The following is a 288,358-nucleotide window of genomic DNA, read 5'->3' as shown; positions in this document are numbered from 1 at the left end:
TTTGAAACCAAAGTGGTAACAAAACTTAGGCCTTCGTTGTGCACTTATACATATATGTATGTGTGCTGAGTGCACCCACGCTGGCGTAATCAGACGCACAAAATTAGCATAGTGCAATCAGCAGTGACAATGTTGCTTCCACCTAAAGATCCACCGAACTTTGACTTCGACAAAAAATGGCATAGCTTAGCCTGAATATTTCTTACATTTCAAACATTTCACATATTTTTAATTTTTTGAGCGTCCTCTAATACTGGCGACAAAGCCAATAGAGGCTGGAAAATTCATCGGGTGCTACAATTATTCAATGCTGCAGGTGAACTCTACAGAGATAAATGGTGTCGTTTACTTAGCATAAGTATCTGAAAGTTGTTGTTTTTAATTTGCAACAAAATATTATTCAACTTTAAGTCTTAAACAATTATGCAATGCAACAATGCTTTTCTCGGCAACAAGACATTAGCTCGTTTCGGTAGATTTTGATACGCCGAACTCGAGTCAAAAATGCTATACTGTATCAGAGAAAATGTCCTAAAAAAATGCTGAAATTTTTCAAAATTGATGGTGGATAAACAAAATGTCGCTGAAATTTGGAAGTTGTTGAAAATTGAAGTTAAGATTTTTCTCAGTCGATTCTATTTAGTTAAAATTTGTCCAAAAGTTCAATTAAAGCGCCAAAGGCACTGAAAAACAATTGTCAAAGCTGTCAACTTATAAATATTTGCATGTATTGCCATCGAACAAAATGACCCGACCATTCTAAACCTTCAAATAGTGTCCGTGGAATTGGTATTTTTTACTCTTGAAAATACTCGGTTCACTGTCAGCTGAACATTGATAAAATTTGCAGAAATTTGGTCCGAACTGAAGCGTTCGGTTTCGACTATAATAAAAATTATGTAGCCAAAAATTTAAAACTCTTAAGTTATAAGCACGCACATCTGAATTTAATGGACAGATTGCGCATTCTCAATCACTTTTGAGTGGTTGAAAGAGATGTATGTACATACATACAACTGGAACGATTCTGATTGATCACAATTTGTCGGCACAATTACATTTTATTTATGTATTTCCAGATAAATCAATTTTCCAAATATAAAAAGTTAAATATTTTAATACCTAAAGCTTTGTCAACTAATGTATGTATATGTAGGTGCATGTGCTTTGTCATTTTCCCTTTGAAATGTGTATTATTTTGTCATTTTAGCAGAGGCGAAAATTCGTTCGTTATATGGTAGAGGATTTAAGTTTTGCTAACATTCACAGTCAGTAGTAACTTTCATAAGGCTGTGAGTCTCTCAACTCGAAAAAACGGCAACTTGTACAAAAACATTTTCATGGGTTTGTGTTTTGGAGATTTGTTGAAAGACTATTGCATTTATTACCACTGTACATATGTGTATATCCACTGAATACATATAAAGAGCAATGAGAATTCATAAAAAATCGGGTCATGGACGCAAACAAACTGTGTTACAGAAAAGGAAGAGGAGACCGACTGGGATGAACCCGCCAGGCAGCCAAGTAAAACAAAGTGAGCAACTCAAAAGGGGCTTGTACACGTATACTAAAACGAAGAATGCAAAAGGAATAACACTGAATGAACAGAACCCGAAAAGAGCACATGAAAAGCATAACTGAAATGTCAACATTATCCTTTTTTTTTTCAGAGTATAATAAATTACAAGTATAAAGAAAATTAAAAGTCAAGCCTGACGAGGTAAAGAAAAACGAGTAGCTAACGAAGAAGGAATTACGCGCTCCGCACCTAATTACAAGTACTTCCCGCAAAAAAGCAAGAACTTTTTCCTTTCTTTAAAAGAAAATCGCATCACCGCAGCATATTAAAATCAAGATTTTGTTACCGCTACCTGCTCGTAGGGTGCAATAGTTGAATTAAAGAGCAGTACAAATGGCTCAAGCGTTGTGTCTGCGCACAAACGATGTGTGTGTCTATTGTCTTTCTTATCAGGCCGTACAACTCTTTTCATTGAAGGAATAGAAGACAAGGCAAGTCGACAATATTTGTAAGGCCAGTGCACAATTCCCGGCTATTAAATCATGCTTTAATCCACTCCAGAAAACTGCAAAGTGGCAATAAAAGTCTCAACTAGAAGACTTTACACATCAGCAGTGCAGTAAGAGTTGACGCTGGAAGGGAATTTTTAAAAATATTCAAATATTCTAAACTTAAGGCACTGAAACGGATAGTTGCAAAACGATAGAGATGCATGAAATCGTAAAGATACTAGCCTGCGAATAAGGCATCGCCTTGCGTTATCAGAAGTGGAGTAACTGTAGACAGTGCATGCACTCATACATATGCACGAGGGCTCTGATATTTATTTGTTTAAGTATGTGACTGGATGCGAAGAAATCAAGAAAAAAATTTTTAGCAATTTATTTGCTCCACTTTCGCAAAAAGCCTTTTTAGCTTTGGGTTGTAGTAGTAAAGAGAAAACAAAGCAAAGAATTTTGTTTGTTTTGCAATATTATTCAACATACACACATTGAGAAAGTGCAAAGATGTGAGAAAGTATATTATTTTTTGCAACACCCTCGTAAGCGCACAAACATTGGCCAAAAGTGATTTTAGATATGTTACTGAGAGTGTATTAACTGACAATGGGGTTTCCTTTGAATTTCGAAGTGTCTGTGCTTAACAATTGGACCGCTGCATAAAGCCTTAGGCTGCCAGCAACCAGTAGTAGAAATGTAAAGTAGCATGTGGAGCGCTGAGTGCTTGAGGGTGTTCAATTTCGAACAGTGCACATGATAATGACGAGTATCCAATGAAATGAAAATGTAAACGAAAACAGCACAACAGCGATGTGTGTATGTACTTACAAGCATAAGAACAATGGTGCAAGCAATGCCAGCAATGAGAACAGTAAAGCCAACAAGCACTTGCAAATGATGTCGACTCGGAAGAAATGAAAAATCTAGAGCAAAGTCGTTGAATGTTTCAGTATGGAGGAGCTATCACATACCAACAGCCACCAGTAGACAGCCTACTACCAACTGCTGCTTCTAGAGGCAGTTTGCTTTTGGGGTGCCCAAAGTATAAAACCGGCTCATGAATAAATGTGACCCACAAAAATCCTCTTCGAATGTATAACATGAACGAAGCACAAAAAAAGTCAATGACGTCATCTTGTTTGAGCTTCATCGGCTGCGGCTTTGCCTTTGATTCAGTTTGAGTTTAAATCAGCAGAAACAAAGAAATGCTATACATTTGTACTCCGTCTCATATTTACTTATATAATAGCGTATGTGCACATGTTTGAGTATATTAATTAAACAGCCGGCCGTATTTTCACCCCAAAGCATTTATTGCGAAAATATGAATTCAATCTCATCTTATCTCTTATTCAGTTACATAGATTTACATATGCGTGGAAGGAAAACATTTTTTTATCAAGAACAAAATCTTAACAATTTTATTTAAATTTAAAATTATTTTGAATATTGAATATTTCTCAACGCTTTTTTAAAGAAAGGAGTAAACCTCGCCATTGAACATGGATCAAATTCAAATAGGCTGTAGTAGCCGATTCCGCTCACTTAATTTTCCGGTACATTTATGGCGAATTTCGACACTTGAACGCCCAACTCTTGAATCGTCTCTAAATGGTTGACGTAATATTATATTTAACATTAAAGGCGCTCCACATTATTATGATGAGTAAACTCGCGGCCAAAGGACATCATCACGAAGTTTCATTAACACATTTTATAAATATCCAACTATAAACTTAATTTCTGACACTTCACGAATGTTACTTAAGCTTTGAAAAAAAAAACAAACGATAGTTCAAATTCCAAACGCCAGGTAAAATACCTTCGCCTGAGGCGAAAATTCGAAGAATAATAATTAAAAACAAAAATATTCAACCAAATCGTCTGAAATTTTTATACGTTAATCACAACATCAATGGCTATCACCCGTACTGGAATTATATTATTATTTCAATTATTTCGTATTTTTTTGATTAAAAAACGGAAAAAAAACTTTTGTTAAATAGCGCGAGTCTGCTACCATTGGTCGACAAAGCTTTGTTCTGTTTGCTTGCACTCTGTTTGTGAAAAACACTCAAGCACTTCTACTCTGAAAAATTACTAAAATAAAAATTATGAGCATCCGAAATTCGTACACAATGAAAAGCTTATAAAATATGCACAAAAGTGAAAGTAATGACAATTGCGTAATACAAGAACGAAATTGGAAAGCTGCATAAAACGTCAGCACTAACAAAAATACTTACATATATGTATGTGATTGTTCCACATGTGCACAGAATGCGGAAATATTTGCAACAATAAAATTAAACTCAATTTTTATTCATGATTTATGATTATGATTATGGTTTATCGTTGCTTGTGGTAAAACCCTGGAAATGTATGTATGTGTAGAGTATTTTATAATATTATTATTTTTTTATTAGTAGATTTAGCACAGTGCACCTGAAAGATCTATCTTCTTCCTCACAGACTCAGAGTATTTCTCTGAGCCAAACTTCCTTAATAAATTTTAACATGTCTCCTATTTTATTGAGGGGGCAAATCCCTGTAAACGGCCATAATTTCCCTGATTTTCATTCAAATTATTTAAAATGAAGAAGTCAATATATTTTTTTCAAAATTGGCATACAGTTTATTTATATTTTAAAATAATATACATTTTTTTTTAATCATTTATATTAAAATGGCGGATGTACACTCAATTCTTACAGGAACGCCAGGAAAAACCAAAAAATTAAACAAAAATGAAAAAAAAAAATCGCGGAATACAATGCTTAAAAAAAATTAATTTTGGGGTGAATTTTCCTACTATTTTTGCTTCGAAAAAATTATTTTTTCGAAAATCTTTCAAAAACTTGTAAATTCACATAGAAAGTAATATCATAAAAAAGATGTGTGCAAAATTTCAGGGAGATCGGTCAATAACTTTTCGAGTTATCGTTGTACGCCAATTCGAAAAATATAGTTTTGAGAAAAACGCGCCTAAAGTTTGAATACAACGTAACTATACCTCTCCCAGCGCTCGAACGCAAAGAATAAAGTCGTCACGGTTGACGATCTATAATATAAAAAATACTTAAATTTACGTTCTAAAATTTTTTTGACATATTCTTAAAGTATTATATTAACATTTTATGAAAAAAAAAAGTTTTTTTTTCGAAATTTTACAGGTATCTGTCCCCTTAAGTTTTATTTCCTCCGCTGGTCAAATATGTTTACCTAACTGTTTGTGCCGCTTATGCACCAGTACTGAGCACAATGCCAGCACATGTTTGGCGGTTTCACCTTACTCCCTCGAGAACCTGCAAGCTCCATTGGAGTATATTCCCAGATTATAAGATGATAAATGAACCTGCACAGCTCTATTAGAATTCGTGTGATAATTCTAAATTTATTCTTATTTAATTCCATACAATACCTTAAGTCGGCTTAGGTTAAAACTACCTATCATTGATTTTGATTACGAGAAATCCGGTGGATTGTCCCTGTATGATCTTCTTTGTTTTTCCTCTACTTCTTAAATAAGAGACGAGAAGTTACCTCCGGTTTATCCTATGGATTCTATTAGTTGTTGGTGAGCTCCTAAAGTCAAATCTTATTATTCTATGATGGGACATCGACAGTTCATAGGATCCTATCCAATTTCTTACCAGGTCGCAGCACCGAATATTTCCTGTGGTTATATATCGCATGCGCTAGTTACGAATGTTTCTAAATTATTTCTAAGAATAAATACCACAAAGACCTTACTTCGCTTGTTGGTATCCGTGCTTCCCGATGCCTCGTAAGACGCAAGGTCATCATATCCAAGTATTAAGGCAACCTCCTCTTCTCGCAGTATTCTACCAGTGTGTGAAATAAATCAGATAGTGCCTGACTTTCATACCCTGGTAAATACCCTGATGCTACCACAACATTGCGTTGACCTCCTCAGATACTTGAACCGCTTTTAGGTCTCTAGAAACCTGAAAGACATACGAAATTCATACTATTAGTCAATATCATACAGAGTCTGGGGTTATCACACCTGATGTCCCTTATTAGATGCATATTTGTTGCCGGCGAACCTCTAATACTTCCCCTAAGCACTCACGATTCTTAGACCAGCACTATACTCAGATTAGGCCTGATAATTTCCCTTGTCATTACCGCCGAAGAGCCTTTATCGTGGTGAAAATTTATTTGGGTGATATTAGCAACTCAACGCCTCCAAGTCGTTTACAGTCATCTCACTTTTATCCACTCTTTCAGCTATCGTTGGGGCTATGTCATCTGGTATATTTATCCCATCGCTGACGTCGTTCGACTACCTGTTTCTTTAGCTGAGCCCTCCGCATCTTCTGCGGATGTTGTTACCCCCGATCTCGCTTCAGCCACAGCTTCTCTATTACGGCATCCATTGTGTAATTGAACGAGAATCGTGCCGAATCAGTTGCACTCTCTGATTGCTTTTATTGACTGGTCCCGGTATTTTTCCCGTAACATTTGTCTAACTTTGAACCTTCCCAGGCGGCTAGTTTTGGCGCCGATTCACGCAAACAGTTGACAGCTTCCTCAGTTGCACAATAGACTACCTAGTCTTAGACCAGGATTTCAGACCAATCAGTCTCTCCTCGTTCCTGCTAAAAACCCTGGAGAGGCTGATTGATCTGCACATAAGGAGTGAAATTCCTCGGGGGCGTTTATCGTACGCTCAACATGCTTACTGTAAAGGCAGATCGGTAGAGTCTGCTTTGCATACAATTGTTAAGGACATCGAGGTGTCCCTCTACCAGAAGGAGTTCACTGTGGGTGCCTTCCTCGACATTGAGGGGGCTTTTAATAATGTCCTCCCGGAGGCAATCACCAGGTTGCTAGGTAAACTAGGAGTCGGAACCGAACTCATAAGGCTTATCCACACGATGCTTACCGATAGAACGGTCGTGGCAGAATGGGGTGACACCTCTCTCCGCCGGCAAGTGAACAGAGGCACTCGCAAGGCGGTGTTCTCTCGCCACTACTCTGGGTTGCCGTACTTAACGGTCTGCTGGAGGAGCTGGAGGGGAGAGGCTGTAAGGTGATTGCCTACGCGGATGACATGGCACTTATTGTCAGAGGCAAGTTTCTAGATACTCTGATGGAACTGATGCAGGGTTATCTGAATCTAGTTATAAATTGGACCGCAAATTGCGGCCTATCGATAAATCCTCTGAAGACGGAGCTCGTCTTATTTACGAGGAAATACAAAATACCAAGTGTGTTTCTCCCCTCAATATCGGGCGCTCACTTTTTCGCTCTCTGACAAGGTGAAGTACCTGGGACTCATCCTTGACAGAGGTCTTACATGGAAGCCAAACATTGAGGAGAGAATCAGAAAGACAACGGTCGCCTTGTATGGTTGCAGGGGCGCTATCGGCAAAAGATGGGGCCTCTCGCCTAAAGTCACTTTTTGGCTTTATAACACGATTATAAAACCAATCTTGCTATACGGAGTTCTTGTCTGGTGGAACTCGCTAGAAAGGATGGTATCAGTTAAGAAGCTGGAGAGGGTACAAAGGTCTGCCCTCATTGGAATCAGTGGGGCTCTCCGTACCACTCCTACTCTGAATGTGGCGTCCGTGGACATTGTAGGAAAAACTACCGCAGCACGCGCTGCAATCAGAATAAGGTGTTCGGACCACAGGCTAGACTTAAGTTACGGACACTCTAGCATTCTTAAAAACTTTGAGTTCATCCCTATGGTGCTGGACCACTGTACACCCACGCTAGGCCCGAGCGGACCTTTTTCTACTCACATTCCCTCAAGGGATGAGTGGGCTGGGTGCAACATTCGGCGGCAAGGCATGGCAAACATGTTCACGGATGGCTCGAAGTTGGACGGAAGGGTTGGTGGGGGAGTATTCTGTAAGGAGCCCCACATCAAACTTATATTTAGGCTCCCGGACCACTGTAGTGCTTTCCAAGCGGAGGTATCCGCAATTAAGGAAGCGGTGGACTGGTTGCTTAATTCGGTAATTACCGTTAAGGAAGTAAATATCTACTCCGATAGCCAATCGGCAATTAGGGCCTTGGGCTCGCTGTTTGTGCGTTCGAGATTGGTCGGGGAATGTCTGGCTTCTCTCTCGATTGCATCCGAATACTTTATCATCAGGCTCATTTGGGTTCCCGGGCACAGCGGCATAGAGGGAAACTGCTGGACTGATGAGCTGGCTAGACAGGGAACTTTGGAGACGGTTTCGTCGCGAAATGAGAGAATTGGGGTTTCCCTGAGAACCTGTGGTCTGCTCCTGGAAAGATGGGCCTCGAGTCAACTCAGCGAGCGTTGGGCTAGTGCGCAAACGTGCAAGGTCGCGAGATCCTTCTGGCCACGGGTAGATCGGGGACGCTCAAGGGAACTCCTAAGGCTAACAAAGCCCCAGCTCTCAAATTTGGTGGGCATCCTTACCGGGCATTGTCCGTTAGGTGTTCACGCCGTAAGACTTGGGATTGCCTCAAGTCCGTTCTGCAGAAACTGTCTGGAGGCCGAGGTGGAATCATCTCAACACCTTCTTCTCAGCTGCCCTGCTCTCGTCTGGCAAAGACTTAGAAATCTGGGCTCTCACTTTTTCGCTACGCCTGCGGATATAGCCGGTGTAAATATCATAAATTTGGTGAAGTTCACTAGTAGCTTGTTACGGTTAACTACGAACGCAAATCAGCCCCCGTCGGCGCCGTCGTAAAATGTATGGTCATCATCGTATCTAATCCCAAGGCTCCTTCTTCCTTCCCATCTCCTTTCTCCTCTCCCATGTATGGCACCACAACGAACGAATTTCTTAACATTTGTCCAAGTGAGCCCTTTAGCTAGGGCAGCCATTTAACCTAACCTAACCTAACCTACCATTTAAGAATTTTAACAAATATTTTCAATTGGATAATTTGCCTAAATATGCTGAATTCAATTTAAAAAACCCATAATTGGCAGCATTTGGGGTAGTTAATAAAAAATACACCCTCAATATACAACATACATTTGATAGTTAATAACCATAATAACCATAAACGGATAAAATGGTTTCAATTTATCTTTACATTTCCCCATAAATCTTCAAAAAAGTTCAATGTGGTTTGTAAAAAATGAAATCTCAGCATTGACAGCATGGAATTTTTGCCAAATGTAAAAAAGCAAGTGTGCACATTTTTATGCTTATACAGACATTCATATATATGGGCATGCGTAAGCTGAAAAAAGTTTGAACGCCCTGCTATTGGAACCGAACCGCAGCCGCTCGCTAGTTAAGGAGTCTAGACATTCATATAATCAAACAGATCGCACTTGGCAATAATGGAAGAAATCATTTGTACGCAATTCACGCTGACAGCTTTCCAATGGTAGAATTTACTGTTTGTTATAGTTCTGTATATCTTCTGTAAAGTCTTTATATTTACAACGGTGAATAAAGTTGGTGCTATTCATTGGCTCGCTTATTGAAAATCTACACGCAGTATAGTTCTGGAAGGAGCGCCTTAATAAATATTCATCTACATGTAGTTGCAAACATACGTGACCCAAAAACTATTCTGAGAAAAAATATCCAGATGAAAATGTATCGAAAATAAACTTTAAGCAGCCCCTTAATCAAGCATAACTTAATTGAATTCTGGGTACTTTAAAAGTTTAGCGTCCTGGTATTAATATTAAGTGGTGTTTTAACAATTAGATTAATTTTTCTTTACGCCTTTACTTCTGCTCTTTGGCATTCGTGTTCAACATCATCTGTAGAATCGTTTTATGACATAAAATCGGCAGTCAAAAATCGACCCAATATAGACACTTCAGTAGATGCCATACATGCATTTTCATACATAAGCGGAAATTTAAATTTATGCTACATCAATTTAAAAATGTTGAGTTCATTACCATAACAACGCCAACAACAGCTGACGAACAACGAATTTTCCACTTCATTGAGCGTAATGGCAACATAATGGCAACAACAGTCATGCCGACAGCAGCAAGCGAATGCAGAAAGCGTAAATATACACCTTGTCGTACATTCACACCTTCAAATACCAAACATACAAACCACCTATCATACTAAAATACCAACAAATATACATACTATAAGTATAGGTAGTATCAGCAAGTGACAATACATCGATGCAAACATGCACTTACACATTCTTCCCCATTGTCTCGTACCCACTTTTATACAATTTTTTCAATTTTTTTATGCTCAACTGGTGGTGTATGGAATACATTTCAATTTTTGACACCTGTCAAAGTTTGTTAACTAATTCCGAGCAAAGCGCCATATTCATATGTATGATGTATACGCAAACATACATATAAAATATATATATAAGTACACGTGAGAATCAGTGTTTATTTATTATTTATAAAAATTAGTTGCAAATTTTCTTTTTTCAGAATATTCTCAAGGCAGTGTGGGAAATGAATTATGTAATATCATAAGCCAATAAAAATTATCACTTGTATGAAAAGAAAAGTAAGTCAATTAAAAACAAGTAAGAAAAGCTGAATTCGGCCCGAACCGAACTTTATGTATGTACTCATGTACATTTTAGTAATATTTAATTTGGGTAGGCTGGACAAAACGAAGTACCTCCTGTCATCAATCAAACAGTCGGCGCACTCGCGTATCGGCACCCACATCAATGTTAAGAGTTATGATTTCTAGGTTGTAAGTTACTTCGCTTATTTAGGAATAGACAAAGTGCACCGTTGGCTGGGTCATGTGGTCCGAATAGATATAAACGCTCTGGCTCTGAAAGTATTCAATGCGGTACCAGTTGGTGGTAGCAGAGGAAGAGGAAGGCCTCCTATGCATTGTAAAGATCAGGTGGAGAAGACATTGCCATCACTGCGTGTTTCTAACTGGCGCCTGGCTCGCTTTGTTAAACTTGGTCAATATCGCGTAAGTGGTTATCACGCCAATCAAAAAGAAGAAGGCTGCTATTTTTTGTTATCCAACAAGCTCATAGACAATGAAAGTTATAGCTTAGAACAACAGAGGGACGGACAGAAATTTATACTTAACATGTACAACAAATGGGCGCGATTTTATCCGATCCCAAAAAAATTTTTTTGGAGATACACGCATTTTTCCAAGAGTGTGTTTGGCACTGCCCATTTTCCAAAATTTAATTTACGTCGTTTTATTTTCTTAGATTCCCTACCAAATTTTTCTTCGTCTATAACAGAGACTTAAAGATTTTTCACAAAACTATAAAACTACCTTGAACAAAGAGTAAAATAAATGTGTACCAGGTTTCATTGAAATATATTAATTTTTGATTGAGTTACTGTGCGCACACACAGATGGACAAACATGACTAAATCGACTCCTCTCACAATTTTTAGCATTTTAGTATGTCTATCTCCAATCCTAAATGTCGTTACATACAACCGTTATGTGAACAAAATTATAATACCATTGATGTGTTTGACAACATGGATTTACCAACGTGCACATACAAGCATGCATATACTTACATAACTAAATAAATATTACCCCGAACTTAATGTGAACCGAACTTCATGTAAAATTCATATGCTAATTTTCCCTGGCCAAATAAATTAATGCAATTGGTATTTTCTCAGTCGTCGTTACGGCGGTGTGGGCTTGCGTATAGCAAGGCAGCAATTGTGTTAAAAGCCTATTGTGGGCATAAAACATGAAAGTGAGCGAAAACGTGTGTTAATATCGGTCATATCTCGTTGGACCGCTCCGAGGCGATCTTACAAATATATAGGGTGGTGCATATAGTGTTCTTTTATCATATGTTATTTTGACTTACGCGCTAGAAAGCTTGACAGAAAGACACTATTATATCTCTGCGGAACTAATAAATCGCTTTACGTTGGGAAATATTGCAAGCTTGTGTGTGCATTGAAAATAAGTAAAAACTTATTTTCTGAATGAAGCGTGTTTTCATTTTCGTTTGGAAGCCAATTCATTCTCTGAGAGTGACACTTTAGTCCGGATTTTGGAGCAGTAACATCATTGGCCCATTTTTATTGGAAAATGCCACTTCGGTAGACGGTGAGCGCTACAGAGAAATTATATAAATTTTTTTGTGGCCAGAAATTGAGGACATGGACTTCGCTGATCACCATACCACACAGCCCATGCCACAATCGATTTTATACGTGCCAAGTCCGGTAATCGCGTTATCAGCAGTCTCGGCGATGTCAATTGGCCATCTCATAGTTGCGATTCGACGCCATTAGACTATCCTGTGCGATGCCGTGAAGGACTGGCGTTCAACGAAGTTCAATATCAGACGAGCCTTCACCAAAATCTTGGAAAACTGAGTTAGTAGGGCGGGCTACTGTGCAACCATTCGGGGCATGAATGAAGTGTTCCATAAATAATGGGAATGGTTTCTCTTTCGAATAAACCAATAATATACCGGAAAAAATTGATTTTTGTTCTTTTTTTTATTCTCTAAAAAGAAACCACTATATGTATGTATACATGTAGAATAAAATAAAACTTAGAAAGTGGTCATAATAACAATAAATTAGAGCATAGCCGCCCGTAGGAATGGAGTTTTAGCGAATTGAAGCTGGTTCGAGATTGCGATGCCGGAAAACAGTTGATCGTTTAGTTAATTAAACTTAAATTTCAAATTTTGTTAATTCTAAAACAAGTCTCTACCCATTTCGGTTGTCTACCTAGGCATACTTTCAGCGGTATTCCCCTTGATCATAAAATTTGTTATCGCACTTCACAACTTACAGTTCACACTTTCCCAATGTACTAGAAATCAAACCCCAAGGCGTTGGCTCTCAACATCAGATACGTAAATGTTTATCTCATTTTCTCTAAATTTCAGTTCAATTTCAATCTTTCGATTCATTTTCGTTTGCTTTTCCTTTCTTGTTGGCGTTTCTTTGACTGTTTCATCCAACTCAATTCTGCTATGTAAAAAAATTGTTTCACTCACTTTCACATTCTTACGCATATTCCGCCTTGTTAGTGCCAAAAACTTACGTAATCGAAAAAGTTTGTCATTTCGATTTCAATACCTTTACAACATCAAATACTTATATGTAAATCGGCCTCTAAAGGCAAAGCAAAGAAAAGACAATGAATGAGCTAGCTCAAAGGACATCAACACTAACTAAGCGGAATATCAGCTATAGGGTGGAGCTTGTAAAATTTGCTTTTTGAATCTGCTTTAAAAAAAACTAATCAATATTTTTTCAAACTTTTTCTTTTATTTTGAAGATTGAACATTGTCATTTATGAATGAAAAATAATATCGTTCAAATGACTGACGGCTTTACAGTAGACCATTCGATCAACCCAATTTTTAAGCACATTTTCGATTGTTTGGGCTCCAATTTCATGAATGGCAACTTCGATTTCGTGTTTTAAAGCATCAATCGTCTCTGGATAGTCCAACGGGCTTAAATCACAGCTCCGAGGCGGCCAATTGATATCGGAATATCGGCTGCTTATTCGGTTTTAAAAAACGGTAGCCAAATGTTCGAGTGTAACTTTGGCAGTGTGACAAGTTGCACCGTCCTGTTGAAACCAAATGTCGCCCATGTCATCCTCTTCAATTTTTGGAAACAACTCGTTGAGCATGTCATGGTAACGCTCGCCATTTACTGTAACCGCGGCTCCTCGCTCATTTTCAAAAAAAATGGCCCGATGATGCCGCCAGACCAAAAACCGCAAACAATGACTCGTTGTGGATGAATTTGCTTCTTTACAGTAGTAGCTGTGTTTTCTCTGACCAGAGCAGACGTGTGTTTTCTTTTCCTGCAACTAAGTGAAACTAAACGCAACGGTGAAACGAAAAAATTCCAACCAAATTGAAGACGAAATGTTTTCAAATAAATTAACCAAACTTTTGGACACTAATAAACCAAGTGTGAGTGATAAAAATGGTAACAGGAGAAATTATTGGACGCCCTTACAGGCTCTTGAAAATGAGGTAGATAATATGGAGTGCAATGAAAACGCCTCAAATGATAAACCACCAAAGGTGGTGCTCCCACCTATCAAGGTTTTAGTGACACTATTTACATTGTGTATTTTGAGCGCGGTTCCGTTAAACTGCACGATCTTAAAAACAAAGTAAAATCGTGTTGTTGTAAGATGCACAAAATAGTGCAATGCCGAAACTGTGAAATGTATGGGCATGGCGCACGTGGATGTTATGTGAAACTGAATTGCGCGAATTGTGCTGGCAAGCACAAAACTTCTGACTGCTCCAATACGAATATAGGGCGATGCGCAAACTGCAACAACAGTCATACAGCAAGCGATGTATCCCAATCGAGAAATGTATATACAAATCAAAAAGAAATATAATCGCCCCCGTGCACCCGCGCACACTTTGCGCTATAAAAGTGGTATTGAAACAAATTTTGAGTTTTCGCACTCACAATTCCCACCTATCTCTTCAAATGGGCCGATCCCTACAACGGATACAACAACAAAGCCAAAAGTATGGTACTCTCCTAACGATGTTCCAGCAGAAGCAGCATGTAACAGCAACTTGTTTACAGAAAATGAAATAACAAAGCTTACTTTTGAGCTAATATCAAAACTAAAATAATGTAAAACAAAACATGAGCAATTTAATGTAATAGCAAAATTAGCGATTAAGTTTGTGTATTCTAACAGTAAATGATTGGCACAACAAAACTAAAGGTAATATTTTGGAACTGCCGTAGTATCCGAAATAAATTTATGGAGCTTTTCGATTATCTTGTTAAAAATGATATTGACATTTGCATACTCTCTGAAACATGGCTGAAACACACGGACAAACTCTGTAACCCAACATATATTTGTATACGCAAAGACAGAGAAGCAAATGCAGTATTGGTGTCGCCATATTAATTAAGAAATGTATTCGTTATACTATGATACCGCCTATAAGTACGGAGGTAAAGAAAATATTGGAATTGAAATTATGTCTTCAGCCAATAAAAGAATTAAGGTTTTTAGTTCTTATTTTCCGGGTGGCGCAAATAGTTTAGAACTTAAGAACAAATATAAAAAAGATTTGAGAAAACTTTTTTAATATTAGTGGAAATTTCCTTTTTTGCGGCGACTTTAATAGTAAGCATCGAAATTGGGGATGTGTAAGAGCGAATAGCTGGGGAAATATACTAAATGAGTTTACCACATTCTTTCCAATAACAATATCGCATTCAAACCAGCCATCGTATATACCGTCATCTAATACCTTTTCCCCGTCAAACTTAGACTTAGTACTTTCAAATATACCCATGCATTTGACCCAACCAATAGTTTTGAATGAATTCACTTCAGACCATTTACCTGTGAAATTTTTACTAAATTTAAATTTTTCTCACTGTGAAAATCTTGAAGTGGATTACAGTAAAACAAATTGGAGTGTTTATCGACGATCCATAAAAATGCACTGTATAGCTTGGCAAAAAATGTCAATGATATTGTCTTGACTGAAGATGTTGACAAAAATATAGAAGTTTTCTATGAAAGTATAAATACTGCAGTCAGAAGCGCTGTTCCGCTTAAAGTTCCAAACCTAACTTTTTAAAACTTCCATATTTTATCATCAGTCTAATAAGGGCAAGAAATTACCATCGTCGACAGTGGGGTCGATATAGGCAAAAGTCTGACTACGACCTATTAGCATACTATTCTGCAAAAATTCGAAGTGAGATTTTCATATATAGAAATGAATCATGGAAAAAGAAACTAAGCTCGATCGAAAAAAGAAGCAAAAGAAGAATATTTGCAAATTATTACGAAAAAAGCATGCACAAATACCACCATTGCAAGACGATGATAAAGTCGTTTTCCTCGCTTTCTTGCTTATAAATTCCTCGATTATCATAAAGCATCTGTTCAGCTAGGTACGTCACAGATAGAAAATTTGGTAGCCCAATCAATCGATAAAATTGATTCGCAGTTTTTAGACACCCCTGAGTCCGAATACGTAACAGATGAATATGTTCGAGAACTTATATACGAGACACCATTACGGAAATCAGCCGGGCACGATGATATCAAAAATATTATGATAAGATATCTGCCTTGTGAAGTAGTGTTGTATTTCACCTACATTATAAATTCTTGTATTAAATTGCAATATTTTCCTAAAGCCTGGAATACAGCAAAAATTGTACCTATCCGGAAGCCAGGTAAACCTAACCATATTGCTGAGAGTTATAGACCTATTAGCCTCTTAAGCTCCCTAAGCAAAATTTTTGAAAAAGTCATAAAACACAAATTATTTCAATTTATTAACGCAAACCAATTAATACCAAATGAGCAATTCGGATTTAGGCAGGTTCACAGTACTACGCATCAGATAAAACGCATAGCAAACTATCTGAAAATTAGTTTTGAAAACAGGAAGTCTGCTGGTCTGATATTACTGGACATTGAAAAGGCCTTTGACTCAATTTGGCATGATGAACTGATTCATAAATTAAACAGCTTTAACTTTCCGCCGTATCTCGTAAAGCTTATCAAAAGTTTCTTGACAAATCGTTATTACAGTGTATGTTTGAACAAGGAACACTCCGATTTAATTGAATTACCCGCTGGAGCTCCTCAGAGATCAGTGCTTGGTCCTCTGTTATATATACTATACTGTTCAGATTTTCCAAAAGTTGAAAATTGCCAATATGCTATTAGTCCAGTCAAAAGAGACGAAAAAAATAGCCAACGTCATAATTTTAGAAGGATGCGAGTTTATGGTTTTATTATGTAAAGCCCATCACTGTGAACTTAAATTTGAGTTTTCGGGGTCGGGGGTTGTGTCCCGCGGCCGCCATCTTGGAAATAAGGGTGCAACTAGTTTTTGCGATTATCTCGTGAATTTCGAAAGTTACGAAAATTTTGTAAAATTTCATCAAATCATTCAAAACTTTTTTTTGTAATATATATTAATTAAAATTAATAATAAAAAAGTTATAAACAAAATTACGCGAAAAATTAAGGGATCAATTGTTTTACAGCGTAATAACTTCTTTTTTATAGATTTTATGGAAAATATACTTTAGAGCTTTTTTATAGAGCATTCTTTTGTGAACATTTTTGTCTATAAGTTTTTTCCGCTATCTTTATTTAGTCGTATGATTTTGAGCTGCTAATAATCGCTGTAATCGACTATATCATGTCTATGTTATCTTAATCGATTTTCAGGTGTAGGAAAATTTCGAAACATGAAAATTTCAAAATGCGATATCTCTGCGAAAAAAAATGATATTTGAGCAAACAAAACGCCATTTGAAAACAGAAGGCTTGTATTTAAAGATGCCATCCTTTAATTTTGGTAAAAGAAAACATCTGCAAGGGTGCATAACCTCAAATATGGGCAAAAATGGAGTTTTTTGCACTTTTAGGTTAGGATATCTCGAAAATCAGAGCAGATAGAGCAATTCTGAGGCCAGATTTGGATTCAGCGCATCATAAACCTTCGGAAATATATAGTCTGGTTTCTGGGTCTGAATGTTGGTTAAATTTTGTCGGCCTGTGTAATCATGTACGCGCTTCGCTAATGTGTTGGTTGCTCCGCTTAGCAGCTCAAAATCATACGACTAAATAAAGATAGCGGAAAAAACTTATAGACAAAAATGTTCACAAAAGAATGCTCTATAAAAAAGCTCTAAAGTATGTTTTCCATAAAATCTATAAAAAAGAAGTTATTACGCTGTAAAACAATTGATCCCTTAATTTTTCGCGTATATGGATAAGTTCGTGCGGTTTTACAACAGATGGCGTAACTTGATTATTATTCCATCGATCCACATTTCCAAACATTCATTGGAGAGCTACTGTCGTAAGGCACAAACGTCAGTATAAGTTTTTTATTTGAAGCGTAAACAACAATATTTTTACCACACTTGAAAATGTCGAATTTCGTGCCAAATAATGTGTTTTTGCGGGGAATTCTTTAATATGAAGAAAAAAGCAGCCGAAAGTCATCGTATCTTGGTGGAAGTTTATGGTGAGCATGCTCTAGCTGAGCGAACGTGCCAGAAGTGGTTTGCACGCTTTAAAAGTGGTGATTTTGGCCGCGCCGCCAAAGTTCATGGATACCGAATTGGAGGAATTGCTCGATCAAGATCCGGCTCAAACGCAAGAAGAGGTTGCAAAAACTTTGGGAGTTGATCAATCAACCATTTCCAAATGTTTAAAAGCCATGGGAATGATCCGAAATTCAAATTTCGAAAAAAAACCGCACGAACTTATTCATAGACCTATTACAAAAAAAAGTTTTGAATGAAAGTTGTAGATAATATTATTATCTACAAAAAAGTATTTTACAAAATTTTCGTAACTTTCGAAATTCACGAGATAATCGCAAAAACTAGTTGCACCCTTATTTCCAAGATGGTGGCCGCGGGACACAACCCCCGACCCCGAAAACTCAAATTTAAGTTCACAGTGATGGGCTTTACATAATAAAACCATAAACTCGCATCCTCCTAAAATTATGAAGTTAAATGCTCTTTTGACTGGACTATATGTACGCTGACGATATTGGTATACTCTACTCGCATGAAATCGGCGATGAAATTGTAACAAAACTGGAGCGTGCGTTACGTAGTATTTCTGACTACATGCAGAATTGGAAAATTAAACTGAATGCTGGAAAAACACAAGCCATCTTTTTCACCATGAAAAGAAGTCCTTGTTATTTGCCAAGCACCAGATTAAGACTAGACACTCATCAAATATCATGGGAGAAATCTGTACCTCGGGGTAATTTTTGATAAAAAACTCACTTACAGTGATCATGTTAAATATATAACAGAAAAAGTTAATATAGCTATTAAAATGCTATACCCGCTGATTAACAGAAACTCCAATTTGAGCAAAGAAAATAACTTGGTAATTTACAATTCTACTTTCTTATCCATAATACAGGGTGGCTGATGAAAGCCGCTACCAAAAAAAAATTGAATAACTTTTTTTCTTTTTAAGTTATCTGTTCCATTTTTGTTTTAATTTGCAGATTGATCTTTAAAATTTATTAAAATTGATAACTGGGACACGCAAACAAGAATTTGGATAGTCCGCCGCTATCACGCACTGGAGTCCGTAGTTTTGGTACAGAGAGAGTAGAGGCGGATGTTTGGCGGCGATCCCCCGAGCAGATGGACCATAATGAGACTGGTGAATAATTTTGCTGAGCAAGGAACAGTCGCAAGAAGGCCTTATCATCGAAACCCACCAGTTCGGACGGAGGAAACGATCGCTGCTGTAGCTGCAGCTATACAAAGCAATCCAAGGGTTTCAACAAGAAGCTTATCTGCTCAACTTGGTGTCAGCCGACAGTCTTTGCAAACAATAATGTACAAAGATTTAGACTTATTTCCCTACAAAATTCAAATGGTTAACAAACTGAATGCAGCAGACTTGCCGATTCGCTTGGAATTTTGCCAGAAGATCCTGCAAATGGTGGAAGAAGACCAAAACATGTTAAACTGCCTTTTCATGTCTGATGAGGCCCATTTCGATTTAAACGGCAATGTGAAAAAACAAAATTGTCGAATATGGAGTACTTCTAACCCACAGATACTCCACGAGACGGAATTGCATCCTCTTCGCGTGACAGTGTGGTGTGCGGTTTCTTCACGCTGTATTGTCGGACCTTATTTTTTTGAAGAAAATGGTCACACCGTTACGGTTACTGGAGACCGTTATTTGAAAATGCTGAAAGAATTTTTCTATCCAGAACTACGCCGAAAGAGAATTCCTTTCAACTCTGTGTGGTTTCAACAAGATGGGGCAACGTCTCACATAGCCCAGACTGTTATGACAGAGTTGCGACGAAAATTTCCAAATAAACTGATTCCAAGAAACTCCGAATTTCGTTGGCCCCCCAGGTCGCCTGACCTTACTGCACCTGACACCGGACTTGTGGGGTTTATGTAAACAAGAAGTTTATAAAACAAAGCCAACAAATTTGGATGAACTAAAACAATCCATTCGGGCAACAATTGCGGCTATTCCTGTCGCAACTCTCAAAGCAGCAATGAACAACTTTTTACTAAGATGCCGCACTTGTGTCAACGAGCTTGGGGGGCATTTAAATTCAATTATTTTTAAAACTAGTTAAGCTACATTTAATAAAATTTAATGACCTTTAACTTGAAAAAAAAAATAAATGAATTCCATACACTAAGAAAAAAGTTATTTGAGTTTCTTAATGTAGCAAAATTCATCAGCCACCCTGTATTATATGCTTGCCCAGCATGGGGCACAACTGCAAAAAACAATATTAAAAAGTTGCAAATATTTCAAAACAAAGTTCTCAAAATGATGCTAGGGCTACCCTGGGATTTTTCCACTAAAAGGCTCCATATCGAGGCAAACGTAAACATGGTAAATGAACAAATTAAAAAATTTACCGAACGGTTTAAAATTCGTTGTAGTATATCAGACAATACATTGATCTCAAATCTTTTTAAATAATGTAATTTACTCATATAAAAAGGAAGAAAAATAGCTTGTTTATTCATAGTGGAGGTTTTTTAAATAGTATTTAGTTCTTTTCCTCCGAAATTTACCTGTAAAATGACGAAAATCTGTGATAACAAAAATATGTTGTAGAATTAAGGTTTAGTTACCATATTCTGTAAGTTGTGCTATAATTATTGATGTAACATCTTTTGTCTACTTAAATATAAATCTATCTCTTTATTTGCTTCTCTACAGTAACGTGTGGATTTTTTGAGCCCCAATCCGACAATTTTGCTTATTGACGTAGCCACCGATGTGAAAATCAGAAAAGAAGAAGAAGACTCACCACTCTGGAAATAGGTTTTCAATATTTCCCAATTTTGATCAAGCGTATAGCGTCCCATTTCGTAAATGTCAAACCTTTAAGTAAATTATGTCATTTGTGTTACCATTCTCAAAAAAATAGGTGGTTCAAAAAGCAAACGCTATATGGCCCACCCTGTATTTTGGATGTTGCTATTTTTTGCATAACCGATAATTGCCGATGAAGGTATAAGGAAATCTTTGATCTAAGTTTCAAACGCCATATGCAATTTAATTCAATGCACAAAAACTGCCTCGACATACCAATCATATGCATTACGTGCACGTAAAACGGAAAGCGTATAAATGCACGAATGGGCGTGCCTCTTAACAACTTTCAACCTACGGGTGTGGAAGTGTAAATTGAAACGATAAAGTTTTAATTGCCGAAATACGCCTGCAGGAATTGCAATTCCCTTTCGCATCCTGCATCCGGCAAAGGCAAGAAATTGAAAGTTAAAGTGAAGCCGCAGCAAAGGAGATTGCTGTCTTGTTTTCAAAACTTATCTTAGCGTTAAGCACACTCAGAAGTTTGGTCATTTTGATACATACTTACTAACAACTCAACAAAATCAAAATGAAAAAGGTCGAATATAATTACTAACTCAGCCTCAAATATAATATTTGGTCAGTTCATAAGAAAATGAAAAATTTAATATCTTTTGAAAATAAGCTTCGTAACTTCAAAAGGTTTGCATTTTTACCTCTTCCAAAACAAATCATTGCCATATTATTACTTAAATATGCTTGAATCCCCAATCTGCGCTCCTCTCCGCTAAAAAAATGTCATCAAAAAATTGTGCATTCAAGAAATTACTTAGTTTACCATTTCATTTCTTACTTTAATAATTGCACGTCCCACTTCAATGTTACGGAATGTGTATACTAAGAAAATAATGGCTAACGGATTTCTGTGTCATTTCATCTTTTTTCACCATTTTCCTTGTTTACATTCGCATTTACAGATCAATTCTCTGGCATTTCACCAACGAATTTTGCAACAACAATTAAAATAGAGCTGTGGTAAGAAACTGCTAAGAATTTCAACGCGGAGTAAGAGCACGAGAAAGCGAAGAAAACGCAAGCCACGCGAAGGCATCAAGATATTATATAATTTATTTTGCGTCTTTTCTCTTATATGTTTTGTTGTTCTCTTTTTCGTGGGAGCAAATGGCTAAAGATATACCCATACACTGAACTATCAAAATTCGGCGGGGGAAGGCCGTTTCGTATCGAAATGTTCGCTTGCTTTCGAGTGTTCTACCAGCTGGAGAATACAACGGGACTTTATGATATACATCTACTTTATGTAGGCACATACGTACATACAGCAAAGAAAGTGAAGTAAACCGAGCTGCTAATTGCCCTATGAGAGAAGACTGTGCAGGCAGACGTGCATTAAGTGCTAGCTAGGCTGAAATTTCTAAGTACACACAGTTCTATAACTCCTGTGTATGTATGTATATGCATAAATATATATGGGTTCTAGATACAAGTAAATTCATACATATAAGCTTAGTACGCCAAAGTTCTTTGAATTTTATAGTAAAGTAGTTGCTTGTTGTCCGCCTGGTAAGCACTTTATTGCTGCGCGCGAGGAATATGCGGGTAACGCGGTGAAATCCTTAATATTTCGTACATTGCCGCTTCGTTATATTTTCCATTTTCACTTTCAGTGCATTCATTAATTGTATGCTTTTGTACTGCCTCCTGAGCATAGCCCATTCCACCCGTCGTTCATTTCATTTTAATTCCTGACAGAGGCATTTATACGCTTGTGCTCATTGAAACTTAATTACTTAACCAGTATTTTTGGGTATTCACCAAGAAAAAAGGATATTAAAAGTAAGAATAAGTCGATGGAGCAGCAAGAGAAAATACATGGAAATTGAGTTGAACCGTGTGAAAAAAATTAGCTGGTTAGAAAAAAGTCAGAGTTCATTAGTTTTGTTGATGTTATTCTTACTCCTCTCTCCGCGCTGTGTTATCGGCCGCATATCTCCCCCACATACTCGCATATAATGTTGTCGTTGTTTTGCCACAGTTATCATTAACACGTTTTTGGCCATCGGCTTCAAATCCATTTCTACTTGTACTTGACATGAGTTATACATAATTACACATAACCTACACTTCTATCAGCCTTAGTTGTATGCCTGTATATGTAAGTACATATTTTCCAGGTTAATTAGCAGTTAATGAATTTTGTATGAAAAATTAAATAAAACTGTGCCAAACTAATGACATGTAATTTCAACTGGTCGTCACAATTTCATTTGTACTTTGCCATTTCGCTGGGATGCTTTGGGATAAAGCCCTCAAATAATTGAATTTAATGGTGAGGAGGAGATGGAATAAAGTGAATTGATTATAATGTAATTGCAAACAAAGGTAATTAAATCAATAGTGATTTGCTGTTTGGCAAATTAATGGAAATAGCAAGCTAAATATCGTAATATTTAATAATATTGTACCCACCTAAGCATGTAGGTGCATATTATATGCATACATATACAAATGCGAGTACTTGCGAAGACGTCGTTGACAGAAGCAATAATCAATTAATAAATTTTGCATGCAAAGTCCTGCAATTACCTGTCAGCTGATTGTTGAATGTTCATATACGTCAATGCGTGCGTTTGACTATCCAACTGCTGCAAATAATTTTGACAGAAAACAGTTTACTTCTTAATCAAGGCAATGATTTATTAAAGTTATACAAACACTTGGCATTTGTGTACATAATGAAATCGAAAGTAAGTACACACACATAAATTCATTACCTAATGTAGGTATATAAGTACAATCACACGTGAGTCCTTATACGATTCATTTTCACATGCCACTAATTGCTTACTCAAAATCGGGGTATAAAACTGTCCACTGCGAAACAAAACCGACAGCAGACACAAATACAATACCAAACCCGCCTTCAAGAAATATACAGAGCACACTTAAGCATATGGCAACTGGCTCAAAGATACTTGACTCTAACGGATTTTACTACATCATAAATTTTAAATACATACTTATACAACAACAATTGTAGTCATTTGGACCAACATACATATCAAGCAAATAATTTAATTTTTAGTAGTTTGGTTTAGCGATTTGGAATTTAACTCAGTGGCTCATAAACAAACCTACCACAATGAAAACGTTGCTTTAAACCGGACAGCTTATGGTTCATCGATTAATATCACGTGACTCAAGAATGTACCAAAGAATTCAGTGAATAAAAGATTTAAATTAAAATTATCTTAATTATACGCGCCAATGACAAAGTCAGCCCTTAAAACGAACGATTTATGTTATGGCCTTTCCGAAGTACTCTTGGAAAGGTTTATAACAAATATAGCATTCGCGCGTCGAGCATTAAATAATCAATCAATTGAGGCATGTCCAATGAATTAAATGAGTAAAGAAAATATGGTAAGTTGGCAACAACAGCGAGCATCACCCCAGAGCTTACACAATAACGTATGTATGTAACTGCATACTAATGAGGTATACATGCAATTTCTGAATAAAATTTCTGCCAGTTTATGTTTTTACAGTTATTGCTTTTAGCATAATTACCGAGCACAAACACAAAATCATTGTTGTTTTTTCCAGCTCATTAATTGTGAAATTTTACTGACGTAAATTCCACTAAGTGCATTTTATCGGCCCTTAGTGATTTGACTTCTACTTTGTAATATCTCATCTTGACGTTCAATAAATATTTTACTTATTTCATTCATTTCTGATCCATTTCTTTTATTACTCTTCGTTCGAATGATTTTGGCTTTACATGTATCCCAAGCTGATACGATGCATGCAAGAAATGCAGATAAAAACAAAATGCACCGAAATGAGCTCGAAATTAATAGTTATTTTTGAAAATTCTTTTGAAAAATCAGTCGAAAATAACGTTTCTATTTAACATTAGTATGTAAATTTTCATTCTAAAGGTACATTTCTTTGATTTTTTTCAAAAAAAGTTAGCATTTAACCGATATTTATAGAGCAATATTTTTTCAATCAAAAATTATTTTTGAATTTTAACTTAAATTTTTCTGGCCAAAAATAACATTTAAAATTTTAGATTAATTTTTCCATAAAAATACAACACTTAAAAAATTTAAAAACAAACTATTAAAAACTACTATGGTGTTACTATTCCCCATTTTGGGCCAATTTTACGCATCGTCCTTTTATCTTTGCAAAAATAACAATTATCTTATTTATTGACTCTTTTGAAAAAAGCATAACAGTTATGATCCTTGGTTACTTCCAATCCCTGATAATAAAAATCAAAAAGAAAATTTCCGCTTTTTCCCATTTTTAATAGCCTGCTAATTTGTACTTTCTTCGGAAATTTGTCCTATTGCACTTAAACTGCTAAAGTCTGGAACAAGTATTTAAGTCATGAATTGAGAGTATTTATTATACCCAACATAAAATATACACAAAAACATAGACATAACAATTTAAGAATTTTTTTTTAATTTAAATAAATTTCCACATCGTTATAGATAAGAAAAAAATTGTGGCACTTCGTGATAAATATCCATGTTTCAGTCAAGTGGAGCAATCGACAAATATACAGTTATACTCGTACAAATATTCGCTTTGTTGTTATTAAAAGTCCGTTATTTTAACTCCAGTAAGTAAAAAAATCAAAAGTACATTATGCACATGAACGAGTTTTTAAAGCAGTGGATTATTCCTAAAGTGTTTTTTTTTTCACTTGATTAAAGAAATATTTGGTATCATGAATTATGAATCTCTTGAATATAAAAAATAAAAGTGTATTATGTAAAAATTGAATTTAAGAGGTATCCCCTTGCCTGTAGGATATAAAATATGTAAACTCCAAGCTCATTTCTAGTTGTAAAGCATTCGGCTAATTCATAAGTTTAGCGCCAGCAAGCAATCTACTCTGCCACATTCTATTCTGTTTTATATATACATATATATAATTGGCGCGTACACCCTTTTTGGGTGTTTGGCCGAGCTCCTCCTCGTATTTGTGGTGTGCGCCTTGATGTTGTTTCACAAATGGAGGGACCTACAGTTTCAAGCCGACTCCAAACGGCAGATATTTTTGTGAGGAGCTTTTTAATGGCAGAAATACACTCGGAGGTTTACCATTGCCTGCCGAGGGGCGTCCGCTATTAGAAAAATGTTTTTCTTAATTTTGGTGTTTTCACCGAGATCCGAACCGACGTTCTCTCTGTGAATTCCGAATGGTAGTCGCGCACCAACCCATTCGGCTACGGCGGCCGCCGTACTGTTTTACCGTATTCTGTTTTACCATCCAGTTAAAAGCAAGTAAATAGCGCACACATCATCAGAAATGAAAATTGAAAAATCTGTACAAACAAAAAATATGGAAACAGCCGTCAAATAACGATTTACACAAGTTTGCCATGAAGCTACAAAGTTCCTACTGCAGCAAAGGTATGTTGCATTTACTCGTAAGCAAGACCACGGGCAAGATTCCATAAGAACCGTATACAAATTCATTCATATTAACGTACGTACGAGTACATTGAACCTACTCGAAAGGAGTTCAACATTCTGCTAGACGGTCACCAAGTTGGCCAAAGAAATACTACATATCGCGACTGTACTTCCATCGGCCATGAGACGATTTTTCTTGCCGACTCGGCTTTACAATAATAAGCCATATTCATAGCATAACGGACCGTAATGGAAAAAGTAAATAACCTACATACATACATGCATGCCGGACGGCATGAATTGAGCTGCCTTTACTTGATCTAAGTCATCTGAGGTCGAGCGACATCAAAGGGTGAACCATCATTGATGGGATGGGAAATTAACAAACTGGCAAGGCTTGTAGGAAATAAAGCCTTCATATAACCGTATAACAAACTACAGAGCAGCTTGAATCCTTGTTCAGTAACATTTAAGCCTTTAAGGAGTTAAAGTCTTTTGACCCTTCACAAAGGGCATGCGCATATGGTTCATTGTCGGCTATTATAGATAATAGTTACAACAAGAGCAACAACACAAAACAAAATTCACACAACGAACAAATTGAAAGAATTCAAAGCTTTGTGTGACAAATACGAATTACAAGTTAACAATGGAATAAAAAGAAAGAAAAAGGAAGAAAAATTGGTTTTAAGCGCAACAAGACATGGGGGTAAATGAAGTGTAAAGTTACCGCAGAAAATGTATACATACGCATAAAATTAATTTTAATGAAACAAAATTCATGAGTGTATGAAGCCCTAATAGAAATTTTGGAATGAGTAATAACAGCTCCAGTGAAAGGAAGCATGTAAAAGCATACACTATGCATAGGGTGGCGGGATTTAAAAGAAAATCGTCACTTCCATTGGAGGTGCCTTGTCTGAGGAGAACTTTACCCAAAAATATCTGCAACGTTCAGTGCAAATTAGAGCTAATGGCCATATTTTATTATCCCTTCTTCGAAGATGAAAACTGAATATTATATTTTCTTACGGGCGGCATTTTCATCAGGATAACAGTATTAACAAAATTGTTTGATCTTAAATCTGAGTAAATTTTATGTAGCCAGCATCCTCAGAGAGTCCCATTTATGTGAGGATTTTGGAATGGTGCTCGCAGCATCAGTGGGTCTGAATTTGAAAAGGTCGAGCCAAGGAGCACCAGGAGTTTTGGTGGCTCCTAAAACACTCAGGCTAAAGAGCCCATTGTATTTAAAGCTCTGGAAAGGGGGTAGATAGTCAAGGAGGGAAGGAGAAAAGTATCAGAGAAAGAGATAGGAAAGAATAGAGACAGAGATAGAGATAGTTAGTCCTGTGAGAATTTTCCAGATTCTTTGGCAAATCTGTAAATATCCTCCATTTTTAGATAACGAGTATTACTCATTCTCATGACTCCGGAACCCAATACTCGTAGCCTTGCTCTAGCAAAGGCAGGACACTCACAGAGAAAGTGCTCAGTGCTATCCGCCTCCTCCAAGCATGGCAGGCATACCGGGTTCTCGATGATTCCAATGGTGGTCATATGCTGACCCCATGGGTTGTGTCCTGTAGATTGCCTACATAATCGCTGATCCAATTCTTGATTCCTGCGGGACTGATTCCGATTATTGGCTCTGGCCCCTGTGGGGGCACCGCTGATCCACGGTTGGCCAATTCGTCGGCAATTTCGTTTCCTTAAACACCGGAGTGTCCCGGAACCCATATAAGTACAAGCTTGTTTTGGCTTGCGACAGAATTAAGCTTCTTCTTACATTCTTGAACAATCTTTAAGGTTTGCTTCGCGTTCTCCAGGGCCTTCAATGCAGCCTGACTTTCACTGAAGACTCCAATCTGTTTCCCACTCCATCTCCTCTCGATTATCCATTCGGCTACTTTTAGGATGGCAAAAACTTCTGTTTGGAAAACAGTTGCCATTCCCCCATAGCATAGTGATACTTATTACTATCGTTTAAGTAATATCCGGCTCCAGACCCTATTTCATTCTTGGACCCATCGGTAAAGAAAATATCCGTCAAACCTCTCTGAATGCATTCTGGATTGCTCCATTGCTCACGCAATGGAAATCTGACATCAAATTTCCTTCCAAATGAAACTGTGGGTATCAGGTCATCTTTAGGTGCTAAAAACAGTGGATACTGCTCCGACAGCAACTTAAAGATTTTTCTGTGTCCCGAAGTTCCACCCTTGTATCTTATGATCCAGGGGGAGCAAATCAAGCATAGCATTTAGAGCATCACCAGAGGTTGTACTCATGGCACCCATGATGCAGAAACATACACTTCTTTGCAGCCTGCATAGTTCCCGGATTGTGGACTTAGCCATGCTCCGTCGCCACCAGACCACAGAAGCGTAAGTGATGATTGGTCTGATAAGTGCTGTGTATATCCATAGGACCACAGCAGGTTTCAGACCTCAGGTTTTGCCAAAGGCTCTATGGCATTGCTGAAAAATCTTCAATGCACGATTCACCTTCAGTGAAACGTGTATCTCCCAAGTCAGCTTCTTATCCAAGATTACTCCTAGATATTTAACTTCGTTGGAAAGACCAAGTGTCACACCTTTCAGTGTTAGAAGACTGAGTCCATCCAATTTCCGTTTTCTCGTAAACAAGACTATGGTTGTTTTGTTCGGATTAACGGAAAGACCTTGTCTCATGCACCAGTCATCGATTTTGTCAAGAATCCTCTGCACTTTCGTGCAAAGCCTCCTTAAGGATTTATCCGATGTTAGCGCACAGACGTCGTCCGCATATGCTTGGACGTGAAAACCGAGTTCCTGCATCTCCACTAATAGAGAGTCTACGACGAAGCACCACAGCAGCGGAGAAAGAACACCCCCTAGGGGACATCCTTGCTTGGCCCTAACTGTGATTTGTTCGTCACTGCTCCCACCAGCGGTTAACAGCCTCTCAGAGAGCATGGAATATATCCATTTTATAATGGTTTGATTAACTCCGTGTCGTTTGGCAGAAGGTCATATCGAGCCGAAAGTGGCATTTTCAAAAGCCCCCCCCAATGTCCACGAACACGCCCATTGTGTATTCGTCAGCTTCCAGCCCGGCTTCAATCTTGATAACAAGATCGTGTAAGGCTGATTCACATGATTTTCCACTCTGGTAAGCGTGTTGATTTCTACTAAGTGGACTTCTCGGCAATACCACCACTCGGATATGTTTCTCCACCACTCGTTCCAGACTTTTCAACATGAACGATGTCAAACTGATTGCTAGGGAATAGTCATCTTTTCCTGGTTTCGGAATAAAAACTACTCTTACGCGTCGCCATTGGGATGGTATATAACCAAATGCAAGACAGGCTGTGAAGATCTTTTTCAGGGCCTCAATCAGCCTGTCTCCTCCTTTTTTAAGCATTGCTGGATATATTCCATCAGGTCCAGGGGACTTAAAGTTCTCAAAGGAAAATAAGGAAAACCTTATCGATTCCGTTGTCACTATCCGACTAGCAATATACCAGCTGTACCTAGAGGTTCCACCGTTGCCACCGTTATTGTTCATGCCACTCTCAACTTCAGAGAGAGTTCTGCTACCCGGAAAATGGGTTTCGAGTAGAGCATTATACGCTTCCGATTTGGAAATGGTGTATGAACCATCAGGTTTTCGAATGGAATCCAGCCTTACTGAGCGGTCTAAATGAAGAACCTTACAAAGTCTCGCTGTTTCCCTCATTTCTTCGACGTTACTACAGAAATTTCTATAGGATTCAAGTTTGGCTTTCCGTACTTTTTTCTTATATTCTCTCTGTGTAAGTCGTTGTTTAGCCCAGTCCTCTTCTGTTTTGGTCTTCAAGACCTTATTAAGAAGTTTCCTGGACCGTACGCGAAGCTTCGACAGTTCAGGGTTCCACCAAGGAACCGCTTTCCCTTGTCTGCTTTGCCTGAGTGGGCACAGTTCCTCAAAGCAATTGATTAAAGTACCTTCTAATTTCTTAGTAGCATCTTCAATCATTTCTGCTGATTTGAGTTTTTTCAGGTTAGGTAATCGCTCTGTTACAAGCTCACTATACCTGTCCCAGTCCACATTTCGAGGATTCCTACCAGAAGGTATTGATATTGTGTCAATTCCCAGTCGGAATTCGATAAGACGATGATCAGAAAGAGAGTCCTCTTCCAAAACTCGCCATCGGTTGATTTGATTTCCAACTGACCTATTGGTAAGTGTTAAATCCTTCTGGTCACAAAAGTTGGTTTGTTACCAGTGTTTTGAATGACCAAATCAGATGACAGGATAAAATCCAGTAACTTGAGACCTCTGGGTTGCATTTGCTGCTTCCCCACACAATGTTCTGTGAATTTGCATCACAGCCCACTATTAGGTAGGTAGGTAGGTAGGGTGGTTGTCGTAAGACACACTTAGACCTTCGGCAGGTCCATTGTGATACCACTGGAGCTTATCCTTACTCCTTCCTTTTCAAACCATCCGGTTGCTTTAATAAACGAGCAAAGCTTCGTTAGTTTTAGATGGGCTATATCCGCTACATCGGTTAGAAATGCTGTATCGAGAGTGCGCAGCCTTCTCATAGCTAGGCTTTCACACTCACATAAAAGGTGTCTGACTGTTTCCTCTTCTTCTGTATTAAGACAGCTTCTACAGAAATCGAAGTAAGGGAGTCCTAACCTTCTAGCGTGGCTGCCTATTAAACAATGACCAGTTAAAACACCTATCATTTTTCTTATAGATTCTCTGTTGAATCTTAGCAAGATCTTCGATCGACCGCTGTTCCAGTTCGGCCATGTCTGTCTGCTTAGTTCGCATGTTGTGAGGTTTTGCCAGATTGTATTTACCTTTTTGATGGTTTCCCTGTCTATAAGTAATTTACAAGTGGCTATGGGCATGGGTATCAGCGCCTTATCCGGTTCGAGATCGAGCGTTGTACCGGTTCTTGCAAGTTCATCCGCCTTACAATTTCCTGCGATTTTTCTGTGGCCTGATACCCAGATAAGGTGCACCTTGTAGCACTTAGATACGTCATCTAGTAGTTTAAAACATTCTAGAACTGTTTTTGACGAGTGCGTTTTTAATTCCAGCGCTTTTATTGCTGCTTGACTGTCCGAGTAAATGAAGACTTCATTTGTGGATAATACTCTCGTTTTTATTTCTTTAAGTCCCTCTTTTATGGCAGTGACTTCCGCCTGAAATACACTGCAATGATCAGGTAAGCGAAAGGGATTGGCATACTCGAGTTTGTCGGAGTAGACCCCTCCACCTACTTTGTTGTCCAGTTTTGAGTCATCTGTGTAGATGTTTAAGTCATTTATCTTAACAATGAGCCCGTTATCCCATTTCTCTTTGGAAGGAAATACTGTGACAAAGGATTTATTAAAATTGATGTCCTTGGTCCCACAGAAATCCGTTGTGCTGGGAATGCAGGGGAATTGTTCTAAAATTGAGGAGTGTCCTCTTTGGTACGTTCTGAGTAGGCCGATTTCTCTTAGTCAGAGATGCTTTGGCAGCTGTTTGCTTACCGTACTGCTCTATTGGTAAAATGTTAAGCATAATATTTAGTGCATCTGTGGGTGTGGTTCTGAGGGCCCCGCAGATGCAAAGACTGGCCATTCTTTGTACGTGTGCCATGGTTCTTTTAATGTACATATACCATACTAATATGCCGTATGTTAGGATTGGTCTGACAATTGCCGTGTAAAGCCAGTATACGATAGATGGGGAGAGACCCCAACTTAGTCCTATCAGCTGTTTACAAGAGTATAGTGCTATTGTCGCCCTTTTTACTCTATCTTCGACATTTGCCTTCCATGTTAGCTTTCGGTCTAGTATTAGACCTAAGTAGCGGGCCTCATCACTAAATGACAGTGCCGTTCCACCTAGAGTCGGAGGAGCTATATTTGGAATTTTATGTTTCCTGGTAAATAGGATGAGTTCAGTTTTATTGGGATTGACGCTTAGCCCATTTGCTTTTGACCAGTTTTCAACCATGTTTAGTAAATCTTGCATGACCTCTCTAAGTGTATTGGGGAATTTCCCTCTTACTACCATTGCAACATCGTCCGCATATGCTACGACGTGTTGTCCTCTCTCCTCTAGGCTCTTTAGCAATGAGTTTAGTGCCAGCTCCCATAGGAGAGGGGACAGCACACCGCCTTGAGGTGTTCCTCTGCTAACTTTTTTCTTGATCTCTGAGGCCCCTAGGGTTGCGATCACAAATCTGCTCAAGAGCATGTTTTTGATGAACTCAACCAGAGCGCCAGAGATCCCGAAATCCGTCAGTGCCTTTATTATGGTATCCGGTAGGATGTTGTGGAATGCGCCCTCAATATCTAGAAAGGCTACCAGTGTGAATTCTTTATTATACATTGACTTCTCGATTTCTGTAACAGTGAGTTAAGTGCTGTTTGAGTTGATTTCCCTTTACAGTACGCATGTTGTGAGATGCTGAGCTTATTAGGGCTGATGTTAGCCTTAATATGTTCTTCTAAAATTCTTTCTAATGTTTTTAGCAGAAAGGAGGATAGGCTAATTGGCCTGAAATCCTTAGGTGTTGTGTGTGAACTTTTTCCCGCTTTAGGGATAAAGACCACTTTTACCTCTTTCCATACTAATGGGACACTTTTCACTTTCAGAGCAGCCTTAAATATGGCCGTCAACCACTCCATGATGTGGTTGAGTGAATGTTGTATTTGGGCCGGGAATAATCCATCTGGGCCCGGTGATTTAAATGGTTTGAACGTGTTCACTGCCCAGGTTATCCTAGTTTCAGTGATTATTTCTTCAATGTCAGAGTTTGGTCTTTCTGTACCATTGTTGATTAATACGTTAGATGATTCGTTGCTGGGAAAGTGTGTGTCCACTAGCAACTTCAGAGTTTCGTCACTCGAAGTAGTCCAACTCCTGTCCAGTTTTTGGAGGTATCCGGTGGGATAGTGTTTTTTTGAAAGTTTCTGCTGGCGGGCGGCGCCCATGAGTTGTTTCCCCCAAATTTTATTTCTATGTAGCGATGATCGGAGTAAGAGTGTTCATTCAGAACCCTCCACTGCGTCATCTTTCCGTAGAGGGTTTGACATGCTAGCGTAATATCAAGAACTTCTTGTCTATTGCGCGTAATAAATGTAGGTTTGTTGCCTTTGTTACACACTAAAAGCTTACTACATATAATATAATTAAAGAGAGACTCACCTCGTTCGTTTGTATCCGAGCTCCCCCATACTGTATGGTGGGCATTGGCATCACCTCCTAGGGCTAGTTTGCGGTTGTGTGCTTTGCAGTCTTCCACAAGGCTTCTTATTAGCGGCGACGGCAGTGGACCTGTGTCGTCTCCGGCAAAATAGAACGAGGTTAGCCAGATGTTGCTTCCGCTCACTCCCCAGCTAACCGTCGTAGTATATGCGTTACTGAAATTTTGAATCATAAATATATTAAGATGTGCTTTTACCATTATGCATGCTCTTTTAGTATCTTCACAATTGGTCTTGTATGCTTTATAACCTGATGTCCTCAGACCGCAGATTTCGCCATTCCGTACCCAGGGTTCTTGGATGAGGACTACATCCGGCTGATCTTCTGCCAAACGATCCAGGAGGGCAAGGCAGGGTTCTTTACAGTGATGTAGGTTTATCTGCAGAAGATGCATCAGCTGTTAGCGTTATGTCTGGGTCTTCTTTGCTTTCGCATAAAAGTTCCCTTTCGGAATACTTACGCTGTTGTGTGGAATACTTACCCTCCCGTTCGAAGTACAACCTCCCCAAGCCCATTTCTGAGCCTGAAGAGGCGTATTCTTCTTCGGTGGGCTGGTCGTCTTCGCTCATTGGCTCGGTTTCGCTCATGGGTTCTAGTTCGCTGATGGGCTTTTCACCTTCCTTCGTGGCGAGGAACTCAATTGCATCCGTGTCGGTTTTATAAATGTAAAGCTTTACCTTTACAAAACCGTATCTCAGTTGCCCATCGCATTTCTCTAATGGTTCGATTGAGTTCTCTGTGAGGAGCAGGAGAGGCTGCATGGTGGCGCGCTTCTGCTCTTTCAATTCTTCCACGCTATTTTTGTTGGTAAGAGTTTTGACATACCTCCACTCCTGCGTTGGGATATCCGGATTGCAGACCCGAATGAGCTTCATAATCTCTTCCGGGTCTTCAACGGTTGAAGGTAACCAAACCCTTGCTCGCGGCCTGGACGGAATATCCTTCCTGTCCACGACCACTAGCTTGGCATTTGGGTACACTTCGCCGACTTTGGAGATGGCCTCTTTATACAGTTGAACCGATCTCTCATTGTCGCATGCTATTATTTTTATCTGGCCTTGGTACCAGCCTAAGTCTTCGCACGCAGGCGGGGGGCCGGGGTTCACAAGAATAACCTTCAGTGCCACTTTCGTTAGCTCGGCCTCGATCCATTTCCACTGGGCCTTGGGGATCATACCTTCCGGGTGGTTCTCGTCCAGGACTCCTATGATAAGGCGGTCTTTTGCAACCTCCGCAAATGATCTTCTGGGCGTCACGCCCATTGATTTGTGCCTTTTTGCGCATGGCTTGTTATCCTCCAAGGACCGCTGTCGTTTTGGAGCCGATTGTGTTGGTTTGAAGTCGGGGTTGAAATCAGGAATGATCGCTTTCGCTCTTTCAATCGCCTCTTTCAACTCCTGTGACATTTCACCTTCCTTTGGGTGAGTTTCGTGCACCCTCCTTAGGAGCCTAGCTGCGTTTCTGCGATCCTGGTAGCTCGCTTTCGCTGGGTCTACCACCCTCACAAGCGGTCATCCTTCGGTACCGGAGCTAGCAGTAGCATTGCTTCCGGTCGGGACCGTTTTTGGGGGTTGAATCGCAGTTGACTGCCGGGCTAGTGCCCCCCTACTTGTACTTGGACCTGTGTCCAGTTCTGAGTGTGTGTCAGCTATCCTCGCTTTCGCTGAGGCTGTCGCTATATGTTTCGATCGACTTATTAAGCCGATGGATGGCGTTTTCTTTTCGCTCGGTGCGACCGCTGCTCTTGTTGCGGAACTGTTTGTTCCTGTCGGTCTATTAGAAGGAGGACCGATCTCCTTTTTTTATTTGTTTTATTAAAGTCTCTTTGCATTTTGGACCCACGAGTGTCGGAGAAAGGATGTCCGCCCGTGCATAGCTCCGAACTACACGGGTAAGGCTAGTTATTACGGAGGGCGCCAGTTATCCGTAAGCTCCGTTCGAGACTTGGTTATTTATTAGAAGGGCCCCAAGCCTGACAGATTCTCGGCACGTGCTGTACTATTGAGGAGTATCGAACCCTACCCATAGTACCCTTAACTTAGCTAAGTACCTCCTGAAAATAGGAAAACTGTGGTACTTATTACCAGCTGGCACCCTCGGGGAGGGTTCAGTGGAGGATTTTCGCCAGCCAACTACCAGCCCACTATTAGCCCCAGATTATTGGATTCTGCATACTTGACCACTTCTCTTAGCTCCCTCGAAGGAGGTGGCTGTAAAGAGTCGTAGGGTAGGTAGGCCGAAACTATGATAGCTTCGACACTGTTCCCACTTTTCAAGTACTTTATTTTTGCAGCAACGATATCTCCGGAGCATAGCTCTTTTAACATCGTGTGTTCGATCAACCTCGGCATGATAATACATTCTCGCGGTCTCACATTCCCTTCACAATGAAGTATTTGTCCCCACGACATAGCACCTAGACCACAGATACGCTTGTGACATACCCATGGTTCTTGTATAAGTATTATGTGTCAGTGGGTAGTTTTCTCTTATTTCTCAATTGTTCCTACGGTGACATTATTGCCTATAATTTATGGTATGAAACCTGTAGACCCGATCACAGTTACTACTTGCATTACTCCTCTAATGCGATTATTTATAATTATAATTCTTATTAATAAATAAACAGTTCAGGATTTTAAACCGAATATCGCCCGAGTCACAGTCACGTGAGTGTAATATACTCCGTAAATAAGAATATTTGATTTCAAGCCCTCCTTAATGCTCGTTTTGGTTTTCAAAAATAGATGCTATAGTTTTTTCCAAAAAACTGTGTTTATACGAAAACATTTTTTTTTGCCTTCGTAGTCTTGTGGCGGTTGCCGTAACAGAGTTGGTGCGTGACTACCTACGCACTTCCGGTAGGTTCGAATATCCGTGCATCAAATACCAAAATGATAGAAATAGTTCTTTTCTAATAGCGGTCGCCCCTCGGCAGGCAATGGCAAACCTCCGAGTGTATTTCTGCCATGAAAAAGCTCCTCATAAAAAATATCTACCGTTCGGAGTCGGCGTGAAACTGTAGGTCCTTCCATTTGTGGAACAACATCAAGACGCACGCCACAAATAGGAGGAGAAGGTCAGCCAATCACCCAAGCAGGGTGTACGCGCCAATTATATATAGTATATATGTATATATATATATATAACGGGCAACGTGCTCGGTATGGAACTCAATATTGAACAAACTGTTTCAAAAAGTGCACTGCAAAAATAGTTACTCTAATGGGAATAATGTGAACCAAATTTGTCGCCTTGAGCGTATAAATGAGCCAGAATATTTTTAGGAAAACGTCATATTCAACGATGAGTCGAATGAATGTTTTCCGATCAGATGACCCTCCAAAAGTTTGGCGAAAAGAAAAACAGAACTGAATAAAAAAAATCGTATTCCTACCGTTAAGTATGGAGGACGCACTCATCTTATCTCGTGCAAGAATGGCTTATTTACCACAGCTTAAAACTCCACCTCACCAATTGAGCTTGTCTGGGAGCTCTTAGAAAGGAGAATCAGAAAGCACAAAATAACATCAAACGCATCATTAAAGTGGGAGAAAATTGCAGCTATTGAAGTCAAGGTATTGGTAAAAAGTATGCATCAGCGTTTGGAAGCAGTTATTATATTTTCATAAGGCTATGTGTGAATAATATTTTTGCATATAATTTTGCCTTATTTCACTATGGCCTTAAGTTCTCTAATTCCAGAAATGAGTTTGGAAGTTTTCGTTCCTTAAATATTGAATAAATATATGTATTATTTTTTAAGAATATATCCAAATTTTGTTCTTTTGTATAAATCGTGCTAAGTATCAGATGTATCTGTTTATAAACTGTGAGTGTACGAATAAATTAAGTGACCACTGTAATAATACGTCCACATATAAGTAGATGATCTACTTTTTCGAGCTTAACTCCCAATCCGTAATTAAAAAGCGAGATTTCCCATACAAAATTTCTCTCCCAAAATCTAAGATAATAAAATAATCCTAGATAACAGCATACTTTTTGACATACAACCCTATGTTTTCTGTGTAATAGATCATTATTTTTACGCGTGTAATGAAAATCGTCAAAGCAAAAACTAAATAAAATAAATGCTAAAAACTAAATAAAACGGATGCTGGGAAAGAAAACAGGTTTGTAGACATAATTATAATAAAATATTTGTTAGGTATTATTAATTACGCATTCATATAACAGAAAAAAAGCGTGTGTCCATAAAAACTTTGTCCTTTACTACTTATTCTAAAATGTAATATCGAATTTCGAATGCGTATTAATTTGTGGATTGGGTGGATGGGTAGATTAATTTTGTGTTTAATACTTTTACTCAGCATAACCTTTGGTCTTGTGTAGCTGAATATCAAGAATTGTATAAGCAACGTGAGAAACAAAAAAACAAAAATCGCTAGTAATATACTTTGCGATAACGAGAAAACTAACAAAACAATAAGTGATAAAATACTACATAGTAAAATAAATGAGTGAAAATGCGCATATGTTTGAGTCACCAATTGATTAATGTGTTTTGACATGCCTATGCAATTAATAAACTAATAACAGTATCACACCCGCTCAAAAATTTTGCATTTTAATATTTATATGTATCGGAATCTCCCACAATTTTTAACAACTAAAAAAATTTCAGTCCGCACATTGCATGGTTGCTATCAAACCTTTTTCTGCACGGATTTTTAGAAAAATATTTGCAGCTATATTGCCTTACAGGAGTTTTTAAAGTTGTGGAACACATCCTCTAATTTACCATATGTCGCAGTGTTGAGTGCTTTCAAGCCTTTCCCACAATTAACAATATTACTATATATACTTGATGAAATAAAATATAAATACAGGACATATCACATTTTTTATTCACAAAACTGCGCAATAGCCACTCATATGCGGTCCATTCTAATGAAAAACATTAAATCCAAAATGTATACTTATTTTAATATTTACTCTCATTTCTGCGGAAGCATCACTTTGACTTTGTTGGCGCGGAAATAAAAATACAACAACGAAAGCGAGTTGATACAAACGTGGAAAAAAATATCTTAAATAGGGCAAGTAACAGTTAATAACCCATTTTCATATCGCTGGTAAGTGTGTACATGTGTACGATAATGGGCTCTGCGCCATGGCTGCAATTAGACAATGCGAGAAATGCGTATTTATGTACATAAGTGTACAATTAGAAACAAAAAAATAGATATTTTGTATTGGAACAAAGTATTGGAAACAAATCACAGAAAATTTAAAAAGATCTTTAAAAATCTAAAAGATCTTGCGCAAACTTACGCTAACAAACTAATAACAATGGCAACGAAGTAACATGAGCAGGAGCTTTGATGATCTTTTTCGTATATCATTAAAATAATAGGAAGTTTTTTCGTAAGCAAACCGCTGTCATGACCCCTGTTACGTCAGCAAATCAGCTGATTCTCTCAAATTTGCTGAGAGTCGGTTAATGGTCTGGTCTTGGCCGCACCACCATGGGATGGCTAAACCTCGTAATCTATCATCCTTGATTTAGAAAACAGATATGAAATTATAGTTTGGAAATTTTAAATAGTACAAAAAGTCAAAGCCGCAACCTTTTTTAAGCTAACGGTGGCTTATGCATATATGTATGTACAATTTTTTAGAGGTTTTAAATTTTTTATTTTGTCTCTGTCAATTTTGATTAATAAAATTTTATATCATATCTGATCTTGTCTGGGATCATTTTATGAATGAACGGGGTTTACTTTGAGAAATATGTGCTTGCGTTTATGAATGAAATAGTTGTGTTTTAGAATAATTTTCTAACTTTAAAATTCAAATAAATCTGAGTTCGATCACTATTATCAAATAAAAGACACAAATTAATGGTAACACACTTACTCTACTTTATTTCCAACACTTTACTTGACATGTACGCCATAGATGACAAGATGTGAAACTTCTTCATTTTGAGAGAGAGCGCGCCCATGAGGACGTTTAAAAACTTGGCAGCACTCACACATTATGGGATTTTGAACAGCTGATAGGTGAAATGGCAGACTGCCAGAAGAAACGCGCCAAAAATAACAGACGAAAACAGTTCGTTTTTGCTTAATGGAGAAATGACGTGTTGAAATGTTTATAATTGTTTGTCTTAAAATTAATTCAATTGAAATGTAATAATTTGAATTGAAGTGAGTTTGTAGAATCCAAAGCTCGTTATATCCCTTTCGACTTCTGCATTTAATTAGTCTTATGTACATAATGTAATTTTATTGAAAACTGTGTTGGTTTATGTAAATTTGTATATACGTAAATATTCTATGGTTGAAAAGCGTAGGTAAGGGAACTGAATTTGTGTTTGAGATATTTTACAAAAATTAGCTTTAACTTCTTCTGTTCGTTGTTTGAGAATTTTTGTTTTTTGTTACCCACTTTCTGTGTTATATTAAAAAATTGCAATAAGTCATGTTTTTAATTATAACTTATATTTTTCGGGTTCATAACTTTATTATTATTAAATTACTTATGTATATCAGTTTTAAATAATTTCATTTACATATAAATTTTTAAATTTTTGGCTTATTTATATACATATTTCATACGGATTGTGCTTATTTTTAGTATATGTAGGTGTTTACGAGTGATATAAGGCTATTGGGCAACCGAACACTAAATACTAACCTCAATAGTGGTGTGGAAACTAAAAATTCCAGACCTTTTGTAAATACCCAATTCATGTTTCTACCGGTGTGACAATATTGGCGAATGTTATAAAAAATGCACATTTTTCAGCGCTCTGACGAGAAAAAGAGTTTCCCATCTAGTCATCATTGCTTACGAGGTCAACTTCCAACTGAATACCCTATGCGCATGCACCTCTGCTTATATACATGTGCCCAAGGTGGATTTATTAAGGTGATGACAACCACCCAGCTGAGTTTTTCGCCGTAAATATGAACAACGTCAAAAGGACTTGCTTTGTTTGTATTCGTGTATTTACATTTGTTTGTTTGGGAATACTTCTACCAGAGAACGTTAATGGATTTTTTTTTTTTTTTTTTTTTTAATATTCATTTTTATTGTAACTAGTTAACAAAAATAAACTAACGAACAATTTTCTTCGGTTTTTGTATAATACAATTAATATGATGGTGCTTTGCACAAAACTTGCAAAGGAGTTGATTACTGCACGAGGTGGTGCGGCTTTTTGCGTTTCAGCCTTACAAACCATTTTTGTTGGTCAGTGAGGGCTGAGGCTTCGCTGTTGACATGATGAGATAGCCTATTTATATGAGATAGGGCATTTTTTTTAATTACGACGGCAACTGATTCTATGCCGAGATCGCGTTCGAGATCGCTGATGCGTACATACCAGGGCGCGTTAGTAGCGCATCGCAAAATTTTATTCTGGAACCTTTGAATTTGAAGTATGTTGCTGGAGCTTGAGCAACCCCATAGTTGTATCCCATACGTCCAAATTGGTTTTAGTATTTGCTTGTAGAGAAGTACTTTATTGTACATGGATAAAGCAGATGTTTTACCCATAAGCCAATACATGTTTCTGAATTTAATATCGAGTTCTTCTCTTTTCTTCTTTACGCGAGAACTCCATCTCAGTTTAGTGTCAAGAGTCATACCCAGGTATTTAGCCGTGTTATGATATGGGATTTGCACTCCATTTATATATAGTGGGAGATATCTGATTTTATTGTACGTAAAATCAATATGAACGGATTTGGTTTCATTTAGTTTTATTCGCCAAGTAACTGTCCACTCATATATTCTGTTTAAATGTTTTTGAAGATTTGCAGTTGACTCAATTTGTGTATTTCCAACTGACAAGATAGCGGTGTCGTCTGCAAACGTTGCTATGACGCAGTTCTGATTGGTAGGCAAATCGCATGTGAAAACTAGATAAAGGATGGGCCCCAGAACGCTACCCTGTGGGACACCAGCTTTAATTTCTTTCAGGTCAGAATACGTGTCGTCGTATTTAATTCGAAAGAAACGATCGGATAGATAGGATTTTAAAATGTTGTAATATTGAATTGGTAATAGCTCTCTTATTTTGTTGAGAAGGCCATCGTGACATACCTTATCGAAAGCCTTAGATACATCTAGGAAGACAGCCGAGCACACTTTTTTCTTTTCGAAGGCATTTTCTATAACTTGGGTTAGCCTGTGAACTTGATCGATTGTCGAATGTTTTGGGCGAAAGCCAAATTGATGCGCTGGTATCAGATTCCTCTGCTCAATAATATTGTTAAGGCGTTTGGCAAGTAGTTTTTCCAATAGTTTTGACAAAATGGGTAGGAGGGATATAGGCCGATATGATGAGACGTCGTGTGATGGCTTTCCTGGCTTTTTGACCATGATCACCTCGGCAGTTTTCCAGTATATAGGGATGTGTTTCAATCTGAAGTTAGCATTCATAATTTTGGTTAATTTAATTAGAGTAATTGGCGGCCGCCGTAGCCGAATGGGTTGGTGCGTGATTACCATTCGGAATTCACAGAGAGGTCGTTGGTTCGAATCTCGGTGAAAGCAAAATTAACAAAAAAAAAAAAAACATTTTTCTAATAGCGGTCGCCCCTCGGCAGACAATGGCAAACCTCCGAGTGTATTTCTGCCATGAAAAAGCTCCTCATAAAAATATCTGCCGTTCGGAGTCGGCTTGAAACTGTAGGTCCCTCCATTTGTGGAACAACATCAAGACGCACACCACAAATAGGAGGAGGAGCTCGGCCAAACACCTAACAGAAGTGTACGCGCCAATTATTTATTTTTTTTTTAATTGGTGGGAGTTGTTTTAAGATTTCCCCGGTGATGAGGTCAAAGCCAGGTGCCTTTTTGGATTTTATTTTTTTTTATTTCATCACATAATTCAGAATCCATTACTGGAGGAATTTCGTCGTGATCTTTGAGGTAACGTGATTCCATTTCAGCCGCTCTTGATACGTCGTATGGCTTGAAGATATTTTCAAGGTATTCAGAGAAGGTATTAGCTTTCTCTAAATTGGTTTTTGCCCATGTGGTATCTGTTTTTCTTATTGATGGATATTGTATAGCTGGTTGTGAAAATCTTTTCACGCATTTCCAAAGTGAGTAATCGGTGCTGTGTTCATTTGATAGCCTTTTTAGGTAGTCACTATGAGAGCGGTTTTTAAAAGCCTTTATCTTTTTAGAGAGTTCTTTTGTTATTTTATTTAAAGTTATTTTATCAGGTGGGGATCTGGATTGCTGCCATCGTCGGCGTGCTTTGCGTTTTTCTCTAACCATTTCTTTTATTTCTCTAGTGTACTTATGTCCCGCTAAGATAGTTCTTGTAGCTGGGGTACTGCGCCACGCTGCGCGTTGTATGCTGTTTGACAAGATCAATACTTCATCGTCAAGAGCCTCATTACTATTTATTTCTGGATTGTCTTTATCATCCGATAGTATCTTTCTAAAGTAATCCCAGTCAGTGTATTTATTCGTTAGTGTAAATTGTGGTTCCTTGGTAATTACACTTTTATGTATTGTTAAGTATATTGGAGAATGGTCCGAGTTTAAATCTAGTCCACTTTCTATGCGCATATATTCTGAAGAAAAATTTCTGGTTATGAAGAAGTCTATAAGATCAGGAATCTTCTGTGGATCTGTTGGCCAATACGTTGGTGCTCCAGTAGAAAGTGTGCTGCATCCAGTACTTTGGAGCGCCTTGTATAATTCTCTGCCTTTTGTTGTGATAATCCTCGACCCCCAATGGGTATGCTTAGCGTTAAAATCCCCGCCCATTATGAATCCATGTTTATGGTTATTGATTAGCCGCAGGTATTGATCACATGTGATCTTATGTCTGGGAGGGCTATAGACTGCTGTAAGTGATAAATTTTTACCGCAATTAATCGAAATGGTTATCGCTTGAAATTCATTTGTAGAGAGTCTACCGTCTTCAAAATGTTTTATGCTTTTTTTTATAATGATTGCAGCACCTCCACGTGCGCAGTTATTTGGATGTATTGTATGGTATGTCACAAAATTTGGTAAACTAAAATATGATTCCTTGGTAAAATGAGTTTCCGAAATCAAACAGATGTCGATTTTTTCAGAATTGAGGATTATTTCAAGATCATTTTGATGCTTCATTAAGCCGTTTGCATTACATAGCATAATTTTAAAAAGATTGGTCATTGGGCTTGAGCAAAAATTTTTTCAAGTTTTAGTAGCCGCTTTTCAAGTGCTAGCGTGAACTCATTTTGTTTTGTTAGTTTCTCTAGGATTTGATGCAAAATATTTGTATCTTCCGAATGATCATTCCCTTTTACGATTTGGCAGTATGTTGGTCTATTGCGGTCTATATGCAGTTTTTTGAAGAGTGGGATTACGTGCAGATATTTTTGGATTGTTTTCTGTTGGTTTTATAGCTGGTTTTTTTGCATTAGTATCTTTATTTTTGATATCGCTTTTTTTGCTACCGGATCTTTGATCGCGTATCTTTTGCAACTCCTTAGCAACAACACAGCCTCTATAACTAGCTGGGTGAGCTTCACCACAATTACAGCATTTTGGTTGTACTTCTTCAGGCTTATTGCAGTCAATTGTTTTGTGTTTTCCAGTGCATTTGATGCACCTTGGCTGTTTGCCGCAATAATTTTGCGTATGACCATAAGACTGGCATGATTTACATTGAAGAATTAGTTTCGATTGTTTCACAGCCTCAATCTTAACTACGGAGTGCAGAATAGTTTTTATTTCATAAATTTTTTTAATGCTTTCACTTTCATCAAAGGTGAGAAGAAACATATCTAAAGGTTCTTTTGATTTCGACTTTAATTTATTGACGGCGTTTGTGGCCTTTAATCCTTGGTTTTGCAGATCAGCGACTTTTGCTTTTGCATCGTTTGAGTGATGTAAATTTTTCACCATCACTTTAATAGGTCGAGATTGCTTATTTTCGTATGAGTACCATGAAAGATTCATGGCAGATAACGTTTTTGTTAATTTTCTATAATCATCGGAGTCTGATGCATTAATTTTGTATACGTTATTGTTGAGAAGTTTAATAGAGAACGATTTTTTTGTCTCTTTTTTGGCAATACTATAGATTTTTTGGTATTCGCATTCTTCCGATATCATAATTGGTGGAGGCCGTGGAACCCTCTTTTCTGGTTGATCGCCGAGCGCGTCGGGTAGATCCTTCGAGATAGTAGGCCCTAGGGCTTCAGGTAATAATGGATTAACACATTTAATGTATTTATGTTCTCTGTGGTTTATCTATTTTTATTACACAAATGAGCTGCCTGATTCAATTTTTTATTTGGTGAATAGGTTTTTGGCACTTGCCAGAACATTATCATTCAAGATTATATACGTTTGCGAGCTAGTGGTGCAAACGTAACATTTAAACACGTATGCTAATTTACTGAGTGACGGTTGTCCTTTTATTTAATTCATTTAAAATTATCGAAAAGACGTACCAACACTTATCAATGCAGGTCCACAAGAACTGGCAATAATTTTATCTGGCGGTGGTTTATGTAGTGCTGCATTAAAGCTTGTTGCTGGCTTCGAATTATCACCTCTTCCTCACCTAAATAATTTATTTTTCAATCAATTTTACAAGGTTAAAAAACTTATTTTCTAAATACAGATTATAAAAATGAAGTTTTTCTCATATCATATATCGATTCCGAAATAAATGTTCATGAATTAAGCAACGAAGGCTTCCAAATGGAATATATTTTAAGGGCATACAACATGCATACATTGCATGCACCTAAAACTTATAAACAACAAATACCTACCACCACAGTAACATTCCCATGATGTTTTTACGCAATTTCCAGGGTAGCTTTTAAGCTAACTTTTCTTCAGGCGGTAAATTAACTAAACGTTTATCCTATTTATCTTTTGCTAATCGCTATAAGTATGGAAAACAAAATTCCCATAGGTATTCCCAAAAAATTGGGAATTTTCAGTTTCCACACCATCGTCAAGGTTAGTATTTAGTGCGCGGTACATACATATAATAAAAATTGGCATAGTCAATATAAAATATATAAATAAGCAAAAAATTAATATTTAAATGAAATTATTCAAAATTAATGAACAGGAAAAACATAAGTCATAAATAAATACATAAAATATAGCAATTTTTTAGTAAAGCATAAAAAGTGGGCAACAAAAAATAAAATGCTGAACCAAGGAACAGAATAAGTTAGAGCAGATAACCTTTAATCTTTGTAAAATATCTCGAACTCAAATTCAATTCCCTTACCTACGCTTTTCAAGCATAAAGTATTTTCGTATATTCAAATTTGCAGACATAAGCCAACACACAGTTTTCAATAAAATTACTTGTATGTACGAGTAAAACGTATTCATATACATATGTACACAAGACTAATTAAAAGTAGAAGCCGAAAAGGATATAAGAGGCTTTGGAAAATTCTAAAAACCCACTTCAATTTAACTTAAATATTACGTTTCAATGGAATTAATTTATAAATATTTCAATCGCGGCACAAACGGTTTTCGTCAGTTATTTTCTGGCAGCCTGTCATTTCCCCCATCAGCTGCCCATCATCCCATAATGTGTGAATGCTGCCAAGTTTGAAGCGAGCTTATGATCGCGCTTTCACTCACAATGAAAGAGTTTCGCATATTATTGGCCCCTATTCAAGAATGATAGAAACAAGATTGCGCCCATCAGAGCGTACGTGACGTCACGTTTGCTGAGTTGTGCAGTATTGCCAACCATTTGCTCTTCGCAATAAATTTAGTGCTTTTTTATACCGAAAATGCGACAATTTTTAAGTTTGGTGTTTGTTTCTTTTGGTTTTTAATTTGAGGCTAGCGAAACTTTAGGTTAAAAAAAACTGTATTATTATACAAAAGAAGTTTAAAAAAGACCACTCTGAGAAGATTTTAGTGCTAATGAAAATTTTTTTACTCCTATAAAATTTGATAATTTGAAAGTGCAAATTTAATTTTTGGCTCCAATTAAGGCTATGCAAAAATATTAAATGCCCCTCTCTCAACTCTTCTTAAGATTGAAAACCTTTTTACACATTTTAAAAAGCCTTTGAATTTGTTGAATGCGAATTAAAACTATAGAGGTGTAATCGTTTCTTCCGGTCATCAATCCTTAGTGGGGCATAGGACATTAAGAGGTTTATTTATAGTAAAAATAAACAAAAAAATACCAGAAAATACTTAAGAAACCATACTGACATTTTTACAAAAAGAGTACCTTATCTAGTTACATAACTTCAAATATAGCAAAAAAGTCGTTCCCTTAATAAAAGAGTCTCGCTTAACAAAAAAACTCATAAATTAAATTGCACATAAGCATAACACATTTATTAAAAAAAAAACCCACATTCTACAGAAAATTTGTCACGCATACAAAGTTCTTTAAGTAACACAATAAAAATTTCGTGTTTTATTTTCTTTAAATGGTCATTTAGTGCGTTTTTATATCCAAAGCTAGGCAACTCTGCAGTAGCGAGAGAGAGATTTGACTGCCGAAAGCAGAAGAACACCAACAACACCTGCAATCGCGGGCAATGCCACCAGATGTTAAAAAAAAGTAAAGCTAAATAAAACTGAGTGAATTATTTAAATAATTATTAAAAAATGTATATTTTACAAAATTATAAACATTACTTTTAATTAGAATAGGCTAGAAAAATGTCATGTGGAATGAACTAAAACTCGGAGACAAAAAATAATAAAAATAACAAAAAAAAAATGCTAAATCAAGTTACGAAAATGGTAATCTGGCCATACTGGAGCTAAAATCACGTAACTACAGGGTAGGCCATTTAAAGCGGGCCCATCTGGCAACCCTATAACTTTTGACAGGAACGTCAGATCGACTAATGACATAGCGCGTTGGAAGCGTCAGTCCAAGACAATTTTTACCATGGAGCAGTACACTCCAAAAGAACGCGCTGAAATAATTCAGCTTTACATCCAAAATAACTTCTCAATTGTGAAAACTCAACGTGCGTTTAAAAAAAAAAATAAAGTTAAAAGTGCGCCATCCAAAAGCACTTTACAGCGTTTATACGCAAAATTTATTAACCACGGTAGTCTCAGCAATACCAGCCACGCATCCAGACAACGTACACAACGTTCTGCTGAAAATATCGAGGCTGTACGAGCCAGTGTTGAGGAGGCTCCGCGAACATCGAGTTATCGTCGTTCTCAGGATTTTGTTATGCCAATCATCGAAGAAAATGACATGGAAGGCTACTGGTTCCAACAGGACGGGGCTACATGCCACACTTCACGCGCTACAATCGATTTTTTGAAGCCATTGTTCCCTGGAAGGTTGATTTCGAAAAATGGTGATTTTCCGTGGCCACCGAGATCACCAGATTTGACGCCACCGGACTTTTATTTGTGGGGTTATCTGAAATCCAAGGTATACATCAACAAGCCAAGGACTCTAACTCAACTTAAAAACAATATCCGACGCGAAATCGCCGCCATACCGGCCGAAATATTGGTCAAAACGATGGAAAACGCCGAAAAAAGGACACATTTGGCCATCAAGGCCAGAGGCAAACATTTGAAGGATATCATTTTCAAAAACTAGCTGGAACAAATCTCCTTGAATCAAAATAAATGATTTTTCATATCAACACAAAAAAAAATGTTTTTTTCAATGTTTTTTTTTCAGAAACAAATGGGCCCGCTTTAAATGGCCTACCCTGTAGTTGTCAAATTCGCTGAGCGCAAAGTAACGGGACCACGATGGGCGCCATCTCATTATTCTTTGCATCATGCCCCTATTATGAGTTGCATTCGATCTTCGATATTCGTTGGTTGTCGAAGATCGAAAATCGAATGTCAATTTGGTATTATGAGCGGTGCAACGCTGTCGAAATTTTCGTTGTATACCGAATTTAGAGTCGAATGCAATTTTGCTTTCGATTGTGTAGCGTATTGTGGGGAAACTTGTTAAAATGTAAGTTGTTTGCGATTATTTATTGTTTTATAGTAACCAAATAATAAATATATACTAATTTTTGTTAATTTTATGCAGGTCGAAAGTCGTGAGTACCAAACAGCAATTAGAAAGGCTAGTTGCATTAATGGAAGAGAATCCACAATTCGCAAAAGGGATTTCCACCAAAGTACAAGCAGCAAAAAAATGGGAGGAATTTACAACGGAGCTGAATTGTATGGGACCACCAGTTAGACGGCAGCAAAATGGATTAAGGTTAATAATGGTTTTTTTTGTGATGTTTATAGAAATACATTTTTATTTTCCCTTGGAAGGTATTCGCTGAAATACGTAGAGGAACTGAAATACATATTTTTTTCGAATGACGAACAATTGAATAAAGAAAATTTATAACAAAAATAAAACAGAAACTGTGGCGTAAAGGTTTCTATTTAATACTTTTTAGATTTTTCTATAATATTCTAAGAATTTCATTTCTTATGTTTTCTGCTTCTCCGTTATTTGGCTCCACTTCAATATCTTCAGCATCATCGTTTAGGGTCTCATCGGATAACTCTTCATCCGGAAGTTGAACATTATAAAACAAGCAAATGTTGTGCAAAGCTGCACACACATTAATAATTTGTGTTGCTTTTTTTGGATAATAGTGAAGAGCTCTTGGCTCGGGTGCACTGCTGCAACTGGTTTTCTGTACTGGACAGTATGTTCATAAACGCCTCTTTAGATGATCTAAAGTTCTTTAAAAATCTGTAAGGAAATTTGTGTAATATTAAGTACGTCAACACATTTTGAAAATTCTAAACGTACTCAGTGGAAGCCATTTCTAGGGGTAAGATGCGCCCCTCAACTGTTTTCTACTTCTAGCTAGTTCCGCTAATCTTTCATCGTCCGATAAATCGTCGAACCACAACTCCGTTGTACTCATTTTCACAAAAAATACTTTTTTTAACTTTTAAAAATGTTGTTAGCAAAGAATTTCAATACAATCGGTTTTTCTTTTATTTTGATTTGCTGTATCAGCTGAGAAAAAATTATCTATTGTAAATGCGTCGAGCGATCGAAATTCACAATAGTCCTATTCTTCAACGAATGAGGACCTTAATACCAAATGAAAATTCGTTCGATCAGCACTTTCGACTACAGTCGAAGATCGAATGTTGCTCATAATAAGGGCCATTATCTACTAGCAAACCCGGCCCCCTTCGCTGGGCACACTAAAATAGAATAGATATGGTTTAGAACAGAAAATATATGATTTTCATATTATTTATTTCTTTATTCTTTATTCAAGCGCTTTGGCATTAACAATATTTTTTGTTTTTCTACATATTTGTTTTTGAGTAAATATAAAATATAAATTGAAAATCAGGAAAAAAGAAGATTGTTTTTAAATTTCAAATCAACGCATATGAATAAACAATCGTCTTTTTTCCTGATCATCCATGAATTTTTCGTTTCAATTTATATGTTTTATTAAGCATTGGAGCTTTTTTAACCATTATCCATTTATATTTTTCAAAAAAAAAACGAAAAAAAAATTTTTTTCCACGAACACATAATTTCATTCGGATTTCACATTAAATTCTCAAATTGCGTAAGAAATTATTCACTGTTCCAAAATCCACTCCAAAAAAATTCACAAACAATTTTTACATGTTGCACTTACGTTTTTTCCTTATGGCATCCAAATCAGAAAGAAATATTGACACATTGTAACTCACACTGTCAATTTGACAGTTCAGTTCCGCCCCAAGCGTTAAAAAAGTAAGCGACATTATGGCTGGTTCAAAAGAACGCTGTACCCGTTGCCAGTGCTCCGAATTACAACCAAACTTTACGAAACCCATTTTCAATACCTCCTTAACAATGTGTGTAAGTTTGGTTTAATTCGGTGCAAAGACACGGCGGGTCCACGTTTTGGCGTATATTTCGAGACCCTAGTCATCAATAGGTATGAAAATTACCCCGTATTAAAGCACTTATCAACAGCTTTCATTTGATACCCATATTGTACATACACAACCAAAGGTTACCCGGGTCCACGATTTGACCTATATCTCGAGACCCCAGTCACGGAGCGGCATGAAAAATACTCTGTACTAAAGCATTCACCAACAGCTTCAATTTGATATCCATATTGTACAAACACATTCTAGGGTCCACGTTTCGGTCTCTATCTCGAGACCCTAGTCACGGATCGGCATGAAAAATACTCTGGACTAAAGCATTCACCAACAGCTTTCATTTGATACCCATATTGTACATACACGTCCGAAGGTTACCCGCATGGAGGATGGTTCCATGTGTAGAAGTCCACGCAAGTGGGGAAAGTTACTGATCGTCATTCACTTGGGAGTGGCCAGGACGATTCTTCTACATATGGTTCAAGCAGCTCACAACGTCCGGGATTAGCCCACGTATCCTCTGGTTAGCTTTCGAACACCCGTTCGGGAGTGAGCTAACGTGAGAAGGCGAAGCATCCCAGCATAGCTGGTTGTGCGATGGGTTTGGGACCCGCCACTCAAAAATCCCCCCCAATGAAAACAGCAACAAAGCCTCGGATGAGAACTTCCAACACTGATGACGACCCCTGCAAACGAAATAAGGAATACGATTTGAGGGCATGTACCTGGAATGTCCGGTCCCTTAATGGGGAAGGTGCCTCTGCCCGGCTGGTTGATGTCCTCGTAAGAGCAAAGGCTGACATCACTGCCATCCAAGAGATGCGATGGACGGGGCAAGGCAAGAAAACCATAGGACCTTGCGACGTCTACTACAGCTGCCATGTAAAGGAGCGCAAATTCGGTGTCGGATTTGTTGTGGGAGAGAGACTTCGTCGCCAAGTACTGTCGTTCACTCCGGTGGACGAACGTCTCGCAATAATCCGCATCAAAGCACGTTTTTTTAACATATCGCTAATTTGCGCCCACGCCCCGGCGGAAGAGAAGGACGATGCGACCAAAGATTCCTTCTTTGAGCGCTTGGAGTGTTCGTATGAGCACTACCCCCGCCACGACATAAAAATCGTGCTTGGCGACTTCAACGCCAGGGTGGGCAAGGAAGGAATTTTTGGTCCCACAGTCGAAAAATTCAGCCTGCACAACGAAACATCCGGTAACGGACAGAGGCTGATCGACTTCGCCGGGGCCCGAAACATGGTAGTCTGCAACACCAGATTCCAGCATAAAAAAATCCACCAAGCTACCTGGCTGTCCCTGATCGAAAAACGCGAAACCATATCGATCATGTTGTGATAGATGGAAGACACGCTTCTAGTGCAGCAAAAAACGTACATCTACCTACGCAAAGAATGTTCGACATCGAAAAGCTGCAATCACAACAGACAGCCAGAAGATTCGCCACTCGACTCTCACTCCTGCTCTCAGAGAGCACTTTCCAACAAACCGGCATGCACGAGCAATGGAGCAACAGAAGAACCGACAGAAGAAGTGAGAGGCCGAAATACGTGAGTGCGAGGAGCTTGAGATGCTGGCCAATAGGAACAACGCCCGAAAATTCTACCAGAAAGCAATCTTAAATTATGGAGGGAACACTTCTCGAACCTGTTAAACAGTGACAGCTCCGCATGTCGTAGAGAATGTGAAGATCCCGATACCCCAATCGATGACGACGGAATTGTAGTTCCGTTACCCCACCATGACGAGGTGAGAATAGCAATATCACGGCTAAAGAACAACAAAGCCGAGGCGCCGACGGACTGCCGGCTGAGCTATTCAAACATGGCGGCGAGGAGCTGGTAAGGTGCATGCATCAGCTCCTATGCAAAATATGGTCGGATGAAAGCATGCCTGCCGATTGGAATTTAAGTGTGCTCTGCCCAAACCATAAGAAGGGCGACCCAGCAATTTGTGCCAATTACCGCGGGATTAGTCTTCTAAATATCGCCTATAAGGTTCTAGCGAGCGCTTTGTGTGAAAGGCTGAAGCCCACCGTCAACCAACTGATTGGACCTTATCAGTGTGGCTTCAGACCTGGAAAGTCTACCATCGACCAAATATTCTCAATACGCCAAATCTTGGAAAAGACCCATGAAAGGAGAATCGACACACACCACCTTTTCGTCGACTTCAAAGCTGCATTCGACAGTACGGAAAGGAGTTACCTGTCTGAATTTGGTATCCCCGCAAAACTAATACGGCTATGTAAGATGACGTTGCTCAACACCAGTAGCGCCGTCAGAATTGGGAAGGACCTCTCCGAGCCGTTTGATACCAAACGAGGTTTCAGACAGGGTGACTCGCTGTCGTGTGACTTCTTTAACCTGATGTTGGAGAGCATCGTACGAGCCGCAGAACTTAATCGCTCAGGCACAATATTTTATAAGAGCGTACAATTGTTGGCGTATGCCGATGATATCGATATCATCGGCCTTAACAACCGCGCTGTTAGTTCTGCCTTCTCCAAACTGTATAAAGAGGCAAAGCGAATGGGTTTGGTGGTGAACGAGGACAAAACGAAGTACCTCCTGTCTTCAAACAAACAGTCGGCGCACTCGCGTATCGGCTCCCACGTCACTGTAGACAGTTATAATTTCGAGGTTGTAAAAGACTTCGTTTATTTAGGAACCAGCATTAACACCGATAACAATGTCAGCCTTGAAATCCAACGTAGAATCTCTCTTGCCAACAAGTGCTACTTTGGACTAAGTAGGCAACTGAGCAGTAAAGTCCTCTCTCGACGAACAAAACTAACACTCTACAAGACTCTCATCATGCCCGTCCTGATGTATGGCGCAGAAGCTTGGACGATGACAACATCCGATGAAGCGACGCTTGGAGTGTTTGAGAGAAAGATTCTGCATAAGATTTTTGGACCTTTGCACGTTGGCAACGGCGAATATCGCAGACGATGGAACGATGAGCTGTATGAGCTTTACGACGACATAGACATAGCGCAGCGAATAAAGATCCAGCGGCTACGTTGGCTGGGTCATGTCGCCCGAATGGATACAAACGCTCCGGCTTTGAAAGTATTCGATGCGGTACCAGCTGGTGGTAGTAGAGGAAGAGGAAGGCCTCCTCTGCGTTGGAAAGATCAGGTGGAGAAGGACTTGGCTTCACTTGGTGTGTCCAATTGGCGCCGGTTAGCACGAGAAAGAAACGACTGGCGCGCTTTGTTAAACTCGGCCAAAATCGCGTAAGCGGCTATCGCGCCAATTAAGAAGAAGAAGAAAGCATTCACCAACAGCTTCAATTTGATATCCATATTGTACAAACACATTCTAGGGTCCACGTTTCGGTCTCTATCTCGAGACCCTAGTCACGGAGCGGCATGAAAAATACTCTGGACTAAAGCATTCACCAACAGCTTCCATTTGATACCCATATTGTACATACACATCCGAAGGTTACCCGGGCCCACGTCTTGACCTATATCTCGAGCCCTATTTCCAAATAAAATATAATCCATATTACTCGTGGATGATGTAGCTTTCGAATGGTGAAAAAATTTTTAAAATCGGTCCAGTAGTTTTTGAGCCTATTCATTACAACCAAACAGCAAAGTTTTCCTCTTTATAATATTAGTATAGATATAGATGATCTATGCTATGCATTATCTATGCAATAAAGCATTGCCATGTTTTAGGCGATTGTCTCGCCTATCACTACCATGATTCACTGAATAGGTTGAGTTTTCTGCCTATGTATTGTATATATTTTATTAAACTTTATTTTTGCGCCACCACTACGATCGTTTTATCATTTTGAAATAAGAAGGCTATACTTTTTAAACCATTTAATACATACATATGTACAAAATTTCGGTTCTTATACATAGCAATTGATACTACGTTAGATAAATCTTAAAATTTATTCCATAATTGATTTCAGGCATGTCCAAGTTTTATATAAAATTTGAGCTTGGAGTTCCCATTTAACGTGAAGTTTTGTTGAACTGATCGTAAAACTCTTTGGAGACGTAATTTTTGCTTAGTACTTTGTTTTTGATATCATTTTGCATTTTTTGCTCCATCGCAAGTCGGGCATTGTAGTGTTTGTGATCATCTAACAGTTCCTTCTGTTTCCGCTCCAAATCTAACTGCTTTAGCATCAACTCGCGGTCCATATTAAGGGCATACTGTTCCCACTGCTTATCCATAAGCTGTTGCTCAGCTTGTCTCTCCTTGTTAATAATTTTCTGTTGTAGCTGTTCTTCACGGAACTTGGCTAGCTCTTCGTCGGTCATACCTCGATACATGAATGCTATTTTCTTTTTTGGATTCGTTCGGGACTGTGCCACATTAGGATTCTCAGTTAGCATATCACTGGTAAGCATGTTATAGATTTCGGCCAGATCATCCTCGCCGTTCTCCTTTTTTTCGCGAGCACGGTCGGAGCGTTTAGATTTCGCTAATTGCGAGTTAAAATCACAAATAGCAGCGGTCATTTGGTTACGTATTTTCTGTTCTGCGTTTGCCATATCCTCAAGACGTTTTTCGCGCGAAACTAATGACTCTTGCATAACTAAATCAGCTGTAATGCGTTCTTCCTCAGCTTTTTTGCGTTCTTGAACTTGTTGATCTAACCAAGCACGTTGTTGAGCTCTCTGTCGCAATTTGCGCTCGCTGTGGCCGAGATCTTCGCCGGAAAAAACTTGTGCACTAGAAATACCTAGGCGTGTATCATCATCGGCAATACGCGCAGGCAGAGCTTTCTTGATCCAATTCGGATCATTTAAATCAAACTCGCGCCGCTGATCTTTACTCTGAAAACGGCAGCGATAGTAATTTAGATCTGCTTCAGCAACGTGTTTCCTCTTATCCATTTCCAAAGACTTTGCGTAAACGACAAGCTGCTGACGCTGAGTCTGGTCTTCATAGAGACGTTCGCATTCGGCTTCAACTTGCCTTTGCTTCTTTTTTTCTGCGATTTGACGCTCCAAAGCCTGCAAGTCTAACTAAAGAAAAAAGGTTTTTAGAAATTTTAAGCATTTTTATATCTTGTGGAGTACACACGCCAAAGAGTCTCTGCTTAGCATTGAATATTCGTTTTTTTCGTTCGTCTTCGAACTGGGAACGCCGCTGAAGCTTTGCTGATTCGCTTATGTCATCTTTCGTTGAGATAGGAATCTTTAACATGTTTGCGTTGGTCAGATAAAATTGGCTATATTTGGAGTTAATTCAATAGATAAATAAATTTGGTGAAAATATAATTAAATCTCGTTTCACAAATTTGAAAAACTGAAAGCAAAATAAACTTACTACTGTTGATTAAAAATTCAGCCAATACTTAAAATGCAAACTCTTTGTAAAGTATGTAACTATTTGAAACGGTCACTTGCAGAACCTTGACTTTGTTTGTTTGGTTGCTGAGAAACTTACCAAACATACATATATACATATATAAGTACATATGTGTGTATGTGATTGCTAAGCTACAGCGTGACATTAATAAAGCTTTCTGGAAAATCATTCATGTTTTGTAGCTTATTGAATTGGGCCTATTATTTACATGTTTATATATATACAATAAGCACTGACCAAATCCAACAAAATCAACATCGTGCAAGGGTTCCGGGGATCGGCCTTTTCCGATCCTAGTGCGCTGAACCTCACCCCTAGTTTATCGGAGAAGCTCCATGCAGCAAAACTGCTCCCAATACTTCGCTGGCTTTGAGCCTGACCCTGGACCCGAAGTCTACTTATGCTGCGTTTGCCAAAGACGGCTACACCCAAACTCCACATCGGTTAGATGCAAACAGTGCAACGGGTGGTGTCCCCTTAAGGCCTGCTCAGGCTTTAAGATACATAGTTTGTGGCCACATGTAGTTCCCGCCATCCGGCAATGCGCTTGCGCAACCACCCAGCACCACAAATAGAACCTCTACGGTGGCAACCACCTTACATATTTTATGTTTCCTCTTATACAAATTCAAATAAAATGTGCTCGGTCAAAGTCAAGTCTGGCAAAATTAAGCAGTGGAATGTGCAGCTGCACAACCGATTCACGACACATTTTTAAGCGAGTGGATGAACGGCCTTTCCAATTTGCTTAACAAATTTGTCTGAATGAATTAGCAATTCGCCGGTTCATGCATTTAATTTACAAGCTGTGGCTGTTGAAATAAACAATTTCTGCCAATATTTCCCACAAGCAATTTTTTTTTTCACTACAAATCTAAATGTATTGCTTTTTTGTTTGGCTTTATTTTTATTTTAAAAATAACATTACATTTTTTATAGAAATTTTACGTTTTTCAGTTGTCTGTTGCTCTTTTAAAATTCCCAGTATTTTGTAAATAATTATAGTTTTATTTTGTTTAAATAATTGCTGTACCTTGCAGCACTATTTTACAAGGTTTAATACAATTCAAATGCCTGCAATTAATTATACCTAAAGAAATTATCTAAAACAATTTTAATTTTGTAACAATCTTAAATAAAATTCGAATTATTACGCTAGCGGCATTCATTTGTTGTTCACCTTCCTTTCCATATTTTTAAATGCAACCAAAATTTAATATGCGAATCTTGTATCTGGATGGTATTCCAATTTATCCAAAGCTGGATTGCATGCGAAATTTATCATGGGTGGCGGGCCGCACATTAACACCAAAGTATCTGCAGAGGCAGGGAAGAGATGCTCCCTGATCATGTCCTCGTTTATAAATCCCACTCCATAGGGCCAACCTGTACAGTAAATAATTGGGTAGTATAAACACATGTTATCTGTTTTTTTGTTGACTTATATTTTTAAATACTAAACATTTTTTTAACATCTAATACCTGATTTGCATGTTATCTCGAAATTGTTTTCCTACGGGTTTTAAGCGACTATTTTTAGAAAACCCCTACACTTCTTAATTTAATAACTAAAACGCATATCTGCGTGATGACCGATACGCTCCAAGCCTGGTATACAAGTATAATTGACCATCGGCGGTGGGCCGCACAACAAACAAAGCGTATCTGCGCTTGGTGGGAAAAGGTTAGAACGCATCATTTCATCATTGATGTATCCAGCACTATAGAGCCAGACTTTTGTGAACAAGTTATCCAATAGCAGCATTTCCAAAGAAATTATATATTTATCTTGGTACTGTTTGCAACAAATAAATAATTTCAAAATAAGCAAGAGTTGCGAAAATATGCAATTTTATATTTTCCCAAACACAGAAATGTACGCGAGAATAAAAACATAAACCGTATGACATTTTTAATTTACGAAATAACCATGAAGGCGAGTTTTTTCAGAAAGAAAATTAAAAAATAAATTGTTGGAAAGTTGTTTATTATTCATAGCGAAAACGAGTGTACGATAAATCCAACCATATAAATTTGCTTGGTAGAAACTAGACCCTCAACAAAGAAGTATTATGTATGGGAAAAAGCTACCCTTCTCAAATGCTAGCCAACAAATAAACTTATCTATATCTATTACAGATTACTACGTACCTTCAGAAGCTTTGTCAACTGTATACCACACTTTCAGTTGATCTGGATATTTCTTGGCTAAATCATCCAGTTCGTTGCGCAACAAAATATCGGCTTCAGACTACCCAAAGGAAATGTAATAAGAAATTAGACAAAAATTACATACGTAAATACATTTACTCTAATTATCCCACCTGATTTGCAGATAATAAAGCCAGCTCTGTTTTATCTTTGTCATTATGCTTTAGAACATCCCGTATAAGCTGCAACATTGGCGTGATACCAGTACCACCAGATATCATATTCACACGCTTCGCCACAACTGTCTTTGGTGGATCTTTGCGAAGCTTCTTGATCTGGAATCGGCCCTGTCCCTGGTATTGTAACCGACCAGATGGTCCGCGGAATGAAATTTTGTCACCGATATTCATTTGCTCTAAATACTGTGTCATTTTGCCGCCAGATGGGAATTTAGGGTGTGCATTCTTAAAATATACTTTAATTACCAAATCGACGTAACCGACTTCATCATCACTGGATATTGGGGTATATGGACGAATGACTAATTCGTTATCGATAGTGGCGATCAAATGAATATGTTGGCCTACGGGCAAACCAAGGACATGCTGGTTCGATGGCAAGCCAAAGCGAAAACGTCGTGTGTCGTGGCTTAATATTTCTTTTTCAATTAGTGGCAACTGATACTTGTCATTCGGATCAACCAATGTGCGTAGACGCGCAGTGCGATTGGGTTCTGGTCGTGATTTCTTTGACTTCTTATTGAGAAGGTAATGAATGATGGCCGCGCCAGCCACTACAGCAGCAATACCAACCACAATGGGAACTAACTATAGAAAAAGAAATCATTACTAGAAAAAAGAATCCTAATATTTACAAATATATACATATGAATATAATAAAAATAAAATTTTCAGACACTATTTTTATTGCGTTTGCAACTAGAATTCTCCGTCACGGTTAATTGGTCGTAAATAACTTTAGATTGACCTTGGAGTCGAAGTTAGTAATAATATAATATGTACTCTAGCTAGTACAACCTAAAACTTGTAAGCCAAGCAGCTTCTTGCTCTTTTTCCCCATATGCAGCTACCTACATTTTTTGCCGCTTCCGAGTGGTATTTATATTGTTTTAATAATAAGAAACCTGTTATCACTCGGCATTTTTTATCTCTGCCCACAAATAATTATGAACTCACTTTAGTCAATACACATAAAACCTACATACATATATAGGGCATATGTATATGTGCCTGTATTAAAATAAATTTAGCTCTGGATTAGGTTGATAAATCAATTATTTCATTAATTTATGCGCGAAGCAAGACGTTTTTACGTTATATAACCAAAAATAGTTAACTTAAAGAAAATTTGATAAGGTTAACCTAGAATTCTATGGTGAAAAACTTTAAATTCACTTTTTCAATACATGAGTTTTAAAGGTGACGTTACTAGTTTTTGTTTATTTAATATACGCGTAGATATAATCTCCGTTTTATCACCGTGCGGAACGAATTACAAATCAATTAAGCGTTGAAAATGTCATCTCACAACCGTATTTCTTTCATTCTTATAAGGCAGATTATGCTTACATCTAAATCACTCATATTCTCGATTTTATCGGCACTAATGTCACTATTTATATTGTTGAACTTCAGCAGTCCTTCGATCAATAACTCAGTATAATTTGAAATGAGCTCTATTGTCTAGTTGCTTCGATTTCAGCATGACTGGACGCGACGAGGGTTACTCACAATACGTGTCGCTTGTAGTACTCCTCGTTTCACATGGCTACGAACAACACAGTCGGCTAAAAGATTACCCAGGTCGGACGCTGCTTAGAGTTACTAGCTCAAATGTCAGTGTTAAAAAAATAAATATGAACAAAAAATAAATATTGGCCTACGTAATGATGAGTGGTTGTTTTAATAGCGATAGAGAGTAACACTATGCACCAATATGCATACATACGCTTGTATGTATGAACAGTCATCTGTGTGTATATAATTTTTTAACAAATAACACAAGCTTCACTTGTGTGTCAAGAATGATGAGAAGTATTCTATTCGCCGTGCTTGTGTACAGTGGTGTACAGGCGCGTATCCAAATTTTTTGAGGCGGGGTAGGGATTTTTGTATGAGTAAAATTCTCTCTCTCACAGATATAATATGAGTACAAACATGTGCTGACCGCTCTTATGGCATCGTAGTTCTTTTTTTTTCTTGTTTAGTTTGTGGACGGGCTTGATGGTTATGTTTTTTGATGTATTGTTGAAGTTTCTGTAGCTAAATTGTATTACAATCAAGTGTTGAAATTATTCATTGTAATTTATTTGCGTGAGTTAGTTTGATGAAGGAAGTAAGAAATCGAAGAAGTGCGTACGTTATTCTTCAATAGATGAGTATTTTTTAACGAGGGTGGAATCTATATATTTATGTGACATAAAATTATGTGTTTTTAAAAAGTTAGCAGCGTGTTTGATAATTTTTTCTAATTTTTGTTTCTTTTTATGATTGAAAATGACAAGGCCCTCAAAAATATCCAAAGCGACCATTCCCATGGCAGCCGGTTCTACGTTACCGGCATGACTCGGATTTTCCCCACCAAGGGCTGCCGCCCCAATAAACTAGCCCTGTCTAGTAAACCGTTTATCATCCCCCTCTATCGCCCCAGGAGCAATTCCATGAAGCAATCTAGCTCCAAATACTTCTCCTTAGGGCTGGTATTGACTAAAACCTGGACCAGAGGTACTCTATTGCTGCGTCTGCCATAAACAGCTCCATCCGAACTCCACCTCGGTTAGGTATAAGTGGAACAGGTGCAGCCACCTTAAGACCTGTTCAGGCCTTAAGTCACATAGGGAGTGGTTCACACGGTATGTGGCCACGTGTTGCTCCCGCCAGCAGGGGTCCGATGCCACAACGGCTACTACCCCCCTGATAGGCCGGCACTTCCAGCCGCCACCACAACCCATACCTCCACGGTAAGGACCTGTTCAGGCCTTAAGCCACATCGGGAGTGGTCCACACGGTATGTGGCCACGTGTTGCTCCCGCCAGCCGGCGTCCGATGCCACAACGGCTACTACCCCCCTGATAGGCCGGCACTTCCAGCCGCCACCACAACCCATACCTCCACGGTAAGGACCTGTTCAGGCCTTAAGTCACATAGGGAGTGGTCCACACGGTATGTGGCCACGTGTTGCTCCCGCCAGCAGGCGTCCGATGCCACAACGGCTACTACCCCCCTGATAGGCCGGCACTTCCAGCCGCCACCACAACCCATACCTCCACGGTAAGGAGCCTATCGGAGCAACACAACTCCCCCAACACAGCCTATCCCCTTCCCTCCTGCTCCAACCACAGTGCGGGGCAAACCAGCAGTTCTTGGTCCCCCGCACAGTCTGTTCCATGTGTCAGACCAGAATACTTCGGAGCCTGGCATCAGTCAAACGCAATTTTTACAATGGCTGGTGCCACTTTCACCACTTTCGGAGATGTTCCGGGATGTGCGCCACCCGTGAGTGGCCCGTGGCGCGGCCGCCCACCACCATCAGGCCACAACAACAACAGTGGAATGTACAGCAGGCCCAACGTAGACAACCACACGCGTCCCTCACCCCCCGTGTTGCATCGACCACAGAGACAGCACCTTAGAGTGTCAAGGCCTAGCTGACCGATCAGGCGATGCGGAGCTCGAAATTTTTATTATTTACACACCCCCTATCACCTGCTGCCCGACTGGATATCACCCTGATATTGGTGCGCTCATCAGAAACCGAATTGAAAACCGATTGGTTGTAGGGGATTTCAATGCGCATTATGATCTTTGCTATTCAAACTAACTAGCGAAACGACCGTGAAGACATCAATTGGCAGATCAGATAGACGATTCCACATTTAGCACAGTAAACGACGACGCCCCCACCAGGGTAGTGGGCAATTGCAGCAGCTCGCCTGACATAATTGCTAGCGCTGGTCGATAAATAGCATAACCTGGCGACCTATGCTATAACCTGCATCGGACCACTTGACCATTATCATATCGATCGAGAGACCTGCCAACTTTGTTTCCGCGAATCACCGGTCAGACATTAACTTTAACAAAGCTAATTGGGCCAGATTCGCGGAATTTGCCGAAGATACCATCGCCGCTCTCTCCATACCCACCGATGTGCGCGTAGACGAACACGCATTCCGTTAGGTGTTCACAGCTGCTGCGGCTCGCTTCACCTACGCCAGTGCGATCCCGGAATCCCCGCATAAGGGATCTCAATTTGGAAATCCGGCAGCTGGTAGATCAACACAAGCGGGCCAAATGGGTTGAGCACCTGAAGACCTGCAATTTCACCACTGGTGTGAGTAAGCTTTCGTCCACCGTAAGGTCCCTGTCGAACCTGACGAAGCAAACGACAAGGTGGCCATCACCTTTAACGGTTGCACTTCGTCGGACCCGAAGAAATTCGCGAGCTATTATAATTTAGCCGACTTTTCACTCTGCATCCCTCGGGCGACAGAACCAATCGTCGTGCCACCAGACGGCTGCACAAACTGACGAACGATAGTGCGCCACTTACTTTCTCCAGTGCAGAGGTTCAGGAGGTCATCAACAAATCAAAATCATCTAAAGCCATTAGCCCTGACGGACTGAACACACTGATGCTAAAGCACCTGGGACCATTGGGAGTAGGATTTCTCACAAGGGTCGTCAATCTGTCCTTGGTCACTCTCATTATCCCTGACAACAAGAAAGCAGGGAAACCCGCCAACCGACGGGAATGTTATCGTCCGATAACTCTCCTTTCCCCAGTAATGAAGACACTTGAAGCCCTCCTACTCCCACTCTTCACGAAATACCTGGCCCCAGTCCCCACCGCCATAAACGCCCAGATAACCTGCGGGCTTAACCAAAACCGCCCCTGCGAGAGGTCTGTCCTAGTAGCGTTGGACTTCATTGAAGCTTTCGATAGAGTCAGCCATTCCACGCTACTAGATGATATTTATCAGTCGACACTCCCGCCAGTCCTGAAGAGGTGGTCCGCAAATTTGCCGATTTATATCCGGCCAAGGACTGTCACTCTAGCAGCATTCCCCGTATGGAAGTATGGGGAATGTTTATGCTTCTACAACAGCGTTTCCACGACCGTCGGTTCTACGTTACCGAAACGACCCGGATTTATATCCGGCCAAGGACTGTCACTCCAGCAGCATTCCCCGTATGGAAGTATGGGGAATTTTTATGCTACTACAACATGCTACTACAGGTGGTCCGCAAACTACCTGAGCGGTCGTCAATCGTCAGTGAATTTTTGACACCAAATATCAAAGCAGAGGAAGATTAAGCAAGGTGTTCCGCAGGGTGGTGTCCTCTCACCCTTGCTGTTCAACTACTATATCTCGAAACTCCTCCAGCCACCAGAGGGAGTCTCCTTGGTCTCATACTCTGACGACGCACGATAATGGCATCGGGCAATGATATCGATGGCCTGTGCTCCAAAGTGAACATCTACCTCACCGACCATTATCGCTTTTTCACTGCGAGGAATCTCCAACTTTCCCCCACCTAGAAAAAGGGGGTCAAACTGCCTCTCAAGGTTAAAGTCGATGACACACCAATTCCGACTGTAAACAATCCCACAATTTTGGGTGTAACCTTTGACAGTTTGCTCTCCTTCTCTGCGCACACAACCGCAATTGCCACTGAGGTCCAAAATCGCAACAAGATCCTCAAATCGCTTGCCGGCAGCACTTGGGACAAAGACAAAGAATTGTTGCTATCGACATTTAAGGCAATTGGCCGGCCGGTTCTAAACTATGCTGCGCCTGCCTGGTCGCCTGGAATCAGTGACTCCCAGTGGATAAAACTTCAGACTGCCATTCGGACAGCGACGGGTTGCCTCCTGATGTCCTCCCTTCAACACCTTCACAATGAGGCACAGATGCTCCCTGTAATGGAGCACAACAAACTGCTCAGCAAGCAGTTCCTGTTAGGGTGCTACCGCAGGTTTCACTCTTAAAGCGCATTTCCAGCTGTATTTTCAGTGAAAAGTTACCCAATAACACGACCATTTTTCTCGGACGGTGTGTCGTCATAATTTCTAGATTTTATACTTATCTCTTAAAAGTCTAAAACTGTGACAACCGTAAGAAACAAAACACTAAAATGTCTCGTGCACTCGTACTTGAAGGACCCTGTATAAGGAAATCAATCGAGCAAAGGATTGGCGCTTCATTTACACGAAAAAATTTATACATAACAACATATCTTAACACGAAAATTATTTAATCATTGTCACTTACATGCGTTTCATTCACAGGTCGCGCCATGACTTAAAAATATTTTCAGAAACTACAACACTTGTAGCATTTACATATATTTGTAAGTCGATATAGCTGAAGCAGCAAACGTAATCCCAACAATTGACAGGCACTGCAGAATACAAAATTTATTCGTAATTCAAAATATTTCTGCAGGATTTACTATTTTACTTACCGCCGAATTAGTTAATATCCTCGGGGGCAGTCGGTATATATACGCAAGTATCGAAGTATCGAGACCTTTTTAGAGGCAGGACTTGTTTCCTTTACTTTATAGATTGCAGTTATATAATTAGCATTTCCCAAATAGGTTTTAATTATATTCCATTTACTACAACTCTTAATTGTTAGTAAGATGTATCACAGATATGTGGTTATACGTGAGGAAAGCAGGGATATCCGTTACCAATCCAATTAATAATTTAACGAGTTGATGCTCTTTTCGACCTAAATACAATATTTTTTTCACAACTCAACACGCTATAACAGAATGAAAATGGAAAATGCCAGCCGCTGCTGGTGACCGAGGAAAGTATGACTGAGGCAGCGGTGTTGAAAGCAGCAAGACAGTGGTCGTATTATGTCGAAAATCTTCGTTGACTGGTGCTGTGCTGATGGGGTGGAAATCAAATATTTGCAGCACGTCCCTTGTTTTTGTTTGCGCTTTTTAATTGTTCATCAGCTGTATAATATTATTCAGTATCTGGCAATATATACATGTATATGTACACTGGTAAAATTTTTTTTACTTATTGCCTTTATTTCCAAAACTCACATTTTTAAAAGGTAATTTTCTAGTTTACCGCACAATTCTACAAAAACATTCAGTAACATTTTTTTGTAGCTCTAATAAACTCATTCCATAACGCACCAAATTGCCGTATTACATAACTTGTATACTAATTACACTATGTTCTTGATATTTTCAATAAAAGAATATTTTGCTACATATTGTTAATTACATCAATATTTCAATAACGAAAATGTAAACACAAAATGTGTGACGAAACTAAACTTCGGCAAATAATTTCTGGTATTGCCACCTTATTTAATCAAAGTGTGAGCTTAATTTTGTGTATAAAGTGTCTACATTATTTAGCATTGGATTTGGTGGGCGACAGATTTATATTTAGGGAAAACTTAAAAAAATGGAATTTCCAATAAAGAATTGCATACCAAATAAAAGCTTATTGAATATTTTGTTTACATTGTTTCATGTAAAAACAACGAAAATGTATAATAAAAAAATATTTTCAAATATTAATACATAGCGAGAATTTCAATAAAAAGTAGCTCAATTTTTTATTCCGAAAACCACTAGTTTCTTTTTGCGGTTTTGTCAACCGATTGGCGTCATCACTTGAAATAAACAAAATGAAGAGAAGTTAATTGTTGGTAAATATTTAGTGAAAGACTTGGTGACATTGTGATTTTAATAACAGTGCTTTTTAAATTAATATTAAATTAAAGTACTATTATGAGTATCAAATAAAAATTTTGTGAAGCACCAACAATTCCTTCAAATAAATCTTCTTTGTCGTTTTTTTGTCTTTGCAACAAAGGGTGTATGAGTGGACGTAATTTCTGGTGTTTGGTTGTTGTTGTTGTTGTAGCAGCATAAACATTCCCTATACTTACATACGGTGAATGCTGCTGGAGTGACAGTCCTTGGCCGGATATAAATCCGGGTCGTTTCGGTACGTAGAACCGACTGTCGTAGAAACGTTTGGTGTTTGGTAGTTTCCATTGCTTTTCTTTAATCTTCCTCTTCACAAATAAGCATTTTTTCTTCCTTTTGTTTGCTTATATGCAGAAATGACATCATCGGTAGTCAAACTCGTGAATAGTAGCTGTTTTCGGAAGGCTTCACACTCTGTATTTTGTACACCGTGTGCACCGTGTGTGGCGACGCTCTACGGTCAAATTATTGCATTTTGTTGGTAGCACTGCTACAGAAGCAATGCTGGCAGTGCTGGTAACGAATGTCGAATTAAGAGGCAAAGAAGTTTTTCTTTTCTCTGTTGGTCGTCGTCTGAGATTGTAGACATGGCGTGAGTAACAATTATTCCTTTTTTTTAATCTTAAGATTTTATAGCAATCCTTATTTATGGGCACAAATAATTATTTTCAAATTCATATTTACATTTTTATGCAATCTAAAACCAGCTTCTTGGTCTCATCAGTACTTGTTGGAGTTTGGAAATGATTGCTATAGCAAACTCAAGATTTTTGGCATAAACCTAAAACATATTTCTGGTTTAGGATTTTAGCTTAAATTTTGAACATTTTTATTTATTACAAAATCTAACGAGTGGTTATTAACAAAATATCTTTGAACTTTTTGCTTGCAGGTCGAAAGTATCTCGAGATACTCTTTATGAGTCAGTTAATGCAGCTTTGGAATTCTCTCAAAGAAAGAGACGTGGTTTTTTGGAGACGGTTGAATTGCAGATCGGTCTTAAAAATTACGATCCCCAAAAGGATAAGCGTTTCTCCGGCACTGTCAAGTACGTGGGTGAGCACATGGGTTGAACTGCTATGTGCGATATAGTGAGTTTGCTTATAGCACATGGTTTGTAAAACTCAGCTAATCAAGTGATATTTGCTGTAAAATTCTCTTGGCAGACCTTCACTCAGGGTCTCAAAAGCAAACTGAGTAGGTCTACCAATGACCGATTTTAGTTCTTAAGATAAAAGAAAGACACGTGCCATCGTGTAAGTTGGTGAAATTTGAATTTTTGTTTTCAGGTTTTTTGAAATAATGTTTCAATATATATTGCACGTATTACCTGAAAACCACAAGAGCCTTTTGGTTACTTTGTGGATAATATTGGTTGATTAATGTGCAAATATATAAACGGTAAGATATGTCATACGTCTACTAATTTTGTATTGTCTTGATAGGTTGAAGAACATTCCTCGCCCCAAAATGAAGGTGTGCATCCTCGGTGACCAGCAGCACTGTGATGAGGCCAAGGCTAATGGAGTCGAATGCATGGATGCTGAGGCTTTAAAGAAGCTGAACAAGAACAAGAAGTTAGTGAAAAAACTAGCTAAGTCATACGACGCTTTCTTGGCTTCAGAGTCATTGATCAAACAAATTCCCCGTCTATTGGGACCAGGATTGAACAAAGCAGGCAAGTTCCCTGGTCTTTTGTCACATACCGAGTCCATGATGGCCAAAATCGAAGAAGTGAAGTCAACCATAAAGTTCCAAATGAAAAAAGTATTGTGCTTGTCCGTTGCTGTCGGACATGTTGACATGAAACCTGATGAACTGGTGCAAAACATTCACTTGTCTATCAATTTCTTGGTATCTCTATTGAAGAAGAATTGGCAAAACGTGCGATCATTGCACATCAAGTCTTCAATGGGCCCCCCACAACGCTTATACTAAAAGATTGAAACTGCTTTGTTATATATGCATATATATATTTTAATTCTAATAAATATGTATGTATACAACTTGAAACTATTTATTTTATTCGTAGTATATCTAGTTGGCAATTTCCGTTTAAATATTTTCTGGGTCAAGTCGGTCGGTAGGTAAATACTACATTTCCGTCGAACTTATAGTTCGACCAAGGAATTCGCGTACTTCAGATGCGCCGTCTGCCTCCCATGAGTACGCTCTTCCCTGAAGAACGTTCAGCACAGGCTTAAATCGTGTGCTCATAGTAAATTTAGCGTTTTCTATATCCAGCCATTTCATCCATTCCTTATCGAACGGTTCCTCGTTCAATTCTAGGATATTATGTAATATGCAACAGGCCAGAGCAATTTTTTCCATCGTTCGAGCATCGAGATCATCATTACACTTTAAAATGCGCCACCGTGCAAACAATCGTTGGAAAGCACGGTCTCTGAAGACAAATAAATTATCAACCGCTTCATTAAAGTCAAATTCGTGTGGCTCCATAGGATCTTGATATTTGTGCATGAGCCATTTTCTTAGTGGGTAATAGGTATTTGGCGTCACAATGAAGCGTGAAACTGGATGTTGATTAATTAATTTGTGTGGAAGCTATAGGTGAACAAAAAGATTTTCAACATACATATATCCGATATATATATATATACGCTTGCTCTTACATTTGAAATCTCATTTATTGCCTCCAGAAATAGGGTTGGTTGATTTGAATCTAGTTTAACTTTTCGGAAGCTGTAAATAAATATTTGAAACACTGACAATAATAAGTAAAAATAATCTCTCACAGCAATTTATTGTCTATCAACATCTGCATAATGATTGTAGAATTTCCTGGCTCATGTGCATTGATATTAACTTGTTTTAACGACTTGGTTGTCAATTCACATACTCCTAGCACCCCCATGACCACCGGCGGCATATTAGAAGCGTTGTAAAACGCATTCCCAATCCGATCATATTCTTCTTCAGTTGTCGGCATAGTCAAAAATTGTTTACTCCATTTTCTTATAATCGCTTCAGCAAAACATTTCATAAATTTACAGATAGTTGTGCGAAATGGAATCTCAAATATACGAGCTATTTCGACGTAGTCGATACCATTGGCAAATACATACAAGCCAAGAGCAATTTTTTTTTCATGGGAAATGATCTTTCGGTAGGGGAAATTTTGTCCTAGAGGCTGCACAATTTCTTCTAACTGCTCACAGATCCATTTGAAAGATAATTTTTGGATATGAAAACTTGAGAGCCAGTGTTCCTCACTTGATAGTCCCATTGCATCTTCGTAAAACCGGTGCATGTGGATGGAATCTCCAGGTTTTTCCGTTGACGAAATGTTCTGAGGTATGGTTTCTTTTTTTACTTGTATACTACCTATTTTCGGAATAGGAATAAGCTCTAAAAAACTCGTTTCCAATTCCATCATGTGTTGGATGAAAAATGATCGCAGTAACGCCTGCCGACGATGCAATCTTTCTTGCCAACGTCGACGGTTAATAAGGATAGAACGCTTGAAATTCATTAAATGATTTCCATACATTTCCAAGAGTTTCCGTCGGGCTTTCAAATTTTTTTCGTGTGCAAATTGAATTGCCAAAAATCGAAACTCCGATGAATAAGGTATAACAGAATTGTGGTTACGTTCGTCTGTTTGTGGAGACGTAGTTGCAGTTTCATTAACCAAACTTAATTCAAAGCTCCCCTCCATATTTTTTATTTTTCAGAATTAATATATTCCTTAAATTAAGCACAGTTTACCGTTGCTGCCCATGACTTTTACACTGAATAAATAATCGAAAACGTAAACAATGGGTATATTTGTGTGAGTTGTATTAAACCCAATCACAGATATGCACCTGATTGTCAAGCACAATAAAACACTGCGATATTCATTTCAAACCTGCACAAACATACTCAATCGTCGTTAATTTTATAGTGTTGCCACCACAGATATCGTGTAAATGATAATATAGCTGTGAAAACACCAAAGTGACAGTTTCATGTTATAAGCAATGCGATTTATTGTATGAGGTCTGCAATGAGCGGTCACCATTTGCATTATATCGTATGAGATGATTTGCAGAGAGTAAAATCAGTGGAATTTATAGTTAAGATCTATTTTTACAAGGAAACAAGACTGTAACAAATAAAATAAATTTAAAATAAAACACCTAAAAACTCTTGTTTCATCGTAAAAGTTACGATTGCCTGTATCAAAGGCCAAAGAAAAATTGCCTCTCATCTTGAATGTCGATAGAGGAGACGTACGAAAGTGTAAAAGTACGTTCACATGTGCATTAATTACCAATAAATCCTCGAAATTATTCTACCCTTTTACATATGGCAGATTACCTTCAAAATTGACAATCAGCTGTCAATAATGTAGTGAAAGGTTTTTCTTCATAGAAATTATTTTGGTGAAATATTTCGGTGTTTTTGGTTTATTTAATTATAACAACGATATAAAGAAAAGACAAAGAGAAGAAATAGCTTATTTAATTTCGCAATTGGCTCCTAATAATAAACAGTTGGAGGAAATTCGTAAGCGACGTTTACCAAGGTTGCAAAAAATTGTGACAGCAATACGCAGGGGAAATTCTATATTACATGTTATAATAAGTAATAAGAGGACAAAACGTTTATGGGCACATGCGTTTTTCTGTAAAATGAATCCATAATTAATAGTATATAACAAAAATTGTATTAAAATAATATTTACAGACTTGAAATAATAATTATCGATAACAAAGGTTTGTATGAATTATTTTATAATTTCAGATTTTGGGAGAGAAATTGTATATGGGAAATCTCGATTTTTAATTACGGATTGGGAGTTAAGCTCTAAAAAGTAGATCATCTACTTATATGTGAACGCATTATAACCCACTTTCAGAATTCTGAAAGTAATTAATATATAGAATTTTAACGAAATAACTTCCTTCGGTGCAGAAATTTTAACCTCGATATCTCGGACACGTGTCATCTACATATTAACATAAATATGAAAACCACTATAATCTCTGAAACTAGTTAAGCTACCGAAATGAGACTTGGAACTGCAACTTGAATGCATTGTTTGATTTATACGAAGAAGAGTAAAAAAGACTCTGACTGTAGGTGAATCCTTTTTGCAAAAGAAATGCATAGCCTGGAAAATAAAACGCATCAAAGATGCTGCTAATGTGAGCGTCACAAAAAAAATACCAATTGGCTGTCATTTTGCATGTTTGACAGCCCATTGGTATCACAGATATTGGCAATATATGACTTAAAATATATCATAACATGAATGCCAAATTCATTCCATTTGATGTCTTGAATATCAATTTAATTGATCATTGAAAGTTGTACATTATTTTGGGTCGAGATGCCTAGTTATGAATATTCCTGGAATGCCAGAACGTTGCAAACAGGAGTTATTTAGAAAAACAATTTCCATATTAACGAAAAATTGTTCAAATATTTAGATTTCATGTTTTCTTTTAAATTAATTGAGAGGCAAAAAAGAAAACCAAAACAAAAAAATCACGTAAGAAATAAGAACTTATTCTATTGTTTGATCGAATACGGTTGTTACTTATTAGACATGATTAGATTATATTCGCGAAACGTCTGGCAACAATACCAAACGAATGAGGAACTAAAACAAAAAATTATTGCCAGGCGACAAGAAAGAAGTTACGATATCTAGAAATTGCGGTATTCGTGCGATGCACTCAAGAACTTGTGAGGAGTGACGTTAGATCTTTACCCATACACAACAAACGAACAAAACAAACAAAAGAAACAGGAATTACATGTTTGTGAAAACTCAGTGATTGCTAATATTGTGAGATTTAAACTAAATAAACTACTGAAAACGAAGTCCCGCGTGTAAAATTGTGCAAGCAAGTAATTGCCTTTCCTTTTGTTTGTTTATTGATGGGCTCTGACAGCACAGCGAATTCGGAAGGTGCAACCCAAGGTGGATTTATTATAGGTGACAGCATTCGGCTGGAATTTAGAACAATGTATATTTGGGAATTTTTGGCAAACTATAATGTTGTTTTTAATGAAACTTGGTGGAGATGTTAGTGAGGTGTTAAGGAACACTCTTTATAACTTTAAATTATTCGGGAAATAATAATTTTTTAATTATTTGCATTCAAAATGCCCTCGGGAACTTCACTATAATTTGCCATATTACACTCTACATTTTTTAACATTTCACTAAAATTCACCAAATATACACTCACACGCGTGTTTTTACTGATTTTTATGCTAATATTCTAATTATTTCTATTAAAATTAAATGCGAATTCATTTGCCCATGCAATCAATTTCCAATTTCAAACGCGAATAAGACGAAGATTGGAATTACAACAGTATGGTGTTGCCGGATGCCTGCAAATGAAAACAAAAATTAAGTACTTGAGTTTAGTGTTAATTAAGGGGATTGGGGTTATTGTGCCTACTTACTACATACACGCAAATGACGTTTTAATTTTGAGTTCAATGGTTTTAACACGGAAAGGAGTTTTACGCAAAAATACTGTGGATTGCGTAGCCGGAGTTGGACTGATGAGGGCCGAAGGCCGCCCACTCGATAAGGAGTTTGTTCAGAATTCGTCCAGTCTGGCACCACCTTAAGATGTTCATCAGTTCGTCCAGTCTGGCACCACCTCAATTTATAGCATTATTGGTATTATTTCTTCGAATTCATCTATGCACAGTTAGCTTTAAACAGTTATTGAAAAATGAGACGCTCAATAAATTTATTACTTGTACAGCTTCGGAGTAATCAAGTCTTTATATTTTTTGCTTAAACATTTTGGTGCCTCCTGTGAGGACAAATAATTAAATTGTGAAATAGAACCGTTTAATTAAATTATTGTTCAGCTAATGGCAGAATTAAATTCGCGCGCTTCGGCAATAAAGGCCATTAAACGCATACACGATCGGGTGAGTGGATTCCAGCAGGGTGCATTTGATGAATTTCATCTTCAGCAAGAGTTGAAATCATTGTCAGCACATTATGCACGTTTCGTGACCAACCATGAGCTGTTGGTGGGCAATGCAGCAAACGCCGAGTTGGAGGCCCACGAGAAGTTATGGGAAGAGGTTGAAGGTATTTACAACAATGCATGTACCCACTTGAACCGTGCAATCATGGGTGCAAAACCGAGTCAGTCTGCTGTGATGTCTGTGCGAGAGTGTGAGGTTAAGTTAGAACCGCTTGCAATTCCAACGTTCGATGGAACTATGCAGAATTGGCTGGCGTTTAAGGACGTTTTTGAATTGCTTGTCCACAATACAGACTATCCTGAGGCCTACAAGTTAGGCAAGTTGCGGCAGGCAGTAAGCGCAAGTGCTGTACCGCTCGTCGGGAGTGTATATTCTGGGGGATACGCTGATTTATGGAAGGCGCTTAAAGAACGTTTTGACAATAGAAGGCAACTGGCTGAGACTCATGTGTCACGCTCACTCAATATCAAGCCGACAACTGAGGACACACCAACTGCGTTACTGTTCATCGTCGACACGGTACATGAATCACTACGAGCTTTACATGTCATGGGTCTACCAGTGGCCGAATGGGATGCTGTGGTCGTACCGATAATAGTTTCGAAACTTCCGATAACTACACAGCGCGAATGGAACATGAGCTGTTCACCCACCGAAATTCCGAGCCTCGATGAGCTGCTTACGTTTTTGGGTCAGCGGGCTCATAGCCTCAGCACAACAGTTGTCACATGGAGCAATGGGGTTGAATTTACGTCCAAGAGTCATCATCGCGCTGGTGGTCCGTCAAGAGCTGTCAGATCACACGTCGTATCTGCAGAGGAGGGTAAATGCACATACTGCCAAGGTGCACATCGTATTATGAAATGCGCACGCTTTCTTGTGATGAAATACGAAGACAGAATTACTGCTGCAAAGGCTACAAAGCTTTGTTTTAACTGCCTAAAGCAAGGTCATTCAGCAAGACAATGTCCGTCGGGGAACTGTCGTCACTGTGGTCGTAAGCACAACTCATTACTTTGCCGCGAATCATTATCTAAGAATCCATCAGAGTCAGTGTCAACGTGTCCGGAAGGAGCCGTCACTGCTATTGCATCCAGAAATTCGAATCTCTGACTAGAGCCTGCTGTGGTAGGTTGCCTTGCCAACGCGAGTTCAACAGTGTTATTGGCAACTGCGCGTGTATACGCATGCGGCAACTCTACCAATGGACGTCTGGCGCGGGTGCTCTGTGATCCCGGATCACAGGTCAGTTTTATAACAGATAAATTAACTAACTCTTTGTCTCTTCATAGGAGCAAATGCGAAGTTTCGGTGGAAGGAATCGGAGCTTACTCCTACGCACGTACACGTGGGCGTGTCACACTCACGTTAAAATCGCGCTATTCCAGTTTCAGTTTGGAAATCGTTGCACTTGTCACGCAGTTAATTACTAAGGTCATCCCAACAGTGCATATTGACATGACACGGTGGCAGCATTTGAATGGTCTAGAATTGGCCGATACGCAGTTCGGCATTCCTAGCAATATCGACATTCTTATTGGTGCGGATGTATGGGGAAAAGCAGTCGAAGGGGACATAAGACTCGGTGGCCTCAATGAGCCACACGCCCAGCGAACCCGCTTCGGCTGGGTTGTCTTCGGTCCAGTGCCAGCAGCGCAGCCAGCAACGCCGCCAACTCTTTCCTTCAGCACCCAGCAAGGCGAAGAGGACGCACGCTTGGAGGAGCTCGTAAGAAGCTTTTGGAAGTTAGAGGAAGTGCCTTCACAAGATTGTAACGGCGAAGATGAATGTGAGAAAATCTTTTTGACCACACACTCCCGCACAAGGGAAGGGCGCTACATGGTTCATATACCATTTCATCCTGACGCACCGGCTTTGGGCAACTCATACGCCCATGCTTTACGACAATTTCACCTTCTTGAACGACGACTAGCAGCGAATTGTGAGCTCAAGAAAAAATACATTGCCTTCATGCGCGAATACGCGGACCTCGGCCATATGGAACCCGTTAGTCACATTGGAGATGGGGGGGTCAACTACTACATCCCTCACCATGCGGTTCTGGAAAAGTTCCGCGTTGTGTTCAATGCTTCAGCGCGGACCACGAGCGGCCTCTCACTGAACGACGTCCAGTTGGTGGGAGCCATGATTCAAGAACCACTTGTGAATATCATCTTTCGTTTTTGGGGTTTTCGCGTAGCATTAACAGCAGACATCGAGAAAATGTTCCATCAAATTCTGATAACTCCCGAACATAGGGATTTCCAACGCATTATTTGGAGAGAATCACCAGACACTGACCTAGCAGTATACCGTTTAACTACAGTGACGTATGGGATGGCTTGTAGCCCGTACAACGCAGTTCGCGCACTCAATCAATGCAGTTATGATAACTACAACGTAGTCGCAGATGGCCATCAGTCGATTGTTGCGTGCGATGCGATTCTGTCATCATTTTATGTAGATGATTTTCTCATCAGTTGTGACACTGAGGATAAAGCCTTCGAACTCGCTGTCAATGTGAGTGCGATTTTGTCGGCCGGACAGTTCCGTTTACGAAAATGGAGTTCTAATAGTGGTGAGGTTGTAAAGCGTTTAATTAGTAACAATTCCTCAATCGTAGAGTTAGCAAGTGAACCATCGACGGCAACTGTGCTTGGTTTAAGTTGGGACCCAACAACAGATGAGATCTTTTTCAAAGCGAATCTAAACCAGAACATCGGATGTCTCACAAAACGTCGGGTTTTAAGTGAGGTCGCCAAACTATTTGATCCTACTGGCATGCTTGCTCCAATTGTTATTGCCGGGAAGATATTTATTCAGAAGTTGTGGTCTGCTGGCTTAGAATGGGATGCACCACTCCCAGATGCACTTCAAAATACGTGGGTCTTATTTTACAGAGAACTTGACGTGATAAACCGTATCCGTGTACCACGATGGTTAGGTTTGGCTGAGGGTAAGACTACTATGCTACTTGGGTTTTGTGATGCAAGTTCACTTTCCTATGCGGCTGTCCTCTATACTAGGACAACAGACGGTGAAGGTCGGTCAACTGTATCATTGCTAACAGCTCGCACCAAAGTGGCGCCACTCAAGGGTGCAACGATTCCTCGCCTAGAACTTTGTGCGGCACATTTACTCGCATCCACACTTGACAGTGTGCGGACTGCTTTACGTCTAACGGACGCTTCTTATCATTTATGGTCCGACTCGCGAATCGTGTTATGTTGGTTACGTAAACCTCCAACTACTCTCAAGCCGTACATTTCCAATCGTGTTCGTCACATTCAAGAGCTGACATCACCAGATCGTTGGCATTATGTACGGTCTGCACAAAATCCGGCAGACTGTGCCAGTAGAGGTATCCGAGCATCAGAACTGGTTGAACATCAGTTGTGGTGGCAAGGGCCAAAATGGCTTATGGACAAACAGCTACCAATTTACTTTGGAATCGAATTAAAAGATGACGAGCTTGACATTGTACGTGGTGAACAGAGAGTGTCATCATTTGTAGCAACGACGGCCCACGCGAGCATTCTTACAACTCGACGTCTAGACGGCCAAATAATTCCATTAAGCGAACGCTTTAGTTCATTGCAAAAGCTTCTTCGTACCGTGGCAATCGTACTTCGGTGGCTACCAGTTCGCCGACATTTGCGAAGACTGATCGTCAATCCTACAGAAATGGACGATGCTCTTAACGTGCTAATCCGAAACGAGCAATATACCTTTGCGACTGATATGTCTCTGATTCGGAAGGGATCGGAAATATCCAGCTCCAGCAAACTAAGGTCATTGAACCCTTACATAGATTGTAACGACATATTGCGAGTCAGAGGTCGTATTGGTCACGCTGACCTTCCAGAAGATCGACGTTTTCCGATAATTTTACCGAAGCATGGGAGTTTGGTACACTTACTCATCCGACACGCACATGAAACCACGCTTCATGGTGGGGCGCAAATCACTCTTCAAACTCTTCGCGCACGGTACTGGATATTGAACGGAAGGCAAGCAGTCCGAAGCTTTGTGCAGACTTGTGTTATTTGCCGACGACATCGAGGCGTAACGTTATCTCAGCAGATGGCATCCTTACCCAGGCATCGCATTACTGCAGCACGGCCATTTATATCTTCAGGCGTCGACTATTGCGGGCCTTTTACAGTGCGCATCGGCACAAAAAGGTCGCGTACAACGATCAAAACATATCTAGCTGTTTTCGTTTGCATGGCGACTAAGGCCGTGCATATTGAAGTTGTTGATGATCTGTCATCACATGCATTCTTAGCTGCATTTACGCGATTTACAAGTAGACGAGCTCCATGTCGAGATCTCTATAGTGACAACGGTACTACGTTCACAGGTGCTAACCGTTTGCTTAAAGAAGACTTGGCTGCTTGGCAGAACGACAACAACCAACAAAGTTTGGCGAATCTCGGTACTCATTGGCACTTTATCGCTCCCAGCGCTCCTCATCAAGGTGGTCTCTGGGAGGCTGCGGTAAAATCTGCCAAATATCATTTGGTGCGCCTCGTTGGAGCGCAGTCATTATGGTATAGCCAACTTCAGACTTTGGCGACACGTATTGAAGCATGCCTAAATTCTCGTCCGCTAACACCTATATACGATGATCCCAATGATAAGTTAGCTTTGACCCCTGCCGACTTTATGGTTGGCGCTCCACTGGTTGCAGTCCCTGAAGCTGACATCAGAACAATTCCGTCCAACCGTATTAAGCACTGGCTCTGGCTGCGTCAGATACATCAACAATTTTGGCAACGATGGAGCGAGGAATATTTATCTACCCTTCAAACTCGAAACAAGTGGCAGACGAAATCAAGGGACGTAAAGATCGGAGACATAGTCATCGTAAGACATGAGAACTTACCACCAACATATTGGCGCTTAGGGCGCGTAACTGCGGTTCATCCGGGCAGCAATGGTTTAATACGTAATGTCACGCTTCAGACGGCGAACGGTATGATGACGCGTGCGGTACAGAAATTGTGCCGGCTTCTGGACGCAGAGCATTTTGAGGCCAGCGCCTCAACCGGGCAGGATGTTCAGAATTCGTCCAGTCTGGCACCACCTTAAGATGTTCATCAGTTCGTCCAGTCTGGCACCACCTCAATTTATAGCATTATTGGTATTATTTCTTCGAATTCATCTATGCACAGTTAGCTTTAAACAGTTATTGAAAAATGAGACGCTCAATAAATTTATTACTTGTACAGCTTCGGAGTAATCAAGTCTTTATATTTTTTGCTTAAACAGAGTTCTTCGCAAAAATACTGTGTTAATGAATTTAATTTAATTTTAATTACTTTATTATTTTTTGTGCTACGCTTAATATCATTGTTTTTAAGTTTAAATGAGTTGTATGTTTTTATTTTCAAAATTATTTCTCAACTTTAAATTACAGCAAAAAATACAGCAGTTTTACAATGAACCTTCCACTGAACATCCCTGCGTGCGAACTTCGTTTTCATTTCAGGTGTATGCAACACCAACTTTTCGCTAAATTAGAGAATTTTAACATTAAATTACTTAAAAACTATAAGCCTTCGGCAGGTTCTGTTTTCAGTTTTAAGATGGGGATACACCCCTCTATCACCCCCTTTTAACCGTTTTTTTTTTCAAAGCGATATACATTATACCAAAGTCTTCCCTAGCATTCGCCCAGCTGAATTTTTCGCCGTGGGTATGGCTTACGTCAAAATGATATGCTTTATTTGTATGTATTACATTCCTATGTTAACATTTGATTACTGATTTTGACGTGATGCTTGGACCAAACGCAACAACAAATACATATAGGGCTTTACTTATATGTGGTTGCTGTCACCTATAATAAATCCACCTTGGTGCAACCTGATTTTCTATCATCCTTGGCATAAGGCAAAAGAAAAAAAAAAATTCTATACATCGATAGTGCCATCGGTAGTTTGCCATCTCTAGAATGTCGAATGTCGCTTCGGACGTATGTTGTTATTGCTCGTTCGCTTTAATTTCTTCGTAAGAAAGTAAAAATCAAGGTTTTTTAATTTAGATTTTGTGAATTTTTCATTTCAATAAGTAAAGTTATACCTTTAGAGAATACTTTAAAGTTTTTCCGTAATTATGAGAAGGAGGTAGTGCGAATATTTACTAACGCAGTCTCGAGATAAAGTGTTCAAAAAAGCCGTAAAGCCGTAAAAGTCTACATTTTCTCCACCCGGTTACACTGTGTTAAAGTAATTAAAATGCAAATATTATAATCAAAATTGAGTGCATATTTTTTGTTATTAAGTGCATCGTTGAATCTGATTGGTGCACTCAAAAGTTAAATAATTATCTTAAGGAAAAGAAAAGTGTACTGAGAAAATGACAAATTGATTTTCCAATGCAACCGTGGCTAAACTTTCCATTACTACCACGATATATTTAGATGGGGTGGCGGAGGAGGAGAGGCCGTGGCATCTCCCACCATGCCCAATAGAAAGATCAAGGCCGCACCATTATAACGATGAAAGTCCCAACCTCCTAGGGTCCCTATAGAACCCCTATGAAAAGCTTAAAAATTAGTTTTTTTACTACCGTACTTGCATCTTGTACTGAAATATCGTTGAAAAGAAATGTATAAGGCAATTGTTAACCCAACAAGCATTTAACTTAGGTTTTATAATTCATACTATTTATGAAAATGTTGTATTATTGTAAAATAAGTGACCCTTTATTATTTTTATAAAAATTTTGTGTTAGAACATTTTTTGTTCTGTAGCACCGCCCGATTTTTATTCCAAATTTTCAGTATTTGTAAAAATATATATTTAAAATTAAAAAAGTTTTCATAAAAATATTTTTTTTTTTTTGTAATATGTATATACGTATGTACATTTCCAAACAAAATAGCGCCTCAGGCGAAAATTTGGACCAGAAAATCCCGCGCTTTTCACTTTTTATAAAAATATGTTTTTTTTAACATATATATATGAACATTTCCAAAGGAAACACCCAATTTTCACTTTTTATGAAATTATTATTTTATCACTTTTAACACAAAATATACGCTTTTTATCAAAATATTATATTATCGCTATTTTTTAGGCGAAATTTTCACCATTTTTGAAGATAATGATTTATCGAATCATCGCGCGATTTTGAATTCTAAATTTTCACTATTTTAGAAAATACTGATTTAACGAAGGCTAAAGGTTAATTTAACTCTTTTAAAACTACAAAAGTTCTATCAAATCTCATTATTGGTTGACTCGCTTTTTCGGGTTCGCTTTATTCTTTACTAACTATCGTTCCTTTGACAGATCGTCGCGCATATTTATTTTGCACGGTATTACAAACATTTAGAAGATCATTTGAAATAATAGAATAAGTAAAATAAGCATCTGTAATATGGGTTTTTTCAAGCTTATGCAAAAATTAAGCATTTTACACTTAAATATTGCTATTAATTCTTAATGGTAATTAATAAAAAGTACTATAAATCAAAAGGCTGATATAGTGACTATATTTGATGTTATAATTTTCAAATTTGATGCACGCACTTAGAAATTATAAGCAAATTTATCGGAATAGCAATGGAAAGCCAACACCAACCGTGTTTGAAGCATTGCAATTGAAGAAAACACCTGCAAAATCTTCATAAACTTATCACGCATTATCGCTGCCTGATATTGTTACAGCTCTAAAGACAGGTCAAAATGACGCAATAATTTTTTGCGTCGACGTTAATATATTAAATTATGACTATCTATGCTTCGAAAAGCAAACAGGTAGAAAGGAAACAAGAACATAATACCGCAGAATTTTAGTACTATGGTTTGTGGTTAAAGATTAAACTTTCTAATCACCTATCTCTCTCTGCTCTAGGACTTCTTAAATAGCAAATGGGAAAAACTTAAACTTGGTACAGTGCACCAGGTATACAATAATATACCTAAACCAACTAATGGGGGTGGAAAACATACATTGCACATATAGTCAAGTAATACGATAAACAGAAAAACATATTTTTTTCTTAAAAAAATAAAAATCAAAACACGTTTTTCAAAGTTGCCAAGATGTAAACATTTAGTAATAGCGGTGCCCAATTAGAGTATTATAGAGGTGAATAATTTTATTTCCAATATGTACAAAATATAAAAAATTTCCAAATAATATTAATACAAGTTATGTTAAATTAATTTATTAAAAACTAAAATGTATACTTTTAACGAAAGTAGCAAAATTGAGAATAGTTAATTACCTAATGATTTCGGGGTACCGTGACCAAACGGATGACCTGATCGAAAATGTAAACTATTCGAATAGTGAGGTATTCGAATAGTAAGGTATTCGAATAATGAACTATTCGAATTATTTGAAACGAATAGTATTATTCGTTTTATTCGAATAATGTTTATTCGAATATTATTCGAAAATAATCCCATCCCTAATATATATATTTCACCGTGCCAGCTGATACGGACGTACGTTTAAGTTGGTGAGTGTGAGCATCATAATTCCACCCCCAGAAAGAATGATCTGTCTCGATACCTGCTATCGCCATCAAGACTAATTCATGTTCTTGTTTTGGCATCTCGTTCGCTATTGTTGCCAGTCGATTTGCGAACTTCACCATTCGCTACAATATATTAGGTCCATGCACTTAGACATTATGTTTTAATCATATATATATTTCGTGGCAATAATGAAAAGTCAAACCGACAATTTTTCTCAATTATTTTATTTGAAATTCCTATCAACCTTATAAATTAATTTATAATTTCTTTGTTTCTGTTTTTAAACAAAAAGTTCGCCTTATTGTACGGCTTCGTAAATGTTGTAATGTATGTTTAAATGATATACATTTTTTTGTTACTGGGTTTGTCTTGTTTCTCTTCTACTTTTCTTCAAGTTTGACAGCTGAAATTCGGAAGTCATTTTGTTTATATTACGAGAAGCATTGTGGTACAATACTTGAAGAATTAAATTTCTTTCATAAGTTGTGGACAATGGTTTAAATAATAAAAAGTAAAACTACTTATAAATAACTGTGGTATCTCCGAAGAATATACATACGTGTCTTGAATTGTACAATTTGAAATTCCGTAAAATACGCTAAAACCAGTCACCATTGGTTAAATTCAATTTATATATCATTAACAAATTGGGAATAAATTAGTGAATATCAAATTTTAAATAATATACATATAAATATATACATTGACTGTGTATGTGATTTAATATTTTTCAATTCGGTGCATATTTACGTTTGACAAGTGAAATAAGTGCTCAATAAACTGAACTCTAATCTCATTCCGTAACAGCTGAAAAACTTCGACTATTGCATACGTTTTGTTTTCCATTGATAATAAATTTGGTTTGCAATGAATATCGTCGGGGACTATGAGTACAGCTCAAAGGACATGCTAGGCCATGGTGCTTTTGCCGTGGTCTATAAAGGACGTCATCGTAAAGTAAGTAACTTTTTGTTTTTTTTTTCAAGTAACTCCTTGGTTCGAAGGTTTTACGGCATAGCAAATATTACTATATACAACGCATATTTCGTTTGCTTATTCATACAAATATGTGCATACAAGTACGTACCTATGTGCGTATGTATGTAGTTATAGTATAAAAATGTGTAAATATAACTTAAATATAAGTAACATATATGAAAATATATGTACATATATATAATAAAATATGAGTTAAATATTTCCATACTGGTGTGTCATGGCGAGCTTAAATATAAATCTGCAAAGGAGCTATACATTTTACCTTGCATGCTTTCGGTCGGTTTTAAATCATAATATGTAAATTAAAACGCAATTGACCAAACAAAAAAGCAAATATGTATATACAAGCAACTAAGGTAGTGAAATAGAAATAGGTACCGAAAATGAAATAAGAGGTAAATTAGAAATATATCACAGTGAGAATATAAAAAAGGGAAAACAAACGAAATACAATGCATTATTGAATACAAGAACACGCGTTTAATTCCGCTGCTCTATTACCCTAAACAAAAAATGGCTAGAATTTAGTATAATGCCGATCGCTTTGGAAAAAACGGTAAAAAGGGGGTGATAGAGGGGTGTATCCCCATCTTAAAACTGAAAACAGAACCTGCGGAGGCTTATAGTTTTTAAGTAATTTAATGTTAAAGTTCTATAATTTAGCGAAAAGTTGGTGTTGCCATACACCTGAAATGAAAACGAAGTTCGCACGCAGGGATGTTCAGTGGAAGGTTCATTGTAAAACTGCAGTATTTTTTGCTGTAATTTAAAGTTGAGAAATGAATTTGAAAATAAAAACATACAACTCATTTAAACTTAAAAACAATGATATTAAGCGTATCACAAAAAATAATAAAGTAATTAAAATTAAATTAAATTAATTAACACAGTATTTTTGCGTGGAACTCTTTATCGCGTAGGCGGCCTTCGGCCGCGCTTCATAAAAATAACCCTCATCAGTCCAACTCCGGCTACGCAATCCACAGTATTTTTGCATAGAACTCCTTTTCGCGTGGGCGGCCTTCGGCCGCACTTCAAAAAAATAACCCTCATCAGTCCAACTCCGGCTACGCAATCCACAGTATTTTTGCGTAGAACTCCTTTTCGCGTGGGCGGCCTTCGGCCGCACTTCAAAAAAATAACCCTCATCAGTCCAACTCCGGCTACGCAATCCACAGTATTTTTGCGTAGAACTCCTTTAGGCGCGTGGGCGCCCTTCGGCCGCACTTCAAAACAATAACCCTCATCAGTCCAACTCCGGCTACGCAATCCACAGTATTTTTGCGTAGAACTCCTTTTCGCGTGGGCGGCCTTCGGCCGCACTTCAAAAAAATAACCCTCATCAGTCCAACTCCGGCTACGCAATCCACAGTATTTTTGCGTAGAACTCCTTTTCGCATGGGCGGCCTTCGGCCGCGCTTCAAAAAAATAACCCTCATCAGTCCAACTCCGGCTACGCAATCCACAGTATTTTTGCGTAGAACTCCTTTTCGCGTGGGCGGCCTTCGGCCGCGCTTCAAAAAAATAACCCTCATCAGTCCAACTCCGGCTACGCAATCCACAGTATTTTTGCGTAGAACTCCTTTTCGCGTGGGCGGCCTTCGGCCGCACTTCAAAAAAATAACCCTCATCAGTCCAACTCCGGCTACGCAATCCACAGTATTTTTGCGTAGAACTCCTTTTCGCATGGGCGGCCTTCGGCCGCGCTTCAAAAAAATAACCCTCATCAGTCCAACTCCGGCTACGCAATCCACAGTATTTTTGCGTAGAACTCCTTTTCGCGTGGGCGGCCTTCGGCCGCACTTCAAAAAAATAACCCTCATCAGTCCAACTCCGGCTACGCAATCCACAGTATTTTTGCGTAGAACTCCTTTTCGCGTGGGCGGCCTTCGGCCGCACTTCAAAAAAATAACCCTCATCAGTCCAACTCCGGCTACGCAATCCACAGTATTTTTGCGTAGAACTCCTTTTCGCATGGGCGGCCTTCGGCCGCGCTTCAAAAAAATAACCCTCATCAGTCCAACTCCGGCTACGCAATCCACAGTATTTTTGCGTAGAACTCCTTTTCGCGTGGGCGGCCTTCGGCCGCACTTCAAAAAAATTACCCTCATCAGTCCAACTCCGGCTACGCAATCCACAGTATTTTTGCGTTAAACTCCTTTTCGCGTGGGCGGCCTTCGGCCGCACTTCAAAAAAATAACCCTCATCAGTCCAACTCCGGCTACGCAATGCACAGTATTTTTGCGTAAAACTCCTTTCCGTATTAAAACCATTGAACCCAAAATTAAAACGTCATATGCGTGTATGTAGTAAGCAGGCACAATAACCCCCATTCCCATCATTAACACTAAACTCAAGTACTTAATTTTTGTTTTCATTTGTAGGCATCCGGCAACACCATACTGTTGTAATTCCAACTTCTTCTTGTTCGCGCTTAAAATTGGAATGTGATTGCATAGGGAAATGAATTTGCATTTAATTTTAATAGATATAATTAGAATATTAGCATAAAAATCGGTACAAACACGCGTGTGAGTGTATATTTGGTGATTTATAGTGAAATGTTAAAAAATATAGAGTGTAAGGGTGCGGCCAGAGTGAACGCTGAAAGCCGAGCCGAGATTGTCAGTGCGATAAAGATTGTCAGTGCGATAAAACTGGCTACATACAAGTCAATACAAATAAGCTTGTATATAACACAGTGAGCGCCGACAAGAGCAGAGAGCAAAGCCGATGAGTGCGAGAAAACAGTTTCAAAGCGTTTTGCTCGCTTTTTTGGATTGTTGATGTTTACTTTTTAGAGTGCAGTTGTGTTTTTAACACACTTTTATTAAGTCGGGTTGTATGTATGTGTGTATGTATGTATGTATGTAACGGAATCTTCGAGCTTAATTTTCACTGGCTTCTAAAAATCTGATCGACTTGAAATTTTGCACACCTATCAAGGACCGATGACAATGCAATAATTTGATAAAAGTTTTCCATTATCCTTATTAGGATTGCCAGGATTAATATTTTCTTTTTTTACCTGTGGGCAAAAAGTAAGGTGAATTTGGTTGTAAAATGAAAAATCTTTATTTATTCTTGTAAATCAATTTCATCCCCTTCAAAATAATCCCCTCTCGATAAAATACACCTATGCCAACGATTTTTCCAATCCCCGAAACATGCCAAATAGTCCATTTCCGGTATAGCCATCAGCACCTTCTTCGATTCAGCTTTTATCTCCTCAATCGACTCGAAACGCGTTCCACGGAGTGGTCTCTTGAGTTTTGGGAATAGCCAGAAGTCACACGGAGCCAAATCAGGCGAATACGGTAGTTGCGGAACGATATGCGTGGAATTTTTGGCGAAACGGTCACGAAGAACGAGAGCAGTGTGAGACGGTGCATTATCGTGATGCAAAAACCAAGAGTTGTTGGCCCATAATTCTGGTCTTTTTAGATGAATTGCTTCACGTGAACGACGTATAACGCTTAAACAATATTCCTTATTAACAGTTTGGCCAGGTGGAAGGAATCCATAGTGCACCACACCACGAAAATCGAAAAAAACTGGCCAATGGAGTGGGGTAGCCGTTTCTCAGGCTCCCTCCACGAAATAAATATAAGATAAATCATTATATAAATGATGAAATTCACCAAATTCATTCCTTTTTAGTGTAATTGGATGTTTTCCAAACTCTTTTGTGTTAATAATTGCATTAATCACACTAGGAGAAGCAAAATACTCTTCATCAGATGAATCCATTACCGTGTACAGCAATTTTATAAACACAAATGAACAACAAAATTAAATGACATAAGAGCAAAACACATGGAATAAACAAAATTTCAGCGCTGATTCTCGCATTCACTGTGTTATATACAAATTTTCTTCTCGCATGAAAATAAGCGTCAATAAGCTCGGCTCGGCTCGGCTCGGCATCAGCGTTCACTCTGGCCGCACCCTAATGTGGCAAATTATACTGATGTTCCCAAGGGCATTTTGAATGTAAATAATTAAAAAATTATTATTTCCCGATTAATTTAAAGTTATAAAGAGTGTTACTTAACACCTCACTAACATCTCCACCAAGTTTCATTAAAAAAAACATTATAGTTTGCCAGAAATTCCAAGATCGGCACTGTTCTAAACTCCAGCCAAAATTATTATTTCCCGATTAATTTAAAGTTATAAAGAGTGTTCCTTAACACCTCACTAACATCTCCACCAAGTTTCATTAAAAAAAACATTATAGTTTGCCAGAAATTCCAAGATCGGCATTGTTCTAAATTCCAGCCCAAAAAATTTACGCAGATAACGCTCTGAATTCTACATTACACTTCCATATGTATACGAGTATATGTAAAATAATATATATTTACATATAATTGGCGTGTACACCCTTTTTGGGGGTTTGTCCGAGCTCCTCCTATTTGTGGGTTGCGTCTTGATGTTCTTCCACAAATGGAGGGACCAACAGTTTCAAGCCGACTCAGGACGGCAAATATTTTTATAAGGAGCTTTTTCATGCCAGAAATACACTCGGAGGTTTGCCATTGCCTGCCGAGCGGCGACCGCTATTAGAAAAATGTTTTTCTTAATTTTGGTGTTTCATCGAGATTCGAACCTACGTTCTCTCTGTGAATTCCGAATGGTAGTCACGCACTCACCATTCGGCTACGGCGGCCAAACAAATGTGATCAGTGATGCCGTTCATGATTTGAGTGAAAAAATTAAATAGTTTTAAATCTCTTGCGACTTCGAATTATTTGGGCGTTTTTAAAGAGTGATACATTTTTTAACTTTCATGCCCGAAACCAAAAATTGAAACATCAAGGCCTCATGCACAATATATACTTCAAAAAAAGGAACCCTAGAAACTTTCTAGGCAACAATTCACAGGTTTAATCGTTAAATAAAAATTACAAATTCAGATGGCTGTCTAAGAAAGGAAATTTTCTCAAAAAAAATTATGCATTGTACAATAAAGGCTTTATTAAACAAACCCGGTCTAACAATATCCTCCTAGAGGAACCTGAGGAGTGCGGACTGTGCTGTATATAGCATAAATCTTCCGGATCTACTCCAGGAAGCCCGAAGGAAAATTTAGACTTTCAGCAGGAATCGATTGAATTTCACCTCTGTTTGTAATATTGCTCTCGAGAGTTATTGTTCACTATATCGCTGCCTAAGTGGGAAAAGCCGTCTTGGTTGCCATGAGTCCTAGAGTTCAGTCGCATTCTCGATGAATTCCATGCCTATGGGCATGACAGATGAATCGGGTTTTGGATGATGAGCAGCGAGGGAAGCACACCAAACATTGGTGTATAAGCACTCACTGCCTGGCTTGGGCGTTAAACTCAACTGCAGAAATATTGACCCCTTTTAATGCGAGCGACATAGGCAGGAGTTGCATATTTCAATTGTGGAGAGCTGTGAGAGCTGCCTTCATACCCAAGGTATGTAAGGGCTCACATGTGGACATCTCCCAAGGATTTTAGATCAATCGGCATTTAATCTTTCTTTTTGAGGGCCCTTTAAAGGCTGATAGACCTGCACGTAAGATTTCTTAAGGGCGTTTATCACACGCCCAATACGCTTATTGAAAAGTCGGAGCACACGACTGTTAAATATATAGAGAACTTCCTATCTCTAAAAGAGTTGGCAGTGAGGCACGAGGCGCGTTCCTCGATATTTAATAGTTATTTATTTACTTACTTAGTCAATTAATAACATAACAAATTCTTATAGATTTGACGTAGATATTTTAGATGTAAGTAGGAATAAAAGAGTGCTAAACTATATTACTTATTGTGAGATTCTATTAAACTCAATTAAGGCTCTGGTGATAGGAATTTTTTCGAGTTTACACGTGACCTAAGAAGCCGTACTAAGAACTACTCTGTATTCTAGGGATCTGATGCGAATTTTATAGAAAATACTCTTAATAAGAACAATCAGCAACAGTATTTCGCAGACTGAATCAATTCATCAATTGAGAATCTGCAGGCAAACCATTAACGTCAGTAAGAGCGATTTAAGTCGGGAAATGCTATTGAGCACATCTTAAGAAGATTGTACTAGTATTCCGAAATACAGGAGGTGTATTCGTATTAGCAGATAACGAATCTAGGAAAATAAATGGGATACTAGAGAACTATTTTTTGAATTAATGAAATGCCAAAATGCTTTCGGGCTGGTTTTTAAATTGGATTCAAAATCTAAAACATAATTTCCTTCTCAAAATTATTCATTAGGCTATGGTGGTCTAACTCCTTAAGTGCGTAAGATTTTGCCGTACAAATGCAGAAGGGCAGAAGATATTTTTAAAAGCTTTTTTGACAGGACGGCTCTTGGAACATTGCCACCACCTGCCGAATGGCGACAGCTCATAGACGATAACTTTTTTACAATTTGATTATTTATGGCAGCGTAAAGATATATTTAGGCGAATGTCCTATTACGTGCATATCATATTTAAGATGCCTTTATTTTGTATATTTTTATAATTTTCTAAAGGTTAATAAAATTTTTCCTTTTCGCTTCATTTTGCAGAAACATTTTCCCGTTGCTATAAAATGCATCACCAAAAAGGGGTTGATCAAAACCCAAAATTTGCTTGGAAAAGAAATCAAAATTTTGAAAGAATTGACAGAGTTGCATCATGAGAATGTCGTTGCATTGTTGGACTGTAAAGAATCACAAGACTGCGTCAATTTGGTTATGGAGGTAAGTTTCGTACCGAACGTTTGTTAAAATTGTATTCTAAAGATGTAGGGAGAAAATGTGACACTTCATGATTCACATAAATGACGACGGATTAAAAAAAAATAAATAATTGGCGCATACACTTCTGTTAGGTGTTTGGCCGAGCTCCTCCTCCTATTTGTGGTGTGCGTCTTGGTGTTGTTCCACAAATGGAGGGACCTACAGTTTCAAGCCGACTCCGAACGGCAGATATTTTTATGAGGAGCTTTTTCATGGCAGAAATACACTCGGAGGTTTGCCATTGCCTGCCGAGGGGCGACCGCTATTAGAAAAATGTTTTTATTAATTTTGCTTTCACCGAGATTCGAACCAACGACCTCTCAGTGAATCCCGAATGGTGATCACGCACCAACCCATTCGGCTACGGCGGCCGCCGACGACGGATTGGCATATTAAATATAAGCAGCCTCATTCGTTGATTTGTCTTCCAGAACAGCCTCAGCACTATATCTTTCTTTCCTAAAGCTATATTAAATCGGTATTAAATTCTTTTATAATTTTATTTTAATTGTATTTGTATAATTGGCGCTTTCACCCATTTTGGGTGTTTGGCCGAGCTCCTGCTCCTATTCGTGGTGCATATCTCGATGTTTTTCCACAGAGGGACCGAAAGTTTTATGCCGCCTCCGAACGGCAGATGAAGTTATGATGACATTTTTCGTGGCAGGAGCTTTGCACTCACTGTTGTTGTAGTTGTAGCAGTATCTTCGCCCTGTCAGTGTAGTGTAATTACCGGTCGTCTTCGTCTAGCTCATCTAACGGTAGCCCCAGGAAACTGGCTGTTTCGACGGGTTGGGTCCAGAGGGAGAGGGGTGTTAGATGAGTGGGTTTGTTGGGGCATGTGAAAAAGTGGTTAGTGTCGTGCGGGGTGCCTTCACATGCTGGACATATGTTTAGTATGTCGGGGTCGATTCTGGATAGGTAGGAGTTTAACCTGCTACAGTATCCAGAACGTAATTGTGCCAGGATTACGCGGGACTCTCGGGGAAGCTGGAGCTCTTCATCTGCGATGGGTGGTGGTTGGACTCCGATAACGGCATTCGGGGGTCGGGAGCTTAAGAAGGTGGTAAGGGTCTCCCGATGGATATCGTTAATGGCCTGTATGTATACTGTCTGATCCTGGGTGAGGCCTGCGGTGACACCCTAGCAGAAACTGCTTGCCGAGCATTTTGTTGTGCTCCTTAACAGGGAGCATGTCAGCCTCATCGTGTAAGTGTTGAATTGGGGACATCAGGAGACATCCTGTCGCGGTCCTAATGGCAGTATTCTGGCAGGTCTGTAGCTTCGCCCACTGCGTATTACTGGTTCCAGGCGACCAGACAGGCGCGGCATAGTTCAGAACCGGTCGGCCTATTGCTTTGAAAGTCGACAGTAACATTTCTTTGTGTTTGCCCCAAGTGCTGCCGGCGAGCGACTTGAGGACCTTGTTGCGATTCTGTACTCTCGTTGCAATAGCGGTTGTGTGCGCTGAGAAGGAGAGCAAGCTGTCAAAGGTGACTCCCAAAATTCTGGGGTTATTTACCGTCGGTATTGGGGTATCTTCGACGTGCACCTGAAGTTGCAGCTTGACCTCCTTTGTCCAGGTGGTAAAAAGGGTCGCCGTGGATTTAGTGGGAGAAAGTTTTAAGTTTCTCGCAGTGAAGAAGCGAGAAAGGCGGCCGAGGTAGTCGTTTACCTTAGCGCATAGGTCATCAATGTCATTGCTCGACGCCATTATCTTGCAGTCGTCGGCGTATGAGACCAGTGAGACTCCCTCTGGTGGCTGGGTGAGTTTCGAAATATAGAAATTAAAAAGCAAGGGTGAAAGGACACCACCCTGCGGTACTCTTTGCTTTATTTTTCTCTGTTTGGAGGTTTGGTCTCGAAATATCACCGGCGAGTGACGACCACTCAGGTAGTTCGCGGTCCACCTCTTCAGCCCTGGCGGGAGTGTCGACTGTAAAATGTCATCTAGTAGCGTGGCGTGGCTGACTGTATCGAAAGCCTTTTGTAAGTCCAACGCTACTAGAACAGTCCTCTCGCAGGGGCGGTTTTGGTTTAGTCCGCGGTTTACCTGGGTGTTCTGGTGGTGCTGTGCACTCTACGGAAACCATGCTGGTGTGGGGCTGGAGTCAGGTGTTGTGTGAGGAGTGGGAGTAGAAGGGCTTCAAGTGTCTTCACTACTGGGGAAAGGAGAGTTATCAGACGATAAGACTCCCCTTGGTTGGCGGGTTTCCCAGGCTTCAGTAGTGGGACCACTCTCCCTAATTTCCACTTATCAGGAATGATGAGAGTGGCCATGGACAGATTGAAGACCTTAGTGAGATATTCTACTCCCAATGGACCCAGTTTTTTCAACATCAGCATGTTTAGTCCGTCGGGGCCGATGGATTTTGATGGTTTCATTAGTTTGATGGCCCTCTGAACCTCGTCGCTGGTGAAAGTAAGCGGTGCACTGTTGTAGGGCAGTTTGTGCAACCGTCTGGTGGCACAACGTTTGGATCTGTCGACCGGAGGATGCAGTATAAATTGCCGGCTAAAATAGCTCACGCATCTCTTCGGGTCCGACGAAGTACGACCGTTGAAGGTGATATCCACCTTGTCGTTGTGCTTCGTCGGGTTCGACAGGGACCTTACGGTGAACCAGAGCTTGCTCACACCAGAGGTGAAGTTACAGGACTTCAGATGCTCTACCCATTTGGTCCGCTTATGTTGGGTGACCAGTTGCCGGATCTCCGAATTGAGATCCTTTATTCGAGGATCCGCGGGATCGGCCTGGCATAGACGGTCACGCTCGTCTTTACCCCTCTTTGCACTCACTCTTAGCTCTTAGCTGAAATCTTCCAATTTTTACCAGTAAAGAAAGCTTTTAATACACCTTATTGAGGTAGTATAGTTAAAAAGTATCGGTGTTTTAACTTCTTTATACTCTCTTTCTTAGTTCCTCAGTTAACTGTAGTCAGTTAAATCTTACGTAAATCTGATGATTTGAAAAACAATAATTCAATGATTTTTGTTCCTTTATTTTCACACAATTAATATTTTGTCTACAATATTAATATACACATATTTAGATTTTCATGTGTGAACTTCTATGAAAATGTACACGTAAACATTAATTCAACAAATATAATTATGAACTATTGCTGTGAAACTGCCATAAGTAAATCTAAGGTGTGCTACACGCGACTAGGGATCGATAAAAAAAATATGTTTGCATACATATATACGTAGTATAATATATCCGTAAACAATTTAAATCATTGGAGGAAATGTTATACCAACAATTTTTCGTAGAAATATGTGGGAATGCCGAACGCTGGTATACATGTGCAGTACCGTCATGATATTGCCCCCCCTTTCAAATGTCTGCATTAGGAATATTTTAAGTGTGTAACGGTTATAAAACTATTTACTTTCTACTTAATCCATTCGTGCCTATACAAAAAGTTCTCGTTAAACTAGAATACATATATCATCTTAAATGATTAGTATTATAAATATTTGTTCGTTCTAGGCCTTTAAAATTAAATGCCCAGTTCCCATTTGTAGGCAAGTTTCCAGGCAATTGCTTAAAATGTTTCTCCATATAAATGGAACCAAGCTTTTTATTTTACTATGTCGATTTCAAAAAATATTTAAGTTAACTTATTCAACGGTATCTCTTCGGCAGGGCGTACTTGATCCTTTGGTTCAGGTTTCCTTGTGCGACAACATTTTGTCTTGATGCCACCCACATCTTTGCGACAAATTACGCCAATTATGATGCCGACAATCGCAATGATTATGATACCTAAAAGGAAGAATATTGAATAAAATAAACTTGTCAATGAAATAAACGTTTACTTACATATAAGCAATAGATTAACCATATCCTGGGATATATGTACTTGATGGCTACTATCAGTCTCAACTGCTGATTTGACTGTGGCATTCTCAGCACGGTTGAATGCCGCACCATCTGTGCCGCTTAAAACACTAGCAGTTAATATTGAGGGCTTTGGCGTAATAAGGGGATCTTCGATTCTCGTGGTGGCTGTAGGCGCTGTCAAGTTTGAAAAGCTACTCAAGTGAGGCATCCTAGCTTCTGATGCTAAATATAATTAATGGAGTCATATACTATTTGGTCGAGTTCATTTATTTACCTTCTTTTTTACTATCCTGTTGTTTTACTACTGCTGAAAGTGTTGGGGATTTTGTTGCACCCACCTGGGCCTGTTTATTTTGAACACCAATTTCTTTGTTTATTGTTCCTCCTCTTTTCGGGGTAGCTTTAGTCGGTTCAGCCTCTGGCACATTAGTTGGTACTATCGCTATCTCCGGTGGTATGTAGGGTGGATCCGTCACCAGTGTAATACTACCATTATAAGATGTACCCAGTACTAACTCGAAGCAGCTGATTTCGAAGTGTTTAAAGCTTATGTTGTCAATAGTTTTCAGTAAATTACACAGTTCGGCAACTTTTTCTGGTTCCAATTCCGGTAGTCGCAATTTAATAATGTTTCGCAGCGGCATAAAAGCTTTTACATTGATTTGCTGTCAGAAAGACAATGGAATGGAAAACGTCAGTAAATATATTATGGGAGCTTTGGGGTAGCGTAAGCTTTTAATATAGTGTTGTCATTTGAGTTGTCAACAATTTTAAGTTCACTGTAATTTAGATATGACTGGGCATACCAATACATTTACTTGAACCGTTAAATTCAAGTATTTTAAATATTCAGGACACTTTTGTTGGTTGTAGAAAAAAAAGAAAGACAAATTGATAAATTTGATAGGTAAACAAAACTGACCACATATATATATACACACCATATTAAAATCATTGAGGTCCAGCTTCAGAGAATTTAAACTGACTAGCTCCTTGAATGTGTCGTCATATAATTGAGTCCAACTACAATTACGACAGTTAAATTTCAATAAGGCCGGCTGTATGAGGAATGGTCCATCACTTCTAAGTACTATAGAATTGTTACTTAAATCCAGTTCCCTTAGATCAGTGCCGGAAAAAGCGTTGGGCTCAACATGTGCCAATTTATTGTCAGTTATTCGAAGCCGCTGTAAATATTTTAATTCCGCAAAGGCCTGCAATATTTTTTACTTTTACAGTGACCAAAGGAATTATTATAACTGAATGAATGTTACCTCGTTATTGACCGTTTTTAGCCGATTGCCACTTAAATTGATTTCACGAACCTTAGTGATATTTGAAAAGTCTTCAGTTCGCAATTCCGCTATATGATTTTCGCTTAAATCGAGAATTAGCGTCGTGTGCGGCAGATCCTTTGGAACTTGGGTCAGTCCGGCACTGTTGCATAGTATGTGTTTGTAGTCTTCCAAACAAAGACAGACTTTAGGACAACTGGGCTCCAGCACATGATTGCTACGGGGATAATTGATTGGTGATGTACTAAAGAGAGGTTTCGCATTATTTGTAGTTGGAGTTATGCTAGCAACTGTAGAAGTAGTCATCGGTCTGGCATCCAGACTTATTTTATCGTCACTTCGATTTGTCTCATCATAGTAATCATCGTAGTCATCGGAATAATTATCGTCATATGACGAGTTGTGATTCGCGGATGTAGGAGCAGCACGCGTATGGTGTGCACTAATTAGATAAAAAAATAAATTAATAAGACAAGATAGTAGAAAGCTAATACAACAAGCTGATATAGTGCTTTTAGGATATACGAACTGAGCCTTTACTTCATATGCCTTTGCCATGAAAATGCGAGCAGAATTTTCAAAAAAGATTTCTACCTTGTAGTCCAGTCAAAAGAGACAAAAAAAATATTATATTAAATAGCCAACTAAGTAATTTTAGGAGTATGCGAGTTTATGGTTTTATTATGTAAAACCCATCACTGTGAACTTAAATTTGAGTTTTCGGGGTCGGGGGTTGTGTCCCGCGGCCGCCATCTTGGAAATAAGGGTGCAACTGGTTTTTTGCGTTTATCTCGTGAATTCCGAAAGTTACGAACATTTTGTAGATAATAATATTATCTACAACTTTCATTCAAAACTTTTTATTGTATTGTAAAATTAATAATAAAAAAGTTATAAACAAAATTACGCGAAAAATTAAGGGATGAATTGTTTTAAAGCGTAATAACTTCTTTTTTATATTGTAGGTTTTATGGAAAATATACTTAAGAGCCTTTTTATAGAGCATTCTTTTGTGAACATTTTTGTCTATAATTTTTTTTCGCTCTCTTTATTTAGTCGTATGATTTTGAGCTGCTAAGCGGAGCAACCAATACATTAGCGAAGCGCGTACATGATTACACAAGCCGACAAAATTTAACCAACATTCAGACCCAGAAACCAGACTATATATTTCCGAAGGTTTATGATGCGCTGAATCCAAATCTGGCCTCGGATTTGCTCTATCTGCTCTGGTTTTCGAGATATCCTAATCTAAAAGTGCAAAAAACACCATTTTTGCTCATATTTGAAGTTATGTAGCCTTGCAGATGTTTTCTTTCACCAAAATTAAAGGATGGCATCTTTAAATACAAGCCTTCTTTTTTCAAATGGCGTTTTGTTTGCTCAAATATCATTTTTTTTCGCAGAGATATCGCATTTTGAAATTTTCATGTTTCTAAATTTTCCTACACCTGAAAATCGGTTAAGATAACATAGACATGATATAGTCGATTACTAATTTTCTTGGGTTTGAGGGCCTGAAATATATGGATAATAGCAGTATCTTTGCCCTGTCAGTGTTATGTAAATTACCGGTCGTCTTCGTCTAGCTCATCTAACGGTAGGCCCAGGGTGTTAGATGAGTGGGTTTGTTGGGGCATGTGAAAAGGTGGTTAGTGTTGTTGTTGTTGTTGTAGCAGTATCTTCGCCCTGTCAGTGTAGTGTAAATTACCGGTCGTCTTCGTCAAGCTCATCTAACGGTAGGCCCAGGAAACTAGCAGTTTCGACGGGTTGGGTCCAGAGGGAGAGAGGTGTTAGATGAGTGGGTTTGATGGGGCATGTGAAGAGGTGGTTAGTGTCGTGCGGGGTACCTTCACATGCAGGACATATGTTTAGTATGTCGGGGTCGATTCTGGATAGGTAGGAGTTTAACCTGCTACAATATCCAGGACGTAGTTGTGCCAAAATTACGCGGGACTCTCGAGGAAGCTGGAGCTCTTCGTCTGCGATAGGTGGTGGTTGGACTCCGATAACGGCATTCGGGGGTCGGGAGCTTAGGAAGGTGGTAAGTGTCTCCCGATGAATGTCGTTAATAGCCTGTCTGTATACTGTCAGATCCTGGAGAGGTCTGTCCGTTTTGTCCTGGATCTCGTCCACGTAATTGAGGAAGTGTCTCCTGATGTGCCTGGGAGGTGGCTCAGGCTCGAGCAGGTGTCTGCATGGGTGAGGCCTACGGTGACACCCAAGCAGAAACTGCTTGCCGAGCATTTTGTTATGCTCCTTAACCGGGAGCATGTGCGCCTCGTCATGTAGGTGGTGAATAGGGGACATCAGGAGACATCCTGTCGCGGTCCTGATGGCAGTATTCTGGCAGGTCTGAAGCTTCGTCCACTGCGTATCACTGGTTCCAGGCGACCAGACAGGCGCGGCATAGTTCAGAACCGGTCGGCCTATTGCTTTGAAAGTCGACAGCAACATTTCTTTGTCTTTGCCCCAAGTGCTGCCGGCAAGCGACTTGAGGACCTTGTTGCGATTCTGTACTTTCGTTGCAATAGCGGTTGTGTGCGCCGAGAAGGAGAGCAAGCTGTCAAAGGTGACTCCCAAAATTCTGGGGTTGTTTATCGTCGGAATTGGGGTATCATCGACGTGAACCTGAAGTGGCAGCTTGACCTCCTTTGTCCAGGTGGTGAATAGGGTCGCCGTGGATTTAGTGGGAGAAAGTTTTAAGTTTCTCGCAGTGAAGAAGCGAGAAAGGCTGGCGAGGTAGTCGTTTACTTTTGAGCATAGGCCATCAATGTCATTGCCCGACGCCATTATCGTGCAGTCGTCGGCATATGAGACCAGTGAGACTCCCTCTGGTGGCTGGGGGAGTTTCGAAATATAGAAATTAAAAAGCAAGGGTGAAAGGACACCACCCTGCGGCACTCCTTGCTTTATTTTTCTTTGTTTTGAGGTTTGGTCTCGAAATACTACCGACGAGTGACGACCACTCAGGTAGTTCGCGGTCCACCTCTTCAGCCCTGGCGGGAGTGTCGACTGTAAAATGTCATCTAGTAGCGTGGCGTGGCTGACTGTGTCGAAAGCCTTTTGTAGGTCCAACGCTACTAGGACAGTCCTCTCGCAGGGGCGGTTTTGGTTGAGGCCGCGGTTTACCTGGGTGTTTATGACGGTGAGTGCCGTGGTGGTACTGTGCACTCTACGGAAACCATGCTGGTGTGGGGCTGGAGTCAGGTGTTGAGTGAGGAGTGGGAGTAGAAGGGCCTCAAGTGTCTTCACTACTGGGGAAAGGAGAGTTATCGGACGATAAGACTCCCCTTGGTTGGCGGGTTTCCCAGGCTTCAGCAGTGGGACCACTCTCCCTAATTTCCACTTATCAGGAATGATGAGAGTGGCCATAGACAGGTTGAAGACCTTTGTGAGATATTCTACTCCCGATGGACCCAGCTTTTTCAGCATCAGCATGTTTAGTCCGTCGGGGCCAATGGCTTTTGAAGGTTTCATGTGTTTGATGGCCCCCTGAACCTCGTCGCTGGTGAAAGTAAGCGGTGCACTGTTGTAGGGCAGTTTGTGCAGCCGTCTGGTGGCACAACGCTTGGATCTGTCGACCGGAGGATGCAATATAAATTGCCGGCTAAAGTAGCTCGCGCATCTCTTCGGGTCCGACGAAGTACGACCGTTGAAGGTGATGTCCACCTTGTCGTTGTGCTTCGTCGGGTTCGACAGGGACCTTACGGTGGACCAGAGCTTGCTCACACCAGAGGTGAAGTTGCAGGACTTCAGATGCTCTACCCATTTGGTCCGCTTATGTTGAGTGACCAGTTGCCGGATCTCCAAATTGAGATCCTTTATACGAGGATCCCCGGGATCGGCCTGGCGTAGACGGTCACGCTCGTTTGCCATAACGGCTGCTTCGGCTGGGAAATTGGGACGTAATTCCCGGATCCGTCCAGCAGGTATGAAGCGAGCCGCGGCGGCTGTAATCGCCTTGCGGAATGCGCGTTCGCCTGCGCGCACATCGGTGGGAGTGGGTAGGGCTGCGAAGATGTTCTCGGTAAATTCCGCGAATCTGGTCCAATCAGCTTTGTTAAAGTTGATATATGACCGGTGATCCGCGGAAACAAAATCGGCGGGTCTCTCGATCGAGATGATAATGGGCAAGTGGTCTGATGCAAGCGATAGCATAGGTCGCCAGGTTATGCTATTTATCAGACCAGCGCTAGCAATTGTTATGTCAGGCGAGCTGCTACAATTGCCCACTACCCTAGTGGGGGCGTCGTCGTTGACAGTGCTGAACGTCGAATCGTCTATCTGCTCTGCCAATAGCTGTCCCCTACGATCATTTGGCAGGCTTGAATGCCAAAGATCGTGATGCGCGTTAAAGTCACCTACTACCAATCGGTTTTCTCCCCTGATGAGCGCACCAATATCGGGGAGATATCCTGCCGGGCAGCAGGTGACAGGGGGTATATAAATATTATAAATTTCGAGCTCGGCATCGCCTGACCGGACAGCTATACCTTGACGTTCTAAGGTGTTGTCCCTGCGGTCGATGCCTTCATCAATAAGACGATACTGCACTGAATGGTGTACTATGAACGCTAGGCCACCACCGTTGTCTCGCTCGCGGTCCTTTCGGTGCACGTTATAGCCGTCCCTGGTAATCAGGGGGGAGCTAGCGTGCAGTTTTGTCTCTTGGACCGCAGCTATCTTAATTCCGAACCGATTCATGAAGTCGACTATTTCGTCAATCTTGCTCGTTAGTCCGTTGCAGTTCAGTTGCAAAAGCTTGAAGCTTCGCGGGAGGGTCGTCGTAATTCGGGGGGTGAGGGATGCGTGATGTTGTCTGCGTTGGACCTGCTGTGCGTTCCGCAAAATGGGGAGTGGCCTGATGTTGTCTGGAGGCCGCGCCACAGGGGGCGGTTGCGGGTGCAGAGCTCTGCAGCAGGGGGCAACGTAGTCGCGCGTCCACTCACGGGTGGTGTGCAGGCCGGAGCACCTCCGAAAGTGACACCAGCCACTGCAAGAACTGCATTGGACAGTTGTCAAGTTCCGAGGTACTACGGTCTGGCACACGGAGCAGACTGTGCGGGGGACCAAGAGCTGCTGGTTTGTCCCCGCACTGGGGTAGGAGCAGGAGGGTTGTGGGTTGGAAAGGGAGTCGTGTTGCTCTTGGGGGCTCCTGGCCGTTGAGGTGTTGTTAGTGGCGGCAGTATGGTGTGCCGGCACTGAAGGCAGTGTCGCCGTAGAGGCGGTGACCGCCTGTGGGCGGGAGCAACACGTGGCCACATACCTTGTGGACCACTCCCTGTGGGTCTTAAGGCCTGAACAGGTCTTAAGATGGCACCACCCGTTGCACTGGTTACACCTAACCGAGGTGGAGTTCGGGTGGAGCCGTTTGTGGCAGATGCAGCAGTAAAATACTTCAGGTCCGGGGTTGGGTTCGACGCCAGCCCGGAAGAGAAGTATTTGGAGCAAACTGGCTGCAATGAGTTGCTCCTGTGACGAAAGGTTTAGGGTAAAATACGGTGCACTAGACAGGGCTAGTGTACTGGGGCGGCAGCCCTTGGTCGGGAGTAAAAACCCGAGTCATTCCGGTAACGTAGAACCGGCTGCCATGGGAATGTGGTTAGTGGTGGTTAGTGTCGTGCGGGGTGCCTTCACATGCTGGACATATGTTTAGAATGTCGGGGTCGATTCTGGATAGGTAGGAGTTTAACCTGCTACAGTATCCAGAACGTAATTGTGCCAGGATTACGCGGGACTCTCGGGGAAGCTGGAGCTCTTCATCTGCGATGGGTGGCGGTTGGACTCCGATAACGGCATTCGGGGGTCGGGAGCTTAGGAAGATGGTAAGGGTCTCCCGATGGATATCGTTAATGGTCTGTCTGTATACTGTCTGATCCTGGAGTGGTCTGTCTGTTTTGTCCAGGATCTCGTCCACGTAGTTGAGGAAGTGTCTCCTGATGTGCCTAGGAGGTGGCTCGGGCTCGAGCAGGTGTCTGCATGGGTGAGGCCTACGGTGACACCCTAGCAGAAACTGCTTGTCGAGCATTTTGTTGTGCTCCTTAACCGGGAGCATGTTAGCCTCATCGTGTAGGTGTTGAATTGGGGACATCAGGAGACATCCTGTCGCGGTCCTTATGGCAGTATTCTGGGAGGTCTGTAGCTTCGTCCACTGGTGAAAGTAAGCGGTGCACTGTTGTAGGGCAGTTTGTGCAACCGTCTGGTGGCACAACGTTTGGATATGTCGACCGGAGGATGCAGTATAAATTGCCGGCTAAAATAGCTCACGCATCTCTTCGGGTCCGACGAAGTACGACCGTTGAAGGTGATATCCACCTTGTCGTTGTGCTTCGTCGGGTTCGACAGGGACCTTACGGTGGACCAGAGCTTGCTCATACCAGAGGTGGAGTTTGTGGGTAAGCCTGCTTGCGGTTAAGTGGGTTAGCCTGCTCGCGGTATGATAGGGGTGGTTTCTAGGGGTTAGGGCTGTGTGTGACTCGGTACCCAAAGGTTAGATAGTGCAGGGCTGTGGTGAGTCAGCACACTTATGATGTGAGACAAAATTTTAAGAAAAATAAGACTCAATTCAAGAAAATTAGTAATCGACTATATCATGTCTATGTTATCTTAATCGATTTTCAGGTGTAGGAAAATTTAGAAACATGAAAATTTCAAAATGCGATATCTCTGCGAAAAAAAATGATATTTGAGCAAACAAAACGCCATTTGAAAAAAGAAGGCTTGTATTTAAAGATGCGATCCTTTAATTTTGGTGAAAGAAAACATCTGCAAGGCTGCATAACCTCAAATATGGGCAAAAATGGTGTTTTTTGCACTTTTAGATTAGGATATCTCGAAAACCAGAGCAGATAGAGCAATTCCGAGGCCAGATTTGGATTCAGCGCATCATAAACCTTCGGAAATATATAGTCTGGTTTCTGGGTCTGAATGTTGGTTAAATTTTGTCGGCTTGTGTAATCATGTACGCGCTTCGCTAATGTATTGGTTGCTCCGCTTAGCAGCTCAAAATCATACGACTAAATAAAGAGAGCGAAAAAAACTTATAGACAAAAATGTTCACAAAAGAATGCTCTATAAAAAAGCTCTCTACAAAGTTTTGAATGAAAGTTGTAGATAATATTATTGTCTACAAAAAAGTATCTTACAAAATGTTCGTAACTTTCGGAATTCACGAGATAAACGCAAAAAACCAGTTGCACCCTTATTTCCAAGATGGCGGCCGCGGGACACAACCCCCGACCCCGAAAACTCAAACTTAAGTTCACAGTGATGGGCTTTACATAATAAAACCATAAACTCGCATACTCCTAAAATTACTAAGTTAAATCTTCTTTTGACTGGACTATTGCATTTAGCGGACTACGGATACTTATTTATTTCGCAAGATTATTCAGAATTGAATACTTTTACTACAAATACAACTGTACATGCATATATTATTGCGTACATATGTACATTCTGTCAAAAAATATCGGAAATTGTTCATTTAAAAAGTGCGTGTTACACATATTATATAATATGTCTAAATTTTTTTTGCTGGAGTGTTGGTACAACTGTCCTCGCAGTGTCCCAGAGTTTGAGCCTGACCTGTCAATTAGCTTGTTTCTGGCATTTAATTATATCAGTCAAACGCAGGTGTGCTCTGCGATTTTACCTATGGATAAAAATATCGAACAAAGGATTTGTCTTAAATTTTGTGTTTTGAACGGGATTTCGTGTGCTGAATCGTTGAAAATGTTGCACAAAGCCTATAGCGAGATTGTTTTATCAAAAGCACGGGTCTACGAGTGGTATAAGGTGTTTGCAGAGAGCCGAGAAGTTGTGGAAGATTTGCCTCGATCGAGGAAATGGTGCTGGAAAACCATCATTTAAGTTTGAGGAAGGTAGCTCGTGACCTTAGCATTTCTCACGAATCAATTCGTTACATTTTACACCATCAATTGGGCATGAGAAGTGTCGAAATTCGTTCCAAATGATTCTACGGTAAATAAAGAATATTATTTGGAAGTTATGCGTCGTTTGAGAGAGAATGTGCGTAGGAAACGTCCCAATTTGTGGAAAGAAAACTCATGGCTCTTGCACCATAACGCACCGTCTCACAAGGCTCATATTGTGAACACTTTTTTGACAAAAAACTCGACAAATATCATCAATCAATCACCATATTAATTGGATTTAGCCCCGTGTGACTTTTTCCTTTTCCCAAAACTTAAATTGCCACTTCGCGACGCCGCTTTGAGTCGATGGAGGCCATTAAGGATAATTCGCTGAAGGAGTTGAAGAAGATATCTTCATACGCGTTTAAAAGGTGCTTTCATGACTGGACTAATCGTTGGCATATGTGTATTACTTCGAATAGAGCTTATTTTGAAGGCGAAAAAATAAATTTTGATGATTAAACAATTATTTTGCGGTTTACTGAACAGTTCCCGATACTTTTTTGACAGAATGTATGTACATATGTATGTATGTATGTTAGGGGGGTGGGGAAAGTTATAAATATGTTAAAGAAATGTATGTTTCGTGCAGGAAATCATAAAATTTCGTTATTTATTACTTTGCTATCTTTTGTGGGATTGGGATTGTTTTCACACAAGACACCCTATCCTTTGCGAAGCTTCAATTTTTCTTATCGCTCTATTGTTAACGAAAGATATGCCTTTCGTGTAAAGCTTTTATTAAATTAAAATTATGGTTATTGAAATTAGATGGTTTCACGCCTTAGTATTTTATTATCAAGTTTTGGTATGTTTGTACATATATACATATCTGATCTAATTCTTCACTGCTCACACCTTTCACGTTTTCTTGCACTTCACGTGCTTCTTTAATACGTACATGCACTCACGTCATCACTTGATTTTTTTTAGAACATTAACTCTTATATGACGAACGAAAACGAACGTAATTGTATGCTACTAAATTCACAGCACAGACGACCACTAAGCGTTTGGTATTATCATTAGGTTTTTCTTGTGTATTCATACTACCCTGCTCACATTTGTTTATATACACACTACATATATTACCACTACCGTTGACTTTGGTCACCCAGTCTTCTGGTGCTCACACTCACCAAAGTATGGTAGTCCCTTTCCGTTGCCCGTAGGATACACAAAATTGAGCAAAACTTATCACGTAGAAAACAACTGCGTCCTTTCGTTATCGTTCATAATACATCGGTTTGTGTGTGTTTGGTTGTATCGACACAATGTTGCCATTGATATTTTTGCATACACACTTTTACACACATCCTCGTTATCGGTTACTATTTTTCAATGTACAATATGCCAAATTCAAAAACCACTAAATGCAAATAGTTCTTTATCTATAATTAACATTAGTCAACATTGCTTTTAAGTTATTTTAATAAAAATTAGTATTTTTTTACACGCACACATATAAGCTGCTGGACAGTAAATGCATGAGCGTGTCGCCGTAGCTTTAGTTTCATCGTGTCAGCTGATACGGGCGTACGTTTACGTTGGTGAGTGTGAGCACCATTCCTTCTTATAAAAGTTGAAATCTCTTTGTAAGAGAGCATAACATACGAGTATGTACGAGTATATACATACGTAAACAAAAATGCTTTTGAAACTGTTACTACCGTTACTTCTTCAAATAATCTTTAGCGATATATGTTCTTTCAATTAAACATTGTAAAAGGAAAAGTCATGAAGAAGACAAAAGACTAGGCAGTAAAGTTTTGACTTGTTTGCTTGTAATGAAGGTGGAATGTCATCGCCTGACATCTGTATTAAATTAATATATCGCACTTGTTACGTTAAACCGTAACAACTCAAAATCTGAACATTTTCAGTAGAGACGAAAAACTGTTTCCGTAAATATAAATAATATATTACAAGGAGAAAAATATGTAATTGCACGAAAATATCATTAAAAACAATATAACGGTTGTTTCATTCTTATTTGTTTAGTAGTTGCGCTAAAATAAAAAATTTTTGAGTTGTTACTCTTTTCCTGAAATTTTTTTATACACTTGGTGGTATATTTTAAACAAACCGTTTGGTTGTAAACAGGCACAATTCAAAATGTTACACTTTATGTGACACAAATTTGTTCAAATACTTGGAGACAACTAAAAATGTAACTCTTTAGTTGAGACAAAAGAAGCCATTCTGAAAACAAAGAGAGGGTCATAACGGGTTTTTTAACGAAAGACTAGACAAACCACTAAACGATTTTTACAGTGGGTAGAGAAGACCACTGTACATTGTTTTCTTGCAAAAAACTAAAATTTGGAAATTTTGAGTTGTTACGCTTTAACGTAACAAGTGCGATATGTTAATGTTGATCAAGTTGTAACAAAACTTTTTTGAGAGAGTAAAGGTTCTAATGGCACCAAACGCTGACAGAAGTCCGATCAGTAACTAATGAAAGAACCAAACAACTCTATTAACACATAAATAGTAGGTTCTACGTGGGTTCTGATAGATAGTTCGATGCTGGATTTTTCAGCCATATGCGCACCATGACAGCAGGGTTCTGGAATGGCTAGCCTGCTCGGAGACTGGAATCATATAGAAAGTATTTGTTTATAAGATATGCTGGTATAGTTTTGACCCAATGAAATAGTTATTTTTTTACAAAACAAGTAAAGTTGAAGTGTGCACCTTTAAAGGGTGTATGGGCCCACATTGTATTCTGGCGCCGTCAAGTGATTATGCCAGCTCATTGGTCGTGCATATGCTCGTGGAGTGATTACACCAGCTATTGGGATAATATAAAAATGAGTTTGGTAATACCAGAACATTCTGAACTTAGCTAATAAACATTACATAATAAACATTGCTTGATATGAGTTCTAAAACAAACAAAACCCTTAAAAGTTCCAAATTGCACACATTTTACTTTTATTTGTAACGAACATTGTATTTGTAAGTGTGCTGGTGCGCACAGGATGGCTGGCCTTATTGACGTTGTATTTCGGCAGTCAATTTCAAATTTCCTTAATTTTCATTCATAACTTTACGAATAAATTTGTAAAGCTCACATTTTTGTGAAATTTTGAAACTTGCACAGCTCTGATTATAAGTCGTTCAAAAATCATAAATACCAAATTTCTTTGAATTCTTCCGAATGCTCAGTTATCAACTAATTACCTAACTACATGTTTATGATTAATCGCGCTCTACATACATATATAGTAAAACCACAATATTTTTTGTTAGCTGTTTAAAGTCCATTTCGTTTCATTCGTGTGACAACAACATTTTAAATGCCACCATAAAGTTTCTCAATGGGTTGGATAAAAGCACAAGTGATTACATTTCACTTTAAATTTAAAATTGTGAGATATGCATTTGTGTGTCAGACGCTGAGTTTGTTAGGCATTCCGGATTTAATCGAATTCTAAGAGTACTTTGCACTTTGAAACGTATAAGCTTTTTTCAAAAGCTATGCGATTTTGCTAAATTCTGGTTGAATTGGAGTGATTTGATATAAAATAGAATGAGAAAGAATAATGACATTTTATAAGTAGACATTTAAAGGGAAAAAAATATAATCAATTGAGACATGCATTAATGCTCTTTAAAAAGAACTACATAATAAAAGGGAACAATTCCATAACCGTTAAAAGTAAGGTGTCGCATCATTCGCGTTGTTGGGTTTTCAGTAAAAAAATTAAGATATTAGTAAAACATTTCAAGTTTACCTTACGCTGAGAAAGATTATCAGGAGTAGACCAAAGTTGTAATAAATGTGCATTTTGTTCGGAAATAACAACAAAATTTTTGACTTTAAAATTAGTACTTTCAGGCACTTAACGACTGTTTATTTTCTATTTAGATGGCATCAGTTTGTGAATATTTTATTCTTAGATATTTAAAATTAGTGTTTTTTTATTTGGTTAAATACTTTGTTTTGAGTCATATAGTTACATAGTACTATGTGTTCACTTTGGCATTTGTTGTATATGTTTGTTTTTGTTCATTATTTTAGTTAAATAGTTTTTTATTGCGGTGTGTTTTGACGCAAATTTTAAAGTCTGAGCTTACTTTTTTGGAAAGCGTTTTTTTAATTTCGGAACTAGTTTTTGGTTTCTTTTTTCAAAATATTTTATTACACCTCAGGTACCGTTGTAGCCGTTTCGCACGATTTCCACACTTGAAGTAGGCTAAATTGGCCAACATGTCGAGTTTAGCGGATGACCGTTCTGCTCCAATCAGCGCAAGTAAATGGCTAGTCTCTTTCTTTAGTTTACTACCAGAATATGCTCTCTTTTTATGCCAAACCTGTTCTCTGTTAGTCATCATGTGCGTTAAGAGTGAGGAATTATTTGAGGTTTGGAGTTACTGACATCTTAATTTTTAGCTTTCGTTTGCTGCACACTTTTTTGCACTTTGTGAATAAACTCTTTTTGAGTCATCTCATAAAATTTTATCTGAACTTTGGCCTTCGTATTTGAATGTTTTTGGTATTGTAACACCAATATTATTATTATTTACAAACTTTACTATAAAATAGTATTTATTTGCAACCAACTGTATATCGTATGCCTATATAGTAAAACTTTATTTACATGAAACCAGATGTAGTTATTAATCATTGATTGTTTTACATATGTATGTTCACTGTATATGTAATTGTTAAAATTTTTCGGTACTTATGCGTAACAATGCGGGCTAAAACCGGCAGTTGCAATTTGTGTATGTATGTATGTAGATGACACTCGAAAACGTCAACAACTTTAGCAAGGCAGAAAGTACATTTCTTTTTAAAAAGAAAATAAGTGTTCTCAGCAATTTAAATTATTATCTCCATATTTGATTCACACACATTTATAAAACAAAATATGTACATATGCATGTGCACGTACCAATCGTACACTGTTTGTATAGGTTGGTTGCCTTCATTATCGCCATTACGCTGTCGATCACAAAATGTTAACCTTTGAACGATTCAAGTGATTCGATTAAGGCTTTGCTTCTGTTTTTATAGATTCTTCGTGTAGTTGTTAGGCACAATACGAAGCATGTATATATATTAATAGTTCCCGGTGCTTTTTTACTCAGTTGCACTTTTCCACATTAATATTTTACTTTAGCTTATTTCAATTTTCTTATTAGTGCACCGATTTATTAAACAGCTTCTACGAGTATTTACGTCAAAGCAAAGGTGACTCAGTAGGTTTGTAGGTTATATACATCGTTTCATTATTTTACTGTGACGTTTCGATTGCTGTGCAGATTCATTAACTAAGTGATTGCTTCGTCGATAGCAGAGCGGTTGAATGTCATTTCGACAAATGTCTATCGTCTTTCGTTTCCCAAACCAACCATGTCAGCAAACCCTACCACACTAAACTGTTCAATTTGAGCGCAGAGCAATCACTGATTTTGTTATACAAGCTTTTTGTGTTGAGAAAATAATAGTTGGAGAATTTTTGACTGGGAAAACAAAAAGAGAGAGAAAGAGCACTTGCTTAGTTGAGAGAAATAGTGCTTCAGTGTTGCCAAGCTTTTCGTTTGCCCATAAAATACTTAGGCACACGCCATGTTATGCACAATTTTTAGTTTCACATTTAGTAATGCAAATTTAAAATGAATATTTCTTCAAAATAAAATCATAAATTTTTTTATCACCCGAGTGATAATAATTTCGTCTGCAGTTTGTTTCCTTTTACAAAATTCATTAAATGAAGATTATTATTAATTTCTATTATTATTATTATTATTCTCTTATGCACGAATCTTATTTATTTTTGAGAATTTATTTACAAGTAGTTGCGTTAATTGGAGATGTTTGTAAGGTCTTTCAGGTATTTTAATTATTAGTTATTGTTGTTGTAGCAGCATAAACATTCCCCATACTTACATACGGTGAATGCTGCTGGAGTGACAGTCCTTGGCCGGATATAAATCCGGGTCGTTTCGGTAACGTAGAACCGACTGTCGTGGAAACTATAATTATTAGTTATTGTTGTAGTTGCTAATAGCACAAAGCAGTTTCCAAAACTGTATACTATTGCTATTTTATAATACATTTTTTTCTGCTCTGCGCAAGTTGGCCCTGTATATATCACTTCCGGCTTTTTAAATCAAACCTTAATGCTCCCGTTGCATATGTACGCGTACTTACCTACACATGCACACTTTCAATTGCTATCTTAACCTTTCATGCATTGTTTTAAATTTTGTTTAACAATTTTCTGTTTAGTTAAGGAGAGATAAGCGTTTATTGATAGTATCTTCAGCTCGTCTTATTAAAATGCAGGTTACCAGTGCATATTTAACATAAATTTTTCGAATATTTTTCTCTTCAATTGTTTTTTTAAGAGTGAAAAGGCTAAGTTATGAAAATTTCTATTTACTCAATTGATGCCCATTTGTTGGTTGCCCTATTGTAGAATATGGAAAATATGCAATGTATACCCGTACAAATCTTTAAATATTTGCTGCAAAGAAATTAAAAAAAACACAAGTGACAAAATATACGAGGGTTGTTATACATATTATATATTTGGCCCAATAATGGAAAAATGGCATTGGTGGTTGAAAATGGTTTTATTATTTTTCAAAATATTCTTCATAATAATCAATACACTTTTACATTCCTTTGAACCAGTTTTCGAAGCACTCTGTCCAGTCGCGTTTCAGGGCGTTTTTTCAATTGTGTGGTTTCCAACGCGAACAACCCTTTTTATCACAAGGTGATCATCTCACGTTATGTGACATGACGATCTTGCTCAATAATTCATTGATAATTTTTGGCACAACAACTGATTTTGGACGACCTTCCCGGAATTCGTTCGTGAGCGAACAGCGACCACGAGAAAATTCATTGTAACAGTCTTTTACAATGCTAAAGGAAAGTGCTTGTTTGTCGCCGTATACTGATTTCAATTCATCGATGCATTCTTGTCTAGCTAAACAACGTCGAGAATTGTAAAAGATAATAAATAGCTCGAAAATGGTTCCCGGTATCGTTCCATATTTTGCCGAGATGAATTTTTTAACCCGCTGTAAACAACACTAATGGCGCTCACACATCAAAATATTCTAACTGCGTTCATGGTAAAATATAAGAAACTTTCCAATGGAAACGTAAACGCCTTAAAACACCAGAAACTCCCAAAGTTCGAAATATAAATAGCAAACCTCGTAATATTAAAATCGCTTGAATTATTTGTTTCTTTTAATGCGGTAGATTCTTTAATATAAAAGTTTACACAATTCTAGTTCGGAGTTACATTAAAACTAAAATGAATTGTCACTTGGCTCATCTTTTTCTCTTGATTTGACTTGTACAGATTGCATATTTGTACCCCAACTGACTTAGTGTTTACAATTATTCGTATTGGCGCCAAGGTCAGCGGATGCTGTATTACGATTGTATAATATGTTCATGCTTGCATGTCCGTAGAGCAGGCCAACGTTCATTGTACCAAGTAACCGCCCACAAGCATATAAGCGGAAAGCGACGGCACTTAATTCTTTGACTTCGTTGCGACAATTTAATTTTTTCGCATTGGCGCAGATTTCTTGCATATCTATTGTAATTGCAAATTTCTCACCTCCAACGTTATTCTGGGGAATTCTTTGTTATGGTTTTTTACTTCTTGATACTAATTTTCTAATAAAGCAGTGTGCAATTCAAGTGCATGAGATGAAGTCGACAACTTATTGATATTTGTATATATGCACATTAGGCCGGGTCGATTTGTGGGGAGGCAAAAAAATCGCCCATTGCTCTGTGAAAATCATATTCTAGGGATCAAAATAAGAAACTTTGCCGAAGGAACCATACCTCTAAAACGAATTCTGATGTCCCCCAATTTGGGTCGAACTTTTAGTGTCTTTTGTGGGGAGGCAAAAAAATCGCCCATTGCTCTGTGAAAATCATATTCTAGAGATCAAAATAAGAAACTTTGCCGAAGGAACCATACCTCTAAAACGAATTCTGATGTCCCCCAATTTGGGTCGAACTTTTAGTGTCTTTTGTGAGGGGGCAAAAAAATCGCCCATTGCTCTGTGAAAATCATATTCTAGGGATCAAAATAAGGAACGTTGCCGAAGGAACCATACCTCTAAAACGAATTCTGATGTCCCCCAATTTGGGTCGAACTTTTAGTGTCTTTTGTGAGGAGGCAAAAAAATCGCCCATTGCTCTGTGAAAATCATATTCTAGGGATCAAAATAAGAAACGTTGCCGAAGGAACCATACCTCTAAAACGAATTCTGATGTCCCCCAATTTGGGTCGAACTTTTAGTGTCTTTTGTGGGGAGGCAAAAAAATCGCCCATTGCTCTGTGAAAATCATATTCTAGGGATCGAAATAAGAAACTTTGCCGAAGGAACCATACCTCTAAAACGAATTCTGATGTCCCCCAATTTGGGTCGAACTTTTTAGTTTCTTTTCTCATGTAAAGGCCAAAAATGGTGATATTTTGAAATGATTGTGTGGGGAACCCCCCAGGGGAGTTCCAGGGGGTGTGCCACTGGCATGGGTGGATCGGCCGTCCAAAGTTAGTGGGGGTCGGTCATACATTTGGGCTCGATTGGAGCACTCTAAATGGGTCAAAGTGGGATTTTTCGTTCGACCCAAATTGGGGGACATCAGAATTCGTTTTAGAGGTATGGTTCCTTCGGCAAAGTTTCTTATTTTGATCCCTAGAATACGATTTTCACAGCAATGAGCGATTTTTAAATCGACCCGCCCTAATGCACATGTATGCACATAAGTATTCGCGAAACGTTCGCCCATTTAATACTTTAATGTTGACAAGTGGTGATTTGGGCTATTTGTGGATTGTGCGATGAGTTTATTTTTAGTTGAGACATTTTAAAATACTCGTAAATTTATTCACCTACTCTTATGTTATTCCACAATGTTAAAATATGCGTCTCTATAATTACAGTACTGCAATGGCGGGGACTTGGCAGACTATCTTACTGTAAAGGGCACTTTGAGTGAGGACACTGTCAGACTCTTTCTCATACAATTGGGTAATTTCATACACAAGTAACATGAAATAAAAAATATAACGTTTTTCTCGTTCTTTTAAAGCTGGCGCAATGAAAGCACTTTATACTAAAGGAATTGTGCACCGTGATCTCAAACCACAGAATATTTTGCTATCGCACAATTATGGCAAAGCATTGCCTGCTCCATCGAAAATCACTTTGAAAATAGGTATGGTTTTGCACTTGAATTATCTCAAAATGCAACTGCTAAAATCTTTATATTTGTCGCTGCAGCGGATTTTGGGTTTGCACGCTTCCTAAATGACGGCGTTATGGCGGCCACGCTTTGCGGCTCACCAATGTACATGGTAAAAGACAATTTGTTGTTTAAAAATAGTAGTTTTAAATATGTTTCTTTATTTCTAGGCACCTGAAGTTATAATGTCCTTGCAATACGATGCTAAAGCTGATCTCTGGTCTTTGGGCACTATTGTTTATCAGTGCCTCACTGGCAAGGCCCCATTTTCTGCACAAACTCCGAATGAGTTGAAGGGTTACTATGAAAAAAATGCTAACTTGGCACCAAAGTAAGCACTTGTACATGCACTGATATACATAACTGCGTACTTACTGTTTCCACTTGGAGTTTTTATTTCAAATGAGTTTTTTGCCCAAAACACTCGTAATATCATTTTTACTGATTCATAATCTTTCATTCATTCGTTCCGCCATTTATACATTTTACTCTGTTGTCTCACAGAATATCCAGTGGGGTCTCGCCCGATTTACGCGACTTACTGTTGGGCTTGCTACGGCGCAATGCCAAGGACAGAATTTCATTTGAGAACTTTTTCAGTCATCGTTTCTTGCAGGGTAAAAAAATCATCACCTCTGTTTCGCCCAGTAAGTTAAAAAAAACATACGAACTCGAGACTATTATAAAAAGTTTCGTAATGCTTATATAAATACATACATATGCATAATGTATATGTATGCGCCTGTGTTATTATATAAAAAAAAAAGAAATCATTTGAGTAATAATTTGAATAATGTTTTGAATATGTTTTAGCTGATGTTCCCCCGCAGTTGTGTTTGGATACCACTCCGCAAGCAAAAACGAAAACTACCCATCAACAACTTCAACAATTGCAGCAAGGTAGCGAGGTCGAGGTTGAGGCTACTGCAGCTCAACAAGACGAGAACGCTGGTAATTATAGGCCCTTATTATGAGCAACATTCGATCTTCGACTGTAGTCGAAAGTGCTGATCGAACGAATTTTTATTTGGTATTATGGTGCTCATTCGTTGAAGAATAGGACTATTGTGAATTTCGATCGCTGGACCCATTTACAATAGATAATTTTTCTCAGCTGATACAGCAAATCAAAATAAAAGAAAAACCGATTGTGTTGAAATTCTTTGCTAACAACATTTTTAAAAGTTAAAAAAAGTATTTTTTGTGAAAATAAGTACAACGGAGTTGTGGTTCGACGATTCATCGGACGATGAAAGATTAGTGAACTAGCTAGAAGTAGAAAACAGTTGAGGGGCGCATCCAACTCCCTAGAAATGGTTTTTATAGAACTTTAGATTATCTAAAGAGGCGTTTATGAACCTACTGTCCAGTACAGAAAACCAGTTGCAGCAGTGCACCCGAGCCAAATCCATTCCAAATATGTTAAAGCTAGACACAGTTCTGCGATTTTGTGCTCAGGGATCGTACCAATTGAGTATTGGTAATGAAGGTATGCTAGGACTTGCTCAACCCACTGTGTACGATGATGCTGAAGATATTGAAGTGGAGTCAAATAACGGAGAAGTAGAAAACATAAGAAATGAAATTTTGAGAATATTATAGAAAAATCTAAAAAGTATTAAATAGAAACCTTTACGCCACATTTTCTGTTTTATTTTTGTTATAAATTTTCTTTATTCAATTATTCGTCATTCGAAAAAAATATGTATTTCAGTTCCTCTACGTATTTCAGCCCATACCTACCAAGGGAAAATAAAAATGTATTTCTATAAACATCACAAAAAAAAAAAACCATTATTAAGCTTAATCCATTTTGTTGCCGTTCTCACTGGTGCTCCCAAGCAATTCAGCTCTGTCGTAAATTCCTCCCATTTTTTTGCTGCTAGAACTTTGGTGCAAATCCCTTTTGCGAATTGTGGATTCGCCTTTCTAATTATTGTTTGGTACTCACGACTTTCGACCTGCATAAAATTAACAAAATTAGTATATATTTATTATTTGGTTACTATAAAACCATAAATAACCGCAAACAACTTACACTTTAACAAGTTTTCCCACAATACGCTACACGATCGAAAGCAAAATTGCATTCGACTCTAAATTCGGTAAACAACGAAAATTTCGATAGGGTTGCACCGCTCATAATACCAAATTGACATTCGATTTTCGATCTTCGACAACCAGCGAATATCGAAGATCGAATGTAACTCATAATAGGGGCCATATTCTTTAGCCAAGAAAGTTGTTCAGCTTCTCAAATGGATTCTCATGTATATTTTCAGTTTCAGTTGTGGAAAATCCAGCCATCTGCGCGACTATTACGAACGTAGGTGTGCTTTGTGATAGCGAGAATAATAGTGTTTCATCTGGCTCACCAGAGGACTCAGATGACTTTGTTCTGGTCCCTAAGAATCTCCCAGAAGATAAAAATGTCATTGAATATGAGAAGAAGTACGAAAAACGTACACATGGTAAATTAAATAAGCCTAAACGTTACTCTCTTCCTCAAACCAGGCACTCAGCCGCATGTCAAGTGGCTCAAACAACAAATCAATCAAGTCCACCACGCCCAAGCAGTCTACCCATATCGGAACCTAAGCCAGTTCCTGCACCAGCTCGCCGATTTTCATCAAACACAGGCAATGCTGTCGGTAACAGTGCCGATAGTGACAGAGCTCAACGCACGCGTTCTAATAATTCGAATGATATTGCACTGGCATCGTCGCCAAAACAAGCGGCTGTCGGCATGAACGGACAACAATTTCCACGTTCACAGCCGATTAGTGTCAAGCAACGCGCGGAACATCGCAAGACTAGCGTCAGCAGCGATATTAATTCCATTTCACCGCCAGCGGTCCAGTTTGCCATTGGTACACCGCCTGGACGTCGGCGATCTGCCTCCGGTAGCTCATTATCGGAGACGCCACCACCAAGTGCGCCATGTACTTGGCAGGTAAGCCCCGGTACACAGACGCAATCTCCTCTGCGGCGGTCAGGTCATAGTTCACCGGTTCTTCCGTCTGCATTAGCTAAATTACCTGCACTGGGTAGTCCTACATTGATTGTTGGTCCCGGTTCTGTGGGTTCGCTGGGTTCCGGGTCTGGTGGATCCGAAAATAATAATCATCACGTATTGGGTCCGCGTGCGTTTACGCTACCGGAGTTAGGTGCCACGGGGGGTTTGCAAAGCCTGTTGGATACAGCTAGCAGTCGCGTCACCGGCGCGGAAGGACATCAACTTCACACGTTCCATGCACCTGAATTGTCGGAAGAGACGCTTATGGACCGCGAGCATAATGAGACACTTTCGAAGTTGAACTTTGTTTTGGCACTTACCGACTGCATACAAGAGGTTGCAGACTCACGTTGTGCACCACTTTCGGCATTAATGGCTGTAGGTGCCACTTTTAATGACCCGCAGACCATACCGCCACATGCACCGGAGCATTGCAAACGGGCTGAGCGGTTGGTGCTATTGGTACGTGCTCTGCAGCTTCTCTCGAGTGGCTTGAACTTGGCATCCCAACAGTTGCGATGTGGAAATCTTAAGCCGTCATCAAATGTTAAAAACGGTGAGTAAACTACGTGAATATTGAGTGGTATAAATACCTAAAGAAGATGCTAATCCAAATGAAAAATTAATGCAATATGTAAAAAACAAGCACAGTCTTTCTAAAAGAAGCGTGACCGGCAAAATTCAAACTTAGAGTTCCGTTATAAAAAACTTTAAACGCTGTTAAATGGGCGGTATCATTTTCGCAATACGCGTAGAGCAATTTGTTAGTTTTGTGAGAAATTTAGAAAGTGTACGTTGTTTTTTGAAAATTACAATAGTTCCTCGCATGAAAAACGACTTGAAGCAGTGTTCCTATGTACACACCCAATAGGTCCAAACGAATAATGTCACGTTAGTCTGCAGCAAAATATTTAAAGAAGTCGAAGACATTCATAAATAAATGGGTGCAATGGTATACCGAAGTTACAAATCTTGGCGACCTCCCCTGACGAGATGAAGAAGATATTGAGTCGATATAACACCTCCTCTGTGAATGCCGGGCACTTCAAAGAGGCCGTGTCAAATATCTTGGCGATTACATTGAAGAAATACTTGCATGGACTAAGGCAAGTTTAGAACGAAATTCAGCGAACGTAATATTCACGGGTGAATCTTCATTTTGGGGGAATTGTCATATACGTCGGTACTGGTGTTCTGCTGATAATTGACAACTTCAACGAAATGTTAAACAACCGAAAAAGGATTTGGCCGCCAATTTGAATGCAGTTTTGGTGAATAAAATTTTCCAAAAAGCATAATTGCAATCGGCTTCGCAAAACAAGGAGCAAATATGCAACTTACTGGTCCTGAGCCTTTCTGTGGACTCACGAAAAGCCACATTAATGAATTCCTCAGGAAATGGGAAGAAAGGAAATTTGCTGCACACTGGCTAAATTGTGCCGGTCAGCGTCAAGCCAGACAATTTCTTAGTCCCAACAAAGGAATATCAGACAAGCTACTCTCACTAAACAGAGTAGATCTGCGTCTTCTAACAGGATACCTCACAGGTCACTGCAGCCTGAGGTATCATTTAAATAACATTGGTCTATCAGAGACCAATGTCTGCCGCTTTTGCGAAATGGATATAGAAAGCTCAGAACATGTGCTTTGTGAATGTCCTGCGCTGGGCAGACAAAGACTTCACCACCTTGGTGGTATCGTAGTATCTCCATGTAATCTTTGGAACAACAAACCCACAATAGTGCTAAAATTTATAAAAAGCCTTAAACTCTAGGGTTACAAAATAGGTCTTGCACAATAGATCAACTCTGGTCGCAGTGCGTAATGGCCTTCTAATAATAATAATAATTGCAATCGGCTGCGAAGCCGACTAATTCCACAGCGTGCGCAGAAATGAACACAAAGTATGACTTAAAGATGTGCAGTCATTAAAGCTAATGGTGGTGACTATATATTTTACTGAACTTATTGCGTGTTATAAATATTATAAGCCCATACAATGCAGTTTGTCAGAATCGAATTACTCAATTAGTTTCCAAGTTATGGCAGTCATGCTTCCATTAGGCACACAGTATATTTGATGGAATTTTTTATTTCTTTTTATGTAGCTCTGCTGACAATGAACTCCAAATATCGTTCAATTCTATCCGAGTCAAAGAAATTAAATGGTTCTGGCTTGCTGCAAAAAGCTAATGCATTCAACATTACAGCTGACAAGATCCTTTATGATTATGCTTTAGATATGGTGAGTAGGCACAAGACTGGGTTTAAGGCTCTACACGAATGTGAAAGGTTCTACAATTAAATAAAAAATTACGAATTTTAAACTGTCTGGAAGTGGAGTTATATACCCTTCTATGTGTAGAAATTGTAGACCATTGTATTTGTAGACATTGTATAAGTTTGTGAGCGTTTTATTTTTGGAGAAATTAATTCCGTTCATTTTGTTTTATTATCCGATAGTGTCAAGCGGCCGCTTTGGATGAGTTGCTAAGTAACACAAAAAATTGCTTTGAACGCTACAATACGGCACACATCCTGCTGCACTCGTTGGTACAGAAATGCAACCATCCACAGGACAAGATGTTACTGAATAAATGTATAGCTGTGAAACAATTTTCAATTAAGAAGGCTATATATATTTATTTTGCTCTTTCTAGATCGCGATGCAGTTGAGAAGCGTTTAAGTATTTTACAGCAACAAGGCTATATATATGTGACCGACGAAAACTCTTAAGGTTCCGAACGCAGAGCTTACGGTTAATTTTTGAGCCCATAATTTTTCGATCATGAGTCAACAAATTCCGGACCTTGCGATACATTGTCTTGCTGTAATTGAAAATTATTTTAAGTAAAAAATTATTTAACCAATGTTTTCCATTACCCTTGTTTGCACGTGTGTGTCATTGGAAAGATGGACCACGAAATATATTCATGTATACATTTTAAACAGTACACTCTCCGCTTTTCTAAAAGTCGACTTTATTTTAAATCTTTTCGTCAATGCACTTGATGGAGAGGGTAAAGATATGGATGTGTTCGAGCCACGCAATAATTATCGCGATCTTGTTACTTGCTTCATACTCTTGTGCTAATGCTGAAGTAATAATCTGCTGATATTTGAAAGAGTTGGAAAAAAGTATGGAATAGTTGATGAGAGATATATCATATATGCATATTGGCCATGTTTAAACATGTTTTACATTTTAATTTAGTTTGCATTTTTCAACCCAGTCCTCTGCCCAAATAATCGATTTCTTATTCAAACGAAACTAATCTTTTAAGTCCATCGACAACTGGCTAACAACAACCAATAATACAAACCATTTTTCGTGCTCCATTCCAGAAGCGCAGTGAATGTTTTTGTCTCGCGCTTGTTTTGCTCTTGATGCCCTACAGATTATCCAAGTGTGAAGTTACCAATGTGGCTGTAGTTTTTGCTTAAAACAAGATACTATCTTACAAAACGGGACACAATTTGCAATTATTGAAGCTTGAACGTAACCTACCTTAGTTCATACACATTTTGTGTTTTAGAAAGCTCCTCCGTGGCTAATGTTATTATGAATAACATTTTGAACTCTAAAGTGCTCGCGCTTGAACATTTTGCCGACCGCGAGAAGTTGTTTAAAATTCAAAAATGTTTACGTAATTTTGCCAAAGTATTACTATTGTCCAAAACTGGAAAAGTTGAATAAATGTTTTACAATCTGTTTTATAAAATAATTTAACATCGGTCTATTTTATTATATTAAAAATATCATTTGTGGAAGTGTTGGCAAAGGCAAAATTTTCGTAATGTTGTCTTAATATGTGATGGTTTTTTTCGGGGAAAAAACACTATAAAACAGAAAATGTATAACTATTAATATTTGCACGCAAAATGGTCATTTCTTTCTTAAAATTTCAAAAGAAATTAGTTTCTAAGGGGGTTTGTTTTTAAAATTTCTTGTATATTTGAAACTTACAGCTAGCTTTTATGAATTATTAATTTAAAAGTTATTGCTCCATATATTATACATACATACATACATATGTACAATTATTACTGAACACAGCTTATTAAAAACTAGTATGTTATGCATAAAAAGCCCCAGAAAAAATACTTGATCAAACTCTAAAACAAACAATGCATAACTGCAAACCTTGAATATTTTTTTATCACAAAACGAATGCCATTAAAGTTTAAGTTTTCACAATTTGTATGCCATTGTTGATATATAGAGTTTTATCAAGTCTTAATTGCTCTCCTAAATGTATATCTTAAAGAAGCGAAATGCGAATGGATTTGTTCTACATAGCTTAAGATCAGCCATGCTAAACTTTTTATCAACCAGAAAACACAGCGGTTTGCTTTGTATGAAGTCTTGGGACTTTGCCACAACCTATAAACGGTTAGATGTATTGCACTCGTATATCGGCAGATCGCAAATAATTTGTTCCCCTTACTATTTCCATTTAAGGGCGGGGTAAGGGTTTCAGCGTAAAAAAAACATCTTTTTTGTGAATTTTTTTTTTAAATGTGGATTGAGCAAATTTACTAAAACCTTTTGTATATTATTAAGTATACTTTTAACAATATTCTGTAATTTTTTTATGAGAAAATTTTGAAAAACCAGCCGGTGACAAAGCTTTTCCCAGAACGTCTTAAAAAAAAACAATTTGCGGTGTTCACTATATCTCGGTCGGAAATTATCTGAAATCAAAAAGCATTAAAATTTAGTTAAAGTATCATCAAATCCTCCCCCCAACGTTCTCTGATTATTTTTTTTTTCACTTCAAAATTTTTTATGGCCATCTAAAATATAAACTACAATTTTCCGCAAAAAATTCCGCCATTTTGAGGGTGTAAAACACTCTTAAATTAAAAAAAAAATGTTAACTAAACGTTGGGGGGAGGTATTTTATATGTAGAAAATGTATACTAAGTTTGAAATGAATCGGTCAAGTAGTTTTTAAATGACAGTGAACACGGACTTTGAAAAAGCAGTTTTGAGAAAAACGCGTTTGAAAGTTTGTAAGCTAAAAAACACCCGTAGCTGCCAGAGATATTCTGATAAAGGACAAGAGGCTAAATAAACAATAACTTCAAGACTTTTGCTCAGATCGACATAAAATTTTAGGAATATATTCTTGAAATGTTTAACAATAAGATAAGAGAAAAAAAATTTTTTTATTTTTTTAAAAATACAAACCCTTACCCCCCCCCTTAAACCATTCAGAATTAAGATATATGTATGTATGTAGAATATTAGTTTCCACTTATCCACATACTCGTAGCATTCAATTTATATGTTCCAATTAATCGGTAAACAAAATAAAAAGATGAATGTACAATATATATACGTATAAATACCTTTAAAAAAATAATAATGTGTGCCACAAGAAAAGAAAAGAATATGAATAGTTCACAAGCGAATCAAATGGCTGCCTAAGAGTATAGATTTAGGCATGGATACCAGATAGTCGAGCAACACACAACTAGTATTTAATGTAATATAAGTTTAATTGTACCCTGCAATAATCGGCAATAATAATGGAATCTGGCATGCAAAAATACATAACTATATAAGAACTTCAATTAATTTTGTGTGTGTATATGCAGTTCTACAGGGCTAATATGCAATTGGGCCATTACTAAAAAATACTATATACATAAAAGAAGATTTTGATTTGATTTGTTATTTAGATTAGATGATTATTTGTTATTTTAGATTCTTTTCTGCAATCCATTTAAAAATCGAAAAAATGAAATAACTCCCAATTTTACCTACACCTGAGCATTCCAAGTGGCCATTGTATGAATGCTTAACTAAAAATATAATACTTGAAATAAATGCACTAATAAAAAATTGATTATCGTCAATCTGAAAATATTATTTTGTAAATTACTGATAGAAGAACTTAAAACTTTAGGTCCCTCCATTTGTGGACAACATAAAGGCGCATACCACAAATAGGAGGAGGAGCTCGGCCAAAGACCTAACAGAAGTATATGCGTCAATTATTTATTTATTTCTATTTAATCCGCTTTTGACACAGCAATGTACGTAAATAAATATGCTAGCTGGGTAGCCGCTAACCTAATGCGCTGCCAAACCGTATACGAATTTTCTTTTGGAATTGTGTTTTCGGCTGAAGATGACGGTGTAGTAAATGAGCACGAATTTAAATTCGATCAAAGCTAGCACGGCATTTGGTGCCGGACGCATTGACTTGAATTTGTGAATTTGACTTGCTCATAATAATAGCAGTGCTGTCGTTAACTGATTAGCGAGCGGGATTATTTGCGTACAAAAACTATTTAAACTAAAATAAAAACAAATTGCTTTTGGTAAGTTTAAAGTTTTTGAGTGATAGGAATAAAAAAATACTTAGGAGCTATAGAAATATAGGATGTTCCTAAGATTGTATGGGCAAATCCAAACCTATATAGAAAAGTTACGGATGGAAAACAAAACCAAAAAGAATTGATTGTTCAGAAAAATGGTGTTAAAAATGGCGTTAACTTCAACTGTTTTAGTCGGCAATTCCTGTTGCTTCCTACGGTCGATAGATCCAAGCGTCGTGCCACCAGACAGTACAAACTGTGGAATAACCGTGAACCAAGTATTTTCTCCAGCGATGAGGTTCAGCGTGCCACCGGCCTTGAAGGACTAAACATGCTGATGCTGGAAAACCTAGGTCCATTGGGAGTAGGATATCTCACAAACTTGTTCTCTCATAAATCCTGACAAGAGGAAAGCGGGTAGAGTAGTCCCACTACTGAAACTTGGGACACTCTAACCAAGTTATCATCCGATAACTTTCCTTCCACCAGTAGTGAAGACACTGAAGGAGTCCCACTCTGACCCCAGCCACACATAAGCATGAATTCCGCAAAGTGCACAGTACCACCACAGCACTCAACGCCATAAACTCCCTGATAAACCGCGGGATTAACCAAAACCGCCTCTACAAGAGGACTATCCTAGTAGCGCTGGACTTGAAGAAGGCATTCGATTCTTCCAGCGCGACTGTAGAGGTAGTTCGCCAATTATTTATGTGGTCGGGATTTGTAAGCCATCTTTCGAGATCAAAGCTCAAAACAGAGGAAGATAAAGCAAGGTTTTCACTGCGAGGAATCTCAAACTTTCCCCCACTACTTTCATGGCGACCCTCTTTACCACCTGGACGAAGGTGATCAAACTACAGTTAAAGTTGAAAGACAAAGAAATGTTGCTGGCGACATTTAAATTGGCCGGTCACTGTCATACGAAATAGGGGGTATATAGTAAATATTAGCTGTGCCTTTGTTGTTCTTTGCATAAAGATTTATTATTTTGTGTTCATTACTACTACTTTTGTGCTACATACCGTTTTCGCTGATAGCCTGAACCCGATATAACAAAGAAAGTTCTAAACATCATTATGGTGCCGAGGAAGCCAGGTCGACCCCAATATATGTATGTACATGGATGAAGCAGCGATCTGCTGCATGAAACAAGCGAATTGAAACACCGAGGCGAGCCAAGATCGAAAAATTTGGCGATTACGAACTAGGAGAGCTGACTCCAAGTAAAACGGGACAAAGGCAAGGAAAAAGAAGAAGATGCGAAGAAAGTGCAAAGGGAAATAAAACTTTTTGTTTTAAATATATTTGCATTTATCATGTAATAAAATAGTGAAATGCCTTTAAAATTTTATTCAGTTTATTTTGGATCGCTACTTTATCCCAGTTTCGAGACCACACTGCTATTAATATAAACACAACTTAACACATGGGCTGAAAAGTCCCGGGCCTAACACATAGATGGCACTAGTTTTATTCCATTCACCTCTTTTTCACTTAGTACTAACCTTAAAAATACCACATTTTACGGTGTTCGAGCGTTTTATGTTCGATCAAAGCAGTATTTTTGTCATTTCATTGCTTTACCGTTTTGGACGAGCGGCCATTTGAACACTGAAAGCACCACATTTTGTAGCTTCAATTGTCCACAAACCTCATATGACACAACGGAAATGAATGTAGGTATAGGCAGATTCAGTTCACTTATAAAACATATATTTTTATTTAATTTTATTATGTAGCATATACATATTGTATTTTAAAAGCAGGTACTTATATGTATATTTATTTAATTTTATTAAAAAAATAGTCTAAATAATATTCATAATTCTTTCATTAAATATTCGCATATGTTTTATCAAAATTTTTATGATAGGAATGTAAAGATAAGACTTCTGACTTCTGATCAACACCACCGCATCATCAATAATTTAGGTTAAGGGGTTTAAAACAAACACTCAAATTGTGTTACATATTTTGTTCCGAGAAATTGCGGAAGGGGTAAAATTTCTGACTGCTATTGTTTGTATTGAGTTATAGCATACAAATGCGGTGTTGCGTTGAGTGGCCATACATGCCACCGAATGCAAGAACACGGCAAGATGAAGCGATGCGGTGGGTACAATGATCGCATAACTGGCGCTGCCGGCCATACTTATACCGCATTTCATTTTTAGGTATATTCAAAGCCGTCAAAATAACACTGCATGCAGATCTCTGATCCGGACTCTTTGCACTGATTATTTCCTTCATTCTTTAGCTCAATTACCGGCAATAAATCTACAAGAATTTATTCGAACTTGATCCTAATGTATGAATGTACCTATCAAAGAAATATTGGGACTATATGTAATTCAAATGGAAATGCGATGGCACTTGCTTATGTAAATGAGTGGAGGGCCAGAGGCTGTTGTGCGTATGGTGTGTTAATGAATTCATTGAGTTCGCTGCGAAAGTGGAACCTTTTAGACGACTTAAAAGTTCTATTTCAGAAGGCAATTTTGGTTGAATTGAGTATGTATGAGGTGGAATATTCCAACAGGATGGCGATTTTGAGGGGAGTGATGGACAATTATAAAGCGTATTCGTCCAGTTCGGTGATGGAAATGGGAAGCCAGCAGGATTTAACTGTTGCTGGGGAAAGCAACGATCAATTGTGGGAGGTGTCGGTGGTAGATAGTTTTGCTCTGGTTCTACAGACTGAACTGGAGGTGGAGGTGGCATATTTGGCCTGCTGGGGTATCGCCACGTTTCTATTGGCTCAAATCCGGCGGTGTGAATAGACGGAGCTGACGTTGATCTAGACGGATTGGGATTAGAGAGAAAGCATTGGTGGAGTGGGTGATAAAATTGTCTAGGCAGGTCAAGATGATTACTCATTTGATAGGAATAGGCAAGTTGATTTTGCTCCATGTAATTATAAGACTGTTGGGAGAGTGGATGTTGGTGAAGTTGTTTAAATTGGTGGCTTTGTCGCAATTGATTGAAATTGTGGGGTAAAAAGCTACCTGAATTGAATTTCTGGAGTTGTTGCGTATCATCAAGTATTTGTGGTAGTTGATTTTGGAAATGCTGAGTCGGTGGATAAACTATATTTTCATTAGCAGAATAAGTTAATTTGTGCGACATCGAATTTGCAGGGGTATTGGAAAAAATCTCGGTAGTTTCTGTTACGTCTCCACTTCGCAGACCGTACTGTTGGTTATAGCTAGGAAAATTTACCCTCGGCGGTATTGGTATCCATTGTTGATTCCTTGGACTGATTGGGAGTGTTTCCAACTGCGCACTTTGTTGGATGAAAGAATGGTTGTGAAACGGCACTACTTGCGATTTATTTAGTGAATGCAATTTTTTTTTATGAGGGCCTGCGGATAATTTGGACCTCTCTTTTGAATTATGACTTTTACAGCAGGCTGGAGAAATGGAAGATGATGGATTCTTGGCAAAAGAACGAATCTGATCAAGCAACTTTTGACGACATGGCAGCCTTGTTTGTTTTTCTGGGTGTAAATATGTATCCGGTCCATGGTCAGTTGATTGTGTATTTTGGGTCATTAGATTAATTCCCTTTATTATTGTAGATCCGTAAATAAGTTCAGCATTAGATGGTCGGTAAACAACTGGAACTGATTTGGTTGCTGCGGCCGTTTCTTTTATGCTTAAATCTATAATGTCCTCTTGATTGCTGTAGGAGAAAAGAAAATATTCATAACAAAAATTTTTTATGAAATAAATCGATCTAAAGTGCACCTTGGTGTCGAGTTTGGTCTTGATATGTCATCAGTGTTAACATAAATATTTTCTACTTGTTTTCGAGAGTTAACCATTTTTTTTGTGGCAGTCGATGTACAGTTTTCGAAATAGCCACGGTCCTCGTATTGCCTCTTCGTTTCTTCGAGCGATGCATCATCTGCTGTATTGTCTCCTTCCACATCAGCGGAATGTTGCAGCTTTTCGTTTTCATTGGGGAGTGGTGATGGATGGCCGGCATATTTGATCTCAACATGAGCTCCGCTTGAGTCCACCAATATAACAAAGTTTTCTACCCTGTTTGTAGAGCTGTAATTTATCTGTGGGTTAAGTGATTGTGCCTCGTCATTAATAACCGAAGTTTCGGACCCAGCTTCATTATTTTCTTTTACTTGGGGGAATACATTTGGTGAAATTTGAAACTGTTGCAGTTTTTCCCTTTCTTCTTCCTTTCCTTGCTCCGGCTTTATATTATGTAACTGCTTTTGTTCTTTTGCGAACTCATTTGTTTCAAATAAATCCATTTTAAAAAGCGATTCACTTGTTTCAAAATTCTTTGCAGCTGTGGAATACATTGAATTTTGTCGCTCGTTGCTGTCCCGTAAACTTTCAACAACACAACGTATTTTCTCACTAGAAACAGTTTGCTTAACGATTGGATAACTTTCAGGATGCTTTAGTGATATCGGACTTGTTGGAAATTTTGCAACATTATTATTTTTGTTCGAAATTTTTGCACGTTTCAATTTCTTTTTTAACATTACGCGATTTATATTTCTTCTCTTATTTATTGACCCAGCAAGGCGCTTCTTATTTCTCGAGAGAGGTACAGATTCGTTTTCTGATTCAGAAACTGCCTTAATCCGCATCTCGGAATGTAAATAATCCTTCTGCAAGAAAGAAAATCATTTTTTACTGAAAAATTGAGAAAACTACATTTTGGGAGTATTTAGTAAGGCAGCTATAAAAACTTAATTGATTGATTCTTTTAAAATTTACAACATATTGTGAATGTTTAGAACTTAATGCGTACTCACAGGTATGAAAATGCTTGATGCCACACTTTGACGTCGTTTTTTAGACACTTCTCTGAAATTAAACAAAATTACAATAATTTGAGAAGCTCCCTAAATTCATGTGTATATGTACGTATGTATGTGTGTATATGAGAAAATGACTTTCACATCTGTACATAACTGTTTATGCTAGCACATGAATGCTCTTGAAAATATTGAATAACCTACAAGCTAATTGAGTGCCTCCTTTCCAAAAGCAGTTCCTTTACTTTCGGCTCAACGTTGGGCGAATTCGTATTAAGCATTTTGCTGAAATTAAATTAAAATGCAATATGAGAATAATTGAATTCGTTTTTTTAAGAAAATAAATACGAGCATACATATTTATGTATAAAAATTTCAGTTGACTTCTGGGGTATTATATTTAGTTAAGATGTATGTATGTACAGGCTGGCAGATTCTCTCAAAATACGTCATTCTGTTGCGATGAAGGTGGTTGGATGCGTTCTATAGTTTAAGTGAATTTGTAGTACTTGACACTCAGTCATAATAAAAAGAAGTAAATTTTGTTTACATACATATGTATGTATGTGTAAAGTAATAGTGAAGGAGTTGAAGTGTCAAAATGGGAGTATTACAACAAGTATCCATTTCTAATCTGCTGCGCTATAACTGCTTGTGGAATTCAATTATGCAATCAGCAATGCTACACAACAAACCAAACTTTAATTTAAAAACACCCGGCAAAGCTTGTGCTGATATGCTGCTGATTTATAATTATGCCCGTTGTAAGCTACTTTCATGTACGAATATTTGAAAGTTTTCTTTTTCTACTGCAGGGTATAAATGGATATACAGTGAGCCACATTCAAAGTGGTACGCTTCATTATAAGAGCTTTTAACTTAAATAAGAATATAAATATTTTTTGATTTCAATTTGTTTTTTTTTTTTCATTTATTTGTGTATACTCGCATGTAGGAAGTACAGTTATAAGAACTAACTGCACTTAAATCAAAAACAATGGTATGACGTTATTACCATATATGCTGCTCACACTCAAAATGGGACACTCCGTTTAGAACTCGCAAAAGCAACAAATGCATGAATATTAACATTTTGTCGATTTGCCTTTGTATTTTATCGCCTCCTGTAAGTGCCGTGGTGTACTTTCAATGAGTTTTCGGCGATAACTGGGCACAATTTTTTCCCATTCTTCCAATACTGCTTGTTTTAAATCTGACTTACTGCTCACGCATCTTGTAGCAAGTCTTTTTTTGAGTTCTCCCCACAAATGTTCAATGGGATTCATGTCGGGAGATTGAGCAGGCGCAGCCAGAACCTTTGGAAAGTTGTACAGTAATCAAATCCGAGCATTCCACGACGTGGACCTAGGATCATTGTCTTGATAAAATACAAAGTCTGCACTGCTGACAACATTTTGTTTTAAAATGTCAATATACTCTTTACCATCTAAAATGCCATCAATAACGTGTACTTTTCCGACGCCAGCCCGCGAAATGCAACCCCATATTATTTTGTCGTTCAGGCATTCTCCTCACAAAACGCTTGCCGTCTGATCCAAAAATATTAATTTTGGTTTCGTCCGTGAATAAATGCAGATAAATTCTGGTGAGATTTTGAATGCTATATTGTTATTTTTCAATGAATACCTAGACCAAAAGTCCACATTCTCATATTGGAATAAGTGGTTTACCTCGTGGCACCCGTGCATATAACTTTGGATTCTGTTTTGTTAAACGGAGTATAAATCTACAACTACGGTAATAGATTTTCGCAATTCGTCGATAATCACTGGAAATAAACAATTTGCGATTTGATCTCAACATATAATGGTACCCAGCTGACGAGTTCTAACTGTCCCATTTTGAGGAGTGTGAAGTGCATATATGCCATTAATTGCCTACAAATTTGGTTTCTGTTTATAGTTTTTGTTTTCAATGAAGTTAATTCTTATAATTGTACTTCTTACTGCTAGTGTACATAAATAAACACAAACAAATTGAAATCAGCACATATACATATACCAGTGTACAATCGCAGAGATTTTGGGCCATGTTATCGTTGGGAATAGTCGTAAAAATTTGCCGTTCCAATGTAATGCTTGCATAAATCTGGCTTGTAAATTAAGAGAAGGAATTTTTCAGTGTATCACCAGTCCGTTCATCCAAATAATAGTGACCAAGAACTTATTAGAACTTGTTCGGTACTCCTTTTTAAATATTTATATATTAATCATTTATCTGTGTAATATATTTCACTAATACATAAGTTACGATGGCATCGTTATAATTCAAAGTTGGCAAAATTTCAGATCAGAAATCAGATGTCCTACCAGCCGTAATGTATGGCCCCATAGCAAATTCTGTTTGACAATATTCATGTTCTACTCACTGAACTACTAAATAAGCAATGCTGTTATTATTGGCATTTATTACTCTCCGCTCTCCGCTCTTCGTATAACGAATACAAGTATATGATCACAGCATTTTTGACTTGCTGGACTAACACCCATCGCGTTAAGGACTGTGTTGACGGTCTGACTTTGTTTCGTTACGATTTCGATACCGGATTTGCGGATGGATCGCAGCGTACAGTTTATTGAGTTTATACTAATTAAAAATATTTGTAATAAAACCATTTTAGGTAATTGTTGTACGTATTTTAAAAGTCAAAAATAAATAAAAAGAAAATCGCTGCGCACAATACACCATTCTTAAATTTGGACCTTCTTAATCTATATTTTTACTAAAACATAAAAACAAACTTTATTAATTATGTGTATGGATATTTGTACTTGTGAGCAAGCACATCACTCGAATGCGTCAACGATCAGCAACAATTTCAAACTGAATGTGTCATCACATTTATTTGAGGATATGCATATCCAATGCTTCGACTTCTTCTCTTACAGAATATTTGCGCTTTGGCTTGGCTTGAGATTGGAGCTGACGTTGGAGTTTCCCACTGAAATACTAGTCGCCAGTTGCAAACAAATAGTTTTTTGTGTACTTCTGACCATATGTATGTATGCATGTAAGATCGACTTGTATGTATGACTCCTGCAGTAAAATTTGGTACAAGTCGAATCCATACAAAGTGACTTTGGTCTAACAGTTGATTTTTTCCTTTAACAGCTGTCAGTTTTTGTTGCTTTGTTTATTTGTATACATTGTCATTAAAATTTTGACCTTCAAACCACCAAATTGCAAAACAAAATACATGTAAATATTGTTGTTCTCTACCCAAAATAACCTTCTATGAATTCATCTTGGATAAGTCCTATACTATCTATTATGGGGCTTCTTGACAAACAAATGTAGGATGTGGTGGTAGTAAACAAAGTGAAGGCATAAATGGGTTGCTTGTAGACTCGAAAATATTCACTGATTTTCAAGAGAGTGCACGTTTCGGATGACAGCTATATATGTACTTATAGATAGAAATCCCGCTCTTTTATTACTGCAGCTCCATTATTAGCTGGGCTTCAGTATTTTTCTGTACAGAATTCAATGCAGTTGACGTACACGGTTCCAAAATGGGTCAGTTCTCTCTGATGTGGAGACAGACCGATTTACTGCGTAGTATGCAAACATGTATTTTTGCGTTCCTGCACGAACCATCACGTAAACATGAATAATTGCATACATACCTATGTATACATTTATACACAAAAATCATATTTGTAAAAAGAGAATGCTGAAAAAGTTACTTGAGACACGTTTGAACAAAGACACGTCATTGCGAACCCATAGTCTCGAACACTTTACACTAACACACCGAAAAATTGGCGCGAAAGGCTGGTGTTTTCACATCGATTAAGACTTAAACATTTTATCTTTCCTGCCGCCTTTATCAAAATTAGCACGTTTTAAAATCGGTTGCGTTTGCTTTGTGCTAACAATATATACCTATACATACATAATATATATTTATGCACTTCAATCAACGCAAATATAAATTTATACAAGTAAGCGGTAAACAGCTATAAATGACTGTAAATCTAGTTCCAATTGTTTTAATTTACTTTTCCAGAGTGAAATTCTCCTGTTAAAGCCTACTAAATGACGTTGCATTTAAGTGTACTAAAACAAGCATCAGAAACAAGAAACAAACAGACTCGTAGTAGTCGTACGTGTAATTAACAATATTAATGACGGACACTTAAAAAATTGCTATTGCTTGCCAAGATAAGGATGCATGCATGTATGTATGTATGTACGAAGGAATCGAAATGCTATTATTATTATTTTTTTATTGATTTATACTTTAAGTACAATTTTTAATTATTATTCCACCACAAACACATACACAATATATTTACCGCGGCCAATAAGAAATAGTCACAAAATGTGACAAAATATTCCAAATACTATAGATACTGCAGCAATTGGTGCAGTCTAATTAGTTTCGATTTCGAAAATTAAATTTTGAAATATTATACTTCTCTTTGATAGCAGCCGAAGGGTATTTAAAATTAAAACATTTCGCTCACTTCCTATACATTTCATTTCAATATACTTGTACAGGTAGATTATGTTGTTACGATTACGTGGCTCCTTCTTTTTATATGTTGTACCAACAAATTTGTATATATATATGTACTATATGTATGTTTATTAATTATTCTGGACGAAGTAATTTGTTTTGTTTTGTATATTTACCTTAGGGTAATTTAATATAAAAACCGATCAGTTAGTTAATAAATGTATAATACGTAATAAATACGAAAAATCCCATCAACGGAAAACGTTTTGAAATAATATAAAACTTCGCCTGTTGCCGGTCGATTTACAAATGGAAGACAGCCGAACAGGTTAGTGACTCCACGAATGTGTGCACTGTTTGCTTTCCGGCGGAAATCTACCATCGAATGTGTGTGTATACATTCAAACTGTCGTTGACGCGAGTAGTGGCACACATTTGCATTGATCGCACAAAATGCAACGAAAACTACTTAATCGTATCAAAAATTAAAACAATTAGTGATGGCCACCGCCATTGTCCATAGCGAACAGGTATATACATACGTACATCTCTGTTACGTTCATATTTATAATTATATGTAGCTACATGCACGCGACCGCATTAAACAATAAAAACATACATACACACGAACACACTTATTACTTTGTCGCTGGAGTGGGGGGTGTGGCACTAGATATTTGTGATAAGAGGAGTAGTGAGTGGCGGTTAAATGTAGGTGTTATTAAGAGACATTCAATGCATGCCGGCAAAGGTATGCTACAATAAAAATAAACTTTCGTGCTATACATAGAGTTTCACGGACACGAACCGCAATTTAAATAAGTATTATAGAATAGAATAGAATAGAAAGGACACGTCAGCTCATTGGCGCGTATTTTAGTTGCCACAAGGAACATTACATACATATGTATATTACATATACATAGGTATACATATGCGCACAACATTAGCAAATATGTATTTTGTTTCACTTTTATTGGATATTCCGTAGGTGTGACAAATATTCTACTTTTTAATTTTTTAGATATGCATTTTTGTTTATTGACTGAATTAAATTTTTATAATGTTGAGTCTGATTTATAGATTCTTAAAATGGGTTTAGGCCAGACGAGACGGTCCCTAAGGAGAAGCAATGAATTCGAGGTTTTGCAATTACCTGCCGAGGGACGTACTTTATTAAAAGAAATATGGACATTTTATCCCCTTAACAATGATTGAACTCTAAGTTTAACTACTAATTTTGAAATCAAAGCAAAAAAATGAAAGCTTTCTATAGAATAGAAAAGCCCTTCAGTACACTTGTTGCAGAGAACTTAAATTCATTTCAAATTCAATTTACGTTCTCTGAACTCTCTACTGTTAATTTCCTACCCTCGTTTTGATGTGTTTTGACATTTAACCTGTCCATTCGTTCCTGCGCCTTCTCTATGAATTTACGTTCTCTGCTTGTTGTCTATCTGATTGGTTTTAAAGCCACTGTTGCGATTTTTGTAACTTTTTGTACAATCTTAAGTTTTAAGACTGTGTCAACTCCGTCATCAACTATAGGAGTCTGACCGCAGAGCGTCGCCACGAGAGCTAGTATGGGTAATAAGTACGCTTTTTCAGGTACGCTTTTGCAAGTGCTGTGAACGAATTTGTTCAAAATAAAGAACTAAAAAAAAGAGGTTGTCTGTAAAGTCGGTTTACTGACGATAGTTTAACGTGATAACGTTATAAGAAAATACTGATTGAATGGTTGCATTTTTCAAAAGAAAATTTTAATTTTATTTGTTTGATAGATATTTTGTATGGATATAGAGAATGAGTGAACATTAACATAACATAATATACTTTAACATAACATAACATAACATTAACATAACATAACATAACATAACATAACATAACATAACATAACATAACATAACATAACATAACATAACATAACATAACATAACATAACATAACATAACATAACATAACATAACATAACATAACATAACATAACATAACATAACATAACATAACATAACATAACATAACATAACATAACATAACATAACATAACATAACATAACATAACATAACATAACATAACATAACATAACATAACATAACATAACATAACCTAACATAACATAACATAACATAACATAACATAACATAACATAACATAACATAACATATCATAACATAACATAACATAACATAACATAACATAACATAACATAACATAACATAACATAACATAACATAACATAACATAACATAACATAACATAACATAACATAACATAACATAACATAACATAACATAACATAACATAACATAACATAACATAACATAACATAACATAACATAACATAACATAACATAACATAACATAACATAACATAACATAACATAACATAACATAACATAACATAACATATCATAACATAACATAACATAACATAACATAACATAACATAACATGACATAACATAACATAACATAACATAACATAACATAACATAACATAACATAACATAACATAACATAACATAACATAGCATAGCATAACATAACATAACATAACATGCTGTTCAAGCAAGGTGACGACGCATGAGCAAGATAACGACGCATTTTTTGGTGCGTGCAGCCGGCTATATAGAATTATAAGACGTTATCACGTCAAAAAATAATAATAACATTAAAACAACAGGTATTATTAACAAACTTGGTTTTATTTTAAATTCTTCAAGTAAATCAAATTAAGAAAAATCAATAAGAAGGCATATGCCAATACAAATACGTGAATTTATATATGTACATATGCGCATATACATACATACATATATACGCTCACTTAAGTAGGAGAGAGCAAGATGTCGAACGTTGCCGTTCGTTTGCTTTGTCGTTCGTTCCGCGCTTTCGCTTGCAGTTCATTCAAGGTAACGGCAATGAGCAAGGTAACGACACATGAGCAAGGTAACGGCAATGAGCAAGGTAACGACACATTTTTTCGTGCGTGCAGCCTGTTAAATCTAATTATAAGACGTTATCACGTCAAAAAAGGAATATAGATCTTTCATTCCTTGCACTGCCATAGAAACGCATGGGGAGATCAAGGGAGTGGCCACCTACCTGACCGATAAAAAAAAGTACTGGAGAATATTATGTTGTTGTTGTTGTTGTCGCAGCATAAACATTCCCTATACTTACATACAGGTAATGCTGCTGGAGTGACAGCCCTTGGCCGGATATAAATCCGGGTCGTTTCGGTAATGTAGAACCGACTGTCGTGGAAACGGAGAATAATATGTCAGATGCTAGGGTTAACTCGGTGTCCTGATTCCAAAGACGCGACAGGGCGAACTCGGATAAATTTGTACCAACAATTCGGTGAAAATTGGATTCATAGGTAATAATATTCCTCAAGATGTAAAACTTGAATATTCTAAATTTGAAGTGAATTTTTTTCTCCCCCAGTGCGGCAGTACAGAAATTATGGTAGGCTTGAATACCTAATAGGGTTGCCGTTCGTTTAAAAGATGTCTGCAGTGTGGTAGGCCTGAGGCTTGAGAGGGACCATGCTTAGTGCTAAGTGCATTTTGTGAGACTCGTTCGATCACAAGTACGGGAGAAGCTTAAATGCCCTGTTGGTCAAAAAGAGAACGAAATAAACGAAATTAAGGCAGTAAAGAAGATGTCGTGAAAAGAGGTTCCCCTCGAGAGGAAAAAGATTTGAGCTCCCCGAGGATGAGGAAAGTAATTTTCCGCCTATGCCACCTAAAGTAAATAGTCCAAATGTGATCAGAGGCGATTCATTAGTTGATAGGAAGGTTACTCCAAAAATTTCAGTGAAGTAGTTAAAGGCAGCAATTACAAGAGGACACCTGAGACTGTAAAAAGCAGGGGCGGTACTCTAAAAAAAAGTAAGAAGAAAATAATACTTTACCACGTCGGCGATGGAAAAGCTCGTGTCGGAGATGCTAAAATTAAATAAACAAATGTGCGCTGAAAGCAACAACATGAGGTTTCTAGGTCAAGCAAATGCTCTTGAGCAGTTGAAAGACCAAGTTTTGTTAGGCAGAGATCTAGAGCAGATCAGTGGGCAGCGGGCTCAAGTACAATATGGTGATGAATCTCTTACAAAACAGCTGCGATCAAAAGTTATCTCTTACATATGAATATGTGTTAGTACCGAGTGTTATCGTAACCCGCAGAGATAACCTCTACGAGATCAATTGTATATTTCCCCAAAAATAACACTTCGCGATCTTAATTAGCGCGATGTGGCGTTAGAGTAACAACTTATAACAACCGTTTGTTTTATCAATGGCGACCAGAAAGTCGAATTTCTTAACAGCTCTCCTGGCGACACTTTCCGGTCAAACTCCTACAGGAGTTGCCAAAACTATCTAATTAGATGACATCTGTCGGTAAGTTCTTTCTAGTTTGTTTTCATGTACCAATTACTGACTTGGCAATCCTACTGAACAGCTGACCGTTGACATTTTATTCGTATTTTGTGGCTATTGAACATAGATTAGCAGTATATGTATATAAACAAAACAAAAGTGGGAAATGGATAAGTTAACAACAATTAGTGCTACTCTGTTTCTTGCCGCCGATGTCTTTGCAATAGTTAGTTTAGCAATGCCGGATTGGATTGTAACCGAGGAGGCAGGTAAGCGCCGTGTGCAGAAAGTGAGAAAATTAATAAAGTCTTGGATGCAATTACCAATTATTTTCAGGGGATATACGTCTTGGTTTGATGTGGACTTGTATGACGCTTTATAATCGTTCACAAGTCTGTTATACTCCTGAACTACAGCCGGAGTGGTTATTAGCGCTCGTATGCATATTTATTGGATGTATTTGCATAACAACAACTGTAATACTATTAGCATCGAGCACTTGGGATCGTAATGTCATACCCTACGCCCGATGGGTAGGATTTACCGCTATGGTATTGTTCTGTTTAGCTGCAGTGGTTTTGCCACTAGGTTTTCATATCGAAGAGATTGGTGGTCAAGCCTACCAGCTGCCCAATACATATAAAATTGGCATTTCGTACATATTGTTTGTGTTGGCTCTATGGATAACAGTTGTTTCTGAATTGTTCGCAGGAAAAGTATGTCTGCCACATTTTTAATAAAAAATGCTATAAAAATATAGGTGAAAAGAGAAAGAATTTGGAGTTTGGGAAATTTCAGCTGCTATCTACTATATTTGTGAAAAGTTATTATAACTTTTCTCTATTCTAGTTTATTCTCTTTGCAACTGGCATTTATTCTCTTTTAGTTTAAACGATGGAATGCTACAAAGTTTTATAATAAGTACAATATTGATTATAAGATTTTTGCTTATTAAAATTATGGTTTGTTTGTTTGTTTCTTTATACCATCTGCACATATTTACATACGCATACTTATACGATTCGCGCTTACGGTGAAAGAGTGTCATTATCCGCATGGTATCGCAACAACCGGGCTTAGTCTTCAATTTACTATTATCATTATTTTTATTTCTTTATCAGGTAATAATTTGTTTACAATTTCGGCATAAAAGAAGAGCTGGCGATTCTTTCGGCATCCTTATGAGACTTTTGACTTTCAATAGCTCATTCAATCATAGTTGAATCCAATACGTAACTGGAATCGTTGAAATCATTTCCGTTTAATTGAATCGAGCGATGACAAATTTTACCAGTACGTCACATTGTGCTCTTCAGTAGGCAGGTATTGGTGGTAGTAGTAGAAAAGCAATTGGAGTTATGTCTCCTACACAACAAGAACAAGAAAAATTATAAAAAGCAACCTTGAAGGTTTATAGAATATGCCATTCAACATCTCCAGTGAATTATAAAAACTAATAGGTTACGTGGTAATTAGCAAGCCGTCGTAATAATAATAACTAGCTGACTTACAGAGAAGCGAATAAATAAATTAAAATGCATGCACAGTTGGATTCCACTAATTACGCCTGCAACATTTTGATCAGTATTGGCTATTTTTCTTGGAATACTTGAAACTTAGCCTTAGTTATGAAATATGGATACAACGTTCTCGTATTAAAAATTTGTATAAAAAAAATTAAATGATACAAAATAGCAAGGCACGGGGGTCATGATTTTATTGTGGAATTGCTAGTTGTGAGCTCTTTTAAAAAATAAAAAATAATTGGCGCGTGCACTTCTGTTAGGTGTTTGGTCCAGCTGTTCCTCCTATTTCTGGCGTGCGTCTTGATGTTCCACAAGTGGGTTCTCTTGGTATAAACATTAAAAGCCTTCTTATAGATGTATGCAAAAAGCTCTGCTAAAAATGAAGGCTCTTTCAGCAAAACTTTCTCCCTTTATCTTTCTTCTAATATGCCTTAGTTCTCGATTTTATACATTTATTTTAATAAAAATATAAAACTTTTTACGAAATAGAATTACACTACCAAATAGTATATAGATGTGAATTTTATTTACAACTCAGACTTAATGATAACAGTGCTGTATTAAGAAATTTAGAATTAACTACATACGTTATATTGTATGGACATTTGAAATTTCACCAAATTAAGAAAATATTTTAAAATATTGTATGCATCTGTTATAACTTAATATAAATGTGTTAAAATATAATGCTACAAACATATAACTTTCACAATTTATGCCTAGATAGGTGGGTATGAATTTGTTAAATTGTTTACGATTTATTTCATTTACAATTGCATATATTCAATCATTTGTATAACGTAGAATTAAAAAAAACCCAATCTTAGTTAGTTTGGTAGAGAATATCGCGAACTCTTCATACGCCAAACAACATTCAAGAAAATTATTCAAATATTTATAACATTACGGTGCCGAAAAGTAAATTTCGTGGACTATTAAAATATCTTTATTGATTATGACTAGTTCTAAAAAATATACAATTTTTTTATTGCCAATGGCTTACTTTAAATTAGATATTTGGGTGTACAATAAGGGTAGAGTTTATTTATATTATAAAAAGATTTTGTAACTTATTTGATAACAAGAATTTAAATATTTAAGCTATACCCATTAATAACACTTCAGCTTTCCGACTAAGAGAAATTCAAATTTCCTGTTTTTATTGTACTTATTTCAAATGACTAAAAACACAATTATGGTATTAAAGTAGAAAACTGTCGGTTTCGTTTGTATAAAAAAATTTTAAACAAGTGAGTTAAGCAGGAAATTAAAAAAGAAATCGATCTTCAAATTTTGCCATCAAATTGTATGCATTTAAAATTTTCTCTACTTTTATTTCATTTTATTCTCAGTATTGTATACTCTTTGTTCATCAAGTTATGTATGGGTGTAAATATTATATGCCACTAGGATTTTAATTAGTTACAAATACATTTCATAATAAATACGCTATAAGCAACTCTTATTGTTTCGCGCAATTTTTCTTATTGGTTAATATCCGCACCTGGGCATATTCTCGATATTTTACAGTTTTCCATCGAATTGTGTCTTTACAAAATAGGTGACTAGATTGCCTTTTCCTTTGACATAAGTTAGACCGCGGCATTCGCATTCGTAGCCGGCGGACATCAGTATTTTTGCTGTATTTTCTGTCGTCTATTTAAAATGGAAAAAATTAAAGAAGCCGAAAAATATGCGGTCATGTTTATATATACTTTTGCTAAAGTTGCGAAAATTTCAACTTTACCTGCAGCCTCCCCATTGCCCCGCATGAGTCCATACGTGACGCAACATTAACTGTATTGCTCCAGATGTCGTACTGAGGCTTTTGTGCTCCAATAACACCTGCAATCACCGGCCCATGGTTGAGTCCAATACGTAACCGGAACCGTTGAAACGATTCACGATTAATTGAATCCAGTATTGACATCAGAGCGATGGCAAACTCTACTAGTATGGTCACATTGTGCTCTTCAGTACGCTTCTCATCCTACGTAACCAGAGGTAGGCAGGTATTGACGGTAGCAGCAGCAAAGGAATTGGGCACGGAAGATGTCGTTAAGAACAAAGCAAATCAAAATAAGCAACCACCAAGTAATAGAATATGCCATCCAACACCATCAGCGAATTATATAAGCGAAAAGGAACAAAATGGCTTGGTAAGTTAGGTAGGAACTATTATGCTTACAGAGAAATAAAAAATATGTTGGTAAATATATGAGAATTATGAGAATATATTTTCTGCAGCTGACACGGTTAGCCCAAGCCAGAATTTAATGTTTAACGTTGTAAGTAGAGATCTACGGTTTCGGCTGCACAATTGTTTAGAAATTAGAGCCAGCCAGTGGCTATGTGAGTGCGCCAATGTTAAGCAAAAGGTGATTGATATGGTGGCTAAAGTAATGGTAATCAGCTTTACTTCTGATGACTGCAAGAACCCATCAAAAACTTGCTTCATACTCAGTCATTACAGAATGTTCCAGATACCACGCTATCTTTGGGTTTAAGCTACCTTTCTTCCTGCGCCTACTGGGCTTTTAAAATACAGTTACCTACTTTTTGTACCATTGAAAATGTCCATTAGTGAATTGCACCTTTTATCTCACATTCGCTTAATACCTCCTGGCACTTGCAGTTCAACGTTGAATACTACAAAGTAACTCCTACTTTAAACTTACCGCAAAATTACGCATCAGCTGCATTTAAGGCATAAAGAGCAAATTTGTAACGGTTAATAAGCCTTAAAGTATCTCACACATATTTGATTAGAAAACTAAATAATGGATTTTGAAATTAGTTATGTTTCTTACCATAGCGCCATCTTCTTTGCCTGGTCGTAGACCAGACGCGCACATGTAGGTGCTAGCAATAGTTTTGATTTTTTCGATGCCACTAAATTTTGGCTTCAAAAGCAACTGGAAAGAATAAGAGAATAGAAAAATAAACCAGTCTAACGGTTAGACGCGATAGAAGTGAAACCTTCCGTAAAACAAACTGAGAGAGAATGAGACAAAGGCAGCATTAGGAGCGGGATAATTATAGGTTCATTATAATATTGCTATAAAGTTCATATTTTATTCATCCTCAATGTTTTCAGTTTCAACAAATGATTATGATAGGCTTATGATAGCTAAAATATGATACAAATGCTTTGGTTTCGATGTTGTCAACATATCTTTGAAATACCGTGTCAATTGTTGTTTTTTTCTGTCGATATTCACGACACTTTTCTGCATTATTTTTCGGCATAATGCGGTAAACATTTAAAAATGAAAATATTTACGAATATAAAAATACGGACGCAATACAGCACACGCGGTTGCTATTATGAGCGTCGTAGCGCGTATATTACACAGACGTACTAACATACACACAAACATTCGTAGGACGCTTGGTTTGAATTTTTTATACATATGTATGTATGCTATACTATGGCCTAGCCTATGTACGTACATACATATTTGTGTTCTGAACTTCCAGCAAAACAATGCTTATTAATATACACATATGCATCTACATACAACCGCACACACAGGCCACTCACTTTATTCCTGTAAATGCGTATGTCGTCCAAAGCTAAAATTCTATGCCTAGCGACTACAAGAACAAAATGCATTAATAGGCGCAGGCGTAGCGGCCATCATCCTAGTTGCCATAGCGCTGAACAGTCGCGGCGGCGCCGAACAGTTTCAACTATTGTACTGTTCAACAAAAACTCATCATCAAAAAATTGATTTATAAATTCGAGCTCATAGTTCTAAGAGCAAGTACTTTCATTCATAAAACGAGCCGCCCATATGCTAATTTTCTCGACAATTCGAAAATAGTCAATATTGGAATATTTCGCGTAGAATTATTTGCGAATATTCAATTTTTGTCAAGTCGAGTGCCCGCGGCTCCGTAAATATGTTTGCATTCATATATGTATGTAAATATATGTTTCTAAATGCTGACAACCGCAGCTGCCTGTTCAAGGTTACTGTACATTAGGCCGGGTCGATTTGTGGGAAGGCAAAAAATCGCCCATTGCTCTGTGAAAATCATATTCTAGGGATCAGAATAAGACATTTTGCCGAAGGAACCATACCTCTAAAACGATTTCTGATGTCCCCAATATGGGTCGAACTTTTTAGTTTCTTTTCTATAACTCACATTCATTCATTTACATATGTTTTGACTAAATAAATTTCTTAAGAGAAAAAATAGATAATATTATAAATAAATAAAAATAAAGAAAAAACATAGCCATTTAGCTGATTTTTTCATGTTAAGGCCAAAAATGGTGATATTTTGAAATTAGGGGACATCAGAATTCGTTTTAGAGGTATGGTTTCTTCGGCAAAGTTTCTGATTTTGATCCCTAGAATACGATTTTCATAGAGCAATAAGCGATTTTTAAATCGACCCGCCCTACTGTACATGCAATGCTGTGCCTATGAATGCGCGCTGGATTTCTTGAGAAATTTTACCGTATGTTTTGCTGTGGCGAGGCACATATGTACATACACACAACATATATACATATATCCGCATATATACATACATATATAAATTCACAAATTTAAATTTGCTTATGCCATCCTTCTGTGTGCCTGGTAATGAAGCATTTTCTATGCATACATATATATACGTATATCTTTTTTCTTCTTCTTTTTGGTGTCGCTTTTTCGTTTCACATTTTCTCAAATCACTCCCAACGATTCTAAAGAAGTTTTCACTTCTAAAAGGAATAAGCCTTAAATTAATTTTCTTAATGTTTCGCTGCTACTGGCTCTGATGGCATAGTTATTACCTTATCAAAGTCGCAAATAATCTCATTTAACAATCGTAAACATTCAAGACCTTGCTTATTGACATCCGTTTCGTCGTAGAATTCTTTATAATTGGGTATCGAAGCAAACATCACAGCTACGCAAGAATAGCTCTCGTGATACAACTCAGTCGAACGCTCTTGGTGAAGAAAATGTGTGGCCACGTGAGCGGGTAAAATATTTTCTAGAAGAATCTAAAACTCACGTGTTATTATACTGATTTGCATCCAATTTAGCTTAAATGCCTGTCTTACCTTATTGATGCCACGCATTGTTTCCACTTCTTCCTGTTCCACTTTCAATTTCGCCTTCCACAAAAAGTCTGTGCGCGCCACATATTCGCCCTGACGGTCCAGTGTGTGCAGCACCGCAATCACCAGAAGCAATAAAAGGAATCCCTTCAATTCTATTGGCAAGCTAAAACAAACACACAAATAGGTGGCCTCGATGCGCCCATTAACGAATTTGTTTTAATATCTTTCCAACTTACGCATTAATTTGGCGCAGATTAAATACTATGTAGAGGTCACTAAAACTCAGCATGACAATTTGACAGACGAGGGCCACAACCATGGTAACCAGTTTAAGAATGAAGCCGGAGCGCAGAAATGCAGAAACTGCTGCCAGGCTAATGGCGCAGCAAAACATATAAATCGGCGCATTCTCTATCTGATTTGAGTTATATAAAGGAATCTGCAGATTCGTGTAAATGACATCTGCTAAATATGTGCCATTCGATATTGATGATGATGATGAGTCGGATAGATTACTTTCTAACTTCATCGGTTCAATATTGGTGACGAAATTTATCTACGAGGCAGAATGTTGGTTTGCTATTTATTCACCAAATACGAGCACTCCAGTTCGGAAGTTCACACTTACCACACTGAATATCGCACACGCCGATATTAGTATATTCACTATGATGAATATCGCAAGTCTAAGATATCGACTACTGGCCACCACTTGACCGGGGCCGTTGCGGTCTGTCGTTGACGAATTAATTTCAGGTACCTGCATGTTGCTAAGGTACAGAAACAGGGCGAGCGAAATGAAACTGGCAGCTAGTGAGCCTATCAATGCAATATTTCTGAAAATAAGGATATAGACTTTATATTTTCCATTCGGAAGGTACCGTAAATGTAAGGCATTGGTATTGTTGTTGCTGAAATGAAACTCACTTTTCAATAACTATCAGTTGAATGAGGGCAATTGAGAGGAAAAGCACGAACGCGCAAATCAAATCAAAGCGGAAATGCGTATCTGGTTGGGCGCGGTACATTGCCTCGCGCGGGGTGTTGCGGTACCACATAGTAAACGGCTTCAGCTCCGTAGGAGGTCCGAAGAAATTGAAATTGAAACATTTGCGCTCCGGTGGCAATAGATTGGATTCAATCATGGCAATGCTCTGTAAAACATACACAAAATCATGCAATAACGCAAAAATAAATCAAAAGGGTTTTTAAAAAGAGTAAAGCTGAATGTTGAGCTAAATTAATTTTAATGTTTTTTCTCAATTGTACGTAGTAGTGTAGTAGTTTGCTATTGTTCTAAGTCTTTCAAGGAAAGTCTATTCCATTTGCCAAACGCACATCTTGTTAGTAGACGCAAATACTGAACAGAAATGATACACGAATGGTATGTCATCTGGCCGTAAAGTGGGGGGTCGGATAGCAAAAGTTTGCCTGCATCTCTTGGTGCTTAAATTGATTCGAAATTTTACTTTAAATTGAATTATGCTGGTGAGTTAGCAATTTCGGATGGCAGTAAATTTGTTTTGTGTGCTTGCAAACACACACACGCCATACACACATAGTTACTCTCTCTACTTACTACTACTGAATTATGCTTGAATGTTGTGTATGATTTACCAATATGTTTACATACGTACCGCTAGTCCTATATTTTTGACTAGTTTCGATTCTGCGATGTTAGCAAAAGGTTTGTCCGCACCCCAGCATTCCACGTACTTGGTCATTTTGGAGGATGGACGATTGCGCGTAACATGTCCTGAAATTGGAAGAAGCAGCCGTCATAGACCTTCAAATATACACAGGTAATCATTCGATACATACAAATGCATGCGACAACAAGCTTTATTATTTACTATTTTAGTATCAGATTGCCTTAAAAAGTCAATATATATGCGGACAATATTATTAAACTATCGTTTTCTTTCGTGGTACTCAATGGCGCCCACATATTTTGATAGGTATTTGCTTGAGCTTCTTTTCCGGTGCAGTGTGCGTCTTGATATCGTCCTACAAATGGAAGCCCATACAATACAAAACTTCCCAACCGGGACTAATTGATCAGTCCCCATTAACAAGTCCAGTCGGCCTCAGCGACCGTCTTTTCGTCCGACTATTGGCTCACAAATGGTACTCGCACGTAGGTAACGCATTCGTTATTTTTTGTGTAATAAATGTACAGTTTGATATGAATTTCGTTATCTTTTCTACATTAATATTTTCTGTTACTTACCAACGTGGCTGCGGAAACTCTCACCGCTGTGGATGGACAGTTTCCGACTCTCTGAAAAGGCGCCCGAGGAACGCCTTCTGTCCGCGAAAGAGATAAGACCTACAAAAACCACATTAATACATTAGCATACCGTAAGTGAAGTTTTACATTTGTCAGAAGTTGCAAGAAATAGACACCTAGAAAATTTGAAATTCTTAATCTCGGTCGTATGGTGAAGCTTACAGAAAACAATGTACAAGATAAATAAGAGGAATTGAAGAGTTACACGGTGGTACTTTGGATTTGGGTCTCTCAGATCCTATTCAGGTCTTACCTTGCACCGAGAGTTTGCGTCGTATCTTTTCTGGTCCCTCAGCGACTACCAAATTGTTGCTCGTAGCTGCTGTTGTAGCCGTTGAATTAGTTAAAGCGGCGTGATTGGCATTGCAACCTGGTTCTGTCGTACCACCATTGCATGGATTCCCACTCATTAAATATGCATTTGGCAATGACAACGATGATTTAGCGCCTGTAGTTTGCGTTTCTTCCAAGGCCGTGTTCGAATCGGCACTGCCACGGTGCTTTTTCTGCCCTAGTGGATTGGACGATTGCTCTACCGTATCGTCTTCATCGTCTTCCGACAGTTCTTTAATAGACATAGATGTGGTTATCATTGGGTCTTGGCTGTTTGTGGATGATGGGGACAGTTTTCCACGCTCAAGTGGCAAAACCCCACAACTAATGCCGCTAATAGCTCCAGTAGAAAGTGTATCTTCTTGATTTGGTGACTTCTGCCCACTTGCCAATGCTAAATTTACGTTAGAGATGCTTGTAGGGGCGGGGTTGGGTAAAAGTCTTTCTGTGACATCGCAATCGTTAGGCTGCGCTTCTGCAGAAGAAGTGATCTCGATCACTTGTGGAACTCCATGTGGATAAGTAGTTTTCTATTAAACATAATCAAATTAAAAATTATAAATTGTATTTGTAAAATATTTAATTTTCTGTACAAATAAATTAAAAATAAAACAAATAAATAATAATAAAAATTGATTAATAGGAAATTTATATAAATACATTCTGCTTAATTTGCTCGGCAATGCCAAGCTCCCCATCACATGCGTGCTCCTCAGACTTGCCCCAAAATGGTCTCGATATTTCTACACCCTCCCCTAACCTAACTTAACTTATACATATGTATATCATTTGAGTATACATAGATAAAATATCACCATAAATACGTTTGTTTTAAATATTTCGACCCTAGCATCCCATATCGATCCATTTTTGGTTTTTTTCATAAGCTGTAATATGTATGTGCATACACAAACTCAGTTCATAATTACGATATTTCCCATCTAAAAAAAGTTGCATAAAGCGGAGGCGTATCTCAATCGAAACTGTACTTAAATAATTGAAGAGAGGTATTTTTCTAAATTCTATTGGCTAGAAGTTAGTTATGAGTACCACAGTCTTCGAATTAGTATTCTCACACGTGTACACTATAAAAACAATCTTTGAGAGAAAATCAAATTCAAATGTGTTTTCCCTGTAATAAATAAATAGCGATTTCAATATTCTCTAATATGTACATTTGTATTCGAAAACTAGAAGTACAATACTTTCTACTGCATACCTTTTGGGGCACAATTAGATATGTTTCGATTTTATGATCTGCCAAGTAACTGTCTCGACTGGCGCCATTTCCCTCTTCTACTTCGAATTTGTCTCCAAGGAACTGTAAAGTCTGTTTAGTGATGTGAACTCGCCTGGAACGAATAAATGGCAAAAACAGGAATCTTTAGTTTCCTCAATGGGAATATTTTAAGGCTAAGTACAATATTGTTATTTGGTTGCATTGTTTACAGGGTTGGCCATATTAAACTGACCCATGTGATTATTAAAAAAATATGGAAAAAGAAACATTTTTTTGTGTTTCATTGTGAAAAACATTTAATTTAGTTCAAGGAGATTCGTTTACATCACTTTTTGAATATGATATCGCGCAAGTGGTCGCCCTTAGCTCGTATAGCGCAATGTGCCCGTTTTTCGGCGTTTTCCATAGTTTTGGCCAGCGTCTCGGCCGATATGGCGGCTATTTCCCGTCGGATATTGGCCTTAAGTGCGCCTAGTGTCTTTGGCTTGTTGACGTAAACCTTAGATTTCAAATAGCCCCAAAGAAAAAAGTCCGGTGGCGTCAAATCCGGTGATCGTGGCGGCCAGTCAAAATCGCCGCTTTTTGATATCAAACGGCCAGGGAACAAAGTCTTCAATAAGTTGACGGTGGCTCGTGCTGTGTGTGGTGGTGCGCCATCTTGCTGAAACCAGAAGTGCTCCATACCATTTTCACGAACAATCGGCATCACAAAATCGGTTATCATGGCCCGATACCGCTCTTGATTGACGGTCAATGGTTGGTGTTGACCATTTTCAAAGAAGAACGGCCCAATGACCATATCAGCGCAAATGCCACACCAGACTGTAACTTTTTGGTCGTGGAGAGGTACCTCTTCAATAATTTGAGGGTTTTTAGTGGCGTAGAAACGGCAATTTTGCTTATTTACGGTTCCGTTCAAGGAGAAATGGGCCTCATCACTCATAATGATTTGATGCCAAAAATCCTCATCAGTTTGGGCCATTCGGACGACAAAATTGGCATATTCCAAGCGACGAGGCTTATCGGCCGGCAACAGTTGTTGATTGGAATATCCCCAAATCCAAACGAATGATACGTCGTAGAGTGGTCCGAGGGATGTCCAACTGAGCAGAACGACGATTACCTGACGTTCGCAGCGATGACTCGATACTGGCTCGTACGGCCGCGATATTTTCGTTAGATCGTCTTGGCCGCTTTTTATTTGGACGTCGGGTATTAGCCACAGTGCCGGAAGACAAAAATCTTTTGTGCATTTGCTTGATTGCGTTCTTTGACGGCGCACTTTTCACTTTATTTTTTTTTCTCCACGCACGTTGCGTTTTTACAATCGAGAAGGAATTTTGAATGTACAGCTGAACAATTTCAGCGCGTTCTATTGGGGTGTACTGTTTCATGGTATAAATCTCCTTCGACTGACGCTTCCAACGCGGTATGTCATTAGCTGATCTGAAATTACAGTTAAAAGTTATAGGGTTACTCAATGGGTCAGTTTAATATGGCCAACCCTGTACTTATGAGGCTTAATTCTAAATTTATACAGTTGCTAACAAAATGAGTGTATACCCCATTTACGAGAGAAAAGCATGCGACAATGGAAAACTTTAATAAGAATATTATTATTATAACTTGTATTATTACTATTAATTGGTGAAATATAATATAAAATATTATGGCACGCTAGATGCTGGGGCCTATAGGTATAAGTTAACACATGAAAACCTTCACCACCGTGACACGTGAAACCCTTTGCTGCAGAGCAGACGATAGCTTAGGAATTCTGCCAAAATGCAAGCGCGTGAACTGCTCGCGTCACCGTATTCCCACACCTCATGAATCCAAGTTTACCTGCGAATGCTACAAGCGCAACCTGAACCAAGAAGGCCAGCGCGAATGCTACAACAACAACGTTAGCGCAACCTGCACCAACAATGCCAGCGGAAACGTCCACAACAACAACGTCAGCGCGAGCTACACCAACAGCTACACCGTCCCCGAATTGTGCCAAGATTAGGGACATATAAGTAGGTGAAATTATTCTTAAGTCCTCAGTTGTAATTAGCTCTTTGATAAATCAACAGCGCATAGCGCTTAAAAAATAACTTAGTGTTTTCAATGAGCACATAGTGCTCAATAACCACAGTAATAGTTTGTTTCAATGAGCACATAGTGCTCCATACCAGCAAACCATATTTGGCGCCCAACGTTAAAACAAACCAGCCCAACGTTAGAACAAACCAGCCCAACGTTAAAACAAACCAGCCCAACGTTAAAACAAACCAGCCGAGGAACATGACGAACCACCTATGCATGTAAGTACACAGTGATCAAGAATAGAATTTTAGAGTTTTAAGAAACTATTGATATTGTGATATTGTAAAACAAAAAAGGGAAACAAATCAAAGTTCCCGGTCGCAGGATAATGTTACGAGAAAGACCGAAACGGATGAAATTCTTTAAAGTAGTAAAAGTAAATGGAAGGAAAAGGATTAAATTAATCCTGGAACGAGGAAAATTTATAAAAGAAATTAAAATCCACAAATTTGTAAACGAAAGGAAAGGAAAAAGAATTAAATACGAAATCAAAAATCGTGCTACCTTTTTAAAAGAAATTAAAATTTTGAAACAGTTAAATATCTTTCATTTTTGTAAGACAAAAACACAAAACAAAATATGTAATTCAAAGTTTGAAAGAATTTACAGAAAAAATGTTAAGAATGTAAACTTCTCTATTAGACCTTACAAGAGAAAAATTTTGAGAAAAGAATTTGATAATAATAATAAAAAAAAAAGAGAAGCAAACAGTAACGAATTTTGCACTAATTTTAAAGTAACTATTGATATTGTTGTATTTTGTACTCATCCACAAACATCAAAAATGAATGAAGAACAGTTACGGATTATAATACCAATGAGTGACATTATGTTTTCCTCGCAGCCCAAGGACATGCCTAGTGCCTTAGCATTGGCCCAAAAACTAGAGGCGAATCATGCCAGATATTCTTTTGCAAATTCTTTCTCCAGCAAAAATATAACTGCCCAGAATGGACAAAACGGCGGAAGAACAATTGCTCCGCACCATTCTCCTCACTATAGGCAGGTTAATCGACAGCCTTCACAGAGGGTAGTCCCTATGGATATCGATCCAACTCTCTCTCACTTTAGACAGAGCACAAATCATAACCCAAACTGGAGAGCCGAGCAGGACTCTCACAGAATTCGTCAGCCAGACTCTAACCAAAGGCCTATATCCAACAATAATCAACAGTTTCAGCTAAGAGAAGCAACCAAAAGGCAACGCGGGAGTGATAGGCAGCACGCTCCTAAAATGCAAAGGATAAATAACCTTAGTCAAGTTGACAATTTTATGATGACCATTGTGAATATGGTGAGCTTCAACCAGAAAGCGAGGTGACTTTTTTAGGACAAAGTCCCTCTCACCCTACATTAGCAGAACACTGGGAGGGAAAACATTAAAGTTTTTAATTGACACCGGTGCGTCGAAAAGTTATATTAAAAAAATGAATGGACTGAAAGGAGTTAAGAATGTCGCACACTCTTTCAAGGTCAAAGCCATCCATGGTTGCGATGAAATTAAACAAAAATGCACCATAAATATTTTTGGCAAAAATGCCTAATTTTTTATCCTTCCATCACTGCAGACGTTTGATGGGATTATCGGTTTTGATTTACTCAAAGAAATTAATTCCATACTTGATATAAAAAAAGGTATGCTCCTATACGGCAAGGAAAAGGAAAATTTACAATATTTTCACTGCCCTGACGTAAATAATGTTATAACACATAAGGGAAGAAATGAAAGGATTTTGGAGATTTTGGAGAAACACGCGGATGTGTTTGCCAATGCAAACGAAGCACTGCCATATAATACCAACATAATTGCTACAATAAGGACAGCGGATAACGAGCCGGTTTATTCAAAATCATATCCATATCCAATGGCAGCTTCGGAATTTGTAAATGAAGAAGTATTAAGCTTATTACGAGATGGCATTATAGCCCATCTCGATCGCCCTACAATAACCCCATATGGGTTGCCGATAAAAAAGGAGTAAATGAAGACGGTAAAAAGAAAAAGCGTATGGTAATTGACTTTCGGAAGTTAAATGCAAAAACAACTAGCGACAGGTACCCCATTCCTGATACTTCAGTAATTTTGACAAATATGGGAAAGTCTGAAATTTTCACTACTCTAGTTTTAAAATCAAGCTTTCATCAAATCATATTAGCAGAAAAGGATAGGGGAAAAACGGCATTTCCTGTAAACAATGGGAAGTATGAGTTTTGTAGACTTCCGTTTGGCTTGAAAAATGCCCCGGAATTTTTCAAATTTTCAGACGAAATCGGGAAATGCTGTCATGTCTACATCGACGATGTGATTATTTTCTCTAACAACGAGGAACAACACTATAAAGATATAGAAAGAATCCTAACAAGACTTTATGAAGCAAATATGCGGGTTTCAATGGAAAAATCTAAGGTTATGAGAAAGAAAGTTTAATTTTTAGGTTTTATTGTTTCGAAAGAAGGCATCAAAATGTCAAATAATAAATTATCAAACTTCTAGCACTCTTCGGGTTTGCGAACGTTTTTAGGATTATAAGGATACTATGGAAAATTTGTTAAAGATTATGCTTCTATAGTAAAACCCCTCACGAAGTATTTAAGAGGAGAAAATGGCCACATAGGGGCTAATCAATGAAAAAATGTAAAAATTAAATTGGACAACGATGCATTGTTATCTTTTGAGAAAGTAAAGAAGATTTTGTCCTCAGAGGATGTGCTTCTCTTGTATCCTGATCATAATCAACCTTTTGATGTGACAACAGATGCGTCAGCACATGCTATTAGAGCAGTGTTATCGCAGGGAGGTAGACCAATTACTATGATTTCGAGAACGTTATCATCTACCGAAGAGCATTATGCAACTAATGGAAGAGAACTTTTAGCAATTGTGTGGGCTGTTCAAAAACTTCGAAATTATTTGTATGGGGTAAGGCATTTGGATATTTTTACGGACCATCAGCCCCTAACCTTTGCTGTTTCAGATAAGAATCCAAATACAAAGCGTTGTAGAGCATTTGTTGAGGAATTTTCACCTAAGTTTTTTTACAAACCCGGCAAGGATAATCTTGTTGTCGATGCATTGTCCCGGCAGCACATAAATGCTGTAGAGCATTCCAAAGATTCTTCATCTGTCACGATGCATAGTGAAGAGTCTTTATCGGAGGTAATTCCAGCAGTCGAAGCCCCAGTGAACTCATTCCGGAACCAAATAATTCTAGAAAAAGGAAATACCTCACCAAAATTTACGAAAATTATTTTCAAATCAAGGATAAGACATCAAATTATATAATATTTAAAACATTGCGGGATATTTTGACGTTAGTCGGCGAATGCGTTAATCCTGACGTTGTAAACGCTATTCATTGCGATTTACCGACTTTAGGAAAAATTCAAAATGAAATTGCAAGGAAATTCCAGTAAAATTTCGCTATACTGCGAAAAGGGTAGATGACATTTTTAACGAGGACAACCAGAATGAAATTCTTATGATGGAGCACACTAGAGCCCACCGTTCTGTTCGAGAAAACTTAAAGCAAGTTTTAAATGATTACTATTTTCCAAAAATGCGCAAAAAGTTAAAAGAAATTACATTAAATTGCAGAATTTGTAAAGAGGCAAAGTACCAACGACATCCGGTTAATCCAGAAATGGGAAAGACTCCGGTACCCTCCCGCCATGGGGAAATGTTGCATATAGATATCTATTCCACTCAACATCATTTTTTAACCTGTGTAGACAAATTCTCAAAATTTGCCATTGTTATTCCATTGTCGACGTCAAACAGGCTTTACAACTTATCCTAAATTGTTTTGAAAATCCAAAAAATATTACATTCGATAATGAAAAATCTCTTAATTCCCAGACTGTACGGTCCCTTCTTAAGGACCATTTTGGTGCAGAAATTTTTACAACTCCGCCTTTCCATAGCGTAACCAATGGGCAAGTAGAAAGATTCCATAGCACTCTTACGGAAATTGCTAGATGCACTAAATTAGAACAGGCTATAAACGGCTCTGACGAACTAATCCTTCTTGCTACTTCGAAATATAATAGATCTATTCACTCGGTAACCGGATGGAAACCAATCGAGTTAATTTCTTCCATGCCCACTAATCTTAGAACAGAAATTAAAGCAAAATTAATAAAAGCTCAGGAAAGTAAGTTGAAAACCGTCAATAAGGATAAAGAGACACGAATTTTCAAACCAGGGGATAACACATGAAAACCCTCACCACCGTGGCACGTGAAACCCTTTGCTGCAGAGCAGACGATAGCTTAGGAATTCTGCCAAAATGCAAGCGCGTGAACTGCTCGCGTCACCGTATTCCCACACCTCATGAATCCAAGTTTACCTGCGAATGCTACAAGCGCAACCTGAACCAAGAAGGCCAGCGTGAATGCTACAACAACAACGTAAGCGCAACCTGAACCAACAATGCCAGCGGAAACGGCCACAACAACAGCGTCAGCGCGAGCTACACCAACAGCTACACCGTCCCCGAATTGTGCCAAGATTAGGGACATATAAGAAGGTGAAATTATTTTTAAGTCCTCAGTTGTAATTAGCTCTTTGATAAACCAACAGCGCATAGCACTTAAAAAATAACTTAGTGTTTTCAATGAGCACATAGTGCTCCATACCAGCAAATCATAATTTATATTTTCTTACTTAATTATTACGGATGTATATTACTTGCACATCAAATTAGGAATTTACAATACTAGTCTTAAACTAGTTTTATAGTAATAAGAATAACTTTTCAAAACTTAATAGAAATACTTCAAGTTTGTAATGCATTATATTTATTTTTAATACGAATCGAAATTGTAGAGCTACCTCCTCTAGCCACTGCAGTTTGCATTCGCCTGGACATGGATTCCACCAATTTTTGTGGTAAACGATGACAGTACGTCGTCCCAAACCTTAGTAACCGTAGTTTTGAGAATTTCTTTGTTTGTTTAATTTATTTTCAGTTCCTCTTTAGATGCTCAATATATGTAGTTCATGTCAGGCCTCTGAGTCTAGATTGGATTTTCTCTACAAAATTTAGCTTCCGTCTGTCTCGTCCGTAACATTGGAATCCCTGGGAATCTTGTTATGTTGGGGCTGTTTTGTTATGTTTTCAAAGTTTTTTTTTATTAATTTTTTTTTTTTTCGTATAACATGTCAAAATGTTTCGGCAGATATTGGCTTATTTACAACTTTCGAAAAGGTTAGGTTAGGTTTGACAGTCGCATCACACATAGGAACAGCAATGCCACTAGACCACAAAATGGGTCCGTTGTGAGCCGCAGGGGCTGAGCTACTTCTTGTTAATTTCGATAAATTTGTTTGTGGATTCATTTGAACTTTTGGGTCATTATTTCGTTCATCACATTTTGTTACTGTTTTTCTCCAGAATGTGGAATGTGATCATCCAACAATATCACCAATATCTTGGCATAATTTATTTCTATAATACAATTTTATAATTAAAATTTTCATCTCGCTAGAGACTTCATTCCTCTGACACGACATTTTGCAAATGATCCAAGTAAGTTTTACGATAAATATTAAAAAAAAAATAAAACAACTTTGAAGGCTTTTCTAATGTTACGAGTACATACATAGCGAACTGTACTCAATAAGTTTTTGTACGAATTGTATTTGATTTTCTCTACTATCGTGTAAAATATACAAGTGGTGGAATAAATAAGTAAAACTCACCTTTATTTACTAATGAGTTTGCTATTAAATCTAATGTATCAAAAAAATGCATAGTGCAGCACACCCAATTTTGTGAGCAACTGTATGCACATACATACATACATGCATATAATGGATATAAAGGCATATTCAGTAAAATTTATGATTAATGATTTGACCATACATATCGTTAAATATTTCTGATATAATAAGGCTGTCTTATTGCCATATACCTTAAATACACATAATAAAAACAGTTTTCTTAATAGCCAGCATTTCTCTGCAAGAATTTAAAATATATTTGGTAATCGTGTTAATTTGTGGAACGACATCAAAATTCGGTTAAAGTAGCTGCCCAGAGAGAGGGCACACTTGGACGAAAATCAAATCCGTCCCTTGTGATAAACGATATCAAGGCACACTGTAACTATTTTATAATGATAATAATTATAACCAATGGATTCGTGTGATCAATTCGGGCAGCCCGCTCACTCACAGACACGTGTACCCTCATTGGCAGTTGAAATAGTATTCCTCTATGTCGGCAATAGTATGCAACAGCCCCAAATTTTTATTTGCTTTATTCTTATGTTTCCTCATGCATATACTTTAGCATACCAACTTTATTTTCTTATATTTAACTTACCCCGCTACACCGCCACTTTCCATGTGGTTCGCCAACGTAACATCATCGCTCCAAACGTCAAATTGCCACTTCCGTAAACCAAGGACACCACAAAGAACATTACCAGTGTGAATACCTATACGCATGTCGACATTGATTCCGGTTGCTTCGCGCACATGTCTGCATTGGTAATAAAAGGGGTTAATAACCGATGGTCGTGCAAAGTATTGCGTAACAAAAAATAATATATGAAATTTATGTATCAAAAGAAACAGCACGCAATTCTATATTAGATTTATTTGGTCAAAATACAAAACTATAAAAATATGCCAAATACTTATATGTATATATTATATTAGGCCAGGTCGATTTGTGGGGAGGCAAAAAAATCGCCCATTGCTCTGCAAAAATCATATTCTAGGGATCAAAATAAGAAACTTTGCCGAAGGAACCATGCCTCTAAAACGAATTCTGATGTCCTCCAATTTGGGTCGAACTTTTTAGTTTCTTTTCTCATGTAAAGGGGGAACCCCTCAGGGGAGTTCCAGGAGGTGTGCCACTGGCATGGGTGGATCGGCCGTGCAAAGTTAGTTGGATCTTTCGTTCGACCCAAATTGGGGGACATCAGAATTCGTTTTAGAGGTATGGTTCTTTCGGCAAAGTTTCTTATTTTGATCCCTAGAATACGATTTTCACAGAGCAATGAGCGATTTTTAAATCGACCCGCCCTAGTATATATATATATATATACAGAAAAATATCTTCGAAATATTTTGAAGTAGCTTTTGCCTTCGACCTCCATGAATTTATAAGCTCCCCTGGGGCACCACGGATCTTAAAAAGGTGATAAATCAAAGGAACAAGCATTTTAATCACTACAAATCCATCAATAGTAGTGTGTATATTCATATTAAAATCAGACACAAAAGTTTTTCGGAATTATATCGCTCAAAGAAAAGTTGCACAGATATTCGTACTTGCGTAACATTTGCCGGTAGGCATTCTTAGAGTCTATCTGACACCGTAAACTCTTTTGAAGATTTCTTTAAGGCAAACTTTATCGACGATAGTGCAATAGCCTTAAATTGCAAAGTCTTGATTCTTTCCACGCTCTACCATTTGCATGACTGTTCCTATCTAACTAGGATGTTATCAATGGTGTTTCTTCCATTCACTCATCAATGAAGTGTAATTTAGACGGGCTCTCTTCGAGTTTATTTATATCTAAACTCACCACTGGCACAAAGCATTTGGAAAAGATGGTGAAAGATGAAATGTACTAATTTGTGAAAGCAATAATTAATCAACATCAATATGGCTTTGCCAGTGGGCGTACTAGGGTTACTAACCTGAATGTTGCCTACATAGATTTTTCCAAAATCTTCGATGCTGATTTCCTTTTTTGGTTAAGGTCCTACCTCTCAAACCGAACTTCATATGTCGAAATTGGTGATATCAAATCAAACCTTAAGTGTGCCTCAGGGAGCATTCTTGGAGCGTTATTATTTGTGCTTTTTACAAATGACATTCGCTTCTGTTTTAACCACCCTAAACTTCTGCTCTAAGGAGATGATTTGATTGTTTTCAGCAGACCTACCTGCATCTCGGATATTGCGTTATTACAAAATGCTTTAAACAAACCATCTGAATGGAGTAATTATTTAAATTATGCTCGGTGCATCTAAATCTCTATTTTTATCTAAGCTTGAATCAAATTACATTACTTATTACGTAGTATTATCTTTAAATATTATATTTAAGTCATTTTGTCCCTCTGGTATGTAAGGTTTTGCAACCTCAAATGAGGAAAGGTTCATTTTGATAAAGGAAAATAAATGAATTGAAAAAAAAATTGTATGACGTAGGTTCTGAAGTTTGCGTTGATGACTGATGATGGGAGTGCAAGGGTTAAGTAGCGAGATTTCTTATTTAAACTTAACTTAATGTGCACCAGCATATCATCATCATTATATTAGCTCAGTGATAGTGCTGATTTAGTGAGGTTTATAAAAATGTTTAATCTATTTTGGAAATAAATTTCCTTTTCAAAAGCTCATGAGGAAATGGATTGTTAAAGGATATTTGCTGATTTAAGTAAATGGTTTAAAGACTAAAACGAAATTCTATGAATTATAAAATAGATGCAAATATTGTATTTTCCACAGTTTTCGTGGTAAACCTTTTTTCTTTTTAAAGCTATTTCCACTATATCTAGTTTTGTCTTCGTCCGTTTCACAGTAAACAATTTTACAGCAGTAAATGTCGAAAGTCATATAAAACTGCAGAGTTTTAATTAAGTACCGAAATATTGTAATAAAATGTTGGTTACTCAGCTGTGGCAGGCAAAAGCTACATACAGCTGAACATACTGACAGAATACAAATTAAGTATGAGCAAGGCGAGATTAAAATCAGCCCAGCACATACATTTTACATATGTAAAATAAAATAGGAAATGCTCAGTAAATAACATAAAAAAAGGAAAAAATACTTTTTGTCATATAAGAAACTCAACGGTTCACATTAAATTTATACATACATATGTACGAGCACATAATGTATAAATAATTTGTCTTAAATAATATTAAAATACTATCAGAAAGGTGTCTCGAACGCTCTACTTTTTTCTAGCTTTATTTTTAGTCATTTAGTACTGAAACTTAAATAAAGAAAAAATTAAAAGTAGTACTAAGTGCCACCATTGACAACCAAGATTTTACTTTTGTTATTAACCTAATTTTAATTTAATAGAATTCGGTGCATATTTTAGTGCTGTTATCATTTGTATCCTTTTTTGTCAAAGAAGCATTTAAATTCAGTCATAAAACCAAGTGTACGCGCAACAATAATTGTATGCTGAGCGTATTCCTAGGTCACGTAGGTTTGCACAACTCAAATGCCTTTCAAACATATACATAGGCACTCGTATGCGTATTAGCATAATATTATTTTATTATTTATTTATTTTTACAAGAGTAACAATTATAAATAACTGTCACACGTAAGTACTAAGCGCTGGCTGCCAGGGCCTTCGGCTTATGATAATACAAACTTAAGTATCTATATACTATACATACATACTAATATACTAATTTGTTTTTTTGGGTGAGGTTAAAGTTAAGGGAGGAGGAACTATGGTGGAGAGGAAGGATAGTTTTTGGGGTGAGTGTTAGGAATAGCTGTTATGGATTATATGGCTTGTTCAGAGCTTAATGATCTATAACTTAATCTAGTTTGTGAAATGAATTTACAAATTAAGGAAATACTATTAATATCTGTGTTTTTTAATAAATCAGTGGGCTTGCAGTTAGGAAACATCGCATTTCTACATTCCTCCCATTTTTGGCAGTAGTCAAGAGTATGAAGGGTTGAGTAATCGATGGAGTTGCAGTGAGGACAGAGTGGTTTGGGCGAACCATTTAGCAAATGAGCGTGAGTAGATATTGAATGGCCAATCCTGAGTCGTGTGAATTTTTTTAAAGTTTGACAGGCTATATTAGAGGGATATAAAGGTTTCGCTAGGGTGGGATTGTATTTCTTATAAGGGTGCTGAAAGGTATTCCAATTACTTGCGTAAAATTTATGCAAATGCTCTTGTACCAGCTTTCGAATGTCTTTGTTAGTAATATCATCACTAAAATGTAATGGTTCATGGCCGGCTTCTTTAGCCCTGTTGTCAGCATACACATTTCCTGGTATCCTAGAATGGCCAGGAACCCACATGATTCTTATAGTGTTTTTATTGAGAAGTAATATGTTTCGATTCCAGGATAGCTGGTTGTGCGTTGGGTTTGGGACCCGCCACTTAAAAATCGCCCCCAATGAAAAGTGTAAAAAAGCCTCGGATGAGACCTCCCTATACTGATGACGACCCCTGCAAACGAACTAAGGATTATGATTTGAGGGCATGCACCTGGAATGTCCGGTCCCTTAATGGGGAAGGTGCCTCTGCCCGGCTGGTTGATGTCCTCGTGAGAGTAAAGGCTGACATCACTGCCATCCAAGAGATGCGATGGACGGGGCAAGGTAAGAAAACCATAGGACCTTGCGACGTCTACTACAGCTGCCATGTAAAGGAGCGCAAATTCGGTGTCGGATTTGTTGTGGGAGAGAGACTTCGTCGCCAAGTACTGTCGTTCACTCCGGTGGACGAGCGTCTCGCAACAATCCGCATCAAAGCCCGTTTTTTCAACATATCGCTAATTTGCGCCCACGCCCCGACGGAAGAGAAGGACGATGCGACCAAAGATTCCTTCTATGAGCGCTTGGAACGTTCCTATGAGCGCTGCCCCCGCCACGACATAAAAATCGTGCTTGGCGACTTCAACGCCAGGGTAGGCAAGGAGGGAATTTTTGGTCCCACAGTAGGAAAATTCAGCCTGCACAACGAAACATCCGGTAACGGACAGAGGCTGATCGACTTCGCCGGGGCCCGAAACATGGTAGTCTGCAGCACCAGATTCCAGCATAAGAAGATTCACCAAGCCACCTGGCTGTCTCCTGATCGAAAAACACGAAACCAGATCGATCATGTTGTGATAGATGGAAGACACGCTTCTAGTGTATTAGATGTACGTACGATCCGAGGACCCAACATCGACTCGGATCACTACCTTGTTGCAGCCAAACTGCGCACACGCCTCTGTGCAGCAAAAAACGTGCATCTACCTACGCAAAGAATGTTCGACATAGAAAAGCTGCAATCACAACAGACAGCCAGAAGATTCGCCACTCGACTCTCACTCCTGCTCTCAGAGAGCACTGCCCAACAAACCGGCATGCATGAGCAATAGAGCAACATTTCTCGTTCTCTACGTACCGCCGCCGAAGAAGAAATCGGATTCTGGCGAGCCCGAAAAAACAATTGGTACGACGAGGAATGTCATGCTGCCGCAGAAAGAAAGGATGCCGCCTATAGAGCCACGCTGCGATCGGGCGCAACGCGAGCCATGTGGAATCGCTACAGAGAGCTGAAAAAGGAAGAGAGACGTATTATCCGAAAGAAGAAACGAGAGGCCGAAATACGTGAGTGCGAAGAGCTTGAGATGCTGGCCAACAGGAACAACGCCCGAAAATTCTACCAGAAAGTTCGGCGGCTTACAGAAGGTTTCAAGACCGGGGCGTTTTCCTGTAAGAACAAAGACGGCGAACTGGTGACTGACATACAGAGCAATCTAAAATTATGGAGGGAACACTTCTCGAACCTATTAAACAGTGACAGCTGCGCATGTCACCGAGAAAGTGAAGATCCCGATACCCCAATCGTTGAGGACGGAATTGTCGTTCCGCTACCCGATCATGACGAGGTGAGAATAGCGATAACGCGGCTAAAGAACAACAAAGCCGCGGGCGCCGACGGACTGCCGGCTGAGCTATTCAAACATGGCGGCGAGGAGCTGGTAAGGTGCATGCATCAGGTCCTATGCAAAATATGGTCGGATGAAAGCATGCCTGCCGATTGGAATTTAAGTGTGCTCTGCCCAATCCATAAGAAGGGCGACCCTGCAATTTGTGCCAATTACCGCGGGATTAGTCTTCTAAATATCGCCTATAAGGTTCTAGCGAGCGTATTGTGTGAAAGGCTGAAGCCCACCGTCAACCAACTGATTGGACCTTATCAGTGTGGCTTCAGACCTGGGAAGTCCACTATCGACCAAATATTCTCAATACGCCAAATCTTGGAAAAGACCCATGAAAAGAGAATCGACACACACCATCTTTTCGTCGACTTCAAAGCTGCATTCGACAGTACGGAAAGGAGTTACCTGTATGCCGCGATGTCTGAATTTGGTATCCCCGCAAAACTAATACGGCTATGTAAGATGACGTTGCTCAACACCAGCAGCGCCGTCAGAATTGGGAAGGACCTCTCCGAGCCGTTTGATACTAAACGAGGTTTCAGACAGGGTGACTCGCTGTCGTGTGACTTCTTTAACCTGATGTTGGAGAGCATCGTACGAGCCGCAGAACTTAATCGCTCAGGCACAATATTTTATAAGAGCGTACAATTGTTGGCGTATGCCGACGATATGGACACCATTGGCCTTAACAACCGCGCTGTTAGTTCTGCCTTCTCCAAACTGGATAAAGAGGCAAAGCGAATGGGTTTGGTGGTGAACGAGGACAAAACGAAGTACCTCCTGTCTTCAAACAAACAGTCGGCGCACTCGCGTATCGGAACCCACGTCACTGTAGACAGTTATAATTTCGAGGTTGTAAAAGACTTCGTCTATTTAGGAACCAGCATTAACACCGATAACAATGTCAGCCTTGAAATCCAACGTAGAATCTCTCTTGCCAACAAGTGCTACTTTGGACTAAGTAGGCAACTGAGCAGTAAAGTCCTCTCTCGACGAACAAAACTAACACTCTACAAGACTCTCATCATGCCCGTCCTAATGTATGGCGCAGAAGCTTGGACGATGACAACATCCGATGAAGCGACGCTTGGAGTGTTCGAGAGAAAGATTCTGCGTAAGATTTTTGGACCTTTGCACGTTGGCAATGGCGAATATCGCAGACGATGGAACGATGAGCTGTATGAGCTTTACGACGACATAGACATAGCGCAGCGAATAAAGATCCAGCGGCTACGTTGGCTGGGTCATGTCGTCCGAATGGATACAAACGCTCCGGCTTTGAAAGTATTCGATGCGGTACCAGCTGGTGGTAGCAGAGGAAGAGGGCGGCCTCCTCTGCGTTGGAAAGATCAGGTGGAGAAGGACTTGGCTTCACTTGGTGTGTCCAACTGGCGCCGGTTAGCACGAGAAAGAAACGACTGGCGCGCTTTGTTAAACTCGGCCAAAATCGCGTAAGCGGTTATAGCGCCAATTAAGAAGAAGAATATGTTTCGAATGGTTGTAACTAGTGGTGTTTCGTTTCTCTGGTTCTTAATAGCATCCAAAGTAGATTTGCTATCGCTGCAAATTATAAATTTTCTCTTTTTCTGGGAAGCGTATTTAACTGCTACAAGTAATGCAGCTGCTTCGGCTGTGAATACCGAGCAGTATATTGGCAATGAACCGACAGCAATGGTGACACCAAGATGATTTGTTACTGCAAACGTAGTATTGGTGTCCGTTTTGGATCCGTCTGTATAAATAGTCTCCCAATCACTCTCCAATTGAGCTAATGTTTGGTTGAAGTGCTGAAGATATACCTCTGAAGAAGTAGATTCCTTTGGTAAGTTAGACAGGTCTGTTAACAGGAACTCATCAGGATCAATGTTTGGAGGAAAGGCTGGAATTGGTATCAACCTCGGTTTTGAAATTATACTCAATTGCTGGTATAATTCAACGCAGCGTTGAATGGCGGAAGGCTTATTGTTTTTTTTCCTGACGTAAGCAGAGCTGAGTTGACTTGTGAGAAACGAATTTCATTTCTACAGAGCAGAAGCTTTGGCAAGAGAATCGTTGTATTACGCATAGCTCTGAGGGTTATATCCGGTAATCCAGCTTCAGTGAGAACAACTTTCGTTGGGGACGTCGGAAAAGCACGAATACTTCTTCGGGCTGCTGCATGGTAGGGAATAGTAGGTTTAGATTTACTTTTGAACAATTTCCATAAATACAAAGCCCAAAATCGATTTTTGATAGCAATAATGCCTTTGTGATATTTACAAGTACTTGTGGATGTATATGACAATGTTTTGATGACAAAAATTTAATTATATTTAGTCTAGCAAATAAACTTAGTCTAGTAGCTTTACAATGCTCTTTGTAAGTAAGTTTTTTATCGAATATTAAACCTAGTATTTTGAGTGAGTTACAATGAGGAATTAGTGTATTTGAGAAGGTTAATGTAGGAAAGTGACAGACATGTTTTCTACACAAATGAAAGGTAGAGCATTTGTTCGTTGAGATAATAGCTCCCGATGATTCGGACCATTTACATATATTACTTAGTATATTAGAGAAAATATTGTTAACTTGTGTAAGGTCTTTTATTTTTGAGAAAATCAAAACGTCATCTGCGTATGTGAAATGTTCTACAAGTGAGTTAGAGGTAATGATTGAACTGATTTCGTTAAATGCTATTGTGAACAACGTCACCGAAAGCGGTGAGCCTTGGGGAATACCATTTGTTAGTTTATAAGTCTGCGATCTGTAGTTCCTCACGCTGACTGAGAGTTTCCGGTTGCTTAAGAAGGATTTAACGAAGTTAAATATTTTGGTGCCAACTTTCCAGCGTTTAAGTTGCCTGAGTACCACATGTATGCCAATCCTATCAAACGCTTTCTCAAAATCTAACTTCAATACTGAGACATGAGTACTTGATGCTAGAGCTGTGTTAGAAAAATGCTCAAAATATAAAAGCGGTTCAATAACACCCACGCCTTTTTGGAAACCAAATTGGTGGGAAGAGATAAATCCGTTTATTTTTGCAAACCACATTATTCGTACCGCTATAATTTTTTCCAATATTTTGGATATACATGGAAGTAGGGATATTGGAGGAAAGTTAGCAGTGAGGTTGGAAGGTTTATTTGGTTTTGGGATGGGGATAATTAAGGCTGATTTCCACGCTTGAGGAAAAACACCTGAAGTGAATATATCATTATAAAGATTTACTAGTCTATTCTTTAAGGCGTAGGGTAAATTTTTCAATATTGTGTAGGAAATTTTATCTGCCCCAGGTGTTTTTCCTGACATTTTAAAAATCGTGGAGTCAAATTCGTAAGTTGAAATTGACATTTCAATTAAGGAGGCTTTGGGTGAAGGGGAAGAATTTGAATAACTGTAATGAATGAAGCGGTTTTTTTGAGTGTTGAATTTGGGATGAAAATTGCAATTATGTGAATAAGCTGACCAAGATTTGGCAAATAGTTCGGCGATATCTTGTGGAGAGTAAATAGGTTTTTGCCCATTGTATACGAATGGTATGTGAAAACGAGGGGAGGAACCAGTTAGCATTCTTATGTCAGACCAAATCTGTTTAGGATTAGACGAAGGGGTGATATTGGACGTAATTTTTTCCAATGATTTTCTTTTAGCAGCCTTTAACTCTCTTCTGAACACTGCGTTTGCTTTTTTGAAGTTGATTAAATTAGATTCATTCATTGTTTTCTTATATATTGTCCAAAACGTTTGTTTTTTATTTCTCAAAGAGGTAAGCAAATTAGACCAATAAGGTAACTTTGCGGAAAAGTGTTTAGTGCTTGTTTGTGGTATTGATATGTGGGCAGAAGAACGGATTATAGATTTAATATTAGCTGCTTCCCTGTTGATGTTGTGTGATACTAGTTTTTTATTCGTTAAATCAACAGCAATGCTTTGGAACCTAACCCAGTCTGCCTTATCTGTAATAAACTTTGCTATTGGCTTGACTTCGTACCACTTTGGAATGGAAATAGACGTTATCAGAGGAAAGTGATCGCTGCCATGTAGTTCGCTTAGAGTGCGAGAGGAAAATTTGGGAGAAATGGATGCGGAAACAAGGATTACATCAGGATGGGTGAAAGATTTGTGGGTTGAAAAGTGCGTTGGTTGGCCATCGTTTAAAACAATAAGAATTTGAGATAAAATGAGGTCTTCAATGGTTTTTCCTCTACCATTAGTGGTTTTAGAGCCCCATAAAGGGCTCCAAGCATTAAAGTCTCCCAAAACTACTAATGGGGTTGATATATTAATTAAGTCAATTAACTCCTTGCAGTTAAAGTTTTGATGGGGAGGGATGTAGCAATTAAGTATGGTAATTTTGAAACCAATGTCTATTTGTATAGCTAAACATGATATATTAGAGTTAATAGTTATTAATTTATGGTTAATTGTTCTTCTAATGAAGAATGCAATACCTTGCTTACAACTGGTGTTCTGAGGGAAATTATGAAAGTAGCTGATGTATTTATTTGGAGGGTATGCAGTTTTATTAAATGGAATGTGAGTTTCTTGTAATGCGATTATTTCTGGTTGCAATTCGTTATTATATATTATATATAATATCGATATTTAGGTCGACATAGTTATTAAAAAGACCATTTATGTTCCACTGTAATATTCGCATCACTTACTCTATGTTATGTGAATGGATACCATTGCTATAGACACATAATAGAGGAGGAGGTGAAGAAGTGTCGGAGGAAGAGAGCTGTGAGAGTAAGGAAGTAATCTTGGTATTAGTAGTGTAGTTATCAACTGCATTAATAGCTGCGAGATCAATAGTTCTATCGGTGTTTTCATTGTTTTCTTTCGCGTTTATGTTACAGGTGCTGATATTATCGTTGTTGCTGCTAGAGGAGAGGAAACCGGTTTCTAGGTTAATATTATAATTGTTGTTGGAGGATAAGGTTGATGTTGACTTGAATGATGTAGTTGGTGTGTTTGGAATATTTTCGTTGGAAGAGTTTCTCTTAAATATCTTTTCATTACTGTTATGAGTAGAGTTATTTTGGAGATTGCTAGTGGTAATTTCGTTGTTGGGATTTATTTGTTGGTTGGAAGTTGAATTTTTTATTGCTGTTGAAAAGGAGAGGGAATGCTCATTAAGAGCAGGAGGAATTTGCATTCGATGTATTTTTATTGCTTCACGCATGCTACACTTCTTGTCCGTTTTAATGACTATTATCTGTTTCATTTGCACATATTTCGGGCATGTTCTATTAGAGGCAGCATGGTTGCCCGAACAATTTACACAGATAGTACGGGAGCATGGCGAGGGGGTATGAGGGGGGAGAGCGCATGTGTCGCAAACAGGTGTATTATTGCAGCGCTTGGTGGTATGGCCAAGAATTTGACAGTTTCGGCACCTCATTGGGTTGGGGTAATACGGCCTTACCTTGGTGGTATACCAGGAGACCTCAACTTTTTCTGGTAATGTGTATAAATCGAATGTAAGTAAAACAACACCACTGGCAATAGATTGACCTTCAATATGCTTGACAAATTTATACGCTGATACTACGCCTTGATCGCTCATATTCTCAACTATCTCAGCCTCGGGAATGTCGTTGAGACAAGGTGCAAATATTGTACCCTTGGAATGATTGAGGTTATGGTGCATTTCGAACTTTACATCGCAAATTCCAATAAGTTTAGTAGTAGCTAAAAATTTCTTCGCAACTGAAGCGTTCTTCACAAAAAGCAATAAGCTGCCATCTCTTAGGTTAGATATTTCGATATTTTCTGAGGAAATATTCTTTAGAGCTTTGTGGACAGCAAAGCAAGAATATTTGTTTAGTGGTTTGTTGGAATTAATAGCACTTCCTACAATATATTTAGGGTTATCTTTCTTCACCGAAGGTAAAGCCGGAAATATTTCTTTTGTATTATTTTGTATTTTTTTTCGTTTTGGTTTGGGACTTGAGGACAACAGGGCAAACCTGTTATCTCCAAGGGAAGGTCCCCCAGGGGACATTTTACCTTAAAACCTTATTAGAACACCGGAAAAAATTGTACGTCTTATTAAATTAAAGATAATGAGTAAAGCAAATTTGAAACAAAGTTGAAAAAGAACGCAAATGAAACGCGAATGAAACGCAAAAGAAAATCACCGATATCGCTACTAAACACAACCGTACGCTATGAATGTTAGTCGATGACTGATTAGCATAATAAATTCGTAAATATACTTGTGCTATATGATAAGCAACGTGACACCCAAGCGTGCTTGCCAAAGGAGGCCCACGTCGAAAGCTGCGAACGCACAACATCCAGTTTAAACAAAATTTTCTGTCGTTTGTGCAACAGCTTCTGCGCTAAATAAACACTTTGTATACACATGCGTGGATATTAGTATGAGTCAGCATGAGAATCGATGTATACATACACATACATACATTCACATTTATCAGCACAGAGCTTTTCAAGTACATGCACACTCACCTTATGGCATCGATCATCTGTAGACCCATGTTTACACAATTTGCAGCGTGTTGCGGCCGTGATATGGGCAGTCCGGACACGCAGTAGTAGCAGTCACCGAGAATTTTAATACGCAAGCATTGGTTTTCCTGTGAATAAACGGTGCAGTGCCGCAATAAAGGATGTTAACAACATTGATATATGTATGTCCACATACGCACACACACAGAAATGAAGTTAGAAATGGATGAAATAAGAATATAAGAAAATCATTTGGAGAAACTAACGAATTTGTGCCTTAATTACTTGACCGGTCTTGAGTTATGGGAAATAATAATAAAAATGATATAACAAATTTCAAAGTGATAGATATCAGAGCCAATAATTACTTCAATGTCATAACATATACTTAGTAATTGTATAAAATACATATGTAGATATATACATATCACACATTGTTGATTATTGGGTTTGATGGCATGTAATTACGTTAAAAAAATCATCTTTAACGAGTTTACCTACCCCTGCGATTTGGTCGAAGCGCCCGAAAAGATCATTCAGTGTCTTTACTAGATCACTGGCAGAAAGTTGCTCTGATAATGGAGTGAAATTTACAATATCCGCATACAAAATTGACACATTGTTATGGCGCTGGACGTGCAGCTCGTGAAAGCGTGTGGCTGATGTAGTGGTCTGGCCTCCAGCGCGTTGACAGGCATCAGCCATCTTGAGCATAATACTACGTTTCACCTGTAGTCGCCGGAAATAATATTGGGAAATCACGGCAATAAACAAACTTCCAGTTTTACTATAAATATATCATATGCACATACATATATATCGGTGTATATACAGTGAACCAATAAAGTCTAGGTACAAATACATCTTCTATATACTAGTATAATAAAGCTCGTCAAAAATATTAGTTTGAGAAAAAAGAAATGCATTATTTTTTCAGTAGATGGCTGTAGTGATCGATGTTTCGTAAAGTATCGATCAAACAATTTCAGGTTTATGCTTGTTGTCAAAGTGACATTTCACACTAAAAAAATTCGTTTGCTGTTTTTTTCTTGCTCTATTCAGTTGTGAGTTACAGGGTGTTAGCAATGGAAGTCAACAAAGAGAAAATTAGGTTCGTATTATAGTTTTTCTTTGAAAAAGTTAAAAGGGCAAGGCCGCTGAATGGTGTTTATGATGCCTAGACTGTAACAGTTAATTACGTGCAATTTTGGCTTCGTCGATTCCGGTCAGGCATTTTTGATGTTAAAGGTGCATCTTGCACAGGCAGGCCCGCCGTCGAAAATGGCTATACAATTACAGAAATAATGGAGGTTAACCTGCATGTTAGTAGTCGTAGCATCACCCAGGATCGCCATAAAACAGTCGTAAACAAAAATAATGGGTTTCATTTTACTAAAAAATAAAAATGAGGGACTATTTTGTTTCCAAACTTCCAAAATATGATATTTCAGCTGGCTCTCAGCAGTTTTACCTTATACAATTTGCATCATGATTTCCACCTTGAAATCAGTAAATATTGCTGGTATCCTCCTTTCCTTTCCCAAATCCAAAATGTGCTCTATGACTAATCATATAACATATATTGTATGTACATATAATATATGTGTGTAATGGTGGCGGAGTATGCAGTTGCTAACGGTATGGGGGAAAGCGCATGTTATCGTTACCCAGTTGTTGCACACTGAAATACAAATATAGCTCGAGGATTTCCAAATACATAAGATTGTCTGATGCAAATAAAGGGTGATTTTTTAAGAGCTATAAGAAAGGTTTTTCAAAAAAACACACGCAAAATTCAGAAAAATGCATGACATTTTTTTTTAAATCGATAGTACAGTCCATATAATTTAATGTTTGAAGATTATTTCATGCAAATATTGACCGCGACTGCGCTTCAAATGGTCCATCCGCTTAGTCCAATTTTGGCATACTCTTTCCAATGTTTCGGGCGGTATCTCACATATAAATGCTTTAATGTTGTCTTCCAACGCGTTAATAAAAGCAGGTTTGTCTGAATAGACATGAGCTTTAACATATATATATGTTTATAACGGGTGGGTCATATAGCGTTTGCTTCACTGCGTTTGAACCACCTATATTTTTGAGAATGGTAACACAAATGACATGTCAAATGTGTTTATAATTTACTTAAAGATTTGACATTTACGAAATGGGACGCTATACGCTTGAACAAAATTGGGAAATATAGAAAACCTATTTCCAAAGTGGAGTCTTTTTCTTCTTTTCTGATTTTCACATCGGTGGCTACGTCAATAAGCAAAATTGTCGGATTTGGGGCTCAGAAAATCCACACGTTACTGTACAGAAGCAAATGCATCCACAACGAGTCACTGTTTGGTGCGGTTTTTGGTCTAGCGGCATCATCGGGCCATTTTTTTCGAAAATGAGCGAGGAGCCGCGGTTACAATAAATGGCGAGTGTTACCGTGACATGCTCAACGAGTTGTTTCCAAAAATTGAAGAGGATGACATGGACGACATTTGGTTTTAACAGACTGCCAAAGTTACACTCCAACTTTTGGCTACCGTTTTTGAAAACCATATAATCAGCCGAAATTCCGATAACAATTGGCCGCCTCGGAGCTGTGATTTAAGCCTGTTGGACTATTTTTTTGTGGGGAGCCGTTAAGGACAAATGCTATGCAAACCATCCAGAGACGATTGATGCTTTAAAACACGAAACCGAAGTTGCCATTCATGAAATTGGAGCCCAAACAATCGAAAATGTGCTTAAAAATTGGGTTGATTGAATGGCCTACTGTAAAGCCAGTCGTGGCAGTCATTTGAACGATATTATTTTTCATTCATAAATGACAATGTTCAATCTTCAAAATAAAAGAAAAAGTTTGAAAAATATTGATTAGTTTTTTTTTTTTTTTATAGCCGATTCAAAAAGCAAATTTTACATGGCCCACCCTATATATAATTGGCGCGTACGCCCCGTTTGGGTGTTTGACCGAGCTCCTCCTCCTATTTGTGGTGTGCGTCTTGATGTTGTTCCACAAATGGAGTAACCTACAGTTTTAAGCCGACTCCAAACGGCAGATATTTTTATGAGGAGCTTTTTCATGGCAGAAATGCACTCCTGAAAAGGGGTGACCGCTATTAGAAAAATCGTTTTCTTAATTTTGGTGTTTCACCGAGATTCGAACCGACGTTCTCTCTGTGAATTCCGAATGGTAGTCACGCACCAACCCATTCGGCTACGGAGGCCGGTTTAACATAGCTCCACAAAAAATAATCTAAAGGCGTTATATCGCACGATCTGGGTGGCCAATTGACAGGTCCCTAACGTGAAATAAAATGTTCACCGACCTCGCTTCTCAACAAGTCTATTGTTACGCGTGCTGTGTGGCATGTGGAACCGTCTTGTTGAAACCACATGTTATGCAAGTCAAGCTCTTGCATTTTGGGCGAAAAAAAGTTGGATGTCATTTCACGGTAGCGCTCACCATTCAAAGATACGTTACGATTCGCAGTGTCTTTGAAGAAGTACGGTCCAACGATACCTCCAGCCCATAAACCGCACCAAACTGTGATCTTTTCTGGATACATTGGTAGCTCTTGCAATTCTTCTGGCTGATCTTCACTCAAAAATCGACAATTCTGCTTATTTACGTACCCATTGATCCAAAAATGAGCTTCGTCGCTGAACATCATTTTTCGATAAAAAAGTGGATCTTCGGCCAACTTTCCATGAGCCCATTCACCAAAAGTTCTGTGCTGTGGTAGGTCGTTCGGCTTCAATTCTTGCACCAGCTGTATTTTGAAAGGTTTCACACCTAAATCCTTTCGCAAAATTTTCTACGTTGTTGAGTAACAGAGGCCCAATTGCTGCGAATGGCGACGAATCGATAATTGATGGTCATCATTAACTCTGGGCGATACAGCTGCGATATTTTCTTCAGTTCGCACTCTACGTAAGCGTGTTGGTGGTTTGATGTCCAATAATGTAAATTTGGTTCTAAATTTAGTCACAATAGCTCGAATAGCCGCTTCAGTGGGTCGATTAAACTGACCATAAAATGGAAGAAGCGCGCGATAAACTTTCTTAACAGAACACGCATTTTTATAATAAAATTCAATGATTTGCAAGCGTTGTTCGTTTGTAAGACGATTCATGGTTAAATTATAGACCAAACTAAATATGTTTGACAGTGAATCAAAACACGAAACGTGCGTCAGCTGTTTAAACCAACTGTTTAAAAAGATAATAGTTAAAAAATCACCCGTTACCAAATTGCCAACGAGATCTGCATATATTCCGCCCCAAACCATTATTCTTTCACCAGCATGCTTGACCGTGGGCATTAAGTTGTTTCCTTGTAGCTACTTATTGACACCCTTGCTCATTTTTTTATTTCATTTAATTTACAAATTTTGAACTTTTATACGTCTCATTAATACAACATCCTCCCAAAACGAAGCAAACCAGATTACCGACTTATAAAAAGGACAACCCCTATTGTCGCATGGATTGGAAGCGCTCGAAAGAATTTCTTAGGTTAACAAAGCCTCAACCTTCTTCCCTAACTGAAACGAGTCCGATTCAACTAGGTATTCTGCGATAAATCGGCCCTTTGTTTTACATTCAAATCACCATTCATAGTTCGATTTTATAATACCATTCTCACTAGAATGGACCCTTGCCATTATATGAGAAATAACATTTTAATATTAGCCCTTTCTTTATCTTCAGGAAGAAAAAATAAATAAAGCCGCAGACACAATAATTAAAGAACAGACACAATATTGAGTATTTTCCCTTCTTTGCATTACCGCTGCTACGAGGCGTTACATGAAATATAACGACATCAATCACCATCGACGTAATGCTGATCTTATATTATATAGGCACTAAGATTTCTGGAAATTTTTAACAAAATGCGCTACTGAAAAATTTAAATTTAAAATTTATTGATTCCCTGTATACCTTCATACATGTACATATTACATATGTATATATACATACTTTATATGCATATACATATTAAGATTACTATGTCCGTGTATGCATACAGAAAATTTCGAATATGAGTGTGCATATGTACTCTGTTACTTACCTCTGCTGCAATGTAGGCGGGTATGACGCTTAACAGCAGCTGCTCTTGTTGCTCCCGCTCGCATTCGAGTTTGACGCGCTGTTCAATTCCTGTTCGTGTACCGTCAACAGTGCGGTTGTGTGCCGCATCTGACATAATGCGATAGTAAAGGCCGGAAACGGATGCCGTGGCCAACATGATAATTTCGCCAAAGAGCTGCAGAGAAAGAGGGAATAAAGCTCGAAGTAGCTGTAAAGATTGGGCGAGTACCGTAATATTGAACCAATTTCTAGGCGCATTGCTTATGTGCACGCAAAATGTCTGAGTATGACGTGCCATGCAAAATGTTTTCGACGTTCAATTGGATTTTTCATTGAAAGTACGTATTGACATATTGACGTTATTAATGTATATGTATGTATGTATGTAAATTTGTTAGTCATCAAGCAACCAACACTGCGTAAGCAATCAATGCGGAGCACTCTTAATCTTCCAGCTGGTAGTTCACATTGTACATTTATCCTTAGAAAAGGTTGTGTGCGATCTGTAAAGTATGCTTCATAGTGCTTATGCCTCCACTTGCCATATTGTTCATGCTACCTGGTAGTGGTGTAGTACTCGTAAATCAATTGATTGCAATCCAATTACAACGAAATGACTTTTTGTCGTTTTTATAGTAGTGACCATTGTCGAACAAAAAGCTATTAACCAAAGCCTACTTTATCTTGCACAGCACACATTTCAGGCTCAAAGTGTTAATATTTGTATGTATTATGTGTATAGACCCAGCAGTAAAAGTTTTAAATAAAGTTTATGTCACACACTGGTTCTAACGGCTCGTCTAACGTGGCTCGTCTTGTTGTTATTATATTTTTACTGAAAGTAATATGCTTTCGAATATCAGAGAGAGAAAGAGAGAGAGAGAGAGAGAGAGAGAACATGCAGAGACCGTTTCCTCATAAATGGAAAATAAATACAGAGAGCTGCAGGTTTACCAATTAAATGTAGTTTAATAATGAAGTAGCAATCAGTTTTTTGCCACCAAGTACAGATTAGCACCACTCTAGAATTGGCAAGTTTTATAAATACATATATACCTGCATTTATGTTTTCAAATAGAGCCTTTATATGCACATATGCTTAAGCCAATATTTTTTCTAAGGTACAAGCAAAGATGAAAATAGTGCACTAAACTTTAAGTCCCACTAATTTTTATAATGGCGAAAATGTATACTGTTCAATGACGTTTGCGCATAGTGGATTCGGGCCCTTTTCCATTATCACTGGGGGGTATAATGATAATTTTAAACTGCAACCTGCAGTAGTGGAATTGAAAATATTCTAACTAAATTAAAAAGTTATCTGACATTATAACAACGAAAAGTGTGAGTGTTTTAAGGAATATATGTTACAACATACATATATATAATACATACATAACAAATAGATTGATAAATAGCAATGAATTAATTATAAAATATTGGGAGAGTATCTGAATATTTAGTGGGAACCATTTCTGAAGGAATAATATTAATTGACTAGCACTAAACTCCTACTTAAAAGTTTATTTCACGATGACTATTATTTATAACAGAGGCAGTGGTATGCATTTAGGTTTTGTTTCAATGAAAATATGGTTAATAGTATCCACCATCTGTAGTACTATTAGTGTAGTGTAGTTAACTCAAAACTTAGTGCGCTGCCCCCATCTATGGGTGCAAATAAATCACTTACCAATGGTAGGCTAGGCGTATAGTCCTCGCTGGTTGTAATGCGATAGATAATGTGAACAGCCGTCATGAAGAATGCCAATACCACAGATACTGGCCAGGATATCGGTAACATTGTGTGTATACCCTAAGAAAATAATAATATTTCTTAAATTCGTGGCCATAAAAATGCATTAATGAATTTATATTTAACGGGGCTTGTTCGAGGCACATAATAAAAGCGGCGATATTGGAGCACTTAGAAATGTTTGCAACCTTGTTGCAAATGCTAAGCTGATACTTTTCTGTTGTCCTGCTCTTATTTTGCATAGATGGGCGAAGGTGTATACGCAATAATTAATAACGAAATAATTAATTTTCTACAAATATTTTTCTTGATAATCGATATTGGCGGCAATTTACTATGGGAAAACTGTAAAGAAAATAATGAAGGAGTCGTGCAAACAAAATTTGTACGATGTCGATTTAAAAGAATACTATACTTTGTGGTGCGTATCTTGATGTTGTTTCACAAATGGAGGGATATACTATATAGTTTTACGCTGGTGTTTTACGAGGAGCTTTTTCCATGGCAGAAATACATAAGGAGGTTCGCCGTAGACGAATGGGTTGGTGTGAGACTACCGAAGCAGAAATACATACGGAGGTTCGCCTTAGACGAATGTGTTGGTGCGAGGCTAACGAGGCAAAAATACATACGGAGGTTCGCCGTAGACGAATGGGTTGGTGCGAAGCTACCATTCGGAAGATAAGGTTCTAAGCCGCGAGCACCACACACCAAACAAATTTGCTGCTAGCGTTCGCCCCTCGGCAGGTAATGGCAAAACTCCGAGTGTATTTCTGCCATGAAAAAGCTCCTCATAAAAAACCATTTGCCGTTTGGAGTCGGCTTAAAATTGTAGGTGCCTCCATTTGTGGAACAACATCAAGGAGCAGCTCGGCCAAACACCTAGCAGAAGTGTACGAGCCAATTGTTTATTTATGCCACTCTCTTTCTTCAACCGCACAACGAAACAACTTCAGAGGCGGATTCATAGTTTCATAATTCATACAATAAATTTACTGACAAACAAAAACCAAAAAGAAAAGAAAGTCATTTTGGAATTAAATTTCTATTTAATTAATCTACTCTTCTTCTTCAGGTATTCGTTAGAAAAATGCCTATCAGCATTGAAATCAAATCAATGTTGTCTAACCGAATTGACAGAAAGTTATTTGAAATAAGCGAAGGCTATAATAATTGCCAAAATCACTTGCAAACATAAAACCAACTTAATAATCCATAGAGGCAGCAACGACATCTAACGGCCTACTCAAATCCACACACTCGCTAGTTCGCCATGGTGAACTCATGCATAACTGTTACATGCGAGTATGTATGTATGCGCACGTACATATGTAGGCACGTACATATGTATGTATGTAAGTAATGTAAAATTAAATGTTTATGTAATACTTACTAAGAAAACGGCAAATAATGGTAATGGCGCCAATTTTTCACCCGTAATTGCTGCTATCGTCCCCAGCGAGAAAGTGGTTACAATAGCAAATGCTAATGCGGCTGCGGGCGAACTAAGCACCGCCGGGAATTGCAGCGCCGTCAATATGCCCGCAGATATTATGGCAGCCAGCGCCAGGAGACACGTCTGAAGCAAACCCTGAAAAGCAAAATTAACAGAAAGCAGTAAATGAGGAAGATGAGCAAAGAAGTATGTAACCGTTAAACGCGAAACACGTTTTAGTCTGAAAGTGTGTTTGTACGTGCATACATCACATGGAGTGAATGTCAGCATCTCATTGTGCCTAAACTTCCTTGTAACTCCCACAATGAAGAAGCCATTGGTTTCTAGCCGAGCTTCGATTTGTGCATGTGACACTTACTTGCTCGTAAATGACACCAATAATTATAGAGACCACACATGCCATCAGCGATATCAACAGGCCAGATCTGAAGAGGGACTTGCGCAATCGTTGGCGATATCGTGTGTACAAATCGTCCAAATGTATGTTTTCAGCTGTAATGAGATAAGACAGAAAGACAATTCGTTAGCTTAGAATAAACCTATTTTCGAATCTACTGCATAATATGCGTGTGTATACAGTATTTACGTGGTTCACTTAGTGGTAATTGTCTCTTTATTTGGGCCAGTTTATTAATGAGATGTAAGATGCCTGCCAGGTAGGGAGATGTAAGAAGCTGTACTGGTTTGCATTTTGTTTTACGTAAAGGTTAGAAAATATGAAAAAAATGTATTTGATTAAAGGTTTATCTTGATTTGGATATCTATTGAGAGCAGTTAGGCTTATTTTGCGCCAGCAGAGAGATTGGAAATTCTTTTTAGAAAAGATACGTGTGTATATGTACCTCCATAAATATGTATGTATGCAAAGGAAATTTGAAGAAAAACGGCGAAGTTTCAAAAAGTTAACTGGTCAAGTTTTCAATGTAACGGGTGGGCCGTATAGCGTTTGCTTTTTGAACCACCTATTTTTTTTGAGAATGGTAACACAAATGACAGGTAATTTACTTAAAGGTTTGAATTTACGAAATGGGACGCTATACGCTTGAACGAAATTGGGAAACCTATTTCCAAAATGGTGAGACTTCTTCTTCTTTTCTGATTTTCACATCGGTGGCTACGTCTATAAGCAAAATTGTCGGATTTGGGGCTCAGAAAATCCACACGTTACTGTAGAGAAGTAAATGCATCCACAACGATTCACTGTTTGGTGCGGTTTTTGGTCTGGCGGCATCATCCGGCCATTTTTTTTCGAAAATGAGGGAGGAGCCGCGGTTACAATAAATGGCGGTTACGATAATTTGGTTTCAATAGGACGGTGCAACTTGTCACACTGCCAAAGTTACACTCCAACTTTTGGCTACCGTTTTTGAAAACCATATAATCAGCCGAAATTCCGATATCAATTGGCCGCCTCGGAGCTGTGATTTAAGCCAGTTGGACTGTTTTTTGTGGGGAGCCGTTAAGGACAAATGCTAGGCGAACCATCCAGAGACGATTGATGCTTTAAAACACGAAACCGAAGTTGCCATTCATGAAATTGGAGCCAGAACAATCGAAAATGTGCTTAAAAATTGGGTTGATCGAATGGCACACTGTAAAGCCAGTCGTGGCAGTCATTTGAACGATATTATTTTTCATTCATAAATGACAATGTTCAATCTTCAAAATAAAAGAAAAAGTTTGAAAAATAGTGATCAGTTTTTTTATAGCCGATTCAAAAAGCAAATTTTACATGGCTCACCTATACTTAAATAATCACACAGAAATACTTTCAAAAGCATTCCAGTTTTTCCGTGCCATTTGAACTAGAGTGAATTTTGGTTTTAAATAATAATAATTCCAAATTTCAAGTGACATGAATTACTTCTTTGTAAATCTATCGTATTAAAATTATTGAAATCGAATTAATCGGCTCACTTGAAATGCAATAAAAAATGGTTAAATTTTGTGAAAAATACGAATAAAAAGTCTTCGGAAATGGGCATACTGGGTAACTGCCTTTTACAGTCTTCATTGAATTTCGTTGGTTGCTGCACCGTTGATGAAGGAGCAAATAAAACTGGTAAAAAATGTGTTAAAAGAGATGAGTTTTCGATTATCTAGCAGAAAGGGCAAAACGAAGTAAAAAAATCTTATTAAATGTGCGCTCACCAAATCATATTCAACAGGTAGTTACATCAGCGCAAAAATAGCAATTGAAAGTTTTTTGTTTTCTTTTTGAGATAGTTTAAGAATCTTTTTATTTTTTATGTATTCAATGTCATTGCTGACATATGTATGAGTGGATCATAATTTCGAGTAAATGGCTGTCACCTCTTCGATGTAGATATCGCAACTTAGTGTATTGGATGACATATCCGCATAAATAGGTCTCAATTTTGAAGAAATAATAGAGGCATCTGATAAACTTCCTTCCGAATTTGACAGCTTTACAAATTTGTAGCTTTATAAAGGTGGTTCATCAAATGTTAAATTTTGAGCAGCTATAGATAACATCTTTGATTTAGAATTTGCAGTAAAGTATTTTCTACTATTTTGAAAATGATTAATATTCTCTTCTAAGACAAAAAAGCTGCCGGAGCCGAACGGTTAGTGCGTGACTATCGTTCAGGAGTGCATAGGCTTGAAGTTTCGTGCGTTCTAACGGCTGTCGTCACTCAGCAGACAACAGCAAACCTCCGCCACAAATAGAAGGGGAAACTCAGCCAAACACCCAAAAAGGGTGTAAGTGCCCGCTTCGCTGGGTGAAAGAAAAATATAAATGAAAAGTGTTCTTTGTTTCATCATTTAATTCATGCTCGGCCATTATTTTGTGACTTATTCTAATAACAATGTTTTATTTATTTTAGTGACTTACTCTAATGATTGTAAACTAACAACTTATTCTAAAGCCTTCTGATACACAAAATTTTTGGTTTTATTTTCATGCGGTGTATAAATATAAAGTAACGATGGTTTCCCTACTCGAGAACATCCTATATACAGTTGCCCATGTCCAAAGCATGGATAAGTTAGGTCAATTCCACATAATTCAAGTGTTTGACCTTGAGACTTATTGATTGTAATAGCAAAAGCAAGGCGAATGGGAAATTGAAGTCGCTTAAAATCAAAAGGCAAATCTGTTGAAATCATTGGAATGCGCCGAATCAAAACATCTTCCCCTTTAAATTTGCCTTTCAAAATTGTTGCTTCATTGTTCATTGTCCGTTTCACTGCTAATCTTGTTCCATTGCATAGTTTCGGCTGATTGATATTTCGCAACATAATGATCACTGCGCGGACTTTTAATTGCAAACGATGTGGTGGCCTGCCAGGCAAATTAAGTGAATTCAAAAATTCAATTGGATAATTCACTACATCGTCGGGATTAGTGATTGAATCAATTGATTTATAGGTGACAACTTCACGTGGAATTTGAGTCAAACTACTGCCATTGATTTCATTGACATCGACATTTTTGGCAGCTAATATAGCTCTCTCGCTTAGCCAATCTTGATTTCGATAGTTTTGTGCAATATTTGGGAATACATTTAGCACTAACTGTACTCTTGATTCTGTTACGGTACAAAAATTAGTTGGAAGTGTGATCATGCCTGTATTCTTATCAATTGGCTTTCGTCCATTTCCAATTTGCAACAAATGTTCGGAAAATTCAACAGCTGTTGGATTATTCTGTAACTGCATACGAACATTAGTAGTTAATGTGAGTTTTTGAACATATCTCCACAGATTAGAAGATTTAAGGCACGCTCTCAATTCATCAGCTGCTGTTGATTTGGGAGTAACAGGCAAAGTTTGTCGAAAATCACCGGCCAATAGAATTAGTGCACCACCAAATATGTTTGTGTTATTTCGAAAATCTTTCAGTGTTCTCTTTAAGGCTTCCAGTTATTTTTTATGAGCCATCGTACATTCATCCCATACAATAATCTTACATGTTTGTAAAACCTTTCCCATTCCAGAATTTTTAAAAATGTTGCAAGTTGGTTCTTCATTTACTTGCATATTTAATGGTAACTTTAATGCAGAATGTGCAGTGCGACCGCCGTCCAATAAAGTTGCCGCTTTTCCAGATGATGTCAACGCCAATGCAATATTATTCTGTGATCGAATGGTGGCCACAATTAACGACAACAAAAACGTTTTTCCAGTCCCACCTGGTGCATCTAAGAAGAATATTCCTCCTCTTTCATTTGCAACATTGTCTATAATTGTGTCATATGCCTGCCTTTGTTCTGTGTTTAATTTTGGTAGGTTTGTTGTTACAAATGTGTTCAGATCATTTCGATCATATTCTTTTTCACGTCTTAATTCTGCATTGTATGCATCATGCATCGGACGATTTGGTGCGATCATACCTAACTCACTCAGAGTTTTATTTGCAATCATCAGGCAAAAGTCTTCTATTTTAATTAATGCCTCATTATATAATTCATCTGTATAATTCAAATTTGGATTTGCAGTAATGCGACGTACTTGATGTAGGATATCTTCTGTCATGTATTCTTGGTAAGTACTCCACAATTCTTTTGGGTTGGCTGGGAAACATGTAGCAATAATGATGGCAAATAGTGTTCTTATTTGGTGTGGAGAACTTGTTGCACATGCATCCATAAGAGTTGCATCCCACTGATTATCATTTTCAAGCAAATTCATTCTTTGCATACTTGCTGATAAGTACAACCATTACTTTGTTCAAACTTTAACTTGTTTCAAACTTTCGAATGATCTTGGGCCGGGAATATCAACTAAGAGTAAACGTAAATAGAAACATTCCACTTTACTTGGATGCACAGTGTAAAGTCGTCCGATTGCATCACCCAAATGAACACCTGGATATCCATCTACAGGTATTCCTCGTTGCCTTCGTACCCAGGACCTTGATGATGCATTCCAAGTATAATATTTAGGAATATTTGAATAAAGCAATGTTCTTGCAAATGAATCTGTTTCACATAAGTTGAAAAATGCAGTTACTGTTGTTGCTGGTGGTCGTTCGGCCATTTGTTGAGCAGTATTTTCAGTGAAATAAACATTTTGTTCATTTTCTAAATGGACTGACAAATGAATAACAGCTGGATGGCGATCATGAATCGGAAATGATAATATTCTCCAAACTGCTTCGTTGCTACTAACGTATCTTCCCATTTAGTAATTTCATCATTTCGATTTACAACTCCAAATACTGCCATGTTACTTCCTTTATTGATATATTTGCATATGTATTTGATGGATTTTACGGAGTTACAATATTCAACATTTATATGTGCGTTAAATGTTTTCGATAATAATTTGGAATACGGAACTATGCAACGGTTATCGATCTCCACATCTTGATTATTTATTTTCACAGTGACTGTTTTTCCATTATCTTCTGGTGATCTTCTACGGTACATGGATATCCATCATTTCCAGTCATTGCTTCAGCAATTAATTGCCTTGGGTAGTTTTTTGAACATTTACCATCAACCATACAGGAGAATTTTGATTTAACGTACCACACGGTCCATGAATCATGTTTTTGGTTACAGTAGTATGTAACTCTGGATCTTCATTTATATCTGGAATTTCAGCACATATAATATGATCAATTTTATCTGTGGTTAGTTTTTGTTTTAACCAAATCAAAATATGCGCATCAGGCAAGCCTCTTTTTTGCCATTCCACAGAATACATGAAACATTGTACATCTCCGTAAACTTTAAGTTTTACAATGAAATCCATTAGAGACTGTAGCTTTCGTCTAAACACTCTTGCAGTAATGTCATGCCTATCAGTAGCTGATTGCCCAGTATAGGTATAAATGATTCTTAATATCATCCCATTTCGGATTGCATGTGAAAGTTATGAATAAGTCGGGTCGACCATAATTTCTGACATAACACATTGCATCTTCGGCGTATTCATGCATATGCCTTGGACTGCCTGTATACGATGAAGGTAATATTACCATTTGACCAATGTTTGACCAATTAACGTTGGTATCGTTGTTAATTGCATCTCGTAAATGTATGTATTCGTCACAGCGTAATTTTCTTTGGTTGAATCTAATGTAATTCAATCGTTCTGTTTCTATTTTCGCATACATGTCAACAATATACTGATGAAATAATTTACGACATTTTAAAATGTGATTCTCTTGATTTTCTCTTATTATGATTCTGTATGCATAATAATTCATTGCGCTTACAGTTTTATTTGTTTCTTGACCATTTGCTGGATTTATTTGTTTTATATCAATCGAATAACCATCTTCACCAAGACAGAACATAAGAGGATATTGTAATGCGTCATATTTTCGATGCGTTTCATTAACACGTTGCAGTGTATCATTTCTTCTTTGCAAAACAATATCTCTTGGTTGAAATTCATCTCCAGATATAACAATTGCAACCTCGTTGCTTGAAGTTGGTTGATTGTATCTTCCACGATGTTCGCCGGCAGGCGTTTTATTTGTATCAATTTTAATTTTATGATTATCAGATGACAATCTTTCGATTGTTGTTTTAAAACTTTGCACTAAAACATTGTGTGTGTGTAATAAATCTTATAACTCTCTCATAATGACTCTGTTTATATTTCTGGAAAATGCACACCGTGCTTCAAGTTCATCATCGTTGTCATTAATGAAATAAATTTGGAAAGATTTTGTCTCTTGATCGGGTAGTGGTAGTAATGAATCTATTAAGTGATATGCTTGCCCTTGAATCTGAAAAAAGCCATCATTTGTGTCCATAAAATCTAATGATTATTAGATGTGTCAGCGAATGTTGTTGAACGTTGAAATTTATGTATTACCTTGAACGTTGGCATGAAGTTATCGGTTATAATTTTTCCAGCACCAAAAGATGTCATTTGAAAATATGAATTATATGTGGACATTTTTTCAAGAAAATGTTTGGAATCGGGTGATGTTCCCGATAATAATGTAGCTAATGGTTCGGGCGGATATTGTATGTCTGGTAAACGAACTTTTCCTGTTTCAGTTTTGAATTTCAATGCTTGACAAAATCCGCAAATTTTATCCATACTTCCAATGACAACGTATTTGTGAGATGAATAATCAAGTTGTGGATTATATTGAAATGCTGCACCATTCAAATTGACAGAATTGATATTTATTGGCCGATTTTGAGAACGTGACCTAGTACGATCTCTTTGTTGACTTAATCTATCAGCATGATTTTCAACACTTTCATTTTGTCTGTGATTTTGCGCATTTCTATTGTGACGTGTATTACGTGCGATGTTAGCATGTCTTCTACCTCTTGGCATTTCTTTTAGCGAATCAAAGTGGTCTTCTTTATGTCACTCTGAGCTCTTGATTGCTACTTTTCTTGTTTTTAAACTGGAATTCAAATTAACATACTGTTAGCGCCATCTTTTAAAAATATAATTGAACTGTGAGCACGCGTTGAAATGAAAATTACAAAGAACAGAAATGGGAAATGATCAGCAAAAAAATATATATTTTTGAAATTTTTTATCAAAATATATACGGAAAGTGTGAAAACAATCTCTTTTCTTAAATATCTTAAGTAAAAACTTCTAAAATATTAATTATTTTTGCCGATTTCTGTTGTATGTATTTTTCACACCATTTATTCACTGTTTCACTTGTTATCAATCATTTGCAAAATTAATATATATTTTGTAAATTTTTCGTGAAAATATCGTTGGAAAATGTGAAAACAATCTCTTCTCTTAAATATTTCTGACGCACTTTTTTATCTCTTTGGTTGATGCCTGGAAACTGCTTCACTTGAACACTTTACCAAATAAAACGCTTTCTTGTTAGTTTTAACACTTACTTTCACTATGCACTATTACTGATAACTTTTGGTAATCTTCTAAGAAAACGGCCTTGCTTAAGTACTTTTTTAGCGACGACCTGTTCAGGTTCGTTGAGCTAACGGTTTTGCTTCGGTTATCCCGAAGTGTGGGTTTAAAGAAGAAGTATTTAAGCAAAGTGTTAAGTTAGTCACAGCAGCATTGTGTTACGATTAATTATTGTAGGCGGTCAGCTACAGCTGTGGCTGCTAATTTGTATGTTTCTATTCTATGCGAATGCAGGCGTGCAGCCACTGCTGTATGAATATATGTATATGTATGTATGTTTGCATTGCATTGAAATGTATGTAATGGAATGAAAATTTAGGCATAAATACTGCTGCGTTAACTTGTACATATGTGAGTAAAATGTACGCTCCATGCAACAGTTTACAATAACAACCACACGCTTAAAAAGAACGATGCCTCGTGTATACTGTGTGTTGACGAAGAAGTAAAGGAGATTTTAACCAAACATAGTTACAAAGCTTCTCCACATGTGTCTGTTTCCTTCAATGTGGCAAAGTTTGGTTAAAATTGGTTGAGCCATTCTCCGTAAAGTTCATCACAACGCGAAAAACGGCTGAAGATAATATAGGATCAAAAATATACTCGCGCATAACCGCATTTAATAAAAGTATATAGTATAATAAATGTATTTGTATTGAAAATTAAATACGTCTATTGATTTTCGTGTTCATTTGTTATTTAACATTTTACTAGCAAAAGCACAGACTTAACAAACAGACAACACGTGCTAGGATCTGACCCCTGCTACATCCCGCCTTACCATTTAAATATTCTATTATTATTGATTGATATGGTTAACGGTCTGCTATATGTAGTGTGCGTGCTTTGCGTTTCTTCACATTTTCATTCTGCAGTGCCTGATTTCATGTAGTGCCTTATAAATAAACAGTGTGAGCTTTAACCCAACAAAAATCGATGAAAGGTTATTACAACTCTCCCACACTTTATTTCTTTTTCGCTTCTCTTAATTTTCGATAAGCCACTAAAATATTATTATGAAGCCTATAGATGTAGAAGCAAGGCGGGTATATGCGCAGCTGGTGGCACTTTTTATAACATACAATTTAAAATACCCCACTCATTTAAACTCAGTGGTGCAGAGCAAAAATAAACATTGAACAAAAATAGCCAATTAACAAAGTAGCACTCATTGATACATACCTATGGTAAGCTCCGTCTAAAGTTGGGCCAATAAACCAATAAGTGATTTATTAGAAAAACAAGTACACAAGAAGTGATATTATGCATCAAAACTCGAATTAAACATAAAAAAGCACCCGGATATGATATGCTGACAGGCAAAGCACTTACGGAGCTACCAATTGAGGCTTACCTATTCCTTAGAAACGTATTTAATGCAATGTTTCGCTTACAATACTTCCCAAAAGTATGGAAAGTCGCAGAAATCATTGCGCTACCAAAACCGGGTAAAAACCCAACAGCTTTAACTTCATATTGACCTATAAGCCTACTTCCGACTATATCTAAAATTGCAGAAAAACTTTTACATGACAGAATTACCCCAATACTTGACACGAAAAACATCATTCCAAATCATTAATTCGGTTTTCGAAAAAAACACTCAACTATCCAACAAATACATCGAGTTACACAAAAAATAATTTCAGACATGGAAAATAAACGATAATGCGTTGCTGTATTTTTGGACGTCGCAAAAGCTTTTGACAAAGTTTGGCACAAAGGCCTCTTGCATAAAATTAGGACAACATTTCCACTCGACTATTATTTAATTATCAAGAGCTACCTTACTGACCGATGCTTCTACATTAAATACAATGACAAATACCTACATATACATCCAATAACAGCAGGAGTTTCTCAAGGCACCGTTCTAGGGCCACTCCTATATGTCTTATTTACCTCTGACATACCACTGCCAGACGAAACTAATTCTACTATAGCAACATTCGCAGACGACACAATTTTATTGTCATCTGACAAAAACCTCTCAACCGCAACAACAAAATTACAGATGTACACCAACAATGTACAGAAGTTTGATAAATGAAGTTTAAAAGCAAACGAGGTCAAATCTGTACAAGTAATATTTACGACAAGAACAGAGACTGCTGCTATGCCGATTAAGCTCAACAATAAAAATATACAAATTGAAACATCTGCAAAATATCTTGGAATCCATCTGGACTCAAAACTAACTTGGAAAGATCATATCAAAAAGAAAATAAAACAAATAAAGGAAAAATTTCGACAATTGCATTGGCTAATGGCGGTCATTAAACCAATCTGGACCTACGGACTTCAAGTGTGGGGAACTGCAAAAAGAACTCACATAAACAAAGTACAGCGACAACAATCAAAAATCTTACGTATAATAACAATGTCCGACAGGTACACAAAAAATGATGACATCCATACTACGTTCAATATACCATTAATCGACGAAGAAATAAAAGCGATATCAACAAGGTATTTTAACGAAATAAACCAGCACAAAAATAGAAAAGTCAATACACTCTCACAACTTGAAAGAAGAACTTTACGACGTCTGAAGAGAAACCGACCAATTGACCTATTAAATTAAATATTAATTCTCGTATGCTGAAATAACTGTTCTATATAAAATGTAATTGTTTTCCTAAAATGTAATCGCTCTATTGGTCTTGGCACTGGCCATGATGAAATATATTTAATAATTTTCCTAACTAATTGTTAAAAAATGTACTAAATGTCAGTATGACAGATGTATGATGTAGGAATAACAAAATAAAAACAAAAAGATAAATTTCATTGCCAAGTTTCAGCTAAGTGATTTTGTACGTAGTGTCTATATATCGGGCGGACGATAAGCGCAGAATAATGCGAAACGTCTAACACCCACCTCAGGACGGGGCAATCTCTTCACAGCTGTAGAACCTGGGAATCAATAGACTCCTTCAAAAACTTGAGTACAGTGGGGAAGAAATAATTTCATACGCCGATGATATTATAATAGCAATCTCGGGGAAAAACCTTCCAACATTGTGTGCACTTCAACAAATATTACCCAACAATTTGTCACTTTGGTGTAATAGTTGATCGAATGGCCTACTGTAAAGCCAGTCGTGGCAGTCATTTGAACAATATTATTTTTATTCATAAATGACAATGTTCAATCTTCAAAATAAAATAAAAAGTTTGAAAAAATATTCATTAGTTTTTTTTTATAGCCGAAGCAAATTTTACATGGCCCACCCTATATAAAGATGGGAGGATCGAACACCAAATAATACATTGGCTCTATACAGCGAGGCCAATTCTCTGTTATGGTATTGTAGTGTGGTAGAATGCCTTTGAGAAGGGTGTGAATACTAAAAGCTCTGACAAGATCCAAAGACACGCATCTGTTCTCATAATTGGAGCAATGCCAAACAGAAACAGGAAATCGAAAGCATTACGTGCGAGACTAAACCTCTTTCCAGTAGATCTGCAGGCAAATTATGTCGCTAGCAGGCCGGAAATAAGATTGAACGCATTAAGATCCTAACTGGTGTTTCGGAGCTTCTAGGACTGGTGGACTATGCGATTCCGCCCACATCTGCCATTACAACGGTCATAAACGTCGTGCCTTAAGTGGACTAGACAGGGTGAGCCCATCCATGTATACACAGCTCACTGAAAGCTCGAGGGTAGGGTGAGCGGAGGTGTATATTTCAGCATCTGGGGATCTCCTTCAGCTTCTTGACTATTGCAGTATTTTTCAGATTAAGATGATATCTACATTTTCATTGATAGCCAAGCAGTGATATTTCCACCACACGGCAGGCCACAACCAGAAGGAACCTACAGGCAATGGCAAACCCTTACAGACATTCACGCTACTTATTTTCAGAAAATTGTAAGAACAGCAAACGAAAAAGGCGTAGCAAGTCGACCGGCCGAATTGTCCGCCAATTGTGGCCGACTTACAAGTTTAAACGCACAGAGCTTCTGCAAAACTAATTTAAGCATAACACTAGCACACTGGTTTCTATTGTAACTAAGCATTGTCTAATAGGTAGACACGCCCGGAGGATGGGCATTCAGACACATGACTTGTGTTGAAGTCGTTTAGATGAAGATACAATTTTTTACCTTCTGTGCCGCTGTTCATCTCTACCAGTACGCAGATTTGCCTATCTATGGTAGTCGAATTCATGGTTACGTATACGCCTCGCTGTCTAGTGAGGCATGATTATTTTTTACGACATCAAATAGATTTTGGGTGCAGATAACTTAAAATCTGTGTAACTTAGTATTTAATTGGTCGTAGTTGTAAACTCAAGAGGCAAATTTTATATTTTCTTTCTGCCAAACAACAAATAAAACAAATCCACAATCCCATCCTAAAGAGGTGCAGACCTCATTACGTTTCATGTCATTTACCATTTCCTTTTTATTTTACCTCTTGCTTAATTCTCTTGCAGTGGCGAAGTATTGTTATTTTATTGTAGGCTATTGCTGCAATCCAGCACTTGCAACAAGAAAATGAAATTGTCAAAACAAGCCGAGCACATAATATAATTTTTGTATCGCTCTTTGTATTTTTTACTTCTATTGTTGTTTTCTTCTGTTGTTGGCAGTAGCTGATCTATTTGTTATTTTCACGTGCTCTTATATATACATAAATGACTATTCATTTCTTTGTCATCTTATGAGTTTTTTTGAAAATACCTGCCTCTTTTAAGATTCTTTTACTTGATTTCTAAATTTTTTATTTTTATTTTTTTGATTTAACAGAATATTAGAAATTTTTATGTTGCCCAAAAAAATTACTGTGAATATAAACCTAATTCTCTTTTTTTTACATGATTTGGATTTAACACAATTTAGAAAATAAAATCTTTTTTTACACAAATTGTTTTGTTTTAACACGATCTTTAATATTTGATGAATTTTTCTTGTATCTTACATAGCAAATACTCGTGAGTGAGATCTTTCGACGCATGTACGAAGCGTTTTTGAAAATTAGTCTCAGGAAAAGTCTGTGAGACTCGGTAGATTTTGCTCTCACCGTTTAATAATTTATTTCTTATAATATATTTAATGAATTAAAATGTGTAAGTACGACATAAATTCTGAAGTAAATTCTACAACGAATTTTTTAATATTGTTTTCGCCTAATTCTCTATTTACACAAATTTTTCGGGAACGTATCCATCGTGTAAAAAGAGAATTAGGTGTACTTACATTTATACTCACATTTTTGTTGTTAAATTTTCCATTTCATCGTTTCTGCTGACAGATAATACATTTTCGTGCTGGCTAACTTTTTTTCAGTACAAAATGAGGTTATTCTTGCTAGAAAAAAACCCCCTTAAAAAAGTGCCCTTTCAATTAAAGTTTTGGTAACTTCTCTGAAACGCAATTATACTCATATGTTATGATATAGCAAACAAATTTTAAGTTTACAAATAAGTTGAGTTCACGTGTATCTTTTTAATGGGTCTAACATAATCCACAGGGCAATGCGAAGAAGAATATTTCGCATTTTTCGTAAAATTTGCCATAATTAACTTATGTCAGATTTACAATGGCTTGCCAAACGGTGGATATGATCTAGAGCGCATTTATTTTACATACATTTGTATGATGCACCGTGGCAAATGAGCAAGCAAATGAAATTTCATTTTAATTGCGGAGTGGCTGCTCTAGGCAAATTTTACGCAAATCAATAACATCATCGTCAAGGTGCCATTATTATTCCATATTCCATTCTTCTATCATCAGGTTTTCCATATACATATTTATATGTAGATGTATTGTATTTTAAAAGAAATAGGAATTGAATTTGAATCAGGTTGCCATAAGAGGAGAATAAAAAGATTGCAACGCGCGGAACTAGTTCGGAATTACTCGTAAATAGATATTAGCAGTAAGTAGCGCCAGGCGTAAAACGTCAGCAGCTTCGTCATATTTTGTGAATTCATTTTATGATGAATGAGTTGAGAAGTGATGAGTTCACCGTTTTGAGATGCGAAGGCACTGTTGCTCCATCTCAACTTATTTAATGCACATTTCGATTAGCCTTCGAGAGAATGTATTTGTACTTGTCTGTATTTATTTGGGAAAAATTTTAAACTATGCAATCACGTTTTGATTATTTCTATGCACATTTTTTTCTCATTTTTAAATAATACTGGGTTTAAAATAGTGCACGTACTAGCAGAATTATATGCGTATTTATATGTAGGTATATGCTATACATATGAGTACATACACACATACATATCTGCATTCCCTTATGCGTCCCATTCTAAAGAAACAGCAGCTACTAATCTAATGTTAGGAGAGTAAATTTTTTCATATACGAATACATGTGTGTATAAGTTGTGTTTTGTGTTGGCGCATACCGGATAGTAGAGCCACCTCCTATTGTTGTAAATCAAAATCTATGCAGATATGTTTCAACAACTAGTTTTTGTAGCAAAATCGCTTCGAAGCTTCTTGTATCTTAACGAGAAATTGATTAGACGGATGGTTTTCCACATTTAACGTCAACAGCAATCATAGACATTCAGTATGGTAGATTTTTCACTCCTCCCGGTGTATTTTTGCCATGAAAAAGCTCCTTATAAAATATATTTGCCGTTCGGAGTCGGCTTAAAATTGTAGATCACCCAATACAAAGTGTGAGCGCCAATTATATATGTATATATACGTTTTTCCCCAAGTATGAGGCTGCTGAAATATGTTTTATTGATTGATAGTAGTTACAATGCATGAATCTAAAATGAACCAAACTGCGCCGAAAGCCATTTAAATCCCCAAAGAATCTTGCTGAATGATACTCCCATGCTGGTTCGGTTGTTAAATTTGTTCTAATAAAAATTGCATTTGACTTACCTACTTTTACTAAATTCAAACAAACTTAAGGCATTGAATATTTAAAATTTGTGCGCATAAATGGGGTTATTTAGTTTTTATAAATGCTTACAGTAATATTTGGAAACAGAAATAAATGAGCATCTACCTCTGTAAACGCAGTTAAAATGGCAACACTCAACCCCGAACAAAACTGCCAAAATTATGCTAAGTACTTCGAATACCAAAACTGCAAACTTTATTTTATGTCTAGGAAAGACTGTAAGCTATTGGTTGGAGTACTGACACTTGGACACTATCTTACCCCACATCACGCAGCCAAAATGGGATTAGTCCAGAGCAATGCGTGCAACATAAGCAACGAAGCGAAATACTTTGGAATACCTATTTTTGCCTTTATTCGTAGGTAGATATTTATTTCCAAACTATTCATCTATAATAAATTGTCTGTACTACAAAGCACTAGTAATAAAATTAATATTTTCCATTAAAAATCATTTACACCATAACAAGAATTATTTCGGTATTACTAAGGACGGTCTTTCCAAAGAAAGTACGCGTCTTCCATTGGAACAGAAGTGATACAAAATTCAAATCTCAGAACCAGGCTGCGCTATATCTTGTTGTTATACTCTAAAAATGATCTTCCAGTCGCTGTAGTCAACGGTGAACAGTTTACATTTTTTATGTCAAAACTATTGTTGATACCTATATACAATGAATACATTTATAATTTTTCTAACTTCAGAGTGTTGTGTAGAATTTTTCCTACTTTTATTGGCTTTGAGTTCTGCCATTGTACATATGCGGCTTCTAACATAGTCGGTAACATTTGGCGCACTATTGCAGTGACAAACTTAACTGGATTACCAACATACAATGGTATGGAGTTTCCTTGTTTGCTTGTGACGTCATGTGTTGTTTTACTGCCTCTACTCTTTTAGAAAATCGAGCTCTCCAATGTTTTCCCTTTGAGGGTTGCGGTACTCGTTTATCGCATGCGGAAATTGTCTATCAATTCACATCCGTCTAAATTTAATGAAAGAAGTAAACTTTGTCCTTTTCTATATATCTTAATCATCTTTCCTTAATTATGGCTATCTTGCCTTTACCGTTTGTGAGGGTGAAATTGGGACTTGTTAGCACCGACCAGATAAACACGATGACAACCAAATTAAAAAGTTAATTGAATTATGTATATCTGTGTTATGTATAAGGTCATCAAGAAGCAGGCACTTGTTGTAGGTTGGTAAAGCTAGCCGGGTCGCTTGGTAGTGTGCACAGACCTGATAGGATAGCCCAGATTTAATTTTCAATTAAAAACAATATTCCAAATAAAAAACTTTAAATCTCTAACTCTTTTATGTATAGGGAAGAATGTACGCACGCCCCCCCCGTACTAGAGTTTTCTCTCTTGTGCATTTTCAGCCTGTGAATGGTTTAAAAGTGTCTACATAAAGATGTGAAATGATGTATACACATTCATACCTATGTACACACAATCAACGGTCACACGCCAAAGCAAAATGAGTACATACATATTTTTCTTAATATGTACAAAATGCCGACAACAATGTTTCGATTTTTCCTTCGTCACTTTCGTTACCATTTTCGCTAGTTGTTAAATTGTTTTAGTAGTGGACTTTCTGGGACTGGAGTGGAATGGCAATTTCTGCACTTAAACTAAACGATTTATCTTTTGCCTCAAAATAGGCCTCAGTTTCAGCGATAACCTCTTCATTCATTCTTGCCTGCGAGCATTTTTTTGGGTCTGCAAATTTGAAGTTCAATTCATGTAGTTTTGCCATTGTTTTGATTGACTTGGCCAACAATGTTTTTCGTCAACAGTGAGCACACGCGGCACCCATTTTGAACAGAGCTTTCTCATAGTCAAATACTTATAAACACGTTCTTTTGATATCTTTACCATGTCAGCTAACTTATGCAACTTCACTTTACGATCATTCAAAACGATTTTGTGGATTTTTTATATATTGAGATCAGCAAATCATCGGTTTATTGTTGTTTCTGATGGAGCGGGTCCCCATAATACTTAAAAAGGTGATTGCAATAAAACTAGAGCCATCTATGTGTTAGCCCATGTGTTATGTTATCAAAATTTAAAGAAGGTAATTTGATAATGGACTGGAATTCTAAAAGCTGATTAAATGTTTCATTTTCCTATCGAAAGCAGTAAATTGAAGCAGTTGTAGTCTACTTGCAAGCAAGATTTGTTTGCTTATTTTGTTTAAGAAATTACAATCTTACAGATTCAAGAAAGTTCCGCTTGAAACGGAAAAGTCAAAGAAGATAGTATAACTAAAAGCATTGAATTTAGGAATAGATCGAGCAATAGAAGCATTAGATGAGGAATTATGTAGTTCTTATGGACAAATTATTGCCAGCAAATTCTGAGTTGACAATCACCGGTAAGTTATATAATATAAACACATACAAGTAATATTAATTGCATTTTTAAATTATATTAATTTAATTTTTTCTCGTTTGTAGAAATGAATTTTCAATATTATACGTTTGCTGCATGAAAATTTACTCAAGAATTTTATTATGGGAAACATAAAGTTTCTTTCAGAATTAGGTTTTAAATTTAAAGTTTCTCTCTAATCGCTGAAAATATTAAACTTGTCGCTACAAGTTTGCATGATAGTCCACGTCAATCTATGCACAAGAGAGCGGCTGCCCTGAGACTTCCGAAAACTATTGGCATGAAATATTGCGGAAGGATCCTAGACTTTACCCCTTCAAAATTCCAATCGCGTAACGATTACAATTTGCGTAAAAATATCTGCGAGAAATTGTTGGAGCGATTTCGTATGGTTAGATTCCAGGAGCTTGTGCGACGTAACGGTTAACATTTAGGGAAATATTTTTCACAAAATAAAATCCGCCTTTGTCTTTTTTGTAATAATTATTAAAAAACATTTTTATAAGCAGCTTTTCCTAATACTACCACCGGACACCCTGTATGCATTTACATATTTGTATACAAAAGCTCTGTGCCCAGGCACGTATAATTTTTGAGCAAGGTTGCTGATAAAGTGGTCGTTGAGCTACTGCAAAAAAGTTAACACAATCAAAATCGATTAGAAAACGCTTAAATGGGAAACCTAATAAACCTCTTGTGGAGTCAGTACATAAAAGGGCAATATAAATTGAAAAGCAAGCAATGTAAGAGTTCTGCAATTCTACATTAATTTATTGGATTAAGGTGTTGAAAGGATGGAGTTTAAAAGGGGATACCCACAAAATTTGCCATCACCACCTTTACAAATAATAGTCTGTACAGTTACGTAGTGTAATCTAAAATATAGAATTAGCGTTAGCTGAGAAAATACCAAAGTGTGTTGATTACGTGGGCGATTGTTTAAAATCAGCAAATTTCGTTTTAAGAAAACCAAAATTTATTTAACTACTCGCTTGCTCTGGCTTAGTTTAGTCTGGTTTATTATTATTATTATTTTATTTCAACTAGTCTACAGGCATAATTATTCTAACTTCCAACTATCAAAAATTTAATTTTTGCACACATAATTATTTCCCTCAACGGGTTAGGGGGTTAGAATTTACGCGCGGTAAATTTTCAGTGCGGTAAAATTCGATGTTCTTCGTACAGATTAAACAGCCATTTAAACATTTACAAAATAGTCTAAAATAAAGCGCTCTAAAATTGGGCATAGAGGTGTCTTGTATAGTCCAGCAAGATAATGGCCCCAAGCACACATCTGCAATTGTACGAAAATGGTTTTTTACAAGAACAAGCGAAAACAGAACATTTATGGGAGCACTTAAAGCGTCAAATACGTAAACATTCGATACGAAATAAGGAACAATTGAAAATGTCATTCAAGAAGAGTGGAGTAAAGTAACACCAGCAATAACTGGAAGCTTGGTGAAATCAATGTCGTCACGACTTAAAGATATTTAAGACCAATGGTCATCTCACCTTGTGAATATGAATAAAATCCCATTTTATTATAATTTGTGTTATTTCAAAGAAACAATAGCGGAAACAATACAGATATCTCCAGTATATACTTACTTAAGTGACTAACTGTATGTTCATTTCAGTTGGAAATTAGAAAAACAAAATCTACGACAAAAATAAACACCAGCATACGTTGATGCCGCTGAAAATATAAAATTTTATTCAAAGAAATTTGTTGCAAAGAAACATTTTCCGCATTCATCTTTTCTATGCATATGTTTTTTTTTTTTGTTGTTTTATGTATGTCTAGCCACCAGTTAAAGAGCCATGACAATCAATTCAGTTGTTTCGGAGATTGGGGATTTCAAACAGGCAAACAGTACATAAATAAAAGCGAACTGATTTTTAAATTCCTGAAAGGCATACATACATACATATTTGTATTTTATTCTCGTAAGTTATGTTTGAAGTGCAGAACTATTTTACGGAAAATGCAAAATAAACTTTGAAGAAAAGGCATACGAAGAACATTTTTGCAAGAAAATATTTATTTGCTACCCGAACGTATTATTATTATTTCGAAAACATCGTTGAAAGTTGAACGAAGCAAGCTGATCTTCCAACTCCGATAAAAACGAAAGCCTTTAAAGTTACTAAAACTAAATTTGATTTAGATTCTGCCGACTACTTTACTTTCAGCATCAAAATAATTGGTGAAATAAAATTATAAATAATAAAAATAATGAATCCTCTATGAGGTGAATATCCAAATTGCTTAGTCTGTTATTATTTTCTCTTTCTCTCAAGTTATGGACGGCGATTTAAAGCAGTTTAAACGGGCTTTATTGTAATTTAAATAAATACATAAGCCACGAAAGAATATTAAAAAAGGCAGTATGCTTGAGCTGAGATCAATCAACAAAGTCCACAGAAAAAAGTTCATTTACGATCTGCCTCACAAACACTCAACATTACTTAAGTACATACATGCATCGTAGGCGACTACGAGTATACCATATAAATATGCTCCTGCTAAAACAAGTACATATGCATGCATATATGTAGATATAATCTATGTGCACACATACAGCCCTCACATCAGCATATTGACAAGTTTTGACAATTCATTGCTTTATTTTTTAACATATATTATTTAAAAAAAAATAGATTGTTTATTCTATATTAAATATCCGATTGCTAGATACAAGTTTCAAACTTTGTACAAGATTTTGTAACAATTCGACAAATTTTCATCAAAATTTCAAACTTTTTAAGCAGAATTAAAAAAATTTGGTACACAGCTTTATAGCCAATTGAATTGAGTTAAGTGCGAGTTGTAAGTTACTAGAGGATCCCGCACGTATTTTATAAATTTTTTCCTTGTCGAGTTGTGAGTTGTGAGTTTTCTCCATATAACAAATCCAAGAAATGATTTTTTGTGGTTAAAACATTTGAAATTTTGATGAAAATTGCTCCAATTTTTCTAGTACCTATACGTTTTGTAGTAAAAAGTAGGAAATTTGCACTTATGTGGCTTTTGGTAGACAATGAGGACATGAAAAAATAATGAACATTAAACAAACAGAAAAATAGTCAAACTGGGTCAGAATGTTGAGGTGCTATATTTTTTTCGCGGGCTGTATGTATGTATAGCTTTGTAAACACATAAATACTTGTAAATATGTCTTGTCCAGCTCACAGATGACAATATTCTCTAATATTGCTACATATTTTCCCTTTGTTGAAATAATTGTGTTGATGTGCTCAACACTGAATATTAAACGATGCCTCCAGCATCGACCTGTTGATTGAATTTACCGACGAGCGCTTTTATTTTTTGGGATCCATTCACGTTATGTGCGTGCGGCTGGTCATAAGTGTAGATAATCAAGTGCGCATAAATGGTTTATTCATACACATTGCGAGCATTTGTGTATATGAGTGCTCGAAATTCGTCATTGTAGCCAACATCGAGTGCTACCATCCCTATGTAGTGAGTTCGTATGAATGGATTATTCGCAAAAAGGTGCGCTTTTCAGTAGAAGAAAAGTTGTTTACATATGAAAATTATTTCAGGAAAGCTAGGTGATTTTAAATTTATTGCGTTGACAATAAATATTGAAAAATCGTAGACCGTGCGACCCATGTTTTTATCATTTTGTTTTAAAAATACATATTTGGTTCAACATCTATAATTATTACAATATATAATTAACTGGTCGCTCAACTATAAGGAACATTTTTTAATTTTTCAAATCAATTTTCTTCTTTCTTGCATTCTCAAAATATCTTGTGAAACTAAATATATAAATCTATGCAAGATTTAATCATTAAAGGTCCGGTAAGTAGCGACTTCTCGCAGCCTCTTCACGAATGGGTTACTTTTATGCTGCAGATAACCTCTAGTTTGTGAGTTTTCATGCATGTAGACCCCGAAAAGGCATTTGTAAAAATTCTTATTAAACCTTTTCATTTGCAGAATTTTAGCGCAGCGTTTCTGCAAATACAATCGGGCCCAGCTTACCATACATATAATGCAATTATTTGGTTAGGTTAGGTTAGCCTGGTTGGCAATAAGCCACGCATAGACCTTTTGGTCCCTAGCGATACAGATGGAGACCGACCTCTATGAATACCGAAAGTAGACATCATGTAGGATGTCAGCGTTTTTGGCGAATCTAAGCAGAGCTGGGAGATCCGCTTTTGAGACGTCCTCCAGACCCTCAAACAATGGGGCTCCCAGGCATTTTAAACGGGTTTTTAACAATGCCGGACAGACGCAAAGAAGGTGTTTAGAACTTTCCTCAACATTCTCTCTGCATTTCCTTCCAATGTAATTAGTAAGTTTCGTTTGTTTTATTGGTAAGTAAATTGTTTTTAAGCGTTTTTATTTGCAGGAGTTCAAAAACTCGCAAGTGCACGTAATCTACATCTACAAAAACACGTAAGTTGTAACCATATACAACATTTGCAAGTTAACTATTTCTAAGCTTTACGATGTCATGGCGGCCAGCTTTTTGGATTCTAATATTTTAAATTATTTTTCGATCTGTACCAGATACTTCCGGATGATTTGGAAAGTTACTCTGCTCCTTGCCTCGTACAAGCTAGTTTTAGAAAATTGTTTATTTAATATCCGTTCTTATTTCAATATTATGATTTTTATAGATGACTTCTCCTTTTAATAATTCTTACATATTTCGTGGAAGGTGTAAGAAATATACTCGTGTATATAGATTCAGAAGCGCATTTTGTTCACTAGTCGCGTTTTTTTATTATAATGAAATTATTCTTTTAGGAACTCAGTGAGCCCGACATCTCTTGACTTTTCGCTCTTTTCAAACCTAACTACAAACTTGGTGAACCTATAGCAGCTATCCGGGCAACCAGTTGATTGCAAGGTTTTAGAAAATTTGTTATACAACTGCGAACTAACTTAGTATGTATAGTATATATAGTACCTAGCTAACTTAATTTTTCTTTTATTTCTTATTTCAGTAGTAACTAGATACTTTGCGTACTTTACTACTTTTAGGCAAGAACAGGAAAACATTCTCCACTATTACTCAGTGTCAGTTTAGAGTGTCAAAGCTCACTTGTCATTACTGACCCATTCTTTTAAAATTGAATTTACATTGAATCCTTTCTGCGCATATATACAAACACGAATATGTTTATAAATTTCTCCGTATTCTAAAATTGCAAAGCATTGTAGCCACCGTGCCAGAATGGCAGGCGAATTAACCAACCATTTAAAAATATTATCATGATAATCTATTTGCCTAAGAAAACACTAACTTATTTTTAAACAACAATAGATTAGATTATTTTAGCTAGAAAATTCAAGAAAATATGTTGATGGAAAATCACTGAAAGTGAATATAGCCTTGTTCTATGAAAAAACTTATTTATGCATAAGTATGTGTGGGAAACTGAAAGAGATGTACTCTTTTACTAAATTTAATGCAAAAAACTCCGACAAACATGGTACATGTAATTTTAGTGGCTTCTTATGATATTTGGCGAAGGATAAGTTCACTCACCACTAATTCTGAGAGAAAAGCGAACCGTATCTATAAAGGGAGTGGAAACCCGGGAATGTTTCATTTCCGCCCCCATTCCATGATACAAGAGCAATCGAGTATGTTCATTTACCTGTAGCGCCATCCTCTTCGTCCATTACCGACCTCAGTCGCACCTTGTTTGGTGTGCGCGAGGGTGTTGGAGTCGGTGTGTTGAGAACATTGGTCATTTTACCGCCGTCACGGATCGTACCAGCATTAGTGCCATTTTCCATTTTAACAGTTTCCGCATTGAATTTAACCATTCTATGTTCAGCTCTTCAGCAAGTCATTAGAGATGAATTGATTCGAAAAATAGCCGCGCACTTAAGTAATATACGATCTGAAAAGACAATAAAATAAAAGAATTAAATAAAAGTAATGTACAGTAGGTTCTGTTTTTATGCGGCTTTTTTTTATGCGGTTTTGAAATAGTGCGGTTTTTTTTTAAATTACAAAATGCATGTCGACCTATCGGGAATTGTACATATAAACAAGATTCTAAACCAGCTAAGCAAAAATTCATCACAGGTTCATGCGGTCTATGGAACGTATCTATAGTTATAATATGGGACTAGTGCCCTTTTTTATGCGATTTTATTACATTATTTCAGATTTATGCGGTTTTAGCATTTGAAACGTATCTATAGTTTTACTATAGAATTAGTAGCTTTTTTTATGCTGTTTCTTTTTTATGCTGTTTCTTGCGGAACGTATCTACCGCATAAAAACAGAACCTACTGTATATACTTTTCTATTAAAGATTTCATATATTATAACTGTGTACTTCTATAAAATGTATTGCCGTGAGCCAAATATTAAATATTCAAATACATTACAGCGCATCACCCTTTATCCAAAAAATATACTGGTTTCCCATAGGAATTAAAAAATTTGTTACGTATTAAAACTGACGTGAGCTGGACCGATTTGAAAGTATCTCTAAAAATCTCACGATTGCGACTCCGTTGATAAAATCTTTAAACACTTTAATACAGCGTGAACTCTCTATCGTCTGAGGTGATTAAAAAAATTATTCTGAAAAACTAATTTTATTTATAAAAAACTCGATTTTAGGAGATACTTTTAAATTGGCCCAGCTGATATGAATTGCGGTTAGTTATTATTATACGTGTAATTAGCACCTGGGGTATCACTTGCCCCTTAATGTACTTTAATGTACTTTTTGCAAGCTTCATTTCAACTTGATATACATTCTGAATATTTGTAGATATTTCAGGGACACATATCTGTATGTACAATATATAAGTATAAAAATATGTTTATAAGTCAGCGTTCGCTGGTAATTTCAAATCTGTCTACAATGCGGGATAATTATAATTAATTTGCATGGCTCATTCTGTGTCCACACGATCGAGAGTGGTGGGGTCGAATGGACGAATAAATTGAGTGACAATGTGTTTTGAAAATGTATGTACGTATCCACATGGTGGAGGCGACCAAGTTCATATGTAGATATACACTAAATATATGCATTGCATGTGATTATTCAGTTTAAAGATTTCACAAATTTAACTAAATTCTTCCCGCGATTATGGAAATAATCTTCATATTATATTGCTTCTAATCTGTTATTCTTCTTTTCCTTATCATCGTTGCTAAATTTGGGCAATGTTACTTTACTGTTGTATTTTTTACTATCTTTAGAAATTTGATTCAATTATGGCATGCTATGGCAACTACCCTTGGGCCTAGGCCCTTGATCTTTTCGCTTTGCTGCTCTCAAAACTAAAAGCAAGAACAAATACGTTGCTAGTGCTGCGCTAAAGACTGCAGGAGTTGTGCCTATTAACAAAATAAATAATATATAAATATGTATATGTATAAATGCACGTCTGCACAAATACATATAACAATGCTTTGTGTCCGCAATTAAAATTTCAACCAAATATGCAAAAGCACTTAACTTTCAAACCCATCAAGATATAGGTTTTGTGAAGCTGTTAAGAATTGATGTCATTCCAATGGATCAGCTTTTTGAACTCCACTCGACCAAAGTATTCTGACGTACTTACAATACTTAAAAATATAAAAAATCATGCATAGGAGTAATTCATCACAATTTTCAACAGGTAAGCGTGTCGTTGTTTTTAATTCGGGCAGAACTGAAGAGCATTTAAATGAGGCAATTTGAAATTTATTTGAGCGCCTTAAAATCATATTTCTCATAATTGGTGTTGTTACTAAAATTGCATCAGAGTTTTAGCCTTTGCATTTATAATTAACTATCTGTGAATCGAAGACAACATAAAGTTTTTTGCAGCAAATTTTTATACAACATAAAATCGCGTAACACAAATTTATGAAGAAACTAGCCTAAGCGTTTTTGTCGCAAATAATTTCTTCGATTTTGCCAATCAGCGATTCAATGTATATCTGCCGAAGGGTGGCCGCTTTTAGGAAAGTTATGCCCATCGTATTAAGTTTCCTATTTTTCCGTGAGTTTCATATCACTCGGCTAAAGCTCTTGCTTTCTTGCTGATATTAAAATGACTGCCTTTTACAATGGCACGTACACATCCGCACCTTACGTATCCGCCATATTTCCAGCCACCGAGGCCTGTGTAAATAAGCTCAGTACGAGTAGATGTCTACTATAATAAAATAGAAATTAATGAAGTTGAACACCGAAAGCATAGTTAACATTTAATACCTCAACATTTTCTAAACAAATGAACTGTTTTGAAATTTTTTTACGTTTAACTGCATACTTCTGTGAATGAATCTGCGCCAAGTTATAAAATAAGTATTTATGTACATACATAATAAAATCCACAAACGTAAAAATATGTTTATCTAACAATCCTCCACCCCAAAAGAATTTCTCTTGCGTAACATACATATATAAGTAGGTACATACATACATACATATATACATATAGGCAATCCAGTGAGCTACAGAAACAAATTGCCTTAAGAAAACTCTGCTTAGTAAAGCTTCAGTCAGAGTAAGGGCAAAGTGATATATGAAAAAATTTAGTGATTTTTGGAGAAGTTAACACCGCGATCTTATTTGCCCTTTAGAGGCAAAGTAGTTTTGCAATAACAACTTTTAAAATTAATTATTTAACGCGAGAATCTAATCTCTGCATATCTGTAAGAGCTAGATATGTAACCCTTCATCTGCAGATTAATAAACATTGAAAAAACAACAATTGAAAGCTTTGTGCGTTATTTGGTCAGCTAAAAGAAACATACATATATTTAAAATTGATGTAGAATGGTAGAATATGACCGCTACTTTAGTTGAGTTTTTGTGCATGGCATATGGATGGTTGCTCCTCAAGCCGATGCCATGAAGGTGTACCTAAAAACAAAATAGTAGTTCCCGCTCGGAGGTGTACAACTTTAGAGCACCACTTTTGTAAGGAAATATTAAGGCGCTTATCAGAAATTTCAGTAAATGCTTGAAATCACCCGAACCTAATGGGCTATGAATAAGGCGCACAAAAACCAAAACTCCAGAGTTCCGTTTTGCAGCAAAGATTTGTAAGTGGCCAGTTCTAACAATCGATAGCGTGCCTATTCCGACCCGAAATAGAATAAGGCTAGGCAATCGACGAAGAAGAAATGCATGTATGTTCAGTTGGTAGACGTAGTGTTGTTACAATTTTACATCTAATGTACCAAGGGTATACTGCTTTCTCTTTCATATAATATTTTATGGCGAAAATTCTTTACTTTCCCGCACCAAGTGAAATTATCAGCTAGCTTCACTGGATTTAGTAACTTTAATATACCTTATGAAATATGTAATGTGTATGCCTGGCGGTGATTTCGTTAGAACTAATTAACATTATGCAAAATATATTTTTATACACAAATGTGCTTAGGCTGCTGCGGCCGTTCCCTTGAGAAATGTTCTAACGAAATGCCGTCTTACATTGGCATGCTAGGCGTAAACTCTACTACACTAATTAATTTCTTGTTCTTCTTATTTCTTCTTTTACTGAAGAACTTTTGCTTATGTTTAACTCAGGAAGTGATGTGAGTAGTATCAGACATATTTTTGAATGTCAAAAAGGGAACAAATAAATTATTTCCATTTGAAAAATTTAAGTTGCGTTAAGCTATCGTGGAATCTCAAGTTCAAAAGTAATAAAAGCGTTGTCTTTTAAACATACACATCGTAAAATTATGATCATGGTAGTCTAAGTAAATATATTTAAGTATAAAAAGCTCAAATTACATTGTTCAAATCTTTTTATGGTAAGAGAAAGTACTTATAAGTACGGTACTAACTAACTAAACGATCCTCTAATTTATTGAAAAGCTTTTTGCGTTCAATTCTCATATCCCGAGTTTGTCTAATACATTTTTTCAATTCATTTACATTTTAAAATGTTTTTGCAATGTGCGCAGATTTTTTATTGCGCAGGAGTGGATACGTCCAAACTTTGCGGTGGACATTTGAAGGTGCCCATATTTTGTACCTCTAAGTAGATATTTCGGCCGTCGTAGCCGAATGGGTTGGTGCGTGATTACCATTCGGATTTCAGAGGGAATGTAGGTTCAAATATCGGTGAAACACCAAAATGAAGAAAAAGTTTTTTTTTAATAGCGGTCGCCCCTCGGCAAACAATGGCAAACCTCCGTGTGTATTTCTGCCATGAAAAAGCTCCTCATAAAAAATATCTGCCATTCGGAGTCGGCTGGAAACTGTAGGCCCCTCCATTTGTGCCGCAAATAGGAGGAGGAGCTCGGCCAAACACCCAAAAAGGGTGTACGCGCCAATTATATATGTATATAGGTATAAGTATTTCCTTACTCTCTTTGGGTTGTGGATCTGAGCTTTCACATATTGTAACCTCTTTTAGGGTATTTAAATAAATATTTGCGTTTTTGTTTTCCCTCTAACATTAATAATTTCCTGGCCCGAATGCATCCCTAAACCATTATGCCCTTCTCAACGATTCAGTGATTCTCCTTTTTTTCGTCATAAGCAGACCCTGCCTTAGGAATATTTAAGCCGGATCATAGATTCATCAAAGCATGACTCTGAAAAAAACTCTATCATTTTCTTCATACAGAGTTTGTTAATGCATGGGATTTTCCTTACGACATATTTGTCAAATTCATACTCTAACAACCACAGATTCCCAACTCGTTCGGTCGTAATTCGTGTCATGGGTCTTTTGAGTGGATGATTTTTGTACGCCCGAGAGACTTTCCCGATAGCCATATCCGATTTTTTTTTAATTTTCAGCCTTAAATAATTTTTTAAGCTTACTATTATAAACATATCTATACTAATATTATAAAGAGGAAAACTTTGCTTGTTTGGTTGTAATGAATAGGCTCAAAAACTACTGGACCGATTTTAAAAATTCTTTCACCATTCGAAAGCTACATCATCCACGAGTAACATGGATTATATTTTATTTTGGAAATAGGGCTCGAGATATAGGTCAAAACGTGGACCCGGGTAACCTTCGGATGTGTATGTACAATATGGGTATCAAATGGAAGCTGTTGGTGAATGCTTTAGTCCAGAGTATTTTTCATGCCACTCCGTGACTGGGGTCTCGAGATATAGGTCAGAACGTGGACCCGGGTAACCTTTGGTTGTGTATGTACAATATGGGTATCAAATGAAACGTGGACCCTAGAATGTGTTTGTACAATATGGATATCAAATTGAAGCTGTTGGGGAATGCTTTAGTACAGAGTATTTTTCATGCCACTCCGTGACTGGGGTCTCGAGATATAGGTCAGAACGTGGACCCGGGTAACCTTTGGTTGTGTATGTACAATATGGGTATCAAATGAAAGCTGTTGATAAGTGCTTTAATACGGGGTAATTTTCATACCTATTGATGACTAGGGTCTCGAAATATATGCCAAAACGTGGACCCGCCGTGTCTTTGAACCGAATTAAACCAAACTTACGCACATTGTTAAGTAGGTATTGAAGATGATTTCCGTATAGTTTGAATACCTATTGGTAGATAGGGTCTCGAGATATAGGTCAAAACGTGGACCCGGGTAACCTTCGGACGTGTATGTACAATATGGGTATTAAATGAAAACTGTTGGTGAATGCTTTAGTAGAGAGTATTTTTCATGCCGCTCCGTGACTGGGGTCTCGAGATATAGGTCAAAACGTGGACCCGGGTAACCTTTGGTTGTGTATGTGCAATATGGATATCAAACGAATGCTATTGATAAGTGCTTTAATACGGGGTAATTTTCATACCTATTGATGACTAGGGTCTAGAAATATATGCCAAAACGTGGACCCGCCGTGTCTTTGCACCGAATTAAACCAAACTTACGCACATTGTTAAGTAAGTATTGAAATTGGCTTTCGTAAAGTTTGGTTGTAATTCGGAGCACTGGCAACGGGTACAGCGATCTTTTGAACCAGCCATAATTTCGCTTACTTTTTTAACGCTTGGTGCGGAACTGAACTGTCAAATTGACAGTGTGAGTTACAATGTGTCAATATTTCTTTCTGATTTGGATGCCATAAGGAAAAAACGTAAGTGCAACATGTAAAAATCGTTTGTGAATTTTTTTGGAGTGGATTTTGGAACAGTGAATAATTTCTTACGAAATTTGAGAATTTAATGTGAAATCCGAATAAAATTATGTGTTCGTGGAAAAAAAATTTTTTTTCGTTTTTTTTTTTTTGAAAAATATAAATGGATAATGGTTAAAAAAGCTCCAATGCTTAATAAAACATATACATAAATTGAAATGAAAAATTCATGGATGATCAGGAAAAAAGACGATTGTTTCTTAGTTATTCATATGCGTTGATTTGAAATTTAAAAACAGTCTTCTTTTTTCCTGATTTTCAATTTATATTTTATATTTACTCAAAAACAAATAGAAAAACAAAAAATATTGTTTATGCCAAAGCGCTTGAATAAAGAATAAAGAAATAAATAATATGAAAATCATATATTTTCTGTTCTAAACCATATCTATTCTATTTTAGTGTGCCCAGCGAAGGGGGCCGAGTTTGCTAGTGTACATATATAATACATACTTATTTTACTTTGGAAAGAAAAAAAACTAATTATATCTTTACTTTGGAAACGTAATTTTATAAGATCAGAAGTTGGACAGCGAAGTGGAAAATTATTTATGAGATACGCAAAATATAAATTTATATGCAATCTACATTTCAATTTAAGGGCTTTCTAGGGACGTTGCGATGTTGGGATGGCTATGACGGTCATGTTTTTTTGGTGGCATTTTTCAAATCTGTTGTTTATCATCATTCATTTCGATGCCGAATCAGAGTGGCACGTTAGATGATTGAGCAACACGTGCAAGCGATAAAGTGTTGAGTGTTCGTCAGTGAAAATATTGCGCGCTAAAAATTAACTTTTGTGGCAAGGCGCCTGTTTGGATGAATGACTATGTTAATAAGCAAAATCGTCATATGTGGGGCATACATTCTACTGCCGCCTTTGGTAAATACTGGCAAAAATCACCTTCACTATGCTCAAATTTTCTGCCAAGTAACTATTGAAGCGCCTACCAAACTTTATACATACATACATATCTACGCAGACATACACACGCGTGTTGTATGATGCACGATGATATCATTTTGCATTTAAAAACATATTTATGTATATAAACTTAATTGTTAACAAATTTTCACAACGTAAAATAATGTTTGGCAGTTGCTCGTTCTTTTTTTATTTCATTTATTTATTGCTTCGTTTTTCGCCATTTTTTTGATTTATTTACGTGGAGTTTTTAATTTTGGAAATATCGGTATCTGCTCGCATTGATTGATTATTTTTGTTGTTGGAATTTTATTGGCTCTTTTAAAATTGTTTAATAATAACAAATAAATAACAAAAAAATTTCAAATCATATTTATTTATTAAGTAAAACAAGTACGCCTCACGATAGAGAACAGTATAGACAATTTTGAGAGATTTATGCCTCTCGAAAATGGATTCAAATTTAAGCAGTTGTTATGAGATACATAACCCCTCCATTTTTAACATCCGCAAAAAAATAAAAGTAATACGGAAACTCAAATTTGTGTTGTTTTTTACTTTCCAAGTGGTGCATATTCTTTCCTTGTTTAAATTTATAATTTTATATTTTTTGTTTACAAAAATGAAAGAAACAGGCGATGTAAGGTAAGTTCCACTGTCCCAGTTAACAACTAACAAATTATCATTCCGCAGGCACCAAATTTATAACAAAAACAGTTAAAATACTTGTTCAAGTCGCATATAAATTATGTTGGCTATGCCCATTTGTAGTAGAATTTTACGGACTAATATTCGAACTTAAAAATAAATAATTTCAGAAAAACTAGACTTGCTAATGGCCCTGGAGTTAGGATATTCCGAATCGAATTTATGGTTCGTGTTGAGTCACATTTAAAAGATATATAAATTACCTAAGAATAAATACTTTTGCAGAAAATAGAGCCTTTAACTGCCTCTCTGGTTAAGATACTTATCGAAATTGTATTAATGCTCAGATTTCCCAGTATTTCCAGCCTTTCGAAAAACTACAACATTTTAGGCAACCTCCTTTTCACATAAGAACTGACTTAATATTCAGAATAAAAATGCCTAGGGTCAAATCTTCCAAGAAGAGTAGACTAGAATTTCTTGTAAAACTGATGCAGGGAAATCCTGGAATTGTCAGAGGATTTTATAAAGGCAAAGATGAGGAGGTTAGCAGGAGACTAAGTAACCAAAAATGTGTTTAATTTTAGTATTAGTAATAAAAATATGTATGTTTTCGTAATAATTTGTATTTTTTTATAATTTTATTTATTTTATTATTGTAGTTAGTATTAAAAAGTTCAATAATAAAAAATAATAATTTTAGTTGAATAACTCTTTTGTCAATATTTTATTGAAATAGTATGAGATTCTAGAAAATTGGGTTCCCACTTTACAGCTGATTTTATGGGGTACTTTCTATTATGTTTCTTACACTTTGAGGCCCTTTGACCCTCGCTTAGGATAAAACGCTTCGCACACTTCGTTTTTCTTCTGCTTTATATATATTTATCCAGTTTGTGTTTAAAAATCTCAACCTGATCTGGGGCTTTATTCTGAGTGGATTGCATTAAAGAAACATCGCCATCCTTTTATCTCCGTTTGCTCTCCACCTTCAGCAAAAAAACGCAAAGCTTCTCTAAGTTTTACAATAGGTCAAACATCCAATTGCTTTTTACTTGGTTACTTCAGCATTCTGAGCCCCTCTAACAAATATTGGATAGCCGCTTTATTCAAGTGGGTTTGCTTTATTGAGAATATGCCTTCTTAAAGTTTTTGTGCCTGGGTCTGACGCTTCAACTCGGTAAACTGTCCTCTGCTACTATGCGGAAACCTATTCTATGCATTGTTTAATGATTTCTTCTCATTTTATTCATTTAGTTATTTATTCCGAAATCAATAACCAATTGTTCTTACTGACTACTCATAACAAAAGAATTTTTAACAAAAAATACCAGTCTAACGGTTAGACTTGATAGAAGTGAAACCTTCCGTAAAACAAACTGAGAGAGAATAAGACGAAAGCAGCATTAGGAGCGGGATAATTATAGGTTCATTATAATATTACTATAAAGTTCATATTTTATTTTCTTCATTTTATCATTATTCATCCTCAATGTTTTCAATTTCAACAAATGATACGAGTGGCTTATGATAGCTAAAATATGATACAAATGCTTTGGTTTCGATGTTGTCAAAAAAAAATACCCAAACGGACCGAAGGAACAGACTTACAAATTTCTTCCATTTTCGTCTACTTGTATTCATATAAAAATTTATGTCTCTTCCCACCAAAGCTAAATGTATTAGTATATTTCTGCTTGTATTTATTCAAGGCCGAAATCCCGGCCGTACTGCAATACCGGGCCAACACGTGGCAGAGGTGGAGCAAGCCCCTAAAACACTCCGCCCATTTCCAAAAATCATTTTAACATTTGTTGTCCTCCGATGGAGGATCTATCAGATGTTAAGCTGATAAACACACTACCTAGTCAATACATTTTAAATAATAAACCTTTTGAGAATTACACGCTCACAAAAAAAAAATTAATGTACGAAATATTTATACCGATTCACTTAAACTGACTTTCAGTATCTAAACCAAAAATAGAAAAGCCAAAAAACTGTTTTCAATAAATAATCAGAAATGTCCTACAATGCAAATTTCAAAAAAAAAAAAAAAAATTTATTTCTTGTGATTCGAACCAAGAATTTTGGATCGGAAGCTCACATTGCTAGCCGCTCGGCTATCGCGCTGTACTGTCGGTGCTGGCCTAAAAGTTATTTAGTTCGTCGCTACGTTTATATGATGTAATTCGTTTCACTTTTTCCCAAATCACTCCCAACGATTCTAAAGAAGTTTTCACTTCAAAAATTAATGTACGAAATATTTATACCGATTCACTCAAACTGACTTTCAGTATCTAAACCAAAAAACTGTTTTCAATAAATAATCAGAAATGTCCTACAATGCAAATTTCAAAAAAAAAATTCCATTTTCGTCTACATGTATTCATATAAAAATTTATGGCTCTTCCCACCAAAGCTAAATGTATTAGTATATTTTTTCTTGTATTTATTCAAAGCCGAAATCCCGGCGGTAATGCAATACCGGGTCAACCCGTGGCAGAGAAGGAGCAAGCCGCCCCTAAAACACTCCGTCCATTTCCAAAAATCAGTTTAACATTTGTTGTCATCCGATGGAGGATCTATCAGATGTTAAGCTGATAACCACACTACCTAGTCAATACATTTTAAATAATAAACCTAATAAAACTTTTGAGAATTACACGCTCACAAAAATTATTTATATCAACATATAATATAACGCCTCGTAACTAAATAACTTTTAGGCCAACGACGACAGCATAGCGCGGTAGCCGAGCGACTAGCAATGTTATCTTCCGATCCAAAATCCTCGGTTCGAATCACAAGAAAAAATAAAAGTTATTTTTATTTAGTTCGTCGCTACTTTTATATCAACATATAATATAACGCTTCGTAGCCAAGTTGGTCGCTTTTTTCGTTTCACTTTTCCTCAAATCACTCCCAACGATTCTAAAGAAGTTTTCACTTCAAAAAAAAAAAAGTTAAATTACAATTATTCTTACTCACTACAATTATATTACAAAAATATCGTTATCGAGAAATGAAATTACAATAAACAACAGAAAATTCAGTGGTATTCGAGACAAAAGGAGCATTGCAGGTATAATTTGTTCTGCACCTATTCAAATGGAACGGATATTTATTACGTAAAGACCTGGTAGGGACCGAAAGGTAACAATTTCTAGAAGAGAGAAACAGTCGATCTCCCACCTGACAAAATTAAACAAAAAAAAAACAAAAAAACAGTGACAAAATCTATCTCCTACTTTCCAGCTGTTTGAGATTACTTAGAAGTAAGCGAGATTTATATGTTCGGACAGGATAAGAGAAATTTAGGGAAGAACCCTCTCTTAATAAAAATTTTTTGAATTCATTTAATTCTGTAGATAGAGAATTGGTGGTAAGGCCTCCAAATAAACACGGCATATTCTAACGAATAACTAACAAATTCTGTATATAGTAACTTAAAAGTATAAGGGTCAGCAAAGTTCCAGCTATTCCCTCTTATAAAATCAAGTAAAGAGTATGCTTTAGAGGGAATAAAATCAGTATGATTAAGAAATGTAAAACTTGAGTCGAAAACAACTCCTAGATAGGAGTATACTTTTTCCCACTTTTTCTTTTTATTTGTTCCCACTCTTTTATGAATTTTATTTGAACTAACTTAAATTTTCGGCGGCCGCCGTAGCCGAATGGGTTAGTGCGTGACTACCATTCGTAATTCACAAAGAGAACGTTGGTTCGAATATCGGTGAAACACCAAAATTAAGAAAAATATTTTTCTAATAGCGGTCGCCCCTCGGCAGGCAATGGCAAACCTCCGAGTGTATTTCTGCCAAGAAAAAGCTCCTCATAAAAATATCTGCCGTTCGGTGTCGGCTTGAAACTGTAGGTCCCTCCATTTGTGGAACAACATCAAGACGCACACCACAAATAGGAGGAGGAGCTCGGCCAAATACCCAAAAAATGTGTACGCGCCAATTATGTATGTATGTGTAACTTAAATTTTCACACAATTCACACCACTTGAAACCGTCAAAAATTCAGAATTAAGCTGTTTCGAAATTCGAATTTCCTACTCTCAACATTTTAAGGGAAATCTCCTCCGCGGGAGTTTAAAAATTCGCGAGAACACTCCTACCCAGGAATATTTGTAGTTGGACCGATTGTTTAGAAATATAAGGACGATTTTTGTTGGAAAAGAGATTTGTTGGCTGAGGTAGTTTTCTGATAGGTGGACAATTTTTGCTAGTTTCAAATTGCCAGCTTAACGGGAGTTAAAACAATGAGTTTGTTATTTAAATCAACATGGAAATTAGGTCATAATGGTTTAAAAAGAAACTTTACTTAACCAGCACGACGATACCAATTAGTTGGTTGTAGTTGTATGGAGCTATTCTTTATATCAGAAATTTAAATGATAGTTACTTTTTTCACAGCCTGGGGCAGTGCGCCGATCTAAATCCCATCAACCTCCTCCATTATATCAACAGCTCTGGCTGGCTGTAGATATCTGCCTGTTGTAGGTCTCATAATGGTATCAAAACGGCGCTTTAGTGCTACTTGAGGAGACCTACCTACTTTTTGCACCATTTTGATTTAGCTTTTACCTATATAGATGTTAATAATTAAAATAGTTTACTTTAACTTTTATGAATATATTCAAGTCAGCAACTTTAAGCATTTTGTGGGTCATAATTCATTATTACCTATCTAATTCTGGTACTGGTTCTCCTGGTTGGTGGCAAAACCGGCTAGCATTGGGCGAATGCAATAACTCAATGATAACCGCACAGTTTACATATATTGTATATGTGTGCTATACACATACACATATACATATGTTATTTCAATTGGCTCGCATGCCATACATACATATATATTATATTTAATTAATACAAAAATACTACATATAAGTATAAATTTCCCTTCACTGTCCATCTGTAATATTTTTAGCTTTAATCCGTCCAAATTCAGTCGATTGTTTGTGATCATTCTAAAACATCTGAACTTTATCGCAGCCACATTGATCAAATCATTTTCACTTCATTATTTGATGTTTTTTATTTATTTTTCACAAGTCAAAAGGCAAATAAATACACAAATTTCGTTTGACGGTCAACAATATGACGGCACTTGTGGGGCAGATTAGAGTGGAATAGAGAGCGTCAAGTGGCAGTGAAAAAAAAACCAATTCGCAACGCTAAGCGAAAATGCCTAGGACACATAACAACAAGCAACAAAAAAGGTGAACAGGCACGAGAAAATGCGAATGCAATAGAATCAACGGGCGAAATGAAAATATATATAGATGCACATGTATGTACTTATGTTTGTATGTATGTATTTACAAAACGACACAAACTATAAGTCAGCAACACATTTTCACAATGTGAGTGAGGCGTAGCAACATTTGGATGCAGCGCCGAAATGGCATCAACAACAATAACAACAAACACCGATGGTGTTCAACTAAAGCGCAGATGACACTTCTTTTGTACACTTTTCACTTCTGTATAGTTTTTTGGGCCGTTTCACAACGCTAGTGCCTTGGGTTAAGCTTGGGCAGATTATCTTTTTGATTTCTGCTTCTACTTACTTTATTGTGGCTCGTTTTCAAAGAGCATCTAAGGCCTTTGGTCTTAATTTTTTGGAAATTTCATGATATTTATTTTACATCCTTTCCATGGCATAATCAAGCATTACAATACGTAAACATGCCTAGAAAATCGTACACTTAGAACAACACACTTATACACATACTAGTATATATCCGCACAGGTCCCACCTTAAGTATACTAAATTGAAATATGAACAATACTACAAAGAGCAAAGTTAAAATCCAACGGCAGACTAACAAAATTATTCTCCATCGTTACCAATCAGGGTTGCTCGAGAACGTTTCAGCCGAGCTTAGGTTAGGTTAGGTTAAATGGCTGCCCTAGCTAAATGGCTCACTTGGACTTTACAAAAAACGGCTTCCCGAAAAGTCAGATTTCATCTGTTTCAGTAGAACCAAACCCCTTTTTTTATAAATTTCTTCAAGCCATTCGGATTCATCAACAGAAAATAATTTATTTCATTAGGCCGCAACCCCCGTAGCCGTATGTGTTGGTGCGTGACTAGCATTCGGAGAACGTAGGTACGAATCTCTGCGAAACTCCAAAATGAGGAAAAAGCTCTTTCACGGCCACGACGAGTGGGTACATTAAGAATGTGGACGTAACTTCAGTTTTTGGCCGCGGATGTAAATGCATTTGTTGAGATCGAGCGATTCACATATAAACTCAACTAGACCCAAAAAGCAAATTATCCAACAAACCATTTTCAGCGATGTTGAGCATTTTTGGTGAAATAACTTTTTCAGAAAGCAAAATGCACGCTATTGGCCGCCTACAAATTTACATGCCATTCAATTCCACTTTTTCCGAAGAATAGGTTGTTCGTCGTGGCTCACATGCTAGCAAACCCCCTTTACATACATACATACATATAAATATAGTGTTGTTTTTTTTTTTTAATTATGATAACTACATAAACAAATAATAAGTGAATAGAAATATTGTGTTCTTGTGTGCGTAAAATAAATACCCACAAAAGTAAAAATAGATAAAAATTAACAATTTTCGAAATAGGGAAAGAGAGTAGTGTGAAATTCGTTGGCAAATAAGGTTTGGCTGCGGGTGTAAGACTTTCGACGTTCGCTTACGGCTGTTCTAATTATTAGGTGTGTTCTCATTTTTTATTAAGATTAAAAATAACTAAAATTGCCACACGCACGAACACACTAATACGTGACACCCACAACGACATCTAAACATGCACAAGTCGACGATTTTATTGCCCGAAAGAAACGCAAAATTCTGCTGAATTAATAAATTATTTCAAAAATAAAAAATTGTATAAGACGACAATCTAAAAATACGTACGTATATACTTATATACATCCATTGTGACACTCGCCCATTAATAGCAGGGCAACACACAGACATAATCTAAAACACACTAAAAAATATATAATATTTTATGACTGCTTGGGTATTTTCTAAACTTGAAATTATTAGCTGAAGAAATTTTCTAATTTTATTAAAAAGCGTAGATCCAGTTTCAATATACCGCCGTTACTATTCAGCCCATCCTCTGGCTATACACCACTTCATACATTAAATAATATAAACTGTTTCATATTAGCTGAACACATCTTGCCAAGCTTACTTTATCCATATCCGTATGTTAGTATACTCGCTCGTAGCCAATTATTAGTTGTTGTTATTTTTTTATAATTTAAAAGTATCCATTAGCTACTGTGCGCGCATTCCATCACTATCAGCATTGCTGTTGTTATTAGCATCAGCGTCAGCGCCCTCGACAACGTCGCTGTAGCTTAACGCCCGCCAAGTATCTTTTAGATACAATTAACACGCAACACAAAGTGAAACTCTAATTGGTTTGTCACACTTCCGAACTTTATATGCTGACCCGTTGACGGTTTATTACGAGCAAATGAGCGCGTAAGTTTTATTTTTTATTGAGTATACGTCAGTGTGGGCATATACTCGTATATGGGCATATGTATAATAGTTCACATGAAAACTCACGCATCCCTTAGGTTTTGTCAACGCATCGACTTTATCATTGCCATTTTAAATTTCGCGAATATCAAGGAATACTCATTACACACTATTCGAGGGATTAAAGCAATTGCGATAGGCTGGAAAACACTTAAAACAGATTCGCCTGAAGCCCCTTAATCACCAACCACATTCACAGATGTAACAAAAAACAAAACACAATAAGCACACGCGTCACATTGACATCGCTGCTTTCCTTATTCGTAAGCTATTACAACGTTCAAACTCACAGTCGCGTCGCTCCACGTCGATGCGTGAAAATGCAATGAATTGACTGCCACCAAATCGTTTCCACTCAGTCGTCACTTAAACAGAGCGCACATATGCTCATTTGTTCAATAATCCGACGACAGACCGAATATTTGCCGGGCAACCGACTACGGCAAAAGCAAATAGCAGCAGCACCGATCTGCACCGGAGGACGTCGCCGGCCAAACTGCTTGGTATTCACTGCGCGCCGGTTTTGTTTTTCCCACCCAGCACAACAAACCAATAGAATCATAGAAAACATAGACAAATACTTACAGCTAATACAATACATACACACACTTACAACGGAGGCATGCGCGCGGGTTCCACACAGGCGTCACCGTCACCTCGAATGCCATTGTTGTTGACGACTGATGTGCTGCATGCTATATGACGACGCATTGTGAGTGTGAAAACTTATGTACATGTGTTCGCAGCTTTTCATTGACGAGACTGTCTTATTGGGTGTATTCGTTGCCTGTTGCTCGGTTTTAATACTTTTTTCGTGTCTCAGCAACATGTAGCTGGAAGCAACGTGTTGCAACAATATACTTTAGTAGACAAACAGGCGGTAGACATACATACATACAAGTAGGTGTGTACTCTCACAAGCAGTCATTCACTGACAGTGGGGCGTATGAGTAATACTTGGCATCTACGTAAGCTTCTGCACTTGATTTTCAGTTATTACTGTCACATAGACCAAAGGTGCATTTTTGTAAAAGCAGAGCAAGCAATGCGGCTAAATAATTTATATAGGGTGATCAATCATGAGGTGCTTTTTTCAATAGTTAAAAAAAAACAAAAATGTAAATTATGTTCAAAACCTTTATTTATCATTTGAAAGGACATTCTTTGACATTTACTTTTTGAATATGACTTCATTCAAATGTTGGCCGCAACTACGCTTAAGGTGGTCCATTCTGAAGGTCCAATTTTCAATCACTCGTTCGAGCATTTCGACTGGTATGTCGTGAATAACACGCGTAATGTTGGCTTCCAGAGCTTCAATCGTAGCTGGTTTATCAGCATAGACCTTGGACTTCACGAATCCCCAAAGAAAAAAGTCCAAAAGTGTGATATCACAAGATCTTGGTGTCCAACTCACAGGTCCTAAACGTGAAATCAGCTGCTCTCCGAAATGACTTCTCAATAAAGTCATTGTTTCACGAGCTGTATGGCACAGAACGCTGATTTTCATAATACAGTTGAACAATTTGTAGACGTTGTTGCGGTGTGAGTCTTTCCATGATGAAAAGCCAAACGCTGTTCAACAAATCCACGATGACAGTTTGCCACAACTCGCGCGCGATCTGTAAAAAAAACGCAAATGAAAAAAACTCCTCCACCCTATATGATGATCTCGTTATAGCTGTTATTCTTATTACTTATTAGCGAAATTAAATAAATTAATATGATAAAATGACTAATGAGCATTAGCTGCCAGGGCTTTCAGATCTTCCAAAACAAAGTTTACTATATGTTAGGGGATTCTTAAGGAGCAGTGCATTCGGAAAAGATATACTACAAAACTAAAACATTTTAACAGCGCGGGCAGGAATTTCGCATCGTCTCTTGAGGCGCATTTTTCATCAACAAAATCATTCGCCATAGACAGAAACAGAAACTACTATCTGATCACTTGGTGCTAGGTCCGGACTAAGGCCGGCCACACACATACAGTTTCAACTGATAGTTTAAACTGTACAATTCAACTGTACAGTCTAACATCCAAGTGTGTGGATATTTCAGTTTCAGTTCAATTCAACTCTACAGTTGAACTGAGACAATTGAAATTTTCAATTTTTTAAACTGAAAGTTTAAACTGATTATTACGTGTGTGGGGGTTCGCTGTACATTTCTCAGTTCAATTAAGAGGAGGTGTGTTGTATTCTGTGGTATTCCTCTTTAAAAGTATAATTTTCGCGTAGTTAAGATGGCGCGTAATAAACCTAATCAAATAATTAGCGATTTTATTGAAATGTATCGATCGGAACCTTGTCTTTGGCAAGTAAAGAGTCATGATTATCATGACCGTATGAAAAAAGATAATGCATATACCAAATTAGCAAAAAAATTGGACGAAATTGAACATGGTGCTACGAAGAAATCTGTTATTAATAAAGTGAACAGTTTGAGATCTGCTTTTCGCAAAGAGAAAAAGAAAGTTGAAAGAAGTCTGGATCATCAGCGGATAGCATTTACAAGCCGGCACTCTGGTATTACGACTTGTTTGATTTCTTGCAAGACCAAGACACTCCGAAGACATCAATTTCAAATCTGGACAGTGAAGGTGAGGAGGTAAGAAAAACACGATATTATTAATTTATCCATAAACATTATTTTTATTTCTCTTGGTAAATATCAAAGAGTGTGGTCTCTTTTTATTTGTTTTTCAAAATATGATTTTTTTGCCATGAGATTTGGCCATCTTTCATGAAGTAGTTCATAAAATTTTCTCTGACTGCTTTTGCATCGTTACAAATATTTCCTCGATTACGACGATTTAGTGGAATCATCTTTGATTCTAAACTATCGCAACCAATAGAAATGACAGATCCATCATGAGTATTTTCTTGATACATACAGTTTGCAGGGGCGTATGTACTAGACTGATGTTCAATCAAAAAATTATGCAAAGCACAAGTGGCCATTACTATTTGTTGAACATTCTCTGGTTCTAAATTAATTGAGGTCTGAAAGATACGAAACCGTGAAGCAAGTATCCCGAAAACATTTTCCGCAATGTGTCTTGCTCGAGACAACCTATAATTGAAAACCTCTTTCGCCGCTGAATCCAATAGTCCTTGTCTGAATGGCTTCAAAATATCACTTCTGAGAGGAAACGCGTCATCCGCAACGAATACATATGGAACATTTTTGAAATTGTCAGTAACATCGTCGGGTTGTGGAATATGTAAATCATCGTTCACCAGTTTTTCAAAGAAAGATGTATTTTGAAGAACACCGCCATCCGAAATGCGTCCATTTGTTCCAAAATCCGCGAGTAGGAATCGGTATTTTGCGTCAACGATAGCTAGAAGAACCATGCTGTGTTTGCCTTTGTAATTATAATAATAAGATCCAGAGTTTTTTGGGGGAATTATATCAATGTGCTTGCCATCCATGGCACCGATGCAGTGTGGGAAATGCCATCTTTCCTCGAATGAACTCGCAATTTCCTTCCATTTTTCTTCTGAGTTGGGAAACTGAAACAAACACGGAACAAAAAATGATAAAATAATTAAGTTTAAAGACGTTTTCTTAGTCCAATATTATTATAATGAAATCAGGTTTTCTTTTTTAAGGAATCCATCGATAATTCACTACCAGTTGAAGAAATTATGAATGCTGATGTTGAAGACTCTATATCAAAAACTGCAGATATTCAAGACGTATCAACAATACAAACAAAACTACCAATAATTTCAAGACCTGGTACTGGTAAAAGAAAGAAGATAAATGATGACCTAATAGCAGAAGTACTGACTACTGTGCGTGACAATTTCAAAACACCCCCGGAACAATTTGATCGTTATGATCTGTTAGGCAAAAGTATTGCCGTAAAGTTGAGAGGTCTTGAAAAACGGCAAGCCCTCATGGCGGAGAAAAAGATAGGTGACATACTGTTTGAGGCTGAAATGGGCTGTTTATACACACAGTCAATTTATTATTCTAATTCATCAGCAAGTCATAGCCCTAATATTACCCCATGTCCCACACCGTCTCCAACATATGGGCAAGGTTCATTTGCACCTATACATAATGACGGAACTGGATACCCGTTCAATTCTCAGGATACAACATCCTCGTTTTTTTCTCAATTTAATTCTAATTCATAGATATATAATGTATATAGATATAATGTATATTCAATGGATTCCTTAAAAAGTTAATATAAACCTTTTATAAAAAAAGTGTTTTTTTTTTTTATTTTTCTTGTTCTAGATGAAGATGGGTAATTTTAATTCATAAAATACGTACCTGAATATACTTCCGTAAAACTTTGTACAAGGCGTTACTCGTCTCTGGGATAATTTTTCCAAGAGATTGAGGTGATATTCTTGTCGAAAATTTGAGGCACTCATACGACCGTCCTGTTGCTAAGAATCTCAATGTAGCACTTAATCTCTCGTGTGGAGATATTGCTTTTCTCATTACTGTATCTCTCTTTATAATTAACGGAGAAACCAGCGAGAGCAATTTTTGGTACACTGTTTCGGTCATGCGCAAGTAATTGAGGAAATCTAATGGTTCTTCACGTAATTCTCTCAATAAATTTATGTCTGAAGATTGATTTCGCCTTTGTAACCACTTTTTACACCATTGTTTACGCTTTTTCGATTTTTTTCTATTTATTAACAAGATAAAAAGTAAAACGAAATAGGCGATATCGTCTTGCTTCTTCGAATCCATTGCCAAAACTGAAGAATTGAACTGTATGTGTGTTTGCTTCAACAGTGTACAGTTTCAACTGACGGTTTAAACTGTTCAGTTTAATCTATCAGTTGAAACTGTATGTGTGTGGCCGGCTTAAGGGACAATCGCTGAGTAAATGGTGAGACACTATTATTGTGTTTGGTCTGACATTGTCCTGATGAAAACACAATTTTACTCCTATTGACCAAAGCTGGCCGCTTCTGGGCGATTACTTTCTTCAGACGGTTCAATTATTGACAGTACAGGTCCGATTTAAGAGTTTTCCTTAGGGAGCAGCTCACAGTAATTATTCGCTGCCAATCTCACCAAACATTTCCAATTGCACTGCAATTCGGCCACATCCGTTTGACGTTGTCGTAATTGACTCATTTTCTATCTCCAGCCACAATCCTATTCAGAATTGGGTCGATTTTGTTATGATTAAGCAGCGGTTTGTAAATGGAAGTTCGGTCCATGAGGAGTATTTGTCGTCAACACGTATTTAAATGGTTTTCATCAGTTGTTTGTGTAATGCTTAATTTCCGGTCAATCGAAAAAATGCTATAGATATGTATTTCGGTCGGCCTCAATGACTCCCGTCATTTTATCGACAATTGGTCTTCCAGAGCGTGGTGCATTTTCAACATCACAGTTACTGCAATGGAATCAGCGCTGTTGGTTGGCTCTTATAGCATCAGCATCATAAAAACTATTCACATTTTCAGCATCTTGGCTTGTGTTTTCGCCGTTATCGCAGCAAAACTATAAAATATGGTGTATTTTCACCTTGCTCGTGCCCACCTTTAAAGAGCGCTCAAACAATACTGAGTCAAGCAATCACAAAACAGCTTCAGAAGTTTGCTTATTACGTAATTGGATCTCTCTAACACGATCTAGCGTAACCTAATTGCTCTTATGCAACGTGCAATACAGTTAAGGGGTTAGGGGTAGTCAGAATTTTCAAAAAATCGATTTTTTTTTTTTGCATTTTCTTAAAGTATAATGTTTTAAAAATATTGTGTGAAAATTTGAAGTGAATCCGACAAATACTTTTCAAGTTATTCAACAATTAAGGGCGCTCGGCCGCTCCGGAGCCGATAGCAAAACTTTAAATGCGTTTTTCTCAAAACTATGTTTTTCAAACTGGTGAACACTGTAACTTAAAAACCGCTACGTAGATTTCAATAAAATTTATACAGCTTTTGAAAAACATAAAAAACTTGTGCCTGATCGAAGGATTTTTTTTTTCAAAAATTTCGATTTTTTTTTTAACAATTAACTGTTGGTTTTTTTTCTAAAATCTGGAAAAAATTTTCTGAGGCCGCCATTTTGTTCATTTTGAAAAAAAAAAAGCTTCGATCAGGCACAAGATTATCTATTAATAAAACTAATTTTTCTTGTCCGATTGGTTTTACATGAATCTGCAAGGACTTGTGATGTTCACCGCAAGGGACTTCTGGAGAAACGGGCTTCACACAAACAGCGATAACTTTTGCAATTATTAATTTTTTTTTTTGAAATTTTGGTGAAGTCAAGTTAAAACATGATGTTTTTATGCTATGTTTTTATTTTTGTTAAATAAATTAATTAAGTAGCAAAAAAAAATTCGTGAAAATCATCATTTTTTCGGGCCTCTGACTACCCCTAACCCCTTAACTAAATCCATCTATTATACAAATAATGAATCTATTTTACTACACCTATTCTGACGTTAGTTATTTTTTAATCAACTTTTTATCACCAATATATTTTATCAAATGTTAGATAGCCTCGGTATTATATTTCTATAACTAAAATCACATACCCAGATAGGCAGCATTCCAAAAAGAAAAACCTGGACAAGTGAAACTCATTTACAGTTCAGAAATAGTGACCTTTCAGCTAATGTGCACCAGGCGGATAAGTTAGTCTACTACTCGTTCTTTATGTAGGTACGCGGTAGCAGGATGGGTGGCGCAAGCGTTCGAAAACCCAAATGAAGAAATAGGCCCCTATTATGAGCAACATTCGATCTTCGACTGTAGTCGAAAGTGCTGATCGAACGAATTTTCATTTGGTATTATGGTGCTCATTCGTTGAAGAATAGGATTATTGTGAATTTCGATCGCTCGACGCATTTACAATAGATAATTTTTTCTCAGCTGATACAGCAAATCAAAATAAAAGAAAAACCGATTGTGTTGAAATTCTTTGCTAACATTATTTTTAAAAGTTAAAATAAGTATTTTTTGTGAAAATGAGTACAACAGTGTTGTGGTTCGACGATTCATCGGACGATGAAAGATTAGTGGAACTAGCTAGAAGTAGAAAACAGTTGAGGGACGCATCCAACCCCCTAGAAATGGCTTTCACTGAGTAAATTTAGAATTTTCAAAATGTGTTGACGTACTTAATATTACATAAATTTCCTTACAGATTTTTAAAGAACTTCAGATTATCTAAAGAGGCGTTTGTGAACCTACTGTCCAGTACAGAAAACCAGTTGCAGCAGTGCACCCGAGCCAAATTGATTCCAAATATTTTAAAGCTAGACACAGTTCTGCGATTTTGTGCTCAGGGATCGTACCAATTGAGTATTGGTAATGAAGGTATGCTAGGACTTGCTCAACCCACTGTGTACGATGATGCTGAAGATATTGAAGTGGAGTCAAATAACGGAGAAGTAGAAAACATAAGAAATGAAATTTTGAGAATATTATAGAAAAATCTAAAAAGTATTAAATAGAAACCTTTACGCCACATTTTCTGTTTTATTTTTGTTATAAATTTTCTTTATTCAATTATTCGTCATTCGAAAAAAATATGTATTTCAGTTCCTCTACGTATTTCAGCCCATACCTGCCAAGAGAAAATAAAAATGTATTTCTATAAACATCACAAAAAAAAAACATTATTAAGCTTAATCCATTTTGCTGCCGTTCTCACTGGTGATCCCAAGCAATTCAGCTCCGTCGTAAATTCCTCCCATTTTTTTGCTGCTTGAACTTTGGTGCAAATCCCTTTTGCGAATTGTGGATTCGCCTTTCTAATTGTTGTTTGGTACTCACGACTTTCGACCTGCATAAAATTAACAAAATTAGTATATATTTATTATTTGGTTACTACCATAAATAATCGCAAACAACTTACACTTTAACAAGTTTTCCCACAATACGCTACACGATCGAAAGCAAAATTGCATTCGACTCTAAATTCGGTAAACAACGAAAATTTCGATAGGGTTACACCGCTCATAATACCAAATTGACATTCGATTTTCGATCTTCGACAACCAGCGAATATCGAAGATCGAATGTAACTCATAATAGGGGCCATAGTTTTTTCTAACAGCGGCCGCCCTTCGACGGGCAAGCCTCTGAGCCTATTTCTGCCCTGAAAAAGCTCCTCATAACAAACATTTGCCGTTCCCTAGGTCCCTCCGTTGGTGGAACAACTTCGAAGGGTGTTATTTATATACAAGTATGCATGTATGTATGTGTATGTATATCTATGTATAATATACATATAGGGCTGGTCGATTTAAAAATCGCTCATTGCTCTGTGAAAATCGTATTCTAGGGATCAAAATAAGAAACTTTGCCGAAGGAACCATACCTCTAAAACGAATTCTGATGTCCCCCAATTTGGGTCGAACTTTTGGGTAGCTAAAATCAGCTAAATGGCTATGTTTTTTCTTTATTTATAATAATATTTATTATTTTTTTATAATAATATTTATTATTTATTTATTATCCATTTTTTCTCTTAAGAAATTTATTTAGTCAGAACATATGTAAATGAAAAAATTAATTTAAGTGAGTTATAGAAAAGAAACTAAAAAGTTCGATCCAAATTGGGGGACATCAGAATTCGTTTTAGAGGTGTGGTTCCTTCGGCAAAGTTTCTTATTTTGATCCCTAGAATATAATTTTCACAGACCAATGGGCGATTTTTTTGCCTCCCCACAAAAGAAACTAAAAGTTCGACCCAAATTGGGGGACATCAGAATTAGTTTTAGAGGTATGGTTCCTTCGGCAAAGTTTCTTATTTTAATCCCTAGAATATGATTTTCACAGAGCAATGGGCGATTTTTTTGCCTCCCCACAAATCGACCCGGCCCACAGTGCGGCCGATTCCCAAAAAGCTGGCCAAAAGTCGAAAAAAAAAGTTTCTAGATAGAGTTTTTTTGTCTTTGGGTTGGCTACAGTAATGCCTTGAGTAGTGAAAACCGTTCATAGCAACGTCCTGTACCCTAAGTATCCTCTGTATTTTCAGTCGCAACGTGGCCTTCGTTTGAGCATCGTATTACTGTCGATGAATAGTGAAAGTTGTACACATTTGAAAGATTTTGTAATGGAGTAAATTGAACAAAACCAAATGGAATCATCTTCGGAAGGTTAGTAAAATACCAGAAATCTTTAGTACATATCAATACCTCGACACAAAATTTTTAGCTGCAGCAATACGTAGAAACATTTTTTGCAATTTTTTTTATAAAACTTGAGTTTTCAAACTGTATAGTAATACAACGCCGTCATATGCTGCTTTGAAACCTATTAAAGGTTACTCAAAAAAGTAATGGTTACTGAATAAAACAAGATTCAGCTGCTACCACTTGCTACCTTGCGACCCCGAAAACATATAAATTTAGGTAGGTAGGTAGGTAGGGTGGTAGTCGTAAGACACACTTAGACCTTCGGCAGGTCCATTGTGATACCACTGGAGCTTATCCTTACTCTACGTGTTCCCTTTCAAACCATCCGGTTGCTTTAATAAACGAGCAGAGCTTCGTTAGTTTTAGATGGGCTATATCCGCTACATCGGTTAGAAATGCTGTATCGAGGGTGCGCAGCCTTCTCCTAGCTAGGCTTTCACACTCACATAAAAGGTGTCTGACTGTTTCCTCTTCTTCTGTATTTAGACAGCTTCTACAGAAATCGAAGTAAGGTAGTCCTAACCTTCTAGCGTGGCTGCCTATTAAACAATGACCTGTTAATACACCTATCATTTTTCTTATAGATTCCCTGTTGAATCTTAGCAAGATCTTCGATCGACCGCTGTTCCAGTTCGGCCATGTCTGTCTGCTTAGTTCGCATGTTGTGAGGTTTTGCCAGATTGTATTTACCTTTTGATGGTTTCCCTGTCTATAAGTAATTTACAAGTGGCTATAGGCATGGGTATCAGCGCCTTATCCGGTTCGAGATCGAGCGTTGTACCGACTCTTGCAAGTTCATCCGCCTTACAATTTCCATATATAAATTTACATGCATCTTGATTATGTTCTTGAATACACGCTATTTCACGTGAGGGGGTGGCCAATAGGGGTGGAAGGGGGTGGATTTTCAAAATTTTAAGATCAAATTCGTAATCAGCGACCCCGACAACCCCCGAGTAAGAAATTTTTAATCAATTACTTAATTTTTTGAGTTTTGGCCAGCTTTTCGGGAATCGGCCGCACTGTGCGGCCTAATGTATATATCGGTAAACAAAATACATATGGCGTCATTCAGTAAATCTTTAACGACCGACTTCCTGTAAAGATTTATATAACAGCAAATGTAATCGATGTTGTACCCACTGGATGTATCTTAAAAAAAAAACCAGAAACAGTACCACTGCATCGTGGATTAATGGAATTTATATTATGTAAGTAGTTATAGATCTGTATTTCCAAAATTGCTTATAGTCATATTACATTTTTGTAAAATTTTACAAAGACATATAAAGTACATTTGTTTTGTTTTTTTGGTATACAATAAATATTGAATTATTCATCATCATTGTTCTCATTTAATTTCTTCTCCGAAAGATCACCGCATGGTTGCTTTTTTCAGTTAAAATTTACTTGATCAAATTTAATGCTATCATTCATTCATTTTGATTACTTTGGAAATTCTTCAAAGTGTCGTATTGTTAATTCACTGGCTATCCATGCAGCTTTAGTTTGCATACACAAAATTATAGCATGTTTAAGAAATCATCAACCTTTTATTTTTAATCCGAGTGGTTTATTTTAAGAAAACAAGAAAAACATAGCATACACATATGGCAATTAATTAATACTTTGATTAAGAGCGACACATAAAACTGAATAATTAATTTTGCTGAATTGAATTCATACATTATTAGTAATATATCAACAGGCAATTCGTATAAATTGGGAAAATATATATTTTCAAGTATTAAAGTGTTTACACAAAATATTTAAATACAACTTTACAAATATTGAAATGCGTTCTGTTACGTAATCTTAGTGAAATCTATGTTTTTAGCACAAATGTAAAAACCGGGGCACTTTGTTTTTACAACTCCTATCAAATAAATATGAGGCTTTATGTGTACTCATAACTTCAAAAACAATTTGAAAGCAGATAAGTCAAGTTTTTTTTTGCAAAGTAAATATTTTCCTTTTCGCACGTTAAACGAAATGTTATGCAAATTGACTTCCATTTAATAATATAATTCTCTCATATTCTTATAGAGAACTTACTTTTTTACTTAAATTAAAGGAAGAAAGTTAATACGATTTTTGTAAAAATTGAAATTGCTTTAGAATATCATGTTAGAAAAATTGTCACGTGTCAAACTGTATGTGACCTTGACTTTTGACACTGTATGAGTTGTAATTAGTTGCAATAACTTCCGATACTTTGCACATCATTTTTACTCCCAATCTTTTTTAATTTCGAAGGTCCAATCCCACTTGAGGTGTATATGCTTGTCGTCGTCGGTGAACAGCGATGCAACTGAATATGTGCCACGTGCCATAATACCCGAAGGAGCTTCTTCTGATGGAGTTAAGTAGAATTGAATTTCTTTTTTCGGTGGATAAGAGCCGACCATATGCGTCATTTTATCAACTAAAAAGGTAAACAATAATGTTGAATATTTCTGTTCTAAAATCACGTTGCTAAAATAAAAAGCATTGAAATAAGGTTGTCTTACCAACAACTTTTGGTGAAATTTGCAGTTAAATAAACATGAACACAACACAATCACACAAGGAATGTTAGTATTTAATTAGTTACAACATTGACAGATCCATCGTAAGCAGTGGGAAAATCAATTCAAACATAGATTAGAGGTTGAAAGGCAGATGCTAAAAATACCAGTTCAACATATCACTAAAACAATAAACGCAAAATGTACATACATATGTATATGTGATGTGTAATCCAAATGTATGCTTATATACAGGGTTGGCCATATTAAACTGACCCATTGAGTAACCCTATAACTTTTTACTGTAATTTGAAATCTAAGGTTTACGTCAACAAGCCAAAGACACTAGGCGCACTTAAGGCCAATATCCGACGGGAAATAGCCGCCATATCGGCCGAGACGCTGGCCAAAACTATGGAAAACGCCGAAAAACGGGCACATTACGCTATACGAGCTAAGGGCGACCACTTGCGCGATATCATATTCAAAAAGTGATGTAAACGAATCTCCTTGAACTAAATTAAATGTTTTTCACAATGAAACACAAAAAAATGTTTCTTTTTCCATATTTTTTTAATAATCACATGGGTCAGTTTAAGATGGCCAACCCTGTACATATCCAAATACGTGCTAAGGGCGACCACTTGCGCGATATCATATTCAAAAAGTGATGTAAACGAATCTCCTTGAACTAAATTAAATGTTTTTCACAATGAAACACAAAAAAATGTTTCTTTTTCCATATTTTTTTAATAATCACATGGGTCAGTTTAAGATGGCCAACCCTGTATACGTATTATGCAATTTACAAACAAATATCTACGGAAAAGTAAGTGTTGGAGAATAGCACAGGCCAATTTAAGTTAACTACCTAGCAAATTGAACTAAATTGTGATGTGTGGAAGTGGAAAAATCGCTCTTGAGTTTTCCCAATAGTTGTACTTATCCGTACACTGGGCGCTAACCTCTGCCAGATGGGCCCCTTTTGAAGGTCAAAAACTGAAGTATTGTCTTAGAAATGCCATGTCATTTAGTATATTATGGTAGTAAAAAACATGCTCTTCATAAAAATCATTTGCCGTTCGGAGTCCACTTAAAACTGCATGCCTATCCATATGTGAAACAACATCAAGACGCACACCACAATAGGAGGAGAATTGTAAGCTCCAATTATTTATTTATTTTTTTAGTAGTATGTATTTAGGTTGTTTTTGTCAGATTGCTTTTATATTGATGTGCATGCAATATTTTCATGGATCTTATAATTAGTTTAACAAACAATATTACAATGTGTGAGTACTAATACCAGACATGCAACACAAAATACAATGCACTTGTAGTCAACATTTACCTGGTACACCCATTCGGTAAGTCTTTTGTACATATTTAAGGCCATGAACGATTTCTCTTTGCACAATAAAGTCTATGCGCACCTTGTAGTGAACACCTTCTTTAATGACGAATACCTGAGAAGACAAAAGAAAATACATTTACAAAATCATAAGCTTGCGGAAATATCTATTGCGAATGGGTTTTACTTAGCAAGAAATGAAGGAAAATTAAAACCTTAAACACCTGCTTTTAGCGAATCAATTCAGATTAAAAAAGAATAAGTTAATTGAAATAAGATTTTTTTGGGATTGGGATTGGATTAATTGAAAAAAAAGTTTGAAAAAAATACTATCCGAATTTGCACCTAGAATCTTCATCTATACAAGGGCAAATTGCATTGCACACAGATCAATAATACTTTGTTGTTGTTGTTTTAACAGTAATGGTAGCCCCGTCAGTGTAGGGCATATCACCGGTCGTCTTCGTCTAGCTCATCTAGGGGTAGGCCCAGGAAACATGCTGTTTCGACAGGTTGGGTCCAGAGGGAGAGGGGTGTTAGATGAGTCGGTTTTAGGGAGCATGTGAAGAGGTGGTTAGTGTCGTGCGGGGTACCTTCACATGGCGGACATGTGTTTGGAATGTCGGGGTCAATGTAGGATGTAGTATGTAGGAGTTTAACCTGCTACAGTATCCAGAACGTAATTGTGCCAGTGTTACACGAGTCTCACGGGGAAGCTGGAGCTCTTCGTCTGCAATAGGTGGTGGTTGGACTCCGATTACGGCATTCACAGGACGGGAGTTCATGAAGGTGGTGACGGTCTCCCGGTGGATGTCGTTTTTGAACTGTCTAAATACTGTCCGGTCCAGTAGGTTGCGGTCAGTTTTGTCCTGGATTTCGTCAGCGTAGTCTAAAAGGTGTCTCCTGACGTGGAGGCGGCTCAGGCTCAAGCAGGTGTCTGCAGGGGTGAAACCTGTGGTAACATCCAAGCAGGAACTGCTTGCTGAGCAGTTTGTTATGCTCCATTACTGTGAGCATTTGTGCCTCGTTATGCAGGTGTTAAATGGAGGACATCAGGAGGCAACCGGTCGCTGTCCGAATGGCAGTATTTTGACATGTCTGTAGCTTTATCCACTACGACCAGACAGGCGCAGCATAGTTCAGAACCGGCCGACCATTTGCGCAAGTGTGCGCAGAGAAGGAGAGCAAGTTGTCAAAGGTTACACCCAAAATTTTGGAGTTGTTTACCGTCGGAATTGGTGTCGTCGACTTTTACCTTAAGGGACAGCACAAAGGAGGTCAGTCCAGGTGGTAAAGAGGGTCGCCGTGGACTTGGTGGGGGAAAGTTGGAGATTCCTCGCAGTGAAAAAGCGAGAAAGGTCGGTGAGGTAGTTGTTCACTTTGGAACACAGGCCATCGATGTCATTGCCCGACGCCATTATCGTACAGTCGTCAGCGTATGAGATCAGGGTAACTCCCGCTGGTGGTTGGGGGAGCTTCGAGATATAGAAGTTGAACAGCAAGGGAGAAAGGACACCACCCTGCGGTACACCTTGCTTAATCTTCCTTTGCTTTGATGTTTGATCTCGAAAAATCACTGACGAGTGCCGACCGCTCAGGTAGTTTTCGGACCACCTCTTCAGCCCTGGCGGGAGTGTAGACTGATAAATATCATCTAGGAGCGTGGAATGGCTGACTGTGTCGAAAGCCTTCTTCAGGTCCAACGCTACTAGGACAGTCCTCTCGCAGGGGCGGTTTTGGTTAAGCCCGCGGTTTATCTGGGCGTTTATGGCGGTGAGTGCAGTGGTGCTGCTATGCAATCGTCGGAATCCGTGCTGATGTGGGGCTGGGGCCAGGTGTTTCGTGAAGAGTGGGAGTAGGAGGGCTTCAAGTGTCTTCACTACTGGGGAAAGGAGAGTTATCGGAAGATAAGATTCCCCTTGGTTGGCGGGTTTCCCAGGTTTCAGTAATGGGACCACTCTCCCTGCTTTCCACTTGTCAGGGATGATGAGAGTGGCCAAGGACAGGTTGAAGACCCTTGTGAGAAAACCTACTCCCAAAGGTGCCAGATGCTTCAGCATCAGCGCGTTTAGTCCGTCAGGGCCAATGGCTTTTGATGTTTTTGATTTGTTGATGGCCCCCTGACCCTCATCACCGGAGAAAGCAAGTGGCGCACTGTCGTTCGTCAGTTTGTGCAGCCTTCTGGTAGCACGACGCTTGGTTCTGTCGGCCGGAGGATGCAGTATAAAAAGCCGGCTAAAATACGACGAAGTGCAACCGTTGAAGGTGATAGCCACTTTGTCATTGTGCTTCGTCGGCTTCGACAGGGACCTAACGGTGGACCAGTGCTTACTCACACCAGAGGTGAGGTCAGGTACTCAACCCATTTAGTCCGCTTGTGTTGATTTAGCAGTTGTCGGATCTCCAAATTGAGATCCCTTATGCGGGGATCCCCGGGATCGGCCTGGCGTAGGTGGTCACGCTCGTTTGCCAAGCTGGCTGCTTCGGCTGGGACAGGGAGACGAATGTCCTTAAAACTTCCAGCTGGAATGAAGCGAGCCGCAGCAGCTGTGAGCACCTTGCGGAATGCGCGTTCGCCTACGCGCATATCAGTGGGGATGGGAAGAGCGGCGAAGGTGTCCTCGAAGAATTCCGTGAAGCCGGCCCAATTAGCTTTTTTAAAGTTAAAATAGGGCCGGTGGTTCGCGGAAACAAAGTTGGCAGGTCTCTCAATCGAGACGATAATGAGCAGGTGGTCTGATGCAAGCGATAGCATAGGTCGCCACGTTATGCTATTTATCAGACCCGCGCTAGCTATTGTTAGGTCAGGCGAGCTGCTGAAATATCCCACTACCCTGGTGGGGGCGTTGTCGTTCACAGTGCTGAATGTCGAATCGTCTATCTGCTCTGCCAATTGCTGTCCCCTACGATCATTTGGCAGGCTTGAATGCCTGGACCACAGCTATTTTGATACTGTGTTGGCTCATGAAGTCAACTATCTCGTCAACCTTGGTTGTGAGTCCGTTGCAGTTGAATTGTAGAAGCTTCAAGCTTCTCGGTAATGTCGTTGTAACTCGGTGGGTGAGGGACGCGTGGGGTTGTCTACGTTGGACCTGCTGCGCAATCCGCTGTGGTTGTTGCGGCCTGATGGTGGTGAGCGGCCGCGCCTCAGGAGGCGGTAGCGGGTGCAGAGCTCTGCAGCAGGGGGCAACGTAGGCAGTTGTCCACTCACGGGTTGTGCGCAGGCCGGAACATCTCCGAAAATGGTACTAGCCATTGCAAGAATTGCATTGGACTGATACCAGATTCCGAGGTATTACGATCTGACACACGGAACAGATTGTGCGGGAGACCAGGAGCTGCTGGTTTGTCCCTGCACTGGGGTTGGAGCAGGAAGGAAGGGGATGGGTTAAGTCGGGGGAGTTGTGTTGCTCCGATAGGCTCCTTACCGTGGAGGTGTGGGTTGTGGTGGCGGTTGGTAGTGCCAGCCTATCAGGGGGAGTAGTAGCCGTGGAGGCATCAGACGCCTGCTGGCGGGAGCAACACGTGGCCACATACCGTGTGGACCACTCCCTATGTGTCTTAAAGCCTGAACAGGTCTTAAGGTGGCTCCACCCGTTGCACTTGTTACACCTAACCGAGGTGGAGATCGGGTGAAGCCGTTTATGGCAGACGCAGCAATAGAATACCTCTGGCCCAGGGTTGGATTCGATTCCAGCCCTGAGGAGAAGCATTTGGAGCAGGATTGCTACGAGGATTTGCTCCTGTGACGTAAGGGCAGGGGTGATATGCTGTTCACTAGACAGGGCTAGTATACTGGGGCGGCAGCCCTTGGTCGGGAAAAACCCTAGTCATTCCGGTAACGTAGAACCGGCTGCCATGGGAATCAATATTACTTTCGTCATACCTGTTTCTTAAGTTGACTTAAATCGCCAGTTAAATCCAACTCCATATCATCGTGACCTTCAACTACTAAAGCCAATTTCTTAACGATCACTTTGCGCTGATCATTTGCATCTGAAATATTAAACAATTGAACAATACAACAATTTTAATGGACATATTCGTAATGTTGTTTTCCTTTTAGCCATATCATACCGACAATAATTTTTTCCGCTTGTGCGGCACCCAGCAAGGCCTCTTTATAGCGGCGCAAACTTTCATCCTCTTGATCAACAGACATTATTTCCTCAATAGTCTTTTCCGGTGGAGGCTGGTAGGTACTGTCGTGAATGTCTTCATCATGTATACCAACTTCGGCATGCGACTCCGCAGACATTTTGATTCACACGTAAGAGCTGTAATTAAATGATTCATAAGTAAAATTAATAAATTATAAGGGAATGAAAATAACAATATTATATATATATATATAATTGGCGCGTACACCCTTTTTGGGTGTTTGGCCGAGCTCCTCCTCGTATTTGTGGCGTGCATTGACGTTGTTCCACAAATGGAGGGACCTACAGTTTCCAGCCGACACCGAACGGTAGATATTTTTATGAGGAGCTTTTTCATGGCAGAAATACACTCGGAGGTTTGCCATTGCCTGCCGAGAGGCGACCGCTATTAGAAAAATGTTTTTCTTTTTCTTTAATTTTTGGGTTTCACGGAGATTCGAACCAACGTTCTCTCTGTGAATTCTGAATGGTAGTCACGCACCAACCCATTCGGCTACGGCGGCCGCCAAAACAACAATATTACACATAGCAAATTTCAAAACTCGTTGAAATATCGTTTTTTACATACTCAATAGTTAAATAATATAAATAAGTACACAATTAAATAATCGGAACATGTGCATTGCCTGAGTAGTATTGAAGAATTTAGCAGGAGACTCAAAGATAAAGTATTTGGAAATAATAACAAAAAAATATATATATAAACCATTACACTTTACTTTACTACTTATTTTAATTTTTGGATGCGATTTTAAATAGACCAAACCCAGGCCACAGATTCTTTTTAAGAGGATTTTTCGACATTTCTTTGTTTGTTATATCACAGAGGCGGATATTCTTTCAGGGCGCAATCCACAGATGCTCTATGGAATTCAAGTTCGTTGTTTGTGGATGTATATGAAGAATTTGGTTTGGAAAAAAGTTATAGAACAGAAGTTGAATGTAGACTTTTATAAAGTCAGGGTATAATTACATTTTCAATTCAATAGATATTACAATCTCACTATTTATGTTCTCCTTCACATTGACTACTTTCCCACGAAAGCCGTTTCAGCCCGGAATCACATCTCCATCCTTTCGCTTGACTTTGAGAAAGCATTTGCGCGAATTGGCTTCATGTAATTCTAAATGGCCTTTACTTATGGGGAGTGTGACTTAAAATACCCTACTTTGTCAAGACTTTTCTAAAAAATCGAAAATTTCGTGTAAGAATTCAAAATACATTTTCCGACATTTATACTTTAGAAAAAGGGAATACCTCAGGGATCTCCTTTATCTGTCGTCCTCGTGAACATCGCCTTTAATGAAGTAAGCGATACTATAAAATCCAATAGTCTGGTAGATCACTGTCTTTATGCAGATGATTTATACATACTCTGCAAAAGGAACTATAATGTTGAAACGAACCAGTTTTCAAAAATTTAATACAGGACATCTTGGAAAGGGGTGATTATTCTGGAGCCAAGATATTCTTAGAAAAATCAAAACATTTTTATATGTGTAGGAAATATTTGTTCGATTTCCACAATCTTGGATTAGCTATAAATAATATAGAAATTATAAACGTACAAAATATGAAAATATTAGGTATTACATTTCTCTAATCAATCTAAAAAAAGCATATCTGCCAGACTACACATTATTACATACCTTGCAAGTAGGAAATGTCATGCACACATTAATACTCTTATATACTTAACCAAAACACTTACACTAAGCAAAATCGACTACGGGCCTTTCCTTTTTGGGATCTCCCCAAAATCGGCTTTAAACATCTTCAGGCCGGTATATCACCAAGCGGCGCGAATAAGTATTATTGATCTTCGCACAACTACAATAAAAATCCTTTTAGCAGAGGCTGGCATACCAACAATTGAAGAAAGAATACATCATATTCAAGCGAGACTCATCCCTAAACTTTTTTTCTCATCCAACTCAATCATTGTTTGTTTGTTTGTTTGTTAACAGTAATAGAAGCCCCGCCAGTGTCGGGTATATCACCTGTCATCTTCGTCTATGGGTCCAGAGGGAGAGGGGTGTTAAATGAGTCGGTTTTAGGGGGCATGTGAAAATGTGATTAGTGTCGTGCGGGGTGCCTTCTAATGCCGGACATATGTTTGGTATGTCGGGGTCGATTCTGGATAAGTAGGAGTTTAACCTGCTACAATATCCAGAACGTAATTGTGCCAGTGTTACACGTGTCTCACGAGGAAGCTGGAGCTCTTCATCTGCTGTAGGTGGTGGTTGGACTCCGATTACGGCATTCACAGGACGGGAGCTTAGAAGGTGGTGACGGTCTCCCGGTGAATGTCGTTTATTGACTGTCTAAATACTGTCAGGTCCAGTAGATTGCGGTCAGTTTCGTCCTGGATTTCGTCAGCGTAGTCTAAGAGATGTCTCCTTACGTGCCTGGGAGGCGGCTCAGGCTCAAGCAGATGTCTGCAGGGGTGAAACCTGCGGTAACATCCCAGCAGGAACTGCTTGCTGAGCAGTTTGTTATGCTCCATGACTGGGAGCATTCCCATGCAGCCGGTTCCACGTTGCCGGAATGACTCGGGTTTTTCCCGACCAAGGGCTGCCGCCCCAGTAAACCCTGTCTAGTAAACAGTATATCTAACTCAATCATCGAAAAGGACTGTTACAACAACAACAACATCGACAAGGGCATCTCAAATATAAACCGATCCAATATAAACCTAATATAATAGCTTCTTCTGTTATGCTTAAAATACTTGGAATAGTCAACAAGCGAGAGTTGTCCAATCCGGTGGTGAACTACCAAGCAAAAAACCCTGAATGGGAGATAACGAAAGTATCCTGCCGCCTCAACTTATCCAAATTCACAAAAAAAACTGCATCACCCGAAGCTCTCCTTTCTATGTTTCAAGAGCGCAAGACATACTTTGAAGCTAACAATTGGTCTTTGTGGTTCACAGATGGTTCAAAATCCGATAATGTACCAGCCAGATTTGCAGTGATTGACACAAACAGCGACACCCTACGGGTGCAAACTTTGCCGGACTACGCATCTGTATTTACCGCAGAAGCAGTCAGCATTTGTCACGCTATAAGGCTTTGGAAAACGATCGTAAAACCCTTATATGCACCGAATACAAATCCGTCCTAAAAGCAGTTCTAAACCCTCTAACCAATTCATTCACCTTTAGTAGAATAAGAGATACGCTCATTGGCAAGAAGGCTACCTTACGTTTACTTTGGAACGGGAACGAGATAGCAGACAGTGCGGCCAAACAAGCCTCCTCATCACCGATAACAAAAGATCCCCCTTGCGAAAAGAGAGGTATGAAATCATCAATTAGACGATATCTCAACACCAGAACGAAATTAGAATGGCTAAACTACACCCACCACCACTACACTACCGTAAACCGGTAGTGGCAGCCGGTTCTACGTTACTGGAATGACTCGGATTTTTCCCGACCAAGGGCTGCCGCCTCAGTAAACTAGCCCTGTTACAGGAGCAACTCATTGCAGCAAGTTTGCTCCAAATACTTCTCTTCCGGGCTGGCGTCGAAACCAACCCCGGACCAGAGGTATTTTACCGCTGCATTTGCCACAAACGGCTCCACCCGAACTCCACCTCGGTTGGGTGCAATCAATGCCTGCTCAGGCCTTAAGACACACAGGGAGTGGTCCACAAGGTATGGCAACGCACAGCAGGACCAACGCAGACAACATCACGCATCCCTCACCCCCCGAGTTACGACCATACTCCCGCGAAGCTTCAAGCTATTGCAACTGAACTGCAACGGACTCAAGAGCAAGATTGATGAAATAGTCAACTTCAGAGCCGGTATGGTATCAAGATAGCTGCGGTCCAGGAGACAAAACTGCACGCTAGCTCCCCCCTGATTACCAGGGACGGCTACAATGTGCATAGAAGGACCAAGAGCGAGACAACCGTGGTGGGCTAGCGTTCATAGTCCACCATTCAGTGCAATATCGTCTCATCGATGAAGGCATCGACCGCAGGGACAGCACCTTAGAATGTCAAGGTATAGCTGTCCGGTCAGGCGATGCCGAGCTCGAAATATATAATATTTATATACCCCCTGTCACCTGCTGCCCGGCAGGATATCTCCTGATATTGGTGCGCTCATCAGGGGAGAAAACCGATTGGTAGTAGGTGGCTTTAACGCGCATCACGATCTTTGGCATTCAAGCCTGCCAAATGATCGTAGGAGACAGCTATTGGTAGAGCAGATAGACGATTCGACATTCAGTACTGTAAACGCCGACGCCCCCACCAGGGTAGTGGGCAATTGCAGCAGCTCGCCTGACATAACAATTGCTAGCGCAGGTCTGATAAATAGCATAACCTGGCGACCTATGCTATCGCTTGCATCAGACCACTTGCCCATTATCACCTCGATCGAGAAACCTGCCGACTTTGTTTCCGCGGATCACCGGTCATACATCAACTTTAACAAAGCTGATTGGACCAGATTTGGGGAATTTACTGAGGACATCTTCGGCGCCCTACCCATTCCCACCGATGTGCGCGCAGGCGCACGCGCATTCCGAAAGGCGATTACAGCCGCCGCGGCTCGCTTCATACCCGCTGGACGGATCCGGAACTTACGTCCCAATTTCCCAGCTGAAGCAGCTGTTCTGGCGAACGAGCGTGACCGCCTACGCCAGGCCGATCCCGGGGATCCTCGAATAAAGGATCTCAAGTCGGAGATCCGGCAACTGGTAACCCAACACAAGCGGACTAAATGGGTAGAGCATCTGAAGTCCTGTAACTTCACCTCTGGTGTGAGCAAGCTCTAGTCCACCGTAAGGCCCCTGTCGAACCCGACGAAACACAACAACAAGGTGGATATCACCTTCAATGGTCGTACTTCGTCGGATCCGAAGAGATGCGCGAACTACTTTAGCCGGCAATTTGTACTGCATCCTCCGGTCGACAGATCCAAACGTCATACAACAGTGCACCGCTTGCTTTCTCTAGCGACGAGGTTCAGGGGGCCATCAAACACATGAAACCATCTAAAGCCATTGGCCCTAACGGACTAAACATGCTGATGTTGAAAAAGCTGGGTCCACTGGGAGTAGAATTCCTCACCAAGGTCTTCAACCTGTCTATGGCCACACTTATCATGCCTGATAAGTGGAAATTAGGGAGAGTAGTCCCACTACTGAAGCCTGGGAAACCCGCCAGCCAAGGGGAGTCCTATCGTCCGATAACTCTCCTAACTACTCCCACTCCTCACAGAACACCTGACTCCAGCCTCACACCAGCACGGTTTCCGAAGGGTGCACAGCACCACCACGGCACTCACCATCATAAACACCCAGGTAAACCGCGGACTAAACCAAAACCGCCCCTGCGAGAGGACTGTCCTAGTACCGTTTGATCTACAAAAGGCTTTCGATACAGTCAGCCACGCCACGCTACTAGATGAAATTTTACAGTCGACACTCCCGACAGTGCTGAAAGAGGTGGACCGCGAACTAAAAAGCAAGGGTGAAAGGACACCACCCTCCGTATTCCTGCTTTATTTTTCTCTGTTTTGACGTTTGGTCTCGAAATATCACCGACGAGTGAAGACCACTCAGGTAATATATATATATATATATATATATATTATTAGGAATACCGCAGGGTGGTGTCCTTTCACCCTTGCTTTTTAATTTTTACATTTCAAAACTCCCCCAGCCACCAGAGGGAGCCTCACTATAATGGCGTCGGGCAATGACATTGATGGTCTATGCACCAAAGTAAAGGACTACCTCGCCCGCCTTTCTCGCTTCGTCACTGCGAGAAACTTAAAACTCTCTCCCACTAAATCCACGGCGACCCTTTTTACCACCTGGACAAAGGAGGTCAAGCTGCAACTTCAGGTACACGTCGATGATACCCCAATACCGACGGTAAATAACCCCAAAATATTGGGAGTCACCTTTGACAGCTTGCTCTCCTTCTCCGCGCACACAACCGCTATCGCAACGAGAGTACAGAATCGCAACAAGGTCCTCAAGTCGCTTGCCGGCAGCACTTGGGGCAAAGACAAAGAAATGTTGCTGTCGACTTTCAAAGGTTCTTAACTATGCTGCGCCTGTCTGGTCGCAGACCTGCCAAAATACTGCTATTAGGACCGCGACAGGATGTCTCCCGTCGAAACAGCTAGTTTCCTGGCCCTACCGTTAGATGAGCTAGACGAAGACGATCGGTGATTACACTACACTGACAGGGCGAAGATACTGTTACAACAACAACAACAACACCGTAAACCGAGAGCATATATCCCGATAATACCTCACCGGCGTATGGAAAACACAAATAAATTATTTCTCCCGTCTACGGCTTGGCCACGCTATTGACACACACCAACACATTCTGACCGGGGAGCCACCTCCAGTCTGCGCACAATGCGGAGGTTCTCTCCCTTTAAACCATATACTCGAAGATTGCCCCGTTTTGGTAGACGTCAGAAATCATTACCTAAAAAAGAACTGGATTGTATTGTTAAAAAACCCTACATCCGACAATATAATCGCTATCAACAGCTTCATAAAAAATATACGAGCCCGAATTTGAATGAAGTATAAATTTTCCGTATTTAATTTTTAGTATATATGTAAGTTTATAAGAGCAAACATATTCATTTTATTTCTACACAAGCATTCTAGTCCTACTGTTTTTTAATAAATCTGATAGTCCTGGGAGCTAATGCTCTTTTTCAATATTAACGTAATTAATATAGTTAATTCGTTAACAAATAATAATAATAATATATTTGTATATGTATGTTTATTAAAAGGTATTACAAAAACTTTAAAACTGATTTAAGGGGGGAGCCTAGTTTATAAGGTCAAAAAAATCATTTTTTTTTTTTTTTCGTTTTAAGCGATTCCTAATATATTTCAGAATATTCACACAAAGTTACAGAGCCTAATTCTCAATATTTCCGTAGATACAAAGCCACAGGTAGGCGAGCGTTAGGTAGTTACGCTACCGGACAGCTATAGTACAAACTTTATCTTCTTTTCTCGACTTTTCATTTTTATGATTTCTTTGAATTATCGTACATGATTTTTTTTCATTCTAGTGAACCTTTTGAAATGAATCATAGCTTGTTCCCTTCAGTAGATAAAAAAAAAATTTTCAAGATTTTTATACCAAGTTGAAGTGAATTTTTTTTTTATAGAAAGGCATTTTTTTCTTCAAAACCTCCAAAAAGTTGAAATTTTGGAATTTCTCTCAGTTTTCTTAGTTCATCTAGAATAAAAAATCATGATAATTAGAAATCCATTTGAATTTTTTGCTTTAGATAATATAATAATTACGAGCTGTATCTTGTACGCCAGTTGGAAACTCCAGCGTTGCAGCGCTCTACTAATTTCTATGTTAAATATTTTTTTCAACTTATTTTAACCAGTACAACATTTTTTTATACTTTTTAAATGTTCATTAAAAGATAGAAAAAACTTTGCAGTGCTAAATTAATTTTTTCCTTTCAAAAAAAAAAACAAAATCGCAAAGAGATGCAATTTTTAGACCTTATAAACCAGGCTCCCCCCTTAATAAAAGTGTTATTAAATATATAATATATGCACCCCCCGCCCCTCCGCACAAAGAAAAGTCAATGTAAAAGTAATCGAATGAATCACACAAACCATGAAAAGCAGACTTTCAGACCAAGAGTGCCTAATCATATACACTTGGGGCGACGGATATGAATCAACTCCACGCTTATTACAAAAGCTATATCTATAATCAGATATGTGACGAATACAGCTAGTGATATCACGGCACCACCTTAGCAAATATCAGATTGGCTGCCAATAATTCAGATTTATCAGTAGACCACCGAAAATCATTTGGGATTCATTTTATCAATTTCAGCCTCTTTTTTACTTACTTTTCACACACCTTTTCTATATTTTGCGGCACCTTGAATTATTCAATTATATTGCTTCGTTGCAGCAAATCAATTGGGATACTTTAGTATTTTGCAAATTTAAATAAATTTGGGAAAAAGTTCAACTGAAAATATAAATCGCTAAAAGGCAGCTTAATAAATTCAGAAAGCGCAGACGGTTTTTTTAATAAATGTCGATAAAGAAATGAATAATTTGTTCGTTACAAATGGATAAAGTAACGAGTAAATTTATCCCACAGTGTTGCATTCATTCTTGGCCATATTTCTATATTTTCTTTTAATGTGTAAGCAAAATATTTTTGCATTACATAACTAGATCGTTAAGATTTCAATGTTTCTCATAAAATTATTCAGATTTAAAATCCACCGCTCACCTGCATACATATGAAACAGTTAAAACCGGTTGTTAAGATATCTAATCAACTCAAATATCGAAGTTAGAATTTGTGTGTTGAATTATACTTTCTGCTTTAGTACTGGCTTTTCTATAGAAATTAGTTGGTTTTAGCCAAACCGTCTGGCATCTATGGTCCATCGCTTAAAACCAGAGAACGTAAATTCATATGAATTCATATGAATTTACGTTCTCTGTTAAAACTATTCTTGTTGCTTTCTTTTCTTCTTACTTTGCTTCAACATTTTTAATTTTCTTTTGTTTTTATGTAAATTTCATCGAAAAAGTGTAAATTAATATAAATATCTACTGGCGAACAAGTATATTAATTAGTGACACACGTTTTTAGTGCCGTAGAGACTTTGACGACCTAAAAGCGAGGAGATCTTATTATTACGCCCACTAAGAAAGGTAGGCGGATGTGGAAAACAGGGACTCTGAATAAAAATAGAATACCAGCAGACAAGTGAACCGAAAGACATTCGTTCCAAGCAGTGAAAAAAAAACAAATATTTGCACACACAAAAAAAAAATAAAAATAAGGCATTAAAAAAGTTATTATGCATGGAATAAATGCTGGGAAAATGCCACAAGGAATCCAAACTGCAAATACAACAGCAACAACTTCCGTCGGAGCCGCTACTGATGCAAGTAAAATGTTGGAAGCAGCGCTCCTGCAAATGGACGGTATAATATCTGGGAATAACAATGTTAACGCTAGTGGATCTGGCGATGGGGTGAAGTCTCTAATTACATCCAATACAGCGGCTCTCGCTGAACGTAACTTAATATCTGCAACTAATGTAGTTTCTACCGCTAAAACTTTAGCTTTAGCGTTACAACAGGTGAGAAAAAGTGATAATATGCAACATATGCAGACAAAAGTAATACAGAACATAAATGTGTTAGGTGGGATTAGCCGCGCCTGCACCAGACCCAGCTATTGCGGCGGTTATTAGCGATTGGTTAGAGACGCATATTCCACGGCAAGATACGGATGAGCGGTTAAGACGGTTACAGCGGGACAAGGAAGAGTTAGCTGCGCAGTATCAATTGCTGGCTGACCGCGTTTCCACGCAAACTAACAAAATTTTAGAACTGGAGGGGCTACTTAACGAAAAAACACAATTATTAAGCGAGCGTGAAGAACAGTTACAGCGCCAAATGCTTTCAAGATCTACACTGGAAACCCAAAAATTTGAGTTGATGTCAGCTCTTTGCGAATTAAAGCTTCATCGTGCTGCTTTGGAGCGCGAGAACGTAGAGTTACGTGGACTAGAAAATCAAATTGAAAATAATATTGGCAATAAAAAGGCTTTAATACCATATAAGGGGCCACCTTTCGGTAGCATGGGTAACTTGAATCAGTTAAACTTCAATGGCTCGGGAAGTGTTGGATCTCCTAAAACCCCTACGACTTCATTGCACCACCAGATACATCCACAATACCACAGTCTACCACGAGCTCATAATACTAAACACAGTAACAATAATAACAACAACCACAATAATATGGGTAATTTGGGATGTAATCGCTCGTTTGACGGAAATGCAAATATGCAACGTCAACGTAACGTGGCATTTGCATCCAATGAAAAAATTCTTATTGAGGATTCGAAGTGCACATATTTGGGTGCAGAAAATGATGCAACAGATATGCGCGTGGACCTTATGTACGGAAGTATTGTTTCGAATACAAACTCTACACCATCACCAAACTTTCGAGAAAGGTCGGCCAAAGGTTTAAGAGGCATTTTCGGAAAATTGAGGCGAAGCAACAGCGGAAACTTGGAACTGCCAGCACTAGAGAGCGCCGAAGCAGAGTTCAAGCGAGGTGGTGTTACTCGTGCCACTGCAGGTGGGCGCATTGAATGGACCACACAATCTGCCCAACTATCAACCTCATCAAAAGGTTATACAGAATGGTCGCCGCAGGAAGTATGCAATTGGTTGAGTGATCTTGGTCTTGGTTGTTATGCTGAAGATTGTAGGCATGTAAATTATTTTAAGTAGTTTATATAATCATATATAAATTTTTACTTCAAATTTAGAAAGTGGTTAAAAGCCAATACGACTATATGTTTTTTCACCGTCTCTCCAGTGGATATAGAACGTGAGCTAAACCTGAAGTCCTCATTGCATCGCAAAAAAATACAGCTTGCCATTGATGAACTCACAGGAAAAGAAGAGGATCCACTAGCTTTAAAAGCTGCACATCTCGACGTTAGTTGGGTCATGCGTTGGCTAGATGACATTGGATTGCCGCAATATAAAGACCCCTTTTTGATAGCCAAAGTCGATGGGCGCATGCTACATCGCCTCACCATGGAGGAGCTGGCGCAGTTGCATGTTTATTCCTATTTACACATAGCATCTTTGCGTTGCGGTATACAATGCATGCGCGAAATAGAATGGAACGCTGAGTGTCTCATACGACGCTCAGCCAAGTCCGCACGTCCCGTTTCAGAAGCAGATGAACAATCATTAGAGGAGGATGAGAAGTCTTTGGAAGAAAGTAGTGAAAACATTGCTTTGTGGACCGCACATCGGGTGATGGAATGGTTACGTGTCGCAGACTTATCTGAGTATGCACCCAATTTACGTGGTGCTGGTGTGCATGGCGCATTGATGCTTTATGAGCATCGCTTCACCGCCGACCTATTAGCTGATTTGCTGAGTATTCCTCCCAGTAAAACTTTATTACGTCGGTAAGAGCAATTTAATACTCATAAATACAGTCTGTCTAATAGAACATTGCAATAAAATGCAAATTTAGTGACCCGTTATAAAAAAGTAGACTGATTTGGAGCCGATTACCTTAACAGCTTGCGCAGAAATTAAAAAAAGTGTAATGAAGATGTGAAGCCCTTATAGCCAATGGTAGCAACTTAACACTTTATTGAATATATTGCGTTTAATCCAGTTTGTTAGAATCGAGTTCGTCTAATAGTTTCCAAGTTCTGGCGGCCACGCTTATATTAGACAGACTGTAAATGTTATGCTAAAATTTGAAATCAATAATTGGCATAACAGTTTGTTAGTGTGCGTATATATAATGGTCGATTATTTTCTCTAATAGCCATTTGGCCACACATTTCAAAGAACTTCTTGGTCGTGATGTAATACAAATCAAGCGTGACGCCGAGTCGGCACCTGGGTATCAACCACTCACAATAACATCTAAAATTAAACCTCCAAAGAAGACGCAGTTCTCACTAAAACGAAGAAAAAGCAATAAAGGAAATAGTGATGTGGACTGGACCGATTATGTGTGTCCCATGATGTCTTTGTGCCTTAGCAGCAACGATCAAGATACGTCTCTTCCTCAAAGCAACTCTAACAGTTCGGCCCCTGGTTTAACTGTTACCGGAAATACGAACAGCCCGAAATAAGGAAATTCTGGAGAAGAAATCCTATAATTTATATATATATATATGCAGTATGTATGCACATTAGGGTGGAGTGAACCTTTTTTCCAATCGCTTTGCGAAAGTTGGATTTCAATCCCAGAAATAAGAGTGCAAAATACTCTTTGCCTCAACGTATGTGAAGAGGTGCGTCTGACACCATTAGTGTTTGCAAAAAACGTTAAATGCAAACCTTTCATTTGTACTTTGCAAATTGTGTACGTACTGAGTACATACACTTATATTCACTTTTAGTTGTTATTAATGGTGAGATTGTTTTTAAAGCATTTTTTTATGGCCTTCTAAGGGAACTTATAACGCTGTTTAGTGTTGTTGATGCATTCGGTGACATCAAATGACTTCCGATGACGAGCTTGTATTGTGGGTTTATTATTTATTTCCTAAATTATTATTATTTTACTTAAGTACTGCAGTTAGAAGCAAGCAAATTACAAACACATCACTTAAAATCTTTAATATATAAAATTTGTAAATTTTCTGTAAATTTTCGGTTATTTTTTCAAATTTGTTTAAGCTGGGCGCACCTTAAAACGTTATCCTACGAAGGCCATGTTTTATGATTTAATGATTTGATGATTTAACTCCCATAAAGGCAACCTTTCATTGCTCTGCCATTACAAAATTAAAAAAGATATATATACAAAAAGATTCCATAAACTATCTCTCCAGTTAAAGTATTGTTTTTGCTAATTTTCACCTTATCTGTTTATCCTTACATTAGTCAAATAATTGAAATTAAATATTTATTAGCATCTTAGAGATCGATTTCCCTCCTCTTTCTTACTCTGATCATTTCACCTATTACACCAAATTTTTAGATCATATTTTCGTGCAGTTATTGACATACTCAGACAACTTAATAAGAATAGTAACGTTTAAGAAATTCGAATTATATTCAATTTTTTTTCCGTTCTTGAATGTGAAGCCAAACCGATATACATATATTTCAAAGTTACTACTGACAGTGCTTTATTTTATAGATTTAAATTGAGGCTTAAACCAATATAAATTTTTTTACCGCGACATTTTGATAAAACAAATAATAACCTTCATGCTACGGTTCTTTGTGCAGGCATTGAAATATAAAGAGTCTTCCAAATAAATATTGCACAACGTATTATAAGTACATACATGCCTATGTACGTATGTATGTGTGTATATGCCTACATGCAGCTGAATGTAAAAGAAATGGATTAATTAAAATTAAGCGGAAAATAGCATTCAACATTAAATGTAGCCTGCATTGGCATTTATTAATGTTTGATCTTTCAAAAAGATTCAAATCATCTTTTCAAAGTACCAATTTATTTACAAAATTATTAAATCAGGAAGAGATAAGTATTCCTCTGTATGTGTATATACATATCTTATACAAATATTAATTATAAATTAAAAAATCTTTAAATGCTATCATTAAAAAATAATAAATATTTATTCCTAAATTCCAAAATTCAGTACATTATTTATCACATGGTTTCTATTTTGCAACGTACCTAACCTATGCTCATAAAATCCTATTTGTTGAATTCACATAACCTCCAACAGCAATCAGAAGCGATTTTTTAGAGAGCCTGATTTTGATAACGTATGAGTGCTTTTCTGCAATATTTATGTGCACAAAGAAAAATCCGTTATTCGGTTACTGTCTTGTCTCCACTAATAGGTAAATCCTGAATTAAGAGATATTGTACCAAAAAATCTGTTTAAGCAATTTATTTCCAAAAAATGCATTTCATTTTAGTTTTTATGTTTACTATTGTGAAAAATAAAAGTCAACCATGAACTGAGAATATTTTGTAAAATTTAGGTAAGCACTCAAACCCGAATTATTCGTGCTTAAAGTTCATCCTTCAAAAGATAAAAATGAATTGTTTACTTTCATAGTGGCCCACACGGATAATAAAGCATTTCATTGACTAGATTAGTATTATAAATTTTCCATATTACAAATATATACATATATTTTCACGGTGAAATAAGTAACGAAATAACAAATATGTATAAAATAAATTATTTTTAAATGATTTAAGTATACTTAAATTCTAATCATTCTTTGGCAGTGTTAATTATTTGTTTGAAATATCATTATTAAACAAAAAATATTTTGTTCAGTCATTTAAAAATTAATGCATTTTATCTTTTGATTCAACTGTGTCTTAACGGTATTATGCGGTATTATCCGCTGAGTGCTGCTCGGGCAGAATATTCTCCATCATACTACTAGCTGTACTCGGTCGACCGCTGTTTTGAGGGCATTCCCCACTAGTGACCAAAAATCCATGACGCTCGAGTAAGCTCTCGACAGCTAGTTGCTCAGTAAAGTTATCCACTGCATCCACCTCCTTCTTCACATCGCTCTCCGTGTTCGGGGGGTGCAACACTACTACTTGCTCCGCCGTGTTTGCTTGATGAACCTCCTCCGGCAGGTAATCCTTCCAATTGCGGAATAAATAGCGTGTGAACTTCTTCAACTGCCGAAACTTGCAATAAGTGGCCCCTTCGGCAGATTCAAGTTGCTGTGTTTGGATAAGAAATCCCCTTTCCTTGAATGTTTTCTCTAGTTTTTCACGCTGCGATGATCGTCGCGATTTCTTTTTTGATTGCAACGAGTTATATGAATTTCGCGATGTATATACGTCATTGGAAAATTGGTCTCTTGCCAGAATTATTGTGGTAGATGGTCTCCGCGTGGACATATCGTTTTTTGAGTTTAAACTTAATATTGTTTCAGGGTTCTGTGTTAGCTGTTGTGTGAGCAAAGCTGGCGAACCAGAAAACGATGGCGTTGATCTGGACAAGGGCGATGGTGATGAGGGCTCTTGCAGTGCTACAGAGCCAGGTAATAGCAATGTTCCTGTTGGCGACTCAGGAATTTGCAGAATTTCATTGCTAAGCTCTGCTGATGGTGGAGGTATGTCGCTTGTTAAGCATTCGTTAGCAGTGTTGGGAAATGTCGCCGCACAATTTACTCCCGGCAGGAAACCAGCAGAATTCTGTAGACTTTCACGAGGAAAAAATTCATAACCACGAGTCGATTTATCTCCCGTTCCGCTGTAGTATCGGTAGTTACCGCCTGAATCTACAGAGAGCATTTTCTTCTCCTGTAAAGATGGCTTCGCTCCGCCCGTAAATTTGAATTTGCATATACTCACTTCGGTGGCAGGATTTGTTGTATTTTCAGCCGGAATGGGTGGTATAAAAATTGCAGATCGTTTACGCTTCTGCGGCGTGATTTGTTGGTGAGTAGGTGTTCTGGTTGTGGTAGTAGTTGTAGCGCTCACTGATGTGTTTGTGGTCATGTTCGAGTTATCCGATTTAATCGATGACGGGGTGGAAATGAGATCTGGATAATCGTTCGCTTGACTGTCCACATTGGGGAGCGGAGAGACCTTCTCTGACTTGGGCGTTCGCAGCAAACCATTTGGTATGGGTATCTTAAGCGTGAGTTGATTGTCCTTTTCTATAGTCTCGACAGGTAGACCAAAGGGCTGACTATGTTCGTTCACCAAGGTTCCAGAAAGCAGTTTTTGGTAATACAAATTTACAGGATGTAGCAGTACATTATTCGAATTAAGTTCGGCTGCTTTGGGCGAGTTTTTGTTTGACAAAGAGGACGTTATATGTGTTGAGTTACCATTTTTCTCGTCAGGTTCGATTTTAACGTGATTAAATTTAGAATCTAAAATAGTTTCTAATCCTATGTTAGATGAATTCATCTCTTCGATCTCTACTTTACTGGTTGAGTTGCTACTCAAAGGGCAGATAATATTTTCACTTTCTTCACTTGATATTGACAAGTGGTCACATGGTTGATCTCGTAGGCACAGATTCAACGGCAAATCGTTAGAAATGCGGGAACTCAGTTGTCCTTCATCCATTTCTAATGTCGCGTTCTGTGCTGTTAATGCGTTCTTAGGTGTACCAGGGAATATGGTACCGTAATTTTTGTATATAAGGTGACAGATGTCAGCTTTTTTAGGCTTTCGACCACGCCGAGGCTTCGAATGGTCAAGTGTCATTTCACCCATATAAGGTAAGTCAGCATAGTTCATAACTTTTTTGATGGCAGCTGAATTCACAGCACCGGTAGCTGTTTTATTCGGTAAAACTAAAGCTGAAGGTACTTGCTGGACCATAGGGTTTGGAACAATGTTATCACTGGAGGATTTAATCGGTTCAGATTTTTCAGAATTGTAAGTATGCCTTGCTAAGGCTTGTAGCCCATTTTTCATTACCGATTCATTGGTTGTCTGTATCCGGCTGACCTGATAATTGTTGTTGGTGTCGTTTAGAGCTTTTACAGTAGGAGGCTTTAGGTTCTTTTGCTCCTGATCAACTATTTCCTCGCGCGGCTTGCTGTCTGACTGTTGCGCCGATCGATGGATCGCAGCAATCTTTTGCAACCAACTACGAACATTTTCGTGTGTGCTCTTCGCTGGTGGTAATTTAGAGGGGTGGAAAACTTTGATTTTCGGATGTAGCTCTGCCGGTTTCAGCTTTGAATCTTTAACGTGCTGGGAAAACTGTCCCTGTGTAGCTTCATAGTGGCTAAGATATTCGGGTGGTAAAGCTTGATGATGGAAGCGCAGTTTTAAAACCCCTTTCTTTTTAGAAAGCTTTGTGTCATCCGCTTTATAATGCATAACGCCAGCAACGCTACCGGTTTGTTGGCTGCTTTTCTTTAGCTCGATGGCAGCACGATTTTGAGCACTCATCAGATTGGCTTTAACTTTAAGTTGTTGCTTGGTCAGCGAGCTACACCCATTTTGGGGCACCTTTTTTGGCAGCTGTGAAAACGTTGCGCCGGAAGACAGTATTTGTAAGCTCGCTGTTGACGAAACAGACATGGAGTTGTTGCCTTGAATGCCCTTTATTTGATTATTTTGATGATTGCCCGCATTTTGGGAAATGGCAATTATTAGTGGTTGATCATCGTCAGCAGTTACAACACTGTTGGCACCGCGACATATTAAAGGATCGTCAGAGTTTTGTAGCAATAATTTGCTAGTGAAAGAGTTTAACCGATTTTGGTGGCGATTATGGTTTCGGTGCTTGTTATGTTGATGGTTTTGCAATCGATGATGTGCGTGCTCGTGACTATTCATTGGGTGTTGTTGCCATGTGGTGGGATGTGTTGGGAATAAATCAGTAGGACTTGCATCTTCGATTTTAATGCCATTGAGTAAGTGAGTTGTAGGGGCTACAGTGCCAATATAACTGTTGGTATCATTTTCAGTTGATGTTTTTTGTTGTTGGTCTAACGGAACAATAGGCGACGCGTTCGGGGGCACACGATGTACAGCTAGGCACATGCCTTTTTCGTAAATAGAGTTTAAACCATTCAACAAATCAAAGTCATCAGATGCAACGTCTTGCATGCTATCAACAGCTAAAAAATAGAAGAAAAATTAATAGATATAGGAACATTCGTTAGCTGGAGTATTAAAATTTTTTTCCAAAAGTGACATTTTTATTATTAGTTAGGGATCATAATTTAATTATGGTTCAGAAATTATTGTGTGGTTCCAAAATGTCAACAAACATAAAATCATTTCTTCGATAAATTATAATTTCGCAAACTTTAACATTCACTAATATTCAAGTGCATTCGAAAAGAAATACAATAAAAATAAAAAACAAAAAATGTTCGAAACCTTTGTTACGTCAACAGGTTTCCTTGTGCCTCGATATTTTATTTGAAAAAAGAAAACCAAAATATTTAGTAAAAATCAGAGAGTTATCAGATGCGAAAACACATGGCTGTGCGTTTCGTAATTACCGGTAAACTGGATCTCTGGTAACATTTTTCCAAATGTTTGATCAAACACCGGCTTCTCTTATCAAACGATGTAAGAATTTGGCGCCGTATGCCTCCAAAAGCTCTCGCATTCGAACACACACTAGGCGATCGTTTACACGGTTGTCATTTTCGCTCAGAGAGCCACTTTAAATTTTAATTTGCCTTTTCTTTTTTTGGCTTTTTATTGGCAATATTCGTATCGCGCTCTTGTTTTATACTCTCCACTTTTCTGTGTATGCGCATATTTTCCTTCTGCGAGTTTTTCACAAAAATACGAAAATTTCAGAAAAGTTGTTTGTGCTTTTGTGTGAAATTTGATTCCCTTTATGCGAAAATTACCATATACGGTATACGTGTATTTTTACACATGAATTCTCGGCATACTTTGATATACTGGGAATAGGATGCAATCAGTTGGTGCGACGCTGAGTTTGTATTTCATCATTTGGATAGTGATTGGCTCATAAACAAATGGATTTATTTAGCTAATAACACGTGTTTAGATGAGGTATATTTTTAATACACATATCTCACATATACATATAACTTCGCATACCCATAAGAGAGCGGCTTTTGCAATATTTCAAATAACTTTTTTTACGGTTGTGATGTGATGCTGCGTCTTCTTAAAATCCTAGCTTCCTTTTTCGTTTCGTATCGTGTCGCTCGTTTCACTTAATGTAACTGTAACCGCTATCTTCAGTCAATGAGCAAAAGCCTGCACACACGTGATCATGGTGGCATCCAAAACGCAACTAAAATAAATGAAAAGAATTTTCCGAAAATCCGCCTTAGATGGACGTCCCACCAAATATTCGTATTTGAGTCTTAATGTATCTACAATGTATTGGAAGGCTTTTTCTGTCACTGCAAAGCTAATGGGTGAGTGCATGTTCTCATCTCGATCACCATTGCTATTGCTTATTCATTCAATTCAGTTATTACATACACGTCCACTGCTTGTGTTGGTGCGTCGGTGCGTCGCTGCTCTCCCGTCTTTTACCTTTGCATTTGGTGCTAAGGAAACTTTTTGCCTTTCTCAACTGAAAACGACAACGTGTACGAAGTTAAAATTAGAAAAGCCAACTTGTTGAGTACCAATGCGATCATTGTCCCTGCTGTCGTTTCCTTTACACAAACCACGCTCAAAATTTCACCAACGCCAAAAATAGCGTAATAAAGAAACACTTATACTGAAAAAGTAGAGTAAAGTTTGCTTGACTAAAAGCTCCTAAAAGATCATTTATTTCGGTTTTAAAAACAGAATGCTTGAAGTCCGCAGGTAATTATAAACCACACGTGCATACATACATATATACGTTGAATAGAAAATCCCATCAGTAACATAAGAATGGAACTTTTTTACCATGTTTGAAAGCAGTGGCAAGCTTTCAAGAAATATTTCACCGATTTCCGATTCAGAACCGGTATAAAGTTGGAAGTCGCGCCAAAATCGCTATTATTGGAAATTGGACCGAAAGCATTGGTATTGGTATCGGTATCGAATTTCGTGGACAAAAGTTCGTAATATATTTCCGAAAAAAAGTCTATACATACATAATTAATGTGTGCATATGTAATATTAATTGATTTACCCATCCTAGATTGGGTGAAATGGAAATTTGGGTCAAATATTTTCATATAAAAATTGGTAGTACCTGAATGCCCTTCTTTGCCATGACTTATTCACAGTGGGGAAATTCTCGTACGTGTTTATAAATATTTCAAAGCCTTTTTCGGAATTAAGTACTTATATATAAATATGAGCATAGTTATGAATGTATGCGTTAAACTTCCAAGTTTTGATGTTATTGGGCGCTTTCTTGAGGTTGCTATAAATACCTTCTTCTAATTATGCTTCACTGAGGGTGTAGTTAACTGAGAGAAATTCGAGATACAATCACTTGTAAGTATAATATATTTTGTCGCATATTGTCTATCAAAACAAAAGGCACTTTGAAGAACATAGAAATTTAAAAGATTTCTATTTTAAAAAGCTTATAATACATAAGTACTAGTCGCGCATATACATATGTGTATGTATGGATGTATGTGTGAGGAAAAAGTAGAGCAACGTTATCGAAACGTATATTTAAACCTTAACATACATTTAGATGTGTGGGTAAGAACGCACAAGCGGACACATTTGCATATAATGTACAACGAAATGTCACTAGATACAGATGTGCATACCTATATAAAATACAATAAAAGCCATACGCATCATAAACCCGTCCCCGTCCTATTTAAATGCCCACAGTGCTATATTTTTTGTTTACGGATAAAATTTTGCGTAATTGGTTCCTACGGAATTACTATCCATTAAATTTGCTCAATAAGGCCGACACTTTGTCATTTTTAGCCGGAGTCTTCTCCCATTTTGGCATTCAACATTGTTCGAGTGTGCTCCTACGTGCTCGCCATTAATATCAAAAAATATTAGATGCAACACATGAACGAATGTACGTGCATGTGTAATTGAACATTGCGAGCAAGTAAGTATGAATAATCTAAGTAGATGGATGCAAAAAATACTTATCCATATGAGATGAATGTGTGTATGTTCTAGAAACGGTTCGGCCAACGGTTTTTGACGTGATAACGTCTTATAATTCGATTTAACAGGCTGCACGCACGAAAAAATGTGTCGTTACCTTGCTCATTAATGTTACCTTGCTCATTGCCGTCACCTTGCTCATTAGTGTTACCTTGCTCATTGCCGTTACCTTGCTCATATGTCGTTACCTTGCTCATTGCCGTTACCTTGAATGAACTGCAAGCGAAAGCGCGGAACGAACGACAAAGCAAACAAAGCAAACGAACGGCAACGTTCGACATCTTGCTCTCTCCTACTTAAGTGAGCGTATATGTGTATGTATATGCGCATATGTACATATATAAATTCACGTATTTGTATTTGCATATGCCTTCTTATTGATTATTATTAATTTGATTTACTTGAAGAATTTAAAATAAAACCAAGTTTGTTAATAATACCTGTTGTTTTAATGTTATTATTATTTTTTGACGTGATAACGTCTTATAATTCTGTGTAGCCAGCTGCACGCACCAAAAAATGCGTCGTTATCTTGCTCATGCGTCGTTACCTTGCTTGAACAGCATTTTATGTTATGTTATGATATGTTATGTTATGTTATGTTATGTTATGTTATGTTATGTTATGTTATGTTATGTTATGTTATGTTATGTTATGTTATGTTATGTTATGTTATGTTATGTTATGCTATGTTATGTTATGTTATGTTATGCTATGTTATGTTATGTTATGTTATTTTATGTTATGTTATGTTATGTTATGTTATGTTATGTTATGTTATGTTATGTTATGTTATGTTATGTTATGTTATGTTATGTTATTTTATGTTATGTTATGTTATGTTATGTTATGTTATGTTATGTTATGTTATGTTAAAGTATATTATGTTATGTTAATGTTAACTCATTCTCTATATCCATATAAAATATCTATCAAACAAATAAAATTAAAATTTTCTTTTGAAAAATGCAACCATTCAATTAGTATTTTCTTATGACGTTATCACGTTAAACTATCGTGAGTAAACCGGCTTTACAGACAACCTCTTTTTAACTAAAAAAACTACTGGATTCGACCTATCAAGTCACCGGAAGGACCCGTATGCATATCCGGACAAAAACTGAACTCCAGCAGCAATCCCAAAACATTTATGGCGAATGTTTAATTTGATACACCAACAACAACCTGTCGAGTACTAAATATGCCCTATTCTAGGTACTTTCGTATCTTGAGAACTCATCTTAATAAAATGTATTAAAAGCATTACATTTGTTAGAGCTTTGGTCAAAATTCACATAGAGCTAAAACTGCTAAAGGCGAGTAAGTAATTTTTTCAACAGCCTGTAGATATGTTTCGTATGCATGTACTTTGTACTTTGTACAACTTTGTCTATATTTTAATGAACGAATAAGCAAAATATGTGTACATACGTATGTATGTATAATACAAATAAAGATATGTAAACCAAAAAAAGGCTTCTACCAGTCAACCTGCCCAAAAAGTCTAACTGCCAAACCATACCATACTGTAATCCACTCAACAGCCAACAACCATCGCAATCACCAGAAATAACAATATCTACAACAACAATGAAATCCCAATTTTCTCCATTTATAGCGCGTACGTCCATAAAATCGAAACTTCCTCCTATAAATGTAAACAAATATTGCAATTCAATTTTTGGTTATTGAATAGCTGTCTTGGCTCTCCGCAAGCCACTATGCGATCACAATTTGCTCTCATCATCAATGGTAGCGGCAATCTTCACTCTTAATTGTATGAGCATTATTTGGCTAAGTAAATACACACACATACTTGTGTATTTATTTATATAATATGTATTTATATAGTAGTAATGCCGCAAAAAAAATTGTTTTGTGGAAATATGGAAAACAACATTAATAAAGCTCGAACGTATAAGCAAGGAAGTTCATATGTAGAATGTATGTAGGTACATATATAGTATGTCTATATGTATTTACACACTTTAAGCAAATATATGTACATGTATTGTACTTCTCTCCGTGTGCTAAATGTGTAGGAGTCTAAATAAATTTGTTGCTCTAAATTAAAATATATTTAAATACGTACATATGTATGTTATGCAGGTGTGCATGGGTGCAAACACCGGCTAATTTGTATTCGGTTAATTCAATGGACGCAGAAAAGAGCAAAAGCAGTTGTGCAATAAAGACCCATCCTATAGAAAGGACTTTGTTGGAATTTCCATACTTACAGTACATCTCTGCATGTACTAAGTAGTTATGTACGCATATAAAATATATATAGTGCTTATGTACATACATATGTATATACAAGTGTATATTGAACTCTACAATGAAAAATTTATTGAATTGATTTATTATTTAAAATTGGCAAACATTTTATATTGATCTAATTACAATTGATGCATGAAGATATTCGCAGTATTTATATGTATGTACAAATAACGGCTTATAATTAGAACTCCGCACTAATTGCAGATTTAAATACGTATTGCATTTATTGTTAGCATTTTTTAAATTTATACTTTTTAGTTACATTACATTTATAACAATGATTTTAAATCAATCAATTAAAAAATGGCTCTCCGTCAGCATTCCGTCGTAGTTTTGGGCGCAGATAGGAGCAAGCACGTTGTACACCAGTTGTGTCAATTACAATACTTTAAGGCGTTTTCGGATCTACTTTTACGTTTAGTCGTTCCATCTTTTCTTGTGGATGTAAGTTTTAAGTTCACCGAAAAAATTTATGATTTAGGCGACATAATCGTCATACCTATAATATTTGCAAAACAATCACTTTAATAGACGGTTCTGATTAATTGCCAGTCCACTTGGCTTGCAGTAAGGCTCGGGAATTCCTTTATCAGATATGGTTATGATGGAGAGAATACAGAAGGTGGCGAAATCCAGATTTTACTCACGTAATAATTGAGTATTTGTGTTCATCTTATTGTTTATCCATTTGTTACGTCACAGCCCGTAACGCTCTCACGGATGGTAATCTCAATCTGGTAATCTATTATGCTTGAGATACACCAGCATAAAGCATAACCTGTTGCTCCCCTCCTACAAAATGCTGTTGTTGTTAAAGTTTCTTTACCTTATTTTTATTCTTATAGTCTTCACACGAACAACTGAAGTTTCTTACAGAACCAGGTTGCCATTTTGTTTTTAAACTTATCCATTTTCGAAAATATTAGATCGCGTATGCTTTTACGATTCATATGAAAAAAAGATAATGCAATAAGTTATTTAGCCATAAAAACGAAGAGTTGTGTAAATCCAAATGTTGTATTTCATGTCATTATATAATATAATTTTTCAGCTTTCAGGAACTTACTTTCACTTAAGGGGTTGGTGGGTTACAGAGGTTCAAAAAAAGGGTATTTTTACTATTTTTTTTTTAATATATACAATCATATATTTTATTTAAACAATTCAGCATATCAAAGATACATATTTAAACAGTATTTTGTGAAATTTTTATTTAAAAATTCCGAAAACTCAGCCGTTGGTACCTCATCTCCCTTAACGTCTCACAAAAAAATGCTCTTGCCGTGGACAGCATAACTCATTATTGGTTCATTTAAAATCAAAAAACGAAAAATATTTCGTTAGTACATGGATAAATCTCGTTACTGGACGAAGGAAAAAAAATAATTTAATTTGAATTTTTGACAGACTTTGAACAAAAAAACACATTTTTTGGACAAATTTTCGTCATGTGTTGGCTCGAAAAAATTAGTTGTAATAAAAATAAAAAAAAATCCTTCGTTCAATAACTTGATAATGTTATTCCAAAGATGTGTGCAAAATTTGAACAAAATCGCTTTATAACTTTTCGAGAAATCGTGTCCACCGACTTAAAAAATCGAGTTTTGAGATAAACGCGTATACCTGCGAAACGCTGCACTGACATGGCCTGATGGGCGGAAATTCTGAAGGGTCTATTTCGTAGAATTTTGCTCGGATCAATTTGAAATTTTAGGAGAATATTTTAAACATATTATACTATTTAATAAGACAAAAAAAAATCGATTTTTTTTAATTTTCAAACCCACCTAACCCCTTAATTAGGATCGTAAGTAATATAAATTAATTTGCCAACTTGGTATGCGAAAAGATCAATTGTTCTTGTTCTCTATGCATACATCAATGGATGCATTCATACTCCTCTTACTTCTTATTATTGCTCTAATGCGCTGTAGTAGAAAAGCCTTAAACACACAAGTGCCACTTTAGCTAAAGCGATGTTTTATATTCTAGAGCTATTATGCAATTGTGTCTGTAAAAAGCATACCAAGCTTTAAATGTCATTATACGAGTATTTTAAAGAGTTATCCGTATATGGACGAAATTAATTTTAGCGCCTCCACATAGAATGTGTTCATAAATTAATATGCAATACGGCAATGTACTACATACATACATGCATACATACACGCATACGTAAATGTGGTTGTAACATTTTTGCATTCAACTGAATTGAAGTTCAGTAACAAAAACATGTTTGCCCAATAACTCAGTTGTGGACGGAGATTCGGTTGGTGCTTTGCCAGCCACATTGCAATGTGCAATCGGACGACGGATCGTAGGCGTTGATCCGCCACGATGTTTCAAAGCTACTACACCATGTAACGACTCAAGATTTAGACATGTTAAAAGAGTGTTAGTTAAGCACTGTCGACAAATGCTAAACATTTGGATGCTCTTTTCAAAGGTCAGGATTATTTTTATTTTTTCAGTATACCCAGCGTTCAATTGGTGCTCCATGGCATTATGCTTTTGTTTCCAATATTGACAAACATATTTATTTTTTATTTCCGAGTTATACGACACTCTCAAGTTACCCGGTTTTTCTTACCAATTTTCATAAAAAGGATGAAGAAGATCTTTTGGAGCTCCTTTCAAAGTCAACGTCAAATCTGGTGACAGCCGAAGAGAAGGAAAGTTATGAGGATGCATCTACTCTCAATGACTGATGTAGAGCATGATTTAAATATGGCGAAAGAGTTAGAGGCAGTAGAACTAAATAATTGTTTAAATCCATACAAAAAATTGATCGCGGAATTGAGTGTACCATTTCGTAGTATCGAGAAACAGGAGGATGAGTAATTTCCCAGCGTATTCCTCCTAAAAGAAGGAATAATAAATTGAGAACATGTTTAAATAATAGAACGACATTAAAAATGCTGTACTAAATTTTAGTTTCCACCTACACGGTTTCAAGTTACACGGAACTAATCAGTCGTGTATTTAATCGCGGCCAATGATGCATATTTCAATTATGAGCGAATTTTAACGTTCTTTTGCAGGTCGATTAGGAACGATTATTATTAAACTGTAATATCAAATTTTGAGTGCCAGCTTAACTGTGGTGAATTTTCGCAGCAGAGTTTAACCCTGCCAATTAAACGTTTTAACTTAGTTTAGTTCGCAAGCTGAGTAAAGTGTGCAGTTCCGAACTTGCCCAATGTGTTGTATATAAGTACATAAAAAATACTTAGGTTAACATTTATATCATCATCATTAGCATTACAGCCTTGTGCAGACCACTGCTTCTCCAACTACAGCTCCCCACTTCGTTCGATCCTCTAGCATGAATTCCCAGTTTGTGATTCGCAATTTCCGCAGGCCAGCTGTGGCCTCATCAACCCAACGGATCTATGGAACGGTATACTGGCAGCTTTGTTTTTAAGTATTCTGTATGTATGACTTAACCATCTTATTCTTTGATTTTCGAGCTCGCCATTACATCTGTTTCGATATGCTCCCTCATCGTGTTGAAAGGAACCTAGCATGTATTTACAGGTTAACGTATACAAATTTACTAAATTCGTATTCTTGTCAATGTTGGCTGTATTCTCCACTTAGGAGTTACTACATATGTGCAACTATATAATTGCAAAAATTAATTTACCTGTCCACCCTCAACAACTAGCGTTCTAAAATGTGAAAAGTCGTTTAATTTTCATTAATGTGCATTCATTTATAGTAAAATAACATGTTTGTGTATTTGCATACCGCTTTAACCACATATACTTATATGTGTGTATTATGTTCATATATGTTTTTGTAATATTTGCGATCGTTTCGCCCACAAACGTTACTAAACTCAAATGAGTAATGATCAAAAACACTTTCGAACAAACATTACTGACGAATTCATACCTTTCAATATACAGTAGATGCTTACAAATATACTATACAGATACCACCAATTGCGAATAATTTTTATAACATTGTTAAAAACGTTTGTGTAAAACGAGGGAATATTTACTATGGTATACAAAATAAAATTTAATGGCATCAGAAAAATATATGTAATATATAAGTCTACTAATACGATCACATATGCATTAATCACCTATAAATCCACCAAACTGATCTACCCGTTCACATATGGAAGATTACCTGCAAATCTACAATTAGCTGTCAATGCTGCTTTGAGAGGTTTTTCTTCATAGAAATTATTTTGGTGGAATACTTCGGTGTTTCTGGTTTCTTTAATTATTATTAATGATATGAAGAAAATACAAGGAGAAGGAATAGCTAATTTAAGGGGTTAGGGGTAGTCAGAGGCCCGAAAAAATGATGATTTTCACGAATTTTTTTTTGCTACTTAATTAATTTATTTAACAAAAATAAAAACATAGCATAAAAACATCATGTTTTAACTTGACTTCACGAAAATTTCAAAAAAAAAATTAATAATTGCAAAAGTTATCGCTGTTTGTGTGAAGCCCGTTTCTCCAGAAGTCCCTTGCGGTGAACATCACAAGTCCTTGCAGATTCATCTAAAACCAATCGGACAAGAAAAATTAGTTTTATTAATAGATAATCTTGTGCCTGATCGAAGCTTTTTTTTTCAAAATGAACAAAATGGCGGCCTCAGAAAATTTTTTCCAGATTTTAGAAAAAAAAACCAACAGTTAATTGTTAAAAAAAAATCGAAATTTTTGGAAAAAAAAATCCTTCGATCAGGCACAAGTTTTTTATGTTTTTCAAAAGCTGTATAAATTTTATTGAAATCTACGTAGCGGTTTTTGAGTTACAGTGTTCACCAGTTTGAAAAACATAGTTTTGAGAAAAACGCATTTAAAGTTTTGCTATCGGCTCCGGAGCGGCCGAGCGCCCTTTGTTAATTGTTGAATAACTTGAAAAGTATTTGTCGGATTCACTTCAAATTTTTACACAATAATTTTAAAATGCAAAAAAAAAAATCGATTTTTTGAAAATTCTGACTACCCCTAACCCCTTAATTCGTATGCGAGGTTTACTGAGGTTGCAAAAAATTATGACAGTAATACGCATAGAATTTCCTATATTACATTTTATAATAAGTAAAAGGAGGGCACACGTTTATGGACACGCTCTTTTTTCTGTAAAATGAATCCCTAATTAATAACATTTAACAAACATTTTATTAGAATTATGTTTAAGGGCCTGTTTTCTTTGCCGGCATCCATTTTACTTAGTTTTTATTTTGATGTTTCTCCTTACATTCGTAGTAATAATTATGGGGTTGTATGTCAATAAGTATCGTTATTATCTGGGATTATTTTATAATCTCAGATTTTGGGAGAGAAATTTTGTATGGGAAATCGCGCTTTTTAATCACGGATTTTGAGTAAAGCGCAAAAAAGTAGATCATCTACTTACATATGTATATGTGAACGTATTATACGTTTAAGCTACAAGCTGCATCACCATTTTTCGAACGTGAATACACTATTTCGCACTCACTTTGAATATATGTAGATATTCGAAAGCTACTCATTATTACTAAATATTTAAATAAATCGACTATTTATTTACTCATCAACATCTACTTTGTTCACTGTGGTAAACGGTCATACCCTTTAAATACACTTCTGAAAGTGCTTTTCTAATCTTCTCTTGGGGGCTTTATTTCTTCAATCGAGGCGAATGTCCGTCCTTGCATAGGTTTTTCAGTTCCGCTCAGTGACAGGAAAAAACCACAGGGAGCCAAGTCTGCTGAATACGTTAGCAGGAGCACGATTGCGATGTTGTTTTTAAAATAATAAAATTACAGACTCTCGATTTATTTAGCAAATTGTCAAAGCAAAAATTGTCAAGCATGTGGAAACGCATCTTACCTTAATATCTGTTAACAATAAACTAAAAATGGTTTACAGTGTTAAAAAATATTGGTGAGATGTGTATTAATATAACTATGTATATGTAACAAAAACAAATAGAGAATATACATACATACGTAGTCCACGAAAATTTGAAGTCTTTTTTTAGCAAACCTTATAACCCATAGTGGTTCATTGAGATTAAGGGGGTGGTAGGGTTTAGCGTAAAAACAGAAACATTTTTTTTTTAATTTTTTACAGAAATATTTCTTAAGATACTTTAATAAAATCAGTTGCATGTTATTGTACATCTTTTCAATAAGTTTTTAAAAAATATTAATAATAAAATATTGACAAATAAGCCCATGAGTTTTTTTGGAGATATGTTTTTCGAGAGGTGCTCTGCGGTGCTAATCGGCATTCGTCGTAGAATCATCTGAAACTAAAAAAGTCGAATTTCTCAGTTAAAGTATGACGTAATGCTCAACCCCCTCCCCCCCATTAATAAATTTTTTTTTTTTCATTTTTGTAGTTTTGGTGGCAAAAAAACGTAAAACGAGCATTTTTGGCGAAAAATTTCGCCATATTTGTAAGTGAAAAACCACCTTAAAAAAAAAAATTAAAAAAAAAACAGTGGGGGGGGGTGACAGGTATTTTTGATTTAGAAAACGTGTGCCAAATTTGAAAAGAATCGGTTGAATAGTTTCGGAGTTGTGATTGGCACCGACTTTTAAGAAGTCGTTTCGGGAAAAACGCGTTTGAAAAAATGACTCTGAAAAATTATCGATGCTCCGCATTCGAGGTAGAGTACCTACAAAGGCTATAACTTTGAGAGTTCTGCTCCGATCCACTTAAAATTTTGACACCACATTCTTGAAATGATTTACTATAAGATGAGTGAAGAAAAAAAATTTCCATTTTGTGACCCTACCCCCTTAATGCACCCGCATACATATGTATGTATGTATTATTGTATGAGCTTATATTCGAATAAAGGAAATTACCATTTTGACCCAACTTGGCTGCTCCCGGCTTTTAGCATATACATATCTCTGTTTGTATATAAACTTTCACATCAGCAATCACTATCATTTGTAATGATCGTCACTTACAAATACATATGCACATAACTTCCACTTCATTCACTTTTTATGTAGTTGAGTCACTAAGGTAAGCCACTGCTGTTTTGTGCTACATTATTTAGAATACGTGTATGTACATATGTAATACACATAACCCATTTCCGATTCTATACCTCAATCAATCTAATTATTTTATCAGTATTGTTAGGGCTGACTTAATACGTATCAGTTCATTTTTACATATGTACATATGTGTATGTACATATGTGTTAATGTACGTCCGCAAATGCGCAAAAATGTTGCAAGCCAATACGACATCGGCAATAACAAGCAATCGATTGGCGTCACAGTGGCTATGATTTCGTTGCATTCAAAACTCACTTCACGAAAATGCCAACAAATGTTTACTAATAATACGAGTATATATTAGGTGCACACAAACATATCTTAGTATATGTGTTTCTTTTTATTCGTATATCCCCATTAAAAATTATGCGCGCGCGTTTTAAACAACCGGCGATTTAGCACTCATTGACCGCACTGCGATCTGTTTAAGCGTGCGAGTTCATTATTATTACTACTCTGTTACTACTCTTGACAATTACAATCGCAACCACAGCAAGTCACTTTGTTGAGAAATATTTCGGTGGCTGAGCCGCTCTTATGTGCCAAAATAAATAGCAAACCAATCACGAGTGTTTACCGACTCTCAATTGAGATCGACGATCCCATAGGATTTGTTTATAATCCACTAATACACTTTCGTTCAGATTAGAGCCTAATTGGTGTACTTATCACGATGTAGAGAATATCATTATATCATTATCAATATTATCATTTACATTACATCATTATCATATGACGAAGAGAGTGCAAGTGTAGTCAGGGGTAAACAAACATGCACATACACCACAATTCAGAAATCAATGCTTGAATTTACTAGTAAGAATTTCGTATGCGGAAGTTTAGTACAAGACTGTGATTAAACAAATATTGAATGAAATAAAAATCATTATCGGAATGGAATTTACGCTATGGGAATAATACGGATTTATATCAGGACAAAGGTTTTCACTTCATCAACAATCGCCAAAAAGGTTTAGACTAGTTACGTACCCAATTGTTTCGAAAAGGAGGAAAATTACACAATACTTTGATAAAAAATGTGCATTAGGAAACACAGTGAGATCCCGTTTCTAGAAAACTAATAACTACGAAAGAATATTAGTATTTAAAAGACATGTTTGTGTTGTTGTTGTATCAGTATACACACCCCTCATACATATAAGGCTGGAGTGACAAATGCTGCTTGGAGCGAGAGTCTTTAGCCGGATATCAGTCCGGCTGGTTCCGGTAACGTACATTAGGCTAATAAATTAACAATGCATGCATATATTCTCTTTCTAAAAATTTTAGTCATATATAAATTTTTGCCACGCATGACCGACATGACAGCAACTCTGTACTTTTTCTAATTAAAAACTCTTCGCATATCTGGGTAGCAAATGAAAGCTGTTGATGATTTCTATAGTATAGAGTATTTTTCATTCGGGGGTCAGGAGCTTAAGAAGGTGTAAGGGTCTCCCGATGAATGTCGTTTATAGCCTGTCTGTACACTGTCTGATCCTGGAGTGGTCTGTCTGTTTTGTCCAGGATCTGGGCCACGTAGTTGAGGAAGTGCCTCCTGATGTGCTTGGGAGATGGCTTAAGCTCAAGCAGGTGTCTGCATGGGTGAGGCCTACGGTGACACCCTAGCAGAAACTGTTTGCTGAGCAGTTTGTTATGCTCCTTTACAGGAAGCATGTGAGCCTCGTCATGCAGGTGTTGTATTGGGGACATCAGGAGATATCCTGTCGCGGTCATAATAGCAGTATTTTGGCAGGTCTGGACTTCGTCCACTGGGTATCACTGGTACCGGGCGACCAGACAGGCGCAGCATAGTTAAGAACCGGTCGGCTTATTGCTTTGCTAAGTCGACAGCAACATTTCTTTGTCTTTGCCCCAAGTGCTGCCGGCAAGCGACTTAAGGACCTTGTTGCGATTCTGTACTCTCGTTGCAATAGCGGTGTGTGCGCGGAGAAGGAGAGCAAGCTGTCAAAGGTGACTCCCAATATTCTGGGGCTATTTACCGTCGGTATTGGGGTATCATCGACGTGTACCTGAAGTTGCAGCTTGACCTCCTTTGTCCAGGTGGTAAAAAGGGTCGCCGTGGATTTAGTGGGAGAAAGTTTTAAGTTTCTCCCAGTGAAGAAGCGAGAAAGGCGGGCGAGGTAGTCGTTTACTTTGGTGCATAGGCCATCAATGTCATTGCCCGACGCCATTATCGTGCAGTCGTCGGCGTATAAGACCCGTGAGACTCCCTCTGGTGGCTGGGGGAGTTTTGAAATATAGAAATTAAAAAGCAAGGGTGAGAGGACACCACCTTGCGGTACTCCTTGCTTTATTTTTCTCTGTTTAGAGGTTTGGTCTCGAAATATCACCGACGAGTGACGACCACTCAGGTAGTTCGCGGTCCACCTCTTCAGCCCTGGCGGGAGTGACTGTAAAATGTCATCTAGTAGCGTGGCGTGGCTGACTGTATCGAAAGCCTTTTGTAGATCCAACGCTACTAGGACAGTCCTCTCGCAGGGGCGGTTTTGGTTTAGTCCGCGGTTTACCTGGGTGTTTATGACGGTGAGTACCGTGGTGGTGCTGTGAACTCTTCGGAAACCATGCTGGTGTGGGGCTGGAGTCAGGTATTCTGTGAGGAGTGGGAGTAGAAGGGCTTCAAGCGTCTTCGCTACTGGGGAAAGGAGAGTTATCGGACGATAGGACTCCCCTTGGATGGCGTGTTTCCCAGGCTTCAGTAGTGGGACTACTCTCCCTCATTTCCACTTATCAGGAATGATGAGAGTGGCCATGGACAGATTGAAGACCTTAGTGAGATATTCTACTCTCAATGGACCCAGTTTTTTCAACATCAGCATGTTTAGTCCGTCGGGGCCGATGGATTTTGATGGTTTCATTAGTTTGATGGCCCCCTGAACCTTTTCGCTAGAGAAAGCAAGCAGTGCACTGTTGTATGACAGTTTGTGCAACCGTCTGGTGGCACAACGTTTGGATCTGTCGACCGGATGATGCAGTATAAATTGCCGGCTAAAGTAGCTCACGCATCTCTTCGGATCCGACGAAGTACGACCGTTGAAGGTGACATCCACCTTGTCGTTGTGCTTCGTCGGGTTCGACAGGGACCTTACGGTGGACTAGAGCTTGCTCACACCAGATGTGAGGTTACAGGACTTCAGATGCTCTACCCATTTAGTCCGCTTGTGTTGGGTTACCAGTTGCCGGATCTCCGAATTGAGATCCTTTATTCGAGGATCCCCGGGATCGGCCTGGCGTAGGCGATCCCGCTCGTTCGCCAGAACAGCTGCTTCAGCTGGGAAATTGGGACGTAAGTCCCGGATCCGTCCAGCGGGTATGAAGCGAACCGCGGCGGCTGTGATCGCCTTTCGGAATGCGCGTGCGCCTGCGCGCACATCGGTGGGAATGGGTAGGGCTGCGAAGATGTCCTCAGTAAATTTCGCGAATCTGGCCCAATCACCTTTGTTAAAGTTGATATATGACCGGTGATCCGCGGAAACAAAGTCGGCAGGTTTCTCGATCGAGATGATAATGGGCAAGTGGTCTGATGCAAGCGATAGCATATCGGTTTTCTCCCCTGATGAGCGCACCAATATCAGGGAGATATCCTGCCGGGCAGCAGGTGACAGGGGGTATGTAAATAATATATATTTCGAGCTCGGCATCGCCTGACCGGACAGCTATACCTTGACATTCTAAGGTGCTGTCCCTGCGGTCGATGACTTCATCGATGAGACGATACTGCACTGAATGGTGGACTATGAACGCTAGGCCACCGCCGTTGTCTCGCTCTTGGTCCTTTCTATGCACATTGTAGCCGTCCCTGGTAATCAGGGGGGAGCTAGCGTGTAGTTTTGTCTCCTGGACCGCAGCTATCTTGATACCATACCGGCTCATGAAGTTGACTATTTCGTCAATCTTGCTCGTGAGTCCGTTGCAGTTCAGTTGCAATAGCTTGAAGCTTCGCGGGAGTATGGTCGTAACTCGGGGAGTGAGCACGCATCCATGTTGTCTGCGTTGCAAGAATTGCATTGGACAGTTGTCAAGTTCCGAGGAACTACGGTCTGACACGGAGCAGACTGTGCGGGGGACGAAGAGCTGCTGGTTTGTCCCCGCACTGGGGTAGGAGCAGGAGGGTTGTGGGTCAGAGAGGGAGTTGTGTTGCTCGTGAGAGCTCCTTACCGTTGAGGTGTTGTTGGTGGCGGCAGTGTGGCGTGCCGGCACTGAGGGCAATGTCGCCGTTGAGGCAGGGGCCGCCTGTGAGCGGGAGCAACACGTGGCCACATACCTTGTGGACCACTTCCTGTGTGTCTTAAGGCCTGAGCAGGTCTTAAGATGGCACCACCCATTGCACTGATTGCACCTAACCGAGGTGGAGTTCGGGTGGAGCCGTGTGTGGCAAATGCAGCAGTAAAATACTTCTGGTCCGGAGTTGGGTTCGACGCCAGCCCGGAAGAGAAGCATTTGGAGCAAACTTGCTGCAATGAGGTGCTCCTGTGACGAAAGATTGGGGGTGGGATACGATAGACAGGGCTAGGTTACTGGGGAGGCAGCCCTTGGTCGGAAAAAACCCGAGTCATTCCGGTAACGTAGAACCGGCTGCCATGGGAATGAATCTAATATTTTGATCATTTACATCAGCTAAAAGCTGACGACGAAACTGTTGGACATTTTAAGTCAGTTGCGATCACTACTGCTTTTCAACACTGAACCATCGCGTGGGGCCCATAAATTACCTTCTGTACGCCCCTTATATTAAACCTTAGTGCGTTTCAAGGCAATATCCATATAGATTTGTATAGACTAAGTTATGCTTTCCTGTTCCATATCATTAAAAATGCTTAAGAAAATAATTATTCCTTGTCTTTTTAATAGAATGTGAGAATTGGTTTTGCTATATTTTGAAGACTTTTTAGAAAATGTCGGCAATGGGATTATTCAAATTTTTCGAGTATATGTTGTTATTTTAACAGCATAAACTTTCCCCAAAAATGTTTGAGTAATGCTGCTGGAGTGACAGTCTGTGGCCGGATATAAATCCGGGTCGTTCCGGTAACGTAGAATCGACCGTCGTGGAAAGCAAATTTTTCGATTATAGGACCTCGAAGTAAGTAGAAACAAAGTCATCCCACTGTTCGCCATCATTTGACAAATAGGCATACTCACCACCCCTCATTCACAATAGCGGACTGTTGACAGCTGTCAAATTAGCTGACTTGTGCTCATTTATCAGGTATTTAATAAATTTAGCATTAGACTTTAAATACAAAAATTGCAGTCGCTACTTTCTGAGAAAATTTGTTTAATAAAAGAAAAGAAAATGTCATCGAAGCAATCAGCGAAAAAGTTTAAGTGGGCATTGGAATTCAACAATAGGTTGGTTTTATACAGTAAACATTTTTATGTGTATGCATTTGGATAAACTGAACTCGTTCAATAAATTTTTTCAGCAAAAATTCTGATTTGCCTTCACCTCCAGGTTACAATCCCTCGGTACTAGTTAATCACACTGAAGTTGTAAGAGACCAGAGGTTGGTCATTAAGAAATCGTGGGATCTAGCGCTTGGTCCATTGAAACAGGTATGTAAATATACGTAAAATTTTTTTCTATACCAAATCAATTACATTTTATTGAATAGATCCCAATGAACTTATTCATCATGTACATGTCCGGTAGTTCCATTTCGATATTCCCTATAATGATGGTTGGCATGATGTTGATTCGACCACTAAAGGCAATGTTTTCCACTTCAGTGACTTCAAAAATGGCAGAAGGCGCTCAAGGTAGCGGTCAGAAACTTGTATACTTTTTGGGTAATTTGGCAAACGTTGCTGTCGCGTTGTACAAGTGCCACAGCATGGGTCTATTACCGACACATGCATCTGATTGGCTAGCATTCGTGGAACCACAAACGCGTCTAGAATACTATGGCGGTGGAGTATCATTTGTTTAAGATAAATAACAAGACGTACCTACAATTTTTAGTCAACTGAATGCAATAGTTTTATTTTCTTAAATTCAGTATACTATATTTAAGTTATGTGAGTATCTCGGAAACGCTAAAGGGGAAATAAAAATATAAGTGGTAGAATACAAATAAAATAATAAAAGTAAAGTAATTAAAACAAGTATAGCTTTCCATTATTTATATGAAATCAACGTAGAAACGCGCAGTGTATAAGTAAATCAATGAGTTTTTTCGCATTTTTCTTTGCATCATAAATTAGTTGCTCGGCTACAGACCTGAAAATACAAACATTCTAAAGTTAAACGATCAGTGTGAGATTGTCTAAAATTAAAATTGCAAGCAGTCATTTCCAAGAGAATTTTTAAGGTAGTAATTTTATGATATTTTAGCAGTACTGTATTTGAAAAAGTTTGAATTGATCAAAACCGGTAACATACATTATTCTCTTTTTCATGTTGTATTTTCTCGGCACGTACATTAATTTTAAATACAACTAACCTAAACCTTTCGAAATTGAACATAAAGTTAGAAAGGTAAAATATTTATTTTTACCATATCGCACCCTAAATACAAAAGGGTCACAACTCAAAATTTTCCACACTCGAGCTTGACTTGTTTACAGTACAGAAAACAAACTATGTGACATATCACGCTGAAATTTGCCATGTAAGCTTATAACAGTCCTGCCAAAAAACAAAAAATTTATTTTTGCCATATGTCATCCGCTGACCGTTTTATTGATAACATCTCGTTCATATTTGAGCAGAAGGAACATTTTGATTTGTGACCCTTTTGTATTTAGGGTGCGATATCATTGAAGTTCATAATAGTAAATGTATGTATGTGTAACAGACCATTCCAAACCTAAATTTCAATAATGCTGCACTAAATAAACTTTCTTGTTGAAAATATAAATAATTTGATTCCCCTTGTAAATTCTACTGATTTTATAGATTATTGCTTGCATGCCAATTTTAGTTTTGAATACCCATAAAATTGATAAGTTGTGTGATTGATTGTTGTTAATTTGAGTTCTAAAGTTTAAATTTGCTATCAGGGCATTTCGAACTTTTTATCTGGGCACATTTTGCGTCTGGAAAATGTTTAAGAATGAAAAAATTAGTTTAAGTGGCGATCTCTAGGCGTCACTTCATTATGGCTTATATTTTTATGGGCGAAAGAGCTTCATTTGCGTATAGGATAAAACAAAGTTAGACCTTTTATTGCATTGTTATCGTTAATAAATATTTTTCATAAGAAAAGGAGAAAGCCATAAATTATGTATATTTTTTTTTAATATTCATGGACTTTCTTCTTTTGTCTTTATCTATATATCATACAGCTGTATTTGCCGGGATTTAAAACTAACGGCACGATCATAGTTTATTAAAAAGTGATGCTTAATTAGTGTGTGTTTTAATATTTCTTTAATACTTTTATCGGTCTTCGTCGGCAAATTCCTTTATTTTATCCACCAGCTTGCCAGCGTCATCAACACGAGGAATCTGAAAATATGCCAGGCTCAATTAATAGTTAAAATGAAATATGTATATCTACCTCATAATTTTGACTTATGTATATTCCGGTATACATATATACCCGCACCAAAAGTTATCTGAAATTGAGGATAACAATTAATAAATTATAAAATAGCTAAATTCAGGCTTCATTAAATTTGTATACAGACATATTCGGTTGGTGTCATACCTACTGATATTAAAAAGAACATCACTATAGCGGCAATACTGCTGTTTCCGTGGCGCCGCAATTTAATAGCGGATTCTTATAGAACTCGACAAAAGAAAACGAAATGAAGGAGTAAAATTTTTTGATATCTCGCTTAGTTTTCGAGATATTAAATAAAAAATAATAATAATAATTTTTTCTTCAGTTTCGATAGAATTCGGCGAGATAAGACAAAATGTAGGAGTAACATTTTTCGATATCTCGTTTAGTTTTCGAAAAAATAACCCTCATCAGTCCAACTCCGGCTACGCAATCCACAGTATTTTTGCGTAGAACTGATTTCCGTGTTAAAACCATTGAACCCAAAACTAAAACATCATATGCGTGTATGTAGTAAGGAGGCACAATAACCCCCATCCCCAACATTAACACTAAACTTACTTTTTTTTTATTCAATATCTCGAGAACTAAGCGAGATATCAAAAAATTGTACTCTTTCATTTCGAGTTCGAGTTCTATAAGAATCCGCCATAAGATTGCGGCGCCACGGAAACAGCAGAATCCTCGATTGAGATATAGTACCATTTTAAATAAAGAGTTTGCTCTGACTTATTTAGAGGCGACATTAACTTACCTTTGGTCTTGGGCCTAAATAAATTGGGGAATTTCTTTGGGGGCTATTTTAGGCCAAGTATAATGATTTATATAATGGTTGGTGGAGATGTTAGGGAGTGGTTCGTAACAACCTTTATAACTCTTAATATTCCGAAAATAATAGTTTCAAAGTACCTTCGAAAACGTCACTATAGTTTGGCACATTATATATTTTTTTCCAAACTTCACTGAAATTCACAAATTATACAGTCAGGCGCGAGTTTGTACCTGGTTTTAAACTTTTATTCGAAATATTTCTGTGAAAATTAAAAGTAAATACATTTATCAAAATCATAACTTTCCAATTTTAAACGAGAATAACAATTCATTGGAATTGACATTATTATGTTGCCGGATGCCTGCAAATGAAAATAAAAATATGAAAAAAAATTAGGTATATCAGTTCGGCATATCGGATGGGGATAAGGGTTCGTCCTTACAACACACAGGCATATAACGTTTTAATTTTTGGTTGACGTTTAACGTGGAAAGAAGTTGGACTCATGGGGGTTATTTTTTTTTTTTTTTTGAAGCGCGGATAGTGGTTCTATACAAAAAATCTCAAGGACCCCTCTGTAAAGCTTATCGAAGTAATACAATACACTTATAAACCGTGCTTTTTGGTATTCAATTACTATGTTTTTTTTTTTTTTGTGACACCTTTTACTTCATTATTTTCAAGTTTCGATGAGTTATGTACGTGTAATTGCTATAGTATATGTCTAAACTAAATATAAACTAACCAACACGAATCTTCAACGAAAACAGTTTACCTACGTGAAAATAATGTTATGGTATTTATGTATAGACCGCATTTGCTCATTGTTTTGTAGACGGCTAGTCTGGCAGCACTAGTGTTGTTCCGCCATGTACTCGCTAAAAGTATCGATACTTCAAATTATGGGAAAGAAGTACTCGGACCTGTTCGTATCACCTAGAGAAACCTTTTTGTAAATTTGTAAGACATTGGAAGTGGTGCCAAAATATATCTTGAGGATTCGTCAAAATGTTTTTGGTGCTATTAAAAATCATAAGTCTTTTTCGACTACTACTTGAAGCTTTTGAAAACTTCAACCATGGAATTGCCATGTTATGTTATCGTCATTTTGAAAATGTCGTCAAGTGGGTCAGGACGTTGTGCTCCCGCTCTTGATTGTTTGAATGCATGGTTTGATTTATATTGTACGATGAAGAGGAATGAAGGACGCAGAGATTCTGCTGAATCCTTTGACTGCAAAACATCCAATTGGCTCCAAAACATGCAAAATGACAGCCGATTGCTTCATAGATATTGGCAACATATGACTTAAAATACTTCATGGCATGAAATGTCAAATTCATCAAATTTGCTATCTCGATTGGCAATTTAATTAAAAATTTACCTTGAAATCAACTAAGAATTATTGTCCAGATGCTTAATAATCTTAGTTTTTGCCAGCTTCTGCTATAAGCGTGTATTTTCTAACAAAAATACTTAATATAAAAGAAAAGCATTATTATTATTGTTCAAAAAAAGAAAATCACACTTAGTACCCTAAGTACTCGCGAGCATTTACTCGTAGCTACTCAGATCTGAACTACACTAGGCGCATGGTTTTTAAATAGTTGGCAATATCGGTTTGACAGTTGACTATTCTTTGGTTTAATATTTCGAAGCAATGATTTGATTTGTGTACCTTTTATTGTCTCATAACTGCAAAGATATTTCAATTGTACTTTTTCTAAATAATAAAAACAAAATGATTTCCTCAACTACAACAGAAAATGATGTGCGGTCGTCAGACAGTAATGTAGAAATGTGTGCATCTGAAATAAACACTTCCCGCCTGCAGACGTCTCACTCTTCAGTGTCCAGCGAAGGGGATTTATCATTTTCATTATCAATCGATCAGGAATTGGATGCACTTGTGATTGGCGATGAGCTTCCAGCATTCGAAATACGACTTATATCACCTCTAGGCCGCACACCTTCGCCGATAGACACTAATCCCGAAGACTTGCAAACACCAACCAGAGGAACTCTTTTTGGCGATGATTCTACACCAAGTGCCTGCTTAAGTTCAGATTTTGTTACTCTGCAAGAAATTAATGCTCAGATAAGCCCACCTGCGGATGATCAGACCGGCAAAACAGGCGTCAACGGCTGCAATAATCTTGAGACAATATTTGAAGGAGTTTTCTTGAATACACCACCTAGAAAACAAAACAGTGTGCGCAATTTTAATTCCATTCATGGTGGCCTTTTTGAAAAAACAGTTACGAGCAAAATAAGCAGTGGCAAAGAAAACCAATTGCCCAAAGGCGGTAAAACTGCTACAATAAGTTACCCTAGCAATTGTCGCCATAAGCCTGTAAGGAGCAAATCAAATGTAGATGTACACAGCAGCAATATACTATGAATATAATCTTTTTGGAATCTTCTAAAACAAAGCTTCTTGAATCAATGGGTTTGGGATGCTCATCTGGCTGTTTTAAAACAATTTTATATAGATTTAGTATAAGATAAATAACCGTACTTTGTAAAAAATAAAATAATTGGAAGTAGCTAATAAACTTGTTTAAGTTTTACATCTGCGGACTAGTGACACACAATTTGTTTATTATCGTCATGAATTTATGAGTTGGGTGTAAAAAAAGGTATTCTTTGGCATATATCTTACTTAGCACATTTATAAATTTTATATTATTTAGAAAAATTCGTGGAAAAACTAAACTAGGGGTCTAAGGGTTGATTTTGCCAGAATAAGCAGTACATATTAATATTTGGATTTTAAAATGTGACGAAAGTTGTTTTTTTTTTTAATTGTTGTAACCGCATAAAGCATTACCTATAAATACAAATTGCGCTATGAAGTTGAGGGGATTGCGCTCTGCATGGCATAAAATACCAACCATACACATTTGCTGATACATTTCTGAAGTGACGAGTCTTTGTACCGATATGAATTCATGTTGTCCCAGTAACGATTTTACACTGCACCGTTGCAGTTAAATTGCAAGGCTCGAACATCACTTGATGTAGCTGCATTTACCGCACAGGTTTTATCTGGTTAACTATAAAACATTAATTATTTTAACTTACTTCTTGTTCCTATTAACACGTCAATTTAGTTTTAAAAGAACTCTTCAAAAGCTAAGATTTATATAACGAAAGTACCGAAGTATTATGTTTTTATTGTAATTTATGGTATTATTGCGTTAAACGTACCGTTACTTCTTTTCGGTTTCTATTTAATGTATTTTTTCTAAAACTAAGAAGTATGTATAATATATAAACGCAATTGATATGAAAGCTTATATAGAAACACAGCACTCTTTAAATATATTTATGTACATGTACAATTACTTTGTACTTTTATTTATTATATTATGTCCTTCATTTAAAATAACAATTTGTAGAAAAATAGTTCTAATTACGTCCTTATCAATAAAATACATATATTAATGTACGTATTAAAACTTTTAAGTTTAAAATAAAGGATGGTAATGTTAGGAGTTCGCTATATTAAATATTTTTGGAGTGCCTTGATGCGGAAAAAATTTTTACCTTCAATAATCCCGGGTTCACTTCACTCCACCTATAAAATAATATTATATAAATAAATACAGCAACATTAATATAATGATTACAGCTTACCGAAGATTGCGCTCTTTTAAACGGGTTTTAACCTTATTTTTAATAGTGGAAACTCCACCTGCGCTGTGAAGCCCACGCCCAGTGATTATGAAAATATGTTTATAACTACGAGAGGCAGCGCGCAAACCTGTAATATGACGATCTAAAAAGAGATCCAAACATCCGATTGCTTCCATCACATGTAAATAATGCAAGTCTAACAGCTCTGGATTGTTTTGTGTATATTTGTGCACATCCATAATACAGTTGGCTGCGCGATGATTGTACATATCCAATTTCATTTTATGTAAGTTGGCGATTTGTGAGTAATAAACTGCAACAGCACTATTCCCTTTTTGGATTGCTTCTTTAGCCTTTTGATAGCATTCTGCTTTGAGCTGACTATGATGAGCTGCCAGGTTTCGCATTTCTTCGAAATCGTGCAACGCCATTCGTTTTGCCTCCTCTGGCTGAGAAGGTGCTTTAGTTAAGCGATCTTCACTAGCTCCACTGTGGCCAGTGTTTTTGTTACTGTTCTGCTGCTCCTTCTTTATCTGTAGATGCAAGTGAAATAACGTAAACAACAATAAAAATAATAATATGGTAAACAATTCAAAGTTTACCTTTTCTTGCTCTTCTAAAGTACAGTCCATCAATTTTTTTTGCAAATCGGAAACTGTGTAACCTTCTGCAGCCTGTGTCGTGATGCTGAGCACTTTAACTGTTTCGTCATAGTTATTACCGTGAGCAGATAAAATTTCAACAAGGGTTTCTCGTGGAATGCTTGGAAACTTTTCACATAGTTTCATTTGGGTTAGGTGAGCAGCGAGGTCACTTGGACGATAATGTTCTTGTATTTTCGATGTTTTATGAATTTCAGTATCCTGATCATTTTTGTAAATCTGCCATGCGAATTCCATATCTAGCAGTTCCTGTATATTTCCCGGCGATTCCGAATAATATTCGTACTTAGGATTTGTTAAGAGACGTGCGAAATCGGAATCTTCCCGCGTTGTTACTTGTCGTTGCTCTTCAAGCTGATTGTATGCTGACTCTATCCAGAGCATATATAACTCCTTGGCTAATGAACGTGGCATAAATACGTTCAGAATAGGATTATGCGGTAACTTTTCAACTAGTGACGTCATTTCAGATTGGAATATGTGGTTCAGTTGCTTTACTAAATCTTCGCCGAGATTGACTTCTATTATTTCATTGATTTCGGGGTCGGCATCATCGTCTGCAAGTTCCACTTCAGTTATCGGTTCGGTTTGAACTTCGGTACTGGTATAGCATACTGCGGTTGGATTTCGTAGCCTTTCACGCATTTCTCGTAGTTTTCGTATATGTGGTGAAAATTGCTCGCCGTCAAGTACAAAACGATTTGCTATAGCATCAGTTATTTCCTGCAATTCCGGGTTCGGCCGCTGATGTACTCGGGAAGCTCGCGATCGCTGCCTTTGAGGTTTCGCGCCTTTGCCAAACGAAGTGTCCGTAGGTGTTGGAGGAATCTCCACAGTAATACTCTCGTCTGCAACACTTGGTTGCGTACCACAGTTGCATTGAAAATCATTCACAATTTGAGGTACTTGCTCGAAATATTGACTGCCCGGTGCATGAATTAGTTCATCCTCTCTTAAAAGAAGATCAACTGTCCAATCAATGTTACCTCCACATTTGACAAATAAATCCCATAAACTTGAAAGCTCTTTATTTGGATAAATTTGACGTAAGGATGCAAACCCTTTATTTTCATTTGGGCAGTTATTGCTATGACGTTCGAAAACTATTTTTTGGTTCATACTCTGCCCATTCTTATCTTCATAGCTTTGTGGTTTGCTCACATCCGATACACCCTCTCGCAACAAATCTAGAAGGGATTTTCTTTGGTGTTCGTTTTCCTGAGACATCTCTTGTTTATCACTGCTAGACGGTTTCATATTCCAAAATTTATTTATCTCTTGTTCATGTGGCTGCCAAGCATTCAATTCATTGCTTTGGATTTCATTTAATCCATCGGCAGTTTGGATTAAAGGTGGGGGTTGTTGTAACTCTATAGTCGCAGACACGATTTTCTGTTTGGAAGCAGATCTTTCTCTTTGGGCCTTTGGAGCACTTTCGTCGACGAAATAGGGATTTTCTGAAGTCGTCGATGCGTCCGATACATTGGAATTATTTTTTTCAGGTTTATATATTTGAAATACTTCTTCAGTTTCAGTGTCTTGCTGACCAAACGATATAGGTGGAATGGACCGCATTTGTGGGAGTGGAACGTGGTATTTTGTCGTCTTAAGCATCTACAAAAAATAAATATAAAAAAATAATAACAATAATACGTTAGCAGTTCATATCAAGGCTAATTTTTTAAAAGTATTCATACAAGTATCAGTTTTAAAACTCAATATGTCCATTTTCTTAGACAATTATTGAGGGGTGATTATTTGCATCATCTCGGTTAAGAAGGTACCTTTATTGACTCCGTTTTAAATTAGGTGAGGCTGAGATATTTCAAGAAATAATGGCGTTTGACAGGGTGTGTTGACCTGAAGAGTAGAAGGCCAATCTAGTTATTAAATTGGATATGTTACTGAACAGAGTATATCCCGCAGTCTGTTTGTTGTTGTTCTTATAACAATTTACAAAACTCTGTAGAGAGCAGTGAAGAATGTAACGGTAGGCCCATGAAATATGATATTTCGATGGGCTAAATGAAGATGGAGAGGCGAGTTAGATTAGTGGCTTTATGTGGGCATGTGTTAAGTACATTAGGGTCGATTCCGGTCGATCGATTAACCTGCCACAATATCGGGATCGTAATTGTGTCAAATTAACGCGGATCTCTCCCGGAGGTGTTGTTGTTGTTTTATCAGCATAAACATTTCCCATACTTACATACGAGGAATGCTGCTGGAGTGACAGTCCTTAGCCGGATATAAATCCGGGTCGTTTCGTTAACGTAGAACCGACTGTCGTGGAAACGTCCCGGAGGTCTTCGTTGTTGTTGCTGTAACAGTAACATATGTACACACATCTAGGGGAATGCTGCTGCGTAGAACCGACTCTAGAAAAGGTTCTAGTACAGTCCTCTCACAGATAAGCCCGCCATTCATCTACGTGATTACTGTGTTCTTCACTACTGGGGCAAGGAGAGTCATCGGGCGTTAGGACTCCCCTTGTTTGGCGGGTTTCCTTTTTGTTAATAGTGGGACCACTCTCCCTATTTTCCACTTATCAGGTATGATGAGAGTGACCAAGGACAAGTTAAAGACCCTCGTGATAAAGGCTACTCCCTTCGGACCCACATTTTTCAACATTAGCATGTTGATACTATCGAGGTCAATGGCTTTGGAAGCTTTAGCTTTCCTGCTGTTAGGCGACTTGAGTAGCTGTCTGGTAACACAACGTTTGGATCCGTCAACCAAAGAACGGAATATGAATTGTCATTTTAGCGGACATCACTATCATTGCAATCGTTATCCGAGGATTCCCGGGAATCGGCCTGGCGTAGATGGCCACACTCGTTTGCTAAAATGGGTGCTTTTGCTGCGAATTTAGAAATGCGCGTTTGCCTACGTGCACATTGATGTAATTGGGAGGAATGGCGAAAGTCTTCTCAGTGAAGCCCACACAATAAGTTTTATTAAAGTTAATATAGTAACGGTGATTCGCGCATATAAAATCGGCGGATTTTTCAATCGAAAAGACAATGGATAATTGGTATGCATAAATGGTCTAATGCATAATATAGCGTAGGTCACCATGTTATGCTATTCATCAGACCAGCCTTGGTATTAATAGCATTGAAGGTGGTGTAGAGTGGAAACAGCAAAATGTTCGATTGGTCTTAACAGTCGCCTGATGCCAAATCTATTGAAAATGATTGGGCAATGGTTAGCAAAAACTCAAAAGAAAACAAAGGTGGACGTACAAACAGTTATCAAGGCAAATTCGGCTGATTCGGAGGTGAATACCTTCAACACTTGCACAGAAATCAGACAAAGTATGACTCGAAGATGTGAAGTCATTATAGCTAATGGTGGCAACTATAGATCTTACGGAATATATCACGTATAATAAATACGAGTTCCAATCGAATTGAATTGTATTCATCATAACGAACATATTAAAGACCTAACATATCACTATTTTTAATGTTTCGTGAAAAACATGATATTTCTGACGTATATATATATAATTGGCGCGTACACCCTTTCTGGGTGTTTGGCTAAGATGTTGTTCCACAAATGGAGGGACCTACAGTTTCAAGCCGACTCCGAACGGCAGATATTTTTATGAGGAGCTTTTTCACGGTAGAAATATACTCGGAGGTTTGCCATTGCCTATTAGAAAAATGTTTTTCTTAATTTTGTTGTTACGAGATTCGAACCTACGTTCTCTCTGTGAATTCCGAATGATAACTCATTCGGCTACGGCGGCCGCCTTAAACCGATTATTATTTTCTCGCAACTCTGAGAATCATGTCAAACGCAGGACTTATGACTACCGGATCGAATTTCCCACTTACGAGGAATGCAAAAGTGTTGATTTTAGTTTCAAATTTTCGTTTAGTCGTAAAAAATAATGTATACATAAATGTATGCATGTATGTATCTGTCGATATCGAATTATTTTAGTAAAGCGAATAAGCAATTACAATTTAACCCTTTCGCTACTGCTGGGACACTGATATCCCACAGCATGTTCACTTCCCCCTTACACTTGCAATTTTCATAAGAAACTCAACCAAAATGTCACAATCAGTAGCTGCGAACAGTACTTACAATTTACCGTTATCCGCATTCCACACAGTTTCAATCGTTTTTAGTTTTGATCAGTTGTTTGTGAGCAGTCGCTAATATTGCATCAAATTTACGCGTAATTTTGGTGAAATAATACGTATTTTTATAAGAAGTGTTAATTTTTCTAAAGAAAAATATTGCCCTTTTACTGGTAAGTACAAATATATTTTTTAATAAGAGTTTTGTGAAAAATATTCAGCGAAAATTAATTTTGGGATGCATGTGTCCCAGCAGGGCTTTATATGGGGACATATATGTCCCAGCAGTACGTTGTACATAATGTATCACACAGCTAATTTTTTTATTTTTGCAACTTCGTAGACAGCAAAAATGTCGAAATTAAATCGCGATCAAATTAGTGCATTACTTTAAGAAGATGATGATGAATCCATGGAATCAGGAACTGATTTTAGTGACGAAAGTGATGAAATTTATAGTCCTGAGTTAGATAAAACCACTGGCAATGACGATTCTTCCAGCGATTCAGAGGAGACCGGATTGAGTGACGAGAATGGTGGCAATCAACCTGCACGAGGTGAGGAAGTCTCAGGCACGGTTATTTCGAGCACACCGAATGAGTCGTTTGTTTCAAGAAAATCGGTTAGTAACCACCGCGAATGCAAAATTGCAGTAAATATTGGGCGTCACTCAACCCCCTACGAAATTTTTCGCAAATTGTTTCCAAGAGCAATATCTTTGTACATTGCCCAAGCAATATATGCCACTCAAGCCAGTGAAACGGGGCATCAAAATGTGGCTTCGCTGCGATTCTTTGACTGGAGACACCTATGACATGAGTATCTTTTGTAGAAAAGAAGGATATGTCCTTTAAGGGACACTCGGCGAACGAGTTGTGAATGATCTTGCAGCAACGATTTCTAACCCTGACGTGACACTTTGCTTTGATCGTTTTTTCACCACTGTTAATCTTATTAACAACATACAATATCCAGCTTTGGGAACATGCATGTCCAACCGGAAGAATGTTCCGAAAATACCAGAAAAATTGCAGCGAGGCGAAGCTATTTTCAAAGTTAATTCGGTGGGTACGAAGTCAAACTAAAACCCTTTAATTAATTTTTTAAGTAACTTTCTTGATTGCAGGTACCATAGCGGTAAAGTGGCAGGACGTCAAAGAGGTAATGCTGCTCAGTAACTGCCACACATCTGACATGAGCACTGTTAGACGCAAAATGAAAGATGGAACTGAGGCAGAGTTTCCATGCCCTGACATCGTAAAGACGTACCGCGCAATAATGGGCGGTGTGGACTTGGCAGATCAAATGTTGGGATTGTATGATATAAACAGAAAATCAAAAAAATAGTGGAAAAAAGTATTTTATCGTGGCATGATGATGGCTGCTGTAAACACTTGGGTTATATATTCGGAGTTGAATAGGAAGAAACCGGCCTTCTTACCAGTGCTGGTCGAGATTGCTGAGTCGCTAATTGAAAAAGGAAAGGAATGTACCGCATATAAACGATCCCGTCGGCCTGGAAGATCATCGAATAGGTACAAATCAATGACAAATGTGGGGGACCATTTACCCATAGAGCAGTCTAAAAGACGTCGGTGCGTAGCATGCGCCAATCAAAAAGTCGAGAAAATAACAAAAATTATTTGCCGGGCTTGTAATTTGCCATTCTGTATACAATGTTTCGCTTCATCACATTCATAAAATAAATAAAAGTACAAATCATATGTTATTACCAAAAAAATGTTTCTACTTTCTAGGTGTAGTTTGTACCCAGTTGGGACAAAAATATCCCATTTTTAAATACTGTTGGGACACATATACCCCACCTCAAAATACCGTTATCTACATAAGTTACAAGCTTCATCATGTTTCTACGCACATAAAGTACCAATGGGTATCCAAAAACTCAAAAATAAAGTTTGAGCAAATCCCCTCTAAAAGTCGGAGCGAAAGGGTTAAAGCAAATATTATATTATTATTTACTTATAGATAGATATTTACATATATATTTGGTATCTGAAGAGTCATTCGCGTTATATACACAAATGCATACACACGTGTGGTTTTTGATTACTTCAAGCACTTCCTCTCATCCAATGTGAGTTTGTACATCATTCTGCCTTAGTTAAGGAGGATTTTTGATATCTATTTAGATAGAAGGATTTTCGATATCTAATTAGATAGGAGGATTAACCGAAAATGATTTTTCTTTAAAGTTATTTTTCTTAAATTTATTTTAATTGTTGGGGTAGCAACGCGTGCCGGGTGCATCCAGTTTTTAAATAAATAAGATAACACAAAAAATTCCATTTAGCCAATCTTGCATGTGTTCAAATTCGTCAGTAAGCCTTTATTCTCCCTTATACCAGCCGCATTTTTTCTGTTGTTGAACAGTACATGACTTGCGATAAGAAAAAGAAAAAAAATTTAAAGCATTTAGTTGAGTTTAACCGCTTCGTCATCAAGCTTGCTCTTTTGTTCCAATGAAAAGGAGTTTTAAATATTAGTCGAAATGAGGGAGACTGCTAGAAAGGGTGAAGATGAAATTGTTTCATTCACCAGAAATGGTCGCTTATCAAGGGAAATAGCACAACGCTTGGAAATTTACCCTCAAACTGTACTTAATGTTCTTAATAAATAAAGGCTCCAACGGTTACAAAAAGGCGACCCAATCTACTTTTGGACAGAGATGCGCGAGAAATGGAGCGATTATGAACTCTTCAAGTACCATAGCAAAAACACCATAGCTAAAAATCCGTCAGTGAGTGAACAGCACGCAGAGCGCTGAAAAAATACGGGTTGGAGGCCGCATCAAGCCACAAAAGCCAGCATTACATGGAAAAACCGCGGGAGCAAGGTTGAGATTCTGCAAATAGCACAAACACTGGAGTGCTAATGACTGACTCATGGTATGGTCTGAGGAAACCCGTATTAACCGTTTTCAGTCGGATGGGAAGCAGTATTACTGGCACCGACCGCATGAAAAGCTGCAAAATCATCGAGTAAAACAAACGATGATGTTGTTGTTGTAGCAGCATAAACATTCCCCATACATGTACGGGGAATGCTGCTGACCGCCCGGATATATAAATCCGGGTCGTTCCGGTAACGTAGAATCGACTGCCATGGGAATGTAATGATATAAAACAAACGATGACGCAGGGCGGCGAATATTTAGGATAATGAAAGAAGAAGACTCTTGAAATATCTTACAGACTGATTTTGTTGACTTAAGCACCTATCCAACGGAAGAGGTTTTATTTCGGCAAGAAGGGGACCCAAAACCTTCGATTAACTTTACGAAAAATTCCATGTAAAAGCAACAACAAAGTTATCGAGTAAAATTCACCCCTAGCGAGTATGGTTGTACCTCATTAAACTGGTATAACTCACTATTTTACAAACATATGTAATTTAAGGCATCTCTATTCCAGCGTTACCAAAATATGTTCATTTATACCAGTTGTTTCATCTGTTGGCTACTAGCTAACGCTTGGCGAAAAGAGGCCTAACATTTTTAGAATGTCTATTGTTCCCCAAAGCGAATTTTTATAATTGTAGTAGTAAAAATTGAGGCACGGTTTGTTATTCTGGACCGACGTAATCTTCATCACCCACAAAACAAATTGAATTGCTGGCATTTGAAAAGAAAAAACTCTTGTTGTTGTATCAGCATAAACATTCTCCATATATGCATGGACAGCGCATAATCGCCAAGATGGTTAAACCGCCAAATAATACAAGAGAATCACACTGCAATCGGGCCTACATTACTGGATTATCTTGGACTTACATTCGGCCAAGAACGATTAATTTAACGGCATTTACCAAATATTTATTATGAATATATAAAGAGTAAATTTATGAATAGGCTAATAAAAAAATAGTATATCAACAATTCTCAAGAAGTTGCAATTTGTGAGTGTAGAAAATAAAATTGTAATGTGATAAACTGTTTCATGTTAACCGACCCAAGATTTGCATAAACTTTTTTGTCTTTTCAGTTTTAACCCAATAAATTGCTTAAACATACCTTCAATAAATCGTCCACTGTTCCTTTCTCAAAATTATTCAGCATTATCTGTAATTTATGTGCCGGCACTCCGTGTTTATTTTTGAGCGCCAGTTTACCAGCTGAATAACGCCAAGATGTCCTAGGCTCAAGTATCTCAATAACGTATCCATTTTCAACTGCTATTCGTGCGTAAGCTTTCATTTCCCATAACTTAATGTTCGTGTTATCAACAAAAATTGGACTCCAGCCGGCCTGTGCGTGCTCTTCAACACGTCGTTGATTAAAATCGTGCGCTTGATCTAGCAAGCTTGGTTGCCAGTTGTATGTACCAGTACTGTTCCTGAAGAAGTCATCAGAGCTAAATATGAAGTCCTTCAATGTGTACTGCTCATTAAGTGTTACATGCCGTTCTACGAAATTTTTCGCCAAGCATGATTTTCCACTTCCCGGTGCTCCTCGCAAAAGGACCATTACTTTGGAGCCATCAGCTATTAATTTGGCAATGCGCTGCTCTACAAATGAACTTCCTGAGGAAATGTTTTGATTTTTGGCGCCGTTGGCGGAATGTAGTTTTTGAACTACATTCTTTTCGCCTTTAAATATTTGCTTTGGAATAGCTCCACTACACAGTTTCCTTTGATTTTCATTTTCATCTTTGTTATTAACTCTTATCAGAAAGTCGATACAGCGCTCAACTGCGACAAAAAAAATCATCTTGCTATTAGTAATTTACAAGCCACGAGTGCTTTATTTTATTTACCATTCCAAGCTTGTGATTCACAGAGGCTTCGTAGTTGCGGACTCGGAGAACAATTAAAAATATCCACCAATTTTTGCAAAACATTATGTTTCTCTTCTTCACTTAACTGCGCATTTTTTGATATATAACTCGTGTTTTGCATTTTTATCAGGAGTCACTTCCAAAAATCGCGCTACGTCCCAACAACACAACATCCGCGTATCAAACTCAAATGAAATTTGCCAAAAGATGGTTACAAAACCAAATAAACACATGAATGGTATTGCCATTTCAACATATAATTTGCTTATCCCCTAAACACATTCAACACTACCTTACAGAAAACCAACGACACTCTCAATTATTTTATAACAAATTGAGTCCTTTCGCGTCTGGACAAAAATCTTTTATTCATAAACTAAACAAAAATTGAAAAACATAATAACAATATTGCTGAGCAGTCGTTGTAAAGTTTCTAACTTATGCTATATTTTTACTTTCTTTAATTCAAGCGCTATCGATTTAGGTTAATTTTGATTATTGACACAAAAAAGCAGAAAAGTCAAAAAAATTATAATTAACATAACACCAGTAAAATTATTAAGGGTTTCCCATCGAGCTCGTTAAAGTTGTATTGGTTTTCGTTCACTTCTGCCGTGTATTTTATTTTAATGATGATTTGCCGAATATAATATAACGAGCCTTCGAAGTAGCCGGTCTGATAATACAAATGTTAATAATACTTTAATTAAATTCGTTAACACGCTGATTTTTGTTGTTATATATTTGTGTCTATTCGCATTTAGACAAAGAAATAATGATAGAAAATATAAATATTTGCGTTTTATTAAAATTTGATTTTAAAATATTGAAAACCGATTGCCATCTAAAGGCGTAAATATGTCTCCGTGCCACTTAAAGTACGTTCACATATGCATTAATTACCAATATATATATATATAATTGGCGCGTACACCATTTTTTGGGTGTTTGGCCGAACTCTTCCTGCTTTAAGTGGCGTGCGTCTTGATTTTGTTTAACAAATGGAGAGACCTACAGTTTCAAGCCGACTCTGAACGGTAGATATTTTTATGAGGAGCTTTTTCATGGCAGATATACACTCGGAGGTTTGCCATTGCCTGCCGAGGAGCGACCGCTATTAGAATGTTTTTTTTTTTTGACGTGATAATGTCTTATAATTCGATTTAACAGGCTGCACGCACGAAAAAATGTGTTGTTACCTTGCTCATTAGTGTTACTTTGCACATTTGACGTTACCTTGCTCATTTGTCGTTACCTTGCTCATTTGTCGTTACCTTGCTCATTGCCGTTATCTTGAATGAACTGCAAGCGAGAGCGCGGAACGAACGACAAAGAGCACAATCGGCCCCCGCGTTCGGCAACGTTCGACATTGGGCTCTCTCCTACTTGAGTGAGCATATATATGTATGTATATGCGCATTGCAGTTCAAGCAAGGTAACGACGAATGAGCAAGATAACGACGAATGAGCAAGATAACAAAACATTTTTTCGTGCGTGCAGCCGGCTAAATCGAATTATAAGACGTTATCACGCCAAAAAAATCATTACAAGTAAATTGGCGAAACCTGAAAAAAGCTGCGGCAGATAACAGTATAATAGAAGACGTAATTTTATTTTGGTATGGGAATCTAGCACAATATTTTGAAAAACAGTAAAGCCATTTCAATAATTATTTTACTGAGCTTTCATTAGTGCATGCAAAATATAAAAGGCAACTTTCGTATTTATTTTCTCAATTTTCAAATGGTTGTACAGCTCATTAAAAACTCGAAAAGGTGTGTATGAGATATAGCGAATATTATTTCTTAATTGAACCAACCAATTAAGAAATCCTGGAAATGCGAAATTGTGGTTGTGATACGCTTTGTTTAGTTTAAATGTCGCAACTTACAATATTACTAAATCCCTCACTGAATTTAACAAACAGGTGGTTTCTCCCCCTTTTGTTTGTTTTGTATTAATAAGGTGCCTGAGAGCAGACTTGTCAAAATCGAGAAGACACCATTTATTAAATTCGTCTTGTACACGAACGAGGGTTTTAAACCAACGATTGTTTTGGAAAATGAAAACTATCGATAGTATCTTCGATAGTTTTGCACTTCTACTTGTCAACAATTTTGTTGTTTGACGCAAGGCGTATTTTCGACGAATTTACTTTTCTAATTTCTATAAAAGTGATACTAAAAACATAATATTGTTTTGTTAGAAAAGTTATAATATGTCTGCAAATATATTGAAGTACTTAGTATGCTAATGGTTTAAATGTTTACGTAATTGTCGGTAGTTTTCTTATGAGTGAGTTCTTAATGGAATTACGGAATGAGTAAATATTTATATATTCTTCCAATAGGTTTTGGTAATCATGTATTTCACTGTCGGTTGGCCAAGAGTGCTTAACCTGGATTTCCCTGGTGAGAAATCATCTATAAATCACATTTGCTGTGATGCTGTTAAAATATTAGTTGCGGCTGTTGGCGACGATTTTGTTGGTATATGGTATGCAAATCCATTAATTCCAATAACTTTTTATCGCCGTGATGAAGACTCCATAGCTCAAGTGGGTAAAAATAAAGTGATTATATGGAAACCAGATTCTCGACAGTTGGCTATACTTACGAATTTGGGCGTCATAATTCTTTATCACATAGAATTTGACGCACATGGAAGTGGTATTTTAACTCAGATAGATCCGCCAACATCAAGTTTGAGAAGGGATTCGGCAGAACTTTTCATAAAAGAAAATGTCCCAAAACTTAGTTTACGAGAGCAATGCAATATCAAGTTAGATGCTCCAATCACAACAATATGTTGCATAAGCCTTACAGAATTACTTCTAGCAACGAATCAGTGTGACCTTATACGTGTTCAATGGACGGATTTAGATGCGGATATAGTAGGGGAAAGTGGAGAAAAGGCATTGGCATTGCACTCATCCGTAAATTTGCGTGATATTCCATTTTACGTTAATCAAAATTCTCATTTGAAAAGTATTCCACCAATAGGAGATAATTCATATGTGGCAGCATTGGAGTATTCGCCATTTATTGGAGGCTGTGCAGCAATTTTCAGCGACAATCGTGCAGCATTTCTGATTGCAATGCATTTGCGTTTTGAGCCACAAAATATGCATGGCTTTTGGGTACCGGATGTGGAAGATGCCTCGATTTGTAGTGTTAATCACAAGTTCCGACTCTTGGCATATGGCCGTAAAAATTCAGATGTGACTGTATATGCCATTGAAGATACTACCGGAGGTTTGGAATATTCACATAGGCTATCTCTCAATTCGAGTGTAATGCCAGGATCTTTGGGTCCTGTACGCGAACTGAAATGGAGTCCCGACGGTTGTGTGCTTATTGTCGCATGGGAGAAAGGAGGAATTTCACTGTGGAGTACATTTGGCGCATTGCTTATGTCATCTTTAAGTTGGGATTTTGGTCTACACGTTGACTTAATGCATCATAATCCGTTGCAGGTGAAGAGGATGGAATGGTCGACAGAAGGATATCATCTTTTCATGTCATGCAAGAAAAAGGTTACAGGGGCACACATGGAAAATGACGAAGATATTTGTGAAGTTTTGCAGTTGAACTTTATTAAGAGCACAATGTCCATGAATCCTTGTATGGCGTCTCATTCACATGTTTTACTACAAGGTAAATTTACTGTTACAACTTCATTGAATTATTTATACTGAATTAAATTTTTTAGGTGATGATACGTTGTATATAAACCAGGGAGATAATTTAGAAAAAATTTATTTTGGCTCAAAATTTACATTCCCCAACAATAACAAAGAACCAACAAAAACAGATTGTTACAAGGATGATAGTATGGAAGTAAAAAAATCAGTCGATATCTCTAGCATTCTCTCAGAAAGTAAATTGTGGAACGTTATACAACTTCCCCTGACTTATGCGGCTAGTAATTGGCCAATTCGATATTCCGCAATTGATATGGATGGCACACATTTAGCAGTGGCCGGTAGGACTGGGCTGGCCCATTATTCAATGATGACAAAAAAATGGAAACTGTTTGGGAATGAATCGCAAGAAAAAGATTTCGTGGTGTCTGGCGGCTTGCTTTGGTGGAAAGGTTTTATTGTAATGGGTTGCTATTCTTTGTTAGATCGAACAGACGAAATACGCTGCTATCCAGAGGAGTGCAAGCTGGATAATCAGTTTGGCAATAAAATTCAGGTACGCGCGCCAGTCATTTCCTTAAATATGTTCCGAGACCAGCTGATTGCACTGACTGCTGATGGCATAGTTAGCCTATTTGAGCTAAAAAAGAATGGTGCTTATTCCATAAGTGTCAACTGTGCTTACGAAGTAGACGTAAAAAGTATATGTATTCACCCGGCGTGTATTGTGTCACTTACTGTTACAAATCTTCGTAATGATCTAACGATGAAGTCAGCGTCTATATCAAGTGATGCAGCCGAGACAATAATTGTTAACGTTTGTGGGCGTATTTTAATGATCCAACGTGATTCGCGCAATAGTGTTATAAATTCACTGATGGCTTCCTGTCTAGCTTCGTGTGTTGAGTGTTTTTGGCTCTCCAATGCATTGGAAAAGAGCCCCATGCGTGATTGCTTGTGGTTATATTCTGGTGCGCATGGAATGAGAGTATGGCTACCTATCTTGCCGCCTATAAATGAGCAGATACATGAAGGGCCACACCGCTTACATACATTCATGTCGAAGAGGATTATGTTATCGTTTCCTTTAAAGTTGTACCCTCTGGTGATTCTTTTTGATAATGTAATTGTGCTGGGCGTCGAGAATGAAACCACATTGTACACTAGCGAAGCGAGCTCCCATTTCGCCCTTCCTTTCTGTTTAATGGAACGTAAATCTCAAGTTTATTTGCATAAAATACTCCGTCAGTTAATTAAAAGAAATCTTGGCTATAGTGCATGGGAGATTGCGAAATCTTGCAGGTCCTTGCCATATTTTCCGCATTCTCTTGAGTTGCTACTTCATGAAGTGCTCGAGGAAGAGGCTCTGAGTAAAGATCCGATTCCAGACGCGTTACTACCAAGCATTCTTGATTTCATTCGAGAATTCCCCGTTTACCTCCAAACAATAGTTCAATGTGCGCGCAAAACGGAAATCGCGTTATGGCCGTACTTGTTTTCAATGGCAGGTAAGCCGAAGGATCTATTTCAACAGTGTTTGCAGTCTGAGGAGTTAGAAACTGCTGCCAGTTTTCTAATTATCCTTCAGAATTTGGAACCTTCCATAATAAGCAAGCAATATGCAACATTGTTGCTCGACATTGCGCTTCAAAATTGTAAATGGGAGCTTGCAAAAGACTTAATACGTTTTTTGAAAGCCATTGATCCTAATGAAATTGATTCGCCCCGTTCTTCAATGGTTGTAAATATGAAGATCGCACCACCTTCGCAAACCCAATCACAAGTTAATCAAAACGCCGATGCCTTCAATATGATTTTGGGACCTATTGCGCGAGAGCGCAGTTTTTCGACAACTGTTACTTCCAATTTACCCAAAGAGAAAAAGGAAAAGCAAGGATCAATAGCAAATCCCTCCAATTCCAATACAACGGCTTCAATAGGAGCTGTCAACGAAACAACGACATCGTCGCTTCCAAACAACGGTGGATCTTCGGTGGTGCGCCGTAAAATGGAGCGAAGTAATTCAGCAAAGGACCGTAAGGAAATATTTTGCATCGAAACCATTCTTCAAAACCATGCTCGCAAGCTACTACAAAAGCACAAACTAATACAATTGGGCTATATGAGTGCGTTTTTAGATTTTCACTTGGTGACATGGCTATCGCAAGAAATAGATCGGTCGGCAAGACTTGATGATTACGTGGAAGCACTAAACTGCTTGCATGAGGAATTAAAACTGCCACCAGCTCTTTTGCATCCAACACCCGAAGAATCTGGATTGTCGTTAGCCACGGATTATACTCAATTGAAAAAGCACTTTACAATCGACAATCCACATTCGGTTTTGTTGCATCCATCCAGTCATACTTCTGAGTCAGGTTACTTTAGCTTGGCTCTAATGGATACACCAACAAGTATGAACAATGGAAATGCTCTGCAAAACAATATAACAGCTATAAAGGAACACGAAGAACACCGATATACGAATCCACATATAACTGACTACGTAAAATCACGGTCAAATTCGCAGGCATCATTCGATAATTCCCGGTACCATCCAACATTTGCTTTACATGGCGACTTGACAAACGTATACTCATTGAATTTTGAAAATTCTTCATTAAGTGATAACGGTTATAGAATACTGTCAGAAAAATTGAGTATTAAAATTCGTTATTTGCTGCAATTGTTTATTGAGGCCAACTGTACCGACTATGCGTTAGTTTTGTCTATATTGCTTCAAGACGCAGCTTCCATAGGTCGAATTATCAACGTAATGATTCGGTCAGAATCGCTTATAACTTGTCAGCGAATAGATGGAGCACTTAAACGTTTAACACAGTGGTCTTTTGACCGAGAATGCCTCTACCGCCCATTTATGATTTCACTTCAACCGCATATATATCATCTAGATCAGTATATTAGCTCAGTTACCAGCAAATATTCTAAGCACCACAACATTGAAGAGGGAGATGTATCATTAGGTAGTCTTCCCGATAACAAAGTGGAAAGCTCAAGTAATATGGCCCAATCTATGCATATCACAAATATTAATCCGAATTGGAATTTAGATAACTTTGCTCCAGAAGGTCCATGTATTCGGCAGTCCAGCATTGATTCTAGCGGGAGTGCAAATATGACCAACGGAAATAATTTAAGGCGGTTGTCGAAAGATCAGTCAAGTCGCAATGAGACGGGTGCATGTCGACTAATGTAACTAAACAATTTTCCCGTAAATTGTCAATTACATGCGCCTAGTACTTATGCAACATTACGAATTTGTCATCTGAGCGTATGCACTCGTACATAAATGTTCTTTTAAAGCAATAAATGCATATAAAAACTTAGGGTAATTATACAATAGCTGTTAAAGATTACTAAGAATACTGTTGTCAAATTTTAAGTAAAAACTAATATATATAATTCTTGTTTATACCCGTGTACATAAATTTAAATCCATAATATTCATTAAAAAGGAACTTCCTGTAAGTTGTAAAGGTATCAAAACTCTTGAATGCTATGAAACTCTCCTCATGTATCCAACAATATTATTTGTTCAAAAATGATCCACTTCACTGGTGATATACGGTTCACTAGACAGGGCTAGTATACTGAGGCGGCAGCCCTTGGTCGGAAAAAACCCGAGTCATTCCGGTAACGTAGAACCGGCTGCCATGGGAAAGCTGGTGTTTTGTGACGCCAGAAAGAGGTTTTTTAAGGTAATTAAATTCCAGAGTATTGATATTTAGGGGCAGTAGGAACATGGTTTTGCTAGGCCTGGAACCCGCCACGTTAACGCCTATAAGCCTATTATTTTGATGACGACCCGGTCAAGCCTATGACGTACTGTGCTTTAAAAATATGAATTTGGCTTGGGGGATTACAGGGGTTGAGTAATTAAATAGCTCAGTGTGAATGATGCGTACCACCGTATCCGGTGTCACCACGTACCTAGGCTCTCTCACATGAAGGATCGCATCATACCTGAGGTAACTCTGAATCTTATAAAACATTGCCAATCTACACGCGAAGGGTGCCTTATTGCAGTTTTGGGCTTTAGTGGCGATCGCGGTTTTATGCGCCGAGAAGGAGAGCAAACTGTCGAAAGTAGCACCCAGTAGCTTGGGAATTTGTGTGTCATCGACTTTTATTGTACTTCAAGTGATAGTTTGACCTTATTGTTGTAGCAGCATTAACATTCCCCATACTTACATATGGTGAATGCTGCTGGAGTGACAGTCCTTGGCCGGATATAAATCCGGGTCGTTTCGGTAACGTAGAACCGACTGTCGTGGAAACGGATAGTTTGAACTCTTTCGTGCAGGTTGTAAGCAGGGTCGCACAGCAAGAGACTGAATTCTCTAAATTTAACATCGTATGTCCATTAATAATATTGTATATTAAATTTTTTCTATTTATTTTTTATTTCATTTACAAATCTTGCTTTTTTTAATTATTAATTCGTTACATATCCAACAAAATCTAAATCTTTTTTTGTCCAAGCTTGTCTGAGTCATTTCGCCATTATTCATTAAATTTCTTGAGAGAAATTATAATACAATTTTTTAAAAGATGTGATAAGGGGTTGGTGTTTAGCATTGCTTTTATGGGCTCTAGCGTAATTAGGCAGGTGACTGAGTTGTTGTTGTTGTAATGAATCGCTGTAATTTTTTTTATTTTTTTTTCCATTTTTCTTTATTTATTGAATCTTTCTTGTAACTATAAGAAACGAATTATTTGCTCAAATGAACATATATTTACGTATATGATTAAATCGGTTGTGAATCTCCACTTCTTCATAGCTGGGAGCTGGAAAGGACGGGTTTCCAGTCTCCGATTCTTCCTAGCTGGGAGCCGGAAAGGCCTAGTTTCCAGTCTCCCTTAGAGCTTCCGTTGTCCCTCATGTTGATTGTTAAAATGATGTTGTTTTTTGTTTTTTTTTTTTTTTCGAATGTGATAGATGTGGTTGGAGGAAGTTGTGGACGGACTCTCGTGTGAGATGAGATCATTAAGATAGTGCAGACTTGAAGATGTCTCTTTTTTTCAATCGTGTGTGACCTTCACCTAAAAGTAGATTTCGCGCTAGTTTATTGGAATGGTCTTC

At 37.7% G+C, this 288,358-nt stretch overlaps 17 protein-coding genes, 1 long non-coding RNA gene and 2 pseudogenes across 45 annotated transcripts; 8 read left to right on the top strand and 12 right to left on the bottom strand.

Annotated features, from left to right (window-relative positions):
- Positions 1 to 54,178: 54,178 nt before the first annotated feature.
- On the bottom strand, positions 54,179 to 56,288 carry LOC129240696 (RIB43A-like with coiled-coils protein 2). Of its 3 annotated transcripts, none has more exons than XM_054876648.1 (3): positions 56,015 to 56,288; positions 55,415 to 55,562; positions 54,179 to 55,356 (listed from the first exon to the last, which is right to left on the bottom strand). In XM_054876648.1, exons 2-3 carry the CDS (start codon positions 55,535 to 55,537, stop codon positions 54,334 to 54,336), a joined length of 1,146 nt encoding a protein of 381 aa, XP_054732623.1. In that variant the 5' UTR covers positions 55,538 to 55,562; positions 56,015 to 56,288; the 3' UTR covers positions 54,179 to 54,333. The 3 variants fall into 3 exon arrangements, with proteins under 3 accessions (XP_054732623.1, XP_054732622.1, XP_054732621.1); XM_054876647.1 differs by lacking the exon at positions 56,015 to 56,288 and adding an exon at positions 55,661 to 55,807; XM_054876646.1 differs by lacking the exon at positions 56,015 to 56,288 and having other exon boundaries at positions 55,415 to 55,650.
- Positions 56,289 to 56,583: 295 nt separating this feature from the next.
- On the bottom strand, positions 56,584 to 65,140 carry LOC129240697 (NADH-cytochrome b5 reductase 3). Of its 3 annotated transcripts, none has more exons than XM_054876650.1 (6): positions 64,942 to 65,135; positions 64,342 to 64,869; positions 64,149 to 64,278; positions 58,027 to 58,680; positions 57,854 to 57,953; positions 56,584 to 57,088 (listed from the first exon to the last, which is right to left on the bottom strand). In XM_054876650.1, exons 3-6 carry the CDS (start codon positions 64,173 to 64,175, stop codon positions 56,916 to 56,918), a joined length of 954 nt encoding a protein of 317 aa, XP_054732625.1. In that variant the 5' UTR covers positions 64,176 to 64,278; positions 64,342 to 64,869; positions 64,942 to 65,135; the 3' UTR covers positions 56,584 to 56,915. The 3 variants fall into 3 exon arrangements, 2 of the variants coding, with proteins under 2 accessions (XP_054732625.1, XP_054732626.1); XR_008582099.1 differs by adding an exon at positions 57,185 to 57,436 and having other exon boundaries at positions 57,005 to 57,088; positions 64,342 to 65,140; XM_054876651.1 differs by lacking the exons at positions 64,149 to 64,278; positions 64,342 to 64,869; positions 64,942 to 65,135 and adding an exon at positions 59,443 to 59,597.
- A 951-nt stretch (positions 65,141 to 66,091) lies between these two features.
- On the top strand, positions 66,092 to 67,638 carry LOC129240882 (60S ribosomal protein L10a-2). Its single transcript, XM_054876935.1, has 3 exons — positions 66,092 to 66,217; positions 66,518 to 66,673; positions 67,071 to 67,638. Exons 1-3 carry the CDS (start codon positions 66,213 to 66,215, stop codon positions 67,561 to 67,563), a joined length of 654 nt encoding a protein of 217 aa, XP_054732910.1. The 5' UTR covers positions 66,092 to 66,212; the 3' UTR covers positions 67,564 to 67,638.
- Positions 67,575 to 69,488, bottom strand: LOC129240881 (uncharacterized). The gene is made up of 3 exons (XM_054876934.1): positions 68,382 to 69,488; positions 68,259 to 68,328; positions 67,575 to 68,190 (listed from the first exon to the last, which is right to left on the bottom strand). Exons 1-3 carry the CDS (start codon positions 69,302 to 69,304, stop codon positions 67,720 to 67,722), a joined length of 1,464 nt encoding a protein of 487 aa, XP_054732909.1. The 5' UTR covers positions 69,305 to 69,488; the 3' UTR covers positions 67,575 to 67,719.
- Positions 69,489 to 72,477: 2,989 nt separating this feature from the next.
- Positions 72,478 to 77,694, top strand: LOC129242278 (uncharacterized). The gene is made up of 2 exons (XM_054878834.1): positions 72,478 to 73,649; positions 73,893 to 77,694. Exons 1-2 carry the CDS (start codon positions 72,478 to 72,480, stop codon positions 77,692 to 77,694), a joined length of 4,974 nt encoding a protein of 1,657 aa, XP_054734809.1.
- An 850-nt stretch (positions 77,695 to 78,544) lies between these two features.
- Positions 78,545 to 117,924, top strand: LOC129242563 (serine/threonine-protein kinase unc-51). Of its 6 annotated transcripts, XM_054879276.1 has the most exons (14): positions 78,720 to 78,833; positions 81,494 to 82,055; positions 88,638 to 88,811; positions 110,881 to 110,968; positions 111,030 to 111,155; positions 111,221 to 111,294; positions 111,353 to 111,513; positions 111,687 to 111,829; positions 111,996 to 112,133; positions 113,465 to 113,633; positions 113,697 to 114,754; positions 116,307 to 116,443; positions 116,662 to 116,797; positions 116,859 to 117,924. In XM_054879276.1, the coding sequence occupies exons 2-14, from the start codon at positions 81,966 to 81,968 to the stop codon at positions 116,933 to 116,935; spliced, it is 2,571 nt and encodes an 856-aa protein (XP_054735251.1). In that variant the 5' UTR covers positions 78,720 to 78,833; positions 81,494 to 81,965; the 3' UTR covers positions 116,936 to 117,924. The 6 variants fall into 6 exon arrangements, with proteins under 6 accessions (XP_054735249.1, XP_054735247.1, XP_054735250.1 ...); XM_054879274.1 differs by lacking the exon at positions 78,720 to 78,833 and adding an exon at positions 78,545 to 78,623 and having other exon boundaries at positions 81,906 to 82,055; positions 113,465 to 114,754; XM_054879272.1 differs by lacking the exon at positions 78,720 to 78,833 and adding an exon at positions 78,569 to 78,623 and having other exon boundaries at positions 113,465 to 114,754.
- Positions 91,832 to 107,358, bottom strand: LOC129242565 (vasorin). 2 transcript variants are annotated; one of them, XM_054879277.1, is made up of 6 exons: positions 105,676 to 107,358; positions 93,975 to 94,437; positions 93,642 to 93,914; positions 92,975 to 93,365; positions 92,680 to 92,922; positions 91,832 to 92,622 (listed from the first exon to the last, which is right to left on the bottom strand). In XM_054879277.1, the coding sequence occupies exons 1-6, from the start codon at positions 105,726 to 105,728 to the stop codon at positions 92,468 to 92,470; spliced, it is 1,578 nt and encodes a 525-aa protein (XP_054735252.1). In that variant the 5' UTR covers positions 105,729 to 107,358; the 3' UTR covers positions 91,832 to 92,467. The 2 variants fall into 2 exon arrangements, with proteins under 2 accessions (XP_054735252.1, XP_054735254.1); XM_054879279.1 differs by having other exon boundaries at positions 92,680 to 92,916.
- A 4,304-nt stretch (positions 117,925 to 122,228) lies between the features above and the next one.
- LOC129243026 (uncharacterized) lies at positions 122,229 to 130,275 on the bottom strand. Of its 7 annotated transcripts, XM_054880065.1 has the most exons (6): positions 125,874 to 125,960; positions 125,676 to 125,802; positions 125,524 to 125,604; positions 125,317 to 125,368; positions 124,280 to 125,169; positions 122,229 to 124,214 (listed from the first exon to the last, which is right to left on the bottom strand). In XM_054880065.1, exons 3-6 carry the CDS (start codon positions 125,598 to 125,600, stop codon positions 122,873 to 122,875), a joined length of 2,361 nt encoding a protein of 786 aa, XP_054736040.1. In that variant the 5' UTR covers positions 125,601 to 125,604; positions 125,676 to 125,802; positions 125,874 to 125,960; the 3' UTR covers positions 122,229 to 122,872. The 7 variants fall into 7 exon arrangements, with proteins under 7 accessions (XP_054736040.1, XP_054736041.1, XP_054736043.1 ...); XM_054880066.1 differs by lacking the exons at positions 125,676 to 125,802; positions 125,874 to 125,960 and adding an exon at positions 129,979 to 130,275; XM_054880068.1 differs by lacking the exons at positions 125,676 to 125,802; positions 125,874 to 125,960 and adding an exon at positions 129,027 to 129,089.
- Positions 130,276 to 134,272: 3,997 nt separating this feature from the next.
- Positions 134,273 to 135,147, top strand: LOC129243027 (uncharacterized protein C16orf52 homolog A). Its single transcript, XM_054880070.1, has 2 exons — positions 134,273 to 134,456; positions 134,524 to 135,147. The coding sequence occupies exons 1-2, from the start codon at positions 134,354 to 134,356 to the stop codon at positions 134,922 to 134,924; spliced, it is 504 nt and encodes a 167-aa protein (XP_054736045.1). The 5' UTR covers positions 134,273 to 134,353; the 3' UTR covers positions 134,925 to 135,147.
- A 1,788-nt stretch (positions 135,148 to 136,935) lies between these two features.
- LOC129243025 (adenylate cyclase type 2) lies at positions 136,936 to 212,035 on the bottom strand. 5 transcript variants are annotated; one of them, XM_054880059.1, is made up of 23 exons: positions 211,841 to 212,035; positions 210,909 to 210,984; positions 195,954 to 196,202; positions 173,529 to 173,662; positions 173,108 to 173,305; positions 171,652 to 171,774; positions 169,939 to 170,133; positions 165,357 to 165,584; positions 164,856 to 164,983; positions 153,059 to 153,217; positions 144,621 to 144,753; positions 143,322 to 143,931; positions 143,009 to 143,107; positions 142,416 to 142,534; positions 141,706 to 141,932; positions 141,407 to 141,614; positions 141,015 to 141,334; positions 140,779 to 140,941; positions 140,506 to 140,718; positions 138,524 to 138,628; positions 138,392 to 138,409; positions 137,461 to 137,703; positions 136,936 to 137,369 (listed from the first exon to the last, which is right to left on the bottom strand). In XM_054880059.1, exons 3-23 carry the CDS (start codon positions 196,123 to 196,125, stop codon positions 137,238 to 137,240), a joined length of 3,927 nt encoding a protein of 1,308 aa, XP_054736034.1. In that variant the 5' UTR covers positions 196,126 to 196,202; positions 210,909 to 210,984; positions 211,841 to 212,035; the 3' UTR covers positions 136,936 to 137,237. The 5 variants fall into 5 exon arrangements, with proteins under 5 accessions (XP_054736034.1, XP_054736031.1, XP_054736033.1 ...); XM_054880056.1 differs by lacking the exon at positions 210,909 to 210,984 and having other exon boundaries at positions 211,195 to 212,035; XM_054880058.1 differs by lacking the exon at positions 210,909 to 210,984.
- Positions 205,698 to 205,881, bottom strand: LOC129243243 (U2 spliceosomal RNA; annotated as a pseudogene).
- LOC129243276 (U2 spliceosomal RNA) lies at positions 206,447 to 206,633 on the bottom strand (annotated as a pseudogene).
- Positions 212,036 to 221,899: 9,864 nt separating the features above from the next.
- LOC129243024 (rho GDP-dissociation inhibitor 1) lies at positions 221,900 to 236,806 on the bottom strand. 3 transcript variants are annotated; one of them, XM_054880053.1, is made up of 5 exons: positions 236,600 to 236,805; positions 228,628 to 228,827; positions 228,437 to 228,546; positions 224,551 to 224,665; positions 221,900 to 223,117 (listed from the first exon to the last, which is right to left on the bottom strand). In XM_054880053.1, exons 2-5 carry the CDS (start codon positions 228,806 to 228,808, stop codon positions 222,921 to 222,923), a joined length of 603 nt encoding a protein of 200 aa, XP_054736028.1. In that variant the 5' UTR covers positions 228,809 to 228,827; positions 236,600 to 236,805; the 3' UTR covers positions 221,900 to 222,920. The 3 variants fall into 3 exon arrangements, with proteins under 3 accessions (XP_054736028.1, XP_054736029.1, XP_054736030.1); XM_054880054.1 differs by having other exon boundaries at positions 236,611 to 236,805; XM_054880055.1 differs by lacking the exon at positions 221,900 to 223,117 and adding an exon at positions 224,012 to 224,306 and having other exon boundaries at positions 236,600 to 236,806.
- Positions 236,807 to 237,223: 417 nt separating this feature from the next.
- LOC129243023 (liprin-beta-2) lies at positions 237,224 to 241,872 on the top strand. Its single transcript, XM_054880051.1, has 4 exons — positions 237,224 to 237,859; positions 237,924 to 239,005; positions 239,066 to 239,722; positions 240,094 to 241,872. The coding sequence occupies exons 1-4, from the start codon at positions 237,575 to 237,577 to the stop codon at positions 240,404 to 240,406; spliced, it is 2,337 nt and encodes a 778-aa protein (XP_054736026.1). The 5' UTR covers positions 237,224 to 237,574; the 3' UTR covers positions 240,407 to 241,872.
- Positions 241,873 to 242,518: 646 nt separating this feature from the next.
- Positions 242,519 to 258,509, bottom strand: LOC129243022 (uncharacterized). Of its 4 annotated transcripts, XM_054880048.1 has the most exons (3): positions 246,799 to 247,006; positions 246,222 to 246,727; positions 242,519 to 245,831 (listed from the first exon to the last, which is right to left on the bottom strand). In XM_054880048.1, the coding sequence occupies exons 2-3, from the start codon at positions 246,244 to 246,246 to the stop codon at positions 242,608 to 242,610; spliced, it is 3,249 nt and encodes a 1,082-aa protein (XP_054736023.1). In that variant the 5' UTR covers positions 246,247 to 246,727; positions 246,799 to 247,006; the 3' UTR covers positions 242,519 to 242,607. The 4 variants fall into 4 exon arrangements, with proteins under 4 accessions (XP_054736023.1, XP_054736025.1, XP_054736022.1 ...); XM_054880050.1 differs by lacking the exons at positions 246,222 to 246,727; positions 246,799 to 247,006 and adding an exon at positions 257,912 to 258,509; XM_054880047.1 differs by having other exon boundaries at positions 246,222 to 247,006.
- Positions 258,510 to 263,305: 4,796 nt separating this feature from the next.
- LOC129243020 (ER membrane protein complex subunit 4) lies at positions 263,306 to 264,241 on the top strand. Its single transcript, XM_054880046.1, has 3 exons — positions 263,306 to 263,488; positions 263,563 to 263,692; positions 263,752 to 264,241. The coding sequence occupies exons 1-3, from the start codon at positions 263,433 to 263,435 to the stop codon at positions 264,064 to 264,066; spliced, it is 501 nt and encodes a 166-aa protein (XP_054736021.1). The 5' UTR covers positions 263,306 to 263,432; the 3' UTR covers positions 264,067 to 264,241.
- LOC129243021 (uncharacterized) lies at positions 264,087 to 266,721 on the bottom strand. 3 transcript variants are annotated; one of them, XR_008582234.1, is made up of 4 exons: positions 266,557 to 266,721; positions 265,639 to 265,696; positions 265,516 to 265,586; positions 264,087 to 264,356 (listed from the first exon to the last, which is right to left on the bottom strand). It is a non-coding gene; the product is annotated as an uncharacterized LOC129243021 (long non-coding RNA). The 3 variants fall into 3 exon arrangements; XR_008582235.1 differs by lacking the exon at positions 264,087 to 264,356 and having other exon boundaries at positions 265,270 to 265,586; positions 266,402 to 266,721; XR_008582233.1 differs by lacking the exon at positions 264,087 to 264,356 and having other exon boundaries at positions 265,270 to 265,586.
- Positions 266,722 to 268,043: 1,322 nt separating this feature from the next.
- LOC129241133 (uncharacterized) lies at positions 268,044 to 269,013 on the top strand. Its single transcript, XM_054877318.1, has one exon. It carries the CDS (start codon positions 268,161 to 268,163, stop codon positions 268,818 to 268,820), a length of 660 nt encoding a protein of 219 aa, XP_054733293.1. The 5' UTR covers positions 268,044 to 268,160; the 3' UTR covers positions 268,821 to 269,013.
- Positions 269,014 to 269,782: 769 nt separating this feature from the next.
- Positions 269,783 to 279,810, bottom strand: LOC129240154 (NEDD4-binding protein 2). Its single transcript, XM_054875721.1, has 5 exons — positions 279,590 to 279,810; positions 278,848 to 279,524; positions 270,661 to 272,334; positions 270,059 to 270,591; positions 269,783 to 269,999 (listed from the first exon to the last, which is right to left on the bottom strand). The coding sequence occupies exons 1-5, from the start codon at positions 279,729 to 279,731 to the stop codon at positions 269,927 to 269,929; spliced, it is 3,099 nt and encodes a 1,032-aa protein (XP_054731696.1). The 5' UTR covers positions 279,732 to 279,810; the 3' UTR covers positions 269,783 to 269,926.
- Positions 279,811 to 281,736: 1,926 nt separating this feature from the next.
- Positions 281,737 to 286,761, top strand: LOC129240153 (guanine nucleotide exchange factor subunit Rich). Its single transcript, XM_054875720.1, has 3 exons — positions 281,737 to 281,906; positions 281,962 to 283,267; positions 283,323 to 286,761. The coding sequence occupies exons 2-3, from the start codon at positions 281,974 to 281,976 to the stop codon at positions 286,469 to 286,471; spliced, it is 4,443 nt and encodes a 1,480-aa protein (XP_054731695.1). The 5' UTR covers positions 281,737 to 281,906; positions 281,962 to 281,973; the 3' UTR covers positions 286,472 to 286,761.
- Positions 286,762 to 288,358: the final 1,597 nt, after the last annotated feature.

The sequence above is a fragment of the Anastrepha obliqua genome, chromosome 3, assembly GCF_027943255.1.
Source record: "Anastrepha obliqua isolate idAnaObli1 chromosome 3, idAnaObli1_1.0, whole genome shotgun sequence".
In the NCBI taxonomy this organism is placed as follows: Eukaryota; Metazoa; Arthropoda; class Insecta; order Diptera; family Tephritidae; genus Anastrepha; species Anastrepha obliqua.
Note: the sequence above shows the minus strand (reverse complement) of the source record. Positions and strands in the feature narration are given on the sequence as shown.

Excerpts from the sequence above, each read along its gene's own strand:
- LOC129240882 (XM_054876935.1), top strand. Across the intron at positions 66,674-67,070 it reads CGTTTCTCCGGCACTGTCAA|GTTGAAGAACATTCCTCGCC; the intron begins GTACGTGGGTGA and ends TTGTCTTGATAG.
- LOC129243024 (XM_054880053.1), bottom strand. The coding sequence starts at position 228,808 with ATGTCTGCGGAGTCGCATGCCGAAGTTGGTATACATGATGAAGACATT. Across the intron at positions 224,666-228,436 it reads TAAGTCAACTTAAGAAACAG|GTATTCGTCATTAAAGAAGG; the intron begins GTATGACGAAAG and ends TTGTCTTCTCAG. Across the intron at positions 223,118-224,550 it reads TTACCGAATGGGTGTACCAG|TTGATAAAATGACGCATATG; the intron begins GTAAATGTTGAC and ends TTACCTTTTTAG.
- LOC129243027 (XM_054880070.1), top strand. The coding sequence starts at position 134,354 with ATGGATAAGTTAACAACAATTAGTGCTACTCTGTTTCTTGCCGCCGAT. Across the intron at positions 134,457-134,523 it reads GATTGTAACCGAGGAGGCAG|GGGATATACGTCTTGGTTTG; the intron begins GTAAGCGCCGTG and ends AATTATTTTCAG.
- LOC129240153 (XM_054875720.1), top strand. The coding sequence starts at position 281,974 with ATGTATTTCACTGTCGGTTGGCCAAGAGTGCTTAACCTGGATTTCCCT. Across the intron at positions 283,268-283,322 it reads TTCACATGTTTTACTACAAG|GTGATGATACGTTGTATATA; the intron begins GTAAATTTACTG and ends TAAATTTTTTAG.
- LOC129240881 (XM_054876934.1), bottom strand. The coding sequence starts at position 69,304 with ATGGAGGGGAGCTTTGAATTAAGTTTGGTTAATGAAACTGCAACTACG. Across the intron at positions 68,329-68,381 it reads TTGATAGACAATAAATTGCT|CTTCCGAAAAGTTAAACTAG; the intron begins GTGAGAGATTAT and ends ATTTATTTACAG. Across the intron at positions 68,191-68,258 it reads CAATAAATGAGATTTCAAAT|CTTCCACACAAATTAATTAA; the intron begins GTAAGAGCAAGC and ends GTTCACCTATAG.
- LOC129242278 (XM_054878834.1), top strand. The coding sequence starts at position 72,478 with ATGGCAGAATTAAATTCGCGCGCTTCGGCAATAAAGGCCATTAAACGC. Across the intron at positions 73,650-73,892 it reads TTATCTAAGAATCCATCAGA|GAGCAAATGCGAAGTTTCGG; the intron begins GTCAGTGTCAAC and ends GTCTCTTCATAG.
- LOC129243020 (XM_054880046.1), top strand. The coding sequence starts at position 263,433 with ATGTCATCGAAGCAATCAGCGAAAAAGTTTAAGTGGGCATTGGAATTC. Across the intron at positions 263,489-263,562 it reads GCATTGGAATTCAACAATAG|CAAAAATTCTGATTTGCCTT; the intron begins GTTGGTTTTATA and ends AAATTTTTTCAG. Across the intron at positions 263,693-263,751 it reads CGCTTGGTCCATTGAAACAG|ATCCCAATGAACTTATTCAT; the intron begins GTATGTAAATAT and ends TTTATTGAATAG.
- LOC129241133 (XM_054877318.1), top strand. The coding sequence starts at position 268,161 with ATGATTTCCTCAACTACAACAGAAAATGATGTGCGGTCGTCAGACAGT.
- LOC129240154 (XM_054875721.1), bottom strand. The coding sequence starts at position 279,731 with ATGCAAAACACGAGTTATATATCAAAAAATGCGCAGTTAAGTGAAGAA. Across the intron at positions 272,335-278,847 it reads CAGTGGACGATTTATTGAAG|ATGCTTAAGACGACAAAATA; the intron begins GTATGTTTAAGC and ends TATTTTTTGTAG. Across the intron at positions 270,000-270,058 it reads TTAAAAGAGCGCAATCTTCG|GTGGAGTGAAGTGAACCCGG; the intron begins GTAAGCTGTAAT and ends ATTATTTTATAG.
- LOC129240696 (XM_054876648.1), bottom strand. The coding sequence starts at position 55,537 with ATGTTAAAGATTCCTATCTCAACGAAAGATGACATAAGCGAATCAGCA. Across the intron at positions 55,357-55,414 it reads CTAAGCAGAGACTCTTTGGC|TTAGACTTGCAGGCTTTGGA; the intron begins GTGTGTACTCCA and ends TTTTTTCTTTAG.
- LOC129243022 (XM_054880047.1), bottom strand. The coding sequence starts at position 246,246 with ATGTTACCAGAGATCCAGTTTACCG. Across the intron at positions 245,832-246,221 it reads ACCAGAGATCCAGTTTACCG|CTGTTGATAGCATGCAAGAC; the intron begins GTAATTACGAAA and ends TCTATTTTTTAG.
- LOC129240697 (XM_054876650.1), bottom strand. The coding sequence starts at position 64,175 with ATGGCGCGACCTGTGAATGAAACGCAT. Across the intron at positions 58,681-64,148 it reads GACCTGTGAATGAAACGCAT|TTAGTTCCCATTGTGGTTGG; the intron begins GTAAGTGACAAT and ends CTTTTTCTATAG. Across the intron at positions 57,089-57,853 it reads AGTTGACAAAGCTTCTGAAG|GTTGGCCCTATGGAGTGGGA; the intron begins GTACGTAGTAAT and ends TTTACTGTACAG.
- LOC129243025 (XM_054880056.1), bottom strand. The coding sequence starts at position 196,125 with ATGGTTAAATTCAATGCGGAAACTGTTAAAATGGAAAATGGCACTAAT. Across the intron at positions 141,933-142,415 it reads TCAAAAATATAGGACTAGCG|AGCATTGCCATGATTGAATC; the intron begins GTACGTATGTAA and ends TATGTTTTACAG. Across the intron at positions 141,335-141,406 it reads CGTGTGCGATATTCAGTGTG|ATAAATTTCGTCACCAATAT; the intron begins GTAAGTGTGAAC and ends TCTGCCTCGTAG.
- LOC129242563 (XM_054879274.1), top strand. The coding sequence starts at position 81,966 with ATGAATATCGTCGGGGACTATGAGTACAGCTCAAAGGACATGCTAGGC. Across the intron at positions 111,156-111,220 it reads GAAAATCACTTTGAAAATAG|CGGATTTTGGGTTTGCACGC; the intron begins GTATGGTTTTGC and ends TTGTCGCTGCAG. Across the intron at positions 112,134-113,464 it reads TCAACAAGACGAGAACGCTG|TTTCAGTTGTGGAAAATCCA; the intron begins GTAATTATAGGC and ends GTATATTTTCAG.
- LOC129243026 (XM_054880063.1), bottom strand. The coding sequence starts at position 127,955 with ATGGTTTTATTACAAATATTTTTAATTAGTATAAACTCAATAAACTGT. Across the intron at positions 125,170-125,316 it reads CATCAAGCATTTTCATACCT|AAGGATTATTTACATTCCGA; the intron begins GTGAGTACGCAT and ends TCTTTCTTGCAG. Across the intron at positions 124,215-124,279 it reads AGACCAAACTCGACACCAAG|CAATCAAGAGGACATTATAG; the intron begins GTGCACTTTAGA and ends TTTCTCCTACAG.
- LOC129242565 (XM_054879277.1), bottom strand. The coding sequence starts at position 105,728 with ATGCACATTTATTACAACTTTGGTCTACTCCTGATAATCTTTCTCAGC. Across the intron at positions 93,915-93,974 it reads TAAAAACGGTCAATAACGAG|GCCTTTGCGGAATTAAAATA; the intron begins GTAACATTCATT and ends AAAATATTGCAG. Across the intron at positions 92,923-92,974 it reads ACAGGATAGTAAAAAAGAAG|CATCAGAAGCTAGGATGCCT; the intron begins GTAAATAAATGA and ends AATTATATTTAG.
- LOC129243023 (XM_054880051.1), top strand. The coding sequence starts at position 237,575 with ATGCATGGAATAAATGCTGGGAAAATGCCACAAGGAATCCAAACTGCA. Across the intron at positions 239,006-239,065 it reads TGTTATGCTGAAGATTGTAG|AAAGTGGTTAAAAGCCAATA; the intron begins GCATGTAAATTA and ends CTTCAAATTTAG. Across the intron at positions 239,723-240,093 it reads AGTAAAACTTTATTACGTCG|CCATTTGGCCACACATTTCA; the intron begins GTAAGAGCAATT and ends TTTCTCTAATAG.